This window comes from Salmo trutta, chromosome 4, assembly GCF_901001165.1.
Source record: "Salmo trutta chromosome 4, fSalTru1.1, whole genome shotgun sequence".
Lineage (NCBI taxonomy): Eukaryota > Metazoa > Chordata > Actinopteri > Salmoniformes > Salmonidae > Salmo > Salmo trutta.
Genome location: NC_042960.1, coordinates 18,285,607 through 18,566,970, shown reverse-complemented (window position 1 = coordinate 18,566,970; position 281,364 = coordinate 18,285,607). Strand labels below are relative to the sequence as shown.

General features: G+C 40.4%; 2 protein-coding genes and 2 long non-coding RNA genes across 6 annotated transcripts; 2 read left to right on the top strand and 2 right to left on the bottom strand.

The window, feature by feature from the left end:
• Window positions 1-21,743: 21,743 nt before the first annotated feature.
• On the top strand, window positions 21,744-45,117 carry LOC115191981 (uncharacterized). The gene is made up of 6 exons (XM_029750067.1): window positions 21,744-21,915; window positions 36,379-36,696; window positions 37,175-37,453; window positions 37,594-37,707; window positions 38,137-38,195; window positions 44,500-45,117. The coding sequence occupies exons 1-6, from the start codon at window positions 21,864-21,866 to the stop codon at window positions 44,614-44,616; spliced, it is 939 nt and encodes a 312-aa protein (XP_029605927.1). The 5' UTR covers window positions 21,744-21,863; the 3' UTR covers window positions 44,617-45,117.
• Window positions 45,118-87,398: 42,281 nt separating this feature from the next.
• On the top strand, window positions 87,399-239,457 carry LOC115191977 (hepatocyte cell adhesion molecule-like). Of its 3 annotated transcripts, none has more exons than XM_029750051.1 (6): window positions 87,399-87,577; window positions 152,096-152,416; window positions 152,801-153,076; window positions 153,217-153,333; window positions 153,753-153,823; window positions 239,101-239,457. In XM_029750051.1, the coding sequence occupies exons 1-6, from the start codon at window positions 87,532-87,534 to the stop codon at window positions 239,200-239,202; spliced, it is 933 nt and encodes a 310-aa protein (XP_029605911.1). In that variant the 5' UTR covers window positions 87,399-87,531; the 3' UTR covers window positions 239,203-239,457. The 3 variants fall into 3 exon arrangements, with proteins under 3 accessions (XP_029605911.1, XP_029605913.1, XP_029605910.1); XM_029750053.1 differs by lacking the exon at window positions 239,101-239,457 and adding an exon at window positions 170,995-171,604 and having other exon boundaries at window positions 87,400-87,577; XM_029750050.1 differs by lacking the exon at window positions 239,101-239,457 and adding an exon at window positions 154,651-155,478 and having other exon boundaries at window positions 87,400-87,577.
• Window positions 169,847-171,042, bottom strand: LOC115192003 (uncharacterized). The gene is made up of 2 exons (XR_003877854.1): window positions 170,930-171,042; window positions 169,847-170,709 (listed from the first exon to the last, which is right to left on the bottom strand). It is a non-coding gene; the product is annotated as an uncharacterized LOC115192003 (long non-coding RNA).
• LOC115191999 (uncharacterized) lies at window positions 173,373-174,429 on the bottom strand. The gene is made up of 2 exons (XR_003877850.1): window positions 173,535-174,429; window positions 173,373-173,443 (listed from the first exon to the last, which is right to left on the bottom strand). It is a non-coding gene; the product is annotated as an uncharacterized LOC115191999 (long non-coding RNA).
• Window positions 239,458-281,364: the final 41,907 nt, after the last annotated feature.

Here is a 281,364-nt window from a genome sequence, read left to right as displayed (position 1 = left end):
TGTGCCTTGAAACAGCTTGGCAAATTCCATAAAATTATGTCATGGCTTTAGAAGCTTCTGATAGGTTAATTGACATAATTCGAGTCAATTGGAGGTGTACCTGTGGATGTATTTCAAGGCCTACCTTCAAACTCTTGCTTGACATCATATAGGCTATATTATATAAAAGACTTGTAATGCCCTCTGTCTTATGTTCTGAACATTTGATTGGGGATTCACTGGATGTCAACATTTCTTTCACCCCTTAGTTATTCATGAAAAACCCACGTTTTTCAGAAAATGCAAGAGAACATTTAATTTAGTCACCAATATATCAGCTAATGTTATTGGCTCACCATTTAGTCATCTTAACATAACATTTAATCTAATAGCACAAAATACATGATACAATTTTCAAAACAGATCTTTTTGATGTGCTGAATAGAAGGAATAATAGAGGGTAAATACCATTTTCCATACAGTTTTTAGCTATGTACCAGTTCTCAAGTTTACTGCAAATCTTTTCTTTTTTATCAAACTTTAGGGCATGTTGAGAAGAAAATGTCAGTCTTACAGAAACAGTTTCCTTATACAGTACATACATAGAAGATATCGTCAGATATAGGAGTATTGTGGCATGTATTGTAAAACAGAAGCCTACATTAAAAGGTATTGATGTCGTATACTGTATGCCATTTCTGCCCCAAGCAACATTGCACAATATCAACTTATCTATGTGACTTGTTACTGTAAGTGCTACAGTATCACCTGCTAAAATGATCAGCTTACAGTGTATCAATTAAATTCAGACATTTACAACCCAAGTGTGGCGATTCGTTATGTCCTCTTAGTGCATTATTATAGGGTAAGCATTAGAATAAGCCACCTCCATATATGCAGGCATAGGTGATAATATGTTTCTAGGAGCTGATCAGTTGTCAGTATTGTGAAATAATTCAAATGTTAAGGTAAGTTTTGAATGGAGAAATCTGATCCAAGAGCAGCGTTCCCTTTCTTTCGATCCTATCAGTATCGACACTTGCATCAACCAAGCACTTAGTGAACATTCTCTCTGCGTGGTGTTTTGTAGGAAATATACATTGTTAAAACACTTGTAAGCCGAAGTTCCATCACTATCGGGAAACCGGGCCCTGGAGCATTGCAATCGGAAAGTATTCAGACCCCTTGACTTTTTCCACATTTTGTTACGTTACAGCCTTAGTCTAAAAATAAAATAAAAAATTGTAGAGCTCCAAGACGACAGGATTGTGTCGAGGCACAGGTCTGGGGAAGGGTACCAAAAAATGGATGCAGCATTGAAGGTCCCCAAGAACACCATGGCCTCTATCATTCTTAAATGGAAGAAGTTGGGACCCGCCAGGACTCTTCCTAGAGCTTTCCTCCCGGCCAAACTGAGCGATTGTTGGAGAAGGGCCTTGGTCAGGGAGGTGACCAAGAGCCCGGTGGTCACTCTGACAGAACCTTCCAGAAGGACAACCATCTCCCCAGCACTCCACCAATCAGACCTTTAGGGTAGAGTGGTGAGACGGAAGCCACTCATCAGTAAAAGGAACATGACAGCCCACTTGGAGTTTGCCAAAAGGCACCTAAAGGACTTGCAGACCATGAGAAAAAAGATTCTCTGGTCTGATGAAACCAAGATTGAACTCTTTGGCCTGAATCCCAAGCATCACATCTGGAGGAAACCTGGCAGCATCATGCTGTGGAGATGTTTTTCAGAGGCAGGGACTGGGAGACTAGTCAGGATCGAGGGAAAGATGAACGGAGCTAAGTACAGAGAGATCCTTGATGAAAACCTGCTCTAAAGTGCTCAGGACCTCAGACTGGGGCGAAGGTTCACCTTCCTACAGGACAAAGAACCTAAGCACACAGCCAAGACAACGCAGGAGTGGCTACGGGACTGAATGTCCTTGAGTGACCCAGCCATAGCCTGGACTTGAACCAGATTGAACATCTCTGGAGAGACCTGTAAATAGCTGTGCAGCGACACTCCCCATCCAACCTGAAAGAACTTGAGAGGATCTGCAGAAAATAATGGGAGAAACTCCCCAAACACAAGTGTGCCAAGCTTGTAGCATCATACCCAAGAAGACACAAGGCTGTAATCGCTGCCAAAGGAACTTCAACAAAGTACTGAGTAAAGGGTCTGAATACTTATGTAAATGTGATATAATGTTTTGTTTTTGTTTTATCATTATGTGTCGAGATTGATTGATGAGGGGAAAAAACAATTGAATACATTTTAGAATAAGGCTGTTGCAGTGAATGTTTCAATTAGGGGACAGAGTGGCGCCGTGGTCTAAGGCACTGCATCGCGGTGTTAGAGACGTCACTACAGACCTGAGTTTGAACCTGGGCTGTATCACGGTGCACAGTTGGCCCAGCGTCGTCCGGGTTCGGCCGGGGTAGGCCATCATTGTAAATAAGAATTTGTTATTAACTGACTTGCCTAGTTAAATAAAGGTTCAATATTTTTTTAAGACGCTGTAAAGTCTAGTGTTATTGTGCTTGTTGTTGTCTATTTCACAGCAAATGGGAGATCGTTTGAAAACTTAACACATATCTCTGCCCGTTAGTGCATGCCAACCACCCCTCACTCACACTTTCAAATTCCGGTTAAGCCCTGCCAATCATTACCACATGGTGCCAGGCAACACATAAAGCACTTTGGAATCGTATGGCTAATGCTTTTTTATTGATCCAACATGGTGTGCTCTCTGCTAACCCAAGACAGCAAGATAATAAATGCCATGTCAGACACTATTAGTAAAATATCAACCATATTGTGCATACAGTATTCCTGTAGTGACACAGTCTTATGACTTTGCATACATGTTTTATTATATTCTCCTCTGACAGAGAACAGAGGGATGTTTTATCAGGTGAGGTTAGCTACAGTTAAACCTAGTGTGATAAAGGCACAGCAAAACTAAGATGGAGGTGAAAATACACTGTGACCTATTACTCTTAAAGTCTGAGAAAGTCACATCCAGACCTGAAATAGAAAGGAGGAGTGGGGGTAAAGGAGATTGAGAGCATGGTTTGTGGTTTTAGCTGTATGGCGTAAGAGAAGCTGTACGGTGCTGGAGGAAGGTACCACATCTCTCCTATAAGCATGTGAGAATGAGAGTGACTGACCCATATAGGCTACTGACTACAAAGAGAACAGACAGAGAAGTAATAACCACACGCTATGGTGAGAAAGAAGCTCATTTCTACACAGCATGCAATGCAATCGCACATGCACACTCACCATACTCTGGGGATGATGAAGGGGTTGATGGAATCCATGTGGGTTGACATGTTCATTTTGATACATGTGTATTTGTAGTCTTAATTTAGAAACCACAAGAGTCTCCCTCTCTCTCCATTTGTTGGTGTTGTTATGAGACTAACGTCAGGGGCTTATTCAAAGAACCTTGCAGATAGAACTGTGTTATACAGAAGATCAGAAGTCGTCTGTGTAGGCCTATATTCTGTAAAACACATTCCTATCAGCTATGCTTCTGATCACATGTAAATAAAATAACTACACCACAGTCATAGAAAGAGAAATGCAACTCTGATGGTAGCTGCAGAATGCTGAATAACTTTCAAATATAGTGTTCTTTAATCCTGCATAGTGTTGAAAAGATATAGCATCTGACAACACACATTTATATTTCTACAAAGGCCATTTGCTTTTCAATTGTTTTCACACTGCAGTTCTGGATGTATTTATTCCATTTTCTTCTGTACTGCGTTGTTTTGTCTTCCATTCTCTCACAATGGACATTAACATTCAGTAACCTTCATTGTAAATGTACACAATACCTGGCCTGATCCTGTTTTTTGGGCCTTCAGGCAGTTTACATTCTGTTTATCTATTGGTTCATTCCTTGTCATTTCAGCAAGCCATGACACCCACCATCTCAGATTGTTCTGAAATCATTTCTGTAGTTAGAAACAGATAATATTAGCATTCCTAGATTTAAAAAATATATATATATTATTTGGTCTCTGAGAAAATAAGCTAACTGATTGCATCTAAATTGGCCATTTTCATCTATAGGATTAATTCACATTAACCATAAGCACTCCGTTACATTGTGCAGGATGTCACTCATTTGACGTCCACAGCGGAGTGGAAATGCAATGCCCCCTTGTGGTTGAAGGATCCATTGTGGTTGAAGGATCGAAACCATGCGTCTTCTTCAGTCCGGCCAGAGAGTCATAGAACAGGAAGTTACCAAACCACAGAAGAAGATGAAAATATGTAGTTTTCGACAATGGGTTTATGGGATAGCTAGCAACTTGTAAACAATTACCCATTCCTATAAGTGAGTACTATTTTTATGACTGTTACCTCCCGTTTTACTTTATTGTAAAGGTAATGACGTTTGTTTTTGATGATCATTATAAACAGGTCGCTAACTAGAGTATAACGTAGCTTTTAGCTAGCTAGTTAGATGCTCTGTAGGCTTGCTTGACTTGCTAGAAAGTTACAAAAACAAGTTGATGAAAAAGTAACTAAACTAAACATGTTTTATTATCAACTGAAACAATATGTTTCTACTGTATTGAATGAAAAGGTCATATTTTTCAGTCTCCAAAAATAAATAAACCCCCTGATGAGAGACTAGGCTATATTTTGTCTTGCGTGTTGTGAAACCCTCCAAGAGCTCTTTGTCCAGTACCGGAACGAGATTGCATGAAGATGATGTACGGCATTATTAAATACGTCACGATGGATGTTGTATTGCAGTAGGTTTGTAGTAACTGCAATATATACATTCCTTCTGCACTGCAATATATTTGCAGCGAAGGGATGGCTTATCTGAAGATGGCTTAGCCTACTCTCTGAATAGCCATCAATATTTCAAGATCAATGCATGTGTTGTCAATGTAAGAATTCAAGATTGATGTATTTTCAGATAGGCCTAACAGGAATCAGGTGTTACAATTATACAGCAGTCCCAACGACGCTCTGTGTAAATATTTTGGAAACATTTGAAACTTTCAAATCATCGAGAAATCATTTTCAAAAGCAAAAAGGATCCCACGGCCATATTTCCATATTACACCAACTCTGTGTGTGATTGTTTATGGAACAGAAAGACGACCAAAATTAGCAATACAGCATTTCAGAACACCTGTGTGGAACAGAAGAGGGAAGCCAGAAAAGTGCTGTAACTGAAAATACTCGCAGACTGTTTTGGCTGCCAGAGCCCATTCACCTCTGGACATAAAATATCAAATTTGTGGACGGTAAAGGAGTAGACTAGCCATCATGGGGTAGGCTACCAGTTGCTTGCCTATCAGCAGATTAATTTCTTTCCACTGCTGTTATAGAGACATCCTCTTGTTTATCCTATCTGAGCATAGGCCTCTCTATGGCATTTTATTACACAAATATTTACAGAGGAGGGTGAGACGGCGGGTGAGAGAGAGCATGGGTGGTGGTGTGTGAGTGCAAGGGTGGTGGTGTGTGTGAGGGCAGGGCGGACTTGGTGACTTGGAGGCCATGTCTGAGGCACCCGCCCATGTCTATTTAAACACAATCATGGTTGCTGAACGAAGGGCAGTTCAGAGCTGGCTCTTTTAGGTGAATGAAGCAGAATGAAAACACTAGCTGATAATACTTTTTCTGACAGATTTGTATGTTAAAAGCTGTTTGCAGTCCAGAGAAAGGGCAGTTATTTTAAAATATATAGGTCCATTATCATTTCTACATATTTTCTATCTGTTCTCTTTCAGTCGGTCACTTGGTATAACGACCAATCATATTTACCTGAAGAAAACTCAAATCACTCCCAATGGGTCAATGGATGCCGAGCCCGCACTCGAAAGCCCTGTCTTCCTGGTGCTAATACCGGGGCACGCATTCATTTCTTCAATTCTTTGCTCTTCAGATCGCCTGAAGGAAGAATGTGTCAAGGAATTTACAAAATGTTCATTCACACAAAGACTACAAAATTTGGCTCTGACTTAGGTCTATGTTAGTGGGTTGAGCGTACTCGTGCCCCTAGATGTTGCAAGTTTGGGGTCTTGGTATCGATTTTTGTGTTTGCGAAAAGCCGACTATTTTCTGCTCTGCTTAAGTAGCTAATGCTTCCTTGCTTGGGTAGGATTTGTGTCTGCTAAAAACCCACTACTTTCTGCTCTGCTTGTGTAGCCAGTGCTTCCTTGCTTGAGTAAGATGGCCAGTGGTAAGATTAAGTTCACAAAGGCTACCCAGCCGAGTTTGAATCTCCGGCCATACCCTAGGGCATGTAGTTTGACAATGCAAATGAAAGATACTCAGGAGTGCTGTCCTGTTTGCCTGGAGTAGAAACACACACAGGAGGCTTTGGCTCATACCAGTTTGTGTGACCATTGTCTCTGGCTGCGTTCAACTTCCATTGAGCGTTGGGCTGACTTTGTGAAAGAGATTGGGGCTGCTGGCAAAGGGTCTTCCGGTGAAGCAACCTCGGGAATGGGGTTGTCTGAGGCCGGGAGAGAGCAGAGACGATTTCTCTGGCAGTGTTTAGAGCACGGATTCCGGGATGATAAACTATCCATGGTTGGCTCTGGAGGATTTTCAGAGTGTGAATAGGATTAACTCAGTCCGGGGCAGCCTAAAGCCCCGGCTTTGAATTCGGTGGGGGAGAGTGAACTATTGGTCTTCTCCGCCGCAGCAGAGTTCCACCAGCTTTGTGGGAAGGTATTTACCTCCTGTCCCTGCAGTGGTGAAGCGTTGCTAACCAATGTTTTAAGATTTTGCCGATGAGCTATAGGCGACCTGGGATACCCCTCTTTTGGCCAGGCTGGTGAAATTGTGTGCCGCTCTATGGGACTCCCAATCACTGCCGGATGTGATACAGCCTGGATTCAATCCAGGGACTGAGATGCAGTGCCTTAGACCGCTGTGCCACTCAGGAGCCCTGTAGAGGGTATAGAGGAGGCTGGGCTCATTTGCACACCGCTGATGGATGGAAAGCTGGCAAGTTACTTAGCCCCAGAGGCTAACAAGGATGATAATACTAGCGCGGTGCTTCCGAATAAACAGTGCCGGTTCTCAGAGGATCAGCTGGACAAAGTGTTGCTGTCAATCAGGATCTCAGCAATCACTGCCTCATTGCTTGCATCCGCTATGGGTCCACGGTCAAACGATCACCCCTCATCACTGTCAAACGCTCCCTAAAACACTTCTGCGAGCAGGCCTTTATAATCGACCTGGCCCTGGTATCCTGGAAGGATATTGACCTCATCCCGTCAGTCGAGGATACCCGGTCGTTCTTTAAAAGTAGTTTCCTCACCATCTTAAATAAGCATGCCCCTTTCAAAAAATGTAGAACTAAGAACAGATATAGCCCTTGATTCACTCCAGACCTGACTGCCCTTGACCAGCACAAAAACATCCTCTGGCGGACTGCAATAGCATCGAATAGTCCACACGATATGCAACTGTTCAGGGAAGTCAGAAACCCCACCTCTTTAAGGAATACCTGGGATAGGATAAAGTAATCCTTCTAACCCCCCCCCCTTTAAAAGATTTAGATGCACTATTGTAAAGTGTTTGTTCTACTGGATATTATAGGTGAATGCACCAATTTGTAAGTCGCTCTGGATAAGAGCGTCTGCCAAATGACTTAAATGTAAATGTAAATGCAATACACACAGTCAGTCAGGAAAGCAAAGGCTAGCTTTTTCAAATTTGCATCCTGTAGCTCTAACTCCAAAAAGTTTTGGGACACTGTAAAGTCCATCGAGAACAAGAGTACATCCTTCCAGCTGCCCACTGCACTGAGGCTAGGTAACACTGTCACCACCGATAAATCCATGATAATCGAGAATTTCAAGAAGCATTTCTCTACGGCTGGCCATGCTTTCGTCCTGGCTACCCCAACCCCGGCCAACAGCTCCGCACCCCCCGCAGATACTTGCCCAAGCCTCCCCAGCTTCTCCTTCACCCAAATCCAGATAGCAGATGTTCTGAAAGAGCTGCAAAACATGGACCCATACAAATCAGCTGGGCTAGACAATCTGGACCCTCTCTTTCTAAAATTATCCGCCGCCATTGTTGCAACCCCTATTACCAGTCTGTTCAACCTCTCTTTCATATCGTCGGAGATCCCTAAAGATTGGAAAGCTGCCCCTCTTCAACGGGGGTGACACTCTAGACCCAAACTGTTACAGACCTATATCCATCCTGCCCTTCCTTTCTAAAGTCTTCGAAAGCCAAGTTAACACTTTCACACGTACCATCACACGGGGTGTGGTCGTTCTACAGTGGTCCCTGAAGCATATGATCACACCCGTGTGATTACAACGCTCATGTAGAACGCTCATTTAGAACGGCCAGTTTCGAATGACGCAACAATCAGCATTTGAGCTGGCCACACTTTTTTTCAGAAACTATTTACACAAACACAGTCCTTACAAAGTTATGTCCAGAATGTGAGCAGTTTATTTTTGGAGCAATGTTTAGATATTCACAGAAGTGTATATATATAGCACAACACAATCATCCGAACCGGAAAAATGTAGGCTACATTTGTCCTAGCGCTAACTGAGGAAAGATTGACCCAACACAAGCAGTCATATTTTCTAACTCTCGGCTGACATAAACTACAATATGAATTAGCTAATAGCAATTACTATGTATAATTAATCACATCACGGGTGAGCTCACCATTGATGGAAATAATTAGGTAAAACACTTTCTAGAAATCGAAAGTAATCTGACGATTAGTTTCAGCGTGCAGCCATGCATTTTTTCCTCACAGAAACCGAAGATAATAAGAGAAGACAAGATGAGTTTGGTCTGTTTATAGTATGCATGTTGAAGGGGTGTGTCATCTACCGTCGTTCACATCCCACCATTCATTTCCAGAAGTCCTCAAAAAATGAGTGAACTCTTACTCACCTCATTTTGTTATAACATCTTTGGTGAAACCCAGAATGCATTGTATGTCAACAAACATGGCTACACAGCTGGAATTAGCTTAGCTCATCATAATCAGTACAACCTTCAAAAAAGTATTTTACACTCATATTATGTGCCCATTACAATCTATGCAAGAATGGGAATGCATGATTTGTCACCTAGAATTGAAAACATGTGAATAAAACAGTAAATACACAAATAATTACCACACAAAACATTTTCTGATAGTGATTTATTGATACAAATGGCGGTGCAGGCAGTCAATCATGGTAACCTCTCACTCCCACTCTGAGTCATTCAGTGTTGTTCTTTATGTAACAATCACATTCTGGAATGGAGAGAACATTCTAACATCACGTGCATAAAAAAACTCACGCTGGGGCGACCGTTAGAGATATTTGGAACTCACGCATGAAAGGGTTAATAAACAGATCACTAACAATTTCAAATCCCACCGTAACTTCTCCACTGTGCAATCCAGTTTCCGAGCTGTTCATGGGTGCACCTCAGCCACGCTCAAGGTACTAAACGATATCATAACCACCATCGATAAAAGATTGTACTGTGCAGCCGTCTTCATCGACCTGGCCAAGGCTTTCAACTCTGTCAATCACAACATTCTTATCGGCTGACTCAACAGCCTTGGTTTCTCAAATGACTGCCTCGCCTGGTTCACCAACTACTTCTCAGACAGAGTTCAGTGTGTCAAATCGGAGTGCCTGTTGTCCGGACCTCTGGCAGTCTCTATGGGTGTACCACAGGGTTCAATTCTCGGGCCGACTATTTTCTCTGTATATATCAACGATGTCGCTCTGGCTGCGGGTGATTCTTTGATCCACCTCTACGCAGACGACACCATTCTGTATACATCTGGCCCTTCTTTGGACACGTCCAAATGTTCTGACTTCGAATATGTGGACAACTACAAATACCTAGATGTCTGGCTAGACTGTAAACTCTCCTTCCAGACTCACATTAAACATCTCCAATCCAAAATTAAATCTAGAATCGTCTTTCTATTTCGCAACAAAGCCTCCTTCACTCACGCGGCCAAACATACCCTAGTAAAACTGACTATCTGTAACGCCCTGGCCATAGAGAGGGGTTTTTGTTCTTTATTTTGGTTAGGCCAGGGTGTTACATTGGGTGGGCGTTCTATGTTCTTTTTCTATGTTTTTGTATTTCTTTGTTTTGGGCCGTGTGTGGCTCCCAATCAGGCACAGCTGAAGTTCGTTGTTGTTGATTGGGAGTCACACATAAGTGCATGTTTTTCCGTTGGGGTTTTGTGGGTAATTGTTTCTGTTCAGTGTTTCACCTGACAGGACTGTTGGCTGTCAGTTTCTTATTTTGTATTTGTATAGTGTTCCATTTAATAATTAAATATGATGAACACTAACTCCGCTGCGTTTTGGTCCACTCTCTCTTCAGACAGCCCTTACACTATCCGACCGATCCTTGACTTCGGCGATGTCATTTACAAAAAAGCCTCCATCACTCTACTCAGCAAATAGCATAAGTCTATCACAGTGCCATCCGTTTTGTCACCAAAGCCCCATATACCACCTACCACTGTGACCTGTATGTTCTAATCGGCTGGCCCTCGCTACATATTCGTCGCCAGACCCACTGGCTCCAGGTCATCTATAAGTCTTTGCTAGGTAAAGCTCCACCTTGTCTCAGCTCACTGGTGACGATAACAACACCCACCCGTAGCACGCGCTCCAGCAGGTATATCTCACTGGTCATCCCCAAAGCCAACACCTCCTTTGGCTGACTTTCCTTCTACTTCTCTGCTGCCAATGACTGGAACGAATTGCAAAAATCGCTGAAGTTGGAGACTTATATTTTCCTCACTAACTTTAAACATCAACTATCCGAGCAGCTAACCGATCGCTGCAGCTGTACATAGCCCATCAGTAAATAGCCCATCCAATCTACCTACCTCATCCCCATATTGTTTTGATTTACTTTTCTGCTCTTTTGCGTATTGTTTTTATTTCTACTTGCACATCATCATCTGCACATCTATCACTCCTGTGTTAATTTTGCTAAATTGTAATTACTTGCTTCTATGGCCTATTTATTGCCTTACCTCCTCACACCATTTGCACACACTGTATATAGACTTTCGATTTTTCCTATTGTGTTATTGACTGTACGCTTGTTTATTCCATGTGTAACTCTGTGTTGTTGTTTGTGTCGCACTGCTTTGCTTTATCTTGGTCAGGTCGCAGTTGTAAATGAGAACTTGTTCTCAACTAGCCTACCTGGAGAAAAAAATTATAATAATAAAATATAATAAGTGTACCAGGCTGCGGGTGTCGTGGCCCGGTTGTTGATTGTGGTCACAATGCTGCAGATGTATCATATCGATTTGCTGCAAGACTTGAACAAGAACATGAAGGCGGGGTTCTCATGGGCCGGGTTGTGACCACAGGGTGATCATGACCGAAGTATCCATACTGGGATGGGGAGCGCTGTGTGTGCGCTACTCAGAAAAGGGATTTGGTAAACAGCGCAAAGGATGCTGCATATTAATTACCTAGAGCTACAGACAGTTTTGTTAGCGCTGAGGCATTTTCTTCTGATGTTGGAGGGCCATCATGTGTTGGTAAGGTCTGACAACAGGACAGTGGTGGCATACATCAACAGGCAGGGGGGGGTGTGGTCTCTTTTATTTTACCTTTACTTAACTAGGGAGATCAGTTAAGAACAAATTCTTATTTTCAATGACGGCCTTGGAACAGTAGGTTAACTGTCTTGTTCAGGGGCAGAACAACAGATTTTTACCTTGTCAGCTCAGGTATTCAATCTAGCAACCTTTCGGTTACTGGCCCAACGCTCTAACCACCAGGCTACCTGCCGCCCCTCTCTCACCCCTCTCTCTCCTAAACCTGGCACATTATCTGTTCTTAAGGAGCATTGTGCATTTCCTGTTGCTCAGGGCGACGTATCTTCCCAGATATCTCTATGGAGTGGAGACTGCACCACTCCGTGGTTGAGTTTCTCCTTTTCAGAACTCTTTGGTGGACATTTTGATGTTCTTGCAAGAACTTTTTAAGTAGGGCCTTTCTTTTTCCACATTGAAGCTTTATATGGCAGCCATCTTGGCGTGTCATGTAGGGATTGATGGCTCTACCCCGGGGTTTTATCCTCTTGTGTGCAGTTCCTGAAAGGCGTGCGTCAGCTCAGACCAGTGTCTAAGCCTATGGCACTTATTGGACTCTGTGGATCTGAAGATCCTTTCCTACAAGATTGCCCTGCTCATGGCCTTGGTGTCGGCCAAGCGTGTTCGGGATCTCCACATGCTATCAGTACACCCTTCCTGTTTGGAGTTCGCACCTGGTGACTCCAAAGTGATGTTACATCCTAATGCAGCTTTTGCTCCCATTGTTTTGCCTATGTCTTACAGGTCCCAGCTTTTAAACTATTCCCTTTCTCATTTCCTCCATGTGGGTGTGGCAGCTTCTTGACCATTGTTCAGGGGCATGACGATTGGTGATATCTGTGCAGCAGTGAATTGGGGTTCCACACACACCTTTGTGAGGCTTTAACACTTGGATGTAACTGCTCCCAGTGTTGCTCAGTGTTCTTATGGCTGGGTCCGGGAGTGGGTGTTAGGCAGCGTACAGGTTTTGCATCTATCCTGGTTACCACAGATCCCTGTGAGTTTGAGCCTTGTGCTGCCTTGGGGTGTGGCAGCACTTAAAGTGCACATTATCAGGGTTACCTCAGTTTCCTGTGGATTTGAGCCTTTGGCTGCCGTGGCAGCGTGCAAGTATACCGTTTTCAGGTTATTGCAGATTTCCTGGGTGTTTTAGCCTTGGGCTGCCATGGTTCATCGACTATAGTCGATGCTATGCAGCGCACGTGTGCATTTTACCAAGTCACGACAGGTGTTCTAATGTTTTGGACTTAAGGTTCTGACATTTTAGACTCGCAAGGTGAGTATTGTTTTTGAAACCATGGGGTCTATGGAATTGGGCTGCAGTGACAGCGTGTCACTGTGCCTAGCCAAGTTGAAGCAGGTTCTGGTTCCCTACATGTGGCTCTGACAGTTCAGGCTTCTCGGGTAAATATTAGGGAAAAAGGTGGCTTCTGTAACTAGGGCTGCACGATATAGGCCAAAAATCATATTGCGATTTTTTTAACCAAATTTTACAATTGCAATTTGACTTTCAATATATATCAAAACTCTTGGGTGATCTGTTGGAATAATAGAAGTAGGATGATTTATATTAAGAAGCAAAGTGGAAAGCAGCATCATTCTTGTTTGGAACAATCTGTTGACTGAATTTGACCTAACAGAACAGCATGCAAACTTATAGTAAATCTTACAGCGAGGAGGAGGAATTGTGCTGGTTGAGTGACGGGGTGTGTGTGAAAAGCAGCCGCAAGAGGGGAAAAAAATGGAGTAAGAAAAAAGGATGCGATACACGGCCGGGTGCCGTTTCAAAATATTGCATGCCATATGGATCTCTTGTGATATGGATATGTGAATTCAATTAATTGTGCGGTCTTATCTGTAATCCCTTTTTGGAGCCGGTGGAACCTGTGTGTGCTTAGACTGCCGTGGGCCTCCTAGTTTGGTACCCTCTAAACCGGCTTGGGGTGTGACCATTATCCCAGAAACCCTTGACCCACTCCAATTTGCATACTTCCCAACAGATGCACAGATGATGCAATCTCTATTACACTCCACACTGCCCTTTTCCACCTGGACAAAAGGAACACCTACATGAGAATGCAATTCACTCACTACAGCTCAGCGTTCAACACCATAGTGCCCTCAACACTCATCACTAAGCTAAGGACCCTGGGACAAAACACCTTCCTCTGCAACTGGATCCTGGACTTCCTGATGGGCCGCCCCCAGGTGGTAAGGGTAGGTAACAACATATCTGCCTTGCTGATCCTCAACACTGGGGCCCCTCAGATGTGCGTGCTCAGTCCCCTCCTGTACTCCATGTTCACCCATGACTGTATGGCCAAGCACAACTCCAACACCATCATTAAGTTTGCTGACAACACACAGCCTGATCACCGACAATGACACACCATAAAAAAAATAAAAAAATTACGTAGCAGACATACATTTCAATTACAGAAACATACAATCGTCATAGATAAACAATTCTGTCATGTGTACTACCGCATCAAGTCCGAATGACAATCACATTCCTCAGTAAAATGTGAGTCAACCACACGTTCACACTCCTCCAAGGAAACCAGATCCTGGAGTTTCAAGCTGGTCTGGAGAGAATTACAAAACCACAGAGCTTAGTTGCTAAAACCGTTCTGATTTTAGGAACCATTAAAAGTAAGTAGTGAGACCGTAACTGGTATTTATTTCCTGACCTTATCAAAGAAGAACAGCGATAAAGTGGCAGTTTTCCCAAAATGGCCTTATAAATCATAGTATATCTAGACTTGGTTTTCTCTATCGTAATCGCTTCTCTTTCACCCCAGCTGCCAAACTAACTCTGATTCAGATGACCATCCTACCCATGCTAGATTACGGAGACATAATTTATAGATCGGCAGGTAAGGGTGCTCTCGAGCGGCTAGATGTTATTTACCATTCGGCCATCAGATTTGCCACCAATGCTCCTTATAGGACACATCACTGCACTCTATACTCCTCTGTAAAATGGTCATCTCTGTATACCCGTCGCAAGACCCACTGGTTGATGCTTATTTCCCTCCCCCCTATCTGAGATATCTACTGAAGCCCTCAGCCTCCACATACGACACCCATTCTGCCAGTCACATTATGTTAAAGGTCCCCAAAGCACACACATCCCTGGGTCGCTCCTCTTTTCAGTTTGCTGCAGCTAGCGACTGGAACGAGCTGCAACAAACACTCGAACTGGACTGTTTTATGTCAATCTCTTCATTCAAAGACTCAATCATGGACACTCTTACTGACAGTTGTGGCTGCTTTGTGTGATGCATTATTGTCTCTACCTTTTTGACCTTTGTGTTGTTGACTGTGCCCAATAATGTTTGTACCTTGTTTTGTGCTGTTACCATGTTGTGTTGCTACTATGTTGTTGTTATGTTGTGTTGCTGCCATGCTATGTTGTCATGTGTTGCTGCCTTGCTATGTTGTTGTCTTAGGTCTCTCTTTATGTTGTGTTGTCTCTCTTGTTGTGATGTGCGTTTTGTTCTATATTTATATAGTATTTTTATTTTTAATCCAAGGACCTCGTCCCAGCATGAGGCCTTTTGCCTTTTGGTAGGCCGTCATTGTAAATAAGGATTTGTTCTTAATGGACTTGCCTAGTTAAATAAAGGTTCAATAAATAAATAAAAAAAGAACAATGTGTAAGCCTAAGTAGAGTCAACGACGAACAGCCAACAGCACTATAGAGATCACAGTGATGTGTCAGATGCTTTTGGTTGGTAATAAACCTAAGAGCTGCATGACCGACAAAATCAATTGCCTTCAGGGTAGTGCTTGAGGTCTGTATATACATTACATCACTATAGTCCAAGACAGACAGGAATGTACTCCGTACCAGCTATTTTCTGCTCTCCAAAGAAAAACAACACTTATGCCGTTAATAAAAACCTATTCTCAACTTGATCTTCTTTACCAGGTTCTCAACATGATTAGGGAGACTCAGCTTCACTTGCTCTATGGAATTTCCTTCCAAGGTAGTAATGACATGGTTTTCAGAGTGTTTAGTATTGGAAAATACAATGTATTTGGTTTAGAGGAATTCAGAAGAAGCTTCAAATCATACTGATTCTGTTGAAGGATGTCAAAAGCTGTTTGAGCTTTTCAAAAGCCAAAGTCAAACTGCTGCCACTTGAATAGAGAACAGTGTCATCCACATAGAAATGTACTGTACATCAAATCAAATGTATTGGACACATACACATATTTAGCAGATGTTATTGCAGGTGTAGTGCAATTCTTGTGCTCCAACAGTGCACCAGTATCTAACAATACAATACACACATCTAAAAGTAAAAGAATGGAATTAAGAAATATATAAATATTATGACAAGCAATGTCTGAGTGGCATTTTCGGAAAATACAGTATGTACATATGAAATGAGTTAAACAGTATGTAAACATTATTAAAGTGACTAGTGTTCCGTTTAAAGTGTCCATCAGCTGTGTCAATAAGTCTTCCAATGTTGTTGGGTTCACCAACAAAATGAATATCCCTAGTATAGATCAAATTAAAAGTATGGCAAGTATTTAAGATGCATTTAATGGTATCAGACTGTTGTTCTTTAAAAGGAAATGTCTGTCACATAGAGAAGCTAGATAGCAGAGCGAGAGACAAGTGGTTGTGGAAACAGGCAGTGGGCTTCACGTAAAACGTCAATGTGGTCAGAGCAGTAAATGAGATGGGGAAGATGGTTGAGAATGCTGTGAATGTCTCAATAGTGATACTGTTATAGCGTGAGAAGAAAAAAACCTGTGGGTTATGAGGGTGTCGCAGTTATCATAGTGTCACAGTTGAGTGTCTGAACGTGGTGAACTGTTCTTGTTCTGGTTGAAAACACTCCTGTAGAACAAGAAAGGAGACTTCTTTAGTGCCATTAGTACATCTGAATTAACTGACAACTGCTAAATGGTTTAACTAGCTAACATAAACCTCTCACAATAGGTTTCTAAGAACAACAGTCTGGTTAAAGGATAAATAAATACAATATTTATCTTTAATTGGTAATCATTTTTTCATAAATGTGTTTTTTAGAGATGTTGTAATCAGCCAATATCAAAACTGTTTACTGGTAACATATCCATGTTCCATTCAATGTAGCCTAGTATTTACCAACTATCCTGTATGTGAATGACTGCCTTGGATGTCAAAATGATGGTGGTATTAATTTCAAGATTCAAGATATTAAAGGTTTAAGATTTACAATATTTCTTAGCGTTAAAAGTTATACTTACTTACTCAGTCCTCTTATTCCCGTGTGGGACATTAAGCCGCAACAATATTGTACCACTGGAGTATGTCTTTGACCACAGCTTGTGCCGTCTGTCCCATGACAATGAGAGACCCATCTCATCCAGCTCAGCAGCCACCACTGTCCGTCGACATGTCGTTTATGGCCGGTGTATCTTATAAAAGTTATAATTCACCCTATTATAGAAATGTGTCCATTGTTGTCTTACCTCGGTCTTGTCCTGATTCCAAGGGGTCTACTCCACAATCTGTCATAAGTCCGAAACTACAGGATCTGCTCCAAAATTTATAGGAAAAGAAAATACTATACAATGTCCCATTACTAACGTCACAAAAGTTCAGAAAACCAATCAGAACGCAGGTGAAACCTGTCTGTCCAGCTAACTTTCACAAATGTGTCAGTTCAGGCGTTATAAGAAAGCATTTATCGAGCTGTGAGGAATGTGAAGAATAAATGAAAGTGTCTGTGACAAAGCTTATCTACAGTGAGGGAAAAAAGTATTTGATCCCCTGCTGATTTCGTACGTTTGCCCACTGACAAAGAAATGATCAGTCTATAATTTTAATGGTAGGTTTATTTTATTTGAACAGTGAGAGACAGAATAACAACAAAAATATCCAGAGAAACGCATGTCAGAGGGAAATAAGTATTTGACCCCCTCTCAATCAGAAAGATTTCTGGCTCCCAGGTGTCTTTTATACAGGTAATGAGCTGAGATTAGGAGCACACTCTTAAAGGGAGTGCTCCTAATCTCAGTTTGTTACCTGTATAAAAGACACCTGTCCACAGAAGCAATCAATTAGATTCCAAACTCTCCACCATGGCCAAGACCAAGGAGCTCTCCAAGGATGTCAGGGGCAAGATTGTAGACCTACACAAGGCTGGAATGGGCTACAAGACCATCGCCAAGCAGCTTGGTGAGAAGGTGACAACAGTTGGTGCGATTATTCGCAAATGGAAGAAACACAAAAGAACTGTCAATCTCCCTCGGCCTGGGGCTCCATGCAAGATCTCACCTCGTGGAGTTGCAATGATCATGAGAACGGTGAGGAATCAGCCCAGAACTACACGGGAGGATCTTGTCAATGATCTCAATGCAGCTGGGACCATAGTCACCAAGAAAATAATTGGTAACACACTACGCCGTGAAGGACTGAAATCCTGCAGCGCCCGCAAGGTCCCCCTGCTCAAGAAAGCACATATACATGCCCGTCTGAAGTTTGCCTATGAACATCTGAATGATTCAGAGGACAACTGGGTGAAAGTGTTGTGGTCAGATGAGACCAAAATGGAGCTCTTTGGCATCAACTCAACTCGCCGTGTTTGGAGGGGGAGGGATGCTGCCTATGACCCCTGGAACACCATCCCCACCGTCAAACATGGAGGTGGAAACATTATGCTTTGGGGGGGTTTTCCTGCTAAGGGGACAGGACAACTTCACCGCATCAAAGGGACGATGGACGGGGCCATGTACCGTCAAATCTTGGGTGAGAACATCCCTCAGCCAGGGCATTGAAAATGGGTTGTGGATGGGTATTCCAGCATGACAATGACCCAAAACACACAGCCAAGGCAACAAAGGAGTGGCTCAAGAAGAAGCACATTAAGGTCCTGGAGTGGCCTAGCCAGTCTCCAGACCTTAATCCCATAGAAAATCTGTGGAGGGAGCTGAAGGTCCGAGTTGCCAAACGCCAGCCTCGAAACCTTCATGACTTGGAGAATATCTGCAAAAAGGAGTGGGTCAAAATCCCTCCTGAGATGTGTGCAAACCTGGTGGCCAACTACAAGAAACATCTGACTCTGTGATTGCCAACAAGGGTTTTGCCACCAGGTACTAAGTCATGTTTTGCAGTGGGGTCAAATACTTATTTCTCTCATTAAAATGCAAATCATTTTATAACATTTTTGACATTCGCTTTTCTGGATTCTTTTTTTTTGGTTATTCTGTCTCTCACTGTTCAAATAAACCTACCATTAAACTTATAGACTGATCATTTCTGTCAGTGGGCAAATGTATATAATCAGCAGGGGATCAAATACTTTTTTCCCTCACTGTAGATAAGCTTTGTCACAGACACTTTTTTCCCCTCACTGTAGGTAGACATATTTGCTTGATATTATTTAAGAGTAATAATAATACATTTCATTTTTAATCTGCTTTCAATTAAAAACAATCTCAAAGTGCTAAAAAGTAAGTATATTGTTACTATTGAGTCTACAGTGTACAGTAACTGATTTTTAAATTGCTATTATTAGCTTTAGGTGTTGGGTTAGGTAGTTTAGATCTTACAGGCTCTGATTCAGACGGAGATACATTGACAAAAATTCCCTTAAGTACATTTTGGGGGGCTTAAGTCCATTTTAAAACAACTTCTCTCAAGTCTGAATAGGGTCCCCGTTTAATTTTTTTTTTTTTTACCTCTATTTAACTAAGCAAGTCAGTTAAGAACAAATTCTTATTTACAATGACGGCCTAGGAAGAGTGGGTTAACTGCCTTGTTCAGGGGCACTTCGACAGATTTTTACCTTGTCAGCTCGGGGATTCAATCTAGCAACCTTTCAGTTACTGGCCAAACACTCTAACCACTAGGCTACCTGCCGCCCAACATACTGTTGCGCAGTTTTCACATTTTGCCGCCTTAAATTCAAATATTAAAAGGGATTAAATTGGGATTTTTTTAAACACAACCTACAACACATTTTCAAACTAAAAGAACAATTGTAGAAATGTCACAATACTTTTGGTCCCCTAAAATGGGGGAACTATGTACAAGAAGTGCTGTAATTCCTAAACGGTTCTCCCAATGTGGATGAAAATACCTTAAAATTAAAACTTTGTTCAAATTGATCATTATTGTGTCACCTGTGTTGGTTTCATCATATTTTATTTGACGGTGAACCAGCAAAAAACAAAATAATAAACACAACGAACGAAAAGTCTTGCAGGCTACTAACAGCAATACAAAAACAAGATCCCACACAGAAGGAGGGAAAAAGGGCTGCCTAAGTATGATTCCTAATCAGAGACAACGATAGACAGCTGCCTCTGATTAGGAACCATACTCGGCTCAACGCAAAGGAATAGAAAACATAGACTGGCATAGAATGCCCACCCCACATCACACCCTGACCTAACCCCAAAAAAGGGAAAATAAACAATAAACAGCAATCTAAGGTCAGGGCGTGACAGTAGTACCCCCCCCCCCCCCCCCCCCAAAGGTGCGGACTCCCGGCCGCAAACCTGAACCTATAGGGGAGGGTCCAGGTGGGCATCTACTCTTGGCGGCGGCTCTGGTTTGGGGCGTAGCCCCCACTCCGCCCACTGATCCCTCCGTTCTTGCGTCTCCGGAGGAACCAGACCGTGGATCATCGCCAGAGGCTCAGAACTGGAACCCCCCGCGGGAGGTTCTGGACTGCAGACCACCGCTGAAGGTTCCGGACTGCAGGCCGTCTCAGGAGGTTCCAGACTGGGAACTGTCGCCGGAAGCTCCGAACTGGGAACTGTCGCCGGCAGCTCCGGACTAGGAACTGTCGCCGGAAGCTCCGGACCGGACTGGGAACTGTCGCCGGAAGCTCCGGACTGGGAACTGTCGCCGGAAGCTCCGGACTGGGAACTGTCGCCGGAAGCTCCGGACTGGGAACTGTCGCCGGAAGCTCTGGACTGGGCAGGCGCACTAAAGGCCTAGTGCGTGGAGCCGGGACAGGTGGCACCAGACTGGTGACACGCATTTCAGGGTGAATGCGAGGAGTAGGCACAGGACATACCGGGCTGTTGAGATGTACTGGAGACCTGGTGTGTATAGCTGGTATCAATTGTTCCGGAACTTCCACACACTTCTCAGGACGAGTACGGGGAGCTGACTCATGTGGCACCAAACTGACGACAGGTTCCTTTGGGAAAAACTTGTGCATCCTCCACCAACTCAACAACTCTCCCATTTCTCTCTTCTCCAAATTCTCCCTCTTCTCCCGGATTGGCTCTGGTTCACTCCTCAGCTCCGTCGACTGCTCCATGTGCCCCCCCCCCAAAAAAAATGGGGGGGGGCACATGGGGTTTCTGTAGCCTTCTTGGGGTTTCTGTAGCCTTCCTTCCCGACTTCGTAGCTGTCCCTCCTTCGCTGCTTCTGCCTGCTTCCCTGGCAGGCTCTTTTCTCCTGCCACTATTTCTTCCAAAGTCCACGATATATTCCTCCTAATTTCCTCAAAAGTCCACTGGTCCACCCCACGCTGCTTGGTCATATTGAGGTGGGATCTTCTGTAACGTTCGTCATTAAAGGTAGACCAAGGCGTAGCGTGTGTTGGGTTCATCATATTTTATTTGACGCTGAACCAGCAAAAAACAAAACAATAAACAACACAACGAACAAAAAGTCTTGCTGGCTACTAACAGCTATTCAAAAACAAGATCCCACACAGAAGGAGGGAAAAAGGGCTGCCTAAGTATGATTCCTAATCAGAGACAACGATAGACAGCTGCCTCTGATTAGGAACCATACTCGGCTCAACACAAAGAAATAGAAAACATAGACTGGCATAGAATGCCCACCCCACATCACACCCTGACCTAACCAAAAAAAAGGGAAAATAAACAGCAATCTAAGGTCAGGCCGTGACAGGATGGTGAATCCTCACAAACATACAATATCCTTTAAATATATGCACGTCGCTACACCCGCAATAATATCTACTAAATATGTGTATGAAAACACAGCAAATATTCCTGGGTACACCACCAAGGCTGCTGCTGGGATAACAGGATAATATCTCCCTCCATGCCCCTCCTCTTTTTTGTGTTGTGTGTGTGAAAAGCAAATACAGCTGTAGATGGAGTTGTAGTTGTTTCAAAATGAATGCAAAAATGTTTTTACCCCTCGCAAACTCCACCCACCCGGCCCCTGGGACAGCTTAAAAGAACGAAGTCAATGTCTGGGCGCTCTTGTCGACTATCTCAGACTATGTCATGTTATTTGTAGATGATTGAGTGGAACCAGTTGGATGATTGGATGGACTGTAGGCTACAATGCTGTTTTCTCAAAGAAAAAAACTGAAGGTGACGCTACTGTATCTCTTCGGTATGTGCCCCTTGATTTTTTGTGACTGTGGTTGTAGAGACTTGACAGCTGTCTTTAAACTCATTTCTGACACCTTTAGTCATTTTTCCATGTTATATAAAAACGTCATATATATATATATATGTATATGTATATGTATATGTATGTATATGTATATATATATATATGTATATGTATATGTATATATATATATATATATATATATATATGTGTGTGTATATATATATATATGTGTGTATGTATATATATATATATATATGTGTGTATATATATATATATATATATGTGTGTATATATATATATATATATATATGTGTGTATATATATATATATATATATATATATATGTATATGTGTGTGTGTGTGTAAGCTATACATGTAAGCTTATTAGTCTTATTAGTTATATTCCCAAATGTAATTACTATATCTGCAGGCTAAGCTACCTGATGCTTTATACAATTTTATGGGACTTCCACTGTTGTTCCCGGCATAGCGTACACCCTCAAATTACACAACTGATATAAAAGGAGGCATCGACCCATTTGCTAAGGTTGTAGGGAGTTTTTCTGTGCAAAAGCATTTACACAAGTATTGCCGCAGAAAGCAGTTTGATGGTGGGGGCTGTGCGCTGTTTTTTGTTAGTTTTTTCCCTTATTTTTTATTTTTTAGGGGGTGCTACAGCACCCCTATTTCCCGTGGCTAAGTTCACAAGCGTTGATGGCTACACCTAACAACAGTTGTGTAAAAAAATGTGTGCAGACAAACTGTTTTGTCTGTTTTTATCAACTTGTGTAACTCATTTAAACAGGCAGGTGACTTATTTATTTCTCTGAGACTAATGATCTGATTGCAACCAATTAGCCTCTTATTTGAATGTTGGGCTTGAATGTGAACTCACACAAGTCATTCCCCTCTGTGTTCAGGATGGAGAAGAGAGAGCATTTTCTCTTCTGGTAATGATATTTTATCAACTCAATGCATTAGATGTTTGTCAAACTTGCTTAAAGCGCTGATCTCGAACAGCTTCCCTTTTCTGAAACGGTATTATTTTTTATAACATTATTGTCATTATAAGAACTAGAGTTGGATATCTCCTCCATGGTGTTCTATCATTGAATGACAATGAGCATACTGTAGGTCCATCAACAAAATGAAGAACCCCCCTAGATCAAACATTCAGGACCTGTTTCCTGTACACAGATTAAGCCCTGGACTAAAAACTATGCACAATGTAGAATCTCCATTAAAATAGGGTTTTAGTCCAGGACTAGGCCTAATCTGTGTCTGGGAAACAAGCCCTCAAAGTATTTAAGACGTAGTGTGAGAAGGAAAAGATGTGGGTTTTCAGGTTTGGGTTTTGTCTGTCAGATCTAGCTTGAGTTTCTTGACTGAGGTGCTTGTGAACTGTTAAGGGACTGTACGTTATTGATAATGAGGGATACCTGGATAAAATCGGACCTCTCTGAAATTAAAATGGATGGCCCTTCATATTTTTACCCTCCCTGAATGCTTGAAAAAAAACAAGTGACCCCCCTATACCCCAAATAATAATTAAAACAATGTGGATAGCAGAGAACCTGCCTACCTAGGAAAGACCAGAGCCTTTAGATATGCAGTTTCAGAAAAGTTGTCAGAAAATTGTGGATTCACATTCCACCACGAACAAGGGTAGGGGTGAAAATATCTCCATTATAATAAATGCACTGAATAAATCTATCATATTATTTGAATTCTGAGAAAAAAATTGCCTTTTATAGACGCATTTTATGCAATTCTACATCATTTTAAATGATTGAAGAAAAGCAGAATCTTTTAATACCTCAACAGAGCATGACAACGAATGAGTGCACTCCTTCCGTGGCCTCCAACTGCTCTTAAATGCAAGTAAAATTAAATGCATGCTCTTCAACTGATCGCTGCCCGCACCTGCCCGCCCGTCCAGCATCACTACTCTGGACGGTTCTGACTTAGAATATGTGGACAACTACAAATACCTAGGTGTCTGGTTAGACTGTAAACTCTCCTTCCAGACTCACATTAAACATCTCCAATCCAAAATTCAATCTAGAATTGGCTTCCTATTTCGCAACAAAGCATCCTTCACTCATGCTGCCAAACATACCCTCGTAAAACTGACCATCCTACCAATCCTCGACTTCGGCGATGTCATTTACAAAATAGCCTCCAACACTCTACTCAACAAATTGGATGCAGTCTATCACAGTGCCATTCGTTTTGTCACCAAAGCCCCATATACTACCCACCACTGCGACCTGTGCGCTCTCGTTGGCTGGCCCTCGCTTCATACTAGTCGCCAAACCCACTGGCTCCAGGTCATCTACAAGTCTCTGCTAGGTAAAGCCCTGCCTTATCTCAGCTCACTGGTCACCACAACAGCACCCACCCGTAGCACGCGCTCCAGCAGGTATATCTCACTGGTCACCCCCAAAGCCAATTCTTCCTTTGGCCGCCTCTCCTTCCCGTTCTCTGCTGCCAATGACTGGAACGAACTGCAAACATCACTAAAGCTGGAGACTCTTACCTCCCTCACTAGCTTTAAGCAGCTGTCAGAGCAGCTCAACGATCACTGAACCTGTACATAGCCCATCTGTAAATAGCCCATCCAACTACCTCATCCCCATACTGCATTTATTTATTCATCTTGCTCCTTTGCACCCCAGTATCTCTACTTGCACATTCATCTTCTGCGCATTCTACCATTCCAGTGTTTAATTGCTATATTGTAATTACTTAAATTGTAATTATACCATGGCCTATTTATTGCCATACCTCCCTTATCCTACCTCATTTGCACATGCTGTATATACACTTTTTCTACTGTATTATTGATTGTATGTTTGTTTATTCCATGTGTAACTCTGTGTTGTATGTGTCAAACTGCTTTGCTTTATCTTGGCCAGGTCGCAGTTGCAAATGTGAACTTGTTCTCAACTAGCCTACCTAGTTAATTAAAGGTGAAATAAATAAAAAATATTTAAAAAATTGCTGCAGCACCAGAGAGGTTTTGATTTCTATACAGGCTACTGTTAAAAAAGAGGATAGTCTAAGTTTGGAACCGTGCTAACAGCGTAAAAATGTTGCGCAACAGCCATTTGCTTTTTAACACAGAGCCGCATATCATCAGGTAGGCCTACAGTATATGCACTTGGAACTTTTTTTACATTCAGGAAACAATCTTCTAATTTATTATATTTTTTTCCATGATATTGTTGTTACAAAATAGATTAGTGTTGACTGTGATTAGGTTATGGGAATATAAGAGCATCTGCTATGCTAAATTAACAAACTGCATGCATAGCTCAAACCAAAGAATGTCCAAACTCGTGTTTCTAAAATTAATTCAAAGGCACTGTAGAATGACTGTATAGCTTAATAAGGCATTTTTTGTTTCATTATTATTTAATTCTAAGTAAATGTTTTTGGAAATGTCTATTTATACAACCTAAATGCATGTTGTTAAGGATCGATTTTGCCCTAAAATGACATACCCTAATCTAACTGCCTATAGCTCAGGACCAGAAGCAAGGATATGCATATTCTTAATACCATTTGAAATGAAACACTTTGAAGTTTGTGGAAATGTGAAATTCATGTAGAAGAATATAACACATTAGATCTGGTAAAAGATAATACAATAAAAATAAATGTCATCTTTGAAATGCAAGAGAAAGGGCATACATTGTAGATTGAGACACTGTAGAACTCTAGGTGTAATTTAGATGCTGTTCACAGGATGGCAGCAGTGTGTGAAAAGTTTCAGACTAATCCAGTGAATAATTAATTCACTACACAAAATGTTGTATCAAGTCTGCCTTGAGTTTGCCAAAATGTGCCGAATTGGTCAATTTATACATTTTCAAGTACATAACTATAGAGAACATACAACAATGCTATGGTAATAAAAATTGTAAGTTTACACACTCTGGGTGTTGCCAGAGACAGCTGTGGGGTCAAACTGTAGATCCCAGTTTCTACATTTCAATATAAACATTTATTCTATCAAACAAAACTATGCTACATTTTATCTCTGTGACCCTCTGGATGACAAATTAGAGCAAGATTACTGAATGTAAGTACATTACCAGTTGCCGTGATAAAAGTGTTTTATCCTCAAACAATAGCATGGTATTTTTTTCTGTAATAACTACTTTAAATAGGACACTGCAGTTAGGTTAACAAGAATGTAAGCTTTCTGCCCATATAAGACATGTCTATGTCCCGGAAAGTTGGCTGTTGTTTACAATGTCATTCACATTATCGCATATCGATCAACAACAGTCCCGTTTCAGGCACACCGATGACATAGAGGTTTTAATGTGCTGTTGTTGATGTGTTGTTGAAATGCTGAGTGCTCCTTCCTACCTGTAGTGTGTCACAAATGCTTCACAATTAATTTCTTAAATGGCAGGCTATAGCCTTGAAATAATATTAATAAAGCCTAAATAATTAATTTCCATTCCTTCCTAGGCTACCTGGCTTACTCCTGACTGATTTAGAGACAGTATGTTGTTTAATAGCCTGTTGAAATGTTGAACTTCAATTGATAGTGACAGATTTTCATGTCAATATCCTAGAATCCACATTAAGAAAATATGCGCATTTTCCCACCTGTGGTGTGTTTCCACCAAATTTACTTTTTGCGGTTAAAAATCAGTGTGTGATGACTTAACGCACACAAAATGTACTTTTTCGCTCAAGTTTAAATGTAAATAGAATGTTCAATAAATTTACATTGCATTTTAAACTATACCAATAGTATTGTCATGAGCAAATGTGTACTATGGTCTTGGCATGTGCACTAAAGCCAACAGATCACAGATATAGTGTTTCAGCTGTGCGGGTAAAGTCTACATCAGGGGTAGGCAACCCTGGTCCTGGAGTGTTGCAGGCACCCAGGTGTGTTAAATTTAGGCAATCACTGAACTGCTGAATTACCTCAGTTGGTCAGGTATGGTGCCTAGTCGGAACAAAATCCTGCAGTACCTGCAGAACTCCAGGAACAGGGTTCCCTACCCCTGGTCTACATGATGAGATTATTATGGATTTATTTATTAGTAAAACGGCATTCAAGTAGTGATCATAATGTCACCAGAATCAGATCCTCGATATTTATTGGAAAGGAGCATCAAGATCACTGTACAATTTCAACAGCCTGTGAAGTTCATCGTAAGTTATTTCATCTGTAGCCTAATAAACTGCATGGTTTCCCGAGTCATAGTGGGAGGACCACACACTATATCATTGTGTGACTCCAAGTTTACTTCGATATGATGGTATTTATAACAATATTTGCGTATAAAAGGTGTTTCCACCATTTTTTCTTCCATAATTTATTTTACCGACACAAAAAGATCCCACCATGTCGAACGAACAAATGATTGTCGGCATTTATAAAACACTTTTTTTTATTATTCAGTATGACTTTATTCACATAAAACTGCAGATAGATACGTGGTTAGAGAGACAAACCAAAGATATCCCATATGCTGAGAGTCATGTCTTTACCCGGCATTTTACAGCTTGTTTCTAGCATACAGCATTGCGGAATAAAATATTGGTATAGATCACTTTATATAATCCGGTCCATTCTTTTTTCTAAATCTTAAACTAACAAGGGGTAGGCCTAAGCCACAATACCCTCACACACACGTCCTCAATTTGAGTTCTGGTTTTAACTTAACACACCAAGCCTTTCACTCACTGACACAGATATTTAATATTTACATTTTAGTCATTTAGCACTCTTATCCAGAGCGACTTACAATTTTTGCATGTATCTCAAGTTAGCTAGGTGAGACAGCAACACATGACAATCGTATCAAGTACATTTTCCCTAACAAAGTATTTATCAGCAAAGTCAGTGCTAGTGGGAAAAGATAAGTGTTCTTTTTTCGTGAGGGAGGTGCCGGAGGCACCGTGAGAGTTATTTAAGACACTCTCCTAAAGAGGTAGGGTTTGAGATGCTTTTGAAAGATGGGCAGGGACTCCGCTGTGCGGACTTTAGGGGGAAGCTTGTTCCACCATCGGGGTGCCAGGACAGAGAAGAGCTTTGACTGGGCTGAGTGGGAGCTGCCCTACCATAGGGGTGGGAGGGGCAAGAGACCAGAGGTGGCGGAACGGAGTGCTCGGTTTGGGATGTAGTATTTGAGCATAGCCTGAAGGTAAGGAGGTGCAGTTACATTTACATTTAAGTCATTTAGCAGACACTCTTATCCAGAGCGACTTACAGTAGTGAATGCATACATTTCATTTCACACATTATTTATATATATATATTTTTTGTACTGGCCCCCCGTGGGAATCAAACCCACAACCCTGGTGTTGCACACACCATGCTGGCATTGCAAACACCATGCTCTATCAACTGAGCCACAGGGAAGACAGTTCCCCTTGCTGCTCCATAGGCAACCACCAGGGTCTTGAAGATGATTCAAGCTTCAACTGGAAGCCAGTGGCGTGTGTGGAGGAGCGGGATGACATGGGATAACTTAGGAAGGTTGAACACCAGGTGGACTGCAGGATTCTGGATAAGTTGCAGGGGTTGGATGGCACAAGCATGGAGCCCAGCCAACAAAGAGTTGCAGTAGTCTACACGGGAGATGACAAGTGCCTGGATTAGGACCTGTGCCGCTTCCTGTGTGAGGAAAAGTTGTACCCTATGGATGTTCTATAGCATGAACCTTCAGGAGCGAGTCCCTACTTTGATGTTTACAGAGACCTACAGGGTGTTGTCCAGGGTCACACCAAGGTTCTTTGCACTTTGGGAGGGGGAGGTCCTGGAGCAGGCAGGCTTTCCCGGGAGGAAGCTCAGCTCCGTTTTGTCAAGTTTGAGCTTGTGGTGGTTGGCCGACATCTAAGCTTAGATGCATGTTGCCACTTGGGTGTCAGAAGGGGTGAAGGAGAAGAGCAGTTGTGTGTCCTCCGCATAGCAATGATAGGAGAGACCATGTGAGGATATGACAGAGCCGAGTGACTTTGTGTGAAGAGAAAAGAGGAGAGGGCCCAGAACCGAGTTATATCAGCTTAAAACGGGTGTAATTACAACCTCTGGGGTATAAGATAGTGTGATAAGGAGGATAATTGGTCAGGTTGGATGGGTGGGTGTGTAACGTGAATGTCTAGCAACTCAAAGATTAATTCAAAAGTGTTATTACTAAAATCGTGTACATCGAAACTGAGATACAACTAATTGCCAGTTGGAGTTCAGAATTAAAACCATCTAGTAATAACCTGGAAAATGATTTTTCCCTACTGTAAAGATTGCACTACGCAATCACAGTATGAATTGGAGATGCACGTGGGTCAAGTGGGTCAGTGGGTGCCCTTCAGGCTGATTTATATATATTTTTCATGCATTTAACCAGGTAAGTCATTTAAGAAGAAATTCTTATTTACAATGACAGCCTAGGAACAGTGGGTTAACTGCCTTGTTCAGGGGCAGAATGACAGAATTTGTTACCTTGTCACCTCAGGGGATTTGATCTTGCAACCTTTCAGTTACTGGCCCAACACTCTAACCACTAGGCTACCTGCCACCCCAGTGTTTTAACGATACAAATACAATATATTTTTCTATTATACAGATCAACTGATTTATTCTGTATGGGGTGCCAAATCAGTCAGTCAACCCTAACACATGTTGAGAGAATCATGCAGTTTTTAAAGTGTATTCAAGAAACGTTGCAAAGCTTAGTACGTCAAAATAGAACCTATAAATCCCATCTACAGTGTCAAGGACATAATTTCCCACCGACACACCGGTCAACCAGGTATGCGCCCAGGTAGGATGCCAGGTGGCGCACCTGGGGGGGGATCACACCCTGATCTGTTTCACCCGCCTTGTGCTCGTCTCTTCCCCCACCAAGTGTCTCCCATTTGTTCCCGTTATTCCCTGTGTATTTATACCGGTGTCTTCTGTCTGTCTGTTACCAGTTCGTCTTGTCTGGTCAACCAGCATGTTTTTCCATGCTCCTGTTTTCCTAGTCTCTGTTTTTCTAGTCCTCCTGGTTCTGACCCTTTGCCTGCCCTGACAATGAACCCGCCTGCCTGACCATTCAGCCTGCCCTGACCTCAAGCCTGCCTGCTGCCCTGTACCTTTTGGACTCTGACCTGGTTTATGAACATCTGCCTGTCCTTGACCTGCCTCTTGTTTTTCAATAAATAGAGACTCGAACCATCTGCCTCTGGTGTCTGCATCTGGGTCTCACCCTGTGTCGTTATATCTAGTGTGATTGAGACAAAATAATAGCTAAGGTTAGTGAGCTAGCTAGCTAACATTTGCCAACTTTGCCTAGCTCTAGCTTATAGTACATCATAAATGTTACTTCGATATACAGTGCCCTCCACTAACATTGGCACACTTGGTAAATATGAGAAAAATGGGCTATGAAAAAAAAAATGTCTTTGCTGTTTATCCTCCTGGTCTTTCATTCAAAATATTCACAAAAATGTGAAATCAATGTTATAAATATTTTTCTCCGAAACATGTGTGCCACAATTATTGGCACCCCTAGACATGCTTTATGAGTAAAATCTAACGGAAGTATATTCCCATTCAAATATTACGTTTTTAAGTTCACCCGAGTGACTAGGAAAACTTAAGTAATAAACCACAACTTCCTGTTTCATTAGGGTATAAATATGAGGTGACACACAGGCCAAGTTCCCATAGTCATCCATACCTATGGGAAAGACCCGAGAATACAGTAATGATGTTCAACAAAAGGTTGTTGAGCGGCACAAATCAGGAAATGTCTATAAGAAAATAGCTAAACGGTTGAAAATGCCCAACTAGAGATGTTAACAATCGGCCTGGAAAAGGACGTGTGTCTATATTGACCCGACGCACATGAAGGAGGATGGTTTGAGTGGCCAAAAAAACTGGGGCCTCCCAAGTGGCACAGTGGTCTAAGGCACTGCCTCGTAGTACTAGCTGTGTCACTACAAATCCTGGTTTGATTCCAGGCTGTGTCGCAGCCGGCTGCGACCGGGAGACCAATGAGGCAGTGCACAATTGGTCAAGTGTCGTCTGGGTTATGAGAGGGTTTGGCCGGCTAGGATGTCCTTGTCCCGTCGCACTCTAGCGACTCCTGTGGTGGGCTGGGTGCATGCGTGTTGACACGGTCACCAGGTGTATGGTGTTTCCTCCAACACATTGGTGCGGCTGGCTTCTGGGTTAAGTGGGCATTGTGTCAAGAAGCAGTGCGGCTTGGCGGTGTCGTGTTTCGGAGGACACATGGCTCCTGACCTCTGCCTATCCCAAGTCCGATTGGGGTTGCAGTGATGGGACAAGACTGTAACTACCAATTGGATACCATGAAATTGGGAAGAAGGGGTAAAAAATTACAAATATAATAATAAAGTCTCCAAAACTACAATCAGACGTGACCTACATAACCACAAGTTGTTTGGGAGGGTTGCCCTAAAAAAGCCTTTGCTGTAAACAAACTCAAGTGCCTACAGTTTGCTGAACTTTCAATGGGACCGGGTACTATGGTCAGATGAGACCAAAATAGAGCTTTTTGGAAACGAACAACAGAGGTGGGTTTGGCGTAGACATGCAGAAAAGTACCTCATCCCCACTGTGAAGTATGGTAGTGGATATTTGATGTTGTGGGGCTGTTTTTCTTCCAAATGCACTGGACAACTTGTTAGGATACAAGGTATCATTGACTCCATCAAGTACCAGCAGATATTAAATCAAAGCCTGTCTGCCTCTGCTAGGGAGCTTAAACTGGGCCTTGGTTGGATCTGCCAGCAGGACATTGATCCAAAGCACACCTCAAAATCAACAGAAAAATGGTTCACTACCCACAGAATAAAGGTTTTGCCATGGACCTCCCAGTCCCCTGACCTAAACCCCATAGAAAACCTGTGGCATGAGCTGAAGAGGAGAGTTCATAAGCGTGGACCTTTGAATCTGAATGATCTGGAGAGATTCTGTATGGAGGAATGGTCTCAGATCCCATGCCATGTGTTCTCCAACCTAATTACGCTTTATAGGAGAAGCTGTTATCTTGGCAAAGGGAGGTTTCACAAAGTACTGAATGAAGGGGTGCCAATAATTGTGGCATAAATACAGTACCAGTCAAAAGTTTTGACACACCTACTCATTATTCCTGAATTTTTCTTTATTTTTACTATTTTCTACATAATAGTGAAGACATCAAAACTATGAAATAACACATATGGAATCATATAGTAACCAAAAAAGTGTTAAACCAATCAAAATATACTGCTCAAAAAAATAAAGGGAACACTTAAACAACACATCCTAGATCTGAATGAAATAATCTTATTAAATACTTTTTTCTTTACATAGTTGAATGTGCTGACAACAAAATCACACAAAAATAATCAATGGAAATCCAATTTATCAACCCATGGAGGTCTGGATTTGGAGTCACACTCAAAATTAAAGTGGAAAACCACACTAGAGGCTGATCCAACTTTGATGTAATGTCCTTAAAACAAGTCAAAATGAGGCTCAGTAGTGTGTGTGGCCTCCACGTGCCTGTATGACCTCCCTACAACGCCTGGGCATGCTCCTGATGAGGTGGCGGATGGTCTCCTGAGGGATCTCCTCCCAGACCTGGACTAAAGCATCCGCCAACTCCTGGACAGTCTGTGGTGCAACGTGGCGTTGGTGGATGGAGCGAGACATGATGTCCCAGATGTGCTCAATTGGATTCAGGTCTGGGGAACGGGCGGGCCAGTCCATAGCATCAATGCCTTCCTCTTGCAGGAACTGCTGACACACTCCAGCCACATGAGGTCTTGCATTGTCTTGCATTAGGAGGAACCCAGGGCCAACCGCACCAGCATATGGTCTCACAAGGGGTCTGAGGATCTCATCTCGGTACCTAATGGCAGTCAGGCTACCTCTGGCGAGCACATGGAGGGCTGTGCGGCCCCTCAAAGAAATGCCACCCCACACCATGACTGACCCACCGCCAAACCGGTCATGCTGGAGGATGTTGCAGGCAGCAGAACGTTCTCCACGGCATCTCCAGACTCTGTCACGTCTGTCACGTGCTCAGTGTGAACCTGCTTTCATCTGTGAAGAGCACAGGGCGCCAGTAGCGAATTTGCCAATCTTGGTGTTCTCTGGCAAATGCCAAACGTCCTGCACGGTGTTGGGCTGTAAGCACAACCCCCACCTGTGGACGTCGGGCCCTCATACCACCCTCATGGAGTCTGTTTCAGACCGTTTGAGCAGACACATGCACATTTGTGGCCTGCTGGAGGTCATTTTGCAGGGCTCTGGCAGTGCTTCTCCTGCTCCTCCTTGCACAAAGGCGGAGGTAGCAGTCCTGCTGCTGGGTTGTTGCCCTCCTACGGCCTCCTCCACGTCTCCTGATGTACTGGCATGTCTCCTGGTAGCGCCTCCATGCTCTGGACACTACGCTGACAGACACAGCAAACCTTCTTGCCACAGCTCACATTGATGTGCCATCCTGGATGAGCTGCACTACCTGAGCCACTTGTGTGGGTTGTAGACTCTGTCTCATGCTACCACTAGAGTGAAAGCACCGCCAGCATTCAAAAGTGACCAAAACATCAGCCAGGAAGCATAGGAACTGAGAAGTGGTCTGTGGTCTCTACCTGCAGAACCACTCCTTTATTGGGGGTGTCTTGCTAATTGCCTATAATTTCCACCTGTTGTCTATCCCATTTGCACAACAACATGTGAAATGTATTGTCAATCAGTGTTGCTTCCTAAGTGGACAGTTTGATTTCACAGAAGTGTGATTGACTTGGAGTTACATTGTGTTGTTTAAGTGTTCCCTTTATTTTTTTGAGCAGTGTATATTTTATATTTGAGATTCTTCAAAGTAGCCAATCTTTGCCTTGATTACAGCTTTGCACACTCTTGGCATTCTCTCAACCAGCTTCATGAGGTAGTCACCTGGAATGCTTTTCCAACAGTCTGGAAGGAGTTCCCACATATGCTGAGCACTTGTTGGCTGCTTTTCCTTCACTCTGTGGTCCAACTCATCCCAAACCATCTCAATTGGGTTGAGGTTGGGTGATTGTGGAGGCCAGGCCATCTGATGTAGCACTCCATCACACATTCTTGGTCAAATAGCCCTTACACAGCCTGGAGGTGTGATGGGTTATTGCCCTGTTGAAAAACAAATGATAGTCCCACTAAGCCCAAACCAGATGGGATGGCTTATCGCTGCATAATGCTGTGGTAGCCATAATGTAGAACATAGTAAAAAATATAGGAAAACCCTTGAATGAGTAGGTGTGTCCAAACTTTTGACTGATACTGTATATTTGAGAAAAATATTTGTTTTATGATAAATTATTTCAATTATTTTACTTGAATTAAAGGTTAGATTTTAGTGAATATTATGAATGAAAGACCAAGAGGATAAACAATAAAGAAGTTTTTTTCACAGCCGTTTTGCTCATATTTACCAATGGTGCCAACATTAGTGGAGGACACTATTGTATCTGTCACTAACTATATAAACATATTAAAATCATGCCGCTGGATTTAGCCAGTACAAAAGATATTACGGCCAGTTCTGAAGTTATAGGTTGGTGCAACAAGTCATGAGCTTATGTCCTATTTTGCCCTCTTTTGTTCTGGTCAATTTTGACTAAGATTAATGTGTTGCTCTATTTTGTTATAGGCCTACTGTAGGTTCTGGCCGTTATAATGCGTGTACACGTATTTTTATGATTATGTTTGTAATTAAACATAGTCCTAAAGCCTAACATAACAGTTTGAGGTGTTTCTGACACTCGCAAAATTGTGGCAGCTAGATTCAATAGTTGTTTTTTTACAGAATACTTGTGTTTTAACACTTTATTAAACTGTGTATAAAGCTATGGTCTATTTTCTGTTTTTGTATGTCAGTGTTTTATCCTGGATGAGCAAGAAAACAAATAGACATAGAGAAACACAGAGCCTCGTGTCAATGTAGACATTTAGGGCTGGTTTCCGAACACAAATTAAGAATGAACATTTTCATTGAAAGTGTTTTTTAGTCAAGGACCAGTTTGACAAAATATCTCTAATCAACTGTCAGCTTAGATCTTTGCTTGCTACGAAATCTATTCTAAATGAGTATCAGTCAGGCTGCAGACCAATGCATTGCACCATCTCGGCAGCATCACTGGTTTTAAAATGAAACAGAGGTGGAAAATGTACCGAATCGTCGTACTTCATTCAAAGTAAAGATACCTTTAAAGAAAATGACTCAAGTAAATGTGAAAGTCACCCAGTAAAATACTACTTGAGTAAAAGTCTAAAACTATTTGGTTTGAAATATACTTATGTATCAAAAGTAAATGTAATTTCAAAAATATATTTAAGTATCAAAAGAAAAATTTGAAATCATTTCAAATTCCTTATATTACAGATACCCCAAAAAACGAATTTTAATAATACTTGGAAGTATTTTATTAAGTGGTAAATTGTTTGTATCAGTGTTCATTTCGTCAACCAAAATAATGACTAAAATATTCGCCAAAGACTGGCTAAAGAGACCAAGAACAAACTATAGGCTAAAATATGTTTCATTTCAGTTTACTAAAACGAAACTTGACTAAATTATTTCTGCTACTAAAATCTGACTACTTTTGGAGAGATTGAGAGCTTTTCCGTGTCTGCGCAGGGACAGTTCTGTTCAGCAGAAAGAAAGACGCGCCACAGCCTAATGTTGTACATCAGCTGGTGAGCTGCAGGTGAGGAAGCTTTTAGTGTGGGCAGAAAGGCAAACAGACTCCACTCTGATTATCGGCTACACATCACGCAGTCGACTCGTGCAGGTGACTCTCTCTTTTACTGGTTAAGAAACACAAGCTGCTTTACGAAATTAAAAACAATAGCAGCATTGATTTAAATAGTGATGCAAAAGTCTAGCTATGTTTTTCTCTTTCTTGGGTATAGAAGTTATATGTAAAATAGAGCCTTTTGTTTCTGGACATTCATGTTCTTCAGTGACGTTCTTTCTGCATTGGTCATCTTTGGTCAAATCATTTTAGGAAAAAAAGAATACAGCCCATGCTGGGATAATATGTTTACTTGTCTTTTATGGTGCATATTATAATTATAGTATCAACAAATGGCACAGAAATATAAAAGAGGGTTAACCATGTTAGGGTATATTGATAGTTGTAGTTAGTATTTATTGGGCCATTGTGTAATGATTTATTGAAATTACTTTTCATTAGATAACAAGTTGCATGTTTTGATGGAGGTAGTTGATTTTGTGTCATGTATTTAATGTTTTGAGAGCCTTTATGCATTTTGCAAATTAAATGTGTCATTTTGGCCAACGTGTTTCAGTTTGGGGCTGATTAGATTGCTTGTTAACTTCTTAACAATTAACAGAAACTGTAATTTGCTACATTGCTATGTTATTAGAGAATAACTATGATATTTAAATCAATGTTTTGATATTGAGTCTCTCTTTCTCTCCACAGTACTCTGTGCAGCCCAGCATTCAGCTCAGCCTGAGACTTCCCAGGTGAAAGGCATTGTGGGAAAGATTCACTGTTTTCCAGAGAGGGTGTTGAAGTCTGGCAATTTACTTTATGGAGACCTTGGCAACATTGCACAGGTGTACCCTGTTAATCAAAGTAATACAAACCTTATGAAGAGATTTAAATACCGCCTTCACTGGAACAATGTTACTGGATTCTTCACTTTGTCAGACCTACAAATAGACGATTCTGGGGATTATACTGTGGAGAATACAGATGGCGAGAAGACAAGACATACATTTCAGCTTACTGTGTACTGTAAGTGTGTGTGTGTGTGTGTGTGTGTGTGTGTGTGTGTGTGTGTGTGTGTGTGTGTGTGTGTGTGTGCTGTAAATTACAAAATCATTAAAGCGGCAAACAGCAGTATGCTAAAGCTGTCGCTTTATTGGTTAGGTAAAAAGCTGAGGGATGTTTCTGGAGAAATGTAACCACTCTCAAATTCATAGACAGAGCTATGGATGCAAGGACTGATCAGCCAATATAAAAAGATTGTAGTTTACAGTTATATAGTGTTTGTTTACAATGTCTTTGTTTACAAACACCAGAATAAAACAAGCTTATGGGTTCTCTGATGGGGACTAAGGTCATGAGGCATTGATAAGGTATAATCTTCAAGAATCAATGGGTACATATCATTCATTTATAAGTCCAACAATGAATGTAGCAACTGCTCTTTGCCACTTTAAAGATAAGTTCCATTTCACTAATTCAAATTTTTCCATTATTTGTCTTCCAGATGTTCTGTCCAAACCTCAGGTGACGGTCCATGATAACATCTCCTGTAGTGTGGTGTGTTCTGTGGAGAACGGGAGAGATGTTACCCTGTCCTGGTACAGAGGAGGGGAGATACTCAACCAGACCAGCAGCCCTGACCTGAACATCACCCTCTCTCTACCTCTCAAGGTGGATGAACAGAACAGAGACTCTTACAGATGTGAGGCTGCCAACCCAGTCAGCAAGGAGACCACTGTTGTTCCACATTCCTCTATAGAGAGTGATTGCTCCCAGGTGACAGGTAAAAACATGTACAGGAGCAATGTTAAAGTATAGTTATCCAGACAATACCAACTTCTATATGAAACAATAAGTATGGTAGAGCTCATTTTATGAAACACTGTTTTAATTAAAATACTGTTTTCTTTCTTTTTACATTAGATGGTGATGCTATGACTCGAGGTTCTCTTATTGCTGTAATCTGTGTTCTGGTTGCTTCAGGACTTGTGGGACTTGCAATCTATCTTAAGAGGAGAAACGGACACTCACATGCAGGTATTCATCGTTTAACAGGGTGAAGTTATTCTCCTTGTCAAAGTCCAAACATGTTGTGCACAACCTTTTTTAATTATCAAGGATAGCGTTTTAGAAATGTAGGAAATGTAGGAAATGTTTGCCTGAACAACGGATGCAGGTCAAATGAAGTGGCCTACAGTGTCTTCCACACTTCCTCTGCTTGGTCAGACAGTTGCATTATCTCAGACCACTTCTCTAAATGTTGAAAAAAGTAGAAGGCACACACACATGCACGCTCTGACAATAATTACTTTACAGGTTCTCTGGTGCCAAACCACCGCTAGTACAGACACAGGTACCCATAGTAACATGAGTTCTTAGTGTTTTCAGAACCTGTCTTGGGGGTGAGCATCTGTCAGTTACTCCCACCCACACTGTATATTTCATTTACTTTATTTGCCTTTATAGATTCACCTGAAAGAAAGCAAGATGACGTTCAGTATGCAGAGATAACTCACATTAAACAGGTTAGTAATAATGCTACAGTCTGATAAACATAGGAGATGTAATACAGAACCTTTAGCAGCCCTCATGGCTACAACTGTAGGCTTTAGCTCTGTGCCAGTGGGTTAATGTGGTCTTGAGTTGCACAGACCATCTGAGTTTGATACCAGGCCTGATGTCATTGCAACCAGTTTTGCCCATATGAAATGTTTGGGTTGCACAATGAGAAGCCACACTGCATATTGTACATACAGTACCAGTCAAAAGTTTGGACACACCTACCTATTCAACTGGTCTCACAACTGCAGACCACTAGTAACCATACCAGCCAGGACCACCACATCCAGCTTCTTCACCTGTGGGTCGTCTGGGGGGGGCTTTTTCTGTCTGTAAAAAAGCCCTTTTGTGGGGAAAAATGCATTTTGATTGTCTGGGCCTGGCTCCCGCGTGGGTGGACCTATGCCCTCCCAGGCCCACCAATTGCTGCGCCCTTGCCCAGTCATGTAAAATCCATAGATTAGAGCGTAATTAATTTATTTCAATTGACTGACGTCCTTTAATGAACTACAGTTCATTGACCTCTCTAGGGTCGGCGGGACGTAATCGTCCCACCTACGTAACAGCCAGTGGAATCCTGTGGCGCGTTATTCAAATACCTTAGAAATGCTATTACTTCAATTTCTCAAACATATGACTATTTTACACCATTTTAAAGACAAGACTCTCGTTAATCTAACCACACTGTCCGATTTCAAAAAGGCTTTACAACGAAAGCAAAACATTAGATTATGTCAGCAGAGTACCCAGCCAGAAATAATCAGAGACCCATTTTTCAAGCTAGCATATAATGTCACAAAAACCCAAACCACAGCTAAATGCAGCACTAACCTTTGATGATCTTCATCAGATGACACACCTAGGACATTATGTTATACAATGCATGCATGTTTTGTTAAATCCAGTTCATATTTTTATCAAAAACCAGCTTTTTACATTAGCATGTGACGTTCAGAACTAGCATACCCCCCGCAAACTTCCGGTGAATTTACTAAAAATTTACTAAATTACTCACGATAAACGTTCACAAAAAGCATAACAATTATTTTAAGAATTATAGTTACAGAACTCCTCTATGCACTCGATATGTCCGATTTTAAAATAGCTTTTCGGTGAAAGCACATTTTGCAATATTCTGAGTAGATAGCCCGGCATCACAGGGCTAGCTATTTAGACACCCAGCAAGTTTAGCACTCACCAAAGTCAGATTTACTATAAGAAAAATGTTATTACCTTTGGTGTTCTTCGTCAGAATGCACTCCCAGGACTTCTACTTCAATAACAAATGTTGGTTTGGTCCCAAATAAGCCATTGTTATATCCAAATAGCGGTGTTTTGTTCGTGCGTTCAAGACACTATCCGAATGGTAAAGAAGGGTGACGAGCACGACGCATTTCGTGACAAAAAAAATTCTAAATATTCCATTACCGTACTTTGAAGCATGTCAACCGCTGTTTAAAATCAATTTTTATGCCATTTTTCTCGTAAAAAAGCGATAATATTCCGACCGGGAATCTGTGTTTAGGATAAAAGACGAAAGAAAATAAAAGCATGGGGTCGACTCGTGCACACGCCTAAGCCCATTGTCCTCTGATAGAGCACTTGCCAAAAGCGCTAATGTGTTTCAGCCTGGGGCTGGAATTACATCATTCAGCTTTTTCCCGCCTTCTGAGAGCCTATGGGAGCCGTAGGAAGTGTCACGTAACAGCAGAGATCCCCTGTTTTGGATAGAGATGATCAAGGAGGGCAAGAAATGGTCAGACAGGCCACTTCCTGTAAGGAATCTTCTCAGGTTTTTGCCTGCCATATGAGTTCTGTTATACTCACAGACACCATTCAAACAGTTTTAGAAACTTTAGGGTGTTTTCTATCCAAAGCCAGTAATTATATGCATATTCTAGTTACTGGGCAGGAGTAGTAACCAGATTAAATCGGGTACGTTTTTTATCCGGCCGTGCAGTTTAACCTATCCCCATGTCACGGTTGTCGTCGGTGAAGGAGGACCAAAACGCAGCAGGTACGTGTAGGCTCATCTTGACGTTTATTTATTTTCAAAATGAACATACAAAAATAACTAAACAAAATACGATCGACAAAAAAACAGTCTGGCTAGGCATAAGGCTAAGCACAGAACAATCACCCACGAATCACAAACACACCCCAATATATGGGACTCTCAATCAAAGGCAAAGAGAAAACACCTGCCTTCAATTGAGAGTCCCAACCCCAATTAATCACCCATAGACATACACTCACTAGACTCCACATAGACATACATAAACCTAGACCATAAACCAAAACCCCGGAAATACTAAATCAAACACCCTTTAAACAAACACACCACCCTGAACCACATAAAACAAATACCCTCTGCCACGTCCTGACCAAACTACAATACTAATTAACCCTTATACTGGCCAGGACGTGACAGTACCCCCCCCCCCCCCTTAAAGGTGCTAACCCCGGAAGCACCTTTATAACAAAAACCAAAACCAAAACAACAACCCCAAACAACAAAACAAAAATTCCCCTCTACTAAAGGGAGGGAAGGGAGGGTGGCTGCCGTCAACGACGGCACTGTGCTACACCCCCCCTCCCCAACCCACCTATATCAGGAGGTGGCTCCGGTTCTGGCCCTTCCGGGCAGTCGGGCCACTCTGGCCGTCTGGCTAGTCTGGCAGCTCGGGGCAGTCTGGCCAGTCTGGCAGCTCGGGGCAGTCTGGCCAGTCTGGCAGCTCGGGGCAGTCTGACCAGTCTGGCAGCTCGGGGCAGTCTGGCAGCTCGGGGCAGTCTGGGCAGTCTGGCAGCTCGGGACAGTCTGGGCAGTCTGGCAGCTCGGGACAGTCTGGGCAGTCTGGCAGCTCGGGACAGTCTGGGCAGTCTGGCCACTCCGGCAGTTCTGGGCAGTCTGGCCACTCCGGCAGTTCAGGGCAGTCTGGCCACTCCGGCAGTTCAGGGCAGTCTGGCCACTCCGGCAGTTCAGGGCAGTCTGGCCACTCCGGCAGTTCAGGGCAGTCTGGCCACTCCGGCAGTTCAGGGCAGTCTGGCCACTCCGGCAGTTCAGGGCAGTCTGGCCACTCCGGCAGTTCAGGGCAGTCTGGCCACTCCGGCGACTGTTGACTGGCGGGCAGCTCCGGCGACTGTTGACTGGCGGGCAGCTCCGACGACTGTTGACTGGCGGGCAGCTCTGACGACTGTTGACTGGCGAGGCTGGGTTTACGCACTTGAAGGCTAGTGCGGGGAGTGGGAACAGGACGAGTCGGACTGGGTTGACGCACTTCCGGGTCCGCACTAGAGACAGGAGCTGGAAACCCAGGGCTATGGAGGCGCACAGTCGGTCTAGATCTTACCTCCTGCACAACCCGCCTTGGCTGGATGGAACTAGTAGCCCTGTACGAGCGGGGTGCTCGTACAGGGCAGACTGGGCTGTGCAGGGGCCTGATGGTAGCCGTGCGTAGAGCGGGAGTTGGGTAGCCTGGTCCTCGGAGGCGTACCGGCGACCAGATGCGCTGCGCAGGCATCCTCCTACCAGGCTGGATGCCAGCTCTAGCACGACACCTGCGAGGGGCTGGAATAACTCGCACCGGACTGTGCGTGCGTATGGGTGAGAGAGTGCGCTCCTCAGCGAAACATAGCGCTCTCCACCCCATACGCTCCTCCATATAACCACGGGTAGCTGGCTTCCGGCTCTTCCTACGCCTAGCCAAACTACCCGTGTGCCCCCCCCAAAAAAAATTATTGGGGGTGCCTCTCGTGCTTCTCCCTCAGCGCGTCCATGGCCTCGTACCTCCGCCTCTCTGCCTTGGCTGCCTCAATTTCCCACTGCGGGCGGCGATAATCCCCAGCCTGGTGCCAAGGTCCGGCCCCGTCCAGAACTTCCTCCCAGGTCCACTTCTCCCGCCAGTCCAACTCGAAGTCCCTCTGCTCCTTCCTCTGCTGCTTGGTCCACAGTTGGTGGGTGATTCTGTCACAATTATCTTCGTCTTCTGACGATAATGCGAAATCGTCGTCTGAAAAGGTAGACCAAAACGCAGCAGGTACGTGTAGGCTCATCTTGACGTTTATTTATTTTCAAAATGAACATACAAAAATAACTAAACGAAATACGATCGACAAAAAACAGTCTGGCTAGGCATAAGGCTAAGCACAGAACAATCACCCACGAATCACAAACACACCCCAATATATGGGACTCTCAATCAAAGGCAAAGAGAAAACACCTGCCTTCAATTGAGAGTCCCAACCCAAATTAATCACCCATAGACATACACTCACTAGACTCCACATAGACATACATAAACCTAGACCATAAACCACAACCCCGGAAATACTAAATCAAACACCCTTTAAACAAACACACCACCCTGAACCACATAAAACAAATACCCTCTGCCACGTCCTGACCAAACTACAATACTAATTAACCCTTATACTGGCCAGGACGTGACACCCCAACAGGTTAAACTGTAGTTTAAATTACTACATACAGTAAAATCTTTGAAGTTGTTGCACTTTTTGTTCAGTAAAGTAATGCCTTTGATCTTCCCGTGTCTTTTACAGTATTTGCCAAGTCAGTGGACTTTTAAGCTTGGCTTCATGGTTCCTCCCACTAGATTTAGGAATGGGATGTGAAACTTCTTGAGGCTACCTGGGACGTTAGCGTGCCCCCCGTGGCGCACCCTATCAACAGCAGGTGCATTTCAAGAGCGGCAAATTTGAAACCAAATAAATGTACAAATTCAAATTTCTCAAACATACAACTAACTTACAGCTTTTGAAAGATAAACATCTTCTTAATCTAACCACGTTTACCGATTTCAAAAAGGTTTTACGGGGAAAGCATAAAGTTAGGTTATGTTAGGAGAGTACATTGACAATAGCGGTGTGCAATGCATTGTCGATTCAAAGACAGGCTTCACCAAAACCATACAATCAGCTAAAATTATGCACTAACCTTTTACAATCTCCATCAGATGACACTCCTAGGACATTATGTTAGACAATGCATGCATTTTTAGTTCTATCAAGTTCATATTTATATCTAAAAACAGTGTTTTACTATGGCGTTGATGTTCAGGAAATCGTTTCCCTCCAATACCGGCAGTCAAGTCATGACAACAAAATAATTAATTAATATTAGAAAACATTGCTAAAATATTATATTGTCATTCAAAGAATTATAGATTTACATCTCTTGAACGCAATGGACTTGTCAGATTTAAAATTAACCTTACTGGGAAATCACACTTTGCAATAATCTGAGCACTGCGCCAGAAAAATACGCATCGCGATACAGACTAACCGCCATGTTGGAGGAATCTAAAATCGAAAATACTATATAAATAATCCATTACCTTTGATTCTCTTCATCAGATGTCACTTCCAAAGAGTCCCAGGTCCATAACGAATGTAGTTTTGTTCAAAAAAGCTCATAATTTATGTCGAAAAACCTCCGTGTTGTAGCGCATGATCTAAGCCAGACTTCACTTCACTTCAAGAACGGAAAAAATATATTTCCGTTCGTTCAAACATGTCAAACGTTGTATCGCATAAATCATTAGGGCCTTTTTTAACCAGAACATGAATAAAATTCAAGGCGGACCATTGGGTTTTCTTTTAAAACGTTTCGGAATGAGAGTACCCACCATCAAATCGCACGCCAGGTGTCTAATGGACCATCACGTTCCATGGCTCTTATTCGGTCAGATCTCACTGTAGAACACTCAAAACACTTTGTAAAGGCTGGGGACATCTTGTGGAAGCAATAGGAAGTGCCAGAATATTCCTCACCCCCTTTGTTTTTCAATGGCATAGGCTCAAAGTCAATTCAACACATCAGGTATCCACTTCCTGTCAGAATCTGTCTCAGGGTTTTGCCTGCCAAATGAGTTCTGTTATACTCACAGACACCATTCAAACAGTTTTTGAAACTTTAGGGTGTTTTCTATCCATATATAATAAGTATATGCATATTGTAGTTACTGGGTAGGTGTAGGAGGCAGTTAAAAATGGGCACATATTTTTTCAAAAAATTCTCAATACTGCCCCCTATACCCTAACAGGTTAAATGTTGAGCTACCTTGTCCAGAACAATGAGAATAGACAAGAGAGCATCAGACTTGTATTGTTTCCTTCCTCTGGTACAAAGTATCTAATGACGTAACATATGATAATTTTTACTTTTTTGTTGATGCTTTCCTACAACCTCCCCCCTCTTTTCTTGTCCCTCTCAATCCTTTCCTCCCTACCCCCCTCCCTCTCCCTGTCTAGGAGGAGCGAACTGGTATACAAGAACTGGAGTCACTTAGAGACAACCCTAACCTGACAGTTTATGATACACTCCAGTTACATCGCATGGCTGCCAGCGAGGATGTTGACACAGCATGAAGGAGCAAAACAGGAAGGTTCTGAGAGGGTGACATGATAACTCACATCCAAAAGAAGGTGTTACATCCTAAAGTGGACGTTGAGACAGAATTATAGTAAATATTAGTTTAGAAAATTTAATGGAGTCACAGTTGTTATTGGAGAAAATTCCCATTTAACCATTGCGCTATCATTTCAGACTTCCTGTGTTGATCATTCTCACAGTCTTTTGTTGAATTGGGGCCTCGAAGAGATTAACTTTGAAGACAAATTCAATGTGGTAGATCTTGATTTTCCTTTTGAAAAAGATCTTTGTTGACATTTTACTCTTACTGCTTTTTACAAAATGCAGACGTGATTAAGTGTAGTTCAGGTCTTGCTTTGACAACAACTGTGTTCATGCAGTTTGAATGTACAAAATCAACAGTTTAGTTTATTATGATGGACCATTTATTGCTTGTCCTTATCTACACAGTATGTTGGTCATCATCTTTTAAGAATACAATCACTCGGGCCTCCCGAGTGGGGCAGTGGTCTTAGGCTAGCTTTGGCCCAGTGTTGTTAGGGGAGGGTTACAATCACTCCCTCCTGCACGCTCCTGCAGACACTCCTTCTATTAGAGCATTTTGTGCTCCACCTACGTTAACCAACATACAGTATATAACTGTGAAAAAATACCAAATCTACTGATACCATACTGAGTTGTTGCACTAGAGGCTTTAATTTTTATAGTCGTTACCAAGTAGTTCTAACTGCGTTGTCCGATTTATGATAGGCTTTACAGCGAAAGCCTACGATGTGATTGTCTGAAGACAGCGCCCCACATCAACATATTTTACAACCAGCACAGGCTTCACAAAATCACAAATAGAGATTAAATAAATCACTTACTATTGAAAATCTTCTTCCGTTTGCAGTCCCAAGGGTCCCAGCTAAACAGCTAAACAGCTAAACAGACATTATATCCCAAAATGTCTGTTTAGTTGGCGCCATCGATTTCAGTAATCCACTCGTTCAACGTGCAGACAAAGGAATCCAAAAAGCTACCGCTAAACTTCATCCAAACAAGTCAAACAATGTTTCTATTTAATCCTCAGGTACCCTAAAATATAAATAAACTATAATATTTCATACGGAAAGTAGTTAGTTCAATAGGAAAGTAAATTAGTAAGCGCGCGTCCTCTTCCTCGCACGCCGAAAAACTGATATTGTTCCGGTGGTCTCTATACAAAAATTCCAAATTCTTACTCGTTTTTGAAGAAACAAGCCTGAAACCTTGAACAAAGACTGTTGACATCTAATAGAAGCCATAGGAATTGCAATCTGGGAGCTGGAATTACTACATAGGACTTCCGATTTTTGACTTCCATATCAATTGTGTTATAGTCTCAGACATTATTTTAACATTTTTAGAAACGTCAAAATGTTATCTATCCAATGCTACCAATAATATGCATATCCTGGCTTCTGGCCTGAGTAACAGGCAGTTTACTTTGGGCACGTCAGTCAGGCGGAAATTCTGAAAAAAGGACCCTAGCCCTAACAATGTGAAATGTCAGAATAATAGTAGAGAATGATTTATTTCAGCTTTTATTTTTTTCATCACATTCCCAGTGGGTCAGAAGTTTACATACACTCAATTAGTATTTGGTAGCATTGCCTTTAAATTGTTTAACTTGGGTCAAATGCCCACACATTTTCTATAGGATGAGGTCAGGGCTATGTGATGGCCACTCCAATACCTCGACTTTGTTGTCCTTAAGCCATTTTCCACAACTTTGGAATTATGCTTGGGGCCGTTGTCCATTTGGAAGACCCATTTGCGACCAAGCTTTAACTTCCTGACTGATGTCTTGAGATGTTGCTTCAACATATCCACATAATTTCCCTTCGTCATGATGCCATCTATTTTGTGAAGTGCAACCAGTCCCTCCTACAGCAAAGCAGCCCCACAACATGATGCTGCCACCCCCGTGCTTCACGGTTGGGATGATGTTCTTCGGCTTGCAAGCCTCCCCTTTTTCTTCCAAACATAATGATGGTCATTATGGCCAAACAGTTTTAATTTTGTTTCATCAGACCAGAGGATATTTCCCGAAAAAGTACGATCTTTGTCCCCATGTGCAGTTGCAAATCATAGTCTGGCTTTTTTATGGCGGTTTTGGAGCAGTGGCTTCTTCCTTGCTGAGCGGCCTTTCAGGTTATGTCGATATAGGACTCGTTTTACTGTGGATATAGATACTTTTGTACCTGTTTCCTCCAGCATCTTCACAAGGTCCTTTGATGTTGTTCTGGAATTGATTCATCTCTAGGAGACAGAACGTTTCTCCTTCCTGAGTGGTATGATGGCTGCGTGGTCCCATGGTGTTTATACTTGCGTACTATTATTTGTACAGATGAGCGTGGTACCTTCAGGCGTTTGGAAATTGCTCCCAAGCATGAACCAGACTTGTGGAGGTCTACAAGACTTGTGGAGGTCTTGGCTGATTTCTTTTGATTTTCCCATGATGTCAAGTAAAGAGGCACTGAGTTTGAAGGTAGGCCTTGAAATACATCCACAGGTACACCTCCAATTGACTCAAATGATGTAAATTAGCCTGTCAGAAGCTTCTAAAGCCATGACATCCTTTTCTGGAATTTTCCAAGCTGTTTAAAGGCACAGTCAACCTAGTGTATGTAAACTTCTGACCCACTGGAATTGTGATACAGTGAATTATAAATTAAATAATCTGTCTGTAAACAATTGTTGGAAAAATTACTTGTGTCATGCACAAAGTAGATGTCTTAAGCGACTTGCCAAAACTATAGTTTGTTAACAATACATTTGTGGAGTGGTTGAAAAACGAGTTGTAATGGCTCCAACCTAAGTGTATGTAAACTTCCGACTTCAACTGTATACTTGAAAAATATTCTTACCTTACCACAACCCACAATATGATTTAGGTTTACTCCATTGTTTATATTTTTGTTGTCATTTGAGTTTTTGTATACAAACAATGTATTGCTACAATATACCTGTGAAAACTGTCAGTCTTTGCAGCCATAGTTGCATTCAAGAGTTTGAGATTGGCATCATTTCTCCAGAGACACACAACCTCCAGATTCTGGTTTTAATGTTTGACTGAGATAATTTGTGTGTATGTATTGATATGTAGGCTTAGTGTGCCTTTTTTTATTGATGTAGTTCTGTCCTTGAGCTATTCTCGTCTATTAATGTTCTGTATTACTGTATGTCATGTTTTGTGTGGACCCCAGGAAGAGTAGCTGCTGCTTTTGCAACAGCTAATGGGGTTCCTAATAAAATACAAAATGTAGCCTACTTCTGGGGTCTAGGAGAGACCACTGTAATTGTTTGGTGGTTTTGAAGTGTGTTTCTTGATTTATTGAGTTTAAGTGTATTTGGGACGTTTGACCTATTACTTTTAATGCCTGGCAGCTGTACATTTTATAATTTGAAAAGAATGATGCGTAATCCTATTACATTTCAAGCATTGCTTTCAAGTAAACAATGTTTTTCTTCTAATGTATTTTCCTCATCTCGTGGTTGAATGTTTTTATATTTCAGCATACTGTAGACTGTACTGTACATACTACATTATTTTGTACTCTTTGGACTGTGGCCATGCATTATTCTGCCAATTTATATTTTCTATAAAAACATGTCTTGTAAATTATTCCATGCCAATTATATTTTTAATCACATTTGGTCAGAAAACATGAGCGCTTCATTTATCATTCTGTGTATTTATGTGATAAAGTTCAGATTTTGAAATGTTGTGACTCCAGTCCCAACACCTTACCACTGCTTCACCTGGCTACCAGTGGAGCCTTGTCTGACAGCGAAACAGTTCATTCAGCCTCATTTACTGCCTTTAAAAAAACATAGCTGATACGGCTGACTTGCTTAAACAAATGTGGTTTCTACTGACAATTGAGATGTACAAACTATGGCATAACGGGACGACAAGCGGATAAGAGGCAATACGTAATTTCTATTAAGACATGAATTTCTCTTCATAAGGATTAAAAAGGATTTGCCAGTAGATTGTCGACTTGATTCATGATGATGACCGCTAGCTAAGATTTTGAAAGTAAGATGGTGACATGATCAGTCCAATCAAAGCTGCTGTACATATAACGTGATTTGATGTCATTTTATCTGTAGCCAATGACCTTAAGCCTTCTTGGAAGGGAAGTTATAATGTAACTCTATGGCAGGACCCAAAGGGCTTAAATGTTTGATGTCTACCCTTACTAAGGACTTAGACTTGGTGGTGGCGTAGTGTCCCCATGAGTGACAGAACACTGAGCTGATGCTCCTATTTTCTGCTGGCTTGCCCCAACACCACAGAAAGAACTGAGCTAGGCTGAAACACCTGCATTTTGGAGCAACCTTACTCAAGAAAACAAAAAAGAGACCATGTTTGTATGCGGCTTCATTAACTAAATGATATATATACACTACCGTTCAAAAGTTTGGGGTCACTTAGAAATGTCCATGTTTTTGAAAGAAAATCATTTTTTTGGTCCTTTAAAATAGCATAAAATTGATCAGAAATACAGTGTAGACATTGCTAATGTTGTAAATGTCTTTTGTAGCTGGAAACGGCAGTTTTTTAATGGAATATCTACATTGGCGTACAGAGGCCCATTATCAGCAGCCATCACTCCTGTGTTCCAATGGCACGTTGTTAGCTAATCTAAGTTTATAATTTTAAAAGGCTAATTGATCATTAGAAAACCCTTTTCAATTATGTTAGCACAGCTAAAAACTGTTGTTCCTGGTTAAAGAAGCAATAAAACTGGCCATCTTTAGACTAGTTGAGTGTCTGGAGCATCAGCATTTGTGGGTTCGATTACAGGCTCAAAATGGCCAGAAACAAATAACTTTCTTCTGAAACTCGTCAGTCTATTCTTGTTCTGAGAAATGAAGGCTATTCCATGCGAGAATTTCCCAAGAAACTGAAGATCTCGTACAACGCTGTGTACTACTCCCTTCACAGAACAGCGCAAACGGGCTCTAACCAGAATAGAAAAAGGAGTGGGAGGCCCCGGTGCACAACTGAGCAAGAGGACAAGTACATTAGAGTGTCTAGTTTGAGAAACAGACACCTCACAAGTCCTCAACTGGCAGCTTCATTAAATAGTACCCTCAAAACACCAGTCTCAACGTTAACAGTGAAGAGGCGACTCCGGGATGCTGGCCTTCTATAATTGTTTTTGCATTTGCAAAAATTCCTAAACCTGTTTTTGCTTTGTCATTATGGGGTATAGTGTGTAGATTGATGAGGAAAAAAACAATTTAATCAATTTTAGAATAAGGCTGTAACATAACAAAATGTGGAAAAAGTCAATGGGACTGAATACTTTCCGAATGTGCCGTACATCCTCCAAGCTGTATGATCATTTACATCATCCAATTCGTAAGAACTATGATACCGTCCTCTAATTTGTGTGATAATGTACACACGCTATTCCAATCATAATGTAACCTAACATACATTACTTTACCATACTAAATGGTGGGGAACATATTTATATAGCAGTCTTACGAATACCCCTGAGTTCATGTTAGAGATATTGTGCAGACCAAAACATGTAAGAGCTTCTTTCTCCCATGAAAAAGCTCTATTTAATACCCTATTTACCTCTATCTTTCTCTATCTCCAACAGAAGTAAAGACAGGAATGGCTTGCAGTGATGCAAATACAACACATTGTTTCAATACAACAAACCAACAACCTGTAGTTAAAATAATAGGAAACATCAATGTTGCAATTAAATTAATTAAATTAAAGTCTGTATCTACTCAACCTCTGCACCATCTTTCTTATATCAGTATAAATAGATCATTATTTAAATATTACATTATTAACGAAATGAACTATTTATTTATTTTGATCGTTAGTTATGCTGATATACGAAAGATGGTGCAGAGGTTGAGTAGATACAGACTTTAATTTAATTAAAACATTGATGTTTCCTACTATTTTAACTACAGGTTGTTGGGGGTGAAGTTGGCCATTTTATGACGGTCGTAAATACCTGCAGGAACTCTCTCTCTCCCATTCTGCAGGAAGGGAAGTAAAGAATCCCTTTGTTACAGCAGAGAGAGTTTGTGACATCCAAGATTGGATAATGAAACAATATTTCTGTAATCCAAACAGTTGGAATGGTCCGTGGGTACTTAAAGAACAATTACGTCAGATCAGTTGTTGTTTTGGGATCTCATTAACCTCTATGGGACCCCTTCCCGTTCTCATCCTGTTAACGGGATTGATTTTGACAACAGCCAGTGGAAAATCAGAGCGCCAAATTTAAAACAGCTAAGATCTCATAATTCCATTTTCTCAAACAATCAACTATTTTACACCATTTTAAAGATAAACTTCTCGTTAATCTAACCACATTGTCCGATTTCAAAAAGGCTTTATAGCGAAAGCATAAAATGTGATTATGTTAGGACAAACTTCACAAGAAACACCACACAACCATTTTCCAAGCAAGGACATGCATCACAAAAACCAAAAATACAGCTAAAATATTCACTAACCTTTGACGATCTTCATCAGATGACACTCCTAGGACATTATGTTACACAATACATGTATGTTTTGCTCGATAAAGTTAATATTTATATCCAAAACAGCATTTTACATTGGTGCGTAATGTTGAGAAATGTTTTCCCTCCAAACCCCCCGTTGAATGAGCACAATGAGCACACACAGTACGTAAATTCTCATTGTAAACATTGATCAATATAGAAGTGTTATGCACAGAATTATAGATACACTTCTCCTAAATGCTACCACTTTGTCAGATTTCAAAAAAGGTTCACGGCGAAAACACAATTTGCAATAATCTGAGTACAGCCCAGATGACACTAACAGCCTAGCAAACAGAAACCCGCCATCTTGGAGTCAATAAAACTAAGAAACTACATTATAAATATTCACTTACCTTTGATTATCTTCATCAGAAGGCATTCCCAGGAATCCCAGCTCCACAATAAATGTTCGATAAAGTTCATTTTTATTTCCAAATAATCCATTTTGTTCGCGCGTTAGGTTCACTATCCAAATCCACTACGCGCGTGCTTACTTAGTCCAGACGAAAAGTCAAAAAAGTTATACTACATTTTGTAGAAACATGTCAAACAATGTATAGAATCAATCTTTAGGTTGTTTTTATCATATACCTTGAATAAAATTCCAACCGGACCTATCCGTTCTCTTTAGGAGTGAATATGAACTCAGCTCGCTCCCAAGTCATTGCGCGTGACTTGAGCCCATGCCTTATAATGGGACACCAGTTTACCACAGCTGGTATTCCCTTCAAATTCACCATAGAATCTTCAAACACCGTTCTAAAGACTGCTGACATCTAGTGGAAGCTTTAGGAAGTGCAAAATTAACCCTAAGTCACTGTATACAGTCAAGGCAATCACTTGAAAGGACTACAAGCACCAGACTTCCCACTTCCTGCTGGACTTTTTCTCAGGTTTTTGCCTGCCATATGAGTTCTGTTATACCCACAGACACCATTCAAACAGTTTTAGAAACTTCAGAGTGTTTTCTATCCAAATCTACTAATAATATGCATATTCTAGTTTCTGGGACAGAGTAGTAACCTGTTTAAATTGGGTACGTTTTTCATCCGGCCGTGAAAATACTGCCCCCTAGCCTTAAGAGGTTTTAAGGATGGTATGACAACATAACTGTATCTCTGAATGTGTATATTTACCAGTTGTCAGGTTTACATCCAAATGTTGTGGAACTCACAGGATTAAATATGAAACTATTTGTGAAAAGATTAAATGAGAATTGTTTTTCACATAAAAGTTATACCCAGTCAGTGACCACACCCACGTGAGCACAGACATTATGTCAGCATTATGGAACCATGGAACTTTTACCAGAGTGCATAAAACCCCTCCTAACAAAATTTACATTAGAGCAAGTAGGTGGACGGTAAGCCGGACGTCACAAATGGTTAGACTCTACAAGACCAGTACACGGAGAGCGTAAGCTGAAAGATACGAAATGGTTAGAAACTCTGAAACTTTTAACAGTGAAGAAGATAAAGACTACACATTCACAGTCTGCAGCTGTATATATAAAATAGTCTAGTAAACTCGACCGAAGACAAGAGACAATGAACAAAGTCCTCTCACCACTCTATTCTAACGAACAAAACCTGCTGAACAAGCTACAACTACGAAATAATTTGATCTCTGGTGGACAAACCAGAGACTTCCGTCGAACTACTCTCCACAGACGGACCGGCGATTTCATCAGAGACCACAGAGACATGCAAGCGTAAATATGTACATTGCATTTCTAAATCTGAATGAGTGGTTGTTAGGGTGCTAAATATCCATATTTACGATGGTCTTATTTTCAACATGTAGGTACAATAAGCCCACTCTCTGTCTCTCCCACGCTATCTTTCCCGCTCTTTATCTGTCCCCACCCCTTTCCATTGTCTACCACACCGTCATATTGGGTTAGTCGACTAGGGACCTTTCATTGCATCATGTTAGTAACCAATGTATAATCTATCCTGTGTGTGTGTGTTTATGTAATTCTGTGTGATTATTTAGTTAGTCAGTAAATGAATAATTAAGCCAATTTGTGTATCGCTGAATCATCATGGAGACTATGGTTCGTGCAGATTTCAAAGAGTTTTGCGACATTCAGAATGAGACTGAAGGTAAATAAGAATTAATGAATTGACTGTGACTGATGTAAGTGATATTTATATCTTTAGAGTTTAGTCGGGAGATAGTAACTCGTTAAAAAACTTTTCCTGTGGGGCACCAGATTACTACTTAATTAATTGTTATACTATTAATTTAATCGCATAATAATTGAACGTGGTATGTAATTATTTGATCAAATAACAGTCTAACATGTTAATAATAGTCAAGACACAACATGGGCCTACATACCAACTTAAGTTTAGCCCTCTATAACATATCCTAACAGTTAGGACCTTACAGGTGCATGTGAGATCTCAACAGACCTGGGGCCTCATTTATAAACGTTGCTTAGGTACAAAAGAAGGTGTACACCACTTTCTAAGCAAACTTTGGGATTTATAAAAAACAAACTTGACGGGAGAATGTGCGTCTTCCACGGACACTTTGACCCATACTATGCACATAAACTGGAGAAATTAGAAACTGCGACTTTGATGACAGAAGGATGAAACTGGAGAAACGCTTTGAAATTGATACCATTGTGTAAAATAAAACGAAATATTACCTCTAACGTATTATATATGAAGGATTCCCTGGAGTGCACACAAAAAACATGATTTAGGATAATAAATACAAACAGAGATATCTGTTTTTGCAAAAGAACCCCTCAAATATGTTGTACAGTTTGATCGGGAATCAAATTTTATTGGATCTGTAATTATTAAACAATACTTGCATGTTATTAAATGTATTCTCATAAATAATAAGGTGAACAGTAGGACAAATTGTATTTAACTGATGCCGTTTTCGATGCCTCAGGCGGGCAGATACGAGTGCACAGTTTTATATATTGTTATCACATGTTCGTTGCGCAGAAATGTCAATGTGATAATGGCCCTGTCATTGTCAGTTACAATCAGGGTAATTACCATACCTGAAGGTGTTACGCAATTGAGTAGCTTTGACAATCAAAAGGTTGGGTATAAAAAGGCATGCAATTACAATGTGTAATGACGCACAATGGCTGCTTTGACACTGTTGGACGATTTGGCAAATGTAAGAATTAGACAAATATGGGCATTAAAAGGGTGGGACAAAACGCTCGCTCACGTGCGCCAAATTTCAATTTGATTGTGATTTATAAAGTGAAACCGGCGTGGGACGTGTGTGCGCACTCTTATAAATCAGACAATTTCTGTGAGTAAGCACTTTCTGTTTCGTCTGTACGCCACCTTTTGACGTGAATCCTCCGCACAGTTTTATAAATGAGGCCCCAGATCTCACCACCAACCTAACCTCTCCCTCCCTCTGGAGGTAAAGAGAGAACATTACAACTCCATTTACAGCTGGTTAGTTGCCATCCCTGCCATCACCGTTAACATCACTACACCCTGTGAAGATGGAGACCCGGGAGATGAGCAAGGTAAGATAAATCTTTATCCTTTATTGCCATCACCTCTGAGCTCAATACACTATTGTATAAATCTCTCTTGAGACAAGGGCTTAGTAGACTTGTTGTATTGTGATGAACCTGAGCTTAGATTGGTCAAGAGCACCTTCTATTGGAGAAAATTTAGAATTTCACTGTGAACTTACAGTTATATACTTGAACTTGTGGACCCCAGGAAGAATATCTGCTGCTTCTTCAACTGTTTGCAGTTTGCATTATATGCTTCTGTGTTGTATTATGTGAGGTACAGTATAAATGTAACGTATTGTATTTGTTTTTCACCCACACAACACCACACAACAAAGATGAGAGGCATGGAAGAAAATACTATATTTTTATCCCAGCAGCCTTTGTGGTGTACCCAGGAATCTTTGCAGTGTTCTCAAAAGGTCATTTTAAAACTGTCCCGCAACTCCTACCGTGTCCACAGACATCCCCAAAATAATCAAAAACCGACTCTCGGAGAATGAATGCACTAGAGGAGGCTGGTGGAAGGAGCTGTAGGAGTGGGCCATGAAATGGAATGGTACCAAACACATCAAGCACATGGAAACAATCTGTTTGTCTCCGTTCCACTAATTCCATTCCAGCCTTTACAATGAGCCCGTCCTCCTATAGCTCCTCCCAAAACCTCCTCTGGAGTGCACAACTGGTAAATGGTCACATATAGATATGCCAGTCAGTCAGGTGGCTAGCTACTGCCAGATACTTGTTTTGCAGTAATGTTGAAGGGCTCTGGCTAGTATTACTTAGCCAGCTAGATGGATGAAGTAAGAAGCTAACATTAAACGGAGCCTACCTCAGCAGGAGCAGAAAAATACACTACTAAGTTCTAATAACTTTGCTTTATCATATTTTAATTATCATAAAAGCATAGCATACACAATACCCTACTGCAGTGGTTACCAAACCTTTTATAGTCCCGTACCCCTTCAAACATTCAACCTCCAGCTGCGTACCCCCTCTAGCACCAGGGTCAGCGCACTCGCAAATGTTGTTTTTTGCCATCATTGTAAGTCTGCCACACACACACTACACGATACATTTATTAAACATAAGAATGTTTTGTCACAACCCGGCTCGCGGGAAGTGACAAATAGCTCAAATAGCTCAGGACACATATAATTATAATCAATAATTTTGCTCTTTATTTAGCCATCTTACATATAAAACTTTATTTGTTCATTGAAAATTGTGAATAACTGAGAAGGGTGTGCTTGAAAGAATGCACATAATTCTGCAATGTTGGGTTGTATTGGAGAGAGTCTCAGTCTTAAATAATTTTCCACACACAGTCTGTGCCTGTATTTTCATGCTAGTGAGGGCCGAGAATCCACTCTCACATAGGTATGTGGTTGCAAAGGGTATCAGTGCCTTAACAGCGCGATTTGCCAAGGCAGAATACTTTGAGCGCAGCCCAATCCAGAAATCTGGCAGTGGCTTCTGATTAAATTCAATGTTCACAGAACCGCTTGTTGCAATTTCGATGAGGCTCTCTTGTTCTTATATCGGTAAGTGGGCTGGAGTCAGGGCATGAAAGAGACAACGAATCCAGTTGTTTGTGTTATCCGTTTCGGGAAAGTAGCTGCGTAATTGCGCACCCAACTCACTCAGATGCTTCGCTATACCACATTTGACATTGTCCGTAAGCTTGTGTTCATTTGCACACAAACAAATCACACAATGATGGAAAGACCTGTGTGTTGTCCTTGTTAATGCAGACAGAGAAGAGGTGCAGGAACTCTTAGCAGAGGAAAATGTGAGGTGCCGGTATTCAGTTCCGGTGAGCTCCTGCCTAAGTATTGTGTTTAGGTAAAAAGACAAATAATGTCCCGTTTGGAACACTGACAATTGTTTTTATTTTTTTACTCAATCTGATTGGGTGGACCTGGCCCACCAAGGCCCACCCTTGCCTACACCTATGGTCTGTTGATCAACTCAGGTGAATGAACTTACAGCAGCCAAGGTAATAATGGCTGGGGTCAGTTTTGCTTGTTTTTGCTGTTCTCCAAATAGCATTTTAAAGTTTATTTTATTGTATAGAAATGCAGTAAATGAGCTTTAACTTTCCAAAAGAAATCCTGCGGGGGCAGGGGGGGACATTTCCATTATTCCTGTCCTCACTAAAACTCAAACCCTGGTTACGGCCCTGGTAATGGGGATATTAATTGCTTCCCCTGGTCCTGTGGCCATTGCTAAGGTCAACGGCATCATGGACTTTACCCAGTACGAATACATTTTTGCCAAAAACCTGGTTGCCTCTGCAATAAGGCGGACACTTGGCCGCAAGTGGATCTTCCAGCAAGACAATAACCTCAAGCACACATCAAAATCCACAAAGAAATGATAAACTGACCACAAAATCAATATTGTGCAATGGCCATCTCAGTCTCCGGACAAAACATTTTAGAAAATGGATCAGGGTTGTTATCCTTGCAAGGTGAGGTATTGAAGGGTTTTGACAATTTTTTTATTTTTGAAAAATGTTTTGGGGGACTTGTTAAACAAAATCTCTTTCTCTGAGCAATTGTAAACCCCCTATTATGTATTCCTGCGCCTGTCTCCAATCATTTATACAACGTGACATACAGAGCCTATGGTCTAGCAGACAGCATTGAAATGTAATAAAAAAAACTAACTTTTTTAAAAGCGTATATATATTAAGTCACTTAAATGATTTGTTAATTTCATTTTACCAAACTATTGCTCAAAATGCAACTCTTTCAGAAAGATAACCAAAGAGAGAACATTTAATGAATGAACTTATTAGTCTTTGGTTTTAAACACCTTGCAGTTCTTATCTTGCCATGTGACTGTTTTCAGAGGATTGTGGGTAATAAAAAATTAAAAAACTGACTGACACAAGTGTGCTGCATCCAAAGTGATATGCTACTATGCAAAGTTTTCACAGAGCCATCAGTCATAAGCTTTAAGAGATTTCCTACCCTAAATTACAAACTACTCCACAGCCACCTTCCTGGTGACTCTCAAAAAACTTGGCTAGACCACAAACCCAGGGGCTCTTTTAAATGCAACCACTGCAGAAATATTGCACAGAAAAAGTATTTAGTTGAAACAGAGTATTAAGTTAAGCATTAAATGTAAAACCACTCATGGTCATCTACAGTTTGGAATTTCCACAGTGCAAGGTATTCTACATTGGATGGACAAAGACACAAGTACGCCATATGAGTAGGCAATGAAGACTACCCCCATGGCAAGGCACTACAAGTCCTTACACCATGGCGACCCTGCCTCCCTACAAGCTATGGGTATTGATTATGTTTCCGGCTTCAATTAGAAAAGGGGACCATCTTAAACAACTAAACCAAAGGGAAAGCTTTTGGATTTACACACTACAGGCCAGTAAGTACCTTGGTTTAAATGAAGATGAGGATTTCTCACCTTTCCTGTAGTCGTGAGGGGTCCCTTTACAGTGTACTGTACTGTAAAATAGATGTCTCTTATTCTTACCACTTTGCCCTGTCATATTTAAGGTTTAAACTTTTTTGGGGGGGGGGTCCGATGCTTGTAGCCTGGATTTGCATTTTGAAAACATATCTACAGTATTTCACTTTTTAATGTGTATAGTATTGCTTACTAGGTGTTGTCCAATGAATTCTGTAACTAATCCCTCTTCAAATCTGGGTTGATTGAAAAATGCTGTTCTAAAGAGGATATTGTGTTATCTTTGTACTCCCTGACGAAGGCCATGCATTTCCATTGAATATGCTATACAAATAAAGGCATTTTAATAAATTATATGAAGGGTGCCTTGGTCCTCCTTTCTTTTTAATGTTGTATGCATGTTTGAAGAAAGAAAAGTATATTTATATATTAGTATTAAGCTTGTGCGATGAGGTGCAATGGATCATGATGAACGGATATCAAAACCGTCAGGCAAATTAATGTTCAATGAGGACAGCACCATTCCCACATCCAAGATTGTGAGACCAAGAGAGAGTGATGGGAAGAACATGAGCTTCAGTAAGGTGGGCTTTTTAGCATTTATAGCCATGGTTGTCAATTATCCTGCAGATATGGATCGAAAGTCACAGAAAAGAGGTTGTGGCAGCGGCAGATAAACACTTAGGATTGCAAGGATTTTTATTGATGAACATATTACCTTTCTATACGGAACATCTGACCTGGCCGACTCAGCAAGTAGAGCTCTTGGGGGAGTTATAGGAAAAACAAAAACACTCAAAGATATTGGTTATGCTACGTATTCCAAACTATCAGACATGCGTGTGTCCTGTTCTGGACTATTCAGCAGGAGTGTGGGGTGCTAAGAGGTATTTTAAAAACAAACATGTCCATAACAGAGCAGTACGTTACTTTTTAGGTGTCCACAAGTTTGCACCTATACTTGCAATAACTGGGGACATGGGCTGTGAACCCTGTGAGGTGAGATGGAAGCTATGTATTGTGAGACTTTGGAATAGACTGTTGGATATGCCAACTGCCAGAATAGCAAGTAAAGTTTTTCAATGGGATGTATCCATAGGGGGAGCCTGGCCAACTGAAATGTCTGACCTTTTTCAACAGTCTGACTGAACATCTGTACGAAAATCAAATTAAAGGGAGACACTGTTGATGCAATATGAAAAAAAATGGGTGGAGGAGATTAATCATACTCAAATTGAGAACCTTTTTTTTTGATTCAAGGGTGAATTCGTGTGTGAGAGATATGTATAACCTGCCTAAAAGCAAATAAATACCAGAGGAAAGTGGAAAGCCTACTTGAGAAAGCCTAATGGATGATGCTATGGAAGCTATCAAATCATATGGATTTATTGTCGACTTCCTAGAAAAGATAGTTGAAAGTTTGATATGTTCAGCAAGTAACGCGTCGTAAAACCTCTGCAAGCTCCTTGTAGTTGCCCTTGTTGAAAGAACTTTCCCTCTCGTCCTGTCCTCTATCGATGCAGCTTTTTCCCAGAAGCTTGAATCTGATGTGGGCATTTATATGCTTCCTGTTTTTGTTTTGCCGTTTAGCTGAATAATCAATGTTCTTCAGGTCACTGTACCCACCTTTCGACCAAGGCTCAGACTTTCCAAAAATCAGGCTTGGCCAGCAATACAGGCAGCTTGATGAAAGGCTCCCTGTTAACCAGCTATACTTGACACCAGTTGGTATTGAACACCCTCACCTTTCTATCCTTCTTCATGAAACTGATCTCAGGCAGAGATCGACCCTCGCTTTTAATTTTCACCTTTTCCATGTACTTCAGAGAATGAAAGGAGTTCTTCAACAACAAAAAAAATCTAAATATCCCCAAAATGCTCAACTATCCCTCTTCACTCTTAATCTCTATCCAACAATGTCACCAAGCTCCTCAACACATAGAGCCCCCATAACGCTCTGTGACACAATCCCAATATAACACACTAGGTTCATTCTCTGATCCAAGTTATATGACTGGATGGATAACATGTCAGTTCATACTGCAAAAGCTTTGATTGGTTGGAGGACGCCCACTGGAAGAGGTCATAATTACCATGTACAGTACCAGTCAAAAGTTTGGACACAAATACTAATTCAAGGGTTTTTGTTTATTTTTTACATTGTAGAATAATAGTGAAGACATCAAAACTATGAAATAACACATATGGAATTGTATAATAAACAAAAAAAGTGTTACACAAATACAAATATATGCCATATTTGAGATTCTTCAAAGTAGCCACCCTTTGACTTGATGACAGCTTTGCACACTCTTGATATTCTCTCAACCAGCTTTATGAGATATTCACCTGGAATGCATTTCAATTAACAGGTGTGCCTTGTTAAATATTAATTTGTGGAATTAAATTTCTTCTTAATGCATTTGAGCCAATCAGTTGTGTTGTGACAAGGTAGGGGTGGTATGCAGAAGATAGCCCTATTTGGTAAAAGACCAAGTCCATATTATGGCAGGAACAGCTCAAATATGCAAAGAGAAATGACAGTCCATCATTACAGTCCATCATTACTTTCAGTCAATCGGGGAAATTTCTAAAACGTTAATAGTTTCTTCAAGTGCAGTCACAAAAACCCATCAAGTGCCATGATGAAACTGGCTCTCATGAGGACCGCCACAGGAAAGGAAGACCCAGAGTTACCTCTGCTGCAGAGGATACATTCATTAGAGTTACCAGCCTCAGAAATTGCAGCCCAAATAAATGCTTCTCAGTGTTCAAGTAACAGACACATCTCAACATCAAATGTTCAGAGGAGACTGCTTGAATCATGCATGCTTGAATCAGGCCTTCATGGCCGAATTGCTGCAAAGAAACAAATACTAAAGGACACCAATGAGAAGACTTGCTTGGGCCAAGAAACACAAGCAATGAACATTAGACCAGTGGAAATCTGTCCTTTGGTCTGAAGTTGAAATTTGAGATTTTTGATTCCAACCGCAGTGTCTTTGTGAACAAATTATCTCCGCATGTGTGGTTCCCACCATGAAGCATGGAGGAGGAGGTGTGGTGGTGCTTTGCTGGTGATTTATTTAGAATTCAAGGCGCACATAACCAGCATGGCTACCACAAGCATTCTGCAGCGATACGCCATCCTATCATTTGTTTTTCAACAGGACAATGACCCAACATACCTCCAGGCTGTGTAAGGGCTATTTGACCAAGAAGGACCGTGATGGAGTGCTGCATTAGATGACCTGGCCTCCACAATCACCTGGCCTCAACCCAATTGAGATGGTTTGGGATGAGTTGGACTGCAGAGTAGTAGTAGTGACTACAATGACTACAATGTAGAAACTAGTAAAAATAAAGAACCCTTGAATGAGTAGGTGTGTCCAAACTTTTGACTGGTACTGTATGTACATTATATGCCTGTATTGTCACGTCCTGACCAGTAGAGGGAGTATTTGTTATTGTAGTTTGGTCAGGACGTGGCAGAGGGTATTTGTTTTATGTGGTTCGGGATGGTTATGTGTATGTAGAGGGGTGTTGTATTTATGTGTTCCGGGGTGTTGGTGTATGTTCTGTTTTTTTGTTGTTGTAGGTTTCTAGTTTGTATATTCCTTTGTGGTCTGTGTGGCTCTCGATCAGGAACAGCTGTTCATCGTTGTTCCTGATTGGGAGTCATATTTAAAGTGCTTGTTTTCACCTGTTTAGTTGTGGGTAGTTGTTTTTGCACTGCATTTTGTTAGCCTGCAAAACTGTTCCTGTCGTGTTTATGTATTTTCTTGTTTTTTTGTGTTCACGTCTTTAATAAATAATATGTTGAGCACGCAACCCGCTGCGCCTTGGTCTCATCACTACGACAGCCGTGACATGTATTTCACTTTCATATCTTTTCTCTGATGGGTAAGAGAATTATATGTATGTATTTTATTTTTTATTTTTTATTCAGGCTGTAACACAACAAAATGTGGAATAAGTCAAGGGGTATTAATACTTTCTGAAGGCACTTTATGCTCTTCAAGAGGTGATGATTTTACAACCAAACAATTCAATAAATGTTAACAATCCCTTAAATGTTATGCAGTTGTCAATGGTTTTAGCGGAGCTGTGGTCTCCTTGCCCCCCAGCAGGCAAATTGAACGCTCTGCACCGTATTGTGACGTCTTATTGATAACGACCTATATAAAAATATAAAAATGAAATAGCCTACAGTGCAACAACTCACTATGGTATCGACAGATTTCGTTTTTTCAGACCATGGTAATCTAAGCAAAATTATTGGCACCCTTGACAAAGATGATAAAAAAATACTGTATGAAATAAATAATACAAATACTGAGCTATATTGTATTTTATACTAATACTCCACCCAAATTACACATGCCATGAAAGGCACGGGGACGAAGGCCAAAACAAGCAAGTATACAAAACACACAGGGATGTAACCCAAACAAAAGAGCGAGGTTAAACCTTTAATAAATGCACGGGACGAGACCTGTAATAACAATTGCACGAAACGCGCAGCACGAAAGCCAAACCAACACAGGTACTCACAGGACCAACAGACGTGGTAACAATAACCAACCAAACAATGGTGAACAGAGGGCATATGCATACACATACACACACAATTACTAATCAGGGGGATATGACCCAGGTGTGCGGAATTAGACAAGACAGTCTGGGGTTGGTGGTAAAGGAACCAGTTCAGTGACGTAGAACTCCGGAACTGGTGCACTGAATGAGCAGCAGTACCGGAGGGATCCGTGACACTGTATGACTTGCATACATTTTTATTAAGTGTTTTATTTTTGTATATTTCAATTCACCCTATAATAATTTCTTACAGTATGGCTGAGGGTAAATTCCCCAAAAATGTACCATCTTACTGCCCCTCCTGTCTAAATAAAGCATTGAAAAATAAGTGGAATTCCAAGAAAAAAAACAATATTTAGGCTATAAACCATTTGCATGTCCAAACCATTGTTTCTCATACAGAATTTATGTTTTGATGATGCCTTTTACATGCACTGACCCATAATGTCTAAATACACATGATATATATACACAGGGGGAGAACAAGTATTTGATACACTGCCAATTTTGCAGGTTTTCCTAAGTACAAAGCATGTAGAGGTCTAATTTTTATCATTGGTACACTTCAACTGTGAGACGGAATCTAAAACAAAAATCCAAAAAATCTCATTGTATGATTTTTAAGTAATTAATTTGCATTTTATTGTATGACATAAGTGTTTGATACATCAGAAAAGCAGAACTTAATATTTGGTACAGAAACCTTTATTTGCAATTACAGAGATCATACGTTTCCTGTAGTTCTTGACCAGGTTTGCACACACTCTAGCAGGGATTTTGGCCCACTCCTCCATACAGACCTTCTCCAGATCCTTCAGGTTTCGGGACTGTCGCTGGGCAATACGGACTTTCAGCTCCCTCCAAAGATTTTCTATTGGGTTCAGGTCTGGAGACTGGCTAGGCCACTCCAGGACCTTGAGATGCTTCTTACGGAGCCACTCCTTAGTTGCCCTGGCTGTGTGTTTTGGGTCGTTGTCATGCTGGAAGACCCAGCCACAACCCATCTTCAATGCTCTTACTGAGGGAAGGAGGTTGTTGGCCAAGATCTCGCGATACATGGCCCCATCCATTCTCCCCTCAATACGGTGCAGTCGTCGTGTCCCCTTTGCAGAAAGGCATCCCCAAAGAATGTTTCCACCTCTATGCTTCACGGTTGGGATGGTGTTCTTGGGGTTGTACTCATCCTTCTTCCTCCAAACACAGCGAGTGGAGTTTAGACCAAAAAGCTCTATTTTTGTCTCATCAGACCACATGACCTTCTCCCATTCCTCCTTTGGATCATCCAGATGGTCATTGGCAAACTTCAGACGGGCCTGGACATGCGCTGGCTTGAGCAGGGGGACCTTGCGTGCGCTGCAGGATTTTAATCCATGAAGGCGTAGGATGTTACTAATGGTTTTCTTTGAGACTGTGGTCCCAGCTCTCTTCAGGTCATTGACCAGGTCCTGCTGTGTAGTTCTGGGCTGATCCCTCACCTTCCTCATGATCATTGATGCCCCACGAGATGAGATCTTGCATGGAGCCCCAGACCGAGGGTGATTGACCGTCATCTTGAACTTCTTCCATTTTGTTGCCTTCTCACCAAGCTGCTTGCCTATTGTCCTGTGGCCCATCCCAGCGTTGTGCATGTCTACAACTTTAGCCCTGATGTCCTTACACAGCTCTCTGGTCTTGGTCATTGTGGAGAGGTTGGAGTCTGTTTGATTGAGTGTGGACAGGTGTCTTTTTATACAGGTAACGAGTTCAAACAGGTGCAGTTAATACAGGTAATGAGTGGAGAACAGGAGGGCTTCTTAAAGAAAAACTAACAGGTCTGTGAGAGCCGGGATTCTTACTGGTGGGTAGGTGGTCAAATACTTATGTCATGCAATAAAATGCAAATGAATTACTTAAAAATCATACAATGTGATTTTTTTGGATTTTTGTTTTAGATTCTGTCTCTCACAGTTGAAGTGTACCTATGATAAAAATTACAGACCTCTACATGCTTTGTAAGTAGGAAACACTGCCGATTTTGCAGGTTATCAAATACTTGTTCTCCCCACTGTATATAGTACCAGTCAAAAGTTTGGACACCTACTCATTCAAGGGTTTGTCTTTATTTTTATTATTTTCTACGTTGTAGAATAATAGTGAAGACATCAAAACTATGAAATAACACATATGGAATCAGGTAGTAACCAAAAATGTGTTAAACAAATCAAAATATATTTGAGATACTTCAAAGTAGCCATCCTTTGCCTTGATGACAGCTTTGCACATTCTAGTAACCTTCATTGTAAATGTACATAATACCCCTTCAGTAACCTTCATTGTAAATGTACATAATACCCCTTCAGTAACCTTCATTGTAATCTACATAATACCCTGGTCTGATACCCTGGTCTTCAGGCAGTTTTCCTTTCTATCTAATGCATCATATTTCATAGGCTGATTTAAAATATGATGCAGTAAATAAGCGGCAATATATAAGAAGAAGATGATGGCTTTATCAATCTGTCATCTAGAGATACACTGGAATAATCTGTTCTGCCATCAAAACACCTTGATATCATATTCAATGTTAACACATTAGATCAACCACAGCAACCTACAGTGTAATTATAGTGTTATGAGCTCAGAGCTGATAGCAATCATGGATATGATTTCTCACACCTACGTCTTCTCCAAGTCCTCCATCTCCACAGGGTTGTTTGATGTTGACGGTGGTGATGTGATTACTGACAGGGTTGACAGCAACACCACTGTAGATGGAGTTGTAATCGTATCGCTCTACCTTCTGAGGGTAAGACAGGCTGGTGATGAGATCAGGGGTGTAATCATTAGTTCAAACATTTACAACTAAAACAACAGGTTCCATTGAACCTCTCTGTTTGCTTCTGTTTAAGAAATCTTTTGCAACAGAATCAGCGTAATGAATACACCCCAGAGGGTTGCTGGTCTGGTTGAGTATATTCTCTCTTCTGTACAAGGACAGGGTCACATCTTCCCGGTTCTTCACAGTGCAAATCACTGAACAGCTCGAGCTTTAGAGAAATGAACCATCATTTGTTTGGATTTAGAAGTCTTGCCAGACTGACGTTCATGCTGCTATGTTTTGTCATTGATGGTATGTTTATTTACTTGTTCCTGATTTGCTGCACTAACCCAAAGTGTATGTGGTTATGCTGCTCTGTCTCAACATGACTTTCAAAGCATGGGGGGGAAAAACTGTGGTTTTTAGGGTGTAAGTGTCTCGCTTGAACGTCTTAACTGAGAATGAAGACATTGAAGAGCAATAAGAGCTATGACGCTAATATCTGTACACCTCTTCAGAATTGTGTTCTGTGGGTGTCACCGAGTAGGCTGATACCATTTCATGGTTCCACAATCCAGATGTAATACTTAGGGAGTTAGAGCCACGCATCTTGTTGCAGAAATGGAGGTACAGTGCTTTTGCCAGTATTTACAGCATTTACCACTAGTGTTGCTGCAGGTAGAACATTCCAGGAAATGTTCTGTAATTGACACAAGCTGTCTCCAATCAATCAATTAATGTCTGCTTGTCCATGTGTGTTCTTCAGATCACCTGAGCTTTGCTAATCTTATGGGGCTTTCACACCAAATTGTTTGTAGTGTTTCCCCCCTTATGTTGGTTCGTTTGGACTGGTGTGATCACTATCTGCAGTCGAGAGCGTAATAAACAATTAACCTTAGTCTTTGTTTGATTCTATTTGCACCATGCTGCGGTTTGGCCTGGTCTCAGAGCATTTCGTATTATTCTGTACGTAATCTACAACATTCATTTTAGTATGATATGTTAGGTTTGGTATAGTTACATAAGACAGATGGGGGGGTTGTATAAAGCAAATGTCTAGCAACCCAAATGTGAGTTCGAATCTCATCATGGACAACTTTAGCATTTTAGCAACTTTTCTACTACATGCTACTTTGCAACTACTCTAACCTGAACCCTTTTAACTAACCCTAACCTTAACCTAATTCCTAAACTTAACCCCAACCCCCTAGCTAATGTGAGCGAGCTAGCTAATGTTAGCCACCTAGCTAGAATTTGTAACATATCACACGTTTCGCAAATAAATTTAAAAAATCGTAAAATTTGTTTGATGCAACAGCATCTAATCAGTTTACAATGTGTACTTTTTTTTATATACATGGGTATGTATTCATGGATGCCAAGGGAAACCAGCCTTCCCAAAAAAAGTATAATTTTTTACAAAAGAAATCATACAAAACAATGTATCTTTCATCTCTGTGTTTCATAAATGTCCTTCAATACGCAAGAGGCTGAATGTATCTCACCGGACAAAGCATCCGAGCGAACAAAACAAAAACAACACCCCTCTTTCTCAGTATATGTAGCCTATCTGTTGCTGTCTGGTCAAAAATAGTATGACATTGTTGCTGCCCATAGCGTTGAATGCAAGGGAATCCAGCATTTGGCCTCCCTTGATAAAAAAGAATGTAATAATAATAGCCAATCATCATTGAGTTAAACTGAGTGGTCCTGGCGAACCAAAAAAAAGTGTCAATGAAAGCCAGTTTGGATTTGTCTGCACACCAACAAAATCATATCAAAAGCCAAAAGTAATTGACAGAAACCTTGCATCTTGTTGCATCTTGTTGTGTCATTGTCCTCCAGTGGCAAGCTAGCTAAAAATTGTCCCTTTCCTAAATTGGCCATGGATGGAGATAGGGATTTGGACTTGTGGTTTAACTTGACCTAATTCTCAGTTCTGGCCAATGATTATAACAGTGATTCTGATCCAACCATAAATTCATACATTGTGCTCCTGGCTTGAGAGGATGGAAGTTCAACATGTAGCTAGATGTCGTAGGCCTATAGGCTAACTTTAACTAGCTGGCCTGGTGCATCATTGCCAATGAAAGAAAGTTAGGCTTGCCAGCAAGAATTTTTACGTTGATTGGACTAAATCATTTTTGACATGTTTTAGTTGTCACTGCATTAGACTAAGCATAGTTGATTAGATGGTATTGAAATGTTGAAGTTGAAATGGTGTTGGAATACTAGAGGCAGCACCTGTTTTATTTGGGACTTGTTACTCACTGTGGTTCTAAATCAAGTTGTTTAGTAGTCCGAAAATGTCGGAAACATTCATTTGCTTGACCATGCTATAGGTCATGTAACTGTTTGTTACATGTAATATGTTTTGTGATGAAACGAAAGGTGTGAACGAATGTATTCTGTCATTATGTCTTCTTATTGTCTCGGCCTTAGGCCGACAGGCCTGGATTCAGTCTTATATAGCAACATTTAAATTGGATAAAAGTAGAAACTCAGAGCTAGAAAATGGTATAATATACTGTATTTGAGGAACAATGGAAAAGTTATTCTGCTTTGAAAGTTGATAAACTTGTAATTCCACTTTTGAGAAAATGGTCCTGGAGAGCTCTTCTTTGTCAAAACCTATTCAGCAATGTTCACACCCTATTAAGCCTTAGCCCCAACCATCTCTTTAAGGTAAACAACTGAAGATTTCCAGAAAGTAAAAGTGGTGAAAGTAGTTGCCTACAATAAGGTAAACATACATGTTATCTAGTCATTGGCCTATATCTTAATCTGACTTTGAAAGTGTCCAGACAAAAATATTTGACAATATTTAGATGATGCTTACCCAGACACTTGTCTAAATGTATGGGTCATGTGAAAGAAATGCTATAACCACTCCCCAGCCACATCTAGCTAAGTGGATGGGTCACTATTGTCTAGACATGTACACATGTTCATGAAATAGCTAGCTAAACAAACAATGAATCATAATTCCAACCCATAGCTACAGTACAAACGGATTGGCAAAGCTATTCTAACAGTATTTCTGACCGTCTTCTCAACTCACCATCACATACTTTTAATGTGGGGAAGTCAATTGGAAATTAGTCTTATGTCTCTTATCTCACCACCGCTAATGAGATGGGGGGTTTGGATGCATGTTGCATTGGAGATTCTCAGTCATGGGGCGTATTTGACAGTGCGCAACTCATCTCTGCTGTCACAGCTAACCTGGATCAATATTTGGTTTTAATGCAGACGTGAGCACTAAATACAGCTTCACACAGATATGGGCAGGCGAAGGGTAGCGTACGATAAATTTTCTGGTGCTTTCAAGACAAATTGGAACTCACATTTTAGGTCAAATCATTAAGTCAGTGATATTTTGGTCGGAAAGTCAGAGCTCTAGAAAGAGGCCAGAGTTCCCCAGTTGGAATTCCAAGCTGTTCCCAATCGGAGCCCATTTTTTTCCCCTCCGAGTTCCCAGTTGTCTTGAACACACTGAATTCGGAAGTCGGAGATTAGAGTTCCCGCTGTTTTGAACACAGCACTAAGGCTCAAAGGGAGACGGCAGGGTATACACTTTGAGTCCCTTTGGCCTGCCTGACGTCCCATGATAGATGGAGCCCCATTTGTGCAAAAGCCCACCATTTTGATCCTGTAAGAATATTTCGACGATAAATACCCAACGCAGAGGACTGAATGTCAAGAGAGTACTAACGGTCAATAGGGAATAATCAATGGAAATAGTTGGTTTTCAGTTCAACATCTGTTTAGAATCTATGTAGGAATGTCAGTCCTGGACTCATAGCTATGTGTGCCACGTTTTCATTGATCTGAATCGTTTGTACATTGAGCATGAAGCAGGACACTTGTCATTTGGCCATTGGCCCAATTTTAATGCAAGGAATTCTAATTGGTCAACCACAGGCTAGGGTTGGGGGTTATAAATTACACCCTGTCACTTTGTTCTGTGGAGAAAATCACTGAGGACAGGGGAGAATGAACATTTGCCTCTCAGCATAACATCCATGATTTGTCCTCTTTGAACATTTTCCTCCCCTGGATTTGCTTTGAGGTCTGTGTTATTGAATAGTAACATCAACTGCTATCAGTCCCATATGGAATTTGTTCTTTGTCAATATAGTCACACAGTGAAGAGCATCCCCAGACAAGTAAAGTGAACAAAAGTCAACGCATAAGCATCTCGGCCCTGACATTTTACAGTCAGTTTCCTCTTGATTGCTAGCAATATCATAAAATACATTATTTGTTTAACAGTGTTATCTGACAAAGGTATTGATGTGAGTTTCTGTGCCTCCCCACACATTATTTTCACCATATCAATTGCGGCCGGTAATATCAAAGTCTCTGTAACAGTGTGTGGTTTCAAAGCGTAGTTGTCCTAGTCATTCACTGTGGGAATGATAAGTTCAACGGTCAAGTGCGGCCTTTTCCAATGATCTTAGGGCGCTCTGGTTGAATTTTATCTTTTAGATTTCAATGTGTAAGGTTAACCACATTACAATGATTTTGAGATAAAGACATTCAAATATATATATATTTTTTTCTTCAGGATTTTAGAAATTCTCCCACAACCCCATTTTAATATCAGGCAACCCAACATGGGGTCGGCGACTCCTAGTTTGGGAACTGCTGTAGAAGGCTAATGTGAACTAGCTGGCCTGGTGCATCATGCACAATGAAAGGAAGTTAGGCAAGCGAGCAAGCATTTTAGCCAGGTAGCCTAGGACAACGAAAACTAAAAGTGTGTTGTAATGGGTGCGTGCTGGTGGCAGGGAAGTCAGGTGCAGGAGAACGAACTTGGTATAAACGGAGTCGTTTAATAAGTGCTCACAACTCCGAAAACCAAATTTTACAAAATAAAAGTGGGTACAAAACCCGTCGCACACCAGAACATAACTTGCACATAACATACAAGGACATGAGGGGAAACAGAGGGTTCAATACACAACATGTAATTCATCGAATTGGAACCAGGTGTGAAGGAAGACAAGACAAAACCAATGGAAAATGAAAAATGGATCAGCGATGGCTAGAAGGTCGGTGACGTCGACCGCCGAACACCCCCCGAACAAGGAGAGGGACCGACTTCGGCGGAAGTCGTGACATGTGTACTGTATGAGAGTCATTGTCTTTTTATTTAGCTAACATGAAAGAGGAGGATGGCATTGGAATTTCTCTTCAAGTAGGGCGAGTCCACACACACATAGAAATCAGTACCATGGACATACATCATATTTAGCTTATGTTGATGGGACTAAAACGTTTTTGGTATCTTTTAGTTGTCACTGTATTTATTTTAGTTGTCACTGTATTAGACTAAGCATAGGTGTTCAGATGAAGTTTAAATTGTTCTGGAATAGTGGAGAAAGCGCCTGTTTTCTTTGCGACTTGCTATAACTCTGGTTCCAAATCAATAGTTGTTTAGTAGTCCGAAAATGTCAGAAACATTAACCTGCTTGACCATGTTGTAGGTGGACTTTACCTGACAGATATTGCTCTCCAGTTTTGTGATGAAACAAAGGTGTGGTTGAATTTATTCTGCCATTTTGTCTTATTGTCTCAGCATTAGGCCTACATTGCATTCGGAAAGTATTCAGACCCATTGAATCTTTCCACATTGTGTTACGTGACAGCCTTATTCTAAAATGGATTATATTGTTTTCCCCCCTCAATCTACACACAATACCCCACAATAACAAAGCAAAAAAAGTTTCAGAAATTGTTGCATATTTATATAAAACGTTAATATTACATTTACATATTTTTTTCAAACCCTTTACTCAGTACAGCGATTACAGTCTCGAGTTAAATTGGGTATGACGCAACATTTGGGTATGACGAAACTCCCCAAATACACCTGTATTTGGGGAGTTTCCCCCATTCTTCTCTGCAGATCCTCTCAAGCTCTGTCAGGTTGGATGGGGAGCGTCGCTGCACAGCTATTTTCAGGTCTCTCCAGAGATGTTCGACCAGGTTCAAGTCTGGGCTCTGGCTGGGCCCCTCAAGGACATTCAGAGATTTGTTCCGAAGCCACTCCATCGTCTTGGCTGTGTGCCTAGTGTCGTTGTCCTGTTGGAAGGTGAACCTTCACCCCAGTCTGAGGCCCTGCTCTGGAGCAGGTTATCATCAAGGATTCCTCTCTGTACTTTCTACATATTTCTCTTAATCCTGACTAGTCTCCCAGTCCTTGCCGCTGAACAACATCCCCACAGCATGATGCTGCCTCCACCATGCTTCACTGTAGGGATGGTGCCAGGTTTCCTCCAGACATGACACTTGGCATTCAGGCCAAAGCGTTCAATCTTGGTATCAGAGAATCTTGCTTCTCATGGTCTGAGAGACCTTGAGGCAAACTCCAAGCGGGCTGTCATGTGCCTTTTACTTAGGAGTGGCTTTCGTCTGGCCACTCTACAATAAAGTCCTGATTGGTGGAGTGCTGCAGAGATGGTTGTCCTTCTGGAAGGTTCAACCATCTACACAGAGGAACTTTGTGCTTCTTTCAGAGCGACCATCAGTCACCTCCCTGAACAAGGCCCTTCTCCCCCGATTGCTCAGTTTGGCCGAGCGGCCAGCTTGGTGGTTCCAAACTACCATTTTAAGAATGATGTTCTTGGGGACCTTCAACGCTGCAGATATGTTTTGGTAGCCTTCCCCAGATCTGTGCCTCGACACAATATTGTCTCAGAGCTCTACGGACAATTCCTTCGACTTCATGGCTTGGTTTTTGCTCTGGCATGCACTGTCAACTGTGGGACCTTATGTAGACAGGTGTGTACCTTTCCAAATCATGTCCAATCAATTGAATTTACCACAGGTGAACTCCAATCAAGTTGTAGAAACATCTCAAGGATGATCAATGGAAACAGGACGCACCTGAGCTAAATTTAGAGTCTCATAGCCAAGTGTCTGAAAACTTATGTAAATAAGGTAATGCTGTTTTATTATTTTTAATACATTTGCAAAAATTTCTAAAAACCTGTTTTCGGTTTGTCATTATGGGGTATTGTGTTTAGATTGATGAGGGAAAAAGTTATTTAATCAATTTTTGAAAAAGGCTGTAATGTAACAAAATATGGAAAAAGTCAAGGGGTCCTAATACTTTCCAAATGCACTGTAATATATATATATATATATATATATATATATATATATATATATATAAATAAATATAATTTTTATGGATTTTTTTTTTTTTATAATTTTTTTTTTGTGTCTCTAATTACTATGAATTTTAAATCATTGTCAAACATTTTTTTTACAACTTTATAGAATCCACACTATATGACTTACATGAATGCAACCAACTGTCATTGGTTCATGGCTCCAATGCAATTACTTCTGTAGATTTTGACTTTGTTTATTTATTTTTTTACATTTTATTGACTACATTAAAAATACTTCCTTAACTTCAGTAGCTTCCACCCCGTATCACTTGCATGAATACAACCAACTATTCTTGGTTCATGGACTTCGGCTGCCCAATCCATGGAAATGACTCGTTAAAAAATAATTGGAGTAGACTATGGTTTTGCCCTTCATCGACTGTGTTTACATAGGCAGCCCAATTCTGATATTTTTTCCACTAATTGGTCTTTTGACCAATCACATCAGGCCTTTTCACATATCTTTTTCAGAGCAGATCTGATTGGTCAAAAGTCCAATTAGTGGAAAAAAAATATCAGATTTGGGCTGCCTGTGTAAACGCATCCATAGCGATGGTAATGATTGTGGTGTTTCGATTTTGGACTGTGATTTAATCCAGGAAGATTTTGAACAATTGTAGGAAAAGTGAGATCACCTATTTGGTATTTCAGTGTGTGACTGCAGGGCTAGGGGCTTTGTTGACCTGTGCCCATTTCAGGATTATTTAAAGGTCCTGTTAAGTCATCTTGTTTTCCATTTAAAATAGTCTTTGGGCATCAAAAACATGAACTATAATAAGAATGTTCAAATAAAATGTTTAGAATGAGAATTTTTTGTTTTCTCCCATGCAAGTCAAATGGAGAGGAAACTATTGAAGTTTTAGGTAAGTATTAATAATTTAAAGTCAATTAAACTCTAGTGGAAAATTCTAGTGAATAGGAGCCTAAACCATTTTAGATGAAAATGTGTTTGGTATGTGAGTTTGTGTGGGTGAGACATAAACACAGAAAGATGTTAGGCTTATACCGTATGCATACTATATTATCAAGTGCCTGGAGTATGTACGCTGGAGGCTCTCTTCTGTTGAAGAACAGGAAGAATACGTTTTCTAAGCAAATTAGTATGCAAATCGGTGATGATGAAGATTATGTAAATCTTTATCAATTTGCATACCTCATTCGCTTAGAAAAAGTGAAAACAATGTTTCAGAAAAGTACTGTACAGTTACACTATAAGGCCTACCCACCCATGCAGAATAGCCTTCCTTTTTCCAGTGTAAAACTTTCACTTTTAGAAATCTAAAGACACCTATAGGCCAACATGGATCCGACAACTGTAAAAATGATGAGTACACCTTCCGTATTATTGAGAACTATACTGTTCACTGCAGTGGAACGTATTCATAGCAGTGGTATTTCACCACATAGGTCTGCGTGTGAAATGGGATCTCCTGTACGCAGAGAAGAATGTGTGGGGCTGCTTCTCAGTGGGGTCAAACCACTAGTAACATGTGACAGAAAAGTGCTGACCACACAATGTGACAGACTGATGGGAAAGGAAATTAGTCTGTGATCACAAGCAAAGACAGTCACGTGTACAGTGGGGTCCAGAATTATTGGATGCTTTGATAAAGATGAGCAAAAAAGACTGTATAAAATAAATAATACACATTGGTATGTGGCCATAGAGCTCTATTTTCATAACATCTGACCATAGCACTGCCTGGAGTTTTGCTAAATGTCATGGGCTATTAGCAGGACAATAGACTCTTGCCAAGAAGGAGGGTAGGGGAGAATTGTATCATCAAAATGTATTTCTTAGTTAGGTTGGCTGTATCACAACCGGCAGTGATTGGTTGCAATTTCAGTTTAATCCACCAGAAAAGACAGAAAAAAATAATACAACAAATATTGTGGTTAAACTCAAATATATAATATACTAATTAATAAAAGCACTATCAATTGGAACCTTTAACATGTGGAAGGGGGAAAAATTATTATTATTATTATTATTATTATTATTATTAACCCTGTTTTTCATAAGCGTAGCAGGCTGTGAATTCTGCAAACAACGTTTCCTGGATGGCCTATTAGCAGGACAATATCTATTGGTGATGTTGGTCATGGCTTCCGAGTGGCGCAGTGGTCTAAGGCCCTGCATCTCAGTGCAAGAGGCGTCACTACAGTCCCTGATTCGAATCCAGGCTGTATCACATCCGACCGTGATTGGGAGTCCCATAGGGCGGCGCACAGATCAGATTTTCCCTAATAAAAAATGCCCCTTAAATATTAATTTAGAATCCTCTAAATGTAATTATTGGCAGTCACGTCATTGAAAATAATATTTGTAGATATACTGTAGGCTTACCGTAGGCGATATGAGTCTCACTAGTGTTGAGAAATGTGCTGTTAAAAGCAGTGTAGGTCTTATTTAATTAAAAAGCATATTAAAGTTAGAAGCAATAGGATTTGAAGCAATAGCCTTCCCGCGTATGGTCAACTATTTCAGCATCGTTTCACGCTGCTCTGAGACAAGCATGGGGACTGGTCTTGATAAATCCATGAGATTTTTTATTTTCACCGAATCTCCATTTGGGTATTGGTTAGACTACCATTAGGGTGTGGAAATGTTATGCTCTTAGTACTTTAGCCTACTCCCGACCATCACATTATACAGTGCCATATTTTCCATTCCATCCTAACGGAAACCTTGAGGGTTTTCTTTTTCGTATTTATTGGAATAGAAACACTATAATATTAATCATATTAATTAAGAAAAAAATCTTAAACAATCCCATATACTATGTTCTTACAAAAGGTTTTAAATTCTCTAGTACAGCCAATATTGAAGGCTATCAAATGCTTCTCAAAGATACCCTCTGGTGGTCAAACTAGCACTAACTAGCTTTAATGGTAACAATGGCTAACAATTAAATAACGTGTCATAGAATTCTGCGGCAGCCCGCAAGGTGCCCTGCAGTATAACACAACTTTTAAAGGAAGAACCACTGTACCGCGTTAGATTATTAGATGATTAAATTACTAATTTTATCTTTATTTAACTAGGCAAGTCAGTTAAGAACAAATTCTTATTTACAATGACGGCCTAGGAAAAGTGGGTTAAATTGTTCAGGGGCAGAACGACAGATTTTTACCTTGTCAGCTCGGGGATTCGATCTAGCAACTTTTCGGTTACTGAGCCACCACTCTAACCACTAGGCTACCTGCCACCCCCGTAACTCATGTAACAATTAATTAAGTAGTAATCTGGGGCACCACAGAAAAAGTTATTTAATGAGTTACTATCTCCCGACTAAACTCTAAAGATATAAATATCTCTTACATCAGTCACAGTCAATTCATTAATTCTTATTTACCTTCAGTCTCATTCTGAATGTCGCAAAATCCTTGGATATCTGCACAAACCCTAGCATAAATGATGAATCAGAGATATAATAATAAATAATTAAGCCAATTCGTATAACTAACAAAATAATCACACAGAATTGCATAAACACACAAACAGAATAGCTTACACATTGATTACTACATCATGCAATGAAAAGTCCCTAGTGGACTAAACCTGATATGACGGCATGGTAGACAATGGAAAGGGGTGGGGACAGAGAGTGGGAAAGACCGAATGGACCCACTACGTACATATAGCTGAGAACTATGCTCATGGAAACCCGAATACTTTGCACATGAACGGCCGCTCATTTGAAAGAATTGCAATGTACATATTTAAGTGTGTATGTCTTTGCTGTCTCTCCGTTGGAAACACTCGATCCGTCTGGGGGGTAATTCGACAGAAAGTCTCTGGTTTGTCCACCAGAGATCAAAGTATTTCGTAGTTGTAGCTCTTTTACAATTGATACATCAGACGTACCAATGGTCATTTGATAGGGAAATGTTCTTTAGAAAGGATCTTTCAGAGTACCACCCGGAGGTTCTCCGTTGCATTTACCAGACTAAAGTACTGAAAAAGCTGCAGACTGAATGGGGAACGCACGTCCTCATGTTCTCTGGTCTTTAGTTTTGTAGATTTCTTAACCAATCGTGACGTCCAGTTCACACCGTCCGCCTGCTTGGTCTAATATACATTTTGTCACGAGTCCTATTTAAGCACTCGGGGTAAAAGGGCGTTCCCTCGTTTTGTCATGTCTGTGCTCATGTGGGCGTGGCCACTGACTTACTTAAGACTTCATATGAAAAACAATTCTCTCATTTAGAAGGCTAACATCACAATACATCTTCTCACAAATAGTTTCATATTTAATCATACAAGTTCCAACATTTGAATGTGAATCTGATCACTTGGAAATATACAGATTCAGAGATAGTTATGTTGTTCTACTGTCCTTAGTTACATCACAAATTAGTAATGAATTCGATATGATTGTTCTTTAATTACCCACGGACCCTTCTAATGGTTTGGAATACAGAAATATTGTTTCATTACTCAACCTTTTGATGTTACCGTACTGCAACGTCTCCCTCTCTGTGGTAACAAAGGGATTTAACTTCCATTTCTGAAAGAGTGGGAGAGAGTTTTCCAGCAGGTATGTTCAACCATCATACAACTGTGGTGAGAGAGGGAGAGGGGGGATGGGGGGGATCTGGCGCCTATGATCCTCACCCAAAAGGGCAAGTCATGACAATGCTCTACTTCAGGAAGGATTTCAATGGAGTTTCAATCCCCCTGGGACGTCCCACAATGGATGAGTCTGGGAAAGGCTCATTCCGATGATTTGCCAGGTGCACCATTCCGTCCTGAAACAACAGACCCTAGATGAGGAGGGATTACACACCGTGCTGTCTGAAGTAGAGGCCATTCTAAACAGCCACCCAATCACCATGGTAACCAATGACCCCATGGATCTGGAAGCCCTCACCCCAAATTACATTGCACTGTTTAAGTCGAACCCTGTCCTACCCCCTGGAACCTTTCAAAAAAATGACATGTCCATCAGACGACGTTGGAAGCAAGTCCAGTACATGGCAAACTTATTTTGGAAGAGATGGACACAGGAGTACCTTCCACAGGAAAGACAAAAGTGGGGTAAAGTGAAACACTTCTTCAGCTAAGGAGGTCATGGCCACCACATAGTGCATGGATACTTGGAAAGTTTCTTGAGACCAAGCCTGATTCCAAGGGGTTAGTACATGCAGCACGCCTGAATACAAGAACCAACATTATAGAAATACCAATATTCAAGATCTGCCTACATCAAGAAGGTGCAGTCTAAGAGGAAGGCTCTTTATTAAGTAAGTATTTGTTTTTGATTTTACACCAAATACATTTGGGGCCGGTGTGTAGGAGCCAAATAGGTCAAATTCATGATGCATTTCTGTAAGTGTTTGCCACTAATCCCCTGTCAAGTGTGTGTACCCCCTCTACAGGCCAATGGAGAACACCGTTAAAAGGTATACATACCTGCTCCAAGGCCTGCTGGGAGTGACTGGAATGAAACCACACAGTCTTTTGACCATACCAGACCGTGTTGACCATGCTATTTGGTTCTTTAGTTTTAATGATCAGAATTCGTTTTGGTAGAATTTTTTACATTTTGTATCCAGAAAAATGACATAAATGTATTGTTATTTTTCAACTTGAATCAAACTCTGGACATTGGATATGTATACGTCAAGACTAACATTTCACCACTCCATTGTGGCTAAAGGATTAGAATGTAAATTGTATTGGAACAATTATATTGGATAATTTAGCCACTACTCTCTTAATTAGCTTGTTTAGTTTATTATGATGGACCATTTATTGGTTGTCCATATCTATGTAGCACATCGTCCCTTAAGAATACAATCCCTCCCTCACTCCTGCAAACTCCTGCAGACACGGCAGACTCCTATCAGAGCATGTTGTGCTCCGCCTACATTGGTGCAGCCTTCGTATATATTTGTGCCAGCACAGATTACTGTGACATGAAAATGCCAACTTTGTCGATACCATAGTGAGTTGTTGCACTGTAGGCTATTTCATTTTTATACTACTCTATTTCAGAGTAGTTACTGAGACCTGAATATTTCACTTTTCACTATTTTAAAATAACCTCATGAATTATTTAAACTGATGAAGATAATATATTGAAGCTCAGTGCAACATTTAAGTCAGACTTACCCATACAGTTCAATTGAAGTTATAAAATATGTATATTTACTGATGTTTAATAGTTAAATCCTTCACAAAAGTACTGAACCTTTCTATTCTCATAGCTTCTACAGATTGTAAATTTAAAATAAAATGTTTTGCTAAAATAATTATTCTATTATTAATCGATTTGACTATGGATTTTCAAATCACCCAGTATTGCTATCTGCAGCGTTAGTTCTGGGCAAATGTTGCAATTCTTCAGCCATTCCTGGACCTGTGACCAAAAACGAGCTACATATGGACAATACCAAAATAAATGATCTAATGACTCTGCCTCGTCACAGCAAAATCAGCAGAGCTGGGAAGATTTTATCCCCCATATATATAACATTCTATTGGTTGCAAGAATTTCTCTAGTAATTTAAATTTAAAAAAATTGAAGTTTTGAATCCGGCGTTGTTTTGCGTATCAATTCATAAACCATGTGCCATGGAATGGGTACATCGAAAATCTCTTCCCAATTATTTTGCAATGTATATGGCACAGCTGTCAGTTTTTTTGGTCCTTAAATGAAATTGGTATATGTTTTTATTTATCACACTTTTCTTTAACCATTTATGTTATTTAATACAGGGCCGACATACAAGTTCCTTACTTTTTTCCCCTTCTACTTGCTTCTTCCATTTTTGTGGTAATGCTGCAATTAGTTGGTTGTAATTTTGGGTAGAGCAGGCAAGTCCATATGTCTATGTTAGCTGCATGTGTGACAACTCCACTAGTCCTATTTATGATATCATTCACTAAAATTATAAATATTTAAAAAATGTATTCGAAAAATAATCTGTTTTTAATCAATTAGTATATTTGAGTTTAACCACAATATTTGTTGTATTATTTGTTCTGTCTTTTCAGGCGGATTAAACTGAAATTGCAGCCACCTTTTACGGGCTAGGGGGCAGTATTGAGAATTTTGGAAAAAAATATGTGCGCATTTTTAACTGCCTCCTACACCAACTCAGAAGCTAGAATATGCATATTATTGTTTAGGTTTGGATAGAAAACACTCTGAATTTTCTAAAACAGTTTGAATGGTGTCTGTAAGTATAACAAAACTCATATTGCAGGCAAAAACCTGTGAAAAATAGATTTAAAAAAATGAGAATTTTGTGACTGTACTATTTAGTGTCATTGTTTTAAAGATACCACAGTGAGAAAGGATTCAGTTCGCAACTCCTACGGCTTCCACTAGATGTCAACGATCTTTAGAAAGTTGTTTGAAGCATCTGTCATGAATACAGACCGAATTAGAAAGCTTACAAGTTGACACGTCATCACTTCATTTTTTGCGCCTGCGCATGAATCTGAGAAGAGTGTTTTTGTCATAATCGTTTATTCTAGACACTTGATAGGTTGTGTGAAAATATTACTGATGTTTACTGATGTTTCACGTTAAAAATGGACCAAAAGATTAATGCTAAACAACGTTTGACATGTTTAAACAAACGTAAATAGATTATTTACTAGGTTTTCTTTAGCTTTTCGACGTGACTTTACACTGCCCACCTCATTTTGTGGGAGCCTACTGAACGCTAACTATTTGGACATAAATTATGAACTTTGTCAAAAGAAACCACATTTGTTCTGGACCTGGGATCTCTGGCAGCGCCTTCTGATGGAGATAATCAAAGGTAAGGGGATATTTAGAATGTTATTATCGATATTAGATGATGCTAATGCTAACGGTATAGCTTAGCTTAGCTTAGCATATAGCTTATTGTTGTTAGCATAGTACCCAGTTTATGCAAAATGTGATTTCCCAGTAAAGTTATTTTGAGATCTGGCCATTCGGTAGCAATTACGAGATGATAATATATTATTCTTTGAATGACAATATTATAATTTACCAATGTTTTCGAATAGTAATTCCGTGATTTGTAATGCTGGATTCACTGGGTGCATTCGAGCCGAAAAAAATTCTGAATTTCACCGCGACTGTAAATGCTGTTTTTGGATATAAATATGAACTTGATGGAACTAAAAATGCATGTATTGTATAACATAATGTCCTATGAGTGTCATCTGATGCAGATTGTCAAAGGTAAGTGCATAATTCTAGCTAGTTTTCTGTCTGTTGATGCCCTTCTTTGAATTGGCTAAACATTACACGCAGCTATTGTCAATGTACTCTCCTCACATAACCTAACTTTATGCATTCTCCGTAATGCCTCTGAAAATCGGACAGCGTGGTTAGATTTAGGAGATATATCTTTCAAATGGAGGAAAATAGTTGATTATTTGATTATTTGAAATGATTACTCTTGCAGTTTTGAATTCCCCGCCATGGTCACATGACAATGAATCCCAATACCGGGATAAGATCGGGATAAGATCCTCAACAGGTTTTAAGGCTTGTTTAAAAAATATTGATATTTTGCAGATAATTTCCTTTTCAAACAACTGAAAGTGAGCAGGTGTAATCTGAATAAAGGGAAAAAGGCCATTCTTGAACATAGGATGAGACATTCCTACCAATTTACTAGAGAACCAGTTTGGATTTAAGTATAACTTTTGTATGACTGATGCCTTTAGTGACTAAGGCTGTAACATAACAAAATGTGAAAAAAGGGGTCTGAATACTTTCCGATTGCACTGTAAAAACACCCTAATGGTGAGTTGACAATAGAGCCTCCAACAATGCAGGTAATGGCTGCAGGATGAAGTTGGTGAGAAGAGCAGAAACTTGCAGTCCACTGCAGTCAAAACGTAATGACATTTGATCACATGATTTTTGTAAAGTTCATGCAGTTGACATGTCGCAAGTCGGACAATTGTTACCAACAGAATGCAACACACTTTGAAAGGCGGTGACCAACGATGTTCACCGACTTGACAAAAATTATACGATCGAAAGCGCTCATTGAGAGAAGCACGACGCGACACTTCGCTGTCATACAGAGTATCTGCGCATGTGCACGGGTACGCTTCATGCTGCTATAAAGTGGTAGCTACGGGACCAAAAAGGGCTCGGTTTCCCGATAGCGATAGAACTTCATCTTACAAGTGTTTTAACAATGCATATTTCCTACAAAACACCACGCAGAATGTTCACTAAGTGCTTGGTTGATGCAAGTGTCGATACTGCATGGATTGAAAGAAAGGGAACGCTGCTCTTGGATCAGATTTCAGCATTCAAAACTTACTTGAACATTTGAATTATTCCGCAATACTGATGACTGATCAGCTCCAAGAAAAATATTATGTAGGTGGCTTCTTTTAATGCTTACCCTATAATAATGCACTAAAAGGACATAACGAATCGCCACACGTGGGTTGTAAATGTCTTAATTTAATTGATACACTGTAAGCTGATCATTTTAGCAGGTGATACTGTAGCACTTACAGTAACAAGTCACAGAAAGGTTGATATTGTGCAATGTTGCTTGGGGCAGAAATGGCATACAGTATACTACATCAATACCTTTTAATGTAGGCTTCTGTTTTACAATACATGCCACAATACTCATATCTAACGATTTCTTCTATGCATGTACTGTATAAGGAAACTGTTTCTGTAAGACTGACATTTTTTCTCAACATGTCCTAAAGTTTGATTAAAAAAATAAAGATTTGCAGTAAACTTGAGAACTGGTACATAGCTAAAAACTGTATGGAAAATGGTATTTACCCTCTATTATTCCTTCTATTCAGCACATAAAAAAAGATTCGTTTTGAAAACTGTATCATGTATTTTGTGCTATTAGATTAAACGTTATGTTAAGATGACTAAATGGTGAGCCAATAACATTAGCTGATATATTGGTGACTAAATTAAATGTTCTCATGCGTTTTCTGAAAAACGTGGATTTTTCATTAATAACTCAGGGGTGAAAGAAATGTTGACATCCAGTGAATCCCCAATCAAATGTTCAGAACATAAAACAGAGGGCATTACAAGTCTTTTACCAAGAGTTTTGAAAATACACTTAACATGTGAAGAATGTGCCAAAGTGATTGAAAAAAAACTACAACAACTTGACTAGCATTATAATATAGCCTATTAAATAATAATACATTAATATATTGCCTATAATAAGTATTTTATTGTGCTTCAAAATGGAATGGATTTAATGAGGCATTGGAAAATCTCCCTGGTGTTTGTGGTTGAATCTGTGCTTGAAATTCACTACTTGACTGAGCGACCTTCAGCTGTTACGTGCAGCCTATCGGGTACAGAGGAAGGGGTAGTCATTCAAATATCATATTATTATATTATTTCACACAGAGTATGTGATCTGTTAGGCCAATCTTAATCCTGAACTATTTTAGGCTTCTCCTAACAAAGGGGGTGAACATTTTATAGAGTTTTCTTTTCACTTTGATATTATGGAGTATTTTGTGTAGATCAATCACAAAAAAAATCATATTAGTCTAAATCCATGTCAATCCCACTTTGTAACACAACAAAATGTGAAAAAGTCGAAGGGGGGTGAATATTACAGGCACTGTGTAATGTGTTGTGTCACATCAATAACTGTAAGGTATGGGCATTGGGCCCCACATGAAACACTGAGATATATATATATATATATATATATATATATATATATATATATATATATAACCAACACTCACCATAGACAGTAAGATTGAATTTCTGAGATGTTTTGTGTGTATTGAAAATGTTTAGCTGATAAACTCCAGAGTTGTAGAGGGTGAGATCTCTGATGGTGAGAGATCCAGTTTCTCTGTCCAGCTGTAGTCTGTCTGGGAATCTTCCTTTGAATTCTGTGATGATCTCTCCTCTTATGATCTGACTCAACTATTGAGGTGTTTGGAATGACTGGACCAAAGAACCAAAATATCTTATCAACATGTAGTCCAGTTAGTCCAGTGTGTAGAGTGACAGACTGCCCCTCTCTCTGTGTCAATATATTCACTTCAGCATTCACAGCTCCCAACAGATCTGGAATCAATGAACATGAGTTGTTCAGTAGCAAAGACAAAGGGCACAAATCATACTGTGTGTTTAGTGTTTTATATTAGATTTTTATTTGATATTCAGTTTAGTTTCAGTTAGTTTTCAGATCCACTTGACTAGTTTTTATTTAGTTTAAGTTTTATAGAAACACTTCTTTGTTTGTATATTATTTAGTTTTAGTGTTAGGGACAGAAAGACATGCATTTATGTGTTTTTGGGGATGTCACTTCTTGCCTTTCTGGGGCAGTAATGCATAAGGTGATGGGTCAGGTCAGAGGTTAGGTTAAGTTTAAAGGTAGACTCCGCCAGGTGAAGTACACACACAAAGTAAACTGTAGTAGTGGGTCAATTTCCACAGCTGCCAGGGCCCGGATTCCCAAAGGCATCTTAAGTTCTTTGTTGGAACTTTAGTAGGAGCGTCGTTAAGCATGGTGCGCCTCGCTACACCTAGGTCTCAGGGGAGAACTGCAAGGCCGCTGGAGCGAAACAGACAGTCTCCTGATCTTGCGGTGTAGGCACGGTCTACGAACCCGAAAGCAAGTCACAAGGACAACAAATTCTCAGCGCCGCAATACTGGTAGCACACAGGTTGGTACACTGTCACAAGTAATAAAAACAAGGACGCAACCCAAACGATGGCACAAGCGACACCTAGTGGGGGGACAGCAGAACACCCTGATGGAGGCTAGCTTGCTTGCTGTTCCAAGCTAGGAACCCAAACCGGCTGCGCGCATGCACCATCGTGCAAACATTTATTTTGTCCCCCCCACACCAAACGCGATCACGACACGCAGGTTAAAATATGAAAACAAACTCTGAACCAATTGCATTACTCTGCAAAAAAGGCTGAGGCCACCATGGCATTAGCTATCGCTGAACACTGTTCCATGCTGGCATGTGATCACATTGGAGAAGCATGTAGAGCTGCTTTCTCAGACTCCACTTCTGCTACCCACTTCAAAATGCACAGGACAAAGTACACAAAAATGATTAATGGTGTTCTAGCACCATACTTTCTGAAAAAGTTGGTGGCAGATGTGGGTGACCAGCGTTTCAGCCTCCTCCTCGATGAGTCCCCGGAGGTAAGTGTTTCTAAGTACCTGGGGGTTGTGATAAGGTACTTTAGTAACACCAAGCAGACAATTGTATCAACATTTCTGGGGATTGTTGAGTTGGAGGGAGGAGATGCCAAATCTATAGCCCGTGCTGTTGTTGCTTTCCTCGAGAAGTGTTGTCTTAAAAAAGAGAAACTCCTGGGGATAGGGACTGACAATGCCTCTGTTATGACGAGGATTAACAATGGGGTCCATAAAGTGCCGAAGGAGGAGTATGGCCTCAAATATCTGGTTCTTATTCGCTGTGTGTGCCACTCTCTGCAGCTTGCTCATTTGTAGTTAAACATATTTAGGGTGTTTTTCACTCACTTTTTGTCTCTCCCACGACGTTATTCCTCTCTCCTACAGCGTCCATCACAATTACATGCACATGGCCAATTATGCAAATTAGGCGATGACATCATTTAGCAACTGCTAGCGATTTTTAGGACAGCCAATAGCTACTTTCCTTACTGAGGAGTTGGCAACACTGATTTGGAGAAAGGTCGAAAAGCATTAAACATTTATGGCAATTTAGCTAGCAACCCTCTAATACCCTTGCACTTGCTAGCTAATTTGTCCTATTTAGCTAGCTTGCTGTTGCTAGCTAATTTGTCCTGGTGTATATAAACATTGAGTTGTTATTTTAGCTGAAACAACTCAATGTTTATATCCCAGGACAAATTGCTCCGAGAAATATATTATCACTTATGGCTGCAAATCATTGCACGTTAGGCTACACATCATGTAATATATTGAGACAAATTACAGACAACCTACAAGTCTCAAAATATAGCTCAATTGATTGAACATGAAAAGCATTTGAATATTATTCTCCCACTGTATTTATATTTTAAAGCAGTTCTCAGTTTTAATTTGAAGCATCTTTTTATACATCGCTGGTTTGCAAAGACAGTGGCAACTTTATTTGTAGTCGACTTTGAAGTTATCGGCGTTAGATTACGAGCTTTTTCAAGTGCAACATTAATAAAGATTGCTTTGGGAAACAGCTGAGATTTAAAGATGTTCCTATGAAGGTTCTATAAATGAAATGTTTTGGGCTTTTGGGAAACCGGGACCAGGTTGTGGCAATTGACCCACTACTAGTTTACTTTGTGCATCTACATCACCAGACAACTAAGACAAACCCTCAGCGCCGCAATACCGCTAGACCAAACCGAGTATCGCCAAGGTTGTTACACTGTCACAAGTAATAAAAACAAGGACGAAACACAAACGAGATGGCACAAAACCAAACCGAGTTGGGGTACAGCAGAGCACCCCGATGGAGAGGCTAGCTAGCTGCTCCAAACTATTGAATAGCTGCGGGTAGCCTATACTTCTGCGCTTGTACACTATAGAGCTCTTACCAAGCGAGCCCTTTCTGGAATCCGCCGATAAAAGGATGAGGTGAAAGTAGTGAGGCGGAAGCACTACCGTATACACTGGAACAATTTAGAAAAAAAACAAAGCAGCGAGGGGCCAACTGTACCTGAATTTGTCCCAACAGAAATTATTTGGCTAATGATTATGTAACAGTGTAGGTTCCGTCCCTCTCTTCGCCCCAACCTGGGTTCGAACCAGGGACCCTTGCACACATCAACAACTGACACCCACGAAGCATCGTTACCCATCGCGCCACAAAAGCCGCGGTCCTTGCAACGCAAGGGGAAACCCTACTTCAAGTCTCAGAGCGAGTGACGTCACCGATTGAAACGCTATTAGCGCGCACCACCGCTAACTAACTAGCCATTTCACATCGGTTACACTCACCCCCCTTTTGACCTCCTCCTTTTCCGCAGCAACCAATGATCCGGGTCACGGCACCAGTGTAACAGATGTATATCGTACTCTCCTTGCGTTGTGTTTTCTCCTAATAAATCACATCAGCCAGTGGTCCCAGTTGAGCATCATTTATTCCTGTTGTTAAATGGGAAACAGCACGGTAGTTGTGCAGGGCTTAATGATACTAATGGCTGTCGATGGCAAAATCCCTTGCATCACATTTTCATACTGGGCCACAAAATACAGAAATACAATACAAAATATAACCTGTGTAAATACCTGTTGTTAAATGGGAAACAGCACGGTAGTTGTGCAGGGCTTAATGATACTGATTGCTGTCGATGGCAGAATCTGTAGCATGAAGACAATTGTGTTAGCAGTGGGCTTATGTGACCATTACAACGGTGTATGCTAGCTAACACACTTATCTACAGCAATCATATGCCAAAGCACATCCCAGAAAGCCCCTCAATCCCTAACAGGTACCATATACCCACACATGTATAAATCAGTAACGTACAGCAAACTTGTACACATTGTAAAATATAAAATATAAAACAGTATTGAGAACGTGACCTACCCCTTGCATCACATTTTCATACTGGGAAGACCTGACGTTCGCGATCTCCCCCTATATGCAAGCGGGGCCAATCACAACACACCTTATTGTCATCAGTTGAACCAACCAATACGAATGCTTGAACATTTCTTTAGAGGCAAGTGGAAACACAACCAACCCTGTTACAATTACAATCCTCTAATACCCTGAGTCAGTACGCCCGCCTGAAAGAATAGTGCAAATAAAGCAGCTTTGAAGAGACCTATGAAGTCCCAGCAATAGAGAACTCGAAAATGACAACGCTTCAATATTTGGGAATATCCGTACGTTTCATCATCGGTAAGTAGGCTATTCCTGTAGAAGTACCTTGTGTTGGTGTTTGTTACTGTTGTAATATACAGGCATGTCTTCTCAATGTATAGGCTAGCCTATTAGACCTACTGTTATTCATTTATACATTTAATTCGTTGTTTATCTATTGCATAGCCTATTGTCCTTTTTAAACGCCATTCCCCACGAATAAAGTCGCACAAAAAGTATACAGCTCTGGTATCAAAACCTGCCATTTCCCCGGAAAGAGGTTGTGGGTGAGAACAGTGCTGTTAGTCTGGTTCAGTCTCTCCTTTCTACCGTACCACGACAGAGTCACATCTCTCCCAATGTCCACACAACACACCACTGAACAGCTCTCACTGCCAGGGGGAAATTGCCAGTTATGATACCAGATGACACGGAGTGGAATGTAATACCTGAACAAGCTAACCAAACATGGGCTATCAGCAAATTGTAAAAAGCATTCCAAAAATAATTGGTGTGTCAAATTTGAATGTAGACTAAATTATTCATATAGCCTATGCCTATGACTTATCATAAGATCAAAATGTGTCAAATTTGTATGATGCCTTATGGATTTTTTTTTTTTTAATTTAGAAGCAACCTCGTCACATGGAGATGCAAAATAATTTCTGTTGACTGATTACCTCAAATTATAATTTAACAGAGAGTGATTTTGCCCCATGTAGTCTATAGCCATCTCTTTTCCTTCATTTTGTATGCACTATTTAGCCTACTAACTTAGGACCAAGGTAAAAACAGTTTCAGGTTGGATATTCGCCAGATATTCGAGCTTTCAAACCTCAATAGCTTTCAAACCACTTAGGCCACAGACTCCAAATAAGTGTCATGATGTTGGAAAAATTGTGCACAACATTGCACAGGTCTTATTTTCACGATTTTGACATTAATTAGCTTTCCAAAGCTAATAAACACGTGGAAATGTGAGCAGCATTCCTTATTCCGTGTTGAATTAGTTAGGGAGCATGTACAAAGTACAAACTTTTTTTACATTCTAATTTTAATAGCTCCTTGGTCATGTGACCTACTGACCTCAAATACAGTTCAGAATGTACATTCAGTGGGCTTACACATTGCACACCCTTTAGTTTGTCCATTTTCATCTCACACATTTTTACATACATTTTGTAAACTTTAGAATTTCAGTAGCTCCTTGGTCATGTGACCTACTGACCTCAACCAAGGTTCAGAATGTCCACTGACTATCCTATATTGCACACCCTTTAATTTGTACATTTTCATCTCACACAATTTTACATTCATTTGCCTGCTCTGCCCCGCTGAAGGACAGTGTCTCACACACCTATTCACTTGGGCCTTCCCCCGGAGCCTTCCTGACCTCCAGGCAGGCCCCCATTGACCTGGTGACCTCTGACTCCAGGCCTCTAAGCCTACACTCCATGCCTGCCTGCCCTCTCCCTGGGCCTGAGAGTGTATAGCTTACTCCCTGGAACTACAGACCTCTAGGCCTCCACACCTATTCTCCCTATTCTCCAATACCCCTCTCACTGGGCATCATCTATCACTGTGTCCCGGCCGGGGCTCAGCCATCTCCATAACCTTGCTCACCAGGCGAACTGGGGCACCCACACTTAAGCACCCCTCCCCGAACACTAAGATGTCTATATTCCGGCTGTCAGGAACCACGTGCACCTGGTAACTCGAAACAGGCTCTGCGCACCTGGTGACCTGCCCACTTTTTTTCAGCTCAGAGACTAAGTCCCCACTCCAACTTCCATGGCCTGAGTTCTGCCCCTAGCCCCCGAGTCCGGCTGCCCCTGCTCGGACTCTGAGTGCCTTGTATGGAGGCCTACTTGTATGGAGGCCTACTTGTGCACCTGGTGACCCTTTGACTTCCACAGCGAGCCCCAACCTGACTCACAGTCATACCAGAGGACGGGCCTGGTTGGATGGGCGACCATCACCTAGCCCCCTAACCTATCCATAGCCCCATGTCAATGTCTTACACCTTCTACCCGCCTGCCTGGGCTCTCTCACACTCTGTGTCTGGCCCTTCTGCTGGCACCTGGTAACCCCTAAGTAAGGAATGAGGATGGTGGAGGAAGATGCCTTCCGTCCTGACAAAAGCTTTGATCGAGGGCTGACTTTCAATAGATCGCAGCGAGTGAGCTGCTCTTCTACGTATGAAATCCTGACCCAGATTCAGGTCATCTACGAGTGGTTTAGCACCAGGTTCCCCACAAACATGCTGTGCGCATTAGGAGAGGGGCGGCAACTCATCCGGCCGCACCCCAACATCGTCACTCACCTGCTAAAAGAGGCAGGCTATCCCGGGCCAACCGAAGATCTGTGGCGCTACGGTATCGTTACGTTTAGGGGGGATTCTGACTTAGAGGCGTTCAGTCATAGTTCCACAGATGGTAGCTTCGCACTATTGGCTCCTCAGCCAAGCACATACACCAAATGTGCTTGGGTGATTTGAGTGCGAACGCGACAGGTGAATACGCTCCTTTGAATTTCATCAAAGTTGACATTCAGTGATCCGTGCCCGGTGGGAACCTAGGCTTCTTACATCCATTTTATGGGTCCACAGCAAATCAATTGGCACGGATGGTACTACCCACATCAGATGTAGGCCTCCCTCCCCAGACAAGCTGTAGATACCTCTCCCCACTTCGTAGGGCATGAGCCAGATCCATGCAATTCCATATCACTGCGGGGCCAATGGATTTAGTCTCCACCTACAATTTGTGGTGTCCCACACTCAGGCAAGCCTAAGGCCTGGTAGTGTCAGCAAATGGTAAGGCACATGCCATCTCCACTACATGCTCCAAGGAGCATAGAGGAGAGCTCCAACAGAATGTATAGAGTCCCGCAGGCGGACCTGATGCGGACCTGAGACCTGGCAGGGTCCATAACCGCTAAGCACACTCCATCTCCATTTTGTGCTCCACTGTTAACGGGTCCAGCCGAAGCCAGCGTTAGATTCAAACTTGCGCAGTTTAGAGTTATCTAAGTATACGGGGGACGCGTGTTTAAACGTTTCACCACATATGCTCTGTGATCAGACTGACATTTTCATGCTTGACCGAAAGCCCCATTTTCCAGGACCGACTGCCGCCTTCCGTTAACGATCAACAGCCGTCACCATCTGCAGGACTTTTTGCGTATGGACTGGTACCGAGGTATCTCCCGTTTGGTTTGCATCGTTAGCGACACCTGAAAACAGGTGACATACAGGGAGGGATTGGAAGAGCCCTGCTAGAAGGCTACCTCGTTATCTCCCTTACCCTCCTGTACTAACATGCTAGAGACAGTTTGTCTCCTAGCCAGTGGCGAGAGGATGGCGACGGAGCGACTGCTTCCCAGCTGTGGCTCGAACCCCGCTTCACACCCCATCCAAACCGACCCAGCCCTTAGATCCAATCCTAATCCCGAAGTTACGGATCTGACTTGCCGACTTCCCTTACCTACATTGTTCTAACATGCCAGAGGCTGTTCACCTTGGAGACCTGCTGCGGATATGGCTACAGCCCGACGCGAGATTTACACCCTCTCCCCCGGATTTAAGGCCAACGAGAGCTCACCAGATGCCGCCGGAACCGCAACGCTTTCCAAGGCTTGGGCCCCTTTCTCGGGGCAAACCCATTGCAGGGCTCCCTGCCCTTCACAAAGAAAAGAGAACTCTCCCCAGGGCTCCCGCCAGCTTCTCCGGGATCAGTCGCGTTACCGCACTGGACGCCTCGCGGCGCCCGTCTCCGCCAGTCCGTGGACATTCTGAACCTTGGTTGAGTCCAGTTGGTCACATGACCAAGGAGCTTGTGAAATTAGAAAGCTTGAAAAACATTGAAAATTCATGTAAAATCATGCAAGATGTTAATGGACTAACAAAATGGTGTGCAATATATAAGGCTAGTCAGTGGATATTCTGAAAGTAGTTTGAGTGTAGTAGGTCATGAGACTAAGGAGCTTTTGAAATTTGAAACTTAAAAAAATGATCATAAAATCTCATGAGATACAAAAGGGTGTGTGCAATGTGTAGGCCCACTGAGTGTACATTATGAACCTTGTTCATAATGAGCTATTGAATTTAAAATGTTTAAATAAATAATTTAAAATAACTTAAGGGTGTGCAATATTGGATTGTCAATGGACATTCTGAACCTTAGAATAGTGCGAGATGTAAATCGACAAAAAAAGTGTGTACAATGTGTCTCTGTCTTAGCTAGAACCAGTTTTGAAAATTTTAGAAGTAATGGTTAAAGAGCTATTGAAATTGAAAACATTTAATTTGTCACCATGTTGACGGTCCCTGGCTGCTGTTGGTGGACGTAAGGAAAACTGCAGGCGAATATCCGTTGAATATCCAACCTGAATCTGTCTTTACGTCCGTTAACTTAGGCTACACAAGGGCCTTAGGCCTACTTAATACCATTCCCCAAGTCTATCAGGTAGCAAATGTATTAACATGGGCCTATAAATTAGAGTAGGCCTATTTTAGAAATTAACCACATGTTTTGCTCCAAACCATTCATTCGGCCCTATCCCGATTTGGGCAATGATTGCAGACTCAAAACTGTTTCTCTTCACCATGGACTCCTACCCTTTGGCGTTGATTAATTGTCATTTATTAGGCTATATCCGATCATTTAAAACACATTTTGGTGAAAATGTTTCATAGCGACGACCATAAAGAAGCATGCTCGTTTTACAAGCTGTTTTGGCCTAGCCTACTCTACGCGGGGAGAGCAGGCTTATTTCTTTACTAGCATAGTACATTTTTTTTTATTTCAATAATTAACCTAATTATTTCAAACATTTATTTGTCACATGCGCCAAATACAACATGTGTAGACCTTATTGTGAAATGCTTACTTACAAGCCCTTAACCAATAGTGCAGTTCAAGAAAGAGTTAAGAAAATATTTACTAAATAAACTAAAGTGAAAAATAGTAAAAAGTAACACAATAAAATAACAATAACGAGGCTATATACAGCGGGTACCGGTACCGAGTCAGTGTGCGGGGGTACAGGTTAGTCAAGATAATTTGTACATGTAGGTAGAGGTGAAGTGACTATGCGTAGATAATAAACAGCGAGTAGCAGCAGTGTACAAAACAAGTCTATGGGGGGCAGGGGGTCAATGTAAATAGTCCGGGTGGACATTTGATTAATTGTTCAGCAGTCTTAGGGTAAGAAGCTGTTAAGGAGCCTTTTGTTCCCAGACTTGGTGCTCCGGTACCGCTTGCGTGCCGTAGCAGAGAAAACAGTCTATGACTTGGGTGACTGGAGTCTCTGAAAAATGTTTGGGTTTCCTCTGAAACCGCCTAGTATATATGTCCTTTAATGGGTTGCTGTTATGTTTAATGTGCATTTATAGTTTTTAAATGTTTTGTCAAAGCTAGAAAATTCTAAGTCTCCCCATTATATGTATTGAAGCCACACAAGGTGGAAAGGATTTAACATGGAGGGGAACCTAACAAAATTGTGTTGCTGACCTTTCCATACATATACATTTTTAGGCTCCGGATGACTTTATTTTTTTAAATAAGGCTCAGATTTATATACTTCTATATTGCACTATTGAATCCTTGTAGTTAGATGTTTAAATAATTCATATTTTTGCCGTGAATAATGGTTAGAAAGTTCATTAGCTAGCCTCATAAGCGCTTGTTTAGCCCTAGCTATATGCTTACTTTTTCATGTACTTGTAAGGAGTGCGTACTGGCGGCAGAGACGTCAGACGCAGAAGAACAGAACTGTGTTTCCAAACGGTGCAGTTTAATAAGAAAAACCCACCGGAAAACAGAACAGTCAAATAATGGGTACATAACCCGACGCACACCAGGACAGACGTGCACAAGCACTTAAATCAAATCAAATCAAATTTATTTATATAGCCCTTCGTACATCAGCTGAAATCTCAAAGTGCTGTACAGAAACCCAGCCTAAAACCCCAAACAGCAAGCAATGCATGTGAAAGAAGCACGGTGGCTGGGAAAAACTCCCTAGGAAAAACTCCTGAGAAAGGCCAAAAACCTAGGAAGAAACCTAGAGAGGAACCAGGCTATGAGGGGTGGCCAGTCCTCTTCTGGCTGTGCCGGGTGGATATTATAACAGAACAAGGTCAAGATGTTAAAATGTTCGTAAATGACCAGCATGGTCAAATAATAATAATCATAGTAATTGTCGAGGGTGCAACAAGCACGTCCGGTGAACAGGTCAGGGTTCCGTAGCCGCAGGCAGAACAGTTGAAACTGGAGCAGCAGCATGGCCAGGTGGACTGGGGACAGCAAGGAGTCATCATGCCAGGTAGTCCTGAGGCATGGTCCTAGGGCTCAGGTCCTCCGAGAGAAAGAAAGAAAGAGAGAAAGAGAGAGAGAGAATTAGAGAGAGCATATTTACATTCACACAGGACACCGGATAAGACAAGAGAATACTCCAGATGTAACAGACTGACCCTAGCCCCCCGACACATAAACTACTGCAGCATAAATACTGGAGGCTGAGACAGGAGGGATCAGAAGACACTGTGGCCCCATCCGATGATACCCCCGGACAGGGCCAAACAGGCAGGATATAACCCCACCCACTTTGCCAAAGCACAGCCCCCACACCACTAGAGGGATATCTACAACCACCAACTTACCGTCCGAAGACAAGGCCGAGTATAGCCCACAAAGATGTCCGCCACGGCACAACCCAAGGGGGGGGCGCCAACCCAGACAGGAAGACCACGTCAGTGGCTCAACCTACTCAAGTGACGCACCCCTCCCATGGACGGCATGGAAGAACACCAGTAAGTCAGTGACTCAGCCCCTGTAAAAGGGTTAGAGGCAGAGAATCCCAGTGGGAAGAGGGGAACCGACAAGGCAGAGACAGCAAGGGCGGTTCGTTGCTCCAGCCTTTCCGTTCACCTTCACACTCCTGGGCCAGACTATACTTAATCATAGGACCTACTGAAGAGATAAGTCTTCAGTAAAGACTTAAAGGTTGAGACTGAGTCTGCGTCTCTCACATTGGTAGGCAGACCATTCCATAAAAATGGAGCTCTATAGGAGAAAGCCCTACCTCCAGCCGTTTGCTTAGAAATTCTAGGGACAATTAGGAGGCCTGCGTCTTGTGACCGTAGCGTACGTGTAGGTATGTACGGCAGGACCAAATCGGAAAGATAGGTAGGAGCAAGCCCATGTAATGCTTTGTAGGTTAGCAGTAAAACCTTGAAATCAGCCCTTGCCTTAACAGGAAGCCAGTGTAGGGAGGCTAGCACCGGAGTAATATGATCAAATTTTTTGGTTCTAGTCAGGATTCTAGCAGCCGTATTTAGCACTAACTGAAGTTTGTTTAGTGCTTTATCCGGGTAGCCGGAAAGTAGAGCATTGCAGTAGTCGAGCCTAGAAGTAACAAAAGCATGGATTAATTTTTCTGCGTCATTTTTGGACAGAAAGTTTCTGATTTTTGCAATGTTACGTAGATGGAAAACTTACAATAAAGAATCACCGACAAGGACATGAGGGGGAACAGAGGGTTAAATACACAACAAGTAATTGAATGGGATTGGAACCAGGTGTGATGGAAGACAAGACAAAACCAAAGGAAAATGAAAAGAGGATCAGCGATGGCTAGAAGGTCGGTGACTTCGACCGCCGAACGCCGTCCAAACAAGGAGGGGACCAACTTCGGCGGAAGTCGTGACAGTATTTTACTGTTAGCTGTAGCACGGCTAGTGGGGGTCATTGTTGTCGATTGTGTAGCATTGGGTAAAATGTATATTTACACTACTATAGTGGTTAATCTGTTGTGATGTGTTGGACAAACATACACTGAGTATATCAATCATTAGGAACACCTTACTAATATTGAGTTGTACCCCATTGGATGCCCTCAAAACAGCCTTAATTCATCTGGTTCTGGACTCTACAATGTGTCAAAGGCTTCCACAGGAGTGCTGGCCCATGTTGACTCCAATGCTTCAAACAGTTTTGTCAAGTTGGCTGGATGTCCTTTGGATGGTGGACCATTCTTGATACACACAGGGAACTGTTGAAGCATTCGGTTCTAGGTGTGCAAGGAATAGCTGTTTGGATTGGAGAGGAGGCAGAGCGCACTTTAAGCTTTCCTGAATGACTGGGCCTGCTGGAAGCAGTATAAGGCAAATTGGGAGAATGATGATCTGCAACAGACAGCGCATCTCAGTATCAGAAGTACAAATACAGCCAGACTGGCCTGCTACTGTGCCATTCCAGACCTTATAAACTGTCGAGACTAGACCCAGAACTGGTCCAAATTGAATGAAACATTCAAATCACAGGGCTTTAGCGCCGTTATTCAAATCACATTTTCACTACAGCCTAGAGTACAATTTTGTACTCAATTATTCATTGCAGTGTGGTATTGTAGGCTAGTCTACATTGTCTTCAGAAAGTATTCAGTTATTTATTGACTTATTCCACATTCTGTAGTGTTACAGCCTGAATTCAAAATGTATTTAAAAAAATAATAATCTCAGCAATCTACACACAATACCCCATAATGACAAGAAATATCTCATTTACATAAGTATTCACACCCCTGAGTCAATACTTTGTAGAAGCACCTTTGGTGGCGATTACAGCTGTGAGTCTTTTTGGGTAAGTCTCTAAGAGCTTTGCACACCTGGATTGTACAATATTTGCCCATTAATGACTCTTTTCAAGCTCTGTCAAGTTGAATGTTGATCATTGCTAAACAGCCATTTTCATGTCTTGCCATTGAGTTTTAATTAAGCCGTTTTAAGTCAACTGTAACTAGGCCACTCAAGAACATTCAATGTCGTCTTGGTAAGCAACTCCAGTGTAGATTTGGCCTTGTCTTTTAGGTTATTGTCCCACTGAAAGGTGAATTTGTCTCGCAGTGTCTGTTGGAAAGCAGACCGAACCAGGTTTTCCTCTAGAATTTTGACTGTGCTTAGCTCTTTTCATGTTTTGGAATATTTTTTATTCTGTACAGGCTTCCTTCTTTTCACTCTGTCATTTAGGTTGGTATTGTGGAGTAACTTCAATGTTGTTGATTTGTTGATCCATCCTCAGTTCTCATATCACAACCATTCAACTCTGTAACCATTGGCCTCATGGTGAAATCCATGAGCAGTTTCCTTCCTCACCAGCAAACTGATTTAGTAAGGATGTATCTTTTGTAGTGACTGGATGTATTGATACACCATCCAAAGCCTAATTAGTTCAGTGTCTGCTTTTTTTATTTATATATTTATCAATCGTTGCCCTTCTTTGCAAAACCTCCCAGGTCTTTATTGGTTGAAATTCACTACTTGATTGAGGGACCTTAAATATAATTATACAGTTGAAGTCGGAAGTTTACATACACTTAGGTTGGAGTCATTAAAACTCGTTTTTCAACCGTTTCACAAATTTCTTGTTAACATACTATAGTTTTGGCAAGTCGGTTAGAACATCTACTTTGTCCATGACACAAGTAATTTTTTCAACAATTGTTTACAGATTATTTCACTTATAATTCACTGTTTCACAATTCCAGTAGGTCAGAAGTGTCACAATCACTGTCTTCAAACTCCCTGTCATAAATGAGCCAAGGCGCAGCGTGCGTAATTCCACATCTTTAATGGAATTGAAACCTTTCACAAAACCCAGGTAAACAGACATCAAACGTGATGCAACTGTGGCGCACACAAACACTCACAGAAAATAATAATTACTCACAAACACAGGTGGGAAAATGGCTGCCTAAGTATGATCCCCAATCAGAGACAATGATAAACAGCTGCCTCTGATTGGGAACCATACTAGGCCAACAAAGAAATGGAAACAGATATGCCCACCCAAGTCACACCCTGACCTAACCAAATAGAGAATAAAAAAGGCTCTGTAAGGTCAGGGCGTGACAAGAAGTGGGTCAGAAGTTTACATGCACTAAGTTAACTGTGCCTTTAATCTAACCACACTGTCCGATTTTCAAAAAGGCTTTACAACGAAAGCAAAATATTAGATTATGTCAGCAGAGTACCCAGCCAGAAATAATCAGACACCCATTTTTCAAGCTAGCATATAATGTCACCAAAACCACAGCTAAATGCAGCACTAACCTTTGATGATCTTCATCAGATGACACTCCTAGGACATTATGTTATACAATACATGCATGTTTTGTTCAATCAAGTTCATATTTATATCAAAAACCAGCTTTTTACATTAGCATGTGACTAGCATTCCCACCGAACACTTCCGGTGAATTTACTAAATTACTCACGATAAACGTTCACAAAAAACATAACAATTATTTTAAGAATTATAGATACAGAACTCCTTTATGCAATCGCTATGTCCGATTTTTAAAATAGCTTTTCGGTGAAAGCACATTTTGCAATATTCTGAGTAGATAGCCCGGCCATCACAGGTTAGCTATTTTGACACCCACTAAGTTTTGTACTCACCAAACTCAGATTTACTATAAGAAAAATTGGATTACCTTTGCTGTTCTTCGTCAGAATGCACTCCCAGGACTTCTACTTCAATAACAAATGTTGGTTTGGTTCCAAATAATCCATAGTTAGATCCAAATAGCGGCGTTTTGTTCGTGCGTTCAAGACACTATCTGAAGGGTAAAGAAGGGTGACGCGCCCGGCGCGTTTCATGACAAAAAATTACAAAATATTCCATTACCGTACTTCGAAGCATGTCAAACGCTGTTTAAAATCAATTTTTATACGATTTTTCTCGTAAAAAAGCGATAATATTCCGACCGGGAAACCCTGTTTTCGTTCAAAGACTGAAAATGTAAACATGGTGGAGTCTCGTGCATGCGCGCCCCAGTCTCATTGTTCTCAGATCGACCACTTACGAAATGCGCTACTGTTTTTCAGCCATGGCCTGCAAAGTCATCATTCAACGTTCTGGCGCCTTCTGAGAGCCTATGGGAGCGTTAGAAAATGTCACGTTATGCCAGAGATCCCCTGTTTTGGATAGAGATGATCAAGAAATGGTCAGAGAGGGCGCTTCCTGTTTGGAATCTTCTCAGGTTTTGGCCTGCCAAATGAGTTCTGTTATATGCACAGACACCATTCAAACAGTTTTAGAAACTGTAGGTTGTTTTCTATCCAAATCAAACAATTATATGCATATTCTAGTTACTGGGCAGGAGTGGTAACCAGATTAAATCGGGTACGTTTTTTTATCCGGCCATGCAAATACTGCCACCCAACAGGTTAAACAGCTTGGGAAATTCCAGAAAATTATGTCATGGCTTTAGAAGCTTCTGATAAGGTAATTGACATCATTTGAGTCAATTGGAGGTGCACCTGTGGATGTATTTCAAGGCCTACCTTCAAACTCAGTGCCTCTTTGCTTGACTTCATCGGAAAATCAAAAGAAAATCAGCCAAGACCTCAGAAAAAAAAATTGTAGACCTCCACAAGTCTGGTTCATGCTTGGGAGCAATTTCCAAACGCCTGAAGGTACCACGTTCATCTGTACAAACAATAGTACACACGTTTTTTTTGTTTTTCTTTTTGTAATCCGTGATTTACTGTAGACCCTACCACATGCATCTCGTGTTTGAGCCGTTGAGTTGTGACTCTACTTTGTCTCTATACTGATGCTTTGCTTGTTTGATTGCCTTGCAAAGGGAATACTTGCACTTTCCGTATTCGGTCGTGTTTCCGCTTTCAGTTTTGCGCGAATGCTGCCATTAATCCACAGTTTCTGTTTAGGGAAGGTTTTAATAGTCACAGCGGGTACGACATCTCCGATGCACTTGCTAATAAACTCTTTCACCGATTCAGCGTATACATCAATGTTGTTGTCTGAGGCTATCCAGAACATATCCCAGTCCACATGATCGAAACAATCTTGAAGCGTGGAATCCGATTGGTCAGACCAGCGTTGTATTGACCTGAGCACTTGCGTTTCCTGTTTTAGTGCCTGTCTATAGGCTGGGAGCAACAAAATGGGTTCATGGTCAGATTTGCTGAAGGCAGGGTGCGGGAGGGCTTTGTATGCATCGCAGAAGTTTGAGTAGCAATGATCCAGATTTCTGCCAGCTCGTGTTGCGCATTCGATATGCTGATAGAATTTAGGGAGTGTTGATCTTAGGTTAGCTTTGTTAAAATCCCCAGCTACAATAAATGCAGCCTCAGGATGTATGGTGTCCAGTGGAGGTGTCTGCTTGGGGGGGATATACACGGCTGTGGCTATAATCAAATATAATTCTCTTGGAAGATAATGCAGTCGGCATTTGATTGTAAAGAATTCTAGGTCAGGTGAACAAAAGGACTTGAGTTCCTGTATGTTGTTTTGATTACACCATGAGTCGTTAATCATAAGGCATACACCCCCGCCCTTCTTACCAGAAAGATGTTTGTTTCTGTCGGCGCGATGTGTGAAGAAACCGGGTGGCTGTACCGACTCTGACAACAAATCCCGAGTGAGCCATGTTTCCATGAAACAGAGAATGTTACAACCTCTGAAGTCTCTCTGGAAGGCAACTTGTGCCCTAATTTCGTCTACCTTGTTATCTAGAGATTGGACATTGGCGAGTAATATGCTCCGGAGATGTGTATAGTGTGCTCGCCTTCTGAGTCTGACCAGTAGGCCGCTCCGTCTGCCTCTCCTGCGGCGACCGCGTTATTTTGGGTCGTCCTCTGGGATAAGATCGCATATCCAGGGTCGAGGTCCGAACAAAGGATTTGCTTCGGGAAAGATGTATTCCTGGTCGTAATGATGGTAAGTTGACATCGCTTTTATATCCAATAGTTCTTCCCGGCTGTATTTAATAACACTGAGATTTTCTGGGCTAACAATGTAAGAAATAGTACATAGAAAACAATGCAGTTATTTGTTTTTTTTAACTTGTTATGGATAGGGGGCAGTATTTTCACGGCCGGATAAAAAACGTACCGATTTATTCTGATTATTACTCCTGCCCAGAAACTAGAATATGCATAGAATTATTAGCTTTGGATAGAAAACACTCCAAAGTTTCTAAAACTGTTTGAATGGTGTCTGTGAGTATAACAGAACTCATTTGGCAGGCCAAAACCTGAGAAGATTCCTTACAGGAAGTGCCCTCTCTGACCATTTCTTGGCCTTCTACACTCTCTTTATTGAAAACCGAGGATCTCTGCTGTAACATGACACTTCCTATGGCTCCCATAGGCTCTCAGAAGGCGGCAGAACGGTGAATGATGACTTTTCAGGCCATGGCTGAAAAACAGTAGCGCATTTGGATAGTGGTCGATCTGAGAACAATGAGACTGGGGGCGCGTGCACGAGAAGACTCCATGTTTTTATTTTCAGTCTTTGAACGAAAACAACGACTCCCGGTCGGAATATTATCGCTTTTTTTACGCGAAAAATTGCATAAAAATTGATTTTCAACAGCGTTTGACATGCTTCGAAGTACGGTAATGGAATATTTTGAATTTTTTTGTCACGAAACGCGCCAGGCGCGTCACCCTTCGGATAGTGTCTTAACCTGTTACATCTAGGGGGCAGTAATTTCACGGCTGGATAAAAAACGTACCCGATTTAATCTGATTATTAGTCCTGCCCAGAAACTGGAATATGCATATAATTATTAGCTTTGGAGAGAAAACACTCCAAAGTTTCTGAAACTGTTTGAATGGTGTCTGTGAGTATAACAGAACTCCTATGGCAGGCAAAAACCTGAGATGCTTCTGTTCAGGAAGTACCCTGTCTGAACATTTCTTGCCCTTCTTTATTATCTCTGTCGTTTACAAAGGATCTCTGCTCTTACGTGACAATTCTCACGTCAACAATGGAGTCTCACAGCCCGGGAAAAACAGGAATGATGTCATTCAAAGCCCTGGCTGAAGCACACGAGAGCAAATGCTGAGTGGTCAGTCAATGGACTAAGCCTTAGGCGCGTGACACGCCCCGCCCCCGGCTTTTGGTTTTTTCCTCAGTTTACAGACAGGCAGATTCCCGGTCGGAATATTATCGCTTCTCTACGAGATAAATTGCATAAATATTGGTTTTAAACAGCGGTTGACATGCTTCGAAGTACGGTAATGGAATATTTCGAAATTTTTTGTCATATTTTGCGTCATGCTCGTGGCCGAGATTTAGCGTTGGGATAGTGTCTAGAACGCACGAACAAAACGTCGCTGTTTGGATATAACGATGGATTATTTGGGACCAAACCTACATTTGTTATTGAAGTAGAAGTCCTGGCAGTGTATTCTGATGAAGAACAAGCAAGGTAAGAACATTTTTCTTATAGGAAATGTGATTTTGGTGAAGGCTACACTGGGTGGGTGTCTAAATAGCTAGCCCTGTAACGCCGGGCTATGTACTTACATTATTGCAAAATGTGCTTCATCCGAAAAGCTATTTTAAAATCGGACATATCGAGTGCATAGAGGAGTTCTGTATCTATAATTCTTAAAATAATTGTTATGCTTTTTGTGAACGTTTATCGTGAGTAATTTAGTAAAATCACCGGAAGTGTTCGGTGGGAATGCTAGTTCTGAACGTCACATGCTAATGTAAAAAGCTGGTTTTTGATATAAATATGAACTTGATTGAACAGACATGCATGTATTGTATAACACAATGTCCTAGGTGTGTCATCTGATGAAGATCATCAAAGGTTAGTGCTGCATTTAGATATGGTTTGGGTTTATGTGACATGATATGCTAGCTTGAAAAATGGCTGTGTGATTATTCCTGGCTGGGTACTCTGCTGACATAATCTAATGTTTTGCTTTCGCTGTAAAGCCTTTTTGAAATCGGACAGTTTGGTTAGATAAAGGAGAGTCTTGTCTTTAAATAGCTGTAACATAGTCATATGTTTGAAAAGTGTAAGTTTTCGGATTTAGAGGAGTTTGAATTTCGCGCCCCGCCCATCATTGGATATTGGAGCAGACGTTCCGCTAGCGGAACGTGTAGATGTAAGAAGTTAAATGCACAACAAAACGCCGCTATTTGGATATAACTATGGATTATTTGGAACCAAACCAACATTTGTTATTGAAGTAGAAGTCCTGGGAGTGCATTCTGACGAAGAACAGCAAAGGTAATCCAATTTTTCTTATAGTAAATCTGAGTTTGGTGAGGGCCAAACTTGGTGGGTGTCAAATTAGCTAGCCCGTGATGGCGAGCTATCTACTCAGAATATTACAAAATGTGCTTTCACCAAAAAGCTATTTTAAAATCGGACATTGCGATTGCATAAAGGAGTTCTGTATCTATAATTCTTAAAATAATTATGTTTTTTGTGAAAGTTTATCGCGAGTAATTTAGTAAATTCACCGGAAGTTTGCGGTGGGTATGCTAGTTCTGAACGTCACATGCTAATGTAAAAAGCTGTTTTTTTTATATAAATATGAACTTGATTGAACAAAACATGCATGAATTGTATAACATAATGTCCTAGGAGTGGCATCTGATGAAGATCATCAAAGGTTAGTGCTGCATTTAGCTGTGGTTTTGGTTTTTGTGACATTATATGCTAGATTGAAAAATGGGTGTCTGATTATTTCTGGCTGGGTACTCTGCTGACATAATCTAAAGTTTTGCTTTTGCTGTAAAGCCTTTTTGAAAATTGGACAGTGTGGTTAGATAAAGGAGAGTCTTGTCTTTAAAATGGTGTCCAATAGTCATATGTTTGAAAAATGGAAGTTTTCGGATTTTCGAGGACTTTGTATTTCGCGCCACGCCCATCATTGGATATTGGAGCAGGTGTTCCGCTAGCGGAACGACTAGATGTAAGAGGTTATTAAGAAAGGACATAAAGTGGTTAACTTCTTCAGGATTGGTGGATCCCCTGTGTGACAGTTGAGCTAACGTAGGCTAATGCGATTAGCATGAGGTTGTAAGTTACAAGATGATTTCCCAGGACATGGACATATCTGATATTGGCAGAAAGCTTAACTTCTTGATAATCTAACTGCACTGTCCAATTTACAGTAGCTTTTACACTGAAATAATACCATGCTATTGGTTGAGGAGAGTGCACAGTTTTGAACATAAAGTTATTAATAAACAAATTAGGCACATTTGGGCAGTCTTTATACACAATTTTGAACAGAAATGCAATGGCTCCTTGGATCAGTCTAAAACATTGCACATACACTGCTGCCATCTAGTGGCCAATATCTAAATTGCACCTGGGCTGGAATAATACATGTGGGCCTTTATCTTGCATTTCAAATATGATGGTACAAAAAACAGTTCTCTTTTTTTATCTTTTACCAGATCTAATGTGTTATATTCTCCTACATTCCTTTCACATTTCCACAAACTTCAGTGTTTCCTTTCAAATGGTACCAAGAAACTACATACCCTTGCTTCAGGGCCTGAGCTACAGGCAGTTAGATTTGGGTGTGTCATTGGGGGGCAAAAATTGAAAAAAAGGGTCCGATCCTTAGTACAATGTAATACGCAATACAGATTATATGAAAGATTCAAACATGATTAAATGTTTATTTATACACAAATACCCCAGCTTTGTTCATAACATACAGCTCATGAGAAAGTGCAGACATACAGCTTTTTCATTCAGCTGCCGTGTTTGTAAGGCAGGGAAAGACACTGATCATACTTCAGGTCTGTTTGGTGTTTTCTCCTACTAATGGGGAAGGTTTATTTTTTTCAGGAATATCATCAGATCATAGAGCAATTTAGTCTTGTTAGACACTGGTTTTGGCAGTGTCTGAGGTTGAACTGCCACATTGGTAAGCAGCTGCTCTTGTGATCTTGTCATGAAGCCACACCTGTCCAAGTCGTCTAAGAAGTTCAGAACGAGAAAGTGTAGGCTATATATAAAAATAATGCTCAAAGTGAAAATTATCAAACTAAATAATGAGGATTTCTATCAGCCTTATGGAGATGTAGATTACATCTCATATTCTAGTTTTCAAAATTGTAAACAAGGCTGCATGGGATTTCTCAAAGTATCAATACAGCCGTTTTTATCTCTATCAAATCATTGGTCAATTTAAAAAAAAAATTGTTTTAACAGAAATAGATAATTTGCAAAGAGCAATTTCTCAAGCAAGAATTTTGCTTGAGAACTATGTGGTAGTTGTCTTAGTGGGGAGGGGGAAACTGAAAATGAGTTATTGGCAGAGGTTTGGGACTCTCTTTCTTATTGGTCAGTTAACTAATTTACCAGGCAGGCCAAAACTCCATCCCACCAAAACAATGAAATGTCAGTCTTTTCAAACAGCTCTTGTACTAAAAGAGCATTAACATAATTTGTGACCCGATTCAGGAAACTTGGCGTATGGCGTAAGTCACGTCTTCACAGGATATTTTTTTTTAAATCAAAATGTGTTTTTGGGCAGAAATGCCTTCTGGAACATGTGAACTTTCATGTGCCTTAATAACAAACCTGTATGCCATCTGTATATACGAATAAAATTGTTAAATAATGAGCCTTGTTGGTTAAACCACAGAAAAAATCATCAACCTTCCCACTAGCCATGATTGGCTGAGATAATGAGTTGGCTGGACATGCCGAGAGATGAGTTCGGATTGGTCTGCCATATAGCATGCTTCTGTTTATTTGAGCTGGTCAGTATGTGTAGGTAATCCTATCTAATGCGACTTTTTAAAAATGTATCGCATAGTAGAACTGCATAAGTGTTGCTCTCCACTTTCTGGAGAAGCCGAGTTTTGAAATCAGTGGAATGATGGCTAACTATGATAGCTAAAGAGATGGAGAAAACGCCTGTCTCCGGATTACATCTTGAAAATAAGGGAAACCATGGCATCTGTGACAGGGAGAGGCGTCCATCCTTGATGTACATGGGTAAGTTAGCTAGCTACATTTTCAGATTTTACATGTTTCTAATTTGACAGTCGTTTTCATTTCAAGTTAAAGTGTACTGTTAGCTAGCTAGCTAACATTAGCTGGCTGGCTGGCTTGCTAGCTAATGTTACGTGTATGATCTTATTATTCGTATTTCAGAGCCATATGCTTTGCTAGTTATAGCCTAATGTTAGCTAGCTAACATTGAACCTGGTTGGTTAGTTACCTGCAGGGTAATAATGTCATGAGTTGGGATTATGATAAATTTTCTACCTAGCTAGCTAGCTAGCTACATGTATTAACAAAATAATCCACTATGCAAGTAACCATTTCAATAGAATGTCACTGCGACAACTGTTGATAGACGTAGCTGGTAAAGTTGATCTGGCTATCTACTCCGATTTCAGAGCACACTCGTCTGAGTGTGCCAGAGCGCAGAATAGCTGACAAATTTACGAACGCTTAACACCCATTGAATATTGCCGGTGTCAGTAAACGCTGGCAAAAAAGCTTACATTTTTGCCAGCAGCACAGTTGCAATCACCGACACTCTGGATAACATAAAAACAGCCTAACCAGCTCTGGTAAGGCAAGTAAAATGGTCAGTGAGCTGTTCTCTCACTTGTGTCTGGAAGTAGCTAGCAAGCTAGCCAACGTTAGCCAGTTAGCTTGGGTGCTTAACTGTTGTTGTTAGGACAGAATGCTCGGATCAACCCTTAAAGAGATGGATGGGGCTAAAGCATGTCGTGGACGAATCAGAATTAGTTGGGTAACATAGATAATTAAGATGTTTTATTAGTATAATATGCTTATTTGAGGTACTTGTCATTAGAAAGTGTCCATTGGACTCTGGTGTCTTTTCAGTTGCATGTCTACCTTAGCTGGGGCTCAGACACTTGGGGCCCAGAGAGGGGAGAGGTCAGACTTGTCGTCATGGGAATGTGTCTTTACCTATGCTTAAACCATGTGAAGGGATGGCGTGATTACTGGGGAACCAATGACTTGTCTCCACAATGTCTGTGAGCAAGTCACACCCTCCTTTTCCTTATTGTGGGGAGGTTTATGGCAGTGTCTGGGACCATGGTCTCTTAGATCTCACACTTATCCTGTGATAATATATGGCCTAGAGGCTCACTCCCTCCAGTGAGCCTGTCCAGGAGTGGGGTCAAGAGAGGGTTTGCTTGAGATGGGAGTATCTAGAGTTGACAATTGATATATGCCATTGGATGAAATAGTTCTGTTCAATACCGTACCAGGGAGGGAAATGTTCTAAGGAGACCAGATACTGGGCTATACCATTAATCCTGTTGACATAGCAGTTACTGTCTGATGTGTTTTATGGATATCTGTCATACAAAACGTAACCTTTGTGAACTGTTACTAAGTATCTGTGGTTTGTCAATGTACGTTGAAGGGGCTGTATCGTTGCTATAAAAGATCCCTGAGCCATTCTGTAAGCACCTCATTAAATGATTCATTCGAGAGAATGCATTATTGGGGGTCAAGTACTTTTGCAAAAGTATCTTAAGTATTAAAGATGTAGTTTTAACTCGGACTGGTGTGTTTGTAAATCCTCATTTGGTAATGCGGAAATTAGCCACCACACGCATAAGAGGGTGTGAATGACGGGGAATGGGTGTAGACAAAGAAGAGCTCTCCAGTAGGTACCAAAACATTCAAAGGCCATTTTCTCAAAAGTGAGGTTAGAAGTTTATCTCCTTTCAAAGCAGAATTACTTTCCCATTGTTCCTCAAATGCAGTGTATGATATACCATTTTGTAGCACTGTGTCTCTGCTTTTATCCAACGTTAAAAACACAATTTCAAATGTTGCTACATAAGACCGAACCAATCGGTCACATATGTCACTTATATAATTATGGCACGTTCCGTTTCAGTGGCGATTGGTGGGGTTAACTCAACTTATTTTTTAGATGCATGCCAGCAAAGCCACTACACAGCACAACACTAAACAATACATTAGTTGCACTATAACAGTGACAAACGGTGCCCTCGAACTGTTAGGGCCTACATAAAGCTGTCCCAACAGCAGAGCTTTCTTTTCAAACCCCATGGTGTGAATCCTTACCACCGCTACACCTGGCTGTCAGCGGAGCCTTGTCTGGCAGCGAAACAGTTAATTCAGCCTCATTTACTGCCTTTTTTTAAAAACATAGCTGATGTGGCTGAATTGCTCAAACAAATGTGTTTTCTACTGACAATTGAGATGTACAAACTATGGCAAAAGGGAACGATGAGCGGATAAGAGGCAATCCGTAATTTCGATGAAAACATTAATGAGCAAGCTAAGACGGACGTAGTCAATATAACTATTTGTTCAGCACTTTTGAAATGTACAGCGACAGAATTCAGATCATGGGTCATTCTTACAGTAAGCATATCATGGGTCATTCTAACAGTACACCAAGTCAGAACTGTAGGATAAATAAAAGAGACATAAGCAGACAATGAAAGCTCTTACCCCCCAAAATGACATACAATATTTGATGGGGGGGTATCTGCTCAAACTAAAAAAAATTGCGCCCCCACAGACTCTTGAGCAATTATTACAAGAAGAGGAGGGGAAAGCAGCATAATCTGATGAGTAAAGTATTTAGCAAAACTGTTTTGAACTGGAATAGCCACACAATTCCAGTCAAAATAGAAGACTGTAAGAAATACCATTACTATATCCAACCCAACTCCATTTGTTGCCACTATCATGTATCACAGTGGTTTTCAAACTTTTTGATCCACTACCACCAAAAAATTGTGTTACAAAACTTGGGACCCGCGCGCAAGTCCATGTATGTGTGAACACTACAACATGCGTGCAAAATCGCTGTGCAAATGTAGCCTGTCATTACAGCATAAAGGTTGCTGCATTTTCAAAACGCCATTTACAGAAATAAACTGTTTTTACACCTGCATTTGGAGCAGAAATTAATTCATTTTAGGATCCAATATCAACTAGGAAAACCATGTTCTATCGGCAAGGTGCCATCACTTTGGAGGGCAGCTTCCCTGCAGAGTGCTCCTTGCCAGCCGGGTAGCCCTGTTCTTCCTCACAAATATCGTAATAAGTTCACCAGAATATGTTGCATCTTCATCCCATAATATTAAACATACAATATTGCCAGTAGCCACCCAAACTCACAGCAAACGTTACCTAACCACGACCAACCCCGATGTAATGGATTAGTAATTGGTAGATTACATTGCCACAACATTAGGGAAGGTCATGTCATGACATTACCAATAATTACCAATCCATTTGTTGGGGTTGGTTGTGGTTATGTAATAGGCCTAGTCCACCTTGCATATCTGAAATATGAAACTGATAAATCAGATCGCCAGGTAGCCTATTATTGTTCTGGCAAAATATCTCCATAGTAGTTTTCTAAACTGTATTTTATATGGATAACATAAATGTACGACTATTCTTTTGTCAGGCAAAACTGGAGGAAATTTAACAAGTTATTTAGGGGCACTAATCTGAATATGCACACCTGCATTTGTTTGAAGTTCGTTTGTTTGCCAATGCTGATGACTGGGCATTGGTCAACAATCAAGACACACAACATTTTGGTTCTGAAGAATAGATGATTCTATCACCACTGAAAAGGGCACTTTGGAGACTAGAAAAGGCAAATGGACATGTGCTCTGCACAGGTAGAGCCCTATCTGTGCACGTGCCTTTCAACAGGCACAACCAACGGACAGGGTGGGGGGGTGGCAAACTTGACGACGACTTGCGGGCAGTGGGGTCCAAACAACAATGACCAAAAAATATTGACAAACTTATTTTGGGTGGAAATTATACCACTACCTAAAAGGGCACTTTGAAAACTAGAAGGGCACCTGCCTGTTGGAACTTATCACTCCTCTCATCTCCTGTCATCTGCTTTTCCCAAGAGGACAAAGGTTCACCAATACATTCTTACTTGCCAAACCCACATCCTCACACAATGACTGCAGAGTGCTATGTGTTAGTATCAAGCAGGTCACCCACGACACAAATCAGTATTTGAAGTCCATCCATCACTAAGTCTAATTTCCAAGTATAATGACATCCTGTCCAATCCAGTATGTGGTACGAAAATAGAAACAATGTTGTATTAACAAAGCTTTCTCTCAAGCTTTTAGTAGCCAGTTATCAGAGTCAGTAAGAATTTCAGAGGATTGGGGAAACAAATCAACAAGTCCAAACCTGTTCATAACATGAACAGGTTCAGGCAGTCAGTTGATGGCTGCTGTCTTTTGAAAGTACATGTATTACCTTTTTTGTGTACATACTGTAAATTGCAAGGCACATGCAAAACATTTTCAAATATTGGTACAATCAAATGCAATATGTGCATAATGGGTGGTAGGTATTTTGACTTGAAATCTCCAGTGCCTTCAGAAAGTAATGACACCTCTTGCCTTTTTCCCCATTTTGGTGTTTTACAGCCTGAATTTATAATGGATTTAATTGAGATTGTTTGTCACTCACCTACACACAATACCCCATAATGTCAAAGTGGCATTATGTTTTTAGAAATATCCCTTTGAGCATGGTGAAGTTATTAATTACACGTTGGATGGTGTATCAATACACACAGTCACTATAAAGATACAGGCGACCTTCCTAACTCAGTTACTGGAGAGGAAGGAAACCACTCAGGGATTTTACCATGAGGCCAATGGTGACTTTAAAACAGTGACTGTTTAAAACTTCTCTAGGATAGGGGGCAGTATTTTGACGTCCGGATGAAAGGCATGCCCAAATTAATCTGCCTGCTTCGTTGGCCCAGAAGGTAGGATATGCATATTATTAGTATATTTGGATAGAAAACACTCCGAAGTTTCTAAAACTGTTTGAATGATGTCTGTGAGTATAACAGAACTCATATGGCAGGCAAAAACCTGAGAAAAAAATCCAACCAGGAAGTGACTTGTAGTTTTTCTATCTAATCCCTGTTCAAACTACAGTGTATGTGGGGTCATTTTGCACTTCCTAATGCTTTCATTGGCTGTCAACAGCCTTTAGAAACTTGTTTCATCCGTCTACTGTTACTGGGCAGAGAATAGGAGCTCAGTCAATCAGTGGACTGCCTGGGAGCAGTGAGTTGTTTACTGCGCAGGCACATTTGGCGTGCCGCTCCTTTTTCTTCTGTAATGAATACGCTATTGTCCGGTTGGAATATTATCAACGTTTTATGTTAAAAAGACCCAAAGGATTGATTGTAAACATCGTTTGACATGTTTCTAAGAACGGTAATGGAAATATTAGAATTTTTGTCTCTCGTTTTACGCTCACGCGTTATGCCTTTGGATAGTGATCTGAACGCGTGAACAAAACGGAGGTATTTGGACATAAATATGGAGTATTTCAAACAAAAAGAACATTTCTTGTGGGAGTCCTGGTAGTGCATTCCGACGAAGATCAGCAAAGGTAAGGGGAGATTTATAATACTAATTCTGAGTTTAGTTGACTCCAGAACTTGGCGGGTAACTGTATAGCTTGCTTTGATGGCTGAGCTCTGTACTCAGAATATTGAAAAATGTGCTTTCGCCGAAAAGCTATTTTAAAATCTGAAGGAGTAGAAATTAATTAGGAGTAGTATTTAAGGAGTAGTATATCTATAATTCTTTCAATAACTGTTGTAAAGTTTATCAACGTTTATGATGAGTATTTTTGTAAATTGATGTGCTCATTCACCAGAGGTGTTGGTGGGAATATATTTTCTGAACATCACGCGCCAATGTAAAATGGGGTTATGGATATAAATATGAACTTTATCGAACAAAACATACATGTATTTTGTAACATTGAGTCCTGGGAGTGTCATCTGATGATCATCAAAGATTAGGGATTAATTTTAGCTGTATTTCTGGTTTTTGTGACACCTCTCCTTGCTTGGAAAATGGCTGTGGTTTTTCTTGTCAAGGTGATGTCCTAACATAATCTAATGTTTTGCTTTCGCCGTAAAGCCTTTTTGAAATCGGACACTGTGGTTAGATTAAGGAGAATCTTATCTTTAAAATGATGTATAATACTTGTATGTTTGAGAAATATGAATTATGAGATTTTTGTTGTTTTGAATTTGCCACCCTGCTATTTCACTGGCTGTTGATAGTGTGTACCGCGGGTGGAACGCTAGCGTCCCAGATGTCCCAGAGAGGTTAATGGATGTGATAGGAGAAAATTGAGGATAGGTCAACAACATTGTAGTTACTCTCCAATGCTAACCTAAATGACACAGTGAAAGAAGGTAGCCTGTACAGAATAAAAAATATTCCAAAACATGCATCCGATTTGCAATGAAGGCATTAAAGACAAACTGCAAAAAATGTGGCAAATAAATTAACTTCGTGTCCTGAATGCAAAGTGTTACATTTGGGGTAAATCCAACACATCACTGAGTACCACTCTTCATATTTTCAAGCATGGTGGTGGCTTCAATATGTTATGGGTATGCTTGTCATCGGCAAGGACTAGAGCGATTTTTGGGGATAAAAATAAATGGAATAGAGCTAAGCACAGGCAAAATCCTAGAGAAAAACCTGGTTGACTCAGGGGTGTGAATACTAATGTAAATTAGATATTTCTGCATTTAATTTTCTGAATTTTTTTTTTGATTTCTAAAAAGATGTTTTCACTTTGTCATTATGGGGATTTGTGTGTAGCTGGATGAGAGGAAAATAAATGTAATCCATTTTTAATTCAGGCTTTAATACAACAAAATGTGGGATAAATCAACGGGTCAAGGGGCGGCAGGTAGCCTAGTGTTTAGAGCGTTGGGCCAGTAACCGAAAGGTTGCTGGATTGAATACCTGAGCTGACAAGGTACAAATCTGTCATTCTGCCCCTGAACAAGGCAGTTAACCCACTGTTCCCCGGTAGGCCATCATTGTAAATAAGAATTTGTTCTTAACTGACTTGCCTAGTTAAATTTTAAAAAAGGATGAACTTAAATGTCCATGAAAATCTCCCTTTTACATCAATTAATGGTTTACACAAAAGTAAGAGTTGCATGTGCAGATCTCAACTCAGAACGCCGCCATGTGTATAATCCAGCAAGCAAGGTTAGGTTTTTAATGGTAAACTATCTAAGTAAATACTAGACATAGGCCAGATTGTAATTAGTAAAAAGGGTCAGATGTGTGCAGTAAATTTAAGCCTAGCATCACTCCTCTCATCCACAAAAAGGTATAACATTGGGAAATGGCTCATTCTCAGTTGGCCAAAAACATTGTTAATAGGTTGAATGAACCTGATTACACGATAACGTGCAAGTCTCTACAAGATCATTTTGTGGGTGTAGTCTTTGATATCACAGATGAAGGTGATGACATGCCAGCATAAAAAATGCACTGGTTGTAATAGGGGTGGCCAAACCTAGTCCAGAGAGCAGCAACCGACAGGCTTTGTTCCAGTGAAGCACTAACCAACCAACAAACTGATTCAAATAATTAACTTATATTGGTCTTCATTAAAAATAACCATGATTCATTCATTCAGTTGAGCTGGAACACAAACATGCATGAAATTCAGCCCTAGCAGACCATGGATTGGCCACCTTTTGGTGATGTACTCACCATGGGTTCTATAATCAACTCTATATTCTAAGATGTCAAACACATTCGTGTTCTTTCATTTGCAAGAGTGCATATGTGTAAACTGCAGTAGGAGTTACACAACTATTGTAGAACAACCAATGAAGTTGTGAAATCTAGTTCAGTTAGGAAGAACGTCAACCCAGTAAGCCTGCTTTGCCAACCCACACCACTTGTAAGCTAATGCCAGACATTCAATTTCATAATGTGAAGAAGCAGGCCTACACTAGCCTCATATAACCATCCTGATCTTACAATGTGTTTCGCTACAAAGATAGTGAAACACGTTGTAAAGCTTGCGAGATCAGGATGGTTATACCAGGCTAGGCCTATACCCCAAGCACATACCGGGGCGGCAGGGTAGCCTAGTGGTTAGAGCGTTGGGCTAGTAACCGAAAGGTTGCAAGTTTGAATCCCCGAGCTGACAAGGTACAAATCTGTCGTTCTGCTCCTGAACAAGGCAGTTAACCCACTGTTCCTAGGCCGTCATTTAAAATAATAATTTGTTCTTAACTGACTTGCCTAGTAAAATAAAGGTAAAATAAAATACCGAGGTTGTGCTGGAAAATGTTGTTTATGTAAATGTTAAAAAGAAATGGAAGCTCACATTATATGGATTGCAGCTTAATGCAGCAAAGTGATTGACTTCTGTCAGTTGCTAAACATTCAGGACCGTAAGGAACAGTTCTGAGTAATGAAATGCCATAAGGCTAAATATTATGAACAATGACTATCTTCAGTCTAATGCACCTGAGTAAACAGTTTCTTCAACCCTCTCTGAGGCATCAGCACTATCATGTCCTCCCTGCACAGGGACAGAGAAAAAACATCTACGTATAATACTGACTACACATTTCTGTGAGTGTTCCATTTTTCCTTGTGTCAGCTGTGCTCTTTTCTGGACAATTTTACCGTGTGTGTGTGTGTATAGAGTCTGAGAGAAGATAAAAAGGAGGGACATACTGAACTCCTACAAGCATGCCACCTTCCATTTACTTAGTGTAGGCTACATACACTAAACATAAATACATACAGTTGAAGTCGAAAGTTTACATACACTGATGTTGGAGTCATTAAAACTCATTTTTCAACCACTCCACAAATTTCTTTTTAACAAACTGTAGTTTTGGCAAGTCGGTTATGACATCTACTTTGTGCATGACACAAGTAATTTTTCCAACAATTGTTTACAGATTATTTCACTAATAATTCACTGTATCACAATTCCAGTGGGTCAGAAGTTTACATGCACTAAGTTGACTGTGCCTTTTAAATAGCTTGGAAAACGCCTGAAGGTACCACGTTAATCTGTACAAACAATAGTACGCAAGTATAAACACCATGGGACCACGCAGCCGTCATACCGCTCAGGAAGGAGACACGTTCTGTCTCCTAGAGATTAATGTACTTTGGTGCGAAAAGTGCAAATCAATCGCAGAACAACAGCAAAGGACCTTGTGAAGATGCTGGAGGAAACAGGTACAAATGTATCTGTATCCACAGTAAAACAATTCCTATATCGACATGACCTAAAAGGCCGCTCAGCAAGGAAGAAGCCACTGCTCCAAAACCTCCATAAAAAAGCCAGACTATGGTTTGCAACTGCACATGGGGACAAAGATCGTACTTTTTGGAGAAATGTCCTCTGGTCTGATGAAACAAAAATAGAACTGTTTGGCCATAACGACCATCGTTATGTTTGGAGGAAAAAGGGGGAGTCTTGCAAGCTGAAGAACACCATCCCAACCATGAAGCACGGGGGTGGCAGCATCATGTTGTGGGGGTGCTTTGCTGCAGGAGGGACTGGTGCACTTCACAAAATAGATGGCATCATGAGGTAAAAAAATTATGTGGAAATATTGAAGCAACATCTCAAGACATCAGTCAGGAAGTTAAAGCTTGGTCGTAAATGGGTCTTCCAAATGGACAATGACCCCAAACATGCTTCCAAAGTTGTGGCAAAATGGCTTAAGGACAACGAAGTCCAGGTATTTGAGTGGCCATCACAAAGCCCCGACCTCAATCCTATAGAAAATGTGTGGGCAGAACTGAAAAAGTGTGTGCGAGCCAGGAGGCCTACAAACCTGACTCAGTTACACCAGCTCTGTCAGGTGGAATGGGACAAAATTCACCCAACTTATTGTGGGAAGCTTGTGAAAGGGTACCCAAAACGTTTGACCCAAGTTAAACAATTTAAAGGAAATGCTACCAAATACTAATTGAGTGTATGTAAACTGCTGACCCACTGGGAATGTGATGAACGAAACAAAAGCTGAAATAAATCATTCTCTCTACTATTATTCTGACATGTCACATTCTTAAAATAAAGTGGTGATCCTAACTGACCTAAGACAGGGAATTTTTACTAGGATTAAATGTCAGGAATTGTGAAAAACTGAGTTTAAATGTATTTGGCTAAGTTGTATGTAAACTTCCGACTTCAACTGTATACCAACACCTCGATCTCACCGATTGTGATGTAGGTGTATTCTGTGATAGTTGGACAACATCGGCGTAGATTATATCAATACCATCAGCATGAAAACATATAATAAAGACACATTGTTACTCTACTATTGGTAATATTAACAGTTACTTGCATAGAAGCCTGTATTTTCGCATCATCTCGGTCTCAAAAAAATTCTGACACTTGTGTAAATTAATCATATAAACTCAGAGAAGGCAGGAAGAGCATCATACTAACCTTTGTTTTAGTTATTTTTTTCCAGTATATCCAAACTATTAGCCCAAGTGTCATCAAGCCAACAGCTATCAGGACCCAAGACAGTATATATTTCCATTTAGTGATTGAGGAAGGTACAGAGGGACCTAACAAAACACACACTAATCTCTGTCAGATTAAATTACCCTATCTCACACACTGAGTTCAAACCTTACAATGTTTAGCAAAAGGGGTGGACATTTTAAAATAACATTTTTGAAAATATGCAACTAAGCTGACACCATTTTTACGGAATTGGAAAACTCCCTTAGGTGTTTATTTTTCTGCATAATGTTTGACAATATTTGATGACGCATTGCAAAGAATGTACAGTGCATTTGGAACCCTTCCCCTTTTCCATATTTTGTTACGTTATAGACTTATAATAAAATGGATGAATACCCCATAATAACAAAGCCAAAAACTGTTTTTTAGACATTTTTGCACACTTATTAAAAATAAAAAGCAGAAATTCCTTATTTACGTAAGTATTCAGACCATTTGCTGAGACATGAAATTGAGCTCAGGTGCATCCTGTTTCCTTTGATCATCCTTGAGATGTGTCTACAAATTGATTGGAGCCCACCTGTGGCCAATTTAATTGATTGGACATGATTTCGAAAGGCACACACCTGTACAGTCATGGCCAAAAGTTTTGAGAATGACACAAATATTAATTTTCACAAAGTCTGCTGCTTCAGTGTCTTTAGATATTTTTGTCAGATGTTACTATGGAATACTGAAGTATAGTTACAAGCATTTCATAAGTGTCAAAGGCTTTTATTGACAATTACATGAAGTTGATGCAGAGTCAATATTTGCTGTGTTGACCCTTCTTTTTCAAGACCTCTGCAATCCGCCCTGGATTGCTGTCCATTAACTTCTGGGCCACATCCTGACTGATGGCAGCCCATTCTTGCATAATCAATGCTTGGAGTTTGTCAGGATTTGTGGGGTTTTGTTTGTCCACCCGCCTCTTGAGGATTGACCACAAATTCTCAATGGGATTAAGGTCTGGGGAGTTTCCTGGCCATGGACCCAAAATATCAATGTTTTGTTCCCCGAGCCACTTAGTTATCACTTTTTCCTTATGGCAAGGTGCTCCATCATGCTGGAAAAGGCATTGTTCATCACCAAACTGTTCCTGGATGGTTGGGAGAAGTTGCTCTCGGAGGATGTGTTGGTACCATTCTTTATTCATGGCTGTATTCTTAGGCACAATTGTGAGCCCACTCCCTTGGCTGAGAAGCAACCCCACACATGAACGGTCTCAGGATGCTTTACTGTTGGCATGACACAGGACTGATGGTAGTGCTCACCTTGTCTTCTCTGGACAAGCTTTTTTCCAGATTGTAATGAATATATTCTTCATGTCTCTTAATAATAATGCGATATTGCCTAAACACTGCCAGTAACCTTACACAATCATTATACCAAGATAACATCTTGGAGAACCGTTAATCCTAACCACCCACACACACACACAATGCCTGGTTGTGGGGCCGCTCAAGGACAGGTGTACGGGAGGGGCTGGTAGCAGAAACTGTCCTAACTGTAGCATAAAAACAGGCACTGTCCTTGGGTGTCTGACTCTCGGGTACACACATGAAGATAAGCTAGAAGTAGTGTAGGCTGAGTAGACTCGTGACACACACACACACACACATCCCTGAGGGCTAGGTTTCAAGAACAGAGAACACTGTCAAGAGCCAATGAGAAGTCGACATTAGTCGGGGACGGGACCGCCCTCAACACTCATCGACCAGTCAGCTGAGAGGATCAACCAGACTCAACCTACGTCATATTGTTGTCATTCCCTGTACAAAATGCCTATGTACTCTATATTCGGGGCTCTCTTCTGTGGTCTCCTTAAGAGGTGACAGAACGAGTCCGTGCACGCTATGCCAAATATCTTTGTATCTTAATAAAGCTGCCTTATTATTATTAACGAATCCACCCTCTCCGGCGCCTTGACTTGATCTCCGTCTCATGAAACTGATCATCAACAAGATGCCCCAAACAATCGTAAAGGGTATTTCAGAGAAAATGACTTTACCCTAGTCCTCAGCAGTCCAATCCCTGTACCTTTTGCAGAATATCAGTCTGTCCATGATGTTTTTCCTGGAGAGAAGTGGCTTCTTTGCTGCCCTTCTTGACACCAGGCCATCCTCCAAAAGTCTTCGCCTCACTGTGCGTGCAGATGCACTCACACCTGCCTGCTGCCATTCCTGAGCAAGCTTTGTACTGCTGGTGCCCCGATCCCGCAGCTGAATCAACTTTAGGAGACGTCCTGGCGCTTGCTGGACTTTTCTTGGGCGCCATGAAGCCTTCTTCACAACAATTGAACCGCTCTCCTTGAAGTTCTTGATGATCTGATAAATGGTTGATTTAGGTGCAATTTACTGGCAGCAATATCCTTACTTGTGAAGCCTTTTTTGTGCAAAGCAAGGATGACAGCACGTGTTTCCTTGCAGGTAACCATGATTGACAGATGAAGAACAATGATTTCAAGCACCACCCTCCTTTTGAAGCTTCCAGTCTGTTATTCGAACTCAATCAGCATGATAGAGTGATCTCCAGCCTTGTCCTCGTCAACACTCACACCTGTGTTAACGAGAGAATCACTGACATGATGTCAGCTGGCCCTTTTGTGGCAGGGCTGAAATGCAGTGGAAATGTTTTTGGGGGATTCAGTTCATTTGCATGGCAAAGAGGGACTTTGCAATTAATTGCAACTCATCTGATCACTCTTCATAACATTCTGGAGTATATGCAAATTGAGGCAGCAGACTTTGAAAATTAATATTTGTGTAATTCTCAAAACTTTTGGCCACGACTATATATAAGGTCCCACAGTTGACAATGCATGTCAGAGCAAAAACCAAGCCATGAGGTCGAAGGAATTGTCCGTAGAGCTCCTAGACAGGATTGTGACGAGGCACAGATCTGGGGAACGTTACCAAATAATTTCTGCAGCATTGAAGTTCCCCAGGAACACAGTGGCCTCCATCATTCCTAGATGGAGGAAGTTTGGAACCACCAAGACTCTTCCTAGCGCTGGCTGCCAGGCCAAAGGGAGCAATCGGGGGAGAAGGGACTTGCACAGTGAGGTGACCAAGGGAGGTGACCAAGAACCTGATGGTCACTCTGACAGAGCTCTGGAGAGACCTGAAAATAGCTGTGCAGTGACGGTCCCCATCCATCCTGACAGAGTAAGAGAGAATCTGCAGAGAAAAATGGGAGAAGTCGCTAAGTTGGCAACACTGCAGGTGTGTCCCATGTCGCTGACGACCCTCCCGTCTCCGCCTACTGGCATCCTAATAAGGAAAACAAGAGCAAAGAGAGGGACGGTCGTCACACCTGACCCTACCTGTTATGTGTACTTTTCCATTGTCTTATCACTACTCCAATCTGATCATTCCCAAAGACTTTTCTCTGTAATGCATGGAGTTGTACATTCCTCTCTGCCAAACCCACATCTTAACCCTGCATCAATTACAGTATGCTGGTAGTAGTATGCTGTATTTGGTTGATATACAATGTCAAATACATACACTAAGTTAATACAAAGTGAATAAGTCAATGACTATTACACTTACGTCCAATGTGGTTAAGAACACTACAGAAAGGCTTTAATGTAGTTTGGTAAATAGTGGACAACATAACAGAGACTCTAGAGTGGAGATAAAGGCAGGACAAACCTACATAAAAGCATTCATCCACACGTTTAAACATGCCCATGAGATCATCAGGTTTGGCAGTCAGCATTTCAGGGAGTGGATGTAGTGCCATGATTTAACTCATTTACTTGTTTACATACTACTAATCGCGGTTTTCAGACAAATGTTAATGACCTAAATAACAACAATAATATCGCATTTTCATCAAGCACATTTCTAGCAAATTAAAGTACAACACAATGAAAAAATACACATCGAAAATCACAGTAAAGACATACACACAGCATGCAACTGACAAATAAATATCAGTGCTATTTGTATGTGCAATGAAATCTACTCAATCATATAACAGTCATAATGAAAGGTATAAATGTAAGATTGGTACAAAAGCTCTTTTTTTGGTGGTTTTTGGTGGAAATGTAATTTGCTGAGCTGGAGCACCAGGACCAGGTCAACATTGTAGTTGACACATGTTAGAACGGAAACAACAACAATTAAGTTGCATTTTTATCAAGCCCACTTCTAGCAAAGTAAGGTACAACACTGAAAAATACACACCAAGACCCTTATCTCCACGAACTGAAATAAACATAGAAGGGGTATGATGAACTATCTAAAAATGAGCTTATCAGCAAATGCTCTTGCAGTATGTATTTCCATTAAGATGCTATTGGTGAGCTTGTTGTTGTGTAGTTCACAGCAAGTGGAAGATAGACTGAAGCCTTCACACATCTCAAACACTAAAGCTGCGTTTTTCATAGACAGCCATATTCTGATCTTTTGCCCAATTATTGGTCTTTTGTCAGTAATTGGGCAACAAATCAGAATCGGGCTGCCTGCGTAAACAGGTAACAGTTGGAAGTCATAAAGGACATGAAACATCTTAGCGAATGTTGGCTGTGCGCTGCAGGTGGCTGTCAAATTGCCTCTAACCACAGAACATTGGCCATTGCTTTTGTTCTATTCATTTCCCTTTCTGTACAGGTTAAAAACTAAGTTGAGGTTAAAGGTTAGGCGTACTAGTCTTTAATTTCACTAGCTTGCTAGCAAATATTTTACTAACACAGAACTTGGTTATTTTAAAACGATTGTGATACTGTGTGGTTGTCTTACATACTTTAGTTGAATGCACCTATTGTAAGTGGTTAAATGACTAAAATCTCAAATGTAGATGACATATGGGTGCAGGTAATGGATAGCATGGTTTGTGGGGTGAGCTATCTTGCGGGAAAATAACTGTACAGCGATGTGTAGGTTGGTACCACATCTCCCCTATAAGCAAGTAAGAATAAGAGTGAAAACATATATACTGAACTTGATTTGATTTTGAACTGTTCACAGGGGAGAAGAGAAGCGATAACCACATGCTGTCATAGATGGCGATAGAGAAGTGCACATGCACACGTGCGTACACACAGACACGCATGCGCACAATAATAAGGGGGTGTTGTGGAGGTTGATGGAATCCATGTATGTTTACATGTGTTCATTTAGATACATGTACACTCAGTGGCCAGTTTATTCGGTACACCATCCTGTTCATGAAAATGGTTTGCTCCTAGTCACATGGCTTGCTATATAAAGCTGGAAGACAGACATCGAGGGACTCAGTTAGTGTTTGATCGACAATTCGAATGGGCAACACGAGTGACATAAGCGACTTTGAGTGTGGTATGATCATCACTGCTCCCAGTATCTCTGAAACAGCCTGGCTCCTTGGCTTTTCATGCATGACAGTGTCTAGGCTTTACCAAAAATGGTGCGACAAACAAAAAATATCAATCAGCGGCAGTCCTGTGTGCGAAAACAACTCGTTGATGAGAGGTCAAATGAGAATAACAAGAATCGTGCAAGCTAACAGGCGGGCCACAAACAGGCAAGTAACAGCGCAGGACAACAGTGGTGTGCAGAATGGCATCTCGGAACTTGGCGGTCCTTGTCCCGGATAGACTATTGCAGCAGATGACCACACTAGGTTCCACTCCTATCAGCTAAAAACAAGAAGCGGCCAAAGTGGGCACACAATCACCAACACTGGACAACTGAAGAGTGGAAAAACATCACCTGGTCTGACGAATCCCAGTTCGTGTTGCGTCCATGCTGATGGCAGAGTATGGATTTGGCGTAAGCAGCGTGAGCCCAAGGCCCCATCCTGCCTGGTGTTTTTACAGCATTTCTTTTGTCTTGACACAACTACCGTTTTCTCTCTTCATGGATATTAACATTCAGTAACCTTCATTTTGAATGTACACAATCCCCTGACCTGATTCCTTATTATGGGCCTTCAGGCAGTTTTCCATTCTGTTTATGTATTGCATCATATTTCATAGGCTGTTTGATTCTGGAGCAGCAGGTGATGGCTTTATCAATCTATCATTAGAGATACACTGGAGTAACCTGTTCCAATTGTAAAACACATTTGATGCACCACAACAGCTTTCTGAAGAACACCTTAAATTTTTTTGTTTTGTTTTTCTTAATGAAAGCAAAAAGCTTTACATTGTCATGACTACACGTGAGGATCCAGTGGCTCAGATCAGCTTGGCAATGGTTGACAAATAACCCGGCCCTCTCTCACCCACAGAAGAGGGGGGGTCATACATTTTATGCAGCAGATGACTCTCTGGCACTCTAGTATGAACCAAAGGAATGTCTTTGTTCAAAAACTCTTTAAGTCCAAAAAATGAACTTTGGAACAATATTTCTAACATCCGAATGTGGGAAATGGTTAGTGCGTTGATGAAGAAAACTAATGTCATATTGCTTTTCATTTTGTGATGTTATTAAAAACTGTATGAACCAAATACTATAACTTAGTAAGGATACCCCCTTTATCTGTCAAGTTTCCATCCAATACGTTGTCTATATGATAGGAAAATGGATTAAACTATTTTTGTTAGGTTAGGAATGTGATTTTAGGAGTCATAAGAGAACTTCTAATCACATCCTTTGCACATTAAGTAGCAACACCCCGAGTGAGGTCAGACGGACGGAGCTGTCGCCTTTGGCCAGAGTGCTTAAATGGACTGGCTAATAATTAACATATCAGACCAGAAAGACGTGAGACCGTGGTCCACATGTCGAAATGGTTAGAAACTCTGAAACTCTCAACGGAAGGTGAAGGAAATTAACTTACCAGACCAGGACACTGCCTGTCTGCAGCTGCGCATGTAAAGGGGTTTGGAACTTTGACTATCTAACCCAGGAAGAGGAGAACAAAACTCCCCTCTCAGAATATCACTGGTACGGTTAAGTAGCTGTTCTTGGGAAACAGCCCATTGGAGACCGGACAACTAAGAAGAAGGACATTGTGACCTCTGGTGGACAATCAAAGCATGTACAAGTGACCCACAGGAAAGGCTCACCCAGATAAATGACAAACGAATGGCATTCAACACGTAAATACATTCATTATTTCCTTTTTCCAAACGGGCGGCGGTTTGTGTGCAAGGTAAAGTTGAAGTCGGAAGTTTACATATACCTTAACCAAGTACATTTAAACTCGGTTTTTCACAATTCCTGACATTTAATCATAGTAAAAATTCAATTTCTTAGGTCAGTTAGGATCACTACCTTAAGAATGTGAAATGTCAGAATAATAGTAGAGTGAATGATTTATTTGAGCTTTGATTTCTTTCATCATATTCCCAGTGGGTCAGAAGTTAACATATACTCAATTAGTATTTGGTAGCATTTCCTTTAAATTGTTTAACTTGGGTAAAACATTTCGGGTAGCCTTCCACAAGCTTCCCACAATAAGTTGGGTGAATTTTGGCCCATTCCTCCTGACAGAGCTGGTATAACTGAGTCAGGTTTGTAGGCCTCCTTGTTCGCACACGCTTTTTCAGTTCTGCCTACAAATTTTCTATGGTATTGAGGTCAGTGCTTTGTGATGGCCACTCCAATACCTTGACTTTGTTGCCACAACTTTGGAAGTATACTTGGGGTCATTGTCCATTTGGAAGACCCATTTGCGACCAAGCTGTAACTTCCTGACTGATGTCTTGAGATGTTGCTTCAACATATCCACATAATTTTCCTCCTTATGATGCCATCTAGTTTGTGAAGTGCACCAGTCCCTCCTGCAGCAAAGCACCCACACAACATGATGCTGCCACCCCCGTGCTTCATGGTTGGGATGGTATTCTTCGGCTTGCAAGCATCCCCCTTTTTCCTCCAAACATATGGCCAAACAGTTCTATTTTTGTTTCATCAGACCAGAGGACATTTCTCCAAAAAGTACGATCTTTGTCCCCATGTGCAGTTGCAAACCGTAGTCTGTCTTTTTATGGTGGTTTTGGAGCAGTGGCTTCTTCTTTGCTGAGCGGCCTTTCAGGTTATGTCGATATAGGACTCGTTTTACTGTGGATATAGATATTTTTGTACCTGCTTCCTCCAGCATCTTCACAAGGTCCTTTGCTGTTGTTCTGGGATTGATTTGCACTTTTCGCACCAAAGTACGTTCATCTCTAGGAGACAGAACGCGTCTCTTTCTTGAGTGGTATGACGGATGTGTGGTCCCATGGTGTTTATACTTGCGTACTATTGTTTGTACAGATGAACGTGGTACATTCAGGCATTTGGAAATTGCTTCCAGGGATGAACCAGACTTGTGGTGGTCTACAATTTTTTTTCTGCGGTCTAGGCTGATTTCTTTTAATTTTCCAATGATGTCAATCAAGCAAAAAGGCACTGAGTTTGAAGGTACATCCTTGAAATACATCCTTGAAATACATCCACAGGTACACCTCCAATTGACTCAAATTGTCAATTGGCCGATCAGAACGTTCTAAAGCCATGACATAATTTTCTGGAATTTCCCAAGCTGTTTAAAGGCACAGTCAACTTAGTGTATGTAAACTTCTGACCCACTGGAATTGTGATACAGTGAATTATAAGTGAAATAATCTGTCTGTAAACAGTTGTTGGAAAAATTACTTGTGTCATGCACAAAGTAGATATCATAACCGACTTGCCAAAACTATAGTTTGTCAACAAGAAATTTGTGGAGTGGTTGAAAAACGAGTTTTAATGACTACAACCTAAGTTGTATGTAAACTGCCGACATCAACTGTATATGATTAACCTGTTGGGCTAGGGGGCAGTATTTTCACGGCCGGATGAAAAACGTACCCAATTTCAACAGGTTACTACTCTGGCCCAGAAACTAGAATATGCATATTATTAGTGGATTTGGATAGAAAACACTCTGAAGTTTCTAAACCTGTTTCAATGGTGTCTGTGAGTATAACAGAACTCATATGGCAGGCAAAAACCTGAGAAAAATACAACCAGGAAATGAAAATCTGGTGCCTGTAGTTTTTTTCAAGTCATTGCCAATTGAACACACAGATTCCTAAGGCTTCCACTAGATGTCAACAGTCTTTAGAAAGTTGTTTGAGACTTTTGCGGTAAACACAGACCGAACGAGAAGGCTGGGAAGTAGGTGCCTCAGAAAATCCCATCAGTTCAATGCGCGCATTCACGTGAGAAGGGACCTGTGTTCCAAAACGTTTTTCAAGACATAGCAATGGTCCGGTTGGAATATTACTGAAGTTTCACGTTATAAAGGCCCTAAAGATTAATGCTATACAACGTTTGACATGTTTGAATGAACATAAATAGATTTTTTTCTTTTGACTTTTCGTCGTGCCATTTTCCTCGCGCGTCCTACATTTTGAGTAGCTTACTGAACGCGCTAAAAACATGGAGTTATTCGGACATAAATTCTGAACTTTATCGAACAAAACAACATTTATTGTGGACCTGGGATTCCTGGAAGTGCCTTCTGATGAAGATTTTTGAAGGTAAGTGAATATTTCTAATGCTATTTATGCATATAGATGACTCCAAAATGGCGGGTATCTGTATTGCCTAGTGTATTTTTCTGAGCGCAGTACTCAGATTATTGCAAAGTGTGCTTTCCCAGTAAAGTTATTTTGAAATCTGTCAATGCGGTTGCATTCAGGAGATGTTAATCTATAATTCTTTGAATAACAGTTTAATATTTTATCAACGTTTATAATGAGTATTTTTGTAAATTCACCGGGGGTTTTGGGGGAAATACATTTTCTGAATGTCACGCGCCACTGTAAAATGCTGTTTTTGGATATAAATATGAACTTGATATAACAAAAAATGCATGTATTGTCTAACATAATGTCCTAGGAGTGTCATCTGATGAAGATTGCCAAAGGTTAGTACATAATTTTAGCTGGTTTTCTGCTTTTGGTGACGCCTGTCCTTGCATTGAAAATGGCTGTGTATTTTTTTTTTTATGGACTGTCCTAACATAATCTAACTTTATGCTTTCGCCGTAAAGTCTCTTTGAAATCGGACAATGTGGTTGGATTAAGGAGATGTTTATCTTTCAAATGGTGTAAAATAGTTGATTTATTGAGAAATTGAAATTATTAGATTTTTGCTGTTTTGAATTTCGCGCCATGCTATCTTGTCAAGCAAACCCGTTACCGGGATGAGAACGGGAAGGGGTCCCATAGAGGTTAATGGGAGGACAGTTCTAGAATGTATCCACGATAAATGTCCCTTTGTCTCTATCTCCCCCTCTCCATCTAACGTTATGTTGTAACAAGCCTTCATATCTCGACAGCTAGGGACCTTTGTCTCATGTAACTGTGTGTGTGTATTCTGTGTTATTATTTATCTAGTAAATAAATAATTAAACCAATTTGGGTGGTACGGAATGATCCAAGAATGTTACGACTGTTTAGAATGAGACTGATATCAGGTAATGATTAATAAGTGACTTATCGATATATAACATATCTTCTAGAGTTGAATTCGGGAGACGGTAACTAGTTAAACAACTTCCGTGGTGCCCCAAATTCCTAATGAGTTAATTGTTATATGATTAATTTAATCGAGTAACAATTAAACATAGTTAGTGGATTAAATAAATAACAGTCATCAGATTAATGAAAGTCTCGTCATGACATATTGGAGCCCCCGTGTGAGGAATCTAAAACAGAATTAGACATTGCTGTTGAATTCAGTCTATATGAATTGTGTAGCAGATTGCTATACACCAATAAGCGCTGTAGGCAGGATTATTGTTGTTGTTGAGTGTGTGTGTGTTTCCATTTAAACAAGATGCTAAAAGGATTGCCTCCGGGGTTGCATACTGAGTAAGGATCGGTGTAGGGTGAATTACTGAATTTCTAAGAGCTGGGACATATTGGGCCAGCCGATTTAAGAAATTTGAGAGATATATTTGTTGGCCGAAGCAAAGCATTATCTCTCTATCGCTTGTGTTTCAGTAGCGTGAGTAGACCACGGCGAGTATTTCTTTATATTACTGCGTATTCCGGTAAACATTGCCAGCAAAGAAACACAGATTGGGTTGAAAGTGAGATGTCATTAGTAAACCCCTGGTCCTATATTGAAGGGGACTACTGTCTGTGCTGGAAGTGAACATTCTTGCAAAACGACGGCTAGCTCTGCATTCGATGCTAAGCTAACAATGGGAGAGCAGCCATTTCTCATTGTTCACAGTGAAATCCCAAGCTTTGCGGGAATCCCATGTGATTTCAGCTTTCAAGGCGTTACCCTGTGATTTGGGCGACAGAAGTTCCGCCTCGTGGGAATCCCTTGTGAGTTCAGCTTTCAGGGGTAAGTGACCCTTGTGGTGAAGAATTGCAAGTAAAAAAATCCATTGTGTGGGACAAGGTCTCCTCCCATTTGTGACAACGGGTAACACTTTGTAATATCCAATGAATCTCAAATAATTGGATATCATTCTCATTCGATTTAACAAGGAAGTTAAATTGCCAAACAAACCTGTTACCAGGGTAATCTATGGATAAAGACCAAATGAATTTGGTACAACTAATGAGACATTTTAAACTTTTCCACATTAACCTAGATACAGCAACACGTTCAGGTTAAATTAAGTTTAATTTCCAGATAGCCTATACAGGTATGATTCATCATTGACATTGATAAATCAATTAAATTTGCTTTTGCAAGCTCATTGAAGCCCAACTCCCACATTACTGATCCAGTATTGATGATTGATTAAAACGATTCAAACACTTTTATTGATGTCATGGAACACTAGCAGTGAAGGAGGGGTGAAGTCAGGCGCAGGAGACCAAAAGGTACGGAGTAGAACGTTTATTCCTCTATAAAGCACCCAGTCCAAAAATGCCAAAACACTCGGCAGGGGACAAGGCAACACAAATGTGCATAAATCCACAAACAAAAGTCAGGACACAGCCCAGGGAAAAAACGTGTTTCCAAAATGTAAGAGAGAAGAAAAATAATCCCCAAACCTTACGACAGAAAATACAAACAATCCCACACAAACCTAAACCCACAAAGACAGACTAAATACCCCCACTAACGACCGAACTCAAAACAGGTGCTAACACAAAACAGACATCACCAAATGAAAATATAAAGTGGATCGGTGGCAGCTAGTAGGCCGGCGACGACGACCGCCGAGCGCCGCCCGACCGGGGAGAGGCGCCACCTTCCGTAGACGTTGTGACAATTTTAATTTTTTAAATAATGTGCAAGCTATCAAAGGATGTGGTCCCCATTCCCCCGCTAATTAGTGAACTCTCACTCATAGAAGGATTGAGATTGATCCCAGAGATATAAACCCAAACTATGCCATTATTGAAAAAACATCAAAATTGCGAAAAACGCCCTCCAAAATAAACCATCGGGCGCAGGCCTTGTAAAGGTTCTCTCCAGTTTAGCCCTGACGTATGGCCGCCATCAGAGATTGACATCGGTCCAGAAACGCAGTGCACAGCAGAAACACGAGCAAGAAACAGTTGACATGAAGGGACGGGTGGAGAGAACCGGGAAAAACTTATGATGACGAACGAGCACAAACTCTTCAACAAAATCGTCTTCTACAGGAACAAAATTGTTTTCTACAGGAACAACTCGATTTAGCCAAAACTAAATATGACGAAGTCCATGCAAAACTAGATAAATCTGACGAGTTATCTACAAACAGGGGTGTGCAACTTGATAACATGCATGCAGTTTTGATGAACGTTACTCAAAGCAATAATGTTCTGGTCCAAATGCTGCAGACCAAGACAGTCAATTAATGAACACAATGACCAAGTTGGATGAAAAAAAGTTGAACTCATTGAAGTCGCTTATCAAATGATTGATGAGAGAACCCAGGTGAGAAAGATGGAAAAATGTATCTCCAATCAAGCAGAGGAAATCTGATCACTGAATCTCTCGCTCCACACTCAAGACTTCTACCTGCAAACCATGACAGATAAGTATGAGGCCGAACGGAGCCAGTGCGACACTCAAGTGTCTGAAATAAGTATACTAAGCGCCCAAGTGGACTCTGCTATGCAGCTGAATACCACACTTATGTACCACCTGGAGGAATTCCAGAACAGTCACGCACTACAGAGTGACTACCAAACCAAGCAACCAAACTCGCAACAAGAGCTTGGTACACAAAGGTGTGAAGACGACATAAGGTTTCAGACTTTGCCTCAGGTGTCCCTCAGTCTTCTCCTCTTGGCCATTCGGCACAGTGTAATATGGCGCCACCTCGCCAACAAAACCAAAGCTTGGCTTCTCCTCCTGGCCTTTCGGCCCCAAATTCCCCACAGGATGAAGCCAACCTCTCCGCGCCTTGGATGGCTACGAGTACTGACATGCTTTACCTGTTGAAGCGAATGTCGAATAGACACGTGACAAGGTTCATCCGTCTTCAACAGCAACACGCGCAAAACGACTACGAGAAAGCCACGGCTTTAGAAAATAGAAATCAGTGGTTCGACAGCTCGCTGGCTAAAACTGTCAAACAAGCTTGGAATAACACCCACAAGCATATTATTATAGGCTTCGTTCAGCTTACTTTGGTCTACTCACTGAAACAGGAATGGAAGAGCTATTGTCATTCAAACAAATATTTCTGTTGAACATGTATCCCGTCTTCATTAACTACTTGGGCCCTACAGCCAACGTTGGCTCTCAGAACTCAGAGAGCTTGCGAGCACATCTTTTGAGGCATCAAAAGTGAGCCGCGCTAAGAGCCATGACATCTCGGTTTTGAAAATTGAACAGGAGCACTCACTCCAGTTAGAGGGTGCGTTGAGTTTTGATGCACAACAAAGGTATCTATCACGAAACCACGATACCAATAACCACCGTGGTCAAAACAGCTATAAAGTACGTCGCCAGCGAAACAACTACCTCTACAATCAACCTGATCACCTACGTTCCTGCACCCAACCCACACAAAGTGTCAGGCACAAGGGTAACAAAAGGTTCAATGATGACCGAAGCATAGATCAATACTCTCTAGAAGCTCTGCTAAGAGAAGTACAAAAGCGCCAACATTTTGAAAATATTGAGAAAGATAAGTCATGACTAGGTGTGGATTTGCCGGACAACAGATCCGACAAAATTAACTCCATTAGTGAGGACGTAAACAATTAACTTACTCCCGCTCTTTAGAAACAAGCCCACAGGCTTTGACTATAGACTCCGATACAAATATTGCGACAATCAAATTAAACATCGCAATAGCCAATTCCACTCAATCTCCGATGAGTCGATCTGTTTTAACCATGAACACAAATGACACATCATGCCGTTGCGAACACTTTGTGGGGAATATGACCACAAAAAGCAACTCAGAGGCCATACCTCAAAAGTCCTGGAGGACTGCTTAACCTGTGATGCGCTAATTGATTCGGGCTCGACAATATCACTCATCTCTCAAACATTCTTCAATGATCTCAAAAGGGCTTTGAACCCAGCTAAACGTTGGTTAAAAACGGAATGATGCGACACTAAACTTTGAGGTTTCACTCAGACTACCTCGCCTCTCACAATGCGACTCATGCTGAAACTATAATTCCAAGACGTATCGCTTGTTCACCCTGTGTATCTTGCCAGGAATCTAAACTGAACAACTGCTACTCGGAGCAGACTTGATGGATCGATTGGTCCCACTGATGGATTGGAAACACAACCAATTGTGGTCACAGGTAACCTTGCCGTCTCCACTGTCAGCACTGTCTTCTCCTAACGCTGACTGCGACATCTACAAGGAGCATCTGTCAACAGTACCGCTTGGGAAAAAGACATTTCGACACCTCTTGGTGCAGAATGTGAATCAAGCAGATATTATGATATCTCATCACATTCAATCAGCAAACCTGATTGACTTTTCTTTTCATGATTTCGAGTCTGCAGTCTCTGAGTGAGCAACTTCCCTCCTCCTTGGAGTCATGCGATATTGTAACTAAGGTGAATTTTTCTTGTCCTTCGGTCACGTCTGCAAGCACCGCGGCCGTCTCAGGAAACAAAGCATCAAGTGCAGACTGCTTCTGATGATACATTTTCCGCTTTGAAAGGGACTGAAACCCCTCTCTGACACTAACCGCGTCAGTCCCACCACTGACCCTTTGATTCCCACTGGTGAAACACTGTGCAATATTGCAGAAAGATATCTTGGTCTCAGTTTGTAGGTACTCAAACGGTTGCCACACGCGGACGCTATGGTGACTGGCAGGCCATGACAGTCACTGATTGTTTTGAAGCACAAACACCAGGAGATTTGGTTAAAAGATTACAGCCAATCTAGTAATAACGCGGCTGCTGACAACTCGTACAAAGGGTCCGACCTTTTCTTTTGTGCTTCGGACACCAACACCACCTGCTGGTGGGGGTGTCCCGAGACACAAAGGGGGGGAATACTAGCCCAGACCCATGATGAGCCTCGTTGAGGCCGGTGGGGGGGTTGAGACTATGTGCAACACTGTATGAGGCCGCCCGATCAGGAACCAAATGTAGTTGTAAACTTCCCCACAAGAACAGAGGTGCGGACAAGCTCCTTGACAGGGTTAACCTTAGAATACATCTGAGATATGTGGTGGCTACTTTCTGCATTACCAAATGAGGAGAGTTACAAACACATCAGTCCGAGTTAAACTACATCTTTAATAATTAAGATACTTTTGCAAAAGCACTTTGACCTTCAATAATGCACTATCTCGAATGAACCATTGAAAGGTGATTACACAATGGCTACTGAGACATTTTATAGCACAGATCCACCCCTTCAACGTACATGACGAACAACAGATCCCAGGAACAGTTCACAAAGCTTAAGTTTAGTATGAAAAATATCTATAAAACATAGCAGACAGCAACTGCTATATCAACAGTGTTCATTGTATAGACCAGTGTCTGGTCCTCCTACTCCAACTAGAACCGTCCCTCCCTAGTACGGTATAGAACAGAACTATTAGCTCATGTCCTCTGGAATGTTATTTAGGCGTTCTTATCAAAATACATCATAAATCTCCTCTGTCAGTGCTATCTCATAGAGGCCCATCCTCAGTAAAACACACACACACATATGTAGACAATGTTTCATTCTGTCCTCCTCCCTGTCTGATATTCTGCATAGCAACAGAGACATGTAAAAGACAAGTCTGACCTCTCCCCTCTCTGGGCCCCAAGTGACTGAGCCCCAGCTAAGGGAAACGTGCAACTGAAAGACACCAGAGTCCAAAGGGCACGCCATCCTAATGACAAGTATCTCACATAAGCATATTAAACAAATAAAACATCTTAATTATATATGTTACCCAACTAATTCTGATCCCCCTATCCCCAACAGGTTAATTATTAAAGATGTAGTTTACGGATATCTCTGACTGGTGTGTGAAGTTTGTAACTCTCCTCATTTGGTAATGCAGAAATTAGCCACCACATGTAAGACGCATTGACTTGTAGGAAAACCCCTACAGGTCCCCTTGGCATATGACTTGAGGTCGGCACCGATTCTTACTGATACACGGTCATTGACACTAAAATCATCTGACTCATTCTGAACATGTTGCAGCCTACTGAGATTCTTGGTTTTCTTTCCCTTGGCAGGTGTGCTTGTGTAAGCATAAACGCACATGTACAACGGAACATTTAATGAGGATTTATACTAGGATCACTTAAGGGTCCGAGCACAATACCAGCCTTGGTAAAGTTTTACTCTGAAGCCTCTGACTCTGCAGCTACATTAATCAGCAGTTTCTCCCCAGAGGCCAATAGGTCATCCCTGTAGACTGTCCAAAGCTAGTGCCTTACAGGTATAAACTTATCATGTAGTTATCAACTTAGGATAGTGCCCTAAGCAACACACCGCTAAGTAGGATCACCCTAGATATGACATTATACAAAATGCTAGCTTCCTCTTACATGAACAAACATATTATTAAAAATAGGTTAAGACTTATATAGTGCATAACAGAGATTGTAATCTTTCTACCAAAATTCCTCCCTTTTTGAGTGTAATCTCAATCAAATACAAAATTACAAGTAAGCATACAGATATCAATATAAAACAATGTTCTCACAAACTCATGTCCAACTCACAAATGAGGCATCAAACAATTTCTAATTTAAGCATATGAAAAAATTAATCCTGGCACTAGTATATTGCCATTGTAAGGGTCATTGAGTTTTTTTACCTTCACATAGTACATACATGCTTCATAAAACAAGGAGCATAAAGGCAATAGTTCATTGGATCGGTTCCTGAATGTGACTGGTTGTTATCCCATGTGCTCAGCCTCCCAAGAAACTGCGCACCGTCTCCTCCAAAACATATTCTGGGCATTCTGCCATTTGGTCTGAGAAGGAGGAGGTCATGATACCCAGTCACCTGCACGAACCAAGGATGCATACAGTTTATACGATTCAATGGTATGTCTTCATAGACATCGACAAGCAAATATTTAATACATAAAGCAGTGCATGCGACAATGGCGTAAGTAAAATAAGCTTTAGTTATTAAAACACATGTTCACTATTACTCTAAACAGGTGAGCACTCTTCGTTATTACAGAGTGGACAGTCATCTCTTTGACATCTAGCACACTCCAATGGATCAGCATGATAGTAATGTCCACTACCATCCTTAGAACAACATTTCCAGAAACCCCTTTGTGGACAACGCCTATGAACCCGGTGTGGCATGGTGTTGCTTAACCTCATCATCATCATCATCATGATCATCACCGTCATCATCAGAGAAATAGTTTGGCAACTCGTTCAAATTAGTGTCCTCAAATTTTTCCTTAAGGTCCTCATCCTCTGTTCTATCATAATTTGCTATCAGAAGCATCATTAGCAATTTATCAGGGTCTAGAGAAGCCCTAACCCATCTGAGCAATACAGCCCTCGTCATGCATGTCACTGGTCTTGCTCCACACCCACCCCGCCCGGCCATCTAGATGTGTGAAAGTTAGCGTATAAGCTAATGAGCAATCATGTATGACCCTCCTGGGAGTGTGTAAACTTATATTTTTTATTACCATAGCATTTTTGTATGGTTTCTCTAGTTATGTACTTGAAAATGTATCAATTTACCAATTCGGCACATTTGGGCAAACTCCTGGCAGACTTTTGTGCAGTAATGTAATACTTCACTGGATCAGACAAACTTTGCACACACATTGCTGCTGGTGGCCAACATCTAAATTATACCTAGACTCCTATCTGAAAGTATGGCCTTTCTCTTGCATTTCAAAGATGATGGAACACAAAAAAAGAAACAAATGTTTTTTTGTTAGTATTATCTTTTACCAAATCTAATGTGTTATTCTCCTACATTAATTTCACATTTCCACAATCTTCAGTGTTTCCTTTCAAATTGTATCAAGAATATACATATCCTTGCTTCAGGTGCTGATCTACAGGCAGTTAGATTTGGGATGACACAGTTTATTCCTGTGCCCCCTCAGTGCAGCAGGTCCTTCATGACCTGTAGCTTGGCTTTGATTCAATTCAATAATTGCTCACCCATCTAAAATTAGTGGTAAATATTGCTAAAATCAAATTTATATTTTTCACCAGGTCTCATAAAATGTATGCTTAAGACATGCGTATCTGTACCTTAGGAGTCTATTGACGCATATGTGCGTCAATCTAAGTAACATAATAAAAAAATCCCATCAAAATCCGTATGTTTAAGCTAGAGATATCCGTTGTCTTGCATGGGCTGCGTCTCAAATCACCACATCCGCCTATGTCGCCCTTCCGCATCTGAGGTGTTTGTCAGACCATGAGACATCCTGAAAATCGGTCTTCTTACAAAAACGTCTGTAGAATCAGAATGGTTTGGCCTACAAACTATAATAACGACTATGGGGAGAGTCTCAGTTTTGCTCTACAACCTACAAGTGTCAAGGGACTCGTCTGAAGGTAACCCATACAAACGAGTGGAAGTATGGAGGTGGTTTTGAGCTACAGTAGTAAAAGCCAAATTCGATATTCTATCAAATTCTTTATAAAGGTGTCCTAAAATGCAAAATCAAATAGCTAAATGATCCATAGTATGATCATCTAAAAACAATTCCATATTTTATCGTAGTACCCCACCCCAAAAGGAGCCCAAATTGAGCTAGTTGAGCATCATAGGAATCTATATATTTGGATTGACGATAAACTGTCCTTTAAAATACACATTTGTAAAACTGAGAAAAGATTGGTTTCCTGTATAGAAATAAATCCTGTCTCACTTTTGAAAATATCTCCCAGTAATTGACAATGGCAACTCAATCTATATGCACGTGGCAGCCTCAGTGTTAAAACCTCTCGATTCAGTCTACCACTCAGCCAGCTTTTTATCACTGGTGATAATTTCCGTAAGCATAATTGTCTCTTATATAGTTCTGTTGGCTGAGAGTCTCTGACTACCAGGCAATTTTTTTTAATATAAAGCACTTCTCCAGAAAACCCACACTACCTCTCCTCACATCTAAATTGGAAATGTATTAACTATAAGACTCGCTCTTAAGAATGGTTGGTTCTAGAGGTTCCACGGGTCTCCTCTGAGTTAGGGAAGACTGCTTTCAGTTACCGTGCCCCTCAGTCCTGGAATGACCTACAGGTCCCTCTAAAACTTCATTATTTGGTCCCATAATGTGAATTTAGTGCTCTGATTGACTGTATATATTTGTTTCTACGAATGTATTTGAAATGTTGAAACTGTAGTGATCATGTTTGAATTGTTTCTCACATTGTTAAATAGTTGTTCTCAGGGCACCATTGGAAATGAGAACCTGGTCTCAATGGTTTTCTTTATTAAATGTCTGTGAATAAAGCCTCATGAGACTGTCTGTGGTCTGATCTGTCTATGGTCTGATCTGACGGAGGATAACAGGAGAGCACACTTCAGAGCTATAGTGACCATTCACTCTACTGTCATGTGAGTAATTTTGCCTCCAAATAATATCTCCTCCTTCCTGAAGTGTGCACTCGTTTACTACTGCACACTACTGCACACGTCTGCCCTACTGCCTGTGCATGGCAACCACACACTTTCCAGTTTCGGGCTAAGCCTGGCAAACCATTATTACCACACGATTCAAGCGAATTCTGGCTATATGTAGCGGGTGGCCGTCCTATTGCCTCTGACCCCAGAACATTGGCCGCCATTTAGTTCTGTTAGTTTTGCCTGCTTCGAAAGGAAAATTAAGGTTGAAAGTTAGGCACAGGGGTCTATAATTTGACTAGCTTACTAATACAGATCTTACTAGCACAGAACTTGCTGATGCTGGTTATTTTGGAATGATTGTGATACTGTATGTTGTCTTACCTACTGTACTTTAGTTGTAGGCACTTACTGTGAGTAAGAGCGTCTGTTAAATGTGGGTGCAAGGGACTGAGAGCATGGTTTGTGGTGTCAGCTCTCTTGCTTGAGAGAAGCTGTGCAGAGATTTTTTATTTATTTATTTTTATTTCACCTTTATTTAACCAGGTAGGCTAGTTGAGAACAAGTTCTCATTTACAACTGCGACCTGGCCAAGATAAAGCAAAGCAGTGCGACACAAACAACAACACAGAGTTACACATGGAATAAACAAGCATACAGTCAATAACACAATAGAAAAAAATAATCTATATACAGTGTGCGCAAATGGCGTGAGGAGGTAAGGCAATAAATAGGCCATAGTAGCGAAGTAATTACAATTTAGCAAATTAACGCTGGAGTGATAGATGTGCAGATGATGATGGGCAAGTAGAAATACTGGTATGCAAAAAAGTAAATAAAAACAATATGGGGATGAGGTAGGTAGATTGAATGGGCTATGTACAGCTGCAGCGATCGGTTAGCTGCTCAGATAGCTGATGTTTAAAGTTAGTGAGGGAAATGTAAGTCTCCAGCTTCAGCGATTTTTGCAATTCGTTCCAGTCACTGGCAGCAGAGAACTGGAAGGAAAGGCGGCCAAAGGAGGTGTTGGCTTTGGGGATGACCAGTGAGATATACCTGCTGGAGCGCGTGCTACGGGTGGGTGTTGTTATCGTGTCCAGTGAGCTGAGATAAGGCGGAGCTTTACCTAGCAAAGACTTATAAATGACCTGGAGCCAGTGGGTCTGGCGACGAATATGTAGCGAGGGCCAGCCGACTAGAGCATACAGGTCGCAGTGGTGGGTGGTATATGGGGCTTGGTGACAAAACGGATGGCACTGTGATAGACTGCATCCAGTTTGCTGAGATAGAGGGCGGTACCACATCTCCCATATAAGCAAGTGAGAATGACAGCGACTGACACAGGTTACTGACCTCAGAGAGAACAAATAAGTGATAACAACACGCTGACATAGATGGCGATAGAGAGGCACACACACACACACACACACACACACACACACACACACAGACAATATGGGGGTATTGTGGGGGTTGATGGAATCCATGTACTTACTGTATGTTGACACTTGTTAATTTTGATACATGCATTTCTGTAGTTTTACTTGAGCTAAAGCAACCACAAGGCTCCCACTCTCTCTCTGTTTGTGGGTGTTGTTTTGAGACTAACATCAGGACCTTATTCAAAGATTATTGCAGAGTGGTGTACAGAAGAGGTGGCTGTACAGTATGTTCTATACAGCACATTTCTATCAGGACCACACCATGGTCATAGAAAGACACATGCTACTCTGATCTGATAGAGGCAATGTGTAATAACTTTCAAATACAGTATTGAAAAGATGTAGCAGCTGCACCTTTTATAGCATTTTCTTTTGAACTGCATTTATTTGTCTTGACACATGAACTACCATTTACCATTCTAATGGACATTAACACTCAGTAACCTTCATTGTAATCTACATAATACCCTGGTCTGATACCCTGGCCTTCAGGCAGTTTTCCATTCTATCTATTGCATCATATTTCATAGGCTGTTTGAAAATATGATCAATAGATAAGCTGCAATATCAATATCAATCTGTCATCTAGAGGAGGGTTTCCCAAACTCGGACCTGGGCCCCCAGCACTGTATGTCTGATTGTTGCCAGGGTAAATGATTAATTTAAACGTTAAATCAGTTGATGAGATAAACTGGCAAATTTCATCCACCCACACAGCTTGTTTATCCCACCCACCCCTACCAAGTGTAATCTTCAAAGTTTCACCTGGCTGAGTTAGCTGACACAACATACCCACACAGATCTCTGGTTACCCCATACAGGTCCCCAACCCTCCCACGATCTGGCTGCTCCTCCCAAACATATTCCTGAGTTCAGTCACCCGCAGACAAGCTTTATATCAGGGAGATTCCAAAGACTCTTCCAAGCAGCGTTGTGTTACTAGCCCATTTGGTTTCAATTTCAACCAACCTACTTTCTCTCACTAACATTGATCTCTGCTCCATCAACATTCAAAGATTCTCTGGAGAATATGAAGTGAGAGGATGAATGCACACAGAATAAGTTAGACAGAAACAGCTCTTTTTGAGGGACAAAATGTATCTTACCTTTGATTTACAATGATTTACATAAGTATTCAGGCCCTTTTCTATGAGACTCAAAATTGAGCTCAAGTGCATCCTGTTTCTTTTGATCATCTTTGAGATAGTTCTACAACATCAAATCAAATTGTATTTGTCACATGCGCCGAATACAACAGTATTCAATTACCCTACAAAAACATTAGGTTAAGCAAATGTACAAATTCAACCACACCAACTCCCTCTTGTTTAAGGAGTTTCTCTGCATGCTAAGCAGGACTGTGTTTAAGAAGGACTGTGTTCTCACCTTACAGTGAAATGCTTACTTACAAGCCCCTAACCAACAATGCAGTTTTGAGAAAAAGAAAAAAAAGAAATAAAAGTAAAAATAATATTAAAATAACAATAGCGAGGGAATATGCAGCCTTGCGGTCGGAAGCCAAGCAGTTGCCATACCAGGCAGTGATGCAACCAGTTAGGATGCTCTCGATGGTGCAGCTGTAGAACCTTTTGAGGATCTGAGGACCCATGCCAAATCTTTTCAGTCTCCTGAGGGGGAATAGGTTGTGTCGTGCCCTCTTCACGACTGTCTTGGAGACCATGTTCGTTTGTTGGTGATGTGGACACCAAGGAACTTGAAGCTCTCAACCTGCTCCACTGCAGCCTGTCAATTAGAATGGGGGTGTGCTCGGTCCTCTTTTTCCTGTAGACCACAATCATCTCCTTTGTCAATGATCACGTTGAGCGAGAGGTTGATATCCTGGTACCACACGGCCAGGTTTCTGACCTCCTCCCTATTGGCTGTCTCGTTGTTGTCGGTGATCAGGCCTACCACTGTTGTCATCTACAAACTTAATGTTGGTGTTGGAGTCGTGCCTGTCCGTGCAGTCATGAGTGAACAGGGAGTACAGGAGGGGACTGAGCATGCACCCCTGAGAGGCCCCTGTGTTGAGGATCAGCGTGGTGGATGTGTTGTTACATACCCTTACCACCTGCGGGGCGGCCCGCCAGGAAGTCCAGGATCCAGTTGCAGAAGGAGGTGTTTAGTCCCAAGGTCCTTAGCTTATTAATGAGCTTTGAGGGCACTATGGTGATGAACACTGAGCTGTAGTCAATGAATAGCATTCTCACATAGGTGTTTATTTTGTCCAGGTGGGAAAGGGCAGTGTGGAGTGCAATAGAGATTGCATCATCTGTGGATATGTTGGGGCGGTATGCAAATTGGAGTGGGTCTAGAGTTTCTGGGATAATGGTGTTGATGTGAGCCATGACCAGCCTTTCAAAGCACTTCATGGCTACAGACGTGAGTGCTACGGGTCAGTAGTCATTTAGGCAGGTTACCTTAGTGTTCTTGGGCACAGGCACTGTGTTTAAAAGATGTTGGTATTACAGACTCAGACAGGATGGGTTGAACATGTCAGTGAAGACACTTGCCAGTTGGTCAGCGCTTGCTCGCAGTACACATCCTGGTAATCCGACTGGCCCTGCGGCCTTGTGAATGTTGATCTGTTTAAAGGTCTTACTCACATCAGCTGCGGAGTGCGTGATCACACAGTCTTCTGGAACAGCTGGTGCTCTCATGCATGTTTCAGTGTTATTTGCCTGGAAGCGAGCATAGAAGTAATTTAGCTCATCTGTTAGGCTCGTGTCACTGGGCAGCTCTCGGCTGTAGAAATTTTGTTTTTAAGTTTCCCTGCATTAAAGTCCCCGGATACTAGGAGCGCCGCCTCTCGGTGAGCATTTTCTTGTTTGCTTATGGCAGAATGCAGCTAATTTAATGCTGTCTTAGTGCCAGCCTCAGTCTGTGGTAGTATGTGAACAGCTACGAAAAATACAGATGAAAACTCTGTAGGTAGATAGTGTGGTCTACAACTTATCATGAGATACTCTTCCTCAGGCGAGCAATAGCTCCAGACTTCCATAGATATTTTGTTATTTACAAAAATACATAGTCTGCCGCCCCTTGTCATACCAGACGTTGCTGTTCTATCTTGCCAGTACAGCGTATAACCAGCCAGTTGTATGTTGATGGTGTCGTCGATATTACAGTTTTGAATGTCCCGTTGGTAGTTTAATCTTCCGCATAGGTCATCAATTTTGTTCTCCAAAGATTGCACGTTTGCTAGCAAAATGGAAGGAATTGGGGGTTTATTTGATCGCTACGAATTCTCAGAAAGCAGGCTGCCCTCTGGTCCCATTTCCTCCACCTCCTCTTCACGCAAATCACGAGGATCTGGGCCTGTTCCCGAGAAAGCAGTATATCATTCGCGTAAGGCTCGTTAGACTCGTTAAAGGAAAAAAAGGATTCTGCCAGTCCGTGGTGAGTAATCGCAGTCCTGATGTCCAGAAGGCAGCATTATGTACAAAATAAGTAAATAAATAAGTTACAATCACCAACAAAAAAACACAATCGGTTGGGGACACGTAAAACGTCAACCTTTTTCTCCGGCACCATTTCTGTCTGTAATAAAGCTCTCTTGTGGGCAAAAACTCATTCAGATTGGCTGGGCCGTGGGTGGGCCTGGCTTCCACGTGGCTGCGCCCCTGACCAGTCATATGAAATACATTTGATTAGGGCCGAATTTATTTATTTCAATTCTCTGATTTCCTTATATGAACTGTAACTCAGTAAAATCTTGCCACGTTTATATTTTTGTTCAGTATATTTTGTAAAATGAATTTGATGTGAGATGTTTATAGAACATGTCACATCATGTTTAGATGGAGTATTTGGCTTTTTTGCCTGCCAGAGTGAGTTTACCTCTAAACGTAACATCTCACACCCTAAATTGAAATTCGCAGTCAATTGATTCAGGAGTATATGCTTCCGACCACTGTTACCCTTTGTTGATTATGTCTTTAACTCTGAGTTCCGTACCAACAACACCTTACATACTGCTCCTCTGTGGAACATCAGCTAGTTGAACTGCAATTTTAAATGTGGTTACTTTCCAAGTGACTGAGGTCTCATCTTCTAGCTATGCTAGCCATAACTATACTGAGAATACATAACATTAAGAACACCTGCTCTTTCAATGACAGACTGACCAGGTGAAAGCTACGATCCCTTATTGATGTCACTAGTTAAATCCACTTCAATCAGTGTAGAGGAAGGGAAGGAGATGGGTTAAATAAGGATTTTTAAGCCTTGAGACATGTATTGTGTATGTCTGCCATTCAGAGTGTGAATGGGTAAGACAAAATAGTTAAGTGTCTTTGAACGGGGTATGGTAGTAGGTGCCAGAGCGTACTGTTTTTTGTCAAGAAATTAAATGCTGCTGTGTTTTCCACACTCAACAGTTTCCCGTGCATATAAAGAATGGTCCACCACCGAAAGTACATCCAGCCAACAGTGGGTCAGAAGTTTACATACACTAACTTGACTGTGCCTTTAAACAGCTTGGAAAATTCCAGAAAATGTCATGGCTTTAGAAGCTTCTGATAAGGTAATTGACATCATTTGAGTCAATTGGAGGTGTACCTGTGGATGTATTTCAAGGCCTACCTTCAAACTCAGTGCCTCTTTGCTTGACATCATGGGAAAATCAAAAGAAATCAGCCAAGACCTAAGAAAAGAAATTGTAGACCTCTACAAGTCTGGTTCATGCTTGGGAGCAATTTACAAACGCCTGAAGGTACCACGTTCATCTGTACAAACAATAGTACGCAAGTATAAACACCATGGGACCATGCAGCCGTCATACCGCTCAGGACGGAAACACGTTCTGTCTCCTAGAGAAAATTCTACTTTGGTGCGAAAAGTGCAAATCAATCCCAGAACAACAGCAAAGGACCTTGTGAAGATGCTGGAGGAAACGGGTACAAAAGTATCTATATCCACAGTAAAACGAGTCCTATATCGACATGACCTAAAAGGCCGCTCAGCAAGGAAGAAGCCACTGCTCCAAAACCATCATAAAAAAGCCAGACTACGGTTTGCAACTGCACATGGGGACAAATATTGTACTTTTTGGAGAAATGTCCTCTGGTCTGATGAAACAAAAATAGAACTGTTTGGCCATAATGACCATCGTTATGTTTGGAGGAAAAAGGGGAGTATTGCAAGCCAAAGAACACCATCCCAACCGTGGAGCACGGGGGTGGCAGCATCATGTTGTGGGGGTGCTTTGCTGCAAGAGGGACTGGTGCACTTCACAAAATAAATAGCATCGTGAGGATAGAAAATTACGTGGATATATTGAAGCAACGTCTCAAGACATCAGTCAGGAAGTTAAAGCTTGGTTGCAAATAGGTCTTCCAAATGGACAATGACCCCAAGCAAAAATCCAAAGTTGTGGCAAAATGGCTTATGGACAACGAAGTCAAGGTATTGGAGTGGCCATCACAAAGCTCTGACCTCAATCCTATAGAACATTTGTGAGCAGAACTGAATAAGCATGTGCGAGCAAGGAGGCCTACAAACCTGACTCCGTTACACCAGCTCTGTCAGGAGGAATGGGCCAAAATTCACCCAACCTATTGTGGGAAGCTTGTGGACAGCTACCCGAAACGTTTGACCCAAGTTAATCAATTTAAAGGCAATGCTACCAAATACTAAATGAGTGTATATAAACTTCTGACCCACTGGGAATATGATGAAAGAAATAAAATCTGAAATAAACAATTATCTCAACTATTATTCTGGCATTTTACATTCTTAAAATAAAGTGGTGATCCTAACTGACCTAAGACAGGACATTTTTACTAGGATTAAATGTCAGGAATTGTGAAAAACTGAGATTAAATGTATTTGGCTAAGGTGTATGTAAACATCCGACTTCAACTGTATGTATAAACGCAATCGATGTGGCGGCTCCGCCACACCAGATTGAAAACTACTTGGGCATGCTGTCTCACCACACATTTTCCTGCGGCTCTGGTTTATAATCAACCTGACAGATAGGACACAGTGTTGTCTGATATTGTTAAATCGTGTTTCCTTGATATTAGGAAAGGTGTCCCACGGGTTGATTTTAGGTTCTGTCATTTTTACTGTTTAAGTAAATAATATTGGTCTCTCTGCAAAAAATTGTAACATACGCCTGTATGCAGATGGCACTTTTGTGTATGCTATTGCCCCCACTGTTAACCAGACTTTTTCAGAGCTGCAATCTGCCTTTGTTGAACTGAAATTAACACTTTATAAATTTAAAACCAAGTTCATGATGTTTTCCAATTCACCTAAAAATGTATCTGATGATTTATGCACATGTACATTGGATTGTGCCCACGTTGATTGTGTCTCGCTTTTAAATATCTGGTCATCTGGATTGACGAAAAGTTATCTTTTAAAAAGCTTATGGATGAGTTAGTTAAGAAGTTGAGAATAAAAATGGGCTTCTTTTTTGTAATAGATCATGCCTCTTCTTGAACAGCAGAAAGCAGATAATTCAGTCAACTTTCCTGCCAGTACTAGACTACGGTGACTCCATTTATATGAATGCAACTGCCACTACACTGAAACCATTAGATTCAGTTTATTTTTTTATTTTTTTACTTAGCTTTATTACGGATGACGGGTTCATTACAAATCATTGCATTCTATATCAGAAAGTAGGCTGGCCCTCTCCTAAGTCTTGTAGATCAATACACTGCTCTCTTTTTGTTTATAAAGCTCTCTTGTGCAAACTTCTGTCATACCTTACTTCATTGTTCAATTACAGACATACGAGTTACCAGACCCGATCACAGGGATGGCTAACTCTCGATGCTATTTTTATTTAACCTTTATTTAACTAGGCAAGTCAGTTAAGAACAAATTCTTATTTACAATGACGGCCTACAGTACTAGAAGGCAAAAGGCCTCTTGCCGTGACTGGGGCTGGGATAAAAAATATACCAATATAGGACAAAAGACACATCACGACAAGAGATACCACAACACTAAATAAAGAGAGAGCTAAGACAACCACAGTTGCAGTAGATATCTCAGATGGAAGGGAGTGAGGCCTAAGAGGGTTTTATAAATAAGCATCAAGCAGTGGATCTTGCAACGGGTATACAGAGATGACCAGTTTACAGAGTAGTATAGAGTGCAGTGATGTGTCCTATAAGGAGCATTGGTGGTAAATCTGATGGCCAAATGGTAAAGAACATCTAGCTGCTCGAGAGCACCCGTTCCTGCCCTTATCTATAAATTGCATATCCTAATGTCTCATAGATGTCCCATTGATCACAACAGAATTAGGTAAATCTGCATAAAATAAATTTGCGCCCAATGTATGGAATGATCTGCAGAGCTCTCTGCACCATGATGCTCTGGTGCCTCTGTATACCTTTAATTCAAATCAAATCAAATTGTATTGGTCATTACACATTGTTAGCAGATGTTATTGCAAGTGTAGCAAAATGCTTATGCTTCTAGATTCGACAGTGCAAGCAGTATCTAACAGGTAATATCTAACAATTCCACAACAAAACCTAATACACACAATCTAGTAAAGGAATGTGATAAGAATATATAAATATAAAATATATGGATGAGCAGTGACAGAGCGGCTAAGATGCAGTAGATAGTATAGAAGAGATAGTGTAGGATACAGAATATACATATGTGAGATATGTAAACATTATTAAAGTGGCGTTATTAAAGTAACTAGTGTTCCATTTATTAAAGTGGCCAATGATATCAAGTCTGTAGGTAGGCAGCTGCCTCTCTGTGCTAGTGATGGCTCTTTAACCTGTTAGGGTATAGGGGGCAGTATTTTCACGGCTGGATAAAAAAATGTACCCGATTTTAATCTGGTTACTAATCCTACCCAGTAACTAGAATATGCATATACTTATTATATATGGATAGAAAACACCCTAAAGTTTCTAAAACTGTTTGAATGGTGTCTGTGAGTATAACAGAACTCATTTGGCAGGCAAAACCCTGAGACAGATTCTGACAGGAAGTGGATACCTGATGTGTTGAATTGACTTTAAGACTATGCCATTGGAAAACAAAGGGGCTGAGGAATGTTTTGGCACTTCTTATTGCTTCCACTAGATGTCACCAGCCTTTACAAAGTGTTTTGAGTCTTATACTGTGAGATCTGACCGAATAAGAGACTTGGAACTGTGATGGCCGATTAGACCCCTGGCGTGCGAGTTGATGGTGGGTACTCTCGTTCCGAAACATTTTAAAAGAGATCCCAATCGTCCGCCTTGAATTTTATTCATGTTCTGGTTAAAAAAGGCACTAATGATTTAAGCTATACAACGTTTGACATGTTTGAACGAACTTAAATATATTTTTTCCGTTCGTTAACGTGAAGTGAAGTCCCGGCTGGCTTAGATCATGTGCTAACAACACGGAGGTTTTTGGACATAAATGATGAGCTTTTTTTAACAAAACTACATTCGTTATGGACCTGGGATTCTTTGGAAGTGACATCTGATGAAGAGAATCAAAGGTAATGGATTATGTACATAGTATTTTCGATTTTTGATCTCTCCAACATGGCGGTTAGTCTGTATCGCAATGCGTATTTTTCTGGGCGCAGTGCTCAGATTATTGCAAAGTGTGATTTCCCAGTAAGGTTAATTTTAAATCTGGCAAGTCCATTGCGTTCAAGAGATGTAAATCTATAATTCTTTGAATGACAATATAATATTTTACCAATGTTTTCTAATATTAATTAATTATTTTGTTGTCATGACTTGACTGCCGGTATTGGAGGGAAACGATTTCCTGAACATCAACGCCATAGTGAAACGCTGTTTTTAGATATAAATATGAACTTGATAGAACTAAAAATGCATGCATTGTCTAACATAATGTCCTAGGAGTGTCATCTGATGGAGATTGTAAAAGGTTAGTGCATAATTTTAGCTGATTTTATGGTTTTGGTGACGCCTGTCTTTGAATCGACAATACATTACACACAGCTATTGTCAATGTACTCTCCTAACATAACCTAACTTTATGCTTTCCCCGTAAAACCTTTTTGAAATCGGACAACGTGGTTAGATTAAGGAGATGTTTATCTTTCAAAGGGTGTAAGTTAGTTGTATGTTTGAGAAATTTGAATTTTGACATTTATTTGGTTTCAAATTTGCCGCTCTTGAAATGCACCTGCTGTTGATAGGGTGCGCCACGGGTGGCACGCTAACGTCCCACATAGCCCCAAGAAGTTAACAATCTGATGGCCTTGAGATAGAAGCTGTTTTTCAATCTCTCTGTCCCAGCTTTGATGCACCTGTACTGACCTCACGTTCTGGATGGAAGCAGGGTAAACAGGCAGTGGCTCGGTTGGTTATTGTCCTTGATGATCTTTTTTGCCTTCATTTACATTTACATTTAAGTCATTTAGCAGACGCTCTTATCCAGAGCGACTTACAAATTGGTGCATTCACCTATAATATCCAGTAGAACAACCACTTTACAATAGTGCATCTAAATCTTTTAAAGGGGGGGTGGGGGGGGTTAGAAGGATTACTTTATCCTATCCCAGGTATTCCTTAAAGAGGTGGGGTTTCAGGTGTCTCCGGAAGGTGGTGATTGACTCCGCTGCCCTGGCATCGTGAGGGAGCTTGTTCCACCATTGGGGTGCCAGAGCAGCGAACAGTTTTGACTGGGCTGAGCGGGAACTGTGCTTCTTCAGAGGTAGGGAGGCGAGCAGGCCAGAGGTGGATGAACGCAGTGCCCTTGTTTGGGTGTAGGGCCTGATCAGAGCCTGAAGGTACGGAGGTGCCGTTCCCCTCACAGCTCCGTAGGCAAGCACCATGGTCTTGTAGCGGATGCGAGCTTCAACTGGAAGCCAGTGGAGAGAGCGGAGGAGCGGGGTGACGTGAGAGAACTTGGGAAGGTTGAACACCAGACGGACTGCGGCGTTCTGGATGAGTTGTAGGGGTTTGATGGCACAGGCAGGGAGCCCCGCCAACAGCGAGTTGCAGGAATCCAGACGGGAGATGACAAGTGCCTGGATTAGGACCTGCGCCGCTTCCTGTGTGAGGCAGGGTCGTACTCTGCGAATGTTGTAGAGCATGAACCTACAGGATCGGGTCACCGACTTGATGTTAGTGGAGAACGACAGGGTGTTGTCCAGGATCACGCCAAGGTTCTTAGCACTCTGGGAGGAGGACACAAGGGAGTTGTCAACCGTGATGGCGAGATCATGGAACGGGCAGTCCTTCCCCGGGAGGAAGAGCAGCTCCGTCTTGCCGAGGTGTCCTGGTGTCCTGATGGCATTTTAGTGATTGTGCCATTAACAGCAGAAGAAGAATCTGCTGAGATAGTCTTTATTTCCATGTGAACTTAATTTCAGTGTGTACACTCTTAGAAAAAAAAGTGCTGTCTAGAAGAACCGTTTTCAGTTTCAGGTAGAACCCTTTTGGGTTCCATGTGGAACCCTTACCCCAGGAGGCTCTACATGGAACCCAAAATGGTTTTAACTAGAACCAAAAAGGGTTCTTCTATGAGTGTATGCAAACATATTCATAGAACTACCAGTCCTGTAATTTCTTTCCTAACCGTCTACATCACATCAGGCCTTTACAGTTTTTCTCGATTGCTAAGGCGATTTTAATGACAATGATCTACATCATAACCTAATGAGCAAAACAGTATTATTCTTTGCAAAACTGTAAAGGCTTTCACACCAAATGCAAATGCTAAGCAATTTTTTGCAAAACAGTAAACACAAATCTCAACAAAACAGGCAAAATTCAGTTGAGCAAATCAGGTCAAGCGAAATTAAAACATTTGGTCACAGCTGATACAAATGACTCCAATTAATGTGAACCTCATCTACATGCGTGCAAAACTTCTTTGCACAATTGTTCAATCAGCAATCAGTCCTTATTCATGCATTAAAGAGGTCACTCACCTCTGAATTGCTGTTTGCAAGAATGGACCAAGTAAGAGGCAGAGGAGAGGTGGAAGGATACAAGGATATTTTTTTCTTCTCTCCATTGCAAGGGAAAACATCCAGGGTGATGTTGATGAAGACGTGGGCCTGATCGACAAGAACGAATGGAGATGAATGTGGTGTATACTGTATTTATGTTGCATTTAATATTTTTTTTTTGCAGTTATTTGTTAGCTTGGTTTATTTTATTTTTATTCTCTGTATATACTGTACAGCATCATTGAATTTGTAAAGGACAAAATTGAAAAAAGTAAAATAAAGTATTTGAGTCTGGATATTCATGTTCTTGAGTAACATTTTATCTGCATTGGTCATCTTTGGTCAAATTATTTTAGGAAAAAAGCATACAGCCCATGCTGTTGTATGTTTAGTTGTCTTTTATGGTGCATAGTATAATTATAGTATCAACAAATGGCACAGAAATATAAAAGAGGGGTTAACCATGTTAGGGTATATTGATAGTTGTAGTTAGTATTTATTGGGCCATTATGTAACGAGTGAGTGAACTTTTCATTAGATAAGTAATACGTTTTGATGTTGAGGTTGTTGATTTTATTTCAAGTATTTCATGTTTTGAGTCATAATCAGTAGCGACCCGTCATTCGGGAGCCCCATAATTTTTGCCCCCCAAAAATATATAGGATATACCAATTTTTTTTAATTTTTAAAAAAAATGTATTTATTTGTTTATTTTTTGGTGGGGGGGCTTGCCTGTTTTGCGTATTAGTTTTGTATTAATACGTGTCACATCAGTTTGCAAACAGTGTAAAAAATCTATATAATTGAGTTAATAAAGCCACGTACAAATAGGCATCTCCAAAATGCATGTGTTTCAGCCTAGCTCGGTGCTTTCTTTGGTGGTGGGGCAGGCCAGCAGAAAATGGGACCATGATTGGCTCAGAATTGCACCGTGATTGGCTCAGTGTTCTGTCACTAATGGGGACACTGCATCACCTGCCTTTAGTAAGGGTAGACATCAAGAATGTGAGCCATTTGGGTCCTGCCATAGACATAAGATTAGAAGTGCCCTTCCAAGAAGGCTCAAGGTCATTGGTCACAGATAAAATGACGTCAAATCAAGTTATATCTACTGTAGCTTGGATTGGACTGATCATGTCAACATCGTACTTTCAAAATCTTAGCTAGCAGTCATCATCATAAATCAAGTAGACAATCTACTGGCAAATCCTTTTTATTCCTTGTCATATGAAGAGAAATAATGAAGATACATTTTAGATAAAACGTATCGGTGCTCATCGGCCGTTGGACATAAAGATTACACAACAAGTTGGAAATCGCAAATTCAACAATGTGCTATGCCCTGATCTGGTTCACCTGTTTTTGTGATTGTCTCCACCCACCTCAAGGTGTCACCCATTTTCCCCATTAGTCCCTGGGTATTTATTCCGACGTTCCCTGTTAGTCTGTTGCCAGTTTGTCTTGTCAACCAGCGTGGGTTTTTTTTGCTCCTGCTTTTTTCTTATCGCTCTTTTGCTAGTCCTCCCGGTTTTGACACTTGCCTGCTTTGACCCTGAGCCTGCCTGCCTGCCTTGACCCTGAGCCTGCCTGCCTGCCTGCATTGACCCTGAGCCAGCCTGCCTGCCTTAACCCTGAGCCAGCCTGCCTGCCTGCCTGCCTTGACCCTGAGCCAGCCTGCCTGCCTGCCTTGACCCTGAGCCAGCCTGCCTGCCTGCCTGCCTTGACCCTGAGCCAGCCTGCCTGCCTGCCTGCCTTGACCCTGAGCCTGCCTGCCTTGACCCTGAGCCTGCCTGCCTTGACCCTGAGCCTGCCTGCCTTGACCCTGAGCCTGCCTGCCTTGACCCTGAGCCTGCCTGCCTTGACCCTGAGCCTGCCTGCCTTGACCCTGAGCCTGCCTGCCTTGACCCTGAGCCTGCCTTGACCCTGAGCCTGCCTTGACCCTGAGCCTGCCTTGACCCTGAGCCTGCCTTGACCCTGACCCTGCCTGCCTGCCTGCCTTGACCCTGAGCCTGCCTGCCTGCCTGCCTTGACCCTGAGCCTGCCTGCCTTGACCCTGAGCCTGCCTGCCTTGACCCTGAGCCTGCCTGCCTTGACCCTGAGCCTGCCTGCCTTGACCCTGAGCCTGCCTGCCTTGACCCTGAGCCTGCCTGCCTTGACCCTGCCTGCCTGCCTGCCTTGACCCTGAGCCTGCCTGCCTGCCTTGACCCTGAGCCTGCCTGCCCTGCCTTGACCTGAGCCTGCCTGCCTGCCTGCCTTGACCCTGAGCCTGCCTGCCTTGACCCTGAGCCTGCCTGCCTGCCTTGACCCTGAGCCTGCCTGCCTGCCTTGACCCTGAGCCTGCCTGCCTGCCTTGACCCTGAGCCTGCCTGCCTGCCTTGACCCTGAGCCTGCCTGCCCTGCCTTGACCCTGAGCCTGCCTGCCCGCCTTGACCCTGAGCCTGCCTGCCCGCCTTGACCCTGAGCCTGCCTGCCCGCCTTGACCCTGAGCCTGCCTGCCCGCCTTGACCCTGAGCCTGCCTGCCCGCCTTGACCCTGAGCCTGCCTGCCCGCCTTGACCCTGAGCCTGCCTGCCCGCCTTGACCCTGAGCCTGCCTGCCCGCCTTGACCCTGAGCCTGCCTGCCCGCCTTGACCCTGAGCCTGCCTGCCTGCCTGCCTGCCTGCCTGCCTGCCTTGACTCTGATCTTGTTATGATATTTTGCCTGTCCATAACCATTCTCTGGTCTCCCCCTTGGATTATAGTAAATATCAGACTCGAACCATCTGCCTCCCGTGTATGCATCGGTCTCGCCCTGTGCCCTTTATACAATGAGTCGTTTGGAAGGAATCAGTGGTGCAGTGCAAAGCAACCGGTAACATTAGCCTGCTATTCAATGGAATGGCTGTTTATTTTTTTTTTCCTGAGTTCCCACCATAAATCCAGAGAATGCCAGACTTTGATGACAAAACCACCGGGCCACATTCATGTTTCAGTGAGCACAAGCCAAGTTGAGTCCAAAAATGTCTTGTATGCTGCTGCATAAATTATGTAATATGCAAGGGAGATGGCTACAGTATACATAAAGTAGTAGTAAGATGTTAGTAGCCCATGTGCTTCACCCTAATAATTTAGTCTATTTTCACTTCTTAATTTTGCTTAAAGTTACTGTCCTGACCCAGTGGTGCTGCACATGTAGCCTGTTTTTGAGATGTCAATCTAATATTGTAAGATGTTTCATTGTCTTTATATGCCCCTTTATTTATCCTACAGTTCTTACTTGGTGTACAGGGAAAATGCTGTAAGAGCAGCCCATGTTAGGAATTGTTGCTGAACAGTTATATTGACTACGTCAGTCGTCGCTCGCTCTTTGTCTATCGAAATTATGGAATGCCTCTTATCCATTATCGTTCCCTTATGCTGTAGTTTGTACATCTTAATTGTCAGTAGAAACCACATTTGTTTAAGGAAGTTGGCCATATCAGCTATGTTTTTTTAAAAGGCAGTAAACGAGGCTGAATTGTTTCGCTGATAGCCAGGTGTAGCAATGGTAAGGATTCAATCCATGGTGCTGAAAAGAGAGCTCTGCTGTTGGGACAGCTTTAAGTAGGCCCTAATAGTTTGTGGGCACCGCTTGTTGCCATTAATGTGTTGTGTACAGTAGTGTCTTTGCTGGCATGCATCAAATTTGTTGCCCCACCAAGATTTACATGCTAATACTGCCGCTGGTCTTAATGCATTATTGCAAATTACATTTTGGCCAGCGTTGTCACATCTACTCCTGCGCCGGCATCGCCGGAATACTAACCACAGGTCCTGGCAACTCATTACGCACACCTGCGCCTCATTAGGCACACCTGGACTTCATCACCTCCCTGATTACTTCCCCTGTATATAGCCCTCCATTCATCACTCACCAAGCAATATTGTTCATATTTCCATATTTTGAAGCTTCTCTTGTTTTTGTATTGTTCCATGTGCAGTTGGTGAGTTTAACAAAGGACTTGCTTCTAGACTCCCTGTGTCTACGTTACAAACGTGTTTCAGCTTGGGGCTGCATGTTAATTTTAAGAAAATTGACTTCTGTTTGGACATTCTCAAGCAATTGAGAAACTGTCATTTGCTACAGAATGTTAGAACTATGATATTTAAGTCAATGCTTTGATGTTGGGTCTCTTTCTCTCCACAGTGCTCTGCTCGCCTCAGCATTCAGACCAGCCAGAGACTTGGCAGGTGAAAGGCATCGTGGGAACTTTTCTCTCTTTTCCAGAGAGGGTGTTGAAATCTGGCAATTTACTTTATGGAGACCTTGGCAATATTGCACAGGTGTACCCTGGTAAACAAAGTAATACAAACCTTGAGAAGAGGTTTAAAAACCGCCTTCACTGGAACAATGTTACTGGAGTCTTCACTTTGTCAGACCTACAAATAGATGATTCTGGGGTTTACACTGTGGAGAATGCAGATGCTGAAGAGAAGATGACACATGCATTTCAGCTGACTGTGTACTGTAAGTGTGTGCTGTAAATTACAAAATCATTAAAGCTGCATTCAGCAGTAGAAACAATACTAAAGCAATCTCTTTATTGGTTTGGTTAAAAAGCTGAGGGGCTGGAGAAATGTAACCACTCCCATATTCATAGAGCTATGGATGCACGGCCTGATCAGCCATATAACAAGTATAGTTTTAACCATGTTATGAGGCCATATAGATTTTGTTTGCAATTTCTTTGTTTACAAACACTGGCCTAAATCAAGCTGATGTGGCATTAAGTTAAATTCATCAAGACTCAATGATTCCATATCATTAATTTATAAGTCCAAAACATGATAACTGCTCTTTGCCACTAAAGAAATTCCATTTAACTAATTCATATTTCATTTTGTCTTCCAGATGTTCTGTCCAAACCTCAGGTGACGGTCCATGATAACATCTCCTGTAGCGTGGTGTGTTCTGTGGAGAACGGGAGAGAAGTGACCCTGTCCTGGTACAGAGGAGGGGAGATACTCAACCAGATCAGCAGCCCTGACCACATCACCCTCTCTCTACCTCTGAAGGTGGATGAACAGAACAGAGACTCTTACAGATGTGAGGCTGCCAACCCAGTCAGCAAGGAGACAGCTGTTGTTCCAAATTCCTGTATAGAGAGTGATCCCTCCAAGGTGACAGGTAAAAACATGTACAGTAGCAATGTTACATTGCAGATATGCAGACAATACCAACTTCTATATGAAACAATAAGTATGGTGGAGCTCATTTTATGAAACACTGTTTTAATTAAAATACTGTTTTCTTTCTTTTTACATTAGATGGTGATGCTACGACTCAAGGTTCTCTTATTGCTGTAATCTGTGTTCTGGTTGCTTCAGGACTTGTTGGACTTGCAATCTGTCTTAAGAAGAGGAGAAACGGACAGCAACATGAAGGTATTTAGCTTTTAGTGGGGTGAAGTCATTCTCCTTGTCAAAGTCCAAACATGTTGTGCACAACCTTTTTTTAATTATCAAGGATAGTGTTTTGGAAATGTTTGCCTGAACAACGGATGCAGGTCAAATGAAGTGGCGTATCTTCCACACTTCCTCTGCTTGGTCAGACAGTTGCATTATCTCACACCACTTCTCTAAATGTTGAAAAAGCAGAAGGTGCACACACACAAGCACACTCTGACAATCATTACTTTATAGCTTCTCTGGTGCCAAAACCACCGCTAGTACAGACACGGGTACCTATAGTAACATGAGTCCTTAGTGTTTTCAGAACCTGTCTTGCGGATGAGCATTTGTGCATATCTGTCAGTTACTCCCACCCACACTGTATATTTAATTTACTTTATTGGCCTTTATAGATTCACCTGAAAGAAAGCAAGATGACATTCTGTATGCAGAGATTACTCACATTAAACCAGCTGATAACCAGGTTAGTAAAATTGCTACAGGCTGATAATCATAGATGTAATACAGCAGCTTTTGCAGCAGTCATGGCTACAACTGTAGGCTTTAGCTCTGTGCCAGTGGGTTAATGTGGTCTTGAGTTGCACAGACCACCAGAGTTTGATACCAGGCCTGATGTCATTGCAACCAGTTTTGCCCATATGAAATGTTTGGGTTGCACAATGAGAAGCCACACTTCATATTGTACATACAGTACCAGTCAGAAGTTTGGACACCTACCCATTCAACCGGCCTCACAACTGCAGACCACGGGGGGGGGGGGGGCTTTTTCTGTCTGTAAAAACGCCCTTTTGTGGGGAAAAATTCATTTTTGATTGTCTGGGCCTGGCTCCCGCGTGAGTGGACCTATGCCCTCCCAGGCCCACCAATTGCTGCGCCCTTGCCCAGTCATGTGAAATCATAGATTAGAGCGTAATGAAGTTATTTCAATTGACTGACGTCCTTTAATGAACTGTAATTCAGTAAAATCTTTGAAGTTGTTGCACTTATATTTTTGTTCAGTATAGTAATGCCTTTGATCTTCCCATGTCTTTTACAGTATTTGCCAAGTCAGTGGACTTTTAAGCTTGGCTTCATGGTTCCTCCCACTAGATTTAGGAATGGTTCTAGATGTGTTGAGTTACCTAGTCCAGAACCATGAGAATAGACGAGAGCATCAGACTTGTATTGTTTCCTTCTTCTGGTACAAAGTATCTAATAACGTAACACAATCATTTTTACTTTTTTGTTGATGCTTTCCTACACCCCCCCCTTCATCCTTTCCTCCCTACCTCCCTCCCTCTCCCTGTCTAGGAGGTGCGAACTGGTATACAAGAACTGGAGTCACTTAGAGACAACCCTAACCTGACATCAGTTTATGATACACTCCAATTACATCGCATGGCTGACAGCGAGGATGTTGACACTAAATCAAATGGAACCTCTTAATATAATTCACTAGTGTGTTTGCTATGCTATTACTGGGCCCAAGCTTCTTTTCAGTATTGTCTGTTCTGTTGTTTAAAATGTAGGTTCCTCCCCTGTATCTTTTTATAGCTGGTCATTGTTTAGCTTGCCAGTGGATAGCAGCTGTGTATATAAAAAGCAGCTGTTTAGTGAGATAAAGGCTGTTTGGCTACGTTGGAAACAAAGTCCACACGATTATATTTTCACCATGTAGATTCTGTTGAAACATTTCTGAGTGGTAGATCTTGATTTGCCATTTGACTCAGAAAAAGATCTTTGACATTTTACTCTTACTGCTTTTCACAAAATGCAGACATGATTAAGTGTAGTTCAGATCTTGCTTTGACCATAGTGTTCATGCAGGTTGAATGTACGAAATCAACAGTTTAGTTTATTATGATGGACCATTTATTGCTTGTCCTCATCTACACAGTATGTAGGTCGTCTTTTTAAGAATACAATCACTTGGACCTCCCGAGTGGGGCAGTGGTCTAAGGCTAGCTTTGCCACTAAAGATCCTGGTTCGAGTCCAGTCTCTGTCGCGACCCATGGGGAGGTGCCCAGTGTTAGGGGAGAGTTAATCACTCCCTCCTGCACGCTACTGCAGACACTCCTTCTATTAGAGCATTTTGTGCTCCACCTACGTTAGCCAACATGCGTATATAACTGAAAAAATATAAAATCTACTGATACCATAGTGAGTTGTTGCACTGGAGGCTTTCATTTGTATAGTAGTTACTGAGACTGAATATTAAGATGATATAATTCACTATTCTAAAATAAGCTTATGACTTATTCAAACTGATAAAGATTTATTTACTGAGCTTTTATAACTGACCTTCAATATATTAAGGCAGACTTAACTATACATTTCATTTAAAGTTATACAATCTTTGATATTTCCTAATATTAAATGGTCGTCAATCCCCCATATTTTTATTTTACCTTTATTTAACTAGGCAAGTCAGTAAAGAACAAATTCTTATTTTCGGCCTAGGAACAGTGCCTTGTTCAGGGGCAGAACGACAGATTTTTATCTTGCAAAGTAACCTTCCGGTTACTAGTCCAATGCTCTAACCAGTAGGCTACCTGCCGCCCAGTTACAGTTGAAGTCGTAAGTTTACATACAGTACATCTTAGCCAAATACATTTAAACTCAGTTTTTCACAATTCCTGACATTTAATCCCTGTTTTGGGTCCGGTAGGATCACCACTTTATTTGAAAACTTCATAAGGATAGTCGACAACATCCGGTGAAATTGGAGTGATCGCAATTCAAATAAATAATGGTAATATTAAACATTCATGAACATACAAGTATCTTATATCATTTAAATACTTTTTTTTTTTTTTTTTCTCTTTGGATTTTCCCCTGCCATATCAATTGTGTTATAGTCTCAGACATTATTTTAACTTTTTTAGAAACTTAAATGTTATCTACCCAATGCTACCAAAAATATGCATATCCTGGCTTCTGGCCTGAGTAACAGGCAGTTTACTTTGGGCACGTCAGTCAGGCGGAAATTCTGAAAAAAGGACCCTAGCCCTAACAATGTGAAATGTCAGAATAATAGTAGAGTGATTTATTTCAGCTTTTTTTTTCATCACATTCCCAGTGGGTCAGAAGTTTACATACACTCAATTAGTATTTGGTAGCGTTGCCTTTAAATTGTTGGGTCAAACGTTTCGGATAGCCTTCCACAAGCTTCCCACAATAAATTGGGTGAATTTTGGCTCAATCCTCCTGACAGAGCTAGTGTAACTGAATCAGGTTTGTAGGCCTCCTTGCTCGCACATGCTTTTTTTAGTTCTGCCCACAAATTTTCTATAGGATGAGGTCAGGGCTATGTGATGGCCACTCCAATACCTCGACTTTGTTGTCCTTAAGCCATTTTCCACAACTTTGGAATTATGCTTGGGGCCGTTGAGCATTTGGAAGACCCATTTGCGACCAAGCTTTAACTTCCTGACTGTCTTGATGTTGCTTCAACATATCCACATAATTTCCCTTCCTCATGATGCCATCTATTTTGAAGTGCACCAGGCCCTCCTGCAGCAAAGCACCCCCACAACATGATGCTGCCACCCCCGTGCTTCACGGTTGGGATGATTTTCTTCGGCTTGCAAGCTCCCCTTTTTCTTTCAAACATAATGATGGTCATTATGGCCGAACAGTTCTAATTTTGTTTCATCAGACCAGAGGACATTTCTCCAAAAAGTACGATCTTTGTCCCCATGTGCAGTTGCAAACCGTAGTCTGGCTTTTTATGGCGGTTTTGGAGCAGTGGGTTCTTCCTTGCTGAGCGGCCTTTCAGGTTATGTCGATATAGGACTCGTTTTACTGTGGATATAGATACTTTTGTACCTGTTTCCTCCAGCATCTTCACAAGGTCCTTTTGTTCTGGATTGAATTTGCACTTTTCACACAAGTACGTTCATCTCTAGGAGACAGAACGCGTCTCCTTCCTGAGAGGTATGATGGCTGCGTGGTCCCATGGTGTTTATACTTGCGTACTATTGTTTAAGATGAGCGTGGTACCTTCAGGCATTTGGAAATTGCTCCCAAGCATGAACCAGACTTGTGGAGGTCTACAATTTTCTTTCTGAGGACTTGGCTGATTTCTTTAGATTTTCCCATGATGTCAAGCAAAGAGGCACTGAGTTTGAAGGTAGGCCTTGAAATACATCCACAGGTACACCTCCAATTGACTCAAATGATGTCAATTACCTTATTAGAAGCTTCTAAAGCCATGACATCATTTTCTGGAATTTTCCAAGCTGTTTAAAGGCACAGTCAACTTAGTGTATGTAAACTTCTGACCTACTGGAATTGTGATACAGTGAATTATAAGTGAAATAATCTGTCTTTAAACAATTGTTGGAAAAATTACTTGTCATGCACAAAGTAGATGTTCTAACCGACTTGCCAAAACTATAGTTTGTTAACAAGAAATTTGTGGAGTGGTTGAAAAACTAGTTTTAATGACTCCAACCTAAGTGTATATTTTATTTCCCCTTTATTTAACCAGGTAGGCAAGTTGAGAACAAGTTCTCATTTACAATTGCGACCTGGCCAAGATAAAGCAAAGCAGTTCGACACATACAACAGAGTTACACATGGAGTAAAACAAAACATACAGTAGAAAAATAAGTCTATATTCAACGTGAGCAAATGAGGTGAGATAAGGGAGTGTCATAACCTTGGCCTGTGGGTAAGGTTTATGACCCCCCCCCCCCCCCCCCATAAATACCGTTCTCCCTCTCTCTCTGACCCTACTGAAGGACTTTTGAATAGCCTTTGTTAAATATAGAGGTTCTGGGAACATCAAACAAGTGGGGGGAAAGGAACCATATTTCGGTAATAGAACCAGTTGGAAATATACCAGATATTTAATGAGTGGTTGTCATCTGAGACATTATGACTGATGACAAACTGTACCTGGGGAAAGTCTACACATTCAAGTTTCGCATGGAATTGATGTGCAATTTAAATGTTTGATATTGAAACTGTTTGTTAGGAGATTAAATGTAATTTTAGCTTCCAAATGAGAGAATTGGGTTTTCATAAGGAAAGAGCCCTGATCAATCAGTGGCCCGCCCCTGTGAAGAGACAGGGGTTATAAACGATGAAACGCACCCTTCTCCCCTCGCCACTATATAAGCCAGTGACAAAATGTAACCAGCCTGTTCCGGGTACGTAAGGTCTGCAGCCTCTGCGTTAAAAGGACACACATGTCAAGTACAGACCTAAGCCAACCTCAGCGTGAGCTTTGGTTGCGAATGGTATGAACTTTGAACCCTTATTCACTACAGAAGTGATACTTCCTAGCCGTTGAGTTAGCAGCGGCCGCTGTACATGCCCGTCCTTTCCTAGCCCACGACGTATCCAGTCTAACACACAATGAAGATACTACAACAAACCATTTTACCACCAGTGACATTCTTCCGAGGACAGGAAGATCTCTGTTGGCCAACACGGCCAGCATCTACGACCAACTACCGAAGCGCGGCTCAGAGTAAATATTTATTGCATTTTTCTTTTCCAAATGGGCGGTAATTTCGAATGCATACGATACTGTATTTACGATGGCATAGCTGCTTTCTGTGTTCCTCAGTCTTCCCGCTCTTTCATTCAAGCCCAACCCCCTTTCTTTGTGTAACAAGCCGCCATGCCGGTTTAGCCCACTAGGGCACATTCTCCTATCATTTCCTTGTAACCATAGCTTTTTGTTATGCATTTCTGTGAATTACTTAGATTAGTAAATAAATGATTAAGACAATTGATGTATGATGACTCATAGTGAAGACTGGGTTCGTGCAGATAACCAACAATTTACGACGTTTGGAATGAGACTGGCGAGGTAAATAACACATTAATGAGGAGACAAATCGATCAGATATTATAATATCTGAAAGATAATTTTCCTAATATAAAACTTTAATCTGAATATTTTCCTTGGTGCCCCGACCTCCTCGGTAATTACAGTTACACGATTAATCAGTTTAGTTGCGTAATAATAATTAGAGTTATTGGATAAACATGTCTTCCATTTTAATGATGCCAAAGACACGACAGGAGGTAAAGGTTAAAAAAAGGCCATGGTGTCAAAGTAAATACAATATAGCAAGGAGAACACTGGAATGGTAGATTTGTAATTGAAGAAAGTGCAAAGTAGAAATAATGGGGTGCAAAGGAGCTAAATAAATACAGTAGGGGAAGAGGTAGTTGTATGGACTATGTACAGGTGCAGTGATCTGTGATCTGCTCTGACAGCTGGTGCTTAAAGCTAGTGAGGGAGATGAGTGTTTCAGATTTTTTTTGTAGTTCGTTTCAGTCATTGGCAGCAGAGAACTGGAAGGAGAGAAGTAATGTAAACTTCTGACTTCAACTGTATACTTAAAATATTCTTACCTTACCACAACCCACAATATGATTTACGTTTACTCCATTGTTTATTTTTGTTGTCATTTGAGTTTTTGTCAACACAATGTATTGCTACAATATACCTGTGAAAACTGTCAGTCTTTGCAGCCATAGTTGCATTCAAGAGTTTGAGATTGGCATCATTTCTCCAGAGACAAACTCCAGATTCTGGTTTTAATGTTTGACCTAGTTAATTTGTGTATGTATTGATATGTAGGCTTAGTGTGCCTTTTTATTGATGTAGTTCTGTCCTTGAGCTGTTGTCTATTAATGTTCTGTATTATGTCATGTTTTGTGTGGACCCCAGGAAGAGTAGCTGCTAGTTTTGCAACAGCTAATGGGTTTCCTAATAAAATACCAAATGTAGCCTACTTCTGGGGTCTAGGAGAGACCACTGTAATTGTTTGGTGGTTTTGAAGTGTGTTTCTTGATTTATTGAGTTTAAGCGTATTTGGGACGTTTGACCTGTTACTTTTAATGCCAGGCAGCTGTACATTTATCATTTGAAAAGAATGACATATCCTATTACATTTCATGGAAACAATGTTTTTCTTTTAATGTATTTTCCTCATTTTATATTTCAGCAGAATGTACTGTACATACTACATTATTTTGTACTCTGACACAGTGTACTGTATATTGTATATCTTAAAACATGTCAGCAAAATGTTCTCAAACCTTTCTATGCTTTTACATTTGGACTTTGGCCATGCATTATTGAGCCAATTTATATTTTATATAAAAACACGTCTTGTAAATTATGCCATGCCAAATATAATTTCAATCACATTTGGTAAGAATGAGTGCCTCGTTATGTGATGTATTTTTCCACAAAGTTCAGATTGTGCAATGTCATAAGTAGCATTACTGTATAAAACACAGATTAGCCATACTCTGTCTAGCAGCATGGATAAGGTAGTGAGTACCTTTTACATTTTAACTGTTCTTTAGCATTATGGTCAGTGTGAAGAACTACCTTTGGCTCCCCCTAAAACAGATGTTTCTGCAGCACACACTGATAACCCCTCCTTCTGGTGCAGAGGTGTCTGGGTGTTGAACTTTTTCACCAGAAACGAGCCTATATGTATAACTAAGTGTATAAAATATGTAGTGAACAAAGTGAAAACCAAATTAAATAGAGCCTATACGTTGTGAAGAATGTATTAATACTAAGGAACTCGGAACAGACAAGATAACGATTTGGGAGCCGTCATATAGGCCTAATATAGGAGAGTTGGCAGAACGGTTGTCCTGTACTAAAATGTAAACATTTAATCTTAAAATTGATTAATTGAATGAAGATACTGTGCAAATAATTTTCTTACATGGTCTGACATATCACCATATTTTCACATCTCTTATCAAGGTTGATAATGCTTTGTTTAGCATTGTGCAATATTGCCCTTCATAAATTACACTGCTCACTTCCAACACCTGCTCTGGAAAAAAGTTTCCCACAGTTTCTTTCACCTGCTGAGTTTCAGACTGGGCTGAATGGTGGGCTTCACAGAGTAGATAGCTTAGATATCTCAGTATCAACACACTTGTCACAAATTACAGTATATATTAAATACTTAAGCTAGAATATTTGGAGTTTTTTTTCCAGTTAACCTCTCTTGGGTATGTGGGACGTGACCGTCCCACCGGCGGGACACTATTCAACAGCCAGTGAAAGAGCAGGGTGCCAAATTCAAAATGACAAATCTCATAATTCAAATTTCTCAAATACAGAACTATTATATCCCATTTTAAAGATAAGATTCTTGTTAATCCAACCACATTGTCCGATTTCAAAAAGGCTTTACAGAGAAAGCATAGCATTAGATTATGTTAGCACATCACCTTGACAAGAAAAACCACACAGCCATTTTCCAAGCATGGAGAGGCGTCACAAAAAACAGAAATACAGCTAAAATTAAGCACTAACCTTTGATCTTCATCAGACGGCACTCATAGGACTTCATGTTACACAATACATGTATGTTTTGCTCGATAAAGTTCATATAAAAAAAAAACATTTTACATTGGCCCGTAATGTTCAGAAGTGTTTTTCCTTCAAAAATTTCCGGTGAATGAGCACATCAATTTATAGAAATACTCATCATAAATGTTGATAAAATATTAAACTGTTATTCAAAGAATTATAGATAAACATCTTAATGCAACCGCTGTGACAGATTTTAAAAAAGCTTCACGGGGAAAGCACATTTTGCAATAATCTGAGTACGGCGCTCAGAAAACAACAGCAGGCAATACAGATAACCGCCATTTTGGAGTCATCTAAAATCATAAATAGCATTATAAATATTATTCACTTACCTTTGATCTTCATCAGAATGCACTCCCAGGAATCCTAGGTCAAAATTAATGTTGTTTTGCTCGATAAAGTCCATAATTTATGTCCAAATACCTCCTTGTTGTTAGTGCATTCAGTCAGCGACTCCAAATATAGGAAGCGTGCCGAAAATTTCACGACGAAAAGTAAAAAAAAATTATATTTACGTTTGTAGAAACATGTCAAACGATGTATAGCATCAATCTTTAGGGCCTTTTTAACATACAACTTCAATGATATTCCAACCGGACGATTCCAATGTCTTGAAAAATGTAATGGAACACAGCTACCTCTCACGTGAATTCTCACGTGAATGCACGCCAATGAACTCATGTCCTTTCCTGAGTCAACAACTTCCAACTTCCTTTGTTCGCTCTCTGTTCACCATAGAAGCCTCAAACAACTTTCTAAAGACTGTTGACATATAGTGGAAGCGCAAAATGACACTAAGTGATGCAGCATGAGCAAAAAAAGACTGCTGTTTTTGGGGGTCTTAACGTCTCTAGGGTAGGGGGCAGTATTTTGACATCCGGATGAAAGGCGTGCCCAAATTAAACTGCCTGCTACTCAGACTCAGAAGGTAGGATATGCATATCATTAGTAGATTTGGATAGAAAACACTCCGAAGTTTCTAAAACTGTTTGAATGATGTCTGTGAGTATAACAGAACTCATACGGCAGGCAAAACCCGGGGAGAAAAATCCAACCAGGAAGTGGGAAATCTGAGGCTTGTAGTTTTTTCAAGTGATTGCCTTTACAGTATACAGTGACTTAGGGTTCATTTTGCACTTCCTAAGGCTTCCACTAAATGTCAACAGTCTTTAGAAAGTTGTTTGAGGCTTCTATACTGCAGCATTTTCACCCATCTCACTTGTCTGCTCATTATCTATTTAATAAAGCACATGACCTGTTCCTCAACCACTCATCTTTCACTCTACCATCTGGCCTCTACATGACAGATACACACTGACCACGTAATCACAGGAAACCACCAACATTTTCTGTTTAGAGTGGAGCAGTCTAATTAACCTTTAACATGCAATGTAAATAATCAAAATCAAATGTTATTGGTCACATACACATGGTTAGCAGATGTTAATGCAAGTGTAGATTCCCACTTTGGATGAAATGCATGAATGAAAAGCTGATCGGTATTACATTTTAATATATTGGTTGGGCACATCCTGTATAAATAATTACATCATGACAGAAGGAATTGCCCTCAAATTTAATTGAAATGGGAAACACAAGCAAGTCTGTACTGTTCCTGTTATAGTGTGAGAAAAAGGAAGTAATGGGAAAGAAGGAAAGTAATCTTTCAGGGGAAAAGACCTTTTGACTAACGAGAGATGAATCAGTTAACAGCCACAGACTGTAAATGTGGAGTTTATAATCATTGTTCCACATGTATTGTGAATCAAAACAACCAATCAAGTGTTGGAATAATCTGTAGTTATTGTGCCAGACTGGACTCAATGGACAGACGTTTGGTATTTTACGTAAATCTTTTCACCTCCAATAAGTAGTATTGATTTTAAAGACAGAAGGTTACTTAAGAAAAAATTATAGGAGTAAGGTTGGTCAGGGAGGATGGGTAGGGCATATATCGCGAACGTCTAGCAATCCAAAGGTTGTGTGTTCAAGTTGCATCAGGGTCAACTGTAGCGTTTTACCTTTCCCTTCCCCTAATCATTATTCTAACCTTATCCCAATTCACGTAACTTTTTACGTAAATTATCCTAACCTTTGTCGTTACTTGATTGATGAAGAAAACATGTAATTTAATCTTCAAACAATAACCCATAATGACTAAGTGGAAACACTTTTTTTGAAATTTTGAAAATGTATAATATATTTTTTTACTGTTAATACCTTTTTTCCATAAATATTCTGACCTTTTGCTATGAGACTCAAAATTGAGTTTAGATGCATCCTGTTTTCATTGATCATCCTTCAGAGGTTTCTACAACTTGGAGTCCACTTGTGGTAAATTAAATTGATTGGACATGATTTGGAAAAGCACACCTATCTATATAAGGTCTCACAGTTGACAGTGCATGTCATAGCAAAAACCAAGCCATGAGGTCGAAGGAATTGTCCGTAGAACTCTGAGACAGGATTATGTTGAAGCACAGATCTGGGGAAGGGTACCAAAACATTTCTGCAACATTGAAGGTCCCCAAGAACACAGTGTCCTCCATAATTCTTAAATGGAAGAAGTTTGGAACCACCAAGATTCTTCCTAGAGCTGGCTGCACAGCCAAACTGAGCAATTGGAGGAGAAGGGCCTTGGTCAGGGAGGTGACAGAGCTCCAGAGTTCCTCTGTGGAGATGGGAGAACCTTGCAGAAGGGCAATCATCTATGCAGCACTCCACCAATCAGGCCTTTACGGTAGAGTGGCCAGACTCCTCAGTAAAAGGCACATGACAGCCCGCTTGGAGTTTGCCAAAAGGCTCCTAAAGGACTCTCAGACCATGAGAAACAAGATTGAACTCTTTGGCCTGAATGTCAAGCGTCCCGTCTGGAGGAAACCTGGCACCATCCCTACCGTGAAGCGTTGTTGTGGCAGCATCCTGATGTGGGGATGATGTTCAGTGGCAGGGACTGGAACAATAGTCAAGATTGAGGGAAAGGTGAACGGAACAAAGTACAGAAAGATCCTTGATGAAAACCTGCTCCAGAGCGCTCAGGACCTCAGACTGGGGTGAAGGTTCACCTTCCAACAGGACAACAAGCACACAGCCAAGACAACGCAGGAGTGTTTTCGGTACAAGTCTCTGAATGTCCTTGAGTGGCCCAGCCAGAGCCCAGACTTGAACCCGATCGAACATCTCTGGAGAGATCTGAAAATAGCTTTGCAGTGACGCTCCCCATTCTACTTGACAGAGCTTGAGGATCTGCAGAAGAAAATGGGAGAAACTTGTAGCATCATACCCAAGAAGACTTGAGGCTGTAATCGCTCCCAAAGGTGCTTCAACAAAGTACTGAGTAAAGGGTCTGAATACTTATGTAATTGTGATATTTTTTTCAATTTTTTTTTTCAAATCTCTTACCTGTTTTGGCTTTGTCATTATGGGGTATTGTGTGTAGATTGATGAGGAAAAAACTATTTAATCAATTTTAGAATAAGGCCGTAACATAAAATGTGGAAAAAGTCAAGGGGTCTGAATACTTTCCAAATGCACCTCCAAGGTGTATGATACTTACATCATCCAATTTGTAAGAACTATGATACTGTCCTCTAATTTCTGTGTCATTGTACAAATGCTATTCCATTCATAATGTAACCTAAGATACATTACTTTATCATACTAAATGGTGGGGAACATATTTTGTATAGTAATCTCATGAATTCCCCTGAGGCCATGTTGCAGACATTACAAAACCTGTAATAGCTTCATTCTCCCATGAAAAAGCTCTATTTGCTACCATATTAACCTGTTTCTCTCTATCTCTCTCTCCAACACAAGAGCGGAATGGTTTGCAGTGAAGCAAAAACAACACATTGTTTCAATACAACAAACCAAAAACATGTAGTTAAAATAGTAGGAAACATCAATGTTGTCTGTATCTACTCAACCTCTGCCCCATCTTTCTTATACTGTATCAGCAAAAATAAATTATTTAATTATTACATGATTGCCAAAATTAACTAGTTATTAATTATGTTGTGTAGGGAATATGGAAAACCCATTCCCCAGACGTTGAATAGGATGCACGACTGACTGCAAGCCTAATTCCCCTATAAGGACTGGGACTACTCCAATAAATAAAGCATCCATATCGTAGGCCTATGTATTGTCCTTTCATTTCAATTATATTATTAGGACATACAGGATTACATTTAAGGTTTAGATGTGGCGGTAAAATAGGCTGCTGGTATGTTCAGCACAAATAGTTGCTCTAACATAATTCCCACCATGTTATTAGGCTGTTATTTTTCACAATTTATATAACATCAGTCAGATTTATATTTCATAATAGTTGTTGCAATCAATAAACCAAATGCACATCATTTAAGTAAATAAAACTAAACATAGGCCTACATGCCAACAAGACATATCAGTCACAACTTAAATGTCCTAATGTTAGGACCTTACAGGTGCACGTGAGATCTCAACAGACCTGATCTCACCACCAACCTAACCTCTCACTCCCTCTGGAGGTAGAGAGAGAACATTACAACTCCATTACAGCTGTGTAGCTGCCAACCTTGTTAGTAACCAGACCATCACCGCCAACATCACTACACCGTGTGAAGATGGAGACCCGGGAGATGAGGAAGGTAAGACATTTTTTTTTATCCTTTAATGCCATCAGCTCTTAGCTCACTACACTACTGTATAAATCTCTCTTGAGACGAGGGCCTAGTAGACTTGTTGTATTGGCACTCCCGAGTGGCGCAGTGGTCTAAGACAGTGCAAGAACTGTCACTGCAGTACCTGCTTCGAATCCAGGCTGCATCACATCCGATTGGGAGTCCCATCGGGTGGTGTACAATTGGCTCAGTGTCATCCGGGGTAGGCCGTCATTGTAAATAAGAATTTGTACTTAAATTACTTGTTTACTTTAAAAAAGGTTACATTTTTATAAATTTAAATTGCGATTAACCTGACATTAGATTGGAGAACATTTTGAATTTCACTGTGAACTTATACAATTAAATACTTGCGCTTGTGGACCCCAGGAAGAATATCTGCTGATTCTTCGACAGCTAATGGGGATGCGAATAAAGTCAAATCAAAACTGTTTGCAGTTTGCATTACCTTGTATGCTTCTGTGTTCTATTATGTGAGGTACACTATGTATGTAATGTACAGTATTTGTTTTTCACCCACACAAAGATGAGAGGCATGGGTGAACATACTCTTATCCCTGCAGCAGACTTTGTGGTATACCCAGCAATCTTTGCAGTGTTCTTCAAAGGACAAAGGCAATTTTAAAACCGTCCCTGCACTCCTGCGGTGTCTACAGACATCCCCCAAATCAGGGTTTGTCAACTAGGTTTGAACATGGGCCAAATTTTGTCAGAGCCAATCGTAGGTGGGCCAGAACATACATTTGAAGTCGGAAGTTTACATACACCTTAACCAAATACATTCAAACACATTGTTTCACAATTCCTGACATTTAATCATAGTAGAAATTGCCTGTCTTAGGTCAGTTAGGATAACCACTTTATTTTAAGAATGTGAAATGTCAGAATAATAGTAGCTGGTGTAACTGAGTCAGGTTTGTAAGCCTCCTTGCTCGCACACGATTTTTCAGCTCTGCCCACATATTTTCTATGGGATTGAGGTCAGGGCTTTGTGATGGCCACTCCAATACCTTGACTTTGTTGTACTTAAGCCATTTTGCCACAACATTGGAAGTATGCATGGGGTCATTGTCCATTTGGAAGACCCATTTGCGACCAAGCTTTAACTTCCTGACTATATATATATATACTATATATATTCTGAAGTTTGCCAATGAACATCTGAATGATTCAGAGGACAACTGGGTGAAAGTGTTGTGGTCAGATGAGACCAAAATGGAGCTCTTTGGCATCAACTCAACTCGCCGTGTTTGGAGGAGGAGGAATGCTGCCTATGACCCCAAGAACACCATCCCCACCGTCAAACATGGAGGTGAAAACATTATGCTTTGGGGGTGTTTTTCTGCTAAGGGGACAGGACAACTTCACCGCATCAAAGGGACGAAGGACGGGGCCATGTACCATCAAATCTTCGGTGAGAACCTCCTTCACTCAGCCAGGGCATTGAAAATGGGTCCTGAATGGGTATTCTAGCATGACAATGACCCAAAACACACGGCCAAGGCAACAAAGGAGTGGCTCAAGAAGATGCACATTAAGGTCCTGGTGTGGCCTAGCCAGTCTCCAGACCTTAATCCCATAGAAAATCTGTGGAGGGAGCTGAAGGTTCGAGTTGCCAAACGTCAGCCTCGAAACCTTAATGACTTGGAGAAGATCTGCAAAGAGGAGTGGGACAAAATCCCTCCTGAGATGTGTGCAAACCTGGTGGCCAACTACAATAAACGTCTGACCTCTGTGATTGCCAACAAGGGTTTTGCCACCAAGTCCTAAGTCATGTTTTGCAGAGGGGTCAAATACTTATTTCCCTCATTAAAATGCAAATCAATTTATAACATTTTTGCGGTTTTCTGGATTTTTTTGTTGTTATTCTGTCTCTCACTGTTCAAATAAACCTTCCATTAAAATTATAGACTGATCATTTTTTTGTCAGTGGGCAAACGTACAAAATCAGCAGGGGATCAAATACTTTTTTCCCCTCACTGTACATTTTCACTTTTTGCCGACTTTATTTACACACAGTAACCCATAATATCCAAGTTAATTTTTGTAATCATTTTTTTAACTCCGAAAATGTATTTACAGTAAAACCCTATTTGGATCATTTAAGAATTGCAATCGCAAAGTTGCTGAGGTATAACCAACCACCTCCAGATCACAAATCAAGCTAATTGGCTTCCATCTGTGACTATGATTAGTTCAAAATAAAAGCAGTTGTTCATAGGACTCCAATGCTTAGTAGTGCAATTCAAAGCAAAGAATCCACTATGGGCGGAAAGTTACTTTCAAATGATCTACGAGATAAAGTTGTGGAAAGGCACAAGTCAGGGGATGGATATAAAAATATTTAAAAGGCTTTGTCTATCCATCAGAGAACAGTTAAGACCATTATTAAGAAGTGGAAGGCATATGGCACCACCCAGACCCTGCATAGATCAGGCGGTACCTCCAAACTGGATGACCGGACAAGGACGAGACTGATCAGTTAGGCTACCAAGAAGCCAATGGCGACTTTGAAGGAGCTTCAGGCCTTTATGGCAAAGACTGGTCAATGTGTGCATGTGACCACAATATCACAAGCACTTTACAAATCTGGCCTCTATGGGAGGGTGGCAAGAAAAAAAACACTCCTCAAATAAAGACACAAAGTCTCGTTTGAGCTTTGCCAAAAAGCACATTGTAGATTCGGAGGACAAGTAGCAAAAGTTGCAGTGGTCAGATGAATAAAAAAATCTACAATTTTTGCCTGAACACAAAACCATATGTATGGTGAAAACACAACCACATCTTTCCACCCAAAGAATACCATGCCTACAGTAAAGCACGGTGGTGGCAGCATCCTGTTGTGGGTGTGTTTCTCTTCAGCAGGGACTGGAGCACTCAAGGTGAATAGTCAGAGCCCCAACATAAATCCCATGGAGAATCTGTGGAACGACTTGAAGTATGCAGTCCAAGTTAGTAGAGATGTATTCAAGAGACTCATGGCTGTAATTCAAGCAAAAGGTAGTTCCACCAAGTATTGACTCGGGTGGGGGGGTATTTACATTTTTTTAGATTGTTTTTTTCAATTGGAGATTGTCTGTTACTGTGTGTAAATAAAGCTGGACAAAAGGGGAACATTTTGAAAGGGGGTGGTGACTTTCTATACCCACTGTATCTTCATATTCAGTCTCAGTAACTACTCTGAAATAGAGTAGTATAATATGAAATAGCCTACAGTGCAACAACTCACTATGGTGTCGACAGATTTGGTATTTTCGGGTCACAGTAACCTGTGCTAGAACAGATATATACAAAGGCTGCACTAATGTAGGTGGAGCACAACATGCTCTGATAGAAGGAGAGTCTACAGTGTCAGCAGGAGTCTGCAGGAGGGAGTGATTGTATTCTTAAGGGAGGATGTGCTACATAGATAAGGAAAGCCAATAAATGGTCCATCATAATAAACGAAACAAGCTAATTAAGAGCTACAATTTAGCCCAGACCTACGTTTTGCGAAAAGAGTTAAGAGGGAAATGTCATTCAAGATCAAATGGCAAATCAAGATCTATCCCTCAAAGTTTTTTTCAATACAACATACATTGTGAAAGGAAAACATTTATTTATGGACCTTTTGTTTCTAAAGGAGCCTAACAGCCATTGCTTCTAAGGAGTAGGTGGCTTTATCTCAAAGACCTGCTGTTTTTCTATTATGTACACAGTTGCTATCCACTGGCAATCTAAACAATGACCAGCTCTAAATAGATACAGGGAAGGCATCTACATTTAAAGAATTTTACAGTCAGTCCTGAAAATAATCTTTGGTCCAGCAGTAGCATAGCAAACACACTAGTGAATTGTATTAAAAGATATGTTCCATTTGTTTTAACCTATACATTAAGATTTAGGACAAAAGGCACTTGAGAAGGATTATCCAGATCCTGCTACTAACTCAATGCATAGTTATTGAATTGGTCTGTATCAGTGGATGTTATCGAGGCCTCTATTTGACAGGTCTGTGAGAATGACCTACAAAGAAAGCCTGAAATTATAACATCAGCGCAACAGTTCCAGGGGAATTTTCTACCATAACAACTGTGCCTGTAAAAGGTTTTCTGGGTAAATATTTTTTTTTACTATCATTTTGTTTCAACATCCTCTTTATGATATACCGTCCTCTCCAGGATATGAGTTATCATGTTGGCCTCTCAGCATGAAGGAGCAAAATGGGAAGTCACTGTGTCAACATCCATGCTGGCAACGCTGCGATGTAACTGGAATGTATAATAAACTGATGTCAGTTCAGGGTTGTCTCTAAGCAGATCCAGTTCTGGTATACCTGTTCGCTCCTCCTAGGCAGTGAGAGGGAAGTAGGTAGGGGAGGCAAGGACCGAGATGGACAAGGAAAGAGGGACAGGGAAAAAGGGGCAGAGAGAGGGGAGAGAAAATGGGTGGGAGAGCAGCAAAGGAATGCAAAAAAATGTGTTATGTTTCTTTATTAAATACTTTGTGCCTGAGGAAGGAAGGAAACAGGACACGCCTGATGGTCTCTTGTGTAACATTTTTACTAACCTGATTATCTGTTTGTTTTTTAGGACTTATCGATGCATAATCAATGTCAACTTGCACTCTTTCAGATGAATCTAAGAAGACAAAATAAAGGAAAGTAAATATAGGCCTAAGGTGAGGTGTGACTAACTGACAGAGACATACAGACGCTCAGCCCCCAGGACAGGCTCTGTAAACACTCAGGACTCATTTGTTACTATGAGTACTGGTCTCTGTGGTTGCAGTCATGTTGGTGTCAGATAAGCCAAGCTATTCAAGTAATCATTGTCAGAGTGTGTGTGTGTGTGTGTGTGTGTGTGTGTGTGTTTAGAAAAGTTGTCTGGGATAACGACACTGTCTGACCAAGCAGAGGAAGTGTGGAAGATATGACACTTTATTTGACCTGCATCCGTTTTTCAGGCAACGATTTCCTACCTTTTCCAAAACACTACCATTGATTGTAAAAAATAAATAATAATAACAATAATAAAAAATAAAAAAAGGCTAAGCATGACTTTGGGGAGTGACCTCACACCTCAAATAAATAAATACCTGCCTTGTGAGTGTCCATTTCTACTCTTCTTTAGATATATTGCAAGTCCAACCAGCCCTGAGGCAACCAAAACGCAGATTACAGCAATAATAAACAAACCCAGAGTCATCTCATCACTGTCTGAAATAAATAAAACACAAATCAATTATTTTTGTAAAATACGTTTTGAATGAGCTCAACTACACTTCAGTTTGACTTGGTAATTGCTATTTTCTGGATGGATTTAATTCAAAATGTCTCTTACCTGCATCATTAGGATGACCACTGCAACATTTTGGGACATGAACTGTCTCATTGCTGACAGGGTTAGCAGCCACACAGCTGTAGGTGGAGTTGTAGTCCTTTCCCTCTACCTCCAAACGGAGAAATAGATCAGTGGTGAGATCAGGACTGCTGGTCTGGTTTAGTATTTCCTCTCCCCTGTTTAACCTCTACGGGCCACGGGGGCAGTATTGAGAATTTTGAAAAAAATATGTGCCCATTTTTAACTGCCTCCTACACCAACTCAGAAGCTAGGATATGCATATTATTACCAGATTTGGATAGAAAACACTCTGAATTTTCTAAAACAGTTTGAATGGTGTCTGTAAGTATAACAAAACTCATATTGCAGGCAAAAACCTGTGAAAAATAGATTTAAAAAAATGAGAATTGTGTGACTGTACTATTTAGTGTCATTGTTTTATAGATACCACAGTGAGAAAGGATTCAGTTCGCAACTCCTAAGGCTTCCACTAGATGTCAACGATCTTTAGAAAGTTGTTTGAAGCATCTGTGATGAATACAGACCGAATTAGAATGCTTACAAGTTGACACGTCATCACTTCATTTTTTGCGCCTGCGCATAAATCTGAGAAGAGTGTCTTTGTCATAATCGTTTATTCTAGACACTTGATAGGTTGTGTGAAAATATTACTGATGTTTACTGATGTTTCACGTTAAAAATGGACCAAAAGATTAATGCTAAACAACGTTTGACATGTTTGAAGAAACGTAAATAGATTATTTACTAGGTTTTCTTTAGCTTTTCGGCGTGACTTTACACTGCCCACCTCATTTTGTGGGAGCCTACTGAACGCTAACTATTTGGACATAAATTATGAACTTTGTCAAAAGAAACCACATTTTGTTCTGGACCTGGGATCTCTGGCAGCGCCTTCTGATGGAGATAATCAAAGGTAAGGGGATATTTAGAATGTTATTATCGATATTAGATGATGCTAATGCTAACGGTATAGCTTAGCTTAGCTTAGCTTATAGCTTATTGTTGTTAGCATAGTACCAAGTTTATTGCAAAATGTGATTTCCCAGTAAAGTTATTTTGAGATCTGGCCATTCGGCAGCAATTACGAGATGATAATATATTATTCTTTGAATGACAATATTATAATTTACCAATGTTTTCGAATAGTAATTCCGTGATTTGTAATGCTAGATTCACTGGGAGCATTCGAGCTGAAAAAAATTCTGAATTTCACCGCGACTGTAAATGCTGTTTTTGGATATAAATATGAACTTGATGGAACTAAAAATGCATGTATTGTATAACATAATGTCCTATGAGTGTCATCTGATGCAGATTGTCAAAGGTAAGTGCATAATTCTAGCTAGTTTTCTGTCTGTTGATGCCCTTTGAATTGGCTAAACATTACACGCAGCTATTGTCAATGTACTCTCCTCACATAACCTAACTTTATGCATTCTCCGTAAAGCCTCTGAAAATCGGACAGCGTGGTTAGATTTAGGAGATATATCTTTCAAATGGAGGAAAATAGTTGATTATTTGATTATTTGAAATGATTACTCTTGCAGTTTTGAATTCCCCGCCATGGTCACATGACAATGAATCCCAATACCGGGATAAGATCCTGCCCCCTGGCCTCAACAGGATAAGGTCAAGGTCACCTCTTTTTCGTTGTCCACAGAACACACTACACTACAGGAGCTGCTGTCACACTCTGTCACCTGAGGTTTGGAAACAACATCTGGAAGAAAAAATATGAATAATTTGAAATTGCAACCTATATTAAATGTGTTTGTAATATACAACACGCACACACACACACACACACTTACTGTATACAGTGAGCTCAAATGTTATACTTTTTTTCCCTTCATCTGTATTCTCCACAGTATAAACCCCAGCATCGTCTATCTGAAGGTCTGACAGAGTGAAGTATCTTGTAACATTGTTCAAGTGGAGGCGGTTTTCAAATCTCTTCTCAAGGGTGATTTTGCCTCGTTTACCAGGGTACACATTTGCAATATTGCCAAGGTCTCCATAAAGTAAATTGCCAGACTTGATCACCCTCTCTGGAAAAGAGAAAGACTGTCCCACGATGCCTTTCACCTGCTGAGTCTCAGACTGGACTGTTTGCTGAGAAGCACAGAGTACTGTGGAAAGAGAGAGACTCAAAATCAACACAATGACTGCAGTCGCACACTAAATCTCACAATACCTGGATAAGTGTTTAACATGTTAGTAACTGCATCCATATGATATTGTGATCTGATGTCAGACTGCACTGAAGATGACAATTACATTCAATCATTAGTAATTTTTTTCTGCACGTCTATAATGTAGTCATCTGGAATGACACTACTGACTTGAGTATCACAGTCCTTCTTAGTTATTTACAGGCCTAATGTGATAGTTGGGGTCAGGAAATAATTGTTAGGACTTGTAGTTGGATATTTTGTCAGAAATTAAGTTCACATGGAAATGCATTCTCTGAGTGAGGGAAGTTCTTCCCCAATTGACTGTTGTTGTTGTTTTCCCAAAATAAAAGTCAAGGATATCACTGAAAAAGCACATGACTTTACAGAGATATTTCATTATCAAACAACAACATTTTCCAGTACAACCTCTTAAATAGCCTAGATTGTATCATTTGAATTTCAGGGTCAGAGGAACATTGCAGCATGATAGAGGACTATTGTAGGCATTAGCCTATGTGTTATTTGTTGAAACAAGGCTTTGTGTTGAGAACACAGAAACAGACATTAGGGGCATAATGGTTGTCCTACCAGCAGTAGGAAAGAGGCAGGAATTCTGTACATATGGACACTGCAAAAATATTCTGATTATAAGCAGCCTGTAGCCTGTAGAAAAATGTCTGCTAAATTACTCAAATGTAATTATCTAGTCATGTATATCAATAATCAGTGGTGGGAAAAGTACCTAATTGGTATACTTGAGTAAAAATGACTCAAGTAAAAGTGAAAGTCACAGAGTAAAATATTACTTGAGGAAAAGTTGAAAAGTATTTGTTTTAAATCTACTTTAGTATCAAAATCCTTTATTAACAAACCAGACGGCACAATTTGCTTGTTTTTTAAATTTATTTAGGTATAGCCAGGGGCACACTCCAAAACTCACACATAATTTACAAACCAAGCATTTGTGTTTAGTGAGTCCGCCAGATCAGTGTCACGATTGTCGTAAGGAGTGGACCAAAACGCAGCGGGAAAATGTATGCTCATCTTCTTTTTTTATTGAAGAAAGAAAAACAAAATAACCACGTATACAAAACAAACGACTCCAAACAGTCCCGTCAGGTGCAACAAACACTAAACCAGGAAATAACTACCCACAAACCCCCATAGAACAAACACCCCTATAAATAGGACCTTCAATAAGAGGCAACGAGAAGCAGCTGCCTCCAATTGAAGGTCAACCCAATAAACCCCACATAGAAATAGACCAACTAGAAATAACATAGAAATACACTAACATAGAACATAACCCAAACAACCCCGAACCACACTAAACAAACACCCCCTGCCACGCCCTGACCAAACTACAATAACAAACAGCCCCTTTACTGGTCAGGACGTGACAATCAGAGGCAGTAGGGATGACTAGGGATGTTCTCTTGATAAGTGCGTGAATTGGAGAGAAAAAAATTGTCCTGCTAAGCATTCCAAATATAATGAGTACTTAAAAAGTTTGTTATTTTCATTAGGAATATAGTGGAGTAAAAGTCAAAAATATAAATAGTAAAGTAAAGTACAGATACCCCTAAAAACTCCTTCAGTAGAACTTTAAAGTATTTTTACTTAAGTACTTTACACCACTGTCAAAGATAGCAATTTTTTAATTAGGAAAATAAAAATATGTAACTGCAAAAGTATTGTAGGTTTTATGCACAGCCGCATGAAGCAGTTTGGGGGCGGGGGTGCTGTGATTTTTTTTGTCGACAGAGAGGGCATGTTTCTTTGCCCGCGCTACAGACGGCTATATCGGCCCGTTAATACAGGACTATTAAAGGCCCAGTGCACTACTTCTGTGAAAAAAATACATCTATTCTTTTTCCTTCTGATTTTTGAAGGTGTGCGAGAGCACCCTCAGCACCCCTACTTCCCGCGGTTTTAGGCCTTGAGTAAGGTAGAACAAATGTTTCAGCGTCACATCCTCTGTGGTATAAGCCTAATATCATTATGTATTCATGTCTCACCCACACATACTCACATACCAAATTCCTGTTAATTCAGCATAAACATACTTCTCAGCACAGCCATAGGGATTGTAACAGAGGATAGACAACACACAGACAGCGACTTATGAGAAGACAAACAGTAAAAAAAAATGAAAAAGGCCAACGTTTGCGGGGGTTTCTGAAGCTAGCAACTGTAACAGTAAACTGACAATAATTACAACAAAGCATTGGATATGCCATCAACTTGCAATTACTTGCAATTGTGAAACTGCAGTTACAGTATTTGCAGTATAATGGTTATTTTGAATGAGCAATTGCAGTATAACTGCAAAATAACCCGAGTTACGACATAACCACTACACCAGGGGTGGGCAACCATGGTCCTGGGGTGACGCAGGCAATTTATGTTTTTCATGTAACCGACCTGGAAGGACAGGTGTGTTGAATTTAGGTAATAACTGAACTGATCAATTAGCTCAGCTGGTCAGGTGTGGTGCCTAGTTGGAACAAAATCCTGTAGTACCTGCAGCACTCCAGGAACAGGGTTTCCTACCCCTGTACTACACAATTACTGAATTGTACAGTATAATATAACATTAACCCTGCAGTTACAAAAGTGACTGTAACTGTGTTATTTTGGACGCAGCTATTGCAGTAGCCATGTAATAAAACAGCATGTGCAACTGTACAACTGCAATTATTTTTGTAGGGAAATATATTTCTCAATGAAAATGACAGATAATTTCAAAACAACAGTTATGAATTATTGTTCCATGAGCAACTTGTAAAATGATGAGCTCCTTATATCTAGTATTTGATATCATATTTCAAATGATTTTGAGGAAGATTACATTTGAGAAAAACAAGTGAGTTAAAGATACCTCTACAGGACCTGTGTCCCCCCCTGCAGGACGGTTGAGCTAATGTAGGCTAATGTTATTAGGATGAGGTTGTAACTAAAAATAACATTTTCCAGGGCACAGACCTATCTGATATGGGCAGAAAGCTTAAATTCTTATTCATCTAACTGCACTGTTGAATTTACAGTAGCTATTACAGTGAAAGAATACCATGCTATTGTTTGGGGAGCGTGCACAGTTATGAACTTGAAAATGTATTAATAAACCAATTAGGCACATTTGGGCAGTCTTGATACAACATTTTGAACAGAAAGACAATGGTTCATTGGGTCAGTCTAACACCTTGCACATACACTGCTGCCATCTAGTGGCCAAAATCGTTTCAAATAGCATGAAAAGAAAAATCATGTTTTTTTCTTTGTATTATCTTTTATCTTTATCTATTATCTTTTACCAGATCTAATGTGTTATATTCTCCTACATTAATTTCACATTTCCACAAATTTCAAAGTGTTTCCTTTCAAATGGTATCAAGAATATGCATATCCTTGCTTCAGGTCCTGAGATACAGGCAGTTAGATTTGGGTATGTCATTTTAGGCGAATATTTAAAAAAAGGTTCCTTATCCTTAATTAAGATGAAGGAAGAAGGACTAAGAATATAACATCAGAAGAAGAGAATACATCAGAAGACAACTCTTATCCTGATAACTCAACTGGATAGCAAACAAGCTAACAGTTGTTTACACGTTGCTAGGGAGTTGCTAAGAGTTTATCTGCTGCATCACTATTTATAAATTATGTGGTTAATTGTGTGGATAAAAGGCAACATTGAGATGCCCTCTTCATTGACCTGTCAAAGGCTTTTGATACTGTATTACGAAAGGTGTCCCGCATGGGGTCGATTTTGGGTTCTATACTTTTTACTGTTTACATTAACAAAATTGACTTGTCTGTAAAAAATGTTAACCTGCACTTGTATGCCGATGATACTGTTGTGTATGTTATTTCCCTCATGGTTGACAAAGCTCTATCTGAACTACAGTCTGCCTTCATTGTATTACAGAAAAACTTTATTGACCTGAAATTAGTATTGAATGCAGGTAAAAAGTATGTTGTTCTCTAGACCGCATAAAAATTACTCTGATGATTTAAGCATATGTACTTTGGATGGTGTCCATATTGAGTGTGTCCCTGCTTGCAAGTATCTGGGCATCTGGATAGATGAAAAACCTTCTTTTTAAAAGCATATCGACGAGTTCGTTAAGAAGCTGAGAATAAAAATGGGCTTCTTGTATGGAAATATGTCCTGCCTCTCGATAAATAGGAGAAAGCAGATTAGGAACGTCGACGTTCCTATCGGTCCTAGACTATGGCGACATCAAATCAAATGTTATTGGTCACATACACGGGATTAGCAGATGTTATTGCGGGTGTAGCAAAATGCAGCTGCTACTTCATTGAAGGCGTTAGGCAGCAACTACTCTTCCTGGGGTTGGGCAAAATTAAGGCAGTTATACAATTTTTTTAAAATTACAATACATTCATTCATTACAGAATTCACAACACACTAAGTGTGTGCCCTCAGGCCCATACTCCACTACCACATATCTACAGCGCAAAATCCATGTGTACGTGTGTGTATGTATAGTACATATGTTATCATGTGTGTGTATACATGTGTGTATAATCATGTGTCTGTGCCTATGTTTGTGTATCCTCACTGTCCCGGCTGTTCCATAAGGTGTATTTTTATCTGTTTTTTAAATCTGATTCTACTGCTTGCATCAGTTACCTGATGTGGAATAGAGATCCATATAGTCATGGCTTTATGTAGTGTGGGGTATACATGGGTGTCCAAGCTGTGTGCTAGTATTTTAAACAGACAGCTCGGGACCTTCAGCTTGTCAACACCTCTTACAAAAACAAGTAATGAGGAAGTCAATCTCTCTTCCACTTTGAGCCATGAGAAATTGACATGCATATCATTAATGTTAGCTCTCCGTCTACTTTTAAGGTCCAGCCGTGCTGCCCTGTTCTGAACCAACTGCAATTTTCCCAAGTCCCCCTTTGTGGCACCTGACCACACGACTGAACAGTAGTCTAGGTGCGACAAAACCAGGGCCTGTAGGATCTGCCTTGTTGATAGTGTTGTTAAGGTAGAGCAGCGCTTTATTATGGACAGACTTCTCCCCATCTTAGCTACTGTTGTATCAATTTGCTTTGACCATGACAGTTTACAATCCAGGGTTACTCCAAGCAGTTTAATCCCCTCAATTTGCTCAATTTCCACATTATTTATTACAAGATTTAGTTGAGGTTTAGGGTTTAGTGAATGATTTGTCCCAAATACAATGCTTTTAGTTTCAGGGATGGCTAATAGCGGTCGACCGATTAATCGGAATGGCCGATTAATTAGGGCCGATTTCAAGTTTTCATAACAATCGGTAATTGGTATTTTTGGCCACCGATTTGCCGATTTTTTTTTTACTTTTTATTTTTATAGACCTTTATTTAACTAGGCAAGTCAGTTAAGAACAGATTCTTATTTTCAATGATGGCCTAGGAACGGTGGGTTAACTGCCTTGTTCAGGGGCAGAACGACAGATTTTTACCTTGTCAGCTTGGGGATGCAACCTTACGTTAACTAGTCCAACGCTCTAACCACCTGCTTTACATTGCACTCCATGAGGAGCCTGCCTGTTACGCGAATGCAGTAAGAAGCCAAGGTAAGTTGCCAGCTAGCATTAAACTTATCTTATAAAAAACAATCAATCAATCATAATCATTAGTTAACTACACATGGTTGATGATATTACTAGTTTATCTAGCCTGTCCTGCGTTGCATATAATCGATGTGGTGCGCATTCGCGAAAAAGGACTGTCTTTGCTCCGACGTGTACCTAACCATAAACATCGATGTCTTTCTTAAAATCAATACACAAGTATATATTTTTAAACCTGCATATTTAGTTAATATTGCCTGCTAACATGAATTTATTTTAACTAGGGAAAATGTGTCACTTCTCTTGCAAACAGAGTCAGGGTATATGCAGCAGTTTGGGCCGCCTGGCTCGTTGCGAACTGTGAAGACTATTTCTTCCTAACAAAGACAGCCGACTTCGCCAAACGGGGGATGATTTAACCTGTTACATCTAGGGGGCAGTAATTTCACGGCTGGATAAAAAACGTACCCGATTTAATCTGATTATTAGTCCTGCCCAGAAACTGGAATATGCATATAATTATTAGCTTTGGAGAGAAAACACTCCAAAGTTTCTGAAACTGTTTGAATGGTGTCTGTGAGTATAACAGAACTCCTATGGCAGGCAAAAACCTGAGATGCTTCTGTTCAGGAAGTACCCTGTCTGAACATTTCTTGCCCTTCTTTATTATCTCTGTCGTTTACAAAGGATCTCTGCTCTTACGTGACAATTCTCACGTCAACAATGGAGTCTCACAGCCCGGGAAAAACAGGAATGATGTCATTCAAAGCCCTGGCTGAAGCACACGAGAGCAAATGCTGAGTGGTCAGTCAATGGACTAAGCCTTAGGCGCGTGACACGCCCCGCCCCCGGCTTTTGGTTTTTTCCTCAGTTTACAGACAGGCAGATTCCCGGTCGGAATATTATCGCTTCTCTACGAGATAAATTGCATAAATATTGGTTTTAAACAGCGGTTGACATGCTTCGAAGTACGGTAATGGAATATTTCGAAATTTTTTGTCATATTTTGCGTCATGCTCGTGGCCGAGATTTAGCGTTGGGATAGTGTCTAGAACGCACGAACAAAACGTCGCTGTTTGGATATAACGATGGATTATTTGGGACCAAACCTACATTTGTTATTGAAGTAGAAGTCCTGGCAGTGTATTCTGATGAAGAACAAGCAAGGTAAGAACATTTTTCTTATAGGAAATGTGATTTTGGTGAAGGCTACACTGGGTGGGTGTCTAAATAGCTAGCCCTGTAACGCCGGGCTATGTACTTACATTATTGCAAAATGTGCTTCATCCGAAAAGCTATTTTAAAATCGGACATATCGAGTGCATAGAGGAGTTCTGTATCTATAATTCTTAAAATAATTGTTATGCTTTTTGTGAACGTTTATCGTGAGTAATTTAGTAAAATCACCGGAAGTGTTCGGTGGGAATGCTAGTTCTGAACGTCACATGCTAATGTAAAAAGCTGGTTTTTGATATAAATATGAACTTGATTGAACAGACATGCATGTATTGTATAACACAATGTCCTAGGTGTGTCATCTGATGAAGATCATCAAAGGTTAGTGCTGCATTTAGATATGGTTTGGGTTTATGTGACATGATATGCTAGCTTGAAAAATGGCTGTGTGATTATTCCTGGCTGGGTACTCTGCTGACATAATCTAATGTTTTGCTTTCGCTGTAAAGCCTTTTTGAAATCGGACAGTTTGGTTAGATAAAGGAGAGTCTTGTCTTTAAATAGCTGTAACATAGTCATATGTTTGAAAAGTGTAAGTTTTCGGATTTAGAGGAGTTTGAATTTCGCGCCCCGCCCATCATTGGATATTGGAGCAGACGTTCCGCTAGCGGAACGTGTAGATGTAAGAAGTTAACAAAAGCGCATTTGCGAAAAAAAGCACAATCGTTGCGCGACTATACCTAACCATAAACATCAATGCCTTTCTTAAAATCAATGCACAGAAGTATATATTTTTAAACCTGCATATTTAGCTAAAAGAAATCCAGGTAAGCAGGCAATGTTAACCAGGTGAAATTATGTCAGTTCTCTTGCGTTCTTTGCACGCACAATCAGGGTATATGCAACAGTTTGGGCCGCCTGGCTCGTTGCGAACTAATTTGCCAGAATTTTACGTAACTATGAAATAACATTGTAGGTTGTGCGATGTAACAGGAATATTTAGACTTATGGATGCCACCCGTTAGATAAAATACGGAATGGTTCTGTATTTCACTGAAAGAATAAATGTGATAGTTTCCGGATTCGACCATATTAATGACCTAAGGCTGGTATTTCTGTGTGTTTATTATATTATAATTAAGTCTATGATTTGATAGAGCAGTCTGACTGAGCGATGGTAAGCAGCAGCAGGCTTGTAAGCATTCATTCAAACAGCACTTTTGTCACGTCCTGACCATTAAAGGGGTTATTTGTTATTGTAGTTGGGTCAGGATGTGGCAGGTGTTTGTTTTATGTGTTTCGGGGTTTGTGGTTAATGTTCTATGTTAGTATATTTCTATGTTCGTTCTAGTCTTTCTATTTCTATGTGTAGTTTATTTGTGTTGACCTTCAATTGGAAGCAGCTGCTCCTCGTTGCTTCTAATTGAAGGTCCTATTTAAGAGGGGTGGTTTTTTTCTATGGGATTTGTGGGTAGTTGTTCCTTGTGTAGTGTGTTCCTTACAGGACTGTTTCTCGTCATTGGTTTTTTTGTATTTAGTGTTTCGTTTTCTTCGTATTTAATAAAGAAGATGAGCATTCACATTCCCGCTGCACCTTGGTCCAATCCTTACGACGCCCGTGACAACTTTACTGCGTTTTGCCAGCAGCTCTTCACAATGCGTTGCGCTGTTCAAGCCTGTCAACTCCCAAGATGAGGCTGGTGTAACCGAGGTGAAATGGCTAGCTAGTTAGCGGGTGCGCGCTAATAGCGTTTCAAACGTCACTCGCTCTGAGACTTGGAGTAGTTGTTTCCCTTGCTCTGCATGGGTAACGCTGCTTCGAGGGTGGCTGTTGTCGGTGTGTTCCTGGTTTGAGCCCAGGTAGGAGCGAGGAGAGGGATGGAAGCTATACTGTTACACTGGCAATACTAAAGTGCCTATAAGAACATCCAATAGTCAAAGGTATATGAAATACAAATCGTATAGAGAGAAATAATCCTATAATTCCTATAATAACTACAACCTAAAACTTCTTACCTGGGAATATTGAAGACTCATGTTAAAAGGAACCACCAGCTTTCATATGTTCTCATGTTCTGAGCAAGGAACTTAAACGTTAGCTTTCTTACATGGCACATAATGCACTTTTACTATCTTCTCCAACACTTTGTTTTTGCATTATTTAAACCAAATTGAACATGTTTCATTATTTATTTGAGGCTAAATTGATTTTATTGATGTATTATATTAAGTTAATAAGTGTTCATTCAGTATTGTTGTAATTGTCATTATTACAAATAAATAAAAATAAATAAAAAATCGGCCGATTAATCTGTATTGGCTTTTTTGGTCCTCCAATAATCGGTATCAGTGTTGAAAAATCATAATTGGTCGACCTCTAATGGCTAACCCTGGAAATTCCTTTGCTCTACTGAGTTAGGTAAATCAGCTTTTAGCTTTTTTGCACCTTATTTGTTGAAAAATCTTCAAAACATTCTGAAATGTTAAGTTTTGTTGCATCTAGGCCAGGGGTTCTTAAACTTTTTCAGCCTGGAACCCAAATTAGAAATTATGCGTTTTCCTGGGACTCAAGCTTGGGAACATATGCTACTAAATGTAAATATTGGTACATTTCATTGCCCTTATGCCTGAAACAAATGCAATATAGACAAAAACAAATAATTAAATTAAATAGCCATATAAATAGCTATTCATGTTTATTTTCACCCATTAAAAACTCTTACATATCTGTCTAGGTTGGAACAGTTGCTGTTAATTCAATAAATAATTGTCATTCTGAACTGGAATAAACTGATTGATCACATCACACAGATGCATAACAGAACAGACACGCAGGATTTTTGATAGTGCAACCCTAAGTAACAGTACAGATGAAAAATGATCAGGCCTACTGTACACCTTACTGTAGAAATGATTGTCAAAAGAAAGTCTAGGTTGGAGCTGTTGCTGTTAAAATAGAAGTCATAATTTTTATTCTGAACTGGAAAAAACTGATTGATCCAGGCTGTATCAGATCCGGCCGTGATTGGGAGTCCCATAGGGCGGCGCAAAATTATCCCAACGTCGTCCAGATTTGGCCGGGGTAGGCCGTCACTGTAAATAATAATTTGTTCTTAACTGACTTACCTAGTTAAATAAAGGTTCAATTTAAAAAGATATATATATATTTCAAAAAACAATCACGAGGATGTAGACCAGAAAACACATACAGTCCTAATGAGAGGCGTGTGGCTGGTTGAAGTTTTCAACAAGCATGTCTATTCTGGGATCAGTTTTTGACAGTGCAACACTGAGGTCATGCTCAGCATTGAGACTGTTTCTGTACTTGTTTTTTAAGTAATCTTGAGTTGAGAACCCTGACTGACATAAGTATGTGGTTCCAAACTGGACCAGAACATCTACTGCTTTCTCAGTTAGGCAGGCGACCTCTTCATGCTGTAGATGAGCAAACCAGAACTGTGTGTGTGTTTGCCTCAAAAAGTATCTTGCTTCAATCAGTTTATTCCAGTTCAGAATAAAAATGACTTGTATTTTAACAGCAACGGTTCCAACCTAGACTTGTTTTCAACAATCATTTCTACAGTAAGATGTACAGTAGGCCTGATCATTTCCCATCTTGCCATTCCTGTCATTTGCCAAACAGACTGGCCTATTGGCAATCTCAACATTCAATATGCATTCGGATTTACGGGGCAGTTGCTGATTGGTAGTTGAAAAAACATTCAGATTTTCCATGACAATGTTATGGAACATGTGGTGAGTGCAAATTTGACAAAATATAAAATTTTAAGAACAATATAAACATTATACAACAGGTGGGTCTAATCCTGAATGCTGATGGATTAAAACTGCATTCCAGCCGGTATCTATTCCACAAGTTACCACCGGCTAAATCTATTACATTAAAATGCCGATTTACTCCATTCCATCTGACTGCGCAATCAGCCCAGCCAAGCAATTTATAAACTTGATCTCCACTATAGTAAGCATCTAGACATTGTCTCACATTTCTTTTAGAAAACATTTCGTTTTCAACAGCAGAGATTAGTATAAACCTTGCTGTCTGTCTCTCTGACATATGCAATATAGTTTCAATATTCAAATACGATCTCCAGCTGTCCAATGGTAATAAACATGTCGGGATTCGGGTGAGACAGACAGGCAGACAGCATTTCTCTATCAGTCTAAATCATGAATCAGCTGCCATCATTTTTATGGATATATACAAAGAAATGTCAATTGAAAAACTGTAAAACAAAATGAAGTGCAGCTCCTTTGCAGTCTTTCCAGCTTCAAGTTGAAGTGATTGTGTTAGCTGTGTTGTTGAGTAGCTCCTCCTCGGATTACATTTAATCAGTTAAATGTAAGGGATTACAAAAAATAATGGTAACTGTAATCCGTTACAAGTTTTTTATATATATTGTAATCAGATTACAAATACTTTTGAAAAACTAGATGATTACTTCGAGGATTACTTTTAAATTCAGAAAGGATTTTTGATACTTCTCTGTTTTCTCAATGACATTCAAACCAGCATTGAAAAAAGGCGCAAGTTTAAGTTTCTTCCACCTGAGCGAGTCTGACCACAAGTCAGAGACCACAATGATGACACACCAAATGTGTTTGATGGATTGCAGGAATGGGCTTTTGTAGGCTACAGTCCAAGCAATGTCTTCCAATGGTGCGACTGCTGTCAGCATTCAAAGATTATCCAACTTGAATAAATAAGAATTTGTTCTTAACCGACTTGCCTAGTTAAATAAAGGTTACACATAAAGGTAACAAGGATGACAGCAGTGGTGTAGTCTACGTCGATACGGATATCACTTATGTTGATATCTACATTGATGTGAATCCCACTGCTGCTCTCTCATTTAGCTATTTGCGCCTTACGGATTGTGGTTGTTGTGGATGGCTGTTCACAAATCTAAATGTATATTTGAACCTAATAATGGTTGAATTCAAGAGGTTTAAGCTGCCTATCAATCATTGATTTTGAAACCAGTGGAAAGCCAGTGAAAAATGCACTCTTGCAACAGCTGCATAATGCAGATCCCAGCCTATGGAATAAAAGTTTTAATTACTCAATCTTATTCATGCTGATAAAATAGACATCCACAGGTCTAATGGACACATGCTCAAACTCGCACACTTTTAATAGACTTAAAGGGGCAATCTGTAGTTGCTACATCCATTTTTGTACTTATAAATTATATATATTAATGTAAAGATATAATTTAATCGTATTATTATATGTAGTAGAAAGCGATGGGTTAGAAGAAGCCTACATAACCAACCCATAAAGTTACATTTTACATCCATGTATGGCCAACTATGTAAACTTTAACATTGATTTATCCTGCAATAGATGTCGTTCAATTGGTAACATACATTTTTGTCTTCTTTTAATGCCTCTTACGGGAAGAGTAATCTAAAAGTAACTGAATGTAATCAGTTGACGTTACTGAGTTTGGGTAATCCAAAAGTTACATTACCGATTACAATGTTGGACAGGTAACTAGTAAATGTAACGCATTACATTTAGAAAGTAACCTACCCAACCGTGCGAGTGAGCACATTTCCTATGACAGGCGAAATCACGCCTCATTAGCTCATTGTTATGGATGTAGACAGAAAATGGTTCAGAGAAAGAGAGAATCGTCACAGCTGCATGCATGAGGAACTAGGGAACGAGCTCTGCCCGTGGAAATGTGCAATTCAATGTGTATCTAAATAAATAGCTGTCGATGCTGTGACTGACCATCCCCCCCAAAGGTGTCACTGTGGTTTCTATTCTGATCTGCTGTATCAAGGTCTTTGCTACAATGTTTCAGCGCTGTTTTCAGATCAATGGACAGCGCCCCTATACACTGTTTTGATCTGGCATGAAATTTTACTACTCATAGACCAGACGTGCACTGTTTTCAGAACCATGGACAGAGTCCCTAGAAAACAAGTTTCTGGGACTATCAACAAGCACTTGAGCAGTTTTGCTTTACATGGCAGTCAATACGAATAGATCTAACGACCAGAGAACGCCTAGCATGTCAGTTGACAACCAGTGTTAGTGAATGTAGCATCACGTTTTTTTGTAAAAATTATGGTTTGGGAAATAATCTTGATTTTTAATGCTGGTAACCCATTGTATAAAAGCAATAATACACTCGAGTCCATGTGTTATGACATTTTATCATGGCTGTGATGGTCTACAGCACTCGGCTTTGCCTCGTGACTATGACCACATCACAGCCATGATGAAAATCTCATAATAACACGTCCTCTCATGTACTATTGCTTATATACCGTTATGACCTGCTGCGGTCATTCCCTTGTGAGATGGCAGTGTCAATGCAAGTTCATGTTGTTCAAAGTGGGCTTCTTAATGGTAGAAAGATATGATATGGAAAATATTTACCTACATATTCAATCGAACTACGTTTGCTTCAGTTGCATCCCATTAATGCTAATGAGAGAAAATAAACTGAATTGCTGGCACCTGTCATCATTCCTCACTCATACCCTAAGTTGATATACACGTCATAAGAAGGAGTTCCCCTTGTCCACGCCCACAAATGGGGAATAACAAACATTCTGTCCCATTGACCCCCATTGTAAAAGAGCCAACTTCATGGAAGATTTTTACTTATATAGAAATAACAAAACATGCCGAAAGGTTGTTGTTCAATGTACATGGAACCAGGTAAGAAATCCCGACTGATGGTTCACAGTGCTCCCATGTAGGGAAATAAAGCCTGCAAGAAAAGCCCTGCGGCTTCAGGCTATTCGGCGTGGGAGAGTGGGAAATGGGGGGCCCTGTTGTCCAAGTAAGCTACACGTAGCTATGTGTGTGGAAAACATTTAATCTCAAGTAAGACATTGAATTGTGTAGTATATAGTCCGTTTGTAACTCCACTCACTACTTGTATCTGTATAGTCTGTTTGTGTTGTTGTTCTTGGCTGACTTAATGTTCTGGTCAGCAGCAAGCACTCACTCATGTGGCTGTTAGCACGTCATGTAAAGGAGCATGAGGGAAGCCCTACAATATTAAGCTTTTCTCAGTTGTGCGAATGCTTAGGAGCAGGAAATGTTGAAAAGTAATCTTAAGACATGTTGTACTTTTGTTAAATGTAGTTTTGTAATTGACTAAAACAAGCAGACCACAAGAAAATTGCCTTTGAAAAAGGCTGTGAGCCAATGACCTACGTTACCACAGGTTGTTTTCCCCACAGGTGGGCGGAATCGCAACGTTCTTTTTAATACCGTCTGGGTATGTATTTATATAGCCCTTCTTACATCAGCTGATATCTCAAAGTGCTGTACAGAAACCCAGATCATTAGTTATATAACCTGTCTAGACAGGCTACTTTAGGAAACTTTCCGAATGGACATACAGAAAATTAGCGAACTCACCCACATAAAAGCCTACACTGATCACATGTGCCAGGCTGAAAAAAATGTGTAGGTGTCCCCATAGGCCTAATATTTAAATTGAGGAAATGTAATCATAATCATTATTTTAGCGATCCATGTTAGACGTCCCTCCAAATGAAAAGGTCCCCATCCTGCTGATGTGAGCTGCTGGATAGAACACTTGCAATTGATATGCTTTTATGGATGAGAAGGTGAACTTGCCATTTCCAAAAAGGAGCTCGGTGGGGAGTCGGAGATTCGCTGTTTTACGATCTGTTGTCTACCTCAACAGCAAGGGTTTCATTAAAACGGCCAAGCCACTATATTTGTTTTATTTCACATTTAAATAAACATGACGAATTTGGTGATGTTCAAGTTCAACTTAAATTCATTGTCCCACAGCGTGCGTCAGACCCCAAAAATGTTTTGGTCTCTGGCTTGCAATGCACAGGTGGTGGTTGCCTGCATTCACTGTAGGCCTAATATAGGCTAGAATACTAATGGCGGATTAATAGCCCAGCCTATGAATTAACTTTTTTTGCATAAACATTGTGATCGTCGGATAGCTGTGAGGGTTATAGAATCAGGATCAAATCCTCAGATTTCCTCGAGCTCATTAATGAAAGAATGTTCATATTTGAAGATTGCCAAAAGGCAAGTCCCTTTGGCAATGACAAGGAGTGGTAACGAGTGGAATGTTAGTTAAGAGACTGGTACTCAGGCTAGAGGTGAGGTCCCTGAACCAATAACAGTTGCCCAGTGACAGTGGTTGTATTCATGAAAGTCATATTGGGTGGAAGCTATTTAAAGGGCAATTCTGCCACTTTTCAACATCATATTCATCATCTCCAGCACCAAACCTGTGTCTACATTTGTGAAAACATCGTATTTCTATGATCTGTGGTTAAAAAGATAAGAAGAAAGTTCCATCACAGGATAGGATTAAAAATGAAAAACCTGCAACGAGTTTCTAGGCCAAGGGAGGGTATTTTTCTGCTCCCCACGTCACCGCAAATACTTCATTTTTGGGGGGGACAGAACATAGGAATGTGCCGTTTTCACATATTTTGACACTGGTATTGTACTGGAGATTATGAAAATGAGTTTGAAAAGTGGTGGAGTTGTCCTTTAAGTTTTAAGGAAGCATTTCTTTACATATAATTAATAAACATTTATCAAAAAAATAGACAAAGTAAAAAAACATACAAAAGGTATTGCTGTGGATCGGATAGAAGAGGCCTCTGAACCAATAATAGTTGGTTAAGTTGGGAATGCCATTAGGGAAATTCACATTCGGTCTGTGCTCTAAGCACAAGTCTAGGCTTCCTTGTCAGGAAAGTCAACAATCGTACAAAAATAGACCTAAATGTTTTACATTTCCAAAGTTATTAATTAAAACATTGAACATTTCAAATATAACAATAATTATGCTACTTATCTATCATCTCCCACATACACTTTTAGTTAGAGCAGCAAATCAGTAAGAATAAAATAAACATAGCAGCATGAACGTCAGTCTGGCAAGCCTTCTCCAGCCGAACAAATGGTTCATTTCTCTTAAGCTCGAGCTGTTCAGTGGTGTGATCTGTGAAGAACCAGAAAGATGTGACCTTGTCTTGGTACAGAGGAGAGAATAGACTCAACCAGACCAGCAGTCCTCTGGTGTGTATTCATTAAGCCAATTCTGTTGTAAAACCTTTCTTAAACGGAAGCAAAAGGAACAGGGAGGGACATACCTGAATTTGTCCAATAGAACCTGTTGTTTTAGTTGCAACTGTTTGGACTAATGATTACACCCCTGATCTCATCACCAGCCTGTCTCTCCCATCTACAGTGGTGTAGTTGCAAACACTGTTGGTAATCACACTTCACCATCAACATCACAACACCCTGAAGAGATGGAGGCCATCAACTCTGGGCTCATTACACTATAGAACCCATCCCTCCTGAGATAGGAGGAGAAGTTAATAGACTTGTTGTGTAGTGATGAACCAGGGTGGAGGTTGTTAAATCAAATAAAATACAATTGTATTTGTCACCTTACGGTGAAATGCTTACTTATAAGCCCTTAACCAACAATGCCGTTTTAATAAAAATAAGAGTTAAGAAAAATATTTACTAAATAAACTAAATAAAAAAATAAAAGATCAACAATAAAATAACAATAACGAGGCTATATACAAGGGGTACTGGTATATGTGCGGTGGTACAGGTTAGTTGAGGTAATTGAGCATGTTCAGCAGTCTTATGGCTTGGAGGTAGAAATTGTTAAGAAGCCTTTTGGACCGAGACTTGGTGCTCCGGTACCGCTTGCCGTGTGGTAGCAGAGAGAACAGTCTATGACTAGGGTGGCTGGAGTCTTTGGCAATGTAAAGGGCCTTCCCCTGACACCGCCTGGTTTAGAGGTCCTAGATGGCAGGAAGCTTGGCCCCAGTGATGTACTGGGCTGTACGCACTACCCTCTGTAGGCCGAGCAGTTGCCATTCCAGGTGATGATGCAACCAGTCAGGATGCCCTCGACGCTGCAGCTGTAGAACATTTTGAAGATCTGAGGTCCCATGCCAAATCTTTTCAGTCTCCTGAGGGGAAAAAGGTGTTGTCACAACTGTCTTGGTGTGTTTAGACCGTGATAGTTTGTTGGTGATGTGGACACCAAGGAACTTGAAGCTCTCAACCTGCACCATTACAGCCTCATCAATGAGAATGGAGGCGTGATCAGGCCCTCCTTTTCCTGTAGTCCACGATCATCTCCTTTGTCTTGATCATGTTGAGGGAAAGGTTGTCGACCTGGCACCACACATCCAGGTCTCTGCCCTCCTCCCTATAGGCTGTCTCATCGTTGTCGATGATCAGGCCTTCCACTGTTGTGTCGTCGGCAAACTTAATAATAGGGTGAACAGGGAGTACAGGAGAGGACTAAGCACGCTCCCCTGAGGAGCCCCCATGTTGAGGATGTGTTGTTGTGTTGTTGCTTACCCTTACCACCTGGGGGCGGCCCGTCAGGAAGTCCAGGACCCAGTTGTAGAGGGAGGTATTTAGTCCCAGGGTCCTTAACTTAGTGATGAGCTTTGAGGGCACTATGGTGTTGAATGCTGAGTTGTAGTCAATGAACAGCATTCTCACGTAGGGGTTCCTTTTGTCCAGGTGGGAAAGGGCAGTGTTGAGTGCAATAGAGATTGCGTCATCTGTTGGGGATATGCAAATTGGAGTGGGTCTAGGGTTTCTCGGATGATGTTGTTGACGTGAGCCATGACCAGCCTTTTAAAGCACTTCATGGCTACAGACGTGAGTGCTACAGGTCGGTCATTTAGGCAGGTTACCTTGGTTTTCTTGGGCACAGGGACAATGGTGGTCTGCTAGAAACATGTAGGTAATACAGACTTGGACAAGGACAGGTTGCAAATGTCAGTGAAGACATTTGCCAGTTGGTCAGCGCATGCTGGCAGTACACGTCCTGGTAATCCATCTGGCCCTGCGGCCTTGTGAATGTTGACCTGTTTAAAGGCAAGTGTGATCACACAGTCGGAACAGCTGGTGCTCTCATGGATGCTTCAGTGTTGCTTGCCTCGAAGTGCGCATAGAAGTCATTTAGCTCATCTGGTAGGCTTGTGTCACTGGGCAGCTCGTGGCTGGGCTTCCCTTTGTAGTCCGTAATAGTTTGCAAGCCCTGCTATATCCGACAAGCATCGGAGCCGGTGTAGTAAAGCACATTCTTGTAGATTAAAGAGCACCTTGCATTGTAAAACCTCCCTGGTCTTTGTGTTTTAATCTGTGTTTAAAATTAACTGCTCGACTGAGGGTCCTTACAGATAACTGCTTTAACATTTAAATTAATACTTCACTCTGGCACAATCAGACATACAGTGCTGAATGTATCATCAATATCATATTTGCATGTAACTGTACAGTTCTCTGTCTCTCTCATTCCCTTCATAAATGAACCTGGTGTGTGTTGCAATACAGTGAAAGAAGCATTGTAGCATGACTTGCCATACAGTAGGATTAACTGATGTAAAGAAAAGTAAATCCCAAAATGTATAGTACAATGTAAAGATTGTTGCTTAAAGCAGTGATGGAAAAAGTACCCAATTGTCATACTTGTTGTGGTTGATTGTTAGTTGATCTCATGTGTTTACATTGAATAGAATATCAAGGTGTTTTGACACTTGAACAGGTTTTTCTGGTGTATCTCTAGATCAGGGTTTCCCAAGCTCGGTCCTGGGGCCCCCAGGATAACTTTAACAGAGCTTGATGATGAGATGGTGACTTGAATCAGCTGTGTAGTGCTAGGGAAAAAAACTAAATGTGCACCCGAGGTTGGTAAACCCTTCTCTAGATGACAGATTGATAAGGCCATCACCTGCTGCTTATCTATTGATCATATTTTCAAACAGCCTATGAAATATGATGCATTATATAGAAAGGAAAACTGTCTGAAGGCCAGGGTATTATGAAGATTAAAATGGAGGTTTCTGAGTGTTAATGTCCGTTAGAGAGAATGGTAAATGGTAGTTCATGTGCCAAGACAAATACATGCAGTTCAAAATAATATGCTATATTACACTTTATTACACATGTTGCCTCTATCAGATCAGAGTAGCATGTCTATGAGCATGTCTATGAGCATGTCTATGAGCATGGTGTGGTCCTGATAGAAATGTGTTGTATAGAACATACTGTACAGCCACCTCTTCTGTACATCACTCTGCAAGAATCTTTGAATAAGGTCCTGATGTTAGTCTCAAAACAACACCCACAAACGGAGAGTGGGAGCCTTGTGGTTGCTTTAGCTCAAGTAAAACTACACAAATACATGTATCAAAATGAACGTGTCAACATACATGGATTCCATCAACCCCCACAACACCCTTATATTGTCTGTGTACGTGTGTTAGTGTGCGTGTGTGTGCATATATGCTTCTCTATTGCCATCTCTGTCAGCGTGTGGTTATCGCTTATTTGTTCTCTCTGTTGTCAGTAGCCTATATGGGTCAGTCGCTGTCATTCTCATTATAGGGGAGATGTGGTACCGTCCTCTATCTCTGCACAGCTTTTCTCAAGCAAGAAAGCTGTCACCACAAACCATGCTCTCAGTCCCCTGCACCCACATTTAGCAGACACTTTTATCAAGTGACTTACAATAAGTGTATTCAACTAAAATAGGTAAGATAACCACATACAGTATCACATTAATTCCAACATTACTTCTATCGGCCAATAATTCTGTGCAAGTCAGATCTGTGCTAGATAGCTAGTCAAATGAAGCACTCCTGTGCCTAACCTTTAACCTCAACTTAGTTTTAACTGAACAGAAAGTGAAATGAACAGAACAGATAATGACAGCTGTTGTTCTGTGGTCAGAGGCAACAGGACAGCTTCCAACTGTGACCTGTTATCAAAGTGTCCCTCTGTTAGTTCTCAGGGGAGCATAATCTTCCATAGCTCATTGGTAGAGCATAGCCCTTGCAACCCCAGGATAGTGGGTTTGATTCCTGAGACCACCTGTATGTAAAATGTATGCACACATGACTGTAAGTCACTTTGGATGAAAGTCTCTGTTAAATTACATAACGATTCTACAATGTATACTGAAGAGACTTTCTAGCTGCATGCTGACATTTTAACATTATATGGCCTCTCCTCTCACTTTTACAGGACAGAGATAGAGAAAGAGAGGAGAGACAGACACAATGAGAGAGAGTGAGAGAGAGAGAGAGAGAGCGAGAGACACTTGAGATGGAGACACGAGAGAGAGTCAGATATAAAATAATGTATTAACCATTGGAAAACATTTTAACGTGCTTGAATGGTGTGGTAATTATGATTTGCCAGGATTAGACGCAGCTGGGAAGTGTGGTTGCCATGCATAGACAGAAGGGTAAGAGAGATGGGGTCTTAGTGTTTGAGATGTGTTCATGAAGTACACGACCACAAGCTCATCAATAGCATCTTAATTGGATTAAATGCTCATAAGATCATTTTAATATACAATGGGTATGATAAATGATGTTTATTTCTCTTTATGGAGACGTGTAGTTAAGGTCTCTGTCTCTAAGTTAGACAGGATGTGGTGGCGCTGCAGAGAAACACAGATGATAGAAAACGAGGGCAGGGAGAAATACACCATCTCTGACTGATATCATCAACCACACGGCCAAGGTGACAAGCAGCAAAAACCTGTTCAAACTAGATTCATTGAAAGTGGTAAAATGTGGGATTCAGAGTAGGGCTAATGCCAAATAAAGTAGTGTTAATTGTATAGAATCTGACCTTTTGAGAATATGGTAAGTGCTTTATTTATCTCTTCCCCATGGTGGAGTCTTAGCAGAGATAAGGGATGGCTGCTGTGTGAAACTGTAAAAGTAGAAAGTCTCAAAACAGCATGGTTGTGGAATGAAACCATGGAAAGTAGTGCACCTAGTCAAAAATCTAATCTAATCAAATATTATTGGTAGCATAACACATATTTTGCAGATGTTATCGCAGGTGCAGTGAAATGCTTATGTTTCCAGTTCCAACAGAGCTATACTGTAATATTGGGGCGTCAGGTAGCCTGGTGGTTTGGAGCATTGGGCCAGTAAGCGAAAAGTAAAAATATAGCAAGGCAATTAACCCTAATTGCTCCAGAGTCACTGTCAATATTGGCTGAACCCTGGCGGTAACCCCACTCGATGAGGGTGTCTCAGGGGGAGGAGATCCTTGATAATCTTCTTGGCGTTCCTGTGATACCAGGTGCTGAGGATTTCCTTGAGGGCAGGCAGTAAGCTGAGATCTGGTGTTTGGAGGGTGTGTCAATGTTTAATTGTAAATTGCTTTAAAGTGTTTTAATACATAGAAATTAAGTGCTCTGAAACACTCAACCTAAATATTGGTGTTTTTATACTGAAACTTTTGGGGGTTTCAGTATATGTAAAATGCAGCATCAAAAGACAAAAACAATTTTTCATACAATCAATGGTTTAGACATGCAAATGGTTTATAGCCTAAAAATGTATTGATAAAAGGCCCTAATGACAATATTTTCTGTGGAATTCCACCTTTAGTTTTTCAATGCTTTATTTAGACATATTGAAAACAGGAGGGACAGTAAGACGGTACATTTTGTTGGAACCAACCACATAGCCACACTGTTAGAAATAGTTCTGGGGTAAATAGAATTTTACTCAAAAAAACAAACAACATATACTTAATAAAAATGTAGGCAAGTCATGCAGAGCCTTTGGTCTAGCGGACAGCGGTAACGCATCCAGCTTAGACCCTTCACCCTGTCTCCACTGAAGTCCAAGGTTAAAATCGCTGCGCCGTCCCTTCAATCTGTTTCTCCCACCTATCTGTATGCCCTCTGTCATTTCATAACTGTCTAAATAATGTGTAAAAATATATGTATATATATAAAAAATGTATGCAAGTCATTTAAATAATGTGTTCATTTAATTTTACCAAAATAATGTAACAATAAATCCAACTTAATGTGTTGCTTAAGATGTAAGACTATTTCATAAAAATAACAAAAGAGAGAGAAAATGTAATTATTGAACTCAGAAGTATTTGGTTTTAATCACCTTGCATTTCTTATCTTGTTTTAGGGGATTGTGGGTAATAAAAAAAATACTGACTTTATGATTCTTTCACACAATGTATGCATCATCCAAAGTGATACGCTACTATGCAAAGTCTTCCCAGAGCCACCAGTCATAAGCTTTATCCCTATCTCATCCTACTCCAGACCAACGGTTTGAGAGGACATAACACTACCCCTCAACACCCCCTGCAGCTGTTCTGCAGTTAATCCTTGCAATTCCAAATACTTCTCTTCTGCTGCCTCCACAACCTCTATTTTCTGTGACTTTCGATCCATTTCTGCAGTTTAATTGACAACCATGGCTATAAATGCTAAAAAGCCCACCTCAATGAAGCACATTCTTCCCATCACTCTCTCTTGGTCTCTGCCTACTCACAGGAATCCTCTCAGGATCCCTCACCCTGTAACTATCTTCCACTACCACTCACTTCACTGCTTTGCCATAATACATTTTGTGTACTATTCTAACCCTGGCAACCTCAATCTCCCTTTCTCTCACTGGACACCTCCTATCTCCAGCCCCCACAACTAACACATACAACTTTCTCCACCGATACCACACATTCCTTCACATTGACAATCCTGGATGTGTGAATAGGTACTGTCCTCATTTAACATTAATTTGCCTGACAGTTTTGATATCTGTTCATCATGACCCATTACACCATTACAAGGACTCTTCATATAATTGATTAAAATGCCTTCATTTGTCATTTGTATGGCATGCTCAATGGAAACAAAGATTAAAAACTGATGCATTTCGGCTGCATGGCCTTCATCAGGGAGTACAAAGATATAATATCCTCTTTTGAACAACATTTTCCAATCAACCCTGATTTGAAGAGGGAGTGGTTACAGAATTCATTGGACAACATCTAGTAAACAATACTATAAATATTAAAAGTTGAAATGCTGTAGACATGTTATCAAAATGCAAATCAAGGCTAGAAGCATTAAACCCTCCATTTCCTGGTTCCTTATGTTGTAATTTTAGTTTGTGACAAAAATAACGAAGTATAATGTAGAGAAACATTGTACCATCTAAACCACTGTGGAATATCTTTTCCATAAGCAAAAGTATTGTATTTTCAGCTGGTGTACAAAACCGAAAGTAAAATTTCTAATTGAAACTTAAACACGAGAAGCATAGAAATAGTGCACATAGAACAGATACCGCTTCTTAGACTTGCTTTCATTGAGAATGACAGATCTATAACTCAAATTTCTATGTGAATTTGGTGAAGTCACCCAAAAACGTACATATTGCAGCTTTAACTGCAAAGTAGGCTTACCTGGCAGAAGTACAGTATATCATGAGTACATGTATTTGTATCTATTATTTGTTATTGGCAAACTTTGGCATGAAATGATCAGCAGCAGTACAGAACCATTGTTAGACTGGCACATAACACACACATTCCTCACTGGCTCGACAAGATGCACAATTAAAGGGAAAGATTCACAATCATAGGGGAATTACACAAAACAATCAGCTCAATTCAAAATTTAATTGAGAATGCCTCAAATTGCAATTCAATTCTCAAATTTGAATTAAATTCAAAGTACTGTCGTAAAATTGAAACAGAATGTAATTACAGGAAATAGATTTGAATTCAGTGAAATTCTATTAAATGAAAATGCCTCTTCCATATTAGATGTAGTAGTCTATACAAATATACTTGTGCATAAAACATGTCGTTATATACATGCATACAAAATATTGTTGAAAATAATTGATTTTCAGGACAAACTCTTAAAATGAATGGCCTTCAAAAAGAAGACAAACAATTTTGGTGGAAATATAATTGGCTATAGACCCCTTTCTGTGTTTGCAAACATTGCTAACTAACGAGGGCAAAGCACACAAGTTGGTGGCAGAACAAGGGGGAGTTCTTATAGAACACCAGCAAGAAAAGGCTTTATTTACATGTTGCTTATGAGTGCATTTCACACTACTTTTGGATTATAATAGGATTTTAATGCTGGTATGAATGTCCTGCTTAATATAATGTTTTTGTTTGTATATACACTACCGTTCAAAAGTTTAGGGTCCCTTAGAAATGTCTTTGTTTTGAAAGAAAAGCAATTTTTTGTCCATTTAAAATAACATAAAATTGATCAGAAATACAGTGTAGACATTGTTAATGTTGTAAATGACTATCAGCATCTGTGGGTTCGATTACAGGCTCAAAATGGCCAGAAGCAAATAACTTTCTTCTGGAGCTCGTCAGTCTATTCTTGTTCTGAGAAATTAAGGCTATTCCATGCGAGAAATTGCCAAGCGACTGCAGATCTAGTACAATGCTGGGTACTACTCCCATCACAGAACAGCGCAAACAGTGCAAACTGGCTCTAACCAGACTAGAAAGAGGAGTGGGAGGCCCCGTGCACAGCTGAGCAAGAGGACAAGTACATTAGAGTGTCTAGTTTGAGAAACAGACACTTCACAAGTCCTCAACTGCTGCTTCATTAAAAGTACACACAAAACACTTATCTCAAGGTCAACAGTGAAGAGGCGACTCCGGGATGCTGACCATCTAGGCAGACTGTGTCATGCTCAGCGGGTTGGAGGGTTTTTTGAGAGTGAGAGGACAGGACTTTCTCCCCGTCTTTCTCCCCATCTTCTTTGGTTCGGTTTGGGTGTAGCTGGTCTCCTGGGCGGTGGAGATTATTGGGGGTTCAACCTGGTTGATGATAGTGTAGCTGGTCTCCTGGGCGGTGGGGGTTATCGGGGTTTCAACCTGGTTGGGGATCCGGGTGTAGCTGGTCTCCGGCGTGGTAGGGATTATTGGGGCGTCAACCTGGTTGGGGATGGGGGTGTAGCTGGTCTCCTGGGCGGTGGGGGATATCGGGGGTTCAACCTGGTTGAGGATGGGGGTGTAGCTGGTCTCCTGGGCGGTGGGGGATATTGGGGGTTCAACCTGGTTGGGGATCCGGGTGTATCTGACTCAATCATATGGGTCAGATCTGATAATGGACCTCGCCTGGTACTGAAACTAAGCCTGAGGCTTTAACATTACCCCACATGTCACACTGTAACGTAAAAATGTGTCATACTAACGGTTGACTAATATTGTAACATATATATATATATATATATATATATAATAATAATGTATACATAATAATAATATATATGATATAGATATATATATGTAACCTAGATATAGGCTACCTGCCATAGCCTCAGGTGCAGAGTGCAATGAGTGTCGTTAGTTAACAGATGAAACAGTACCTAGGCCAGTGGGATTTGGGTACTTATTTTAAGATAAACGTTTTGAATAATCTCCTCCAGGTGGTTTGCATTTTTAAACTACAACCTGGTTTGGTTTTTGAAAACACAAGAAATAGGAAGAAAGCTGAATTAAAAGAGAAAAAGTCTCAACTTGAGAGAGATGCAAAGTAAACAGAACAAGTTTAGAATTGTATTTCACCGCTGTATATGTAGGATACTTATTTTAATAAATATTTTTAACTGAGCATCAAGATGAACTTCATTTGTAAGTGGATTACATCACAAAAACTACAGGTGGTGTACAAACATGTAAAAAATGTGAATGATGGATAGTAAGATGACCATTGGAAAGAAACATATTCACTGTGGATTGGAGCATTGTTGTCTTGTTGTCCCAATTCATCCATTGTTCGCAATTGTTTGCTCCACAAGATATAAAACTGTCTTTTAGAAAGGCTTTGCAAAGACAAATTGAACTAGCTCTATTAGACAGGGGTGTCAAACTCATTCCACAGAGTGAGTTTGTGGAATGGCCCGAGTGTTGGCAAGTTTGGGGGTTTTCGCTTCAATTAACACCTAGACAACCTAACCAGGTGAGGGGAGGTCCTTAGTAATTTGTGACCTTCTTTACAAATCAAGGGTGGAGCAAAAACCTGCAGACACTCGGACCTCCCACGGTAGGAGTTTGACACATGTGGATTAAAGTAATTAACCACTCAAACTAGTTTAACCAGAACAAAACCCTGCACCCACCATGAAACTCCATAGACCGTAGCTTAGCTCTAGCTAGCTGAAACTGTTGAGTAGGCCTATAGCTAAGATTTTCATTGAAAACCTTGACAGATCAGTGAAAATGCATACTGGTTTGAGAAATGTCTAAAAAACTATAAATCATTCTCCATAACATTACATACTAGCATACATACATGCATGCATGCATGCATGCATGCATGCATGCATACATACATATTACAACCACATTGTTTTATTGCATACTTCACTTACAGGGAAAGAGGATGATCGCATGGGAGGATAGGGTATGTTCCAAGTTACCTTCTTTGTTGAAGTCATGATGCGCATTTGTGTTGTAGGTCAAAATACACAGATTCTGCACAGAATAAGAATATACATTATAACTGCCTGGAAATGTGTTTCTTAGATTCATTTAATTTTATATTCATAAATAAACCGAACAACGCAGAAAGTAACCTCCCCTGCAGCCGATTGTGTTGACGAGCTGGAACGCGCTCCGCATTACATTGGTTTGAAGTTGCCTATGTACAGGACTGATCTTGGGTCAGTTTTCCGTTATTCTCTCGTACGATTTGGAGAGAAAGCAACATCACCCGCATGGGTTTTGATAGGCCAACATATGATTTCTGACTGCAATGAGCGCATCAACACCCAAAAATGTTACGTGAAATCAAGCATAGAAAACAGTATTTGCCATTGATAATGTATTTAAATGTTCCCTGGCAAAGAACCCAAAGACTGCCATTACTTGGAGTAATCTCTGAACGGTTTCAAAATGCCTACCTGTTGAATATCCTCTTGTCTGCGGCAAATAAATGTATCAAAGACCATTGGTTAAATGAGGAAATTCATACTACGGAAGAGTGGTGGTAGATTGAAAGAAACGTATTTAATTGAAAAATCACCAATAAAATAAATCAGAAGACAAATGTAGGCTAAACATTGGACGTAGACTAAACATTAGAACCGCTCCTTAAAAATATTATTGTGTAGACATGACTTATTTTAAAGCAACCAAACATTTGTTTATGTTATTTTTGCATGTATTTCATTATTACTTTATTTACCTTGGTTTCTTAATTCTATAGTTATATTGTTTGTTGTAACAGCCTGTATCTCAGACGACCAGAACCGTAATAATAATCACCGTACTTACTTCACAAACAATAATTATACTAGTGGACTGACTGCACGGACACATAGTTGGCTACTGACTCACTCCGCGGTGGTCGTGAATGGGTATGAGCGCTGGACACGCCGCGACCCAGACCGTACTGTTGTCTATTACACATACAAATGCCTCGTTCAGGTGCTATCGGAGTTCTCCGAAATTCCTGGCTTCGACTGTGAAGTTTCACTTAAATGACCCTCCAAATTGGAATTACAAGTGGGAAATGAGAAAATGATGTTCTCAATCTTATTGGTTTAAGAATTGTTCCGGCTTCAAAAGCACTTGAATACAATCATGTCGGAGTTACACATTCCCATTTTCCCATGAAAATGTGAAGCCAGCATAATACAGCATTCAAGTGCTAGTCGGTACTAAGAAACTGATATTCCTGACTTGCTAACTGGTTGAACGCGTTACAGCAGCCTAAGTATATAACATGATTGACATGTCCGTAATTATCATCATGGAAAGGCCTTGGAAGTGCCATAAGTGTGAGTCAACATAATTCATTATTTGACATTAACATGTAATACATGCATTGTGATTTAGGCTCCACAATTTAGGCTCCACAAAATATGAAATGCGTTATGAAGAAAATCGTGTACTGTTGCCTACACGAAAAAAATGCCTTTCTGATTACAAGTGCACCAGTATCCCAAAGTATTAAGCGAAATCAAGCATAGAAAACAGCATTGGCATTAATTAAACAATTTTTCCCACAAATTAATTCGCACATAATTCACAAATTCGGTTCAGTAAGTCTAAAACAGTACATATAGGCATACAACTACACATTTTAAAACAGGGTTAAATAAAGACAACATTTCTGTATATTCATAACGTTGAATTAGCCATAAAGAAGAACAATAGGCTATCGTGTCTATGGTTGTTGCAAAGGCTTGTGTGTAGCCTACTGGTTGAATTTGTGTCTTTTCGCATGAATTAAGTATCACATAAATTCGTGTATTTTCTCACGAATTAGGCCACACAAAACGCACACAAACGCACAAAATTTGCTGAAATGCGTTATTTACATATATGCACCAATTGAATGTGAGCATTGAATGTGAGATTGTGTTGCATCTCGCAACTCGCAACAGGAGATTGTGTTGGAATCGCAGTGATGTCACAGAAGCATTTTTTAAACCACAGATCATAGAAACGCGCTGTAGACACTGGTTTGGTACTGGAAATAATGAATATGAGGTTGAAAAGTGGTGGAATTGCTCATCAAGGCTATCTTACAAACTAATGTAACAACATTTATTTAACCTTAAAATGAGTAACACATCCATGGCCACATTTTGAGGTTACTATAACTATAAATGTCACGTGTGCATGTTCAGTGTACTGTAGCATGCAAAGGTAGCAGGTCTGTGGAAATCTTCACAATTGTTATAATAAACTGCGCAGAATGGATCACTTGTACTATGTACTTTTAATGTCATCTAAACTGCATTCTAGGTCAATTGCTTGTGCTATTAGATGAAGCACAATGATAATACATTTAGTTGTTGTATAAATATAAAATATCTGACATTCTATTCCCATTTTAACTTTGTTTGGCACGCCTCAGTTCCCCAGAGTTGGTTTTACCTGTCTCATTGAAAAGATTGATGTACATTTCTGTTCTCCCCAGATAACAACATCCCCCCCATCCAGGAGGTAAAGTGAGGTACCCCTTGTCACTGCATACCCACATCCATCCAAAAGGTGCTCCCATGCCTTCCTCTATCCTGGAAAGGTTTACACCTGTCACCTGTTACTGTAAGTCTAACACACTAAAATCCCCTTTAGTATAGTTTCTCCTATCACTATACTCTTCTCTCTGTTGACCCATATATACACGATAAGCGCTAGTATCTCCCATATCTTCCTTCCCATTATTACAAAGACACAGGGGTAGGGGTTGACTTCGGGCCTTAGGGAGGTCAGTATGGGAATGATGCACAAGCTTCCATTTCCTTACAATTCTATCCTCGGGTGCCTTCTGGGATAATTACACTGCACAGAGTGGGTAGTTGTTATCGTGAAGACTGACTCACCTCTCCTGAGGTGAGTTCTAGGCCATAGAGGGATCTGCCTGCTTCCTTCTACCACATTAGGTAAGTTTGCTCCCTTCTTGTGACCACCCCAACATACATGTGCCCCATGATTCCCAGCTAACCTTTTTTAAGAACAGTCCTGTGGTTTCCCTTCTAGTAGTAGGTTGTTTCTCATTACCTCTCTGCGTAAAGTATAAAAAGCCACATTCAAACTCCGTCCTTCTCATAGACTCAACCTGACTCCTGAACAGCTCAGTGGTTTATGTAGGCTTTCTGATTAGCACTCTCAGTAACTCCCGTTACTCCGCAGTTGATAGCTGGACACAAACTTCTGGTCAACAGCCATCATTTTGGCCACTTGGGTAACCACATATCCTATGAGATGGGTCCCATTGTCTGCAGACAAAACCTCAGGCACTCCGAACCAGAGTATATTTTCCTTAACTAGCAATTTTGCAACTGTTCGTGCAACGCAGTTGGTGGTGGAAAATGTCAATTATCACCAGGCAGTATCTTTCTTTCTTTTCGCTCTATCATGTCTATGAAATCCACAGCTAGGTGGACAAAAGGTCCTCTGTAAACTGGTCATCTCTGTATACAAGTTGCAAGACCCACTGGTTGATGCTTGATGCTATAAAACCCTCTTAGGCCTCCCTCCCCCTGTCTGAGATATCTACTGCAGCCCTCATCCTCCACATACAACACCCATTCTGCCAGTCACATTCTGTTAAAGGTCCCCAAAGTACATACATCCCTGGGTCGCTCTTCACATCCCTGGGTTCCTGGCCTCTTAGTCTGATTTCCAATTTTTCTCACCATTTGTATCCATTTGTTTTTAGTTTGCTGCAGCTAGCGACTGGAACGAGCTGCAACACACACTCGAACTGGACCGTTTTATCTATTCATTCAAAGACTCAATCATGGACACTCTTACTGACAGTTGTGGCTGCTTTGTGTGATACATTGTTGTCTCTACCTTCTTGACCTTTGTGTTGTTGACTGTGCCCAATAATGTTTGTACCATGTTGTGTTCCTACCATGTTGTTGTTGTTGTTATGTTGTGTTGCTACCATGCTATGTTGTCATGTGTTGCTGCCTTGCTATGTTGTTGTCTTAGGTCTCTCTTTATGTTGTGTTGTCTCTCTTGTTGTGATGTGTGTTTTGTCCTATATTTATATAGTATTTTATTTTTAATCCCAGCCCTCGTCCCAGCATGCGGCCTTTTGCCCTTTGGTAGGCCGTCATTGTAAATAAGAATTTGTTCTTAACGGACTTGCCTAGTTAAATAAAGGTTAAATAAATATAAAATAATAATAAAAAAATAACAATGTGTAAGCATAAGTAGCGTCAACGACGAACAGCCAACAGCACTATAGAGATCACAGTGACGTGTCAGATGCTTTTGGTTGGTGATAAACCTAAGAGCTGCATGACAAACAAGTCAATTGCCTTCAGGGTAGTGGTTGAGGTCTGTATATACATTACATCCCTATAGTCCAAGACAGACAGGAATGTACTCCGTACCAGCTATTTTCTGGCCTCCAAAGAAAAACAACCCTCATGCCGTTAATAAAAACCTATTCTCAACTTGATCTTCTTTACCAGGTTCTCAACATGATTAGTGAAGCTCAGCTTCCCATCCAACCAAACTCCCAGATATTTGTACAGCTTCACTTGCTCTATAGAATTTCCTTTCAAGGTAGTAATGACATGGTTTTCAGAGTGTTTAGTATTGGAAAAGACCATGTATTTTGTTTTAGAGGAATTCAGAAGAAGCTTCAAATCATACTGATTCTGTTGAAGAATGTTTAAAGCTGTTTAAGCTTTTTCAAAAGCCAAATTCAAACTGCTGTCACTTGAATAGAGAACAGTGTCATCCCCATAGAAATGTATTGTACATCAAATCAAATGTATTGGACACATACACATATTTAGCAGATGTTATTGCAGGTGTAGCGACATGCTTGTGTTCCAAGTATCTAACAGTTGTATCTAACAATTCAGAACAATACACACAAATCTAAAAGTAAATGAATGGAATTAAGAAATATATAAATATTGTGACAAGCAATGTCTGAGTGGCATTTACAAAAAATACAGTATATCAAATCAAATAAAATGTATTTATAAAGCCCTTCTTACATCAGCTGATGTCACAAAGTGCTGTACAGAAATCCAGCCTAAAACCCCAAACAGCAAGCAATGCAGGTGTAGAAGCATGGTGGCTAGGAAAAACTCCCTAGAAAGGCCAGAACCGAAGAAGAAACCTAGAGAGGATCCAGGCCATGAGGGGTGGCCAGTCCTCTTCTGGCTGTGCCGGGTGGAGATTATAACAGAACATGGCCAAGATATTCAAATGTTCATAGATGACCAGCAGGGTCAAATAATAATCACAGTGGTTGTCGAGGGTGCAACAGGTCAGCACCTTAGAAGTAAATGTCAGGTGGCTTTTCATAGCCGATCATTCAGAGTATCTCTACTGCTCCTGCTGTCTCTAGAGAGTTGAAAACAGCAGGTCTGGGACAGGTAGCACATCCCGTGAACAGGTCAGGGTTACATAGCCGCAGGCAGTACAGTTGAAACTGGAGCAGCAGCACGGCCAGGAGGACTGGGGATAGCAAGGAGTCATCAAGCCAGGTAGTCCTGAGGCATGGTCCTAGGGCTCAGGTCCTCCGAGAGAGAGAGAGAGAAAGAAAAAAAGAAAGAATTAGAGAGAGCATACTTAAATTCACACAGTTCACCGGATAAGACAGGAGAAATACTCCAGGTATAACAGACTGACGCTAGCCCCCCGACACATAAACTACTGCAGCATAAATACTGGAGGCTGAGACATATATACATAATATATACATATGAAATTGGTAAAACAGTATGTAAACATTATTAAAGTGACTAGTGTTCCATTTAAAGTGACCATCAGCTGTGTCATGACGTTGCCCTCTGGGTTTTCTATGCACCATCCCCCTACCTACCTCCTCCTACCCAGGCTGCTGTGGTCAGAAGGCGGTCGTAATTGCAAAGGGAATGTCCTGCCTCACAGGCCACAGTTTTGAGACAGAATGGTAGGGGGAATGGAATTCTTCCACCTTACCGGACGGGGGAACCGAACGACATTTATGTTCTGGAGAATGTATAAAAGATCGGTGAAGAATCCAGCTACGAACTGGTCCATTTGGTACAATTTTATGAAACTCATGAGAGACAATATTGACATATTACCATAATAATGTTTATATAATAGCCTCAGCTATGGGACTTACATCTAAATGGTTGTATAAAATGTATTAATAAGGATAAAGCTATTTGGAATATGTTGAGATGCTATGTACTGATGTTAATGTGAGAGAATTGTATTTCTGTTCAAAGCTTAACTAAGTCATCGGCACGCCACCAGGGACACAGACAGGACAAGGCGTCATGTGACAGCCTTTTCTATGTTCAGTATATAAACCCCACCCAGGTTTTCCCAGAGTGCTAAGAACCTTGGCATGATCCTGGACAACACCCTGTCGTTCTCCACTAACATCAAGGCGGTGACCCGATCCTGTAGGTTCATGCTCCACAACATTCGCAGAGTACGACCCTGCCTCACACAGGAAGCGACGCAGGTCCTAATCCAGGCACTTGTCATCTCCCGTCTGGATTACTGCAACTCGCTGTTGGCTGGGCTCCCTGCCTGTGCCATTAAACCCCTACAACTCATCCAGAACGCCGCAGCCCGTCTGGTGTTCAACCTTCCCAAGTTCTCTCACGTCACCCCGCTCCTCCGCTCTCTCCACTGGCTTCCAGTTGAAGCTCGCATCCGCTACAAGACCATGGTGCTTGCCTACGGAGCTGTGAGGGGAACGGCACCTCCATACCTTCAGGCTCTGATCAGGCCCTACACCCAAACAAGGGCACTGCGTTCATCCACCTCTGGCCTGCTGGCCCCCCTACCTCTGAGGAAGCACGGTTCCCGCTCAGCCCAGTCCAAACTGTTCGCTGCTCTGGCACCCCAATGGTGGAACAAGCTCCCTCACGACGCCAGGACAGCGGAGTCAATCACCACCTTCCGGAGACACCTGAAACCCCACCTCTTTAAGGAATACCTGGGATAGGATAAAGTAATCCTTCTAACCCCCCCCCCTTTAAAAGATTTAGATGCACTATTGTAAAGTGGTTGTTCCACTGGATATCATAAGGCGAATGCACCAATTTGTAAGTTGCTCTGGATAAGAGCGTCTGCTAAATGACTTAAATGTAAATGTAAATGTAATGTTTCTTTCTTAAGACCAGCTTACCTCGAGAAGAGAGGGCCAAGGTTTGACCATGCATTCCTCTACTGAACTTTAACCATAAACTTTTAGACTATCGATACCGACAGAATAATAACAATTCTTTGATATTAATTACTAGTCTGCAGCTAGAAATTCGGTATCATTGAACGCGAAGACCGACGAAACATCCATTCTATAACGACATTAATGAATGTCGCTTTGAAAGATCCACTCTAACCAAGAGAGAGAGAGAGGACGAAACTCTCCAACAAAGATCACGACGACACACTGAGCGTAAATATATATATTGATTGCAATTGTTTCCGAATGAGTGAGTGTTCATGTGCAAAGGATTAGCATATCAATTGTTAATATTTATCAACTCTGTTGTGCCTTCTCAGCTGACCCTTATCACCCTTTGTAACAAGCCGCCATGCCGGTTTAGCCCACTAGGGAACATTCCTCTACCATTGCTTTGTAACGATACCTACTGTTTTGTATGCTTTCTGTGAATTACTTAGTTTAGTAAATAAATGATTTTAAGACAATTGATGTATGGATGACTTAGTGAAGACTGGGTTCGTGCAGATAACAACAATGTACGACGTTTGGAATGAGACTGACGCGAGGTAAACTAACACATCATTAATGAGGAGACAAATCGACCAGATATTATCCTCTCTAGTACATGTGGGACGAACTCGTCCCACCTACGTAACAGCCACTGAAATCCAGTGGCGCGATTTTTGAATCGTTAGAAATGCTATAACTTCAATTTCTCAAACATATGACTATTTCACAGCTATTTAAAGACAAGAATCTCGTTAATCTAACCCCACTGTCCGATTTCAAAAAGGCTTTACAACAAAAGCAAAACATTAGATTATGTCAGCAGAGTGCCCAGCCAGAAAAAATCAGACACCCATTTTTCAAGCTAGCATATCATGTCACATAAACCCAAACCACAGCTAAATGCAGCACTAACCTTTTATAATCTTCATCAGATGACACACCTAGGACATTGTGTTATACAATACATGCATGTCTGTTCAATCAAGTTCATATTTATATCAAAAACCAGCTTTTTACATTAGCATGTGACGTTCAGAAAAAGCATAACCACCGCAAACTTCCGGTGAATTTACTAACAGTTTGCTAAATTACTCACGATAAACGTTCACAAAAAGCATAACAATTATTTTAAGAATTATAGATACATTACCCCTCTATGCACTCGATATGTCCGATTTTAAAATAGCTTTTCGGATGAAGCACATTTTGCAATAATCTAAGTACATAGCCCGGCATTACAGGGCTAGCTATTTAGATACCCACCCAGGTCAGCATCCACCAAAATCACATTTCCTATAAGAAAGATGTTCTTACCTTGCTTGTTCTTCATCAGAATACACTGCCAGGACTTCTACTTCAATAACAAATGTTGGTTTGGTCCCAAATAATCCATCGTTATATCCAAACAGCGACGTTTTGTTCGTGAGTTCTAGAATGCTTCTTCGCGGTGTCGCGCATGGCGCATTGGCGTGTCAAAAATGTCTAAATATTCCATTACCGTACTTCGAAGCATGTCAACCGCTGTTTAAAACCAATTTTTATGCCATTTATGTCGTAGAGAAGTGATAATATTCCGACCGGGAGTATGCATTGAGCCTAAACAGCCGAATAAAATTTCTCCTCAGAAGCGACTCATGCACGCGCATCATTGAAAGGTCCTCCGAGCATCCACTTACAAAAGGCGATAATATGTTTCAACCTGAGGTTCCCTCGTAAACCTTCAGTTATTTCGCGGGCTCTGAGAGCCTATTGGAGCCCTGGGAATTGTCACGTTACAGCTAAGATCCTTACTTTTCAATAAAAAGAGGTAAGACGCACGACTCCTTGTCAGACAGGGTACTTCCTGCTTGAAACCTTGTCAGGTTTTTGCCTGCCATAGGAGTTCTGTTATACTCACAGACACCATTCAAACAGTTTTAGAAAATTCAGAGTGTTTTCTATCCAAACCTGAACAATAATATGCATATTCTAGCTTCTGAGTTGGTGTAGGAGGCAGTTAAAAATGGGAACATATTTTTTCCAAAATTCTCAATACTGCCCCCTATACCAAAGAGGTTATGATATCTGGAAAGTTAAATTAGGAAAATTATAACTTTGTAATCTGAATATTTTCTTTGTTGCCCCGACCTCCTAGTTAATTACAGTTACACGATTAATCAGTTTAATCGTGTAATAATAATTACAGAGGGGTTATTTGATAAACATGTCTTCAGTATTAATGATGCCAAAGACATGACAGCTGTATCAATAAGTCTTCCAATGTTGTTGGGTCTACCAACAAAATGAAAAACCCTACTATAGATCAAATTCAAAGTATGGCTAGTATTTAAGATGCATTTAATGGTATCAGACTGTTCTTCTTTAAAAAGGAAATGTCTGTCACATAGAGAAGTTAGATAGCAGAGTGAGAGACAAATGGTTGTGGAAACAGGCAGTGGCCTTCATGTAAAACATCAATGTGGTCAGAACAGTAAATGAGATGGGGAAGATGGTTGAGAATGCTGTGAATGTCTCAATAATGATACTGTTATAGCGTGAGAAGAAAAAACCTGTGGGTTATGAGGGTGTCGCAGTTATCATAGTGTCACAGTTGAGTGTCTGAATGTGGTGAACTGTTCTTGTTCTGGTTAAAAACACTCCCGTAGAACAAGAAAAGAGACTTCTTTAGTGCCATTAGTACATCTGAATTAACTGACAACTGCTAAATGGTTTAACTAGCTAACAAATACCTCTCACAATAGGTTTCTAACCTCAAGGGTCTGTTTAAAGGAGAAATAAATACAATATTTTTCTCTAATTGGTAATATTCTTTTCATAAATGTGTTCTTATAGAGATGTTGTAATGAACTAATATCAAAACTGTTTACTGGCAACATATCCATGTTCCATTCAATGTAGCCTAGTATTTACCAACTATCCTGTATGTGAATGACTGCCTTGGATGTCAGAACGATGGTGGTATTAATTTCAAGATTCAAGATATTAAAGGTTTAAGATTTACAATATTTGTTAGCGTTAAAAGTTATACTTACTCAGTCCTCTTATTCCCGTGTGGGACATTAAGCCGCAACAATCTTCTCCCACTGGAGCATGTCTTTGACCACAGCTTGTGCTGTCTGTCCCATGACCATTAGAGACCCATCTCATCCAGCTCAACAGACACCACTGTCCGTCGACATGTCATTTTTGGCCGGTGTATCTTATAAAAGTTATAGTTCACCCTATTATAGAAATGTGTCCATTGTTGTCTTACCTCGGTCTTGTCCTGATTCCACTGCATCTACTCCACAATCCCTCCATAAGTCCCAAACTACAGGATCTGCTCCAAAATGAATAGGAAAAGAAAATACTATACAATATCCATATACTAACGTCACAAAAGTTGAGAAAACCAATCAGAATGCAGGTGAAACATGTCTGTCCAGCTAACTTTCACAAATGTGTCAGTTCAGGTGTTACAAGAATGTGTTTAACGAGCTGTGAGGAATGTGAAGAATATATGAACGTGTCTGTGACAAAGCTTATCTAGGTAGACATATTTGCTTGATATTATTTAAGAGTAACTGTAATCATTAATAATACATTTCATTTTTAATCTGCTTTCAATCTCAAAGTGCTAAAAAGTAAGTATATTGTTACTATTGAGTGTACAGTGTACAGTAACTGATTTTAATTTGCTATTATTAGCTTTAGGTGTTCGGTTAGGTAGTTTAGATTTTACAGGCTCTTATTCAGACGAAGATAAATTGACAAAAAATTTACTTAAGTGTGTTTTGGGGGGCTTAAGTCCATTTTAAATCAGCTTATCTCAAGTTTGAATAGGGTCCCATTGCCTACTGAATTTAAAAAGTTTTACCTTTATTTAATTAAATAGGCAAGTCAGTTAGGAACAAATTCTTATTTACAATGACAGCCTAGGAACAGTGGGTTAACTGCCTTGTTCAGGGCAGAATGACGGATATTTACCTTGTCAGCTCGGGGATTTGATCTAGCAACCTTTCCAGTTACTTGCCAAACGCTCTAACCACTAGTCTACCTGCCGCCCAACATACTCTTGTGCAGTTTTCACATTTTGACGCCTTAAATTAAAATATTAAAAATGGATTAAATTGGGATTTTTCTTCACTGATCTACACAACCTACAACACATTTTCAAACTAAAAGAACAATTGTAGAAATGTCACAATTATTTTGGTCCTGTAATGCGTCTGTGTGTAGCTGGTGAGATGAGTCAGGTGCAGAACAGCAGATATGAGGAATGAAATCAATTTTACTCAATAATATCACAATACACGTTGTATAAATACAAGGCCACAAATACGGACCGCACTACAATAAACAATTATTCACAAACAAACATGGGGGAACAGAGGGTTAAATAATGAACAAGTAATTGGGGAATTGAAACCAGGTGTGTAAGACAAAACAAATGGAAAATGAAAAGTGGATCGGCGATGGCTAGATGTAATGGATTTCTTTTAGAGAAGTAGAGGAGTCAGGCGCAGGACACAGGGATCAATGTAAACAAACATGTTTACTTGAAAAATCAATAAATCTTCTCATAGGAAAATACATATTGCGGAGAAACACCTCCAACCACACAAAACAGGAAACAATCACCGACAAACAGGAAATGCAGAGGTTTAAATAATGAACATAATTAGGGAAAATCAAAAACAGGTGTACACAATAAAGACAAAACCAAACAAACAGTGAAACATTGATCGGTGGCAACTAGTAAGCCGGTGACATCGACCGCCGAACACAGCCTGAACAAGGAGAGGGACCGACTTCGGCGAAAGTCGTGACAGGTCCACTAAAATATGGGGGAACTATGTACAAGAAGTGCTGTAATTCCTGAACAGTTCACCCAATGTGGATCAAAATACCTTCAAATTAAAGCTGACTGTCTGCACACACAGACACTAAACACATTACACCCTGTTCAAATCAATCATTATTGTGTCACCTGGTCAAATTGTTCACAAAGCAGGATGGTGAATCCTTCACAAACATACAATATCCTTTAAATAAATGCATGTCGCTACACCATGTGACCAATACAATTTATGTTTATTTGATGTAAAAAAAAGTAAAAAAATAATGTTTAATCAAGAGTTATTAGAGAGTGTTCCTGGCTGTTTTCTCTCTCTCCTCCCTTCTCTCGCTCCCCCCTCTCTCGCTCCCCCCTCTCTCTCTCTCTCCCTCTCCCCCCTCGCGCTCCCCCCTCTCTCGCTCTCTCTCTCTGCCTCGAAATGGAATGCTCATCCACCATCACTCAACATTCAAAAATTCTCTGGAGAAGAAAGAATGCACACAGGATAAGTTCATCTATAACAGTCTTTTGAGAGAGAAATGAACAGGTGTTACCTTTGATGTGGTTTCATCATATTGAAAAACACTGCAAATATTCCTGGGTACACCACCAAGGCTGCCGCTGGGATAACAGGATAATATCTCCCTCCATGCCCCTCCTCTTTTCTGTGTTGTGTGTGAAAAGCAAATACAGCTGTAGATGGAGTTGTAGTTGTTACAAACTCCACCCACCCGGGTCCCTGGGACAGCTTAAACTGACAAACTCAATGTCTGGGCGCTCTTGTCGAGTATCTCAGACTATGTCATGTTATTTGTAGATGATTGAGTGGAACCAGTTGGATGATTGGATGGACTGTAGGCTACAATGCTGTTTTCTCAAAGAAAAAAACTGAAGGTGACGCTACTGTATCTCTTTGGTATGTGCCCCTTGATTATTGTGACTTTGGTTGTAGAGACTTGACAGCTGTCGTTAAACTCATTTGTGACACCTTTAGACATTTTCCCATGTGATACAGAAACGTCATATATATATATATATATATATATATATATATATATATATATATATATATATATATATATATATATAGGTAAGCTATACATGTAGGCTTATTAGTCTTATTAGTTATTTTCCCAAATGTAATTACTATATCTGCAGGCTAAGCTACCTGATGCTTTATACAATTTTATGGGACTTCCACTGTTGTTCCAGGCGTAGCGTACACCCTCAAGTTACACAACTGATATAAAAGGAGGCATCGACCCATTTGCTAAGGTTATAGGGAGTTTTTCTGTGCAAAAGCAATTAGACAAGCATAGCCGCAGAAAGTAATTTGATGGTGGGGGTTGGGCGCTGTTTTTGTTTGTTTTTTTCCTTTTCCTTTTTAATTTTCAGGGGGCGCTACAGCACCCCTACTTCCCGCGGCTATGTTCACAAGCTTTGATGGCTACACCTAACAACAGTTGTGTGAAAAAAATGTGTGCAGACAAACTCTGTTGTATCTCATAGAAACAGCTAACTTTATCATCTTGAGTAACTAATTTTAACAGGCAGGTGACTTTTATCTATTTCTCTGGGACTAGTAATCTGACTGCAACCAATTAGCCTCTTATTTGAATGTTGGGCTTGAATGCGAACTCACACAAGTCATTCTCCTCTGTGTTGAGGATGAAGAAGAGAGAGCATTTTCTCTTGGTAATGAGATTTTATAAACTCAACGCATTAGATGTTTGTCAAACTTGCCTAAAGCACTGCTCTTGAACAACTTCCCATTTCTGAACCTGTATTTTTTTAAACATTATTGTCATGATAAGAACTAGAGTTAGGTATCTCCTCCATGTTGTTGTATCATTGAATGACAATGAGCATAGGTCCATCAACGAAATGAAGAACCCCCGTAGATCAAACATTCAGGGCCTGTTTCCTGGACACAGATTAAGCCCTAGACTAAAAAGTATGCACAATGTAGAATCTCCATTAAAATAGTATTTTTGTCCAGGACTAGACCTAATCTGTGTCTGGGAAACAAGCCCTCAAAGTATTTAAGATGTAGTGTGAGAAGGAAATGATGTGGGTTCTCAGGTTTGGGTTTTGTCTGTCAGATCTATCTTGAGTTTCTTGACTGAGGTGCTTGTGAACTGTTAAGGGACTGTAAGTAATTTATAATGAGGGATACCTGGAGAAAATCGGACCTCTCTGAAATGAAAATGGATGACCCTTCAGTAAAATATATTTTTACCCTCCCTAAACACTTGAAAAAAAACAAGTGACCCCCCATACCCCAAATAATAATTAAAACAATGTGGATAGCAGAGAACCTGCCTACCTAGGAAAGACCAGAGCCTTTAGATATGCAGTTTCAGAAAAGTTGTCAGAAGGTTGTGGATTTACATTCCACCACGGACAAGGGTAGGGGTAAAAATATCTCCATTCTAATAAAAACACTGAATGAATCTATCATATTATTTGAATTCTGAGAAAAAATTGCCTTTTATAGACGCATTTCATGCAATTCTACATCATTTTAAATGACTAAAGACAAGCAGAATCTTTTAATACCACAGCAGAACATGACAACGAATGAGCGCATTGCTGCAGCACCAGAGAGGTTTTGATTTCTATACAGGCTACTGTTAAAAAAAGAGGATAATCTAAGTTTGGAACCGTGCTAACAGTGTAAAAATGTCTCGCAACAGCCATTTGCTTTTTAACACAGAGCCTCATATCATCAGGTAGGCAAATATGCACTTGATACTTTTTTGACATTCAGGAAACTATCTTCTAATTTGTTATATTTTATTCCATGATATTGTTGTTACAAAATAGATTAGTGTTGACTGTGATTAGGGCATGGGAATATAGCATCTGCTATGCTAAATTAACAAACTGCATGCATATCTCAAACCAAAGAATGTCCAAACTCGTGTTTCTAAAGTTAATTCAAAGGCACTGTAGAATGACTGTATAGCTTAATAAGGCATTTTTTGTTTCATTATTATTTAATTCTAAGGAAGTGTTTTTGGAAATGTCTATTTATACAGCCTAAATGCAAAATGTATAGGCATGTTGCTAAGGATCGATTTTTACCGAAAATGACATACCCAAATGTAGTTCAGAACCTGAAGTAAGTCTATGTAACAGTGTAGGTTCCATCCCTCTCTTCGCCCCAACCCGGGCTCGAACCAGGGACCCTTGCACACATCAACAACTGACACCCACTTCATGTAGGAGAATATAACACATTAGATCTGGTAAAAGATAACACAAACAAAAAAACATGTGTTTGTCAAAAAAAGTTCCATCTTTGAAATGCAAGAGAGTGGCCATACATTGTAGATTGAGATACTGTTGAACTCTAGGTGTAATTTCGATGTTGTCCACAAGATGGCATCAGTGTGTATGAAAAGTTTCAGACTGACCCAGTGAAGAATTAATTCACTACATAAAATTAATTATAAAAACAAATTGCATCCAGTCTGCCAATTGTAGAACCCAGTTTCTACATTTAAATATAAAAATAGATTTTTTCAAATGAAACTATGCTAAATTTGTATCTGTATGACCCTCAGAATGACAAATTAGATCAAGATTACTGAATGTAAGTACATTACTAATTGCCGTGATAAAAGTGTTTTATCCTCAAACAATAGCATGGAATTGTTTTGCTGTAATAGCTACTTGAAATAGGACACTGCAGTTAGGTTACTAACAAGAATGTAAGCTTTTCTGGCTGTTGTTTACAACATCATCTTGTCACATTGTCGCATATTGAGCAACAACTGTCCCGGTTTAGGCACACCGATCACGTAGAGGTTTTAAAGTGCTGTTGTTGATGTGTTGTTGAAATACTGAGCACTCCATCCTGCCTGTAGTGTGTCACAAATGCTTCACAATTAATTTGTTAAATGGCAGGCTATAGCCTTGAAATAATATTAATATAGCCTAAATAGGCTACCTGGCTTACTCCTGACTGATTTAGAGATAGTATGTTGTTTAATAGCCTGTTGAAATGTTGAACTTCAATTGATAGTGACAGATTTTCATGTGAATATCCTAGAATCTGCATTAAGAAAATATGTGCATTTTCCCACCTGTGGTGTGTTTCCACCAAATTGAGTTTTCGCAGATATAAATCAGTGTGTGATGATGTAATGCACACAAAATGTACTTTTTTGCTTAAGTTTTCATGTACTGAATAAAAATAGAAAGTTCAATATGTTTCCATCGCGTTTTCAACTATACCAAAAGTTTTGTCACGAGCAAATGTGTACTATGGTCTTGGCATGTGCGCTCTAGCCAACAGATCACATATATAGTGTTTAGGCTGTGCGGGTAAAGTCTACATCAGGGGTAGGCAACCCTGGGCCTGGAGTGTTGCAGGCACTTCATGTTTTGATTTAACCGACCTGGAAGACCAGGTGTGTTGAATTTAGGTTATCACTGAACTGCTGAATTACCTCAGTTGGTCAGGTATGGTGCCTAGTTGAAACAAAATCCTGCAGTACCTGTAGAACTCCAGGAACAGGGGTAGGGCCCCTGGTCTACATGATGAGATTATTATGGATTTTTTTTATTAGTAAAACGGCAGTCAAGTATTGACCGTAATGTCACCAGAATCAGATCCTCGATATTTATTGGAAAGGAGCATCAAGATCACTGTACAATTTCAACACCCTGTGAAGTTCATCATAAGTTATTTCATCTGTAGCCTAATAAACTGTGTGGTTTCCCGAGTCGTAGTGGGAGGACCACACACTATATCATTCTGTGACTCCAAGTTTACTTCGATATGATGATTTTTATATCAATATTTGCGCATAAAGGTGTTTCCACCATTTTTTCTTCAATAATTTATTTTACCGACACAAAAAGATCCCACCATGTCGAACGAACAAATAATCATTGGCATTTATTAAACTGTGATTGTTTTTATTCAGTATGACTTTATTCACATAAAACTGCAGATAGAAACGTGGTTAGAGAGACAAACCAAAGATATCCCATATGCTCAGAGTCATGTCTTTACCCGGCATGTTACAGCTTGTTTCTAGCATACAGCATTGCGGAATAAAACATTGGTATAGATTGCTTTATATAATCAGGTCCATTCTTTTTTCTAAATCTAAAACTAACAAGGGGTAGGCCTAAGCCACAATACCCTCTGTGGCATACAGCAGGTCAGCCATCAGGGGGAGACTCGTCGAGGCCTGGTGACAGAAGGAGTATACATCACGAGGCGGTGGCTCCATCTGCTGGACATGCCAGGTCTCGACGGGCGATCTGGCAAGGACTAATTGGGGCTGATTGGGAATTGGTGAATAATCAAGGGCTGATTGCTCACCAGCTGTACAAGTCCCATAAAGCTGCCAGAAGTGCAGCCACAGGGAAGAGACTGGGGGAGGAAAGGACTCACGTATAGTTCGGGACGGTAACAGGAGGGAGTTCAGTTTTTGATACCCACAGGACACAGCAAGACCCGGAGCCCAGAAGACGGTATTCCGGAGAGGGTCTCTTGGGGGAGACCTTTTCTTTTGGAATTTATTTTAATAAACACCTTTGAAACTGAGCTAATCCTACTCTGTCCATGTCTGATCTGTGTAAACGTTTTGACCCAACCCCCTAGGCTGCCACACCTCACACACACACACCATCAATTCGAGTCCTGGTTTTAACTTAACACACCAAGCCCTTCTCTAACTGACACAGATATTTAATATTTACATTTTAGTCATTTAGCACTCTTATCCAGAGTGACTTACAATTAGTGCATTTATCTCAAGTTAGCTAGGTTAGACAACGCATAACAATCGTATCAAGTACATTTTCAATTGGGCGGCAGTTGGTCAAAAACATATTGCAAGTGGAACATGGCAAATGCGGGTGTTATAAACAAAAAATCCCAAAGGGGGCAAGCACATTCCACCATAGGATTATATATATGAAATGGTCACAAAGTCAGGTCTCAAGGGTTAAATCTTCAAAATGGGGACTTTCTTTTGTCAATTATACATATGTAGGAACCGTATGGACATAGATTTCTTATTTTATGCAAGTTTATCCATAAACCCTGTCACGACGTTGCCCTATTGGGTGAGGTTTATGACCCCCATAAATACCTTTCCCCCTTTTTCTCCCCACTCTACAGAATGGACTCTTGGAAAGCCATTTGTTAACATAGAGAGAGTATAGTAACATCAAAAGGGTGGGGAAAATAACAATCGTCCTGTAATCCAACCAGTTGAAAGTGTCCGTTGGTACTTAAAGAATATGATGTAAGATCAGTTGTTGTCTAGGACATATCTGATGATAGGACAACATAAATTGTATCTTGGAAAGTCTACACATTCTAGTTATCAGAGTCACATGGAATTGTTGTGTGCAATTTAAATGTTGAAATATGAAACTATTTGTGAAAAGATTAAATGTAATTTAACTTCTAAATGAGATAATTGTTTTCATAAAGAAAACAATGATCACTCAGTGGCCACACCCAAGTGAACAGACATTGGTTGAGAAATATGAAGCGCGCCCTACTCTCCTTTACGACAAAAGCCTGTTGACGGAAGTCAAACCTAGTGTTCCCGATGCGTGAGGACTGATGTCCATACGTTTAAAAGGGCTAATATCAACTACAACCTAACAAAATTAACTTTTGTTCCCGATGACGTGAGGACTGACGTCCATAGGTTTAAAAGGGCTAATTTCAACGTGGAGGTGACGACTACACCAGCCAGAATAGAGCAAGAGCTTAGTATGGCAACTTGGTATGAACTTTGAACTCTTATTCACCAAAGAAGTGACACATCCTAGACGTCGAGTTAGCAGCAGCAGCTGTAAACGTGCGTGGCCTAGGAAAGAAAGGACCATCTCTTCAGAATGACAGGGTAATACAACGTATTCGTTCTACCACAAGACGACAGACTACGACGTATCCGCCCAAAAATATGACAAGGGAGATCTCTGCTGGGTAACCCAGCCTTCCATCTTCGACCAATCTATCGAAGCGCAGCTCAGAGTAAATATATTTCTTGCATTTTCTGTTTCCGAGTGGGCGGTTATTTAGAATGCATAAGATTCCGTAATTACGATAGCATAGCTTCATAAGGTCTGATAGAGACCCAATTCTTTTGTTCCTCAGTCTTCCCGTGCTTTCATTCAATCCCAACCCCCTTTCTTTGTGTAACCAGCCGTCATATCGGTTTCGTCCGCTAGAGATGTTTTCTTTTATTTACATAATTAATAATCAATGTATGATCCATCCAGTGTATATGTAATTCTGTGTGATTATTTAGGTATTTATTAAATAAATAATTATTTTTGTATTTTTGTATTGCTGATACAACTTGTTAGCCAGGGTTCGTGAAGATAACCAATAATTTTATGACGTTCAGATGAGTTTGAATAAGGTGACAATTAATTTTTCACTGCTACTGATATAAAAGATGACCAGATCTTTAAGAGAAAATTCGGAACACAACAGCTCTATAAACATTCTTCCGTGGTGCCCCAACTTCCTAGTTAATTACATTTACATGATTAGTTTAATCAGGTAATATTAATTACAGAGAATTGATTTGATAAAATAGCATGTCATATATCATTTAATCCATAGTAAAGACCAGACAGCCCTATGTTTTGTCCATTTGTCATATATGATCATAAGGAGTCAGGTTCTGAACCCAAAAGTCACAAAAACATGTCCAACTGGCATATGTAAGTATTGAAAGTACTAAATCAGGATATTATGTCCATTTGTCATATATGATCATAGGAAGTTGGGTTCTGAATCCAAAAGTCACAGAACCATGTCCAAAGGGCATAAGAAATGTCCAAATGGCATATGTAAGTATTGAAAGTACTAAATCAGGATGTTATGGCCATTTGCCATATATGATCATAGGAAGTCAGCTTCCGAAAACCCAAAAGTCAGTGAACCATGTGCAAATGGAATATATCATGTTGAGATAGCATATATTCTGACCAAATAATATATATCACTATGTTAATTAACCTCTCTGGGCTAGGTGGGACACTTGCGTCCCACCTACTCAACAGCCAGTTGAATCCCGTGGCGCGTTATTCAAATACCTTAGAAATGCTATTACTTCAATTTCTCAAACATATGACTATTTTACAGCATTTTAAAGACAAGACTCTCGTTAATCTAACCACACTGTCCGATTTCAAAAAGGCTTTACAACGAAAGCAAAACATTAGATTATGTCAGCAGAGTACCCAGCAAGAAATAATCAGACACCCATTTTTCTGGCTAGCATATAATGTCACAAAACCCAAACCACAGCTAAATGCAGCACTAACCTTTGATGATCTTCATCAGATGACAATCTTAGGACATTATGTTATACAATACATGCATGTCTGTTCAATCAAGTTCATATTTATATCAAAAACCAACTTTTTACATTAGCAGGTGACTAGCATGTGACTAGCATTCCCACCGAACACTTCCGGTGAATTTACTAAATTACACACGATAAACGTTCACAAAAAACATAACAATTATTTTAAGAATTATAGATACAGAACTCCTCTATGCACTCGATATGTCCGATTTTAAAATAGCTTTTCGGTGAAAGCACATTTTGCAATATTCTAAGTAGATAGCCCGGCATCACAGGGCTAGCTATTTAGACACCCAGCAAGTTTAGCACTCACCAAAGTCAGATTTACTATAAGAAAAATGTTATTACCTTTGCTGTTCTTCGTCAGAATGCACTCCCAGGACTTCTACTTCAATAACAAATGTTGGTTTGGTCCCAAATAATCCATTGTTATATCCAAATAGCGGCGTTTTGTTCGTGCGTTCAAGACACTATCCAAAAGGGTAAATAAGGGTGACGAGCACGACGCATTTCGTGACAAAATATTTCTAAATATTCCATTACCGTACTTCGAAGCATGTCAACCGCTGTTTAAAATCAATTTTTATGCCATTTTTCTCGTAAAAAAGCGATAATATTCCGACCGGGAAATCGTTTTTTAATACAAAGAGAGTGAAAGTAAAAGCATGGGATCCCCTCATGCACGAGCCTCAGTCTGATGGCCCTCTGATAGAGCACTTGCCAAACGCGCTAATGTGTTTCAGCCTGGGGATGGAATTACATCATTCAGCTTTTTCCCGCCTTCTGAGAGCCCATGGGAGCCGTAGGAAGTGTCACGTAACAGCAGAGATCCCCTGTTTTGGATAGAGATGATCAAGGAGGGCAAGAAATGGTCAGACAGGCCACTTCCTGTAAGGAATCTTCTCAGGTTTTTGCCTGCCATATGAGTTCTGTTATACTCACAGACACCATTCAAACAGTTTTAGAAACTTTAGGGTGTTTTCTATTCAAAGCCAATAATTATATGCATATTCTAGTTACTGGGCAGGAGTAGTAACCAGATTAAATCGGGTACGTTTTTTATCCGGCCGTGCAAATACTGCCATTTAGGGCTGGTTTCCGGACACAAATTAAGAATTAACATTTTCATTGAAAGTGTTTTTTTGTCAGGACCAGTTTTATAAAATTGTTGAATCTCTATTCAACTGTCAGCTTAGATCTTTGCTAACTACGAAATCTATTCTAAATGTGTATCAGTCAGGCTTCAGACCAAGGCATAGCACCATCTCGGCAGCATCACTGGTTTTAAATCAAGCAGAGGTGGAAAAGGTATCGAATTGTCGTACTTCAGTAAAATTAAAGAGTCATTTTTTCATAGAAAATGACTCAAGTAAAAGTGAAAGTCACCCAGTAAAATTCTACTTGAGTAAAAGTCTAAAAGTATTTGGTTTGAAATATACTTAAGTATCAAAAGTAAATGTAATTTCTAAAATATACTTAAGTATCAAAAGAAAAAGTATAAATCATTTCAAATTTCTTATATTACAGGTACCCTAAAAAACGACTTTTAATAGTAGTTTGAAGTATTTTATTAAGCGGTACATTTTTTGGATCAGTATTAATTTCGTCCACAAAAATAATTACTGAAATATTCGCCAAACAATGGCTAAAGAGACCAAGAACAAACTATAGCTAAAATATTTTTCATTTGAGTTTACTAAAACGAAACTATCTCTGCTACTAAATCTGACTACTAAATAGACTGGGCAATAGTTTTTGGAGAGATTGAGAGCTTTTCCGTGTCTGCGCAGGGACAGTTCTGTTTAGCAGAAAGAAAGACGCGCCACAGCCTAATGTTGTACATCAGCTGGTGAGCTGCAGGTGAGGAAGCTTTGAGTGTGGGCAGAAAGGCAAACAGACTCAACTCTGATTATCGGCTACACATCGCGCAGGTGACTGGTACAGGTGACTCTCTCTATGCCTGGTTAAGAAACACAAGCTGCTTTACGAAATTAAAAACAGTAGTAGCATTGATTTAAATAGTGATGCAACAGTCTAGCTATGTTTTTCTCTTGAGTATAGAAGTAGGTTGTCTTTGAGTCTCTAGTCTCACTCAACCCTCTCACTTTCCCCACTGCATTTCGTGGCCAGGTTCGGTGTAGCCAAGTCTCACTCTTTTCCTCAGAGAAAACAGCTTGGTTGTAGCTTTAACCACACAAAATATATGACCCATAATACCGGCGCTACGTTTTCATTTTTAAATTACAGACGTAAGAGTTACCAGTCCCGATCACAGGGATGACTAACTCTAGAAGTCCCGTTGATCACTACGGAATTAAGTAAATCTGCATTCAGTTTTTTTGCGCCCCATATATGGAATGATCTGCAGAGCTCTCTGCACTGTGAATGTCTGGTGCCTCTAGGGCAGTTCAGGTATATTTTGTATAATTTGTGCACATGCAGGGCTGTCTTGCAAAATAGGTTTTGGTCTCAATGGGATTTCCCTGTTAAAATAAATGTACCAAAAAAGAAAGTAAGAAAGGATTGTTTTTTTTCTCTCTCACAGTGATGGCATTTCAGTTATTGTGCCATTAGAGAGAGTCTTTATTTCCATGTTTTCTTAATTTCAGTGTGTAGAACCTAAAACAGTTCTTCAGCTGTCCCCATAGGATAACCCTTTGAAGAACCATTTTTGGTTTCAGGCAGAATCCTTTTGGGTTCCATGTCAAACTCTTACCCCAGTGGGCCCCTACATGGAACCCAAAAGGGTTCAACCTGGAACCAAAAATGGTTCTTCAAAGGGTTATCCTATGGGGACAGCTGAAGAACTGTTTTAGGAACCATTTTCTGTAAGGGTGTATACTTTCTTTCCTAACCGTCACCATCACATCAGGCCTTGACAGTTTTTCTCGGTGGCTAAGACACTTTCAATTAAACTTTTAATGGAACTGATCTCCATCATAACCTAATGAGCCCAACAGTATTCTTTTTTTGTAAAACTGTAAGTCATTACTCATTGCTTTCACACAAAATGCAAATGCTAAGCACATTTTTTCAAAACAGTAAAAACAACTCACTACAAAAGATGCAAAACATTTGGTGACAGCTGATACAAATTACTCCAATGAATGTGAACCTCTTCTGCACGCGTGCACACTTCTTTACACAATTGTTCACTCAGCAATCAGTCCTTATTCATGGCTTAAAGAGGTCACTGAATTGCTGTTTGCAAGAATGGACCAAGTAAGAGGCAGAGGGCAAGGACAAAGGAGAGGTAGAGGGGCCCATAGAGGAAGAGTGGTTCAGATGTGTGGAGGTGGAAAGTTTATGATTACCGTCCACATGACCAGATGTCCCTCCTAGATACAATGAATACCGGTTGTATGGCAATCACTGCAGAGGACTGCCAAGCGTGGACTCGCCATGCAATGATATTTTTTCCTCGCTGCATTGCAAGGGAAAACATCCAGTGTTATGTTGATGAAAACATGTGGCCTGATCGACAAGAATGAATGGACTGAATGTGGTGTATACTGTATTGTGTTGCCTTTTTTACATTTCTTTGTTTTTTCAGTGATTTGTTAGCTTGGTGTATTTTATTTTTATTCTCTGTATATACTATACAGCACCATTGAATTTGTAAAGGACAAAATGGAAAAAGGTCAAATATGTCACGTCCTGACCAGTATAGGGGTTATTTGTTATTGTAGTTTGGTCAGGACGTGGCAGGGGGTATTTGGTTTATGTGGTTCGGGGTGTGTGTCTATGTAGAGGGGTAGTTGATTTATGTGTTCCGGGGTTTTTGGTCACTGTTCTATGTTTATGTATTTCTATATTCTATCTAGTTTAATCTATTTCTATGTGTAGGTAATTGGGGTGGGGACTCTCAATTGGAGGCAGGTGTTTTCTAGTTGCCTCTGATTGTGAGTCCTATAAATAGGTATGTGTTTGTGGTTGTAGTTTGTGGGAGGTTGTTCTTGTATTGCTGTCTGTTGACTGCAAGACTGTTTGTCGGCGGTCATCGTTTTGTTGTTTATCAGTGTTCACATTAAAAGTTTAATTATGAGCACTCAACCTGCTGCGCCTTGGTCCATTCCTCACAACGAACGTTACAAAATAAAGCCTTTTGTTTCTGGATATTCATGCTCTTCCGTGACATTCTTTCTGCGTTGGTCATCTTTGGTCAAATCATTTTAGTAAAAAAGAATACAGCCCATGCTGGGATAATATATTTACTTGTCTTTATGGTGCATAGTATAATTATAGTATCAACAAATGGCACACAAATTTAAGAGGGTTGACCATGTTAGGGTATATTGATAGTTGTAGATAGTATTTATTGGGTCGCTGTATAACGATTTATTGAAATGACTTTTCATTAGATAAGTTGCATATTTTGATGGAGGTAGTTGATTTTGTCTCATGTATTTAATGTTTTGAGAGTCTTAATGCATTTTGCAAACGAAATGTGTCATTTTGGCCAACGTGTTTCAGTTTTGAACTGCATGTTAATTTTTCAGAAAAAGTTAATTCTGTTTGGACACATTTTCTCAAGCAATTGAGAAAAACTGTAATTTGCTACATTGCTATGTTATTAAAGACCTATGATATTTAATTCAATGCGTTGATATTGAGTCTCTCTTTCTCTCCACAGTACTCTGCTCAGCCCAGCATTCAGCCCAACCTGAGATGTCTCAGGTGAAAGGCATTGTGGGAAAGATTCACTGTTTTCCAGTGATGGTGTTGAATTCTGGCAGTTTACTTTATGGAGACCTTGGCAGTATTGCACAGGTGTACCCTGTTAAACAAAGTAATACCAACCTTAAGAAGAGATTTAAAAACCGCCTTCACTGGAACAATGTTACTGGATTCTTCACTTTGTCAGACCTACAAATAGACGATTCTGGGGTTTATACTGTGGAGAATGCAGAAGATGAAGAGAAGACGACACATACATTTCAGCTTACTGTGTACTGTAAGTGTGTGTGTGTGTGTGTGTGTGTGTGTGTGTGTGTGTTGTAAATGACAAAATCATTGAAGCGGCAATCAGCAGTAGAAACCATACTAAACCATACTAAAGCTTTTTGGTTTGGTAAAAAGCCGAGGGATGTGTCTGGAGAAATGTAACCACTCTCAAATTCATAGACAGAGCTATGGATGCAAGGACTGATCAGCCATTATATAAAATTGTAGTTTATAGTTATATAGTGTTTGTTTACAATTTCTTTGTTTACAAACACCGGAGTAAAACAAGTTAATGGGTTCTCTGATGGGGACTAAGCTCATGAGGCATTTATAAATATTCTTCAAGAATCATTGAGTACATATCATTCATTTATAAGTCCAAAAATGGATGTAGCAACTGGTCTTTGCTACTTTAAAGATAAGTTCCATTTCACTAATTCACATTTATTCATTATTTGTCTTCCAGATGTTCTGTCCAAACCTCAGGTGACGGTCCATGATAACATCTCCTGTAGTGTGGTGTGTTCTATGGAGAACGGGAGAGAGGTGACCCTGTCCTGGTACGGAGGAGGGGAGATAATCAACCAGACTAGCAGCCCTGACCTCAACATCACCCTCTCTCTACCTCTCAAGGTGGATGAACAGAACAGAGACTCTTACAGATGTGAGGCTGCCAACCCAGTCAGCAAGGGGACAGCTGTTGTTCCAAATTCCTGTATAGAGAGTGATCCCTCCAAGGTGACAGGTAAAAAAAAAAAAAACATATACAGGAGCAATGTTAAATTGCTGATATCCAGACAATACCAACTTCTATATGAAACAATAAGTATGGTAGAGCTCATTTTATGAAACACAATGTTTTAATTAAAATATAGTTTCTATCTTTTGTGGAAGGACCACCAGAGGGCAGGCTGGGCTCACGGATAGTAGCCCAACAAGGCATGTGAGACCAGGGAACCAGAGTCAATTAAGCACAGCTGACGGTACTAATGAGAGATTCTCTTTCCCCTACAAGAGAGAGGATGGAACCAGCAAGAAAGGGGGAAGATAAACTATCTTTGGAGAATGGCTACGGAGAGAGAGGTGCTATCCATGAAGAGCCATTAAGACGGTGATGAATATGTGATTGTTGTTATAGTTTGAAGATAATCGTAATGTGATCCTGTGTCCTCTAAAGAAGATGTATGTTGTTCCTTTGGAGATTCTCATTGACTGTGTTGAAGTGTTTGTATTGTCAGAAATCCCTCAATAGAGAACTGTGTTGAATCAGGAAAACCTACTCTGGACTCGTTTATTCCACCTTTCCACTTTAGAGTGACACCAAATGACTTGGTCCGCTCACACTTTTTACTTCAGATGGTGATGAGAGGACTCCAGGTTCTCTTATTATTGCTGTAATCTGGGTTCTGGTTGCTTCAGGACTTGTTGGACTTGCGATCTGTCTTAAGAAGAGAAACAGACACTCGCATGCAGGTATTTAGCTTTTAAAGGGGTGAGGTCATTCTCCTTGTCAAAGTCAAAACATGTTCTGCACAACCTTTTTTAATTATCATGGATAGCGTTTTGGAAAATGTAAGAAATGTTTGCCTGAACAACGGATGCAGGTCAAATGAAGTGGCGTATCTTCCACACTTCCTCTGCTTGGTCAGACAGTTGCATTATCTCAGACCACTTCTCTAAATGTTGAAAAAAGCAGAAGGCACACATACACAAGCACGCTCTGACAATCATTACTTTATAGCTTCTCTGGCGCTAAAACGATAGCTAGCACAGACACAGGAATCCATAGTAACATGAGATCTTAGTGTTTTCAGAACCTGTCTTGGGGGTGAGCATCTGTCAGTTACTCCCACCCACACTGTATATTTAATTTCCTTTATTTTCCTTCATAGATTCACCTGAAAGAAAGCAAGATGACATTCAGTATGCAGAGATAACTCACATTAAACCAGCAGGTAACCAGGTTAGTAATAATGTTACAGGCTGATAAACATAGGAGATGTAATACAGCAGTTTTTGCAGCCCTGATGGCTACAACTGTAGGCTTTAGCTCTGTGCCAGTGGGTTAATGTGGTCTTGAGTTGCACAGACCACCTGAGTTTGATACCAGGCCTGATGTCATTGCAACCAGTTTCGCCCATATGATATTGTTGGGTTGCACAATGAGAAGCCACACTGCATATTGTACATACAGTACCAGTCAAAAGTTTGGACACACCTACACAATCAACTGGTCTCACAACTGCAGACCACGTGTAACCTTACCAGCCAGGACCACCACATCAGGCTTCTTCAACTGCAGGTCGGTGGGGGGTCTGGCTCCTAAGTGGGTGGACCTATGCCCTCCCAGGTCCACCCATTGCTGCGCCCTTGCCCAGTCATGTGAAATCCATAGATTAGAGCCGAATTAATTAGTTTCAATTGACTGATGTCCTTTTATGAACTGTAATTCAGTAAAATCTTTGAAATTGTTGCATTTTGCATTTATATTTTTATTCAGTATAGTAATGCCTTTGATCTTCCTGTGTCAGTATTGTCAAGTCAGTACTGTCAAGTCAGTGGACATAAGCTTGGCTTCGTGGTTCCTCCCACTAGGTTTAGGAATGGTCCTAGATATGTTGACTGTTGAGTTACCTACTGCGGAACAATGAGAATAGACAAGAGAGCATCAGACTTGTCTTGTTTCCTTTCTCTGGTACAAAGTATCTAATAACGAAACATATCATTTTTCTTTTACTTTTTTGCTACACCTTTTCTCGCCCCCCATCTTTGCCCCTCTTTCCTTGTCCCTCTCAATCCTTTCCTCCCTACCTCTTTCCCTCTCCCTGTCTAGGAGGAGCGAACAGGTATACCAGAACTTGATCCGCTTAGAAACAACCCTGACCTGACATTCGTTTATTATACACTCCAGTTACATCACATGGCTGCCAGCGAAGATGTTAACACTGCATGAAGTAGAGAGAGAACAGCAAGTTACTGAGAGGGTGACAAGATAATTCACATCCAAGAGAAGGCGTTACATCTTACAGTGGACATTGAGACAAAATTATATTAAATGTTCATCTAGAAAACTTAATGGAGGCACAGTTGTTACTGGAGAAGAGTCCCATTTAACCATTGTGCTGTTATCATTTCAAACTTCCTCTGTTAGTCATCCTCAGTCTTTTGTTGAATTGGGGCCTCGATGAGATTCAATGATAAAGACTAATTTAATAACTATGCCTAGGGTTATTAGTAGGGTGATCCATCTTTTCAAGTGCCCATTGTCCCAATTTATAGGTTAAAACAAATGGAACCTTTTAATACAATTCATTAGTGTGTTTGCTATGCTTTTGCTGGGCCAAAGCTTCTTTTCAGTTCTGTTTAAATGTAGGTGGCTCCCCTGTATCTTTTTATAGTTGGTAATTGTTTAGCGTGCCAGTGGATAGCAGCTGTGTACATAAAAAGCAGATGTTTGGTGAGGTAAAGCCACCTAGTCCTTAGAAGTAATGGCTGTTAGGCTACGTTGGAAACAAAAAGTACATATTTTTCCTTTCACCATGTAGATTCTGTTGAAACATTTCTGAGTGGTAGATCTTGATTTGCCTTTTGACTCAGAAAGTGTTCTTGGTTGACATTTTACTCTTATTGCTTTTCACAAAATGCAGACGTGATTAAGTGTAGTTCAGATCTTGCTTTGACAACAACTGTGTTCATGCAGTTTGAATGTACGAGAGTCACAGTTTAGTTTATTATGATCGACCATTTATTGCTTGTTCTTATCTACACAGTATGTAGGTCATCATCTCTTTAGAATACAATCACTCCCTCCTGTAGTCTCTCCTATTAGATCATTTTGTGCCCCCCCTACATTAGCCCACATACAGTATATAACTGAAAAAATATCTGAATATCTGACTGAATGTGAAGCTAATATAATTCACATTTCACTATTCTACGATACAGTAACTGTCTGACTTACTCAAACTAATAAAGATTTATGTACTGAGCTTCAATATATCAAGTCAAAGACTTACCCATTCATTTAACCTAAAGGTATACAATCTGGGATATTTCCTAATGATAACTGGTCGGCAAACACCCATTCATGCTTGAAAAATATACTTACCTTATCACAACCCAAAATATTATTTAAGTTTACTCCATTGTTTATATTTGTGTTGTCATTTTTATTTTTGTAAACACAGAATGTACTGCTACAACATACCTCTGAAAACTGTCAGTTGTTGCAGCCATAGCTGCATTCAAGAGTCTAAGATTGGCAACATTTCTCCAGAAACACACAACCTCCAGATTCTGGTTTTAATGTTTGACCTAGATAGTTTGTGTGTATGTATTGATATGTAGGCTACGTGTGTCTTTTTTAAATTGATGTAGTTCTGTCCTTGAGCTGTTGTCTATTAATGTTCTGTATTTAAGTGATAATGCCAGAGAAGCCGGTGTTTGGAGGGCAAACCGTGCCAATATATCCTCCAAACACCCCGGCTACGAGGGCATTATCACTTTTATACAACGGGTTACCAACATATTTAAATAATGATTGACATATTTTCATTAAATGTTTTATTTTGATGAATTTATTCATACTATTTCATCCTTCCACAACATATAGTCCGAAACAAATCTAGGGTTGCTATCCAAGCCAGCTGGTCGTTCGTTCTATTGGTTCGGTTGCCAGAGACGTGACCCAGTCGTTCAGTCTTTTTGTTCTGTATCTATGGACGTGACCCAGTCGTTCGTTATAAATGTTCCATTGCCATACTGGCTGGCAACGTTCCTTTCCCTTGCTTGCTAGCTAGCTAACTACGGCTAACTTAGAGTCACGTGAAACAGTGCAGACAGAATTACAACAGTAGCTGCATTTGTTTAAGCTGTTTTCTAGTGACATTTATTTGGATACATCATAACAATGAGCTAAAGAGGTATTATTTCGCCTGGCATAGAAAATGTGCTTACTAGTCAGGACACTGTTGTTTCAGAGGAGCTAGCCAACAACACAGCTAAGACAATAACTTCCAACTGAAACTCAAAGACTGCAAACTAGCTGCACTTTGTTTCGATTTACCTTTTTTCAATTGACATTTCTTTGTATATATCCATAAAAATGATGCCAGCTAAATCATGATTTCGACAGGATGAGAAACTCTGCCTACCTCTCTCTCTCGTCCCAACTCCCGACCCCTACACATTCATTACTATGGGACAGTTGGAGGTCAAATCTGAATATTGAAACAATATTGCATATGTCGGAGAGACAGACAACAAGGTTTATACAAATCTCCGCTGTTGAAAACTAAATGTTAGTCTAAAAGAAATGTGAGATAATGTCTAGATGGTTTTTGTAGTGGAGATCAAGTTTATAAATTGCTTGGCTGGGCTGATGAGACAGTGGATTGCGCAGTCAGATTGAACAGGGTAAATAGGCCTTTTAAAGCCATAGATTTAGCCGGTGGTAACTTGTGGAATAGACACCGGCTGGAATATGCATTTAACCAATCAGCATTCAGGATTAGACCCACCCGTTGTATAATATGTCATGTTTCATGTTTTGTGTTGACCCCAGGAAGAGTAGCTGCTGCTTTTGCAACAGCTAATGGGGATCCTAATAAAATACCAAATGTAGCCTACTTCTAGGGTCAAATTAGGAGGGACCACTGTAATTGTTGGGTGGTTTTCAAGTGTGTTTCTTGATTTATTAAGTTTAAGAGTATTTGGGACATTCTGTCCAGTTACTTGTAATGTTATATTTCTAATTTGAAAAGAATGATGACTAATCCTATTAAAGTTCAAGTATTGCTTTCAAGGAAACAATGTATTTTCCTCATCTAGTGGTTGAATGTTTTTATATTTCAGCATAGTTTATACTGTACTGTACATACTACATTATTTTGTACTCTGAGCCAGTGTACTGTATAGTGTAAGTGTAACTTAAATCATGTGTCAGTAAAATGTTCTCAAACCTTTCTATGCTTTTACATTTCAAATCAAATAAAATCAAAGTTTATTTGTCATGTGCGCCGAATACAACAGGTGTAGACCTTACAGTGAAATGCTTACTTACAGGCTCTAACCAATAAAGCTCATTACCTTTTACATTTGGACCGTGGCCATGCATTTTTCTGCCAATTTATATTTTATATAAAAACATGTCTTGTAAATTATGCCATGCCAAATATAATTGTAATCACATTTGGTCAGGAAACGAGTTCCTCATTTATCATTCTGTGTATTTAAGTGATGTATTTTCAGATGTATATTCAGATTGTGCAATGCTGTGACTCCAGTGTTTTGTTACAGGAAATGAGTAACATTACTGTATAAAACACAGATTAGCCATACACTCTTTCAGTCTGTAGCAGCATGGACAAGGTAGTGAGTACCTTTACATTTTAACTTTGATTACTGATCTTTAGCATTATGGTCAGTGTGAAGAATTCCCTGTGTCTCCCACTAAAACAGATGTTTCTGCAGGACACACTGACAACCCTTCCTTCCGGTGTAGAGTTGTCAGGGTGTTGAACTTTTTCACCAGAAACCAGCCTATATGTATAACTAATTAAATGTATAAAATATATGTAGTGAACAAAGTGAAAACCAAATTAAATAGAGCCTCTACGTTGTGAAGAATTTATTAATATCATCAAGGAACTCAGGGAACAGACAAGACAAGATTCAGATTGGAAGACATTCTATAGGCCTATTATAGAAGAGTTGGCAGAACAGTTGTCCTGCACTAAAATGTAAACATTTCATCTTAATATTGATTAATTGAATGAAGATACTGGGCAAATAATTTTCTTACATGTATATAAAAAAAGACTTTACGATAAAGTGGTCTGACATAACATCACCATCTTTTAAATCTCTTATCAAGGTTCATAATGCTTTGTTTAGCCGGCTACACCTGTGCAATATTGCCCTTCATAAATTAAACTGCCCACTTCCAATACCTGCTCTGGAAAAAAAATACTTTCCCACAATCTCTTTCACCTGCTGAGTTTCAGACTGGGCTGAACACTGGGCTACATAGAGTAGATATCTTAGATATCTCAGTATCAACACACTTGTCACAAAGTACAGTATATATTATATACTTAATCTACAATATTTAGAGTTTGTTTTTCCAGTTAAGAAACCCCCCCCAAAACCACAGTCTTTTTTTGCTCATGCTGCAACACTTGTCTTGAAAACAACTGCAGCATTTTCACCCATCTCACTTCTCTGCCCATGATCCATTTAATAAAGCACATTACCTGTTCCTCAACCACTCGTCTCTAACTCTACCATCTGGCCTCTACATGACAGATACACACTGACCACGTAATCACAGGAAACCACCAACGTTTTATGGTTAGAGTGGAGCAGTTTAACTAACCTTTAACATGCAGTACAAATACATGCCTACTTTGGATGAAGCTTGAGATGATCTGCAGAAAAAAAATGGCTGTAATCAGTGCCAAAGGTGCTTCAACAAAGTACTGAGCAAAGGGTCTGAATACTTATGTAATTGTGATATTTCATTATATATTTTTTTACATTTGCAAAAATATCTAAACCTGTTTTTGCTTTGTCATTATGGGGTATTGTGTGTAGATTGATGGGGGAAAAAACGATTTAATCAATTTTAGAATAAGGCTGTAACATATATATATTTTTTTAAAGTCAAGGGGTCTGAAAACTTTCCGAATGCACTGTACATCCTCCAAGGTGTATGATACTTACATCATCCAATTTATAAGAACTATGATACTGTTCTTTAATTCCTGTGATATTGTAGAAATGCTATTCCATTCATACTGTATTGTAACATAAAGTAATTGTGGTAAACCGTGGGGTGTTGGGTTGAGCGTGCAGAGATTGACAGAGACAGGGAGACTTTATTCTGCAAAAACAATTTTACTAAGACAGAAAATAAACACAACAAAGATAATCACTTAGGTTTGGCTCGGTCCTTCTTCTCTACTTTGGCTTGGCTTCGGTCTCTCCCCGTTCTTTCTCGCGGTGTGCCACCGTGTTCCTTTTATTTGGCCTCCACGGCTGGTTGGCACTTTCCCCTAATTACCTCCACTTAGAGCTGTCCGTGTCGGGGTGCCCAGCTCCCGTATTCCCAGCAGGGGGAACCAACGTCGCCTCACGTACCTCCCCTCTATTACCATCCCCCGGGGTAGACCTCCTGGGATACCACATAATGTATCATACTAAATGGTGGGGAACATATTTTGTATAGTAATCTTATTCACCTGAGGCCATGTTGCAGATATTGTGCTGACCAAAACCTGTAATAGCGTCCTTCTCCCATGAAAAAGCTCTATTTACTACCCTATTAATCTCTCTCTTTATATATCTCTCTATCTATCTCTCTCCAACACAAGAGCGGAATGGTTTGCAGTGAAGCAAAAACAACACATTGTTTCAATATAACAAACCAAAAACATGTAGTTAAAATAGTAGGAAACATCAATGTTGTCTGTATTTACTCAACCTCTGCCCCATCTTTCTTATATCAGCATAAATAAATCATTTTTTAATTTTTACATGACAAAATTAACTAGTTATTTATTAATTATTTTGTGGAGGGGAATATGGAAAACCCTTTCCCCAGACGTTGAATAGGATGCACGACTGACTGCAAGCCTAATTCCCCTATCAGGACTATGACTACCCCAATCATGAAGCATCCATATCGTAGGCCTATGCAATGTCCTTTCATTTTAATTACATTATTAGGACATGCGGGACTACATTTAAGGTGTAGAGGTAAAATAGGCTGCTGGTATGTTCAGCACAAATAGTTGCTCTAACATAATTCCCACCATGTTAGGCTGTTATTTTGCACAATTTAAATAAAATCAGTCAGATTTATATTTCATTATTGTTATTGAAATCAATAAACCAAATGCACATCATTTAAGTAAATAAAACTAAACATAGGCCTACATGCCAACAAGACATATCAGTCGCAACTTAAATGTCCTAATGGTTAGGACCTTACAGGTGCATGTGAGATCTCAACAGACCTGGTCTCACCACCAACCTAACCTCTTACTCCCTCTGGAGGTAGAGAGAGAACATTACAACTACATTATAGCTGTGTAGCTGCCAACCTTGTTAGTAACCAGACCATCACCGCCAACATCACTACACCGTGTGAAGATGGAGACCCGGGAGATGAGGAAGGTAAGAAAACATTTTTTTATCCTTTAATGCCATCAGCTCTTAGCTCACTACACTACTGTATAAATCTCTCTTGAGACGAGGGCCTAGTAGACTTGTTGTATTGGCACTCCCGAGTGGCGCAGTGGTCTAAGACAGTGCAAGAACTGTCACTGCCGTACCTGGTTCGAATCCAGGCTGCATCACATCCGATTGGGAGTCCCATCGGGTGGTGTACAATTGGCTCAGTGTCATCCGGGGTAGGCTGTCATTGTAAATAAGAATTTGTACTTAAATTACTTGCCTAGTTAAAAAAAGGTTACATTTTTATAAATTTAAATTGTGATTAACCTGAGATTAGATTGGAGAATATTTTGAATTTCACTGTGAACTTATACAATTAAATACTTGCGCTTGTGGACCCCAGGAAGAATATCTGCTGATTCTTCGACAGCTAATGGGGATGCGAATAAAGTCAAATCAAAACTGTTTGCAGTTTGCATTACCTTGTATGCTCCTGTGTTCTATTATGTGAGGTACACTATGTATGTAATGTACAGTATTTGTTTTTCATCCACACAAAGAGAGGCATGGATGAACAAACTCTTATCCCAGCAGCATCCTTTGTGGTGTACCCAGTAATCTTTGCAGTGTTCTTCAAAGGACAAAGGCAATTTTAAAACCGTCTCCTGCGGTAGACTCCTGCGGTGTCTACAGACATCCCCCAAATCAGGGTTTGTCAACTAGGTTTGAACTTGGGCCAAATTTTGTCAGAGCCAATCGTAGGTGGGCCAGAACATACTGTTGAAGTCGGAAGTTTACATACACCTTAACCAAATACATTCAAACAAATTCTTTCACAATTCCTGACATTTAATCATAGTAGAAATTGCCTGTCTTAGGTCAGTTAGGATAACCACTTTATTTTAAGAATGTGAAATGTCAGAATAATAGTCGCTTGTGTAACTGAGTCAGGTTTGTAGGCCTCCTTGCTCGCACACGATTTTTTGGCTCTGCCTACATATTTTCTATGGGATTGAGGTCAGGGCTTTGTGATGGCCACTCCAATACCTTGACTTTGTTGTACTTAAGCCATTTTGCCACAACTTTGGAAGTATGCATGGGGTCATTGTCCATTTGGAAGACCCATTTGCGGCCAAGCTTTAACTTCCTGACTATATATATATATATATATATATATATATATATATATATATATATATATTCTGAAGTTTGCCAATGAACATCTGAATGATTCAGAGGACAACTGGGTGAAAGTGTTGTGGTCAGATGAGACCAAAATGGAGCTCTTTGGCATCAACTCAACTCGCCGTGTTTGGAGGAGAAGGAATGCTGCCTATGACCCCAAGAACACCATCCCCACCATCAAACATGGAGGTGAAAACATTATGCTTTGGGGGTGTTTTTCTGCTAAGGGGACAGGACAACTTCACCGCATCAAAGGGACGATGGACGGGGCCATGTACCATCACATCTTGGGTGAGAACCTCCTTCACTCAGCCAGGGCATTGAAAATGGGTCGTGAATGGGTATTCTAGCATGACAATGACCCAAAACACACGGCCAAGGCAACAAAGGAGTGGCTCAAGAAGAAGCACATTAAGGTCCTGGAGTGGCCTAGCCAGTCTCCAGACCTTAATCCCATAGAAAATCTGTGGAGGGAGCTGAAGGTTTGAGTTGCCAAACGTCAGCCTCGAAACCTTAATGACTTGGAGAAGATCTGCAAAGAGGAGTGGGACAAAATCCCTCCTGAGATGTGTGCAAACCTGGTGGCCAACTACAAGAAACGTCTGACCTCTGTGATTGCCAACAAGGGTTTTGCCACCAAGTCCTAAGTCATGTTTTGCAGAGGGGTCAAATACTTATTTCCCTCATTAAAATGCAAATCAATTTATAACATTTTTGCGGTTTTCTGGATTTTTTTGTTGTTATTCATTCTCTCACTGTTCAAATAAACCTTCCATTAAAATTATAGACTGATCATTTTTTTGTCAGTGGGCAAATGTACAAAATCAGCAGGGGATCAAATACTTTTTTCCCTCACTGTACATTTTGACTTTTTGCCGGCTTTATTTACACACAGTAACCCATAATATCCAAGTTAATTTTTGTAATAATTTTTTTAACTCCGAAAATGTATTTACAGTAAAACCCTATTTGGATAATTTAAGAATTGCAATCGCAAAGTTGCTGAGGTATAACCAACCACCTCCAGATCACAAATCAAGCTAATTGGCTTCCATCTGTGACTATGATTAGTTCAAAATAAAAGCAGTTGTTCATAGGACTCCAATGCTTAGTAGTGCAATTCAAAGCAAAGAATCCACTATGGGCGGAAAGTTACTTTCAAATGATCTACGAGATAAAGTTGTGGAAAGGCACAAGTCAGGGGATGGATATAAAAATATTTAAAAGGCTTTGTCTATCCATCAGAGAACAGTTAAGACCATTATTAAGAAGTGGAAGGCGTATGGCACCACCCAGACCCTGCATAGATCAGGCGGTACCTCCAAACTGGATGACCGGACAAGGACGAGTCTGATCAGTTAGGCTACCAAGAAGCCAATGGCGACTTTGAAGGAGCTTCAGGCCTTTATGGCAAAGACTGGTCAATGTGTGCATGTGACCACAATATCACAAGCACTTTACAAATCTGGCCTCTATGGGAGGGTGGCAAGAAAAAAAACACTCCTCAAATAAAGACACATAAAGTCTCGTTTGAGCTTTTCCAAAAAGCACATTGTAGATTCGGAGGCCAAGTAGCAAAAGATGCAGTGGTCAGATGAGACCAAAAATCAACTTTTTGGCCTGAACACAAAACCATATGTATGGTGAAAACACAACCACATCTTTCCAACCCAAAGAATACCATGCCTACAGTAAAGCACGGTGGTGGCAGCATCCTGTTGTGGGTGTGTTTCTCTTCAGCAGGGACTGGAGCGCTCAAGGTGAATGTCCTTGAGTGGCCTAGTCAGAGCCCCAACATAAATCCCATGGAGAATCTGTGGAACGACTTGAAGTATGCAGTCCAAGCTAGTAGAGATGTATTCAAGGGACTCATGGCTGTAATTCAAGCAAAAGGTAGTTCCACCAAGTATTGACTTGTGTTTACATTTTTTTAGATTGTCTGTTACTGGGTGTAAATAAAGCCGGACAAAAGGGGAACATTTTGAAAGGGGGTGGTGACTTTCTATACCCACTGTATCTTCATATTCAGTCTCAGTAACTACTCTGAAATAGAGTAGTATAATATGAAATAGCCTACAGTGCAACAACTCACCATGGTGTCGACAGATTTTGTATTTTCGGGTCACAGTAACCTGTGCTAGCACAGATATATACAAAGGCCTCACTAATGTAGGTGGAGCACAACATGCTCTGATAGAAGGAGAGTCTACAGTGTCAGCAGGAGTCTGCAGGAGGGAGTGATTGTATTCTTAAGGGAAGATGTGCTACATAGATAAGGAAAGCCAATAAATGGTCCGTCATAATAAACGAAACAAGCTAATTAAGAGCTACAATTTAGCCCAGACCTACATTTTGTGAAAAGCGTTAAGAGGAAAATGTCACTCAAGATCAAATGGCAAATCAAGATCTATCCCTCAGAAATGTTTCAATACAACACATGGTGAAAGGAAAACATTTATTTATGGACCTTTTGTTTCTAAAGGAGCCTAACAGCCATTGCTGCTAAGGAGTAGGAGGCTTTATCTCAAACGGCTGTTTTTTATATTATGTACACAGTTGCTATCCACTGGCAATCTAAACAATGACAAGCTATAAAAGATACAGGGGAGGCACCTACATTTTAACAACAGAACAGTCAGTACTGAAAATAAGCTTTGGTCCAGCAGTAGCATAGCAAACACACTAGTGAATTGTATTAAAAGATATGCTCCATTTGTTTTAACCAATACATTGGGATTTAGGACAAAAGGCACTTGAAAAGAAGGATTATCCAGATCTTGCTACTAACTCAATGCATAGTTATTGAATTGGTCCGTATCAGTGAATGTCATCGAGGCCTCTATTTGACAGGTCTGTGAGAATGACCTACAAAGAAAGCCTGAAATTATAACATCAGTGCAACACTTCCAGGGGAATTTTCTCCCATAACAACTGTGCCTGTAAAAGGTTTTCTGGGTAAATATTTTTTTTACTATCATTTTGTTTCAACATCCTCTTTATAATATACCGTCCTCTCCAGGATATGAGTTATAATGTTGGCCTCTCAGCATGAAGGAGCAAAATGGGAAGTCACTGTGTCAACATCCCCACTGGCAACGATGTGATGTAACTGGAGAGTATAACAAACTGATGTCAGTTCAGGGTTGTCTCTAAGCAGATCCAGTTCTGGTATACCTGTTCGCTCCTCCTAGGCAGTGAGAGGGAGGTAGGTAGGGGAGGCAAGGACAGAGATGGCAAGGAAAGAGGGACAGGGAAAAAGGGGCAGAGAGAGGGGAGAGAAAAGGGGTGGGAGAGCAGCAAGGGAATGCAAAACATTTTATTATGTTTCTTTATTAAATACTTTGTGCCTGAGGAAGGAAGGAAACAGGACATGCCTGATGCTCTCTTGTCTAACATTTTTACTAACCTGATTATCTGTTCGTTTTTTAGGACATATTGATGCATAACCAATGTCAACTTGCACTCTTTCGGATGAATCTAAGAAGACAAAAAAAGGAAAGTAAATATAGGCCTAAGGTGAGGTGTGACTAACTGACAGAGACATACAGACGCTCACCCTCCCAGGACAGGTTCTGTAAACACTCAGGACTCATTTGTTACTTTGTTTATCATTCTTTGTGCTTGCAGTCTTTTTGGTGTCAGATAAGCCAAGCTATTCAAGTGATCATTGTCAGAGAGTGTGTGTGTGTGTGCGTGCCTTCTGCTTTTTCAACATTTAGAGAAGTTGTCTGGGATAACGGCACTGTCTGACCAAGCAGAGGAAGTGTGGAAGATATGACACTTTATTTGACCTGGATCCGTTTTCCAAGAAAACATTTCCTACCTTTTCCAAAACACTACCCTTGATTGTAAAGAAATAAATAAAAATAACAATATATTTTTTTAAATTAAAAGGCTAAGCATGACTTTGGGAAGTGACCTCACACCTCTAAAGATAAATACCTGCCTTGTGAGTGTCCATTTCTACTCTTCTTTAGATAGATTGCAAGTCCAACCAGCCCCGAGGCAACCAAAACGCAGATTACAGCAATAATAAACAAACCCAGAGTCTTCTCATCACTGTCTGAAATAAATAAAACACAAGGAAATTATTTTTGTAAAATATGTTTTGAATGAGCTCAATTACAAATCAGTTTCACTTGGTAACTGCTATTTTCTGGATGGATTTAATTCAAAATGTCTCTTACCTGCATCATTAGGATGACCATCTTTGCTGCAACATTTTGGGACATGAACTGTCTCATTGCTGACAGGGTTAGCAGCCACACAGCTGTAGGTGGAGTTGTAGTTCTCTACCTCCAAACGGAGAGATAGATCGGTGGTGAGATCAGGACTGCTGGTCTGGTTTAGTATTTCTTCTCCCCTGTACAAGGTCAAGGTCACCTCTTTTTCGTTGTCCACAGAACACACTACACTACAGGAGCTGCTGTCACAGTCTCTCAACTGAGGTTTGGAAACAACATCTGGAAGATAAATTATGAATCAATTGGAATTGGAACCAATATTTAATGTTTTTGTAATATACAGCACACAAACACACACACACTTACTGTATACAGTGAGCTCAAATGTTTTTAGTTTTTTTCCTTCATCTGTACTCTCCACAGTATAAACCCCAGCATCGTCTATCTGAAGGTCTGACAGAGTGAAATATCTTGTAACATTGTTCAAGTGGAGGCGGTTTTCAAATCTCTTCTCAAGGGTGATTTTGCCTTCTTTACCAGGGTACACATTTGCAATACTGCCAAGGTCTCCATAAATTAAATTGCCAGACTTGATCACCCTCTCTGGAAAAGAGAAAGACTGTCCCACGATGCCTTTCACCCGCTGACTCTCAGACTGGACTGTTTGCTGGGAAGCACAGAGAACTGGGGAAAGAGAGACTCAATATCAACACAATGACTGCAGTCACACACTAAATCTCACAATACCTGGATAAGTGTTTAACATGTCAGTAACTGCACCCATATGATATTGTGATCTGATGTCAGACTGCACTGAAGATGACAATGACATTCAATCATTAGTTAATTTTTGCTGCACGTCTGCAATGTAGTCGTCTGGAATGACACTACTGACTTGAGTATCACAGTCCTTCTTAGATATTTACAGGCCTAATGTGATGGTTGGGGACAGGAAATAATTGTTAGGACTAGAACTTGAATATTTTGCCAGAAATTCAGCTCACATGGAAATGCATTCTCTGAGTGAGGGAAGTTCTTCTCCAATTGACTGTTGTTTTTCCCCAAAATAAAAGTCAAGGATATCACTGAAAAAGCACATGACTTTACAGAGATATTTCATTACCGGCTAACATAACTTTCCACTATAGCCTCTTAAACAGCCTAGATTGTATCATTTGAATTTCAGGGTCAGAAGAACATTTCAGCATGATAGAGGACTATTGTAGGCATTAGCCTATGAGTTATTTGTTGAAACAAGGTTTTGTGTTGAGAACACAGAAAAAGAGATCAGAGGCATGATGGTTGTCCTACTAGCAGTAGGAAAGAGACAGGAATTATGTACATATGGACACTGCAAAAATATTCTGATTATAAGCAGCTGTAGCCTGTAGAAAGTGCCTGCTAAATTACTCAAATGTAATTATTTAGACTGAAGTAATGTATATCAATAATCAGTGGTGGAAAAAGTACCTAATTGTCATACTTGAGTAAAAGTAAAGATACCATAATAAAAACTAAAAGTGAAAGTCACCCTGTGAAATACTACTTGAGTAAAAGTCTAAAAGTATTTGGTTTTAAATCTACTTAAGTAGAGCTGGCAACTGAAACAGTTGAGAGTAAAACTGACAATAATTACTACAAAGCATTGGCTATGCAATCAACTTGTAATTATTTGCAATTGTGAAACTGCAGTTACAGTATTTACAGTATAATGGTTATTTTGAATGCAGCAATTGCAGTATAACTGCAAAATAACCAGTGTTAGGACATAACCACTATATCAGGGGTTAGGCAACCATGGTCCTGGAGTGACGCAGGCAATTCATGTTTTTCATTTAACCAACCTGGAAGGACAGGTGTGTTGAATTTAGGTAATAACTGAACTGATCAATTAGCTCAGTTGGTCAGGTGTGGTGCCTAGTTGGAACAAAATCCTGTAGTACCTGCGGCACTCCAGGAAGAGGGTTTCCTACCCCTGTACTACACAATTACTGAATTGTACAGTATAATATAACATTAACCCTGCAGTTACAAAAGTGACTGTAACTGTGTTATTTTGGACGCAGCTATTGCAGTAGCCATGTAATAAAACAACATGTGCAACTGCACAACTGCAATTATTTTTGTTGGAAAATATGTTTGTCATTGGAAAATGACAGATAATTTCAAAACAACAGTTATGAGTTATTGTTCCATGAGCAGCTGGTAAAATGATGAGCTCCTTATATCTAGTATTATATATCATATTTCAAATGATTTTGAGGAAGATTACATTTGAGAAAAGCAAGTGAGTTAAAGATACCTCTACAGGATCGGTGTCTCCCCCGCGGGACGGTTGAGCTAATGTATGCTAATGTTATTAGAATGAGGTTGTAAGTAAAAAATAACATTTCCCAGGACATAGACATATCAGATACGGGCCGAAAGCTTCAATTCTTGTTAATCTAACAGCACTGTCCAATTTACAGTAGCTATTACAGTGAAATAATACCATGCTATTGTTTGAGGAGAGTGCAGAGTTATGAACTTGAAAATGTGTTAATAAACCAATTAGGCACATTTGGGCAGTCTTGATACAACATTTTGAACAGAAAGGCAATCAGTCTAAAACTTTGCACATACACTGCTGCCATCTACTGGCCAAAATCATTAAAATTATGACTTCTATTTTAACAGCAACAGCTCAGACCTGGAATGTACTATTCCAGGTCCGAGCTGTTGCTGTTAAAATAGAAGTCATAATTTTTATTCTGAACTGGAATAAACTGATTGATCCAGGCTGTATCACATCCGGCCGTGATTGGGAGTCCCATAGGGCGGCGCAAAATTATCCCAACGTCGTCCAGATTTGGCCGGGGTAGGCCGTCACTGTAAATAAGAATTTGTTCTTAACTGACTTACCTAGTTAAATAAAGGTTAAATTTAAAAATATATATATTTCAAAAAACAATCACGAGGATGTAGACCAGAAAACACATACAGTCCTAATGAGAGGCGTGTGGCTGGTTGAAGTTTTCAACAAGCATGTCTATTCTGGGATCAGTTTTTGACAGTGCAACACTGAGGTCATGCTCAGCATTGAGACTGTTTCTGTGCTTGTTTTTTTAAGTAATCTTGAGTTGAGAACCCTGACTGACATAAGTATGTGGTGCCAAACTGGACCAGAACATCTACTGCTTTCTCAGTTAGGCAGGCGACCTCTTCATGCTGTGGATGAGCAACCCAGAACTGTGTGTGTTTGCCTCAAAAAGTATCTTGCTTCAATCAGTTTATTCCAGTTCAGAATAAAAATGACTTGTATTTTAACAGCAATGGTTCCAACCTAGACTTGTTTTCAACAATCATTTCTACAGTAAGATGTACAATAGGCCTGATCATTTTTCATCTTCATCTGTACTGTTACTTAGGGTTGCACTATCAGTAGCTAGCTAGCTTGCTTTGGCTAACGTTAGCTATTAGCTGTGTACAAAACCAGGGGATTGTTTGAAAGAGAAACTCACACATACTACTATGAGATAGTACTGCCTTATTTCTGCTTATCATCACCTGTTATGAAATGACAACAGTGCCTTGCTAGCTGACTTACTTTTCCACCGTCGAAGCACTTTTTCCAGAAGCATTCTGCCCTGTTCTGAAAGAATTCCCTGGGCATACCGTCATGCTGTGGATGTTTGGTCAAGACGTGTCTTTATATGAATTTGTTCGTTTTGAATGACTCATTACTAAGCACTTCCTCGCACAAAACACATTGAGGGAGCTCCTCGTTATTTCTCAAAGTTTGTATGAAAGAGAGAGAAACTCATCGGTGTATTGGCTTTTCATGACGATTGAGCTGTCAGAACTTGTTTGCTAGCATGAGTCAATTTGATGGCGAGTGGAAATGACTCGACAGTGATCTTCAAGAAAAAAGATCAGGTAAACCGCGAAGGACACGGCATGTCCCTATCCCACTCGCGCAGCTGCCAAACTGAGCAGACAACACTGCTAAACAGAGAGCACACTGAACAGAGACCGCAGTTGCACTTGGCCAAATCAATTCCAGTAATTCATTAAATAATTATACATTTACTCGGACATGTCACGATCCACCATTAACAGGTCCGCGACCCATACTTTAAGAAAGCTGATCTACGCCAATTCAGAATGCTGATTGAGGACCTTTTTACTGATGAATGTCTTTGTTTTTATGACCATGTTTTTCTTTCTTTCTGCTTGCATTTTGTATTTATATTTTGATGTGTATTTTCTGTAATTTATGTAATTCAGGGCTCACCTGTGAAAGAGACCTTGGTCTAATATGACTATATGATAAAATAAAGGTTAAATAAAAAATACAAAAATACGCAGTCAGAAAGTACACTCTTTGAAGGTGCTATCTAGAACCAAAAAGGGTTCTTTCGACTGTTCCCATAGGATAACCATTTGAAGAACCCTTTTTGGTTCCAGGTAGAACCCTTTTGGGTTCCATATTCAATAGAACCCTTTCCACAGAGGGCTCTACATGGAACCCCAAAGAATTCTACCTGGAACCAAAAAGGGTCTTGCACAAGGACAGCCGCAGAACCCTTTTGGAACCCATTTTTTCTAAGTGTAGTCTGGTAAAATAGTTCCAAATCTCCTCTTTTATCACAACTTTAATAGTTGACATGTCCACATGTTTTTCTTAGCTTGTTTGCTGTCTCTCTGAAGTTAGCCAATATTAGTCGTCCCCCCCCTTTTGTTAAGTGATAAAACCTTTATTTCCCCCACCTCAAAGTAATTACTGTGGAATGTATAGATGAGGTCCCTGAACCAAAAACAGTTGGTTGTAATATAAAGTAAAAAAATACTAAAGGAATTGCCGCGGATTGGAGGGAAGAGAATCTATAACAGTTGGTTGTATTCGTGCAAGTGATATGGGGTGGAAGCTATTCAACTTTTAAGGAAGTATTTTTGTCATAAGATGAATTACATTTAACATAGGCCTATATTTATTTGTTAAGTAAAAAATACAAAAGTAACTGCTGTGGAATGGATGAGTGAGACCCCTAAACCAATAACAGCTCATGCAAGTCATATAGGGTAGTAGCATTAAAGGAAGTATTTTAATGTAAATTCAATAACAAATATATATATTTTTTAACAATGTCAAAAAGCACAAAAGTAATTCCTGTGGATTGTAGAGGCGAGGAAAACTGGGCACCAGTCTCTTTAGCTAACATTTTCCTCCTTGCCACTCCTGTCATTTGCCAAAAAGACTGGCATTTTGCCAATCTCAACATTCAATATGCATTCAGATTTACGGGGCAGTTGCTGATTGATAGTTTAAAAACATTCAGATTTTCCATGACAATGTTATGGAACATGTGGGGAGTGCAAATATGGCAAAATATAGAATTTTAAGAACAATATAAACATTATACAACAGGAGGGTCTAATCCTGAATGCTGACGGGTTAAAACCGCATTCCAGACGGTATCTATTCCACAAGTTACCACCGGCTAAATCTATGACATTGAAATGCCGATTTACTCCATTCCATCTGACTGCGCAATCAGCCCAGCCAAGCAATTTATAAATTGATCTCCAGTATAGTAAGCAACTAGACATTGTCTCACATTTCTTTTAGATTAACATTTCGTTTTCAACAGCAGAGATTTGTATAAACCTTGCTGTCTGTCTCTCCAACATATGCAATATTGTTTCAATATTCAAATTCGATCTCCAGCTGTCTCCATGGTAATAAATATGTAGTGATTCGGGATGAGACAGACAGGCAGACAGCATTTCTCTACCAGTCTAAATCATGAATCAGCTGGCATTATTTTTATGGATATATAGAAAGAAATGTCAATTGAAAAACTGTAAAACGAAACGAAGTGCAGCTCCTTTCCTCGGATTACATTTAATCAGTTAAATGTAAGGGATTACAAAAAATTACGGTAACTGTAATCCGTTACGTTACAAGTAAAAATATTGTAATCAGATTACAAAAACCTTTGAAAAACTAAATGATTACTTTGAGGATTACTTTCAAATTCAGAAAGGATTTTTGCGACAAGAATCTTTGATACTTCTCTGTTTTCTCAATGACATTCAAACCAGCATTGAAAAAAGGTGCAAGTTTAAGTTTGTTCCACCTGAGCGAGTCTGACTATAAATCAGAGACCACTATGATGACACACCAAATGTGTTTGATGGATTGCGGGAAAAGAGCAGGAATGGGCTTTTGTAGGCTATAGTCCAAGCCATGTCTTCCAATGGTGCGACTGCTGTCAGCATTCAAAGATTATCCAACTTGAATAAATATCCATTTGTTCTTAACTGACTTTCCTAGTTAGATAAAGGTTACACATAAAGGTAACAAGGATGACAGCAGTGGTGTAGTCTACGTCGATATGGATATCACTTATATTGATATCTACATTGATGTGAATCCCACTGCTGCCCTCTCATTTAGCTATTTGTGACTTACGGATCGTGGTTGTTGTGGATGGCTGTTCACAAATCTAAACGTATATTTGAACCTAATAATGGTTGAATTCAAAAAGTTTAAGCAGCCTGTCAATCATTGTTTTTGAAACCAGTGGACAGCCAGTGAAAAATGCACTCTTGCAACAGCTGCATAATGCGGATCCCAGCCTATGGAATAAAAGTTGGGCTTTTATTACTCAATCTAATTCATGCTGATAAAATAGACATCCATAGGCCTAATGGACACATGCTCAAACTCGCACACTTTTGATTGCCTCTTTAAGTCTATCTGTAGTTGCTACATCCATTTTTGTACTTTTTTGTACTTTTTATATATATTAATGTAAAGATATAATTTAATCATGTTATTATATGTAGTAGAAAGCGATGGGTTAGAAGAAGCCTACATAACCAACCCATAAAGTTACATTTTACATCCATGTATGGCCAGCTATGTAAACTTTAACATTGATTTATCCTGCAATAGATGTCGTTCAATTGGTAACATACATTTGTGTCTTCTTTTAATGCCTCTTACGGGAAGAGTAATCTAAAAGTAACTGAATGTAATGAGTTTACGTTACTGAGTTTGGGTAATCCAAAAGTTACGTTACCGATTACAATGTTGGACAGGTAACTAGTAACTGTAACACATTACATTTAGAAAGTAACCTACCCAACCGTGCGAGTGAGCACATTTCCTATGACAGGCGAAATCACGCCTCATTAGCTCATTGTTATGGATGTAGACAAAAAATGGTTCAAAGAGAGAATTGTCACAGCTGCATGCATGAGGAACTAGGGAACGAGCTCTGCCCGTGGAAATGTGCAATTCAATGTGTATCTAAATAAATGGCTGTCGATGCTGTGACTGACCATCCCCCCAAAGGTGTCACTGTGGTTTCTATTCTGATCTGCTGTTTCAAGGTCTTTGCTACAATGTTTCAGCGCTGTTTTCAGATCAGTGGACAGCGCCCCTATACACTGTTTCGATCTGGCATGAAATTTTACTATGCATAGACCAGACGTGCACTGTTTTCAGAACCATGGACAGAGTCCCTAGAAAACAAGGTTCTGGAACTATCAACCAGTGCTTGAGCAGTTTTGCTTTACATGGCAGTCAATACGAATAGATCTAACGACCAGAGAACGCCTAGCATGTCACTTGACAACCAGTGTTAGTGAATGTAGCATCACGTTTTTTTGTAAAAATTATGGTTTGGGAAATAATCTTGATTTTTAATGCTGGTAACCCATTGTATAAAAGCAATAATACACATTATTGTAATACATGAGAGGACGTGTTATTTTGAGATTTTTATCATGGCTGTGATGGTCTACATAACTCGGCTTTGCCTCGTGACTATGACCACATCACGGCCATGATAAAAATCTCATAATAACACGTGCTCTCATGTACTATTGCTTATATACCATTATGACCTGCTGCGGTCATTCCCTTGTGAGATGGCAGTGTCAATGCAAGTTCATGTTGTTCAAAGTGGGCTTCTTAATGATAGAAAGACATGATATGGAAAATATTTACCTATATATTCAATCGAACTACGTTTGCTTCAGTTGCATCCCATTAATGCTAATGAGAGAAAATAAACTGAATTGCTGGCACCTGTCATCATTCCTCACTCATACTCTGAGTTGGTATACACGTCATAAGAAGGAATTCCCCTTGACCACGCCCACAAATGGGGAATAACAAACATTCTGTCCCATTGACCTCCATTGTAAAAGAGCCAACTTCATGGAAGATTTTTACTTATATAGAAATAACAAAACATGCCGAAAGGTTGTTGTTCAATGTACATGGAACCAGGTAAGAAATCCCGACTTATGGTTCACAGTGCTCCCATGTAGGGAAATAAAGCCTGCAAGAAAAGCCCTGCGGCTTCAGGCTATTCGGCGTGGGAGAGTGGGAAATGGGGGGCCCTGTTGTCCAAGTAAGCTACACGTAGCTATGTGTGTGGAAAACATTTAATCTCAAGTAAGACATTGAATTGTGTAGTATATAGTCCGTTTGTAACTCCACTCACTACTTGTATCTGTATAGTCTGTTTGTGTTGTTGTTCTTGGCTGACTTAATGTTCTGGTCAGCAGCAAGCACTCACTCATGTGGCTGTTAGCACGTCATGTAAAGGAGCATGAGGGAAGCCCTACAATATTAAGCTTTTCTCAGTTGTGTGAATGCTTAGGAGCAGGAAATGTTGAAAAGTAATCTTAAGACATGTTGTACTTTTGTTAAATGTAGTTTTGTAATTGACTAAAACAAGCAGACCACAAGAAAATTGCCTTTGAAAAAGGCTGTGAGCCAATGACCTACGTTACCACAGGTTGTTTTCCCCACAGGTGGGCGGAATCGCAACGTTATTTTTAATACCGACTGGGTATGTATTTATATAGCCCTTCTTACATCAGCTGATATCTCAAAGTGCTGTACAGAAACCCAGATCATTAGTTATATAACCTGTCTAGACAGGCTACTTTAGGAAACTTTCCGAATGGACATACAGAAAATTAGCGAACTCACCCACATAAAAGCCTACACTGATCACATGTGCCAGGCTGAAAAAAATGTGTAGGTGTCCCCATAGGCCTAATATTTAAATTGAGGAAATGTAATCATAATCATTATTTTAGCGATCCATGTTAGACGTCCCTCCAAATGAAAAGGTCCCCATCCTGCTGATGTGAGCTGCTGGATAGAACACTTGCAATTGATATGCTTTTATGGATGAGAAGGTGAACTTGCCATTTCCAAAAAGGAGCTCGGTGGGGAGTCGGAGATTCGCTGTTTTACGATCTGTTGTCTACCTCAACAGCAAGGGTTTCATTAAAACGGCCAAGCCACTATATTTGTTTTATTTCACATTTAAATAAACATGACGAATTTGGTGATGTTCAAGTTCAACTTAAATTCATTGTCCCACAGCGTCCGTCAGACCCCAAAAATGTTTTGGTCTCTGGCTTGCAATGCACAGGTGGTGGTTGCCTGCATTCACTGTAGGCCTAATATAGGCTAGAATACTAATGGCGGATTAATAGCCCAGCCTATGAATTAACTTTTTTTGCATAAACATTGTGATCGTCGGATAGCTGTGAGGGTTATAGAATCAGGATCAAATCCTCAGATTTCCTCGAGCTCATTAATGAAAGAATGTTCATATTTGAAGATTGCCAAAAGGCAAGTCCCTTTGGCAATGACAAGGAGTGGTAACGAGTGGAATGTTAGTTAAGAGACTGGTACTCAGGCTAGAGGTGAGGTCCCTGAACCAATAACAGTTGCCCAGTGACAGTGGTTGTATTCATGAAAGTCATATTGGGTGGAAGCTATTTAAAGGGCAATTCTGCCACTTTTCAACATCATATTCATCATCTCCAGCACCAAACCTGTGTCTACATTTGTGAAAACATCGTATTTCTATGATCTGTGGTTAAAAAGATAAGAAGAAAGTTCCATCACAGGATAGGATTAAAAATGAAAAACCTGCAACGAGTTTCTAGGCCAAGGGAGGGTATTTTTCTGCTCCCCACGTCACCGCAAATACTTCATTTTTGGGGGGGACAGAACATAGGAATGTGCCGTTTTCACATATTTTGACACTGGTATTGTACTGGAGATTATGAAAATGAGTTTGAAAAGTGGTGGAGTTGTCCTTTAAGTTTTAAGGAAGCATTTCTTTACATATAATTAATAAACATTTATCAAAAAAATAGACAAAGTAAAAAAACATACAAAAGGTATTGCTGTGGATCGGATAGAAGAGGCCTCTGAACCAATAATAGTTGGTTAAGTTGGGAATGCCATTAGGGAAATTCACATTCGGTCTGTGCTCTAAGCACAAGTCTAGGCTTCCTTGTCAGGAAAGTCAACAACAGACCTAAATGTTTTACATTTCCAAAGTTATTAATTAAAACATTGAACATTTCAAATATAACAATAATTATGCTACTTATCTATCATCTCCCACATACACTTTTAGTTAGAGCAGCAAATCAGTAAGAATAAAATAAACATACCATCAATGGCAAAACATAGCAGCATGAACGTCAGTCTGGCAAGCCTTCTCCAGCCGAACAAATGGTTCATTTCTCTTAAGCTCGAGCTGTTCAGTGGTGTGATCTGTGAAGAACCAGAAAGATGTGACCTTGTCTTGGTACAGAGGAGAGAATAGACTCAACCAGACCAGCAGTCCTCTGGTGTGTATTCATTAAGCCAATTCTGTTGTAAAACCTTTCTTAAACGGAAGCAAAAGGAACAGGGAGGGACATACCTGAATTTGTCCAATAGAACCTGTTGTTTTAGTTGCAACTGTTTGGACTAATGATTACACCCCTGATCTCATCACCAGCCTGTCTCTCCCATCTACAGTGGTGTAGTTGCAAACACTGTTGGTAATCACACTTCACCATCAACATCACAACACCCTGAAGAGATGGAGGCCATCAACTCTGGGCTCATTACACTATAGAACCCATCCCTCCTGAGATAGGAGGAGAAGTTAATAGACTTGTTGTGTAGTGATGAACCAGGGTGGAGGTTGTTAAATCAAATAAAATACAATTGTATTTGTCACCTTACGGTGAAATGCTTACTTATAAGCCCTTAACCAACAATGCCGTTTTAATAAAAATAAGAGTTAAGAAAAATATTTACTAAATAAACTAAATAAAAAAATAAAAGATCAACAATAAAATAACAATAACGAGGCTATATACAAGGGGTACTGGTATATGTGCGGTGGTACAGGTTAGTTGAGGTAATTGAGCATGTTCAGCAGTCTTATGGCTTGGAGGTAGAAATTGTTAAGAAGCCTTTTGGACCGAGACTTGGTGCTCCGGTACCGCTTGCCGTGTGGTAGCAGAGAGAACAGTCTATGACTAGGGTGGCTGGAGTCTTTGGCAATGTAAAGGGCCTTCCCCTGACACCGCCTGGTTTAGAGGTCCTAGATGGCAGGAAGCTTGGCCCCAGTGATGTACTGGGCTGTACGCACTACCCTCTGTAGGCCGAGCAGTTGCCATTCCAGGTGATGATGCAACCAGTCAGGATGCCCTCGACGCTGCAGCTGTAGAACATTTTGAAGATCTGAGGTCCCATGCCAAATCTTTTCAGTCTCCTGAGGGGAAAAAGGTGTTGTCACAACTGTCTTGGTGTGTTTAGACCGTGATAGTTTGTTGGTGATGTGGACACCAAGGAACTTGAAGCTCTCAACCTGCACCATTACAGCCTCATCAATGAGAATGGAGGCGTGATCAGGCCCTCCTTTTCCTGTAGTCCACGATCATCTCCTTTGTCTTGATCATGTTGAGGGAAAGGTTGTCGACCTGGCACCACACATCCAGGTCTCTGCCCTCCTCCCTATAGGCTGTCTCATCGTTGTCGATGATCAGGCCTTCCACTGTTGTGTCGTCGGCAAACTTAATAATAGGGTGAACAGGGAGTACAGGAGAGGACTAAGCACGCTCCCCTGAGGAGCCCCCATGTTGAGGATGTGTTGTTGTGTTGTTGCTTACCCTTACCACCTGGGGGCGGCCCGTCAGGAAGTCCAGGACCCAGTTGTAGAGGGAGGTATTTAGTCCCAGGGTCCTTAACTTAGTGATGAGCTTTGAGGGCACTATGGTGTTGAATGCTGAGTTGTAGTCAATGAACAGCATTCTCACGTAGGGGTTCCTTTTGTCCAGGTGGGAAAGGGCAGTGTTGAGTGCAATAGAGATTGCGTCATCTGTTGGGGATATGCAAATTGGAGTGGGTCTAGGGTTTCTCGGATGATGTTGTTGACGTGAGCCATGACCAGCCTTTTAAAGCACTTCATGGCTACAGACGTGAGTGCTACAGGTCGGTCATTTAGGCAGGTTACCTTGGTTTTCTTGGGCACAGGGACAATGGTGGTCTGCTAGAAACATGTAGGTAATACAGACTTGGACAAGGACAGGTTGCAAATGTCAGTGAAGACATTTGCCAGTTGGTCAGCGCATGCTGGCAATACACGTCCTGGTAATCCATCTGGCCCTGCGGCCTTGTGAATGTTGACCTGTTTAAAGGCAAGTGTGATCACACAGTCGGAACAGCTGGTGCTCTCATGGATGCTTCAGTGTTGCTTGCCTCGAAGTGCGCATAGAAGTCATTTAGCTCATCTGGTAGGCTTGTGTCACTGGGCAGCTCGTGGCTGGGCTTCCCTTTGTAGTCCGTAATAGTTTGCAAGCCCTGCTATATCCGACAAGCATCGGAGCCGGTGTAGTAAAGCACATTCTTGTAGATTAAAGAGCACCTTGCATTGTAAAACCTCCCTGGTCTTTGTGTTTTAATCTGTGTTTAAAATTAACTGCTCGACTGAGGGTCCTTACAGATAACTGCTTTAACATTTAAATTAATACTTCACTCTGGCACAATCAGACATACAGTGCTGAATGTATCATCAATATCATATTTGCATGTAACTGTACAGTTCTCTGTCTCTCTCATTCCCTTCATAAATGAACCTGGTGTGTGTTGCAATACAGTGAAAGAAGCATTGTAGCATGACTTGCCATACAGTAGGATTAACTGATGTAAAGAAAAGTAAATCCCAAAATGTATAGTACAATGTAAAGATTGTTGCTTAAAGCAGTGATGGAAAAAGTACCCAATTGTCATACTTGTTGTGGTTGATTGTTAGTTGATCTCATGTGTTTACATTGAATAGAATATCAAGGTGTTTTGACACTTGAACAGGTTTTTCTGGTGTATCTCTAGATCAGGGTTTCCCAAGCTCGGTCCTGGGGCCCCCAGGATAACTTTAACAGAGCTTGATGATGAGATGGTGACTTGAATCAGCTGTGTAGTGCTAGGGAAAAAAACTAAATGTGCACCCGAGGTTGGTAAACCCTTCTCTAGATGACAGATTGATAAGGCCATCACCTGCTGCTTATCTATTGATCATATTTTCAAACAGCCTATGAAATATGATGCATTAGATAGAAAGGAAAACTGTCTGAAGGCCAGGGTATTATGAAGATTAAAATGGAGGTTTCTGAGTGTTAATGTCCGTTAGAGAGAATGGTAAATGGTAGTTCATGTGCCAAGACAAATACATGCAGTTCAAAATAATATGCTATATTACACTTTATTACACATGTTGCCTCTATCAGATCAGAGTAGCATGTCTATGAGCATGTCTATGAGCATGGTGTGGTCCTGATAGAAATGTGTTGTATAGAACATACTGTACAGCCACCTCTTCTGTACATCACTCTGCAAGAATCTTTGAATAAGGTCCTGATGTTAGTCTCAAAACAACACCCACAAACGGAGAGTGGGAGCCTTGTGGTTGCTTTAGCTCAAGTAAAACTACACAAATACATGTATCAAAATGAACGTGTCAACATACATGGATTCCATCAACCCCCACAACACCCTTATATTGTCTGTGTACGTGTGTTAGTGTGCGTGTGTGTGCATATATGCTTCTCTATTGCCATCTCTGTCAGCGTGTGGTTATCGCTTATTTGTTCTCTCTGTTGTCAGTAGCCTATATGGGTCAGTCGCTGTCATTCTCATTATAGGGGAGATGTGGTACCGTCCTCTATCTCTGCACAGCTTTTCTCAAGCAAGAAAGCTGTCACCACAAACCATGCTCTCAGTCCCCTGCACCCACATTTAGCAGACACTTTTATCAAGTGACTTACAATAAGTGTATTCAACTAAAATAGGTAAGATAACCACATACAGTATCACATTAATTCCAACATTACTTCTATCGGCCAATAATTCTGTGCAAGTCAGATCTGTGCTAGATAGCTAGTCAAATGAAGCACTCCTGTGCCTAACCTTTAACCTCAACTTAGTTTTAACTGAACAGAAAGTGAAATGAACAGAACAGATAATGACAGCTGTTGTTCTGTGGTCAGAGGCAACAGGACAGCTTCCAACTGTGACCTGTTATCAAAGTGTCCCTCTGTTAGTTCTCAGGGGAGCATAATCTTCCATAGCTCATTGGTAGAGCATAGCCCTTGCAACCCCAGGATAGTGGGTTTGATTCCTGAGACCACCTGTACGTAAAATGTATGCACACATGACTGTAAGTCACTTTGGATGAAAGTCTCTGTTAAATTACATAACGATTCTACAATGTATACTGAAGAGACTTTCTAGCTGCATGCTGACATTTTAACATTATATGGCCTCTCCTCTCACTTTTACAGGACAGAGATAGAGAAAGAGAGGAGAGACAGACACAATGAGAGAGAGTGAGAGAGAGAGAGAGCGAGAGACACTTGAGATGGAGACACGAGAGAGAGTCAGATATAAAATAATGTATTAACCATTGGAAAACATTTTAACGTGCTTGAATGGTGTGGTAATTATGATTTGCCAGGATTAGACGCAGCTGGGAAGTGTGGTTGCCATGCATAGACAGAAGGGTAAGAGAGATGGGGTCTTAGTGTTTGAGATGTGTTCATGAAGTACACGACCACAAGCTCATCAATAGCATCTTAATTGGATTAAATGCTCATAAGATCATTTTAATATACAATGGGTATGATAAATGATGTTTATTTCTCTTTATGGAGACGTGTAGTTAAGGTCTCTGTCTCTAAGTTAGACAGGATGTGGTGGGGCTGCAGAGAAACACAGATGATAGAAAACGAGGGCAGGGAGAAATACACCATCTCTGACTGATATCATCAACCACACGGCCAAGGTGACAAGCAGCAAAAACCTGTTCAAACTAGATTCATTGAAAGTGGTAAAATGTGGGATTCAGAGTAGGGCTAATGCCAAATAAAGTAGTGTTAATTGTATAGAATCTGACCTTTTGAGAATATGGTAAGTGCTTTATTTATCTCTTCCCCATGGTGGAGTCTTAGCAGAGATAAGGGATGGCTGCTGTGTGAAACTGTAAAAGTAGAAAGTCTCAAAACAGCATGGTTGTGGAATGAAACCATGGAAAGTAGTGCACCTAGTCAAAAATCTAATCTAATCAAATATTATTGGTAGCATAACACATATTTTGCAGATGTTATCGCAGGTGCAGTGAAATGCTTATGTTTCCAGTCCAACAGAGCTATACTGTAATATTGGGGCGTCAGGTAGCCTGGTGGTTTGGAGCATTGGGCCAGTAAGCGAAAAGTAAAAATATAGCAAGGCAATTAACCCTAATTGCTCCAGAGTCACTGTCAATATTGGCTGAACCCTGGCGGTAACCCCACTCGATGAGGGTGTCTCAGGGGGAGGAGATCCTTGATAATCTTCTTGGCGTTCCTGTGATACCAGGTGCTGAGGATTTCCTTGAGGGCAGGCAGTAAGCTGAGATCTGGTGTTTGGAGGGTGTGTCAATGTTTAATTGTAAATTGCTTTAAAGTGTTTTAATACATAGAAATTAAGTGCTCTGAAACACTCAACCTAAATATTGGTGTTTTTATACTGAAACTTTTGGGGGTTTCAGTATATGTAAAATGCAGCATCAAAAGACAAAAACAATTTTTCATACAATCAATGGTTTAGACATGCAAATGGTTTATAGCCTAAAAATGTATTGATAAAAGGCCCTAATGACAATATTTTCTGTGGAATTCCACCTTTAGTTTTTCAATGCTTTATTTAGACATATTGAAAACAGGAGGGACAGTAAGACGGTACATTTTGTTGGAACCAACCACATAGCCACACTGTTAGAAATAGTTCTGGGGTAGATAGAATTTTACTCAAAAAAACAAACAACATATACTTAATAAAAATGTAGGCAAGTCATGCAGAGCCTTTGGTCTAGCGGACAGCGGTAACGCATCCAGCTTAGACCCTTCACCCTGTCTCCACTGAAGTCCAAGGTTAAAATCGCTGCGCCGTCCCTTCAATCTGTTTCTCCCACCTATCTGTATGCCCTCTGTCATTTCATAACTGTCTAAATAATGTGTAAAAATATATGTATATATATAAAAAATGTATGCAAGTCATTTAAATAATGTGTTCATTTAATTTTACCAAAATAATGTAACAATAAATCCAACTTAATGTGTTGCTTAAGATGTAAGACTATTTCATAAAAATAACAAAAGAGAGAGAAAATGTAATTATTGAACTCAGAAGTATTTGGTTTTAATCACCTTGCATTTCTTATCTTGTTTTAGGGGATTGTGGGTAATAAAAAAAATACTGACTTTATGATTCTTTCACACAATGTATGCATCATCCAAAGTGATACGCTACTATGCAAAGTCTTCCCAGAGCCACCAGTCATAAGCTTTATCCCTATCTCATCCTACTCCAGACCAACGGTTTGAGAGGACATAACACTACCCCTCAACACCCCCTGCAGCTGTTCTGCAGTTAATCCTTGCAATTCCAAATACTTCTCTTCTGCTGCCTCCACAACCTCTATTTTCTGTGACTTTCGATCCATTTCTGCAGTTTAATTGACAACCATGGCTATAAATGCTAAAAAGCCCACCTCAATGAAGCACATTCTTCCCATCACTCTCTCTTGGTCTCTGCCTACTCACAGGAATCCTCTCAGGATCCCTCACCCTGTAACTATCTTCCACTACCACTCACTTCACTGCTTTGCCATAATACATTTTGTGTACTATTCTAACCCTGGCAACCTCAATCTCCCTTTCTCTCACTGGACACCTCCTATCTCCAGCCCCCACAACTAACACATACAACTTTCTCCACCGATACCACACATTCCTTCACATTGACAATCCTGGATGTGTGAATAGGTACTGTCCTCATTTAACATTAATTTGCCTGACAGTTTTGATATCTGTTCATCATGACCCATTACACCATTACAAGGACTCTTCATATAATTGATTAAAATGCCTTCATTTGTCATTTGTATGGCATGCTCAATGGAAACAAAGATTAAAAACTGATGCATTTCGGCTGCATGGCCTTCATCAGGGAGTACAAAGATATAATATCCTCTTTTGAACAACATTTTCCAATCAACCCTGATTTGAAGAGGGAGTGGTTACAGAATTCATTGGACAACATCTAGTAAACAATACTATAAATATTAAAAGTTGAAATGCTGTAGACATGTTATCAAAATGCAAATCAAGGCTAGAAGCATTAAACCCTCCATTTCCTGGTTCCTTATGTTGTAATTTTAGTTTGTGACAAAAATAACGAAGTATAATGTAGAGAAACATTGTACCATCTAAACCACTGTGGAATATCTTTTCCATAAGCAAAAGTATTGTATTTTCAGCTGGTGTACAAAACCGAAAGTAAAATTTCTAATTGAAACTTAAACACGAGAAGCATAGAAATAGTGCACATAGAACAGATACCGCTTCTTAGACTTGCTTTCATTGAGAATGACAGATCTATAACTCAAATTTCTATGTGAATTTGGTGAAGTCACCCAAAAACGTACATATTGCAGCTTTAACTGCAAAGTAGGCTTACCTGGCAGAAGTACAGTATATCATGAGTACATGTATTTGTATCTATTATTTGTTATTGGCAAACTTTGGCATGAAATGATCAGCAGCAGTACAGAACCATTGTTTGACTGGCACATAACACACACATTCCTCACTGGCTCGACAAGATGCACAATTAAAGGGAAAGATTCACAATCATAGGGGAATTACACAAAACAATCAGCTCAATTCAAAATTTAATTGAGAATGCCTCAAATTGCAATTCAATTCTCAAATTTGAATTAAATTCAAAGTACTGTCGTAAAATTGAAACAGAATGTAATTACAGGAAATAGATTTGAATTCAGTGAAATTCTATTAAATGAAAATGCCTCTTCCATATTAGATGTAGTAGTCTATACAAATATACTTGTGCATAAAACATGTCGTTATATACATGCATACAAAATATTGTTGAAAATAATTGATTTTCAGGACAAACTCTTAAAATGAATGGCCTTCAAAAAGAAGACAAACAATTTTGGTGGAAATATAATTGGCTATAGACCCCTTTCTGTGTTTGCAAACATTGCTAACTAACGAGGGCAAAGCACACAAGTTGGTGGCAGAACAAGGGGGAGTTCTTATAGAACACCAGCAAGAAAAGGCTTTATTTACATGTTGCTTATGAGTGCATTTCACACTACTTTTGGATTATAATAGGATTTTAATGCTGGTATGAATGTCCTGCTTAATATAATGTTTTTGTTTGTATATACACTACCGTTCAAAAGTTTAGGGTCCCTTAGAAATGTCTTTGTTTTGAAAGAAAAGCAATTTTTTGTCCATTTAAAATAACATAAAATTGATCAGAAATACAGTGTAGACATTGTTAATGTTGTAAATGACTATCAGCATCTGTGGGTTCGATTACAGGCTCAAAATGGCCAGAAGCAAATAACTTTCTTCTGGAGCTCGTCAGTCTATTCTTGTTCTGAGAAATTAAGGCTATTCCATGCGAGAAATTGCCAAGCGACTGCAGATCTAGTACAATGCTGGGTACTACTCCCATCACAGAACAGCGCAAACAGTGCAAACTGGCACTAACCAGACTAGAAAGAGGAGTGGGAGGCCCCGTGCACAGCTGAGCAAGAGGACAAGTACATTAGAGTGTCTAGTTTGAGAAACAGACACTTCACAAGTCCTCAACTGCTGCTTCATTAAAAGTACACACAAAACACTTATCTCAAGGTCAACAGTGAAGAGGCGACTCCGGGATGCTGACCATCTAGGCAGACTGTGTCATGCTCAGCGGGTTGGAGGGTTTTTTGAGAGTGAGAGGACAGGACTTTCTCCCCGTCTTTCTCCCCATCTTCTTTGGTTCGGTTTGGGTGTAGCTGGTCTCCTGGGCGGTGGAGATTATTGGGGGTTCAACCTGGTTGATGATAGTGTAGCTGGTCTCCTGGGCGGTGGGGGTTATCGGGGTTTCAACCTGGTTGGGGATCCGGGTGTAGCTGGTCTCCGGCGTGGTAGGGATTATTGGGGCGTCAACCTGGTTGGGGATGGGGGTGTAGCTGGTCTCCTGGGCGGTGGGGGATATCGGGGGTTCAACCTGGTTGAGGATGGGGGTGTAGCTGGTCTCCTGGGCGGTGGGGGATATTGGGGGTTCAACCTGGTTGGGGATCCGGGTGTATCTGACTCAATCATATGGGTCAGATCTGATAATGGACCTCGCCTGGTACTGAAACTAAGCCTGAGGCTTTAACATTACCCCACATGTCACACTGTAACGTAAAAATGTGTCATACTAACGGTTGACTAATATTGTAACATATATATATATATATATATATATATAATAATAATGTATACATAATAATAATATATATGATATAGATATATATATGTAACCTAGATATAGGCTACCTGCCATAGCCTCAGGTGCAGAGTGCAATGAGTGTCGTTAGTTAACAGATGAAACAGTACCTAGGCCAGTGGGATTTGGGTACTTATTTTAAGATAAACGTTTTGAATAATCTCCTCCAGGTGGTTTGCATTTTTAAACTACAACCTGGTTTGGTTTTTGAAAACACAAGAAATAGGAAGAAAGCTGAATTAAAAGAGAAAAAGTCTCAACTTGAGAGAGATGCAAAGTAAACAGAACAAGTTTAGAATTGTATTTCACCGCTGTATATGTAGGATACTTATTTTAATAAATATTTTTAACTGAGCATCAAGATGAACTTCATTTGTAAGTGGATTACATCACAAAAACTACAGGTGGTGTACAAACATGTAAAAAATGTGAATGATGGATAGTAAGATGACCATTGGAAAGAAACATATTCACTGTGGATTGGAGCATTGTTGTCTTGTTGTCCCAATTCATCCATTGTTCGCAATTGTTTGCTCCACAAGATATAAAACTGTCTTTTAGAAAGGCTTTGCAAAGACAAATTGAACTAGCTCTATTAGACAGGGGTGTCAAACTCATTCCACAGAGTGAGTTTGTGGAATGGCCCGAGTGTTGGCAAGTTTGGGGGTTTTCGCTTCAATTAACACCTAGACAACCTAACCAGGTGAGGGGAGGTCCTTAGTAATTTGTGACCTTCTTTACAAATCAAGGGTGGAGCAAAAACCTGCAGACACTCGGACCTCCCACGGTAGGAGTTTGACACATGTGGATTAAAGTAATTAACCACTCAAACTAGTTTAACCAGAACAAAACCCTGCACCCACCATGAAACTCCATAGACCGTAGCTTAGCTCTAGCTAGCTGAAACTGTTGAGTAGGCCTATAGCTAAGATTTTCATTGAAAACCTTGACAGATCAGTGAAAATGCATACTGGTTTGAGAAATGTCTAAAAAACTATAAATCATTCTCCATAACATTACATACTAGCATACATACATGCATGCATGCATACATACATATTACAACCACATTGTTTTATTGCATACTTCACTTACAGGGAAAGAGGATGATCGCATGGGAGGATAGGGTATGTTCCAAGTTACCTTCTTTGTTGAAGTCATGATGCGCATTTGTGTTGTAGGTCAAAATACACAGATTCTGCACAGAATAAGAATATACATTATAACTGCCTGGAAATGTGTTTCTTAGATTCATTTAATTTTATATTCATAAATAAACCGAACAACGCAGAAAGTAACCTCCCCTGCAGCCGATTGTGTTGACGAGCTGGAACGCGCTCCGCATTACATTGGTTTGAAGTTGCCTATGTACAGGACTGATCTTGGGTCAGTTTTCCGTTATTCTCTCGTACGATTTGGAGAGAAAGCAACATCACCCGCATGGGTTTTGATAGGCCAACATATGATTTCTGACTGCAATGAGCGCATCAACACCCAAAAATGTTACGTGAAATCAAGCATAGAAAACAGTATTTGCCATTGATAATGTATTTAAATGTTCCCTGGCAAAGAACCCAAAGACTGCCATTACTTGGAGTAATCTCTGAACGGTTTCAAAATGCCTACCTGTTGAATATCCTCTTGTCTGCGGCAAATAAATGTATCAAAGACCATTGGTTAAATGAGGAAATTCATACTACGGAAGAGTGGTGGTAGATTGAAAGAAACGTATTTAATTGAAAAATCACCAATAAAATAAATCAGAAGACAAATGTAGGCTAAACATTGGACGTAGACTAAACATTAGAACCGCTCCTTAAAAATATTATTGTGTAGACATGACTTATTTTAAAGCAACCAAACATTTGTTTGTTATTTTTGCATGTATTTCATTATTACTTTATTTACCTTGGTTTCTTAATTCTATAGTTATATTGTTTGTTGTAACAGCCTGTATCTCAGACGACCAGAACCGTAATAATAATCACCGTACTTACTTCACAAACAATAATTATACTAGTGGACTGACTGCACGGACACATAGTTGGCTACTGACTCACTCCGCGGTGGTCGTGAATGGGTATGAGCGCTGGACACGCCGCGACCCAGACCGTACTGTTGTCTATTACACATACAAATGCCTCGTTCAGGTGCTATCGGAGTTCTCCGAAATTCCTGGCTTCGACTGTGAAGTTTCACTTAAATGACCCTCCAAATTGGAATTACAAGTGGGAAATGAGAAAATGATGTTCTCAATCTTATTGGTTTAAGAATTGTTCCGGCTTCAAAAGCACTTGAATACAATCATGTCGGAGTTACACATTCCCATTTTCCCATGAAAATGTGAAGCCAGCATAATACAGCATTCAAGTGCTAGTCGGTACTAAGAAACTGATATTCCTGACTTGCTAACTGGTTGAACGCGTTACAGCAGCCTAAGTATATAACATGATTGACATGTCCGTAATTATCATCATGGAAAGGCCTTGGAAGTGCCATAAGTGTGAGTCAACATAATTCATTATTTGACATTAACATGTAATACATGCATTGTGATTTAGGCTCCACAATTTAGGCTCCACAAAATATGAAATGCGTTATGAAGAAAATCGTGTACTGTTGCCTACACGAAAAAAATGCCTTTCTGATTACAAGTGCACCAGTATCCCAAAGTATTAAGCGAAATCAAGCATAGAAAACAGCATTGGCATTAATTAAACAATTTTTCCCACAAATTAATTCGCACATAATTCACAAATTCGGTTCAGTAAGTCTAAAACAGTACATATAGGCATACAACTACACATTTTAAAACAGGGTTAAATAAAGACAACATTTCTGTATATTCATAACGTTGAATTAGCCATAAAGAAGAACAATAGGCTATCGTGTCTATGGTTGTTGCAAAGGCTTGTGTGTAGCCTACTGGTTGAATTTGTGTCTTTTCGCATGAATTAAGTATCACATAAATTCGTGTATTTTCTCACGAATTAGGCCACACAAAACGCACACAAACGCACAAAATTTGCTGAAATGCGTTATTTACATATATGCACCAATTGAATGTGAGCATTGAATGTGAGATTGTGTTGCATCTCGCAACTCGCAACAGGAGATTGTGTTGGAATCGCAGTGATGTCACAGAAGCATTTTTTAAACCACAGATCATAGAAACGCGCTGTAGACACTGGTTTGGTACTGGAAATAATGAATATGAGGTTGAAAAGTGGTGGAATTGCTCATCAAGGCTATCTTACAAACTAATGTAACAACATTTATTTAACCTTAAAATGAGTAACACATCCATGGCCACATTTTGAGGTTACTATAACTATAAATGTCACGTGTGCATGTTCAGTGTACTGTAGCATGCAAAGGTAGCAGGTCTGTGGAAATCTTCACAATTGTTATAATAAACTGCGCAGAATGGATCACTTGTACTATGTACTTTTAATGTCATCTAAACTGCATTCTAGGTCAATTGCTTGTGCTATTAGATGAAGCACAATGATAATACATTTAGTTGTTGTATAAATATAAAATATCTGACATTCTATTCCCATTTTAACTTTGTTTGGCACGCCTCAGTTCCCCAGAGTTGGTTTTACCTGTCTCATTGAAAAGATTGATGTACATTTCTGTTCTCCCCAGATAACAACATCCCCCCCATCCAGGAGGTAAAGTGAGGTACCCCTTGTCACTGCATACCCACATCCATCCAAAAGGTGCTCCCATGCCTTCCTCTATCCTGGAAAGGTTTACACCTGTCACCTGTTACTGTAAGTCTAACACACTAAAATCCCCTTTAGTATAGTTTCTCCTATCACTATACTCTTCTCTCTGTTGACCCATATATACACGATAAGCGCTAGTATCTCCCATATCTTCCTTCCCATTATTACAAAGACACAGGGGTAGGGGTTGACTTCGGGCCTTAGGGAGGTCAGTATGGGAATGATGCACAAGCTTCCATTTCCTTACAATTCTATCCTCGGGTGCCTTCTGGGATAATTACACTGCACAGAGTGGGTAGTTGTTATCGTGAAGACTGACTCACCTCTCCTGAGGTGAGTTCTAGGCCATAGAGGGATCTGCCTGCTTCCTTCTACCACATTAGGTAAGTTTGCTCCCTTCTTGTGACCACCCCAACATACATGTGCCCCATGATTCCCAGCTAACCTTTTTTAAGAACAGTCCTGTGGTTTCCCTTCTAGTAGTAGGTTGTTTCTCATTACCTCTCTGCGTAAAGTATAAAAAGCCACATTCAAACTCCGTCCTTCTCATAGACTCAACCTGACTCCTGAACAGCTCAGTGGTTTATGTAGGCTTTCTGATTAGCACTCTCAGTAACTCCCGTTACTCCGCAGTTGATAGCTGGACACAAACTTCTGGTCAACAGCCATCATTTTGGCCACTTGGGTAACCACATCTCCTATGAGATGGGTCCCATTGTCTGCAGACAAAACCTCAGGCACTCCGAACCAGAGTATATTTTCCTTAACTAGCAATTTTGCAACTGTTCGTGCAACGCAGTTGGTGGTGGAAAATGTCAATTATCACCAGGCAGTATCTTTCTTTCTTTTCGCTCTATCATGTCTATGAAATCCACAGCTAGGTGGACAAAAGGTCCTCTGTAAACTGGTCATCTCTGTATACAAGTTGCAAGACCCACTGGTTGATGCTTGATGCTATAAAACCCTCTTAGGCCTCCCTCCCCCTGTCTGAGATATCTACTGCAGCCCTCATCCTCCACATACAACACCCATTCTGCCAGTCACATTCTGTTAAAGGTCCCCAAAGTACATACATCCCTGGGTCGCTCTTCACATCCCTGGGTTCCTGGCCTCTTAGTCTGATTTCCAATTTTTCTCACCATTTGTATCCATTTGTTTTTAGTTTGCTGCAGCTAGCGACTGGAACGAGCTGCAACACACACTCGAACTGGACCGTTTTATCTATTCATTCAAAGACTCAATCATGGACACTCTTACTGACAGTTGTGGCTGCTTTGTGTGATACATTGTTGTCTCTACCTTCTTGACCTTTGAGTTGTTGACTGTGCCCAATAATGTTTGTACCATGTTGTGTTCCTACCATGTTGTTGTTGTTGTTATGTTGTGTTGCTACCATGCTATGTTGTCATGTGTTGCTGCCTTGCTATGTTGTTGTCTTAGGTCTCTCTTTATGTTGTGTTGTCTCTCTTGTTGTGATGTGTGTTTTGTCCTATATTTATATAGTATTTTATTTTTAATCCCAGCCCTCGTCCCAGCATGCGGCCTTTTGCCCTTTGGTAGGCCGTCATTGTAAATAAGAATTTGTTCTTAACGGACTTGCCTAGTTAAATAAAGGTTAAATAAATATAAAATAATAATAAAAAAATAACAATGTGTAAGCATAAGTAGCGTCAACGACGAACAGCCAACAGCACTATAGAGATCACAGTGATGTGTCAGATGCTTTTGGTTGGTGATAAACCTAAGAGCTGCATGACAAACAAGTCAATTGCCTTCAGGGTAGTGGTTGAGGTCTGTATATACATGACATCCCTATAGTCCAAGACAGACAGGAATGTACTCCGTACCAGCTATTTTCTGGCCTCCAAAGAAAAACAACCCTCATGCCGGTAATAAAAACCTATTCTCAACTTGATCTTCTTTACCAGGTTCTCAACATGATTAGTGAAGCTCAGCTTCCCATCCAACCAAACTCCCAGATATTTGTACAGCTTCACTTGCTCTATAGAATTTCCTTTCAAGGTAGTAATGACATGGTTTTCAGAGTGTTTAGTATTGGAAAAGACCATGTATTTTGTTTTAGAGGAATTCAGAAGAAGCTTCAAATCATACTGATTCTGTTGAAGAATGTTTAAAGCTGTTTGAGCTTTTTCAAAAGCCAAATTCAAACTGCTGTCACTTGAATAGAGAACAGTGTCATCCCCATAGAAATGTATTGTACATCAAATCAAATGTATTGGACACATACACATATTTAGCAGATGTTATTGCAGGTGTAGCGACATGCTTGTGTTCCAAGTATCTAACAGTTGTATCTAACAATTCAGAACAATACACACAAATCTAAAAGTAAATGAATGGAATTAAGAAATATATAAATATTGTGACAAGCAATGTCTGAGTGGCATTTACAAAAAATACAGTATATCAAATCAAATAAAATGTATTTATAAAGCCCTTCTTACATCAGCTGATGTCACAAAGTGCTGTACAGAAATCCAGCCTAAAACCCCAAACAGCAAGCAATGCAGGTGTAGAAGCATGGTGGCTAGGAAAAACTCCCTAGAAAGGCCAGAACCGAAGAAGAAACCTAGAGAGGATCCAGGCCATGAGGGGTGGCCAGTCCTCTTCTGGCTGTGCCGGGTGGAGATTATAACAGAACATGGCCAAGATATTCAAATGTTCATAGATGACCAGCAGGGTCAAATAATAATCACAGTGGTTGTCGAGGGTGCAACAGGTCAGCACCTTAGAAGTAAATGTCAGGTGGCTTTTCATAGCCGATCATTCAGAGTATCTCTACTGCTCCTGCTGTCTCTAGAGAGTTGAAAACAGCAGGTCTGGGACAGGTAGCACATCCCGTGAACAGGTCAGGGTTACATAGCCGCAGGCAGTACAGTTGAAACTGGAGCAGCAGCACGGCCAGGAGGACTGGGGATAGCAAGGAGTCATCAAGCCAGGTAGTCCTGAGGCATGGTCCTAGGGCTCAGGTCCTCCGAGAGAGAGAGAGAGAAAGAAAAAAAGAAAGAATTAGAGAGAGCATACTTAAATTCACACAGTTCACCGGATAAGACAGGAGAAATACTCCAGGTATAACAGACTGACCCTAGCCCCCCGACACATAAACTACTGCAGCATAAATACTGGAGGCTGAGACATATATACATAATATATACATATGAAATTGGTAAAACAGTATGTAAACATTATTAAAGTGACTAGTGTTCCATTTAAAGTGACCATCAGCTGTGTCATGACGTTGCCCTCTGGGTTTTCTATGCACCATCCCCCTACCTACCTCCTCCTACCCAGGCTGCTGTGGTCAGAAGGCGGTCGTAATTGCAAAGGGAATGTCCTGCCTCACAGGCCACAGTTTTGAGACAGAATGGTAGGGGGAATGGAATTCTTCCACCTTACCGGACGGGGGAACCGAACGACATTTATGTTCTGGAGAATGTATAAAAGATCGGTGAAGAATCCAGCTACGAACTGGTCCATTTGGTACAATTTTATGAAACTCATGAGAGACAATATTGACATATTACCATAATAATGTTTATATAATAGCCTCAGCTATGGGACTTACATCTAAATGGTTGTATAAAATGTATTAATAAGGATAAAGCTATTTGGAATATGTTGAGATGCTATGTACTGATGTTAATGTGAGAGAATTGTATTTCTGTTCAAAGCTTAACTAAGTCATCGGCACGCCACCAGGGACACAGACAGGACAAGGCGTCATGTGACAGCCTTTTCTATGTTCAGTATATAAACCCCACCCAGGTTTTCCCAGAGTGCTAAGAACCTTGGCGTGATCCTGGACAACACCCTGTCGTTCTCCACTAACATCAATGCGGTGACCCGATCCTGTAGGTTCATGCTCCACAACATTCGCAGAGTACGACCCTGCCTCACACAGGAAGCGACGCAGGTCCTAATCCAGGCACTTGTCATCTCCCGTCTGGATTACTGCAACTCGCTGTTGGCTGGGCTCCCTGCCTGTGCCATTAAACCCCTACAACTCATCCAGAACGCCGCAGCCCGTCTGGTGTTCAACCTTCCCAAGTTCTCTCACGTCACCCCGCTCCTCCGCTCTCTCCACTGGCTTCCAGTTGAAGCTCGCATCCGCTACAAGACCATGGTGCTTGCCTACGGAGCTGTGAGGGGAACGGCACCTCCATACCTTCAGGCTCTGATCAGGCCCTACACCCAAACAAGGGCACTGCGTTCATCCACCTCTGGCCTGCTGGCCCCCCTACCTCTGAGGAAGCACGGTTCCCGCTCAGCCCAGTCCAAACTGTTCGCTGCTCTGGCACCCCAATGGTGGAACAAGCTCCCTCACGACGCCAGGACAGCGGAGTCAATCACCACCTTCCGGAGACACCTGAAACCCCACCTCTTTAAGGAATACCTGGGATAGGATAAAGTAATCCTTCTAACCCCCCCCCCCTTTAAAAGATTTAGATGCACTATTGTAAAGTGGTTGTTCCACTGGATATCATAAGGCGAATGCACCAATTTGTAAGTTGCTCTGGATAAGAGCGTCTGCTAAATGACTTAAATGTAAATGTAAATGTAATGTTTCTTTCTTAAGACCAGCTTACCTCGAGAAGAGAGGGCCAAGGTTTGACCATGCATTCCTCTACTGAACTTTAACCATAAACTTTTAGACTATCGATACCGACAGAATAATAACAATTCTTTGATATTAATTACTAGTCTGCAGCTAGAAATTCGGTATCATTGAACGCGAAGACCGACGAAACATCCATTCTATAACGACATTAATGAATGTCGCTTTGAAAGATCCACTCTAACCAAGAGAGAGAGAGAGGACGAAACTCTCCAACAAAGATCACGACGACACACTGAGCGTAAATATATATATTGATTGCAATTGTTTCCGAATGAGTGAGTGTTCATGTGCAAAGGATTAGCATATCAATTGTTAATATTTATCAACTCTGTTGTGCCTTCTCAGCTGACCCTTATCACCCTTTGTAACAAGCCGCCATGCCGGTTTAGCCCACTAGGGAACATTCCTCTACCATTGCTTTGTAACGATACCTACTGTTTTGTATGCTTTCTGTGAATTACTTAGTTTAGTAAATAAATGATTTTAAGACAATTGATGTATGGATGACTTAGTGAAGACTGGGTTCGTGCAGATAACAACAATGTACGACGTTTGGAATGAGACTGACGCGAGGTAAACTAACACATCATTAATGAGGAGACAAATCGACCAGATATTATGATATCTGGAAAGTTAAATTAGGAAAATTATAACTTTGTAATCTGAATATTTTCTTTGTTGCCCCGACCTCCTAGTTAATTACAGTTACACGATTAATCAGTTTAATCGTGTAATAATAATTACAGAGGGGTTATTTGATAAACATGTCTTCAGTATTAATGATGCCAAAGACATGACAGCTGTATCAATAAGTCTTCCAATGTTGTTGGGTCCACCAACAAAATGAAAAACCCTACTATAGATCAAATTCAAAGTATGGCTAGTATTTAAGATGCATTTAATGGTATCAGACTGTTCTTCTTTAAAAAGGAAATGTCTGTCACATAGAGAAGTTAGATAGCAGAGTGAGAGACAAATGGTTGTGGAAACAGGCAGTGGCCTTCATGTAAAACATCAATGTGGTCAGAACAGTAAATGAGATGGGGAAGATTGTTGAGAATGCTGTGAATGTCTCAATAATGATACTGTTATAGCGTGAGAAGAAAAAACCTGTGGGTTATGAGGGTGTCGCAGTTATCATAGTGTCACAGTTGAGTGTCTGAATGTGGTGAACTGTTCTTGTTCTGGTTAAAAACACTCCCGTAGAACAAGAAAAGAGACTTCTTTAGTGCCATTAGTACATCTGAATTAACTGACAACTGCTAAATGGTTTAACTAGCTAACAAATACCTCTCACAATAGGTTTCTAACCTCAAGGGTCTGTTTAAAGGAGAAATAAATACAATATTTTTCTCTAATTGGTAATATTCTTTTCATAAATGTGTTCTTATAGAGATGTTGTAATGAACTAATATCAAAACTGTTTACTGGCAACATATCCATGTTCCATTCAATGTAGCCTAGTATTTACCAACTATCCTGTATGTGAATGACTGCCTTGGATGTCAGAACGATGGTGGTATTAATTTCAAGATTCAAGATATTAAAGGTTTAAGATTTACAATATTTGTTAGCGTTAAAAGTTATACTTACTCAGTCCTCTTATTCCCGTGTGGGACATTAAGCCGCAACAATCTTCTCCCACTGGAGCATGTCTTTGACCACAGCTTGTGCTGTCTGTCCCATGACCATTAGAGACCCATCTCATCCAGCTCAACAGACACCACTGTCCGTCGACATGTCATTTTTGGCCGGTGTATCTTATAAAAGTTATAGTTCACCCTATTATAGAAATGTGTCCATTGTTGTCTTACCTCGGTCTTGTCCTGATTCCACTGCATCTACTCCACAATCCCTCCATAAGTCCCAAACTACAGGATCTGCTCCAAAATGAATAGGAAAAGAAAATACTATACAATATCCATATACTAACGTCACAAAAGTTGAGAAAACCAATCAGAATGCAGGTGAAACATGTCTGTCCAGCTAACTTTCACAAATGTGTCAGTTCAGGTGTTACAAGAATGTGTTTAACGAGCTGTGAGGAATGTGAAGAATATATGAACGTGTCTGTGACAAAGCTTATCTAGGTAGACATATTTGCTTGATATTATTTAAGAGTAACTGTAATCATTAATAATACATTTCATTTTTAATCTGCTTTCAATCTCAAAGTGCTAAAAAGTAAGTATATTGTTACTATTGAGTGTACAGTGTACAGTAACTGATTTTAATTTGCTATTATTAGCTTTAGGTGTTCGGTTAGGTAGTTTAGATTTTACAGGCTCTTATTCAGACGAAGATAAATTGACAAAAAATTTACTTAAGTGTGTTTTGGGGGGCTTAAGTCCATTTTAAATCAGCTTATCTCAAGTTTGAATAGGGTCCCCATTGCCTACTGAATTTAAAAAGTTTTACCTTTATTTAATTAAATAGGCAAGTCAGTTAGGAACAAATTCTTATTTACAATGACAGCCTAGGAACAGTGGGTTAACTGCCTTGTTCAGGGCAGAATGACGGATATTTACCTTGTCAGCTCGGGGATTTGATCTAGCAACCTTTCCAGTTACTTGCCAAACGCTCTAACCACTAGTCTACCTGCCGCCCAACATACTCTTGTGCAGTTTTCACATTTTGACGCCTTAAATTAAAATATTAAAAATGGATTAAATTGGGATTTTTCTTCACTGATCTACACAACCTACAACACATTTTCAAACTAAAAGAACAATTGTAGAAATGTCACAATTATTTTGGTCCTGTAATGCGTCTGTGTGTAGCTGGTGAGATGAGTCAGGTGCAGAACAGCAGATATGAGGAATGAAATCAATTTTACTCAATAATATCACAATACACGTTGTATAAATACAAGGCCACAAATACGGACCGCACTACAATAAACAATTATTCACAAACAAACATGGGGGAACAGAGGGTTAAATAATGAACAAGTAATTGGGGAATTGAAACCAGGTGTGTAAGACAAAACAAATGGAAAATGAAAAGTGGATCGGCGATGGCTAGATGTAATGGATTTCTTTTAGAGAAGTAGAGGAGTCAGGCGCAGGACACAGGGATCAATGTAAACAAACATGTTTACTTGAAAAATCAATAAATCTTCTCATAGGAAAATACATATTGCGGAGAAACACCTCCAACCACACAAAACAGGAAACAATCACCGACAAACAGGAAATGCAGAGGTTTAAATAATGAACATAATTAGGGAAAATCAAAAACAGGTGTACACAATAAAGACAAAACCAAACAAACAGTGAAACATCGATCGGTGGCAACTAGTAAGCCGGTGACATCGACCGCCGAACACAGCCTGAACAAGGAGAGGGACCGACTTCGGCGAAAGTCGTGACAGGTCCACTAAAATATGGGGGAACTATGTACAAGAAGTGCTGTAATTCCTGAACAGTTCACCCAATGTGGATCAAAATACCTTCAAATTAAAGCTGACTGTCTGCACACACAGACACTAAACACATTACACCCTGTTCAAATCAATCATTATTGTGTCACCTGGTCAAATTGTTCACAAAGCAGGATGGTGAATCCTTCACAAACATACAATATCCTTTAAATAAATGCATGTCGCTACACCATGTGACCAATACAATTTATGTTTATTTGATGTAAAAAAAAGTAAAAAAATAATGTTTAATCAAGAGTTATTAGAGAGTGTTCCTGGCTGTTTTCTCTCTCTCCTCCCTTCTCTCGCTCCCCCCTCTCTCGCTCCCCCCTCTCTCTCTCTCTCCCTCTCCCCCCTCGCGCTCCCCCCTCTCTCGCTCTCTCTCTCTGCCTCGAAATGGAATGCTCATCCACCATCACTCAACATTCAAAAATTCTCTGGAGAAGAAAGAATGCACACAGGATAAGTTCATCTATAACAGTCTTTTGAGAGAGAAATGAACAGGTGTTACCTTTGATGTGGTTTCATCATATTGAAAAACACTGCAAATATTCCTGGGTACACCACCAAGGCTGCCGCTGGGATAACAGGATAATATCTCCCTCCATGCCCCTCCTCTTTTCTGTGTTGTGTGTGAAAAGCAAATACAGCTGTAGATGGAGTTGTAGTTGTTACAAACTCCACCCACCCGGGTCCCTGGGACAGCTTAAACTGACAAACTCAATGTCTGGGCGCTCTTGTCGAGTATCTCAGACTATGTCATGTTATTTATAGATGATTGAGTGGAACCAGTTGGATGATTGTATGGACTGTAGGCTACAATGCTGTTTTCTCAAAGAAAAAAACTGAAGGGGACACTACTGTATCTCTTTGGTATGTGCCCCTTGATTATTGGGACTTTGGTTGTAGAGACTTGACAGCTGTCGTTAAACTCATTTGTGACACCTTTAGACATTTTCCCATGTGATACAGAAACGTCATATATATATATATATATATATATATATATATATATATATATAGGTAAGCTATACATGTAGGCTTATTAGTCTTATTAGTTATTTTCCCAAATGTAATTACTATATCTGCAGGCTAAGCTACCTGATGCTTTATACAATTTTATGGGACTTCCACTGTTGTTCCAGGCGTAGCGTACACCCTCAAGTTACACAACTGATATAAAAGGAGGCATCGACCCATTTGCTAAGGTTATAGGGAGTTTTTCTGTGCAAAAGCAATCAGACAAGCATAGCCGCAGAAAGTAATTTGATGGTGGGGGCTGGGCGCTGTTTTTGTTCGGTTTTTTCATTTTCCTTTTTAATTTTCAGGGGGCGCTACAGCACCCCTACTTCCCGCGGCTATGTTCACAAGCTTTGATGGCTACACCTAACAACAGTTGTGTGAAAAAAATGTGTGCAGACAAACTCTGTTGTATCTCATAGAAACAGCTAACTTTATCATCTTGAGTAACTAATTTTAACAGGCAGGTGACTTTTATCTATTTCTCTGGGACTAGTGATCTGACTGCAACCAATTAGCCTCTTATTTGAATGTTGGGCTTGAATGTGAACTCACACAAGTCATTCTCCTCTGTGTTGAGGATGAAGAAGAGAGAGCATTTTCTCTTGGTAATGAGATTTTATAAACTCAACGCATTAGATGTTTGTCAAACTTGCCTAAAGCACTGCTCTTGAACAACTTCCCATTTCTGAACCTGTATTTTTTTAAACATTATTGTCATGATAAGAACTAGAGTTAGGTATCTCCTCCATGTTGTTGTATCATTGAATGACAATGAGCATAGGTCCATCAACGAAATGAAGAACCCCCGTAGATCAAACATTCAGGGCCTGTTTCCTGGACACAGATTAAGCCCTAGACTAAAAAGTATGCACAATGTAGAATCTCCATTAAAATAGTATTTTTGTCCAGGACTAGACCTAATCTGTGTCTGGGAAACAAGCCCTCAAAGTATTTAAGATGTAGTGTGAGAAGGAAATGATGTGGGTTCTCAGGTTTGGGTTTTGTCTGTCAGATCTATCTTGAGTTTCTTGACTGAGGTGCTTGTGAACTGTTAAGGGACTGTAAGTAATTTATAATGAGGGATACCTGGAGAAAATCGGACCTCTCTGAAATGAAAATGGATGACCCTTCAGTAAAATATATTTTTACCCTCCCTAAACACTTGAAAAAAAACAAGTGACCCCCCATACCCCAAATAATAATTAAAACAATGTGGATAGCAGAGAACCTGCCTACCTAGGAAAGACCAGAGCCTTTAGATATGCAGTTTCAGAAAAGTTGTCAGAAGGTTGTGGATTTACATTCCACCACGGACAAGGGTAGGGGTAAAAATATCTCCATTCTAATAAAAACACTGAATGAATCTATCATATTATTTGAATTCTTAGAAAAAATTGCCTTTTATAGACGCATTTCATGCAATTCTACATCATTTTAAATGACTAAAGACAAGCAGAATCTTTTAATACCACAGCAGAACATGACAACGAATGAGCGCATTGCTGCAGCACCAGAGAGGTTTTGATTTCTATACAGGCTACTGTTAAAAAAAGAGGATAATCTAAGTTTGGAACCGTGCTAACAGTGTAAAAATGTCTCGCAACAGCCATTTGCTTTTTAACACAGAGCCTCATATCATCAGGTAGGCAAATATGCACTTGATACTTTTTTGACATTCAGGAAACTATCTTCTAATTTGTTATATTTTATTCCATGATATTGTTGTTACAAAATAGATTAGTGTTGACTGTGATTAGGGCATGGGAATATAGCATCTGCTATGCTAAATTAACAAACTGCATGCATATCTCAAACCAAAGAATGTCCAAACTCGTGTTTCTAAAGTTAATTCAAAGGCACTGTAGAATGACTGTATAGCTTAATAAGGCATTTTTTGTTTCATTATTATTTAATTCTAAGGAAGTGTTTTTGGAAATGTCTATTTATACAGCCTAAATGCAAAATGTATAGGCATGTTGCTAAGGATCGATTTTTACCGAAAATGACATACCCAAATGTAGTTCAGAACCTGAAGTAAGTCTATGTAACAGTGTAGGTTCCATCCCTCTCTTCGCCCCAACCCGGGCTCGAACCAGGGACCCTTGCACACATCAACAACTGACACCCACTTCATGTAGGAGAATATAACACATTAGATCTGGTAAAAGATAACACAAACAAAAAAACATGTGTTTGTCAAAAAAAGTTCCATCTTTGAAATGCAAGAGAGTGGCCATACATTGTAGATTGCGATACTGTTGAACTCTAGGTGTAATTTCGATGTTGTCCACAAGATGGCATCAGTGTGTATGAAAAGTTTCAGACTGACCCAGTGAAGAATTAATTCACTACATAAAATTAATTATAAAAACAAATTGCATCAAGTCTGCCAATAGTAGAACCCAGTTTCTACATTTAAATATAAAAATAGATTTTTTCAAATGAAACTATGCTAAATTTGTATCTGTATGACCCTCAGAATGACAAATTAGATCAAGATTACTGAATGTAAGTACATTACTAATTGCCGTGATAAAAGTGTTTTATCCTCAAACAATAGCATGGAATTGTTTTGCTGTAATAGCTACTTGAAATAGGACACTGCAGTTAGGTTACTAACAAGAATGTAAGCTTTTCTGGCTGTTGTTTACAACATCATCTTGTCACATTGTCGCATATTGAGCAACAACTGTCCCGGTTTAGGCACACCGATCACGTAGAGGTTTTAAAGTGCTGTTGTTGATGTGTTGTTGAAATACTGAGCACTCCATCCTGCCTGTAGTGTGTCACAAATGCTTCACAATTAATTTGTTAAATGGCAGGCTATAGCCTTGAAATAATATTAATATAGCCTAAATAGGCTACCTGGCTTACTCCTGACTGATTTAGAGATAGTATGTTGTTTAATAGCCTGTTGAAATGTTGAACTTCAATTGATAGTGACAGATTTTCATGTGAATATCCTAGAATCTGCATTAAGAAAAAATGTGCATTTTCCCACCTGTGGTGTGTTTCCACCAAATTGAGTTTTCGCAGATAAAAATCAGTGTGTGATGATGTAATGCACACAAAATGTACTTTTTTGCTTAAGTTTTCATGTACTGAATAAAAATAGAAAGTTCAATATGTTTCCATCGCGTTTTCAACTATACCAAAAGTTTTGTCACGAGCAAATGTGTACTATGGTCTTGGCATGTGCGCTCTAGCCAACAGATCACATATATAGTATTTAGGCTGTGCGGGTAAAGTCTACATCAGGGGTAGGCAACCCTGGGCCTGGAGTGTCGCAGGCACTTCATGTTTTGATTTAACCGACCTGGAAGACCAGGTGTGTTGAATTTAGGTTATCACTGAACTGCTGAATTACCTCAGTTGGTCAGGTATGGTGCCTAGTTGAAACAAAATCCTGCAGTACCTGTAGAACTCCAGGAACAGGGGTAGGGCCCCTGGTCTACATGATGAGATTATTATGGATTTTTTTTATTAGTAAAACGGCAGTCAAGTATTGACCGTAATGTCACCAGAATCAGATCCTCGATATTTATTGGAAAGGAGCATCAAGATCACTGTACAATTTCAACACCCTGTGAAGTTCATCATAAGTTATTTCATCTGTAGCCTAATAAACTGTGTGGTTTCCCGAGTCGTAGTGGGAGGACCACACACTATATCATTCTGTGACTCCAAGTTTACTTCGATATGATGATTTTTATATCAATATTTGCGCATAAAGGTGTTTCCACCATTTTTTCTTCAATAATTTATTTTACCGACACAAAAAGATCCCACCATGTCGAACGAACAAATAATCATTGGCATTTATTAAACTGTGATTGTTTTTATTCAGTATGACTTTATTCACATAAAACTGCAGATAGAAACGTGGTTAGAGAGACAAACCAAAGATATCCCATATGCTCAGAGTCATGTCTTTACCCGGCATGTTACAGCTTGTTTCTAGCATACAGCATTGCGGAATAAAACATTGGTATAGATTGCTTTATATAATCAGGTCCATTCTTTTTTCTAAATCTAAAACTAACAAGGGGTAGGCCTAAGCCACAATACCCTCTGTGGCATACAGCAGGTCAGCCATCAGGGGGAGACTCGTCGAGGCCTGGTGACAGAAGGAGTATACATCACGAGGCGGTGGCTCCATCTGCTGGACATGCCAGGTCTCGACGGGCGATCTGGCAAGGACTAATTGGGGCTGATTGGGAATTGGTGAATAATCAAGGGCTGATTGCTCACCAGCTGTACAAGTCCCATAAAGCTGCCAGAAGTGCAGCCACAGGGAAGAGACTGGGGGAGGAAAGGACTCACGTATAGTTCGGGACGGTAACAGGAGGGAGTTCAGTTTTTGATACCCACAGGACACAGCAAGACCCGGAGCCCAGAAGACGGTATTCCGGAGAGGGTCTCTTGGGGGAGACCTTTTCTTTTGGAATTTATTTTAATAAACACCTTTGAAACTGAGCTAATCCTACTCTGTCCATGTCTGATCTGTGTAAACGTTTTGACCCAACCCCCTAGGCTGCCACACCTCACACACACACACCATCAATTCGAGTCCTGGTTTTAACTTAACACACCAAGCCCTTCTCTAACTGACACAGATATTTAATATTTACATTTTAGTCATTTAGCACTCTTATCCAGAGTGACTTACAATTAGTGCATTTATCTCAAGTTAGCTAGGTTAGACAACGCATAACAATCGTATCAAGTACATTTTCAATTGGGCGGCAGTTGGTCAAAAACATATTGCAAGTGGAACATGGCAAATGCGGGTGTTATAAACAAAAAATCCCAAAGGGGGCAAGCACATTCCACCATAGGATTATATATATGAAATGGTCACAAAGTCAGGTCTCAAGGGTTAAATCTTCAAAATGGGGACTTTCTTTTGTCAATTATACATATGTAGGAACCGTATGGACATAGATTTCTTATTTTATGCAAGTTTATCCATAAACCCTGTCACGACGTTGCCCTATTGGGTGAGGTTTATGACCCCCATAAATACCTTTCCCCCTTTTTCTCCCCACTCTACAGAATGGACTCTTGGAAAGCCATTTGTTAACATAGAGAGAGTATAGTAACATCAAAAGGGTGGGGAAAATAACAATCGTCCTGTAATCCAACCAGTTGAAAGTGTCCGTTGGTACTTAAAGAATATGATGTAAGATCAGTTGTTGTCTAGGACATATCTGATGATAGGACAACATAAATTGTATCTTGGAAAGTCTACACATTCTAGTTATCAGAGTCACATGGAATTGTTGTGTGCAATTTAAATGTTGAAATATGAAACTATTTGTGAAAAGATTAAATGTAATTTAACTTCTAAATGAGATAATTGTTTTCATAAAGAAAACAATGATCACTCAGTGGCCACACCCAAGTGAACAGACATTGGTTGAGAAATATGAAGCGCGCCCTACTCTCCTTTACGACAAAAGCCTGTTGACGGAAGTCAAACCTAGTGTTCCCGATGCGTGAGGACTGATGTCCATACGTTTAAAAGGGCTAATATCAACTACAACCTAACAAAATTAACTTTTGTTCCCGATGACGTGAGGACTGACGTCCATAGGTTTAAAAGGGCTAATTTCAATGTGGAGGTGACGACTACACCAGCCAGAATAGAGCAAGAGCTTAGTATGGCAACTTGGTATGAACTTTGAACTCTTATTCACCAAAGAAGTGACACATCCTAGATGTCGAGTTAGCAGCAGCAGCTGTAAACGTGCGTGGCCTAGGAAAGAAAGGACCATCTCTTCAGAATGACAGGGTAATACAACGTATTCGTTCTACCACAAGACGACAGACTACGACGTATCCGCCCAAAAATATGACAAGGGAGATCTCTGCTGGGTAACCCAGCCTTCCATCTTCGACCAATCTATCGAAGCGCAGCTCAGAGTAAATATATTTCTTGCATTTTCTGTTTCCGAGTGGGCGGTTATTTAGAATGCATAAGATTCCGTAATTACGATAGCATAGCTTCATAAGGTCTGATAGAGACCCAATTCTTTTGTTCCTCAGTCTTCCCGTGCTTTCATTCAATCCCAACCCCCTTTCTTTGTGTAACCAGCCGTCATATCGGTTTCGTCCGCTAGAGATGTTTTCTTTTATTTACATAATTAATAATCAATGTATGATCCATCCAGTGTATATGTAATTCTGTGTGATTATTTAGGTATTTATTAAATAAATAATTATTTTTGTATTTTTGTATTGCTGATACAACTTGTTAGCCAGGGTTCGTGAAGATAACCAATAATTTTATGACGTTCAGATGAGTTTGAATAAGGTGACAATTAATATTTCACTGCTACTGATATAAAAGATGACCAGATCTTTAAGAGAAAATTCGGAACACAACAGCTCTATAAACATTCTTCCGTGGTGCCCCAACTTCCTAGTTAATTACATTTACATGATTAGTTTAATCAGGTAATATTAATTACAGAGAATTGATTTGATAAAATAGCATGTCATATATCATTTAATCCATAGTAAAGACCAGACAGCCCTATGTTTTGTCCATTTGTCATATATGATCATAAGGAGTCAGGTTCTGAACCCAAAAGTCACAAAAACATGTCCAACTGGCATATGTAAGTATTGAAAGTACTAAATCAGGATATTATGTCCATTTGTCATATATGATCATAGGAAGTTGGGTTCTGAATCCAAAAGTCACAGAACCATGTCCAAAGGGCATAAGAAATGTCCAAATGGCATATGTAAGTATTGAAAGTACTAAATCAGGATGTTATGGCCATTTGCCATATATGATCATAGGAAGTCAGCTTCCGAAAACCCAAAAGTCAGTGAACCATGTGCAAATGGAATATATCATGTTGAGATAGCATATATTCTGACCAAATAATATATATCACTATGTTAATTAACCTCTCTGGGCTAGGTGGGACACTTGCGTCCCACCTACTCAACAGCCAGTTGAATCCCGTGGCGCGTTATTCAAATACCTTAGAAATGCTATTACTTCAATTTCTCAAACATATGACTATTTTACAGCATTTTAAAGACAAGACTCTCGTTAATCTAACCACACTGTCCGATTTCAAAAAGGCTTTACAACGAAAGCAAAACATTAGATTATGTCAGCAGAGTACCCAGCCAGAAATAATCAGACACCCATTTTTCTGGCTAGCATATAATGTCACAAAACCCAAACCACAGCTAAATGCAGCACTAACCTTTGATGATCTTCATCAGATGACAATCTTAGGACATTATGTTATACAATACATGCATGTCTGTTCAATCAAGTTCATATTTATATCAAAAACCAACTTTTTACATTAGCAGGTGACTAGCATGTGACTAGCATTCCCACCGAACACTTCCGGTGAATTTACTAAATTACACACGATAAACGTTCACAAAAAACATAACAATTATTTTAAGAATTATAGATACAGAACTCCTCTATGCACTCGATATGTCCGATTTTAAAATAGCTTTTCGGTGAAAGCACATTTTGCAATATTCTAAGTAGATAGCCCGGCATCACAGGGCTAGCTATTTAGACACCCAGCAAGTTTAGCACTCACCAAAGTCAGATTTACTATAAGAAAAATGTTATTACCTTTGCTGTTCTTCGTCAGAATGCACTCCCAGGACTTCTACTTCAATAACAAATGTTGGTTTGGTCCCAAATAATCCATTGTTATATCCAAATAGCGGCGTTTTGTTCGTGCGTTCAAGACACTATCCAAAAGGGTAAATAAGGGTGACGAGCACGACGCATTTCGTGACAAAATATTTCTAAATATTCCATTACCGTACTTCGAAGCATGTCAACCGCTGTTTAAAATCAATTTTTATGCCATTTTTCTCGTAAAAAAGCGATAATATTCCGACCGGGAAATCGTTTTTTAATACAAAGAGAGTGAAAGTAAAAGCATGGGATCCCCTCATGCACGAGCCTCAGTCTGATGGCCCTCTGATAGAGCACTTGCCAAACGCGCTAATGTGTTTCAGCCTGGGGATGGAATTACATCATTCAGCTTTTTCCCGCCTTCTGAGAGCCCATGGGAGCCGTAGGAAGTGTCACGTAACAGCAGAGATCCCCTGTTTTGGATAGAGATGATCAAGGAGGGCAAGAAATGGTCAGACAGGCCACTTCCTGTAAGGAATCTTCTCAGGTTTTTGCCTGCCATATGAGTTCTGTTATACTCACAGACACCATTCAAACAGTTTTAGAAACTTTAGGGTGTTTTCTATTCAAAGCCAATAATTATATGCATATTCTAGTTACTGGGCAGGAGTAGTAACCAGATTAAATCGGGTACGTTTTTTATCCGGCCGTGCAAATACTGCCATTTAGGGCTGGTTTCCGGACACAAATTAAGAATTAACATTTTCATTGAAAGTGTTTTTTTGTCAGGACCAGTTTTATAAAATTGTTGAATCTCTATTCAACTGTCAGCTTAGATCTTTGCTAACTACGAAATCTATTCTAAATGTGTATCAGTCAGGCTTCAGACCAAGGCATAGCACCATCTCGGCAGCATCACTGGTTTTAAATCAAGCAGAGGTGGAAAAGGTATCGAATTGTCGTACTTCAGTAAAATTAAAGAGTCATTTTTTCATAGAAAATGACTCAAGTAAAAGTGAAAGTCACCCAGTAAAATTCTACTTGAGTAAAAGTCTAAAAGTATTTGGTTTGAAATATACTTAAGTATCAAAAGTAAATGTAATTTCTAAAATATACTTAAGTATCAAAAGAAAAAGTATAAATCATTTCAAATTTCTTATATTACAGGTACCCTAAAAAACGACTTTTAATAGTAGTTTGAAGTATTTTATTAAGCGGTACATTTTTTGGATCAGTATTAATTTCGTCCACAAAAATAATTACTGAAATATTCGCCAAACAATGGCTAAAGAGACCAAGAACAAACTATAGCTAAAATATTTTTCATTTGAGTTTACTAAAACGAAACTATCTCTGCTACTAAATC

Bases quoted from the DNA above. Each gene is read 5' to 3' on its own strand.
- LOC115191981 (XM_029750067.1), top strand. From the start codon at position 21,864: ATGCTGTTTTCTCAAAGAAAAAAACTGAAGGTGACGCTACTGTATCTC. The intron at 36,697-37,174 runs GTAAGTGTGTGT...TTTGTCTTCCAG, and splicing joins ATTTCAGCTTACTGTGTACT to ATGTTCTGTCCAAACCTCAG. The intron at 37,454-37,593 runs GTAAAAACATGT...TTTTTACATTAG, and splicing joins TGATTGCTCCCAGGTGACAG to ATGGTGATGCTATGACTCGA.
- LOC115191977 (XM_029750050.1), top strand. From the start codon at position 87,532: ATGACAACGCTTCAATATTTGGGAATATCCGTACGTTTCATCATCG. The intron at 153,077-153,216 runs GTAAAAACATGT...TTTTTACATTAG, and splicing joins TGATCCCTCCAAGGTGACAG to ATGGTGATGCTACGACTCAA. The intron at 153,824-154,650 runs GTTAGTAAAATT...CTCCCTGTCTAG, and splicing joins TTAAACCAGCTGATAACCAG to GAGGTGCGAACTGGTATACA.